This window comes from Pongo pygmaeus, chromosome 16, assembly GCF_028885625.2.
Source record: "Pongo pygmaeus isolate AG05252 chromosome 16, NHGRI_mPonPyg2-v2.0_pri, whole genome shotgun sequence".
Taxonomy (NCBI): domain Eukaryota; kingdom Metazoa; phylum Chordata; class Mammalia; order Primates; family Hominidae; genus Pongo; species Pongo pygmaeus.
The window spans coordinates 63,751,272-63,985,511 of NC_072389.2; the positions used below are offsets into that span (position 1 = coordinate 63,751,272).

General features: G+C 44.2%; 1 protein-coding gene across 2 annotated transcripts; it reads left to right on the forward strand.

Annotated features, from left to right (window-relative positions):
• The first annotated feature begins 48,546 nt into the window (after window positions 1-48,546).
• LIPC (lipase C, hepatic type) lies at window positions 48,547-209,774 on the forward strand. Of its 2 annotated transcripts, XM_054450000.2 has the most exons (10): window positions 48,547-49,301; window positions 70,097-70,224; window positions 178,293-178,477; window positions 181,755-181,937; window positions 182,504-182,621; window positions 185,715-185,948; window positions 188,296-188,538; window positions 200,863-200,980; window positions 203,508-203,726; window positions 208,640-209,774. In XM_054450000.2, exons 2-10 carry the CDS (start codon window positions 70,137-70,139, stop codon window positions 208,749-208,751), a joined length of 1,500 nt encoding a protein of 499 aa, XP_054305975.1. In that variant the 5' UTR covers window positions 48,547-49,301; window positions 70,097-70,136; the 3' UTR covers window positions 208,752-209,774. The 2 variants fall into 2 exon arrangements, with proteins under 2 accessions (XP_054305975.1, XP_063508735.1); XM_063652665.1 differs by lacking the exons at window positions 48,547-49,301; window positions 70,097-70,224 and adding an exon at window positions 177,245-177,338.
• The last annotated feature ends 24,466 nt before the right edge of the window (window positions 209,775-234,240 follow it).

The following is a 234,240-nucleotide window of genomic DNA, read 5'->3' on the forward strand; positions in this document are numbered from 1 at the left end:
CAGTTAGTAAAACTGATCAATGGTTGCCAGGCATTGCGAGGAGGAAGAGATGAATACACCACACACACAGAGGCATTAGGGGCAGTGAAGCTACCCTGTATGATCATTGTAGTGGTGGATAAGTGTTATTATACATTTGTCAAAACCCACGGAATGTACAACAAGAATGAACCCTAATGTAAACTATAGTCTTTGAGTGATATGGATGTGTCAATGTAGATTCATCAGTTGTAACAAATGTACCACTCCAGTGTGGTTCGATAGTAAGGGAGGCTGTGCATATGTGGGAGCAGGCAATACATGGAAAGTCTCTGTACCTTCCTCTCAATTTTTGTTGTAAACCTAAACTGCTCCAAAATATAAAGTGTATTTTTAAAAAGTCAATTACTAGAAAAGAATGGCAATCATTAGATTTGGTTTAAAACAATGGTTTCTAAATACCGGTGAGTAAACCTGAGATGGATGTCAAATACAGACACCTGGAGCCTACCTACTGTCTCAGTCTGTTTGTGCTTCTCTAACAAAACACCTCATTCTATGTAGTACTTTATAAATAATAGAAATTTCTTTTACAGTTCTGGAGTCTGGGCCAGCAGGTTTGGTGTCTGGAGAGGGCCCCAACTCTGCTTCCAAGATGGCACTTTGCTGCTGCATCTTCCAGAGGGGAGGGACACTGTCCTCACATAGGAGAAGATGGAAGGGAAAGAGGGCACTCCCTTCAACCTCCAGCTCTTATAAGGGCACTAATTCCACTCGTGAAGACAAAGTCCTCATGACTTCATCACCTCCTGAAGGCCACACTTCTTAATACTGTTGCATTGGGGATTAAGTTACCACAAAAATTTTGGAACAGACACTGTCATTTAAACCATAGCACCTGCTGAAAATCAGAATCTTATAGTAAAAAGAGAGAATCTGTATTTTAAAAGAATGCAGGGAGACAGGCTGGCAACGTGGCCAAATAGGAAGGGCTCTGGTCTGCAGCTCCCAGCGAGATCAACACAGAAGGCGGGTGATTTCTGCATTTCCAACAGAGGTACCCGACTCATCTCACTGAGACTGGTTAGGCAGTGAGTACAGCCCATGGAGAGTGAGCTAAAGCAGGGTGGGGTGTCACCTCACCCAGGAGGCACAAGGGGTTGGGGAACTCCCTCCCCTACCCAAGGGAAGCCATGAGGGACTGTGCCATGAGAAACAGTGTATTCCAGCCTAGATCCTACACTTTTCACACGGTCTTCACAACACACAGACCAGGAGATTCCCTCAGGGGCCTACGCCGCCAGGGCCCTGGGTTTTAAGCACAAATCTGGACGGCCATTTGGGCAAGTACCAAGCTCGCTGCAGCAGCTTTTTTTGGGCAAGTACCAAGCTCGCTGCAGCAGCTTTTTTTGGGCAAGTACCAAGCTCGCTGCAGCAGCTTTTTTTGGGCAAGTACCAAGCTCGCTGCAGCAGCTTTTTTTTCATGCCCCAGTGATGCCTGGAACACCAGCAAGACAGAACCATTCACTCCCCTAAAAAGGGGGCTGAAGCCAGGGAGCCAAATGGTCTAGCTCAGTGGATCCCACCCCCGACAGAGCCCAGCAAACTAAGATCCACTGGCTTGAAATTCTCACTGCCAGCACAGCTGTCTAAAGTCAACCTGGGATGCTTGAGCTTGGTGGGGGGAGGGGTGTCCACCATCACTGAGGCTTGAGTAGGCGGTTTTCCCCTCACAGTGTAAAAAAAGCCGCCAGGAAGTTTGAACTGGGCAGAGCCCACCACAGCTTGGCAAAGCCACTGTAGCCAGACTGCCTCTCTAGATTCCTCCTCTCTGGACAGGGAATCTCTGAAAGAAAGGCAGCAGCCCCAGTTAAGGACTTATAGATAAAACTCCCATCTCCCTGTGACAGAGCACCTGGGGGAAGGGGCATCTGTGGGCGCAGCTTCAGCAGACTTAAATATCCCTGCCTGATGGCTCTGAAGAGAGCAGCGGATCTCCCAGTAGAGTGTTCAAGCTCTGCTAAGGGACAGGCTGCCTCCTCAAGTGGGTCCCTGACCCCTGTGTCTCCCGATGGGGAGACAGCTCCCAGCAGGGGTCAACAGACACCTCATAGAGGAGAGCTCTGGCTGGCATCTGGCAGGTGCCCCTCTGAGATGAAGCTTCCAGAGGAGGGAACAGGCACCAATATTTGCTGTTCTGCAGCCTCCGCTGGTGATACCAAGGCAAACACGATCTGGAGTGGACCTCCAGAAAACTCCAGCAGACCAGCAGCAGAAGGGCCTGACTGTTAGAAGGAAAACTAACAAACAGAAATGAATAGTGTAAACACCAACAAAAAGGACATCCAAAAAGAAACCCCTTCTGAAGGTCACCAACATCAAAGACCAAAGGTAGATAAATCCACGAAGATGAGGAAAAACCAGCACAGAAAGGCTGAAAATTCCTAAAGCCAGACACCTCTTCTCCAACGCATCACAACTCCTTGCCAACAAGGGAACAAAACTGGACAGAGAATGAGTTTGACGAATTGACAGAAGTAGGCTTCAGAAGGTGGGTAATAACAAACTCCTCCAAGCTAAAGGAACATGTTCTAACCCAATGCAAGGAAGCTGAGAAGTTTGAAAAAAGGTAAGAGGAATTGCTAACTAGAATAACCGCTTTAAAGAAGAACATAAATGACCTGATGGAGCTGAAAAACACAGCATGAGAACTTCGTGATGCATACAAATATCAATAGCTGAATTGATCAAGTGGAAGAAAGGATATCAGAGATTGAAGATCAACTTAATGAAATAAAGCATGAAGACAACAGTAGAGAAAAAAGAATGAAAAGGAACAAACAAAGCCTCCAAGAAATACAGGACTATGTGAAAAGACCAAACCTACGTTTGATTGGTGTACCTGAAAGTGACAGGGAGAATGGAACCAAGTTGGAAAATACTCTTCAGGATATTATCCAGAACTTCCCCAACCTAGCAAGACAGGCTAACATTCAAATTCAGGAAATACAGAGAACACCACAAACATACTCCTCGAGAAGAGCAACCCCAAGACACACATAATTGTCAAATTCACCAAGGTTGAAATGAAGGAAAAAATGTTAAGGGCAGCCACAGAAAAAGGCCGGGTTACCCACAAATGGAAGCCCATTAGACTAATAGCAGATCTCTCTGCAGAAACACTGCAAGCCAGAAGAGAGTGGGGGCCGATATTCAACATTCTTAAAGAAAAGAATTTTCAACCCAGAATTTCATATCCAGCGAAACGAAGCTTCATAAGCAAAGGAGAAATAAAATCCTTTACAGACAAGCAAATGCTGAGAGATTTTGTCACCACCAGGCCTGCCTTACAAGAGCTCCTGAAGGAAGCACTAAATATGGAAAGGAAAAACTGGTACCAGCCACTACAAAAATATGCCAAATTGTAAAGATCATTGACACTATGAAGAAACTGCATCAACTGATGGCCAAAATAACCAGCTAGCATCATAACAACAGGATCAAATTCACACATAACAATATTAACCTTAAATGTAAATGGGCTAAATGCCCCAGTTAAAAGACACAGACTGGCAAAGTGGATAAAGAGTCAAGACCCATCATTTTGCTGTATTCAGGAGACCCATCTCATATGCAAAGACACACAAAGGCCCAAAATAAAGGGATGGAGGAAGATTTACCAAGCAAATGGAAAGCAAAAAACTGCAGGGGTTGCAATCCTAGACTCTGATAAAACAGACTTTAAACCAACAAAGATCAAAAAAAGACAAAGAAGGGCATTACATAATGGTAAATGGATCAATGCAACAAGAAAAGCTAACTATCCTAAATGTACATGCAACCAATACAGGAGCACCCAGATTCATAAAGCAAGTTCTTAGAGACCTACAAAGAGACTTAGACTCCCACACAATAATAGTGGGAGACTTTAACACCCCACTGTCAATATTAAACAGATCAACAAGACAGAAAATTAACAAGGATATTAGGACTTGAACTCAGCTCTCTGGACCAAGTGGACCTTATAGACATCTACAGAACTCTCCACCAAAAATCAACAGAATATACATTCTTCTCAGCACCACATTGCACTTATTCTAAAATTGGCCACATAATTGGAAATAAAACACTCCTCAGCAAACGCAAAAGAATGGATATCATAAAAAACAGTCTCTCAGACCACAGTGCAATCAAATTAGAACTCAGGATTAAGAAATTCACTTAAAACCGTACAACTACATGGAAACTGAACAACCTTCTCCTGAATGACTACCGGGTAAACAACGAAATTAAGGCACAAGTAAATAAGTTCTTTGAAACCGATGAGAACAAAGGCACAACATACCAGAATCTCTGGGACACAGCTAAAGCAGTGTTTAGAAGAAAATTTATAGCACTAAATGCCCACAGGAGAAAGCAGGAAAGATCTAAAATTGACACCCTAACATCACAATTAAAAGAACTAGAAAAGCAAGAGGAAACAAATTCAAAAGCTAGCAGAAGACAAGAAATAACTAAGATTAGAGCAGAACAGAAGGAGATAGAGACGTGAAAAACCCTTCAAAAAAATCATCAAATCCAGGAGCCAGTTTTTTGAAAAGATCAACAAAATAGAGCGTGAGCCAGACTAATGAAGAAAAAAGAGAAGAATCAAATAGACACAATAAAAAATGTTAAAGGGGATATCACCACTGATCCCACAGAAATACAAACTGCCATCAGAGAATACTATAAACACCTTTACACAAATAAGCTAGAAAATCTAGAAGAAATGGATAAATTCCTGGACACATACACCCTCCCAAGACTCAAGCAGGAAGAAATCAAATCCCTGAATGGACCAATAACAAATTCTGAAATTGAGGCAGTAATTAATAGCCTTCCAACCAAAAAAAAAAAAAAAAAAAAAGCCCAGGACCAGATGGGTTCACAGCTGAATTCTACCAGAGGTACAAAGAGGAGCTGGTATCATTCCTTCTGAAACTATTCCAAACAATAGAAAAAAAGGGACTCCTCCCTAGCTCATTTCATAAGGCCAGCCTCATCCTGATACCAAAACCTGGCAGAGACACAACAAAAAAAGAGAATTTCAGGCCCAAATCCCTGATGAACATTGAGGTGAAAATCCTCAATAAAATACTGGCAAACCAAATTCAGCAGCACATCAAAAAGCTTATCCACCAATGATTAAGTCAGCTTCATCTCTGGGATGCAAGGCTGGTTCAACATATGTAAATCAATAAATGTAATCCAATCACCGTAAACAGAACCAATGACAAAAACCACATGATTATCTCAATAGATGCAGAAAAGGCCTTCGATAAAATTCAACACCCCTTTCTCCCAAAAACTCTCAGTTGACTAGGTATTGATGGAATGTATCTCAAAATAATAAGAGCTATTGATGACAAACCCACAGCCAATATCATACTGAATGGGCAAAAGTTGGAAGCATTCCCTTTGAAAACTGGCACAAGATAAGGATGCCCTCTCTCACCACTCCTATCCAACATAGTATTGGAAGTTCTGGCCAGGGCAATCAGGCAGGAGAAAGAAATAAAGGGTATTCAAATAGGAAAAGAGGAAGTAAAATTGTCTCTGTTTGCAGATGACATGATTGTATATTTAGGAAACCCCATCGTCTCAGCCCAAAATCTCCTTAAGCTGATAAGCGACTTCAGCAAAGTCTCAGGATATAAAATCAATGTCCAAAAATCACAAGCATTCCTATACACCAATAATAGACAAACAGAGAGCCAAATCATGAGTGAACTCCCATTCACAATTGCTATGAAGAGAATAAAATACCTAGGAATACAACTTAAAAAGGATGTGAAGGACCTTTTCAAGGAGAACTACAAACCACTGCTCAAGGAAATGAGAGAGGACACAAACAAATTGAAAAACATTCCATGCTCATGGATAGGAAGAATCAATATCGTGAAAATGGCCATACTGCCCAAAGTAATTTATAGATTCAGTGCTATCCCCATCAAACTACCATATACTTTCTTCCCAGAACTAGAAAAAAAACTACTTTAAAGTTCATATGGAACCAAAAAAGAGCCCATATAGCCAAGACAATCCTTAGCAAAAAGAACAAAGCTGGAGGCACCACACTACCTGGCTTCAAACTATGCTACAAGGCTACAGTAAACAAAACAGCATGGTACTGGTACCAAAACGGATATATAGAATAATGGAACAGAACAGAGGCCTCAGAAATAATGCTACACATCTAAACCATCTGATCTTTGACAAACCTGACAAAAACAAGAAATGGGGAAAGGATTCCCTATTTAATAAATGGTGTTGGGAAAAATGGCTAGCCATATGCAGAAAACTGAAACTGGACCCATTCCTTACACCTTATACAAAAATTAACTCAAGATGGATTAAAGATTTAAACATAAGACCTAAAACCATGAAAACCCTGGAAGAAAACCCAGGCAATACCATTCAGGACATAGGCATGGGCAAAGACTTCATGACTAAAACACCAAAAGCAATGGCAACAAAAGCCAAAATTGACAAATGGGATCTAATTAAACTAAAGAGCCTCTGCACAGCAAAAGAAACTATCATTAGAGTGAACAGGCAACCTACAGAATGGGAGAAAGTTTTTGCAATCTATCCATCTGACAAAGGGCTAATATCCATAATCTACACAGAACTCAAACAAATTTACAAGAAAAAGACAAAAACCCCATCAAAAAGTGGGCAAAGGATATGAACAGAAATTTCTCAAAAGAAGACATTTATGTGGCCAACAAACATACGAAAAAAAGCTCATCATCACTGGTCATTAGAGAAACGCAAATCGAAACCACAATGAGATATCATCTCACACCAGTTAGAATGGCAATCATTAAAAAGTCAGGAAACAACAGATGCTGAAGAGGATGTGGAGAAATAGGAACACTTTTACACTGTTTGTGGGAGTGTAAATTAGTTCAACCATTGTGGAAGACAGTGTGGTGATTCCTCAAGGATCTAGAACCAGAAATACCATTCAACCAAGTGATCCAATTACTGGGTATATACCCAAAGGATTATAAATCATTCTACTATAAAGACACACGCACACGTATGTTTACTGTGGCACTATTCACAAAAGCAAAGACTTGGAACCAATCCAAATGTCCATCAATGATAGAATGGATAAAGAAAATGTGGCACATATACACCATGGAATACTGTGCAGCCATAAAAAAGGATGAGCTCATGTCCTTTGCAGGGACATGGATGAAGCTGTAAACCATCATTCTCAGCAAACTAACACAGGAACAGAAAACCAAACACTGCATGTTCTCACTCATAAGTGGGAGTTGAACAATGAGAACACATGGACACAGGGAGGGGGACATCACACATTGGGGCCTGTCAGGGAGTCGGGGGCAAGGGGAGGGATAGCATTAGGACAAATACCTAATGTAGATGACAGGGTGATGGGTGCAACAAACCACCATGGTAAGTGTATCTGTGTAACAAACCTGCACGTTGTGCACATGTATCCCAGAACTTAAAGTTTAAAAAAAAAAAAAAAAAGAATGTTAAGGATGCAGTGAAGTACGACAGGTTTGGAAAGACACTGTGAAAGTCTCAAGGCAAATTCTCCCATATCCCACGTGTCTCTGAAGTCCCTGTGTCCCCAGCCCCCAAGCCCACTTCTCTCCACGCCTCTTTCCAGCTCACTTGTACCCTCATGGTACCCCTCCTACAGATCTACCTGCCACCTTACATTATCACTGCACTGCCTCGTTTATCTTACTAAATCCTCTCTTCCCCCTGGTGCTCAGTTGGGTCCATCACCTTTCTCTGGGGCCCTACAGCACCCCTGGCTTCTACAGTAGCACTTGCTATGCTCACTGTAATCCTTGCTGGCACATATGCCTCTCCAGCTAGACCATCAATATCTGCAGGAATGTAGCCTTTTTCCTGTACCCAGCCCAGATTCTGGTTCACCACATCCTTGTTGCCTGAGTAAATAATGAACTGAATCCTCCCAGGCCCATCCCAAGCTTCTGTGACCACTCCAGTGAACAAGCTCACTCTCACACAGACTCTCCCCCCTCTCCCCTGCTTGCTTGCTTTCTCTCTCTCTCTGTCTGTGTGTGTGTGTGTGTGTGTGTGTGTGTGTGTGCGCGCGCGCGTTTGTGTGTGTGTATCTCTCTTAGCACTGGTCTGGAGTTGTTACTAGCAGCTTTCTTATACGGCTGTAAACTGGTATTTTTCTATTTTTCTATTTGTACCTCCTCCCACCCCAAATGTCTGGGAGCATGCTTGCTATCCAGTAGATTCCTGCAGATGCTTGTAGATGGCTTGGTTGATAGAGACACAGGGTTGTACAGAGAAAATAACAGGAATACAGAAGACCTGGGTTCAAGTTTCAGCTTCACATTTAGAGACTAGATTTGCTGCATAATCCAGAGATTATTCCTTGACAACTATGATTCTAGACCTCTTTATTTGTAACTAGGGGTTTACTATTCTTCCTGGGATGCATGTAGGTTAGATAGAGTAGGGGAACAGTCTTAAACCTTTGATGTTCCCTATATCTGCAGGTGAAGATGTACCCTGGTTAGAATGAAGTCCAACCACAGTGATACCATTCCACAGAACAGTGTAATCACCCACAGATCCCAGAGCAAAGGGGGAGGAAGGGCGAGAAGGGAAGAGGCACAGCTTATCACATCAGCAGTAGTCCAACCACAGGGCCTTAAATCAAAACCTGTTCACCCTTAGGTGCAGAATCTTGGTCAGGCCAAGGTATCGCCATTGTAAATCAAAAAGTGGCTGAAGCAGATCTCAATTTGAAGGTTATTTTGCCTAGGTTGAGGATGCACCCAGGAAAAAGAAACACAAGTTACAGTAGGATCTGTAACCTGTATTTTTTCCAAAAAGGGTTTTAGGGATTTCAATATTTAAAGGCAAAACAGCAAGCAGGGGGGGAGGAGAGGGAAAAGAAAGGGAGGGTAAGGAATGGGGCAAGTGGTTACATTCTTGTAAGGCTTTGATTAGTACTCAGTGAAAAGAAGGGAATGGGGGAAACAGTCAATTATACATTCACCTCATGCTCAGTAATTCTACATTTTACATAAGATAAAGTAAGCATGTGAAATTACAGCTATCCATTTGGGAATAAAAGGAAGGTAGTTTTTTGTGTGACTCCAAAAAAGTTTCCAACCTTAACTTTCCCTTTGACATAGTGAGTTTGGGATCCCGAGATTTTCTTTTTCTTTCACATTTCCCTCCCGTTCTCCAAAATCTTTTGGAGAAAGCATTATAGAAGAAAATGAGTCTGTGGTCACAGGTTCAGTCATATCCCTCAGATCTAGAATGGTTTACTCCTAGAAGGTGAGGTCTCATATGGCTAGGAGGGCTTATTCCTAAGAGGACATGAAGTCTCCTGTCCCGCAGAGAAAAACAGGAGAAAGAAAGAAAGAAAAAAGGGCAGGGAAAAAAGGAAGACAAAAAGGCCAGATTATAACAACAAAGGGAAAGCCATCCTGAAAACACAATTCAGGCTATATTACCAAGAAGGCCAAGAAGTCCATACATCTGTAGGCAGACAGGAAGGTGATATAAATAAATAAATGCACACACACATATATAGGTTACATGTATGTGTACGTGTATACACAGATAGAGTGTATGTGTATATGTGTGTGTATATATGTGTGTGTGTGTGTGTGTGTGTGTGTGTGTGTGTGTGTGTACATATAGCTGTTATTTCTCCCAAAGTCTAAGTTGCCTAGCTTTAGTGTGTAGGGCTTTAAGAAAAGCACAGTCATAATTTCTAGGGATTCCAAGTAGTTAGAAAAATGGGAGAAAAAAATAATTTGAAAATGTTAGCTTGGAGACTTGTAGTCAGGAAAGAATGCAAGGTACAGTCCAGATAAATTATAGGCAAATAATAAAAACTGAAAAACAGACAAGGCTAGAATCTAATAGCAGGTTTACTATAGTTTCTTTTGAAACATGATTTTTCTCTCTCCAGTTCCCCATTTTTACCAAAGATAAATTATAGTAGGACCAGTTTATTTGCAAAATAAGTTTTAGTCTTATTATACTTAGCCTGATCATTTGCATCAAGTGCAACAAGAATAATTATTGGTCAATAGGCCCTTTTTGAATTGGCTTTGCTGGAGCTTTTTCATAAGGAATCTCAGATTAGATTTTTAAAGGTCTCTCAAGCCCAGCTGAGAATTTATCTGTATCTGTATGAATTGGGTGAATTCCTCTCTTCTCAAGATCCCAAAATAACTTGAGTTTCCTGGGCCTGTCCAAAAGTGAGGCAGGGAGAATCGCTTGAACCCAGGAGGCGGAGCTTGCAGTGAACTGAGATCGCACCATTGCACTCCAGCCTGGGTGACAGAGCAAGACTCTGTCTCAAAAAAAAAAAAAAAAAAAAAAATGAAAAAAGGAAAGAAAGTGACGTTCTTTACTTATCACAGGTCAGGAACCCTGTGAAGGAACTACATAGACAAAATATGAGGCCAGTAGTTCTGAGGGGCTTTCATCAGCTCCATAAAGTCAATTTTAATTCCTCAAAGCAGTCTGTTCATATCTGAAAATATGCCATTCAAGTCAAAGTGTTGGTAAAATAACCAGTGTCTCCAATTGTGTCCTATTACAAAGAAAAGACTCTCACTGAACTTATGCAAATAAATATATTGCCAAAAATTAAGAATACTCACAGTTTCCAAATTCTGGAGAAATCAGGTAGAGAAAAAGAACATGTTTCAAATTTTGCTCACAAGAGTATACTTTACTCAATTGTTAAACAGTAAATGACTCAAAAGAAAAAAAAAGCTTTATTGACTCTGAGAAACAAAACGAAAAGAATCAACAATGTTTCAGACAAAGAAAACAGGTCATAAAAATTATTTCAGTCCTCTGTTAGTTTAGTCACATGCAATTAACTCATTCCATTTTATATTGGGATTAGTAAACCTCACGAACACATTAGTTCTTCAATGAGAGCTCTGTAAACATTTTGTTTTCCTCAAGTTCAATGGCACAGTCACCAAGGTTATGAGAAACCTGCATTTAAGAGCACCCAACAGAATCCTTTCTGTGGACTTCCCTAAAGAAGCAAGTCTCGGACAATAGTTGATTATACCACTTTTTGAGAAGGATCAAAGTAAAACAACAATTGTGGATGGTAAAAGTCTTAGGATGGCCATGATCAAAGACACAATTGACAAGGAAATTAGGAAATTTCTATGGCACAAAATAATTTAGCATAATAATCATAATTATTATTGATGACATATACTAAGACATCTCAGAATTGTAGAAATCCCATATAATTTCAGAATACATATTAACAATACATTTACATAAATAAAATTCAAAGAAAGTTAAATTAAACACCATATAATATTTGTCAATGCTTCCTGTATGATTTTAACATATCAAGTAAGCCAATATATCTCTTTTGGACTTCAGGGGACCTAATATCTAAAAAGAAGTTAATGAAGTCAAAAAGGCTAAATTTAGAACTTGAAATTTTGATTTTGGAAGATTTGTCAAATATCAAAGGTTTAAAACCCTTGATATGAAAAATAGGATCACAGGTCACTGTAAAATAAGTCATTCATTTAGCCAAAATGATAATTCAAAAGATTTTTAAAGCAAAATCTTTTTACTTTTTGGCAGAGAGGAGACTCAGTTTCCTAAACAATAAGATCCAGTAAAGACAGCTGACTGAATCTGACTCCTCTCTCCAATTTTTTTCACAGCTTACTCAAAAGGTAAACAAAAATCTTTCACTATCTCTTAAAATTACATGAAAATCTTGTTCAAAAGAGAAAACCAGATTTTACCTTTGCATAGTGTATTATTAATGCTAAAGCTATTTTTTAAATGAAATCTTATAAACAAATCCATTAATCTCAGTTTGACTATAAGATTTCCATAAAGCTTTTATAACATTCTATCATCTGTTTCTATTTTCTTTTTTTCAACTTTCTACATCCAATCACTTTTATCCATCATTTCTTTATTCCTTCAATTTAAAAAAAATACCTAAAAATCTCTGGTCTAGACAAAATTACTTTCCCTTTAACAAAAATTACATTTTCATGTCTTTTTATAATACTTTTACTAAAAGCACATCCTACTTTTCTTCTATATTTTCTGTACAGAATTATTTCTCTTATGTCTAGTGCTTTAAAAATATATATTGATGTCAGTGTTAACTATTAGTAACTCTCATTTTTAATGAAAAGCCTAGAAAGTAAGCAATTTTAATCATATATCAGTTGTAGGGCCCAGTAATAAAGGACACTGCCTGAAGCTAGGTTTCATCATGGCCCCTAAAGTTTCAAATCTCAAGACCCTAAGTTTGTGGACAGCTTAAGGATCTGTGACTTGTGCTTTTTCCAAAGAGGGTTTGGAGAACTTCAATATTTGAAGGGGAAAGGGCAGACAGGAGGAGAAGAGGGAAATAAAAAAAGAGGGAAGGTAGGCAGTGAGGCAAGTGGTTACATTCTCCTGAGGCTTTAATTAGTGCTCAGTGAATCTACATTTTACATGTGAGAAGAGGGGAGTGGGGGAAAAGTCAATTATGCATTCATATCACACTCAAGTAAATCTGCATTCCACATAAGATAATGTAAGCATGTGAAATTATAGCTATCTGTTTGGAAACAAAAGGAAGGTAGTTTTTTGTGTAACTGGACTCAGTTCCCAAGCATAACTTTCCCTTTGGCATAGTGAGTTTGGGTTCCAAGATTTTAGTTTTCTTTCACATCATCACCAAATCTATGACCCCATTGGCCCTTCTGTTCAGCAAAATGTTGGCTACATACTTCAGTAGCCAAGACCTAAATTTACTGCACATCTCCTTGAGCCAATAAACTGCAAGAAAAGAAGCCTGCCACCAGCCCTCATAGTCCAGTGGGTATTGGGATCTTCCGTGATTCTGGGCCCACATCATGCATAGTAGGAAGGTGTCAACTGCTTCCAGGAGAGGGGGTTGCTGGCAGAGCGGGCCCAGGGGAAATCATTGGCTGAAAGACACTTGGAAATTAACCAGCCCTACCCAAATTGCTGAAAGGGGTGACATTCTTTTCTCAGAAGCAAGACCGTCTAAAGGAAGCTCCCCCTACAGTGCCCCTACCAAGACCTTGTAAGGATTCCCAAGAGGATACCCTTATTCTACCAGGATAGAACAGGTGAATACACTGGGGACTTTGCAAAACACCCATTCCCGCAGCCCCTCTCTGGACATGCCTGGCATTAATTGCTACTGCTGCTCGCTGTCCTTATTATTTTTCTACCTACGCTAACTTTTGTGTGGACCATGGGAGAGAAGCTGACACCAGAGTTTGCAGAGTGGTGGCTACCTATTTGCTGTGACTTTATTCAATTGTCCAGCAAACACCAATGTCTTAGGCTGTGGCAGCCTCCATGCCTGGAAGGCTCCCTGACTCTTAACTTATCGGGTGGATTTGTGAATTTCACAATTCAAAGAGAGCCTTTGTTACTGTGGGGGCTAAGGGAAAATTTTCCCTTCGCCTTCTGAAGGTCCACTGAAAATCAGTGACAAGAGGCAGATTAATAGTAGAAAAGGAACAGAAATCTATTTCATCAGAGTTTTACATGACATGGGAGACTTCAGAATGAAGACCCAAAGATGGAGGGGAAATTGTTATTATGCTTAGGTTCAATAAAGTATGAACAGTGTAGAAATATGATTGGACAAAAAGGCTATGATCTAATGCTAATAGACTAAGCGGGGAAACCCAGCAAGGCCTCTCTGTCTGGATTCTTCTTAGCCCCTCTGAGCATGCATTCCTTCCTTCTGGGTATGGGCAGAACCCTCTCTCGAATGAGGGTCTTATGACCTACAGCCAAACAAGCTAGGTCAGATAACTTCTTTGTGCCCAGTTTTTACACAGAAAGGTGGGGAGAGACAGAGTAATATTTTTAGTTTTCCTGGCTGCCTTTGGGGAAAAGGGGTTCTGGTTTCTGTGACACGCCTTGGGAAAGAGATTAGTTTCCATGGGTAGCATTTGGGGGAAATGGGACTGAGAGACAAGAAGACAGGAGGTCATAGAAAAACTTTTGCTTCTGAGGATTTCATTTTTGGATATTGTTTTCTGAGCCCCAGCATTACAATGTCAATATTCTGTCTCTGGAAGATAAGGAACAGGAGGTCTCTATTAATCACTTACACCCCAGTTAAGTTACCTGCTCTTTTTCAGAGTCAGCTTTTCTTTGGGGGTGAGGAAAGGGAACAAAAAGAAAACTGTTCCTAACTTTTCAAGGAATAATTCAAGTGTGTCCTTGACAGAGGTTAGCTTTCTCCTGGAATGAAAATAGCACGTTAAATTTTCATAGCTTGTTTTTATTGTCAAAGCATAATTTTTGTGTTGTCTTCAGAATATTCTTATAAGTTAACCATGGATAGCAATGATCACACCCTTATTCAGCAATCTAAAAAACAAAAACTATGAAGGGTCATGTTTAAGATAAACTGACATTTTTTACTTTGATTTTTAGCTGGAAAGTATAGGAGAATTTTAAGTTTATAAATAGTTGTGGTATTGTTAAGGGAACTTGATTTACTATAATTACATGTTTAGTGGATACAAGAGTAATTTAAATGCTTAAGAGGGTTTTGCTTATTAATATTGTAAGTTTACCATGCCAGGCATCTGAATGTTTAAAAAGCAAACACATTAATTTACAAATGTTGTTGAAGATGTTTAAGGGAGCTGAATTGTGTCCCTTCTCCAAAAATTCTTATGTTGGAGTCCTAACCCCCAGTACCTTAGAATGTGACTGGATTTGGATATAGGGTCTTTAAAGAGGTAAAATGGGGTTATTAGGGTGGGACATCACCCAATATGACTGGGGTCCTTACAAGAAGAGAAGAGGAGGACACACACATACACAGAAAAACTTATAAAGACAGGAAGAAGGTGGCCATCTACAAGCCATGGAGAGGGACCTCCAAAGAAACCAGCCCTGCCAACCCATTGCTCTCAGACTTTAAACCTCCAGTATTACGAGCAAATGTCTGCTGTTCAAGCTATCTAGTCTGTGGTACTCTGTTACAGTAGCCCCAACAAATTGATACAGCCGTAATTAGCTGGACTTGAGATGAGATTATCCTTATAGGGGAGGAAAAATAATTTCCCTCCCCTTTTTCTGAGTTTTTATTGGCATGGACCCTTGTAACAAAAGACAGATTAACAAGAGACAAACAGAAGTTTATTAACAGGTCTACTATATATATACAAGAAAGATACCCAGGGAAAAGTGAGTAAATCTCCAAGAAGTGGCTTTTAGTTCAGGTCAAATGTCATCTTCAGAAGGAAGGAAGGAAGGAAGGAGGGAGGGAGGGACAGAGGGAGGAGGGGAGGGGAGGGGAGAGAAGGGGAGGGAGGGAAGGGGGCCAGTTTTGGGGAGGTCAGGAAAAGCACAGTAATAAGAGCAAGGTTTTTCCTGTGGATTTACTCAGTGCCTTCTCCATTGAGAAAAGTCTCTAGTGATTTGGAGTATTTCTTCTTTTCCTGGTACAGAGCAGGCACCTCACAAATGGGGATTTCCTTTAGAAAATACAATTCCCTTACAAAAGGGTAACTTCTACTCTTTGTTTTTAGAGTTACTCTGGTGTCTACAGTTTCTTAAAATAATTAGTTCAAAATAATCCTTGTACTAAAGAGGCATATTTTGGAGTAGCATATTCTGGCCTCCTACAGTCATATTTTGGAGTGGCATAGTTTTGGTATTCCACATCCTGGAAGATCTAAGGGGGCCCAGTGAAATCACAAGGGTCCTTATAAGTGGAAGAAGGAGGCAAAGGAACAAGAACTTAAAAAATGACAGTGTGAGGAGTTGGCCTGATAATGCTGGCTTTGAATATGGAGGAAGAGGCCACAAGCCAAGGAATGTAGCCTAGAGACACTGGAAAAGGCATGAAAATGAATTCTCTCCTAGAGCCTCCAAAAGAAATACAGCCCTGCTGACACCTTAATTTTAGTCCCAGGAGCCCAATTTGGGACTTCTCACTTTCAGGATTCTAAGAGAATAAATTTGTGTTGTTTTAAGCCATTAAGTTTGTGGTCATTTGTCACAGCAACAATAGGAAGCTAATACACTTTCGTACAGGTCATTTTTCTAATACAGTTCTCAATGCAGCCCTTTAGGACTTCCCTACTTAAAATTGAACCCCTCCCCACTCCCCTTTCCTGCTTTATTTTTCTCTAACATACAATCTAGTTAGACTTATTTATCATGCTTATTGTCTCTATCCTTTGTTTAAAACATAAACACACAGCTGGCAGGGTGGCTAATGCCTGTAATCCCAGCACTTTGGGAGGCCGAGGAGGGCAGATCACTTGAGGTCAGGAGTTCGAGACCAGACTGGCCAACATGGCGAAACCCCATCTCTATTAAAAATACAAAAATTAGCTGGGCATGGTGGTGGGCGCCTGTAGTCCCAGCTACTCAGGAGGCTGAGGCAGGAGAATCACTTGAACCCGGGAGGCAGAGTTTGCAGTCAGCTGAGATGGTGCCACTGCTCCCCAGACTGGACGACAGAGCAAGGCTCCATCTCAAAGAAAATAATAATTTAAAAATAAAAATAAAACATACACACACAAGGGCAGAAATCATTGCTTCTTTGGAATAGTCCTACCACAGAGTAGGTGCTCCATAAAAATTCAGTGAATTAATAACTTAACTTGAATACAGTATTAAGACTAATCCTTTATCCACATAACAGCTTCCCTCCACCAAAAAAATTAGCAGTTTTGTGGTGGTTATCTCTTTATATTTTCCTCATATAATTTTAGAATCAAACAGAGCCTGCTCTACCCATAATGAAAGTCAAGGAGGAAAGTACATTGGAAATGAGGAATAATTAAAACAACTGTATTAGGCAAGGCTCTCTAGTGAAATAGAACCAATAGGAGGATAGATAGATAGATAGATAGATAGATAGATAGATAGATAGACAGACAGACAGACAGACAGAGTCATGCATCGCTTAACTACAGCACTGTTTTCTGAGAAATGAGTCATGAAGGCAGCTTTGTCATTGTAGGAATGTAAGCAAGTACTCTCATTCGTCTAAGAAAAAAAGAATGATTTTTTCTTTTCTTTTCTCCTTTCTCCTTTTCCCCTGTTCCTCACTTCCTACTTAGACCTCCCCATCACCAGACATTCCTTACTGGGCAAGTTCATCTAACTATATGCTTAGAGGCTCCAGAGTGGAACTCTCTCCCACCTGAAGATTGCCTCGAGAGGCAACACTCAATTTACAAGCCTAAGTATGCCCACTACAGAATTCTCTCGCACCTGGAGAGTTTCAGGCACTTTAAAAACCTAGTTCTGCCCATGAAGGCGCCAGCTCGATGGCCCGGTAGATAAGGCACTGAAGCAAGTTATGTGGACCTCCATCCCATTGCTTTCTCCCCTGCATGCCATTCATGCCAAGCCCCCTTTTAAAATAATTTCTTTTAAAATAATTCCTACTTTCTGCACCTGCTACCCTTAAGACAAGAAGCCTGTACTTCTTCCCCTAAGCTAGCTTTGAAATATATCACTTTTTTAAAAAACTAATAAACAAATTTATTAACGTTACAGGATACAAAATCAAGATGCAAAAATCAATGGTGATTTTATACACCAACAACAATCTCATTTATATTAGCAACAAAAAGAAACCACTTAGTAATTAACTTAGCAAGAGATGAAAAATTTGGACATTGAAAATTATAAAAGATTGATGGAGGACATCTAAAAGACACAAATAAATGGAAAGATATCTCATGTTCATAGATTGGAAGAATTTTTTTTAACTCTTAGTTTAAGTTCAGGGGTACATGCGCAGGTTTGTTACATAGGTAAATTTGTGTCATGGGAGTTTGTTGTACAGATTATTTTATTACCCCAGTATTAAGCCCAGCATTCACCAGCTATTCTTTCTGATCTTCTCCCTCCTCCCACCCCCACTCTCCAATAAGCCCCAATGTGTGTTGTTCCCCTCTATGTGTCCATGTGTTCTCATCATTTAGCTTCCGCTTATAAGTGAGAACATGCAGTATTTGATTTTTTGTTCCTGCATTAGTTTGCTAAGGATAATGGCCTCTAGCTCTAGAGATCCATGTCTCAGCAAAGGGCACGATCTCATTCCTTTTATGGCTGTATAGTATTCCATGGTGTATATGTACCACATTTCTCTATTCAGTCTGCCACTGATGGGCATTTAGGTTGATTCCATGTCTTTGCTATTGTGAATAGTGCTGTAATGAACATACATGTGCATGTGTCTTTATAATAGAACATAAAGCAGTTTCTTTATACCACACCTCACTCTTGTTAATTGGACTCTGCAAGCAGTGAGTGACTGGATCTGCATTTCAGTTACAGGAACAACATAAAGTGTACTTACACAAATTTACATGATATAGTCAAATATACAACTAGGCTGTATGATAGAGCCTATCGGTCCTAGGCTAAAAACCCTGTACTGCATGTTACTGTACTGAATACTGACAGCAATTGTAACACAGTGGTAAGTATTTGTGTATCTAAACATATCTAAACATAGAAAAGCTAAAGTAGTATAATCTTACGGGACCACCATTGTATATGCGATCTATCATTGACCTAAATGTCATTATGCAGAGCATGACAGTATACATATATAAAATAAGGAATTGGTTCACAAGATTATGGGGGCTGAGAAGTCCCAAGATCTGTGGTCAGGCAGCTGGAGACTGAGGAGAGTCAAAGTATAGTTCCAGTTTGAGTCTGAAGGCCTGAGAATCAAGAGAGTAGATGGTGTAAGTTCCAGTCCAAAAACCAGCAGGCTTGAGACCCAAGAACAGCCAATGTTTTAGTCTGAGCCAAAAGGCAGAAAAGACCAGTGTCCCAGCTCAAGCAGTTAGGCAGAAGGAATTTCCTTTTACTTAGCCGTTTTTTTCTATTCGGGTCTTCAATTGATTGGATGAGGCCCAGCCCCATTAGGGAGAGCAATCTGTTTTACTCAGTCCTTCTATCAATTTAAATGTCAGTCCCATCAAAAAACATCCTCTCAGACACACCAGAATAACGTTTAGCCAAAAGTCGAGACACCCAAGGCCCCGTCAGGTTGACACATAAAATTAACCATCATAACAACCAATTTGCATCAATAACATTGGACAAAATGGTTTAGGACATCTAACAAGTGAAATAGAGGAGTTGCTCTGCCCCGACCAAGCCTGAGCCTTGGCTCCACCCCACCTGGTTCCTGTGCTTGGAGAATAGGAAATCTTTGGAAATATTAGTCAGTTCCCTAGAACATTTAGGAATCCTTGTCCTAGAATCAGCCATTTCTCCATAAATACTCCATCAGTTCTCACCTGGATTCCAGACTATATCCACACAGACCACGTAAGGGTGAATTCAATAAATTCTTTACAAAATAAGTGTCTGATGACTGGGTGCTGTGGCTCATGCCTGTAATCCCAGCACTTTGGGAGGCCAAGGCAGGCAGATCACTTGAGGTCAGGAGTTTGAGACCAGCCTGGCTAACATGGTGAAACTCTGTCTCTACTAAAAATACAAAAATTAGCTGGGGGGCGGGGTGGGGGGTGGTGTGTCCCGGTAGTTCCAGCTACTCAGGAGGCAGAGGCAGGAGAATTGCTTGAACCTGGAAAGTATACGGTGCAGTGAGCCAAGATCGGGCCACTGCACTCCAGCCTGGGTGACAAAGTGAGACTCTGTCTCAAAAGAAAAAAAAAAAAGTGTCTGATGATTGTGATTACTTATTTCATTTTTAAGACAAATGTTCTGGGCTGATCCATCTTTGGCCCAAACTTTCTAGGAACATCAGCTTTTTACTTGTAGCAAAACTATTTACCTTTTTTTGTAGACTAAATTATTCCCTTAACATAGGTAACACAAGTCTGGTCTTGACCCTAGGGAATTTGAACATTTTCCTGAATTATTTCTATGTTCTTATCGATATAATCATGGTAACATTTCCTTCTTTTCTTTCTCCTTCAGGAATTTATTGAGCACTTATTATGTGCTAGTCTCAGTGATTAAAAACACAGTATTTCCGCCCTCAAGCAGCTCAAATGAAAGGAAGAGATGTAAATAAACAATAATAAAATGTTGTAAGTGCTGTCACAGAGACACACAAGTTCAGAACAGTGTACCCTTGGTGAGACACGGGCTCAGGAGCTGAACTACTCAGATTCAAATGCGGCCTCCATCACCATCTAGACACACAACCTCACATATGTTTAGGCAGCTTGTCTCATTCCGTCAACTGTAATGGAAATAAGGAAAGTGCAGACTTCATAAGGCTCTTGTGAGAATCAATGAGACGATGCTTGCGAGGTGTCTGGACAGCTCTCAGCCTATCGAGAGAGCTCAGTAAGTATTCAGGGATCTCTGTTATTATGCAATTGAAGCACAAAGAAGGAAATGACTAAAAGCGGCTAACTCCTACCCAGAGGGGTCTGGGAAGGCTTCTCAAGGAGGTGACAAAAGATGAATCCTCTTCCAGGAAGGAGGGAGAGGAGGGGCACTCCAGGGAGAAGGAGTAGATAGCCAAAAATCCTGAGGATGATGGGGAACCCAGGAAAGTTGGTGAGCAAGAAAATGACACAAACTGATGTGTGTTTTAGAAGAATTTCTTGAGTAGCCATGTAGAAAACAGATTGGAACAGAAGGAATCTGAAGGCAGAGAGAGGAGCTATGATGCTGTCACAGTCATACAAGGGAGAAGTGAGAAAGGCCTGGATGAAGGCAGGGGGAAGGAGAGTAAGCAATGGCTTCAGAGACAGAATCAGTAAAATTGATGACACCTGGTGAAGGTGAGAGACTGACCGAAACAGAAAGAAAACTTTTGTTCTTAAAACCTGCAGTTCTTCTTTCCCAAGGCTGGCCAGGATCTCACTGAACAGCCATCAGCCCCTTAGCTGGTGAAGCTGTAAGATGACACCCTAAGTGGAGGGACCTCTGGAGCTGATGGTCAGATTCACAAGGTCTCTGAAATAGAGTCTTGGAGCAAGAGGGAAAACAAAGCCTGCCCCAGACTCAGGGGAAGCTGAAGGAAGGGTCTGGGAAAACAAAGACAGCATCTGCATTGTCCAAGACCTGAGGCCCCTGGGTCTTTCTCTGGACACTTGGTCATGGTTGGTGAGCATTTGTCAGACGTGAAATTCAGTGCAGGGCCCAAAGGAAGAGAGCAACTAGTAAATCATAAGAAAAAAAGACATCCTCCATCCCTACCCCTTGGCACTTGCTCTTAATTCCTCAGCAAACTGGATGGCAGGCCAAATAATCAGGTTATTTGGAGCCAGGGGCTTTAATTTACCGTTGTTTCTTCCTAGTCCATCTCATTCCCCTCCCTCTAAGACTCCAGGATAACTTCCCTGGTAGCTTACAAAGATCCATCACTCAGTCGCAACATGCACAACAGGCCTGGTTGGGGGTTTTGTGTTTTTGCCTTGTAAGTCTGTGTAACAACAAAATACAAACTATTAAACATTAAACCTTTAGATCTATATATCCCTGTTGTTGTTGTCACGCCTGCTGCTGTTTGTAAGTGCCAAATATACAAATCTCCAAACATCTGAACACTGTGCCTCCAAGTATAACTACTCTTCAGAATTTAAATGAGGTTTCCATCTAGAATTTTCTTTTGTTCTTGAGATGCCAAGTCTGAGAGTTCTGAAACCAAGTGAAATAAAGGTATTGAGTTTTCTGCAAAGACTGTGGCTGTCCAGCCACTGTACAGAATCTGGATGTGGCCAAAGTGGCTGCTCCCATCTGCCTCAGCTGGCCTCTACCACCCAGGAAACAGGGGACCCTGGCTGCCCTGGAGAATCAACTGCTCCAATATTTCCTGAGGCAAAACTTAGCAACTGATTTTTACTCAAATGTACCCTGATCAGGCCCTGCCTTCTGGATTAGCTCCTGAGTCTCCTCCTTCCTATGAATAGTTTTTAAGACAAACAAAAAAACCTAGAGATGTACACAGTTTAAAGGGCAGACAGGAACATCTGATTTCCCCATCCCAAGCTGAGGTCTGGTGTCCAGTTAGTCCACCTCATCACTGTTTCTCCCTGCTATTTGGTGTTACTATTGAACATGGTCCTCAGAAATTGGAGAGGAGCCTGCACTCCCACAGAGCTAAGATCAGCCAATGAGGCTGCTTAGGCTTCCAGGTCACAGCTCCTAGTGCTCAGCGATTCCAGCCCCATGCCACACCTATGTGCCAAGGAGCTAGTTACCCCATCCCTCTGTGTCAGAGACTCTCAACTGCTCTCCTCATCTTCCCTTTCTGCCTTTCCATCCTCAAAGAATCACACTTCTTTTCAATCTCTGAAACTCAAAGGGTTTCATCACAAAGGGCCTCATCACAAAGGGCCTCTTTCTTCAAACAATGGAACCACCAGCCAAACTCTTATAGATGGGTTCTAGCAATAGCCTCTAGGGGTCTGTCTTACTCAGCTCAGGCTGTGATACAGTTTGGATGTTTGTCCTCTCCAAATCTCATGTTGAAATGTGATCCCCAACGTTGGAGGTGGGGCCTGGTGGGAGGTGTTTGGGTCACGGGGGTGGATCCCTCATGAATGGCTTGGTACCCTCCCAGTGGTAATGAGTTCATGTGCGATCTGGTTGTTAAAGAGACTAGATCTCCCTCTCTCTTGTTTTCTTTCTCACCCTGTGACACACCTGCTCCCCCTCTACTTTCTGCCATGAGTAAAAGTTTCCTGAGGCCTCACCAAAAGCTGAGCAGATGCTGCCATTCTTGTACAGTCTGCAGAACCATGAGCCAAATAAGCCTCTTTTCTTTATTAATTGCCCAGTCTCAGGTATTCCTTTATAGCAATGCAAAACAGACTAACACAGGCTGCTATAATAAAATATCATAGACCAGGTGGTTTACACAACAGATATTTATTTCTTATAGTTCTAGAGGCTGGGAAGTCTGAGACCAAGGTTCCAGTAGATTCAATTACTGGTGAGGGCTCTTTTCCTGGCTTGCAGATGGCCACCTTCTCACTGTATCCTCACATGATAGAAGGAGAACTCTTGTCTCCCTTCCTCTTCTTATAAGGGCATTAATCTCATCATGGGGCCTTAACCCTCATGATCTCATCTACATCTAGTCACATCCAAAGGTCCTATCTCCTAACACCATCACGTTAGTGTTAGGACTTCGACATATGAGTTTAGGGAGACACAAACATTCAGTCCATAACCAAGTCTGAAACCTAATTGTCTCTTTCCCCTGGAGGAAGGAGCTTCTTTGCAGTGAAAAGGAGACTGGTTTTCCTCCAAAGCTGACATGTAACTTGCAGAAACTTCCCTCTGTAAAACAAATAAATGGGAACGCACACATATCACAAGTTAAATCTTCAGCCAGGTGAATTGCTATACATGTTGGTAAGCTATGGAGTGATAAGACCCATGGACCTTGCTTTGCCCATTTTCTACACAGATGATTCTCTTCATTCAATGTGGAGCCTACGTTGCAAAGACTTCCATGAGAAGGAGAATGCATGCGAATTCTACTCATGTTTTCATAGAAGTGGAATCTCAGTGTTGAAAGGGATTTTGATATCACTATCTAACCCCTACTCAAGGTTTTAATCTCCTCTTGATCTCTGCCAGTGATTATTCAGCTTATTTTTAAATGCCCAGTGACAGAAAACTCACCCACTTCTTTCTAAGTTCTCACTTGCTTATTTGCTTACTCACGACTGAAAACACACACATATACACACACATGCATTTCTGGAAAACTGTTAAGTACAGTGTAAGAGAAAGCTTTGTGTTGAACGGATCTAAAATCCCAGCTCTGCCACTTTCTGTCGAGATTTTAAGGAAATGTTCTAACATTTTTCAGCTCTAATGTCATTGCCTGATAAAAAGAGAAAGAAGAAGAATACATACTTCCTGGATTGTTTTGTGAATGTATTAGATAACGAAGTGCCCAGCATAGGTGTTAGTTTCTCTCCCATTCCTTCATCACCCTTCGCTTTTAACCTTTTGTTCATTTCCTGCAATGTGGATATCTTGACTGATGATTTGGGTTAATGTCAAAATACTTTAGCCAATAGGCTATTGATGAAAACATCACAAACAGCCATAAAAAAAGTTATTATGTTGACAACGGAGACCCTTGCTTGACAAGTAGACTCATAAATCCAAGACAATAATTAACATCCTCACTTGATTTCGAATTCTTCAAGGACATGGATCTTGTCTTATATCCACCATAGAATCTACCATAGGTCTTTGTGCATAGTAGAAACTCAATAAATGCTTCAAAATTGAATTACGCTTTCTGTTACAAATTTAATTTCAGGAATGTATATAGATCATGGCAAAAATACAAACAGTATTTGGATGTCTGTTATTTTTGGGTTATCAGGTCCTACATGAGGGTATAGAGGTTTGTTTCTGCATTTAAGCTCTCAAAAAGAAAGTTTACGGTCTCCAAGACTGCTATAACCTTGAGGGCTATTGCATTAGCAACTAGGCAGTAAGTACGAATCAAACCTCTGCAAATGTGTGATTGGATTACATTTCTCCCTTTAGGAGACTACAGTATTTCAATTTTTTTTTTTTTTTTTTTCAGTAGAGACAAGGTTTCACCATGTTGGCCAAGCTGGTCTCAAACTCCTGACCTCAAGTGATCTGCCCACCTTGGCCTTCCCAAGTGCTGATGTGAGCTACCATGCCTGGCCAGAGACTAGACTATTTGAAAAGTTAATTCTCAGTTACCCTATATCCCTAATGCCTGGCACAATGACTGGCAGACTTGCAACATTTCATGGGTGGATGCACCAAAAGATTGATCTATGGGTTCCAGAGTTTCCACTTCATTTGAGTGTTATTTGCTAAAAACTATAATGAAAGTAGAATTTACGACTGAATTTAAAGATCTAGTGCATGCATTACTTACTTTAATGTAATTTAAATATTCACATTATCACTTAAATTTTAATATTACATTCTGTTTCATTGGATTATTATATAAGGTAATATCGAAACATAAATGGCTCCAAAATTATCAAGATAAGTCACTCCCTGTGAAAGAACTTGACAAATCGACATAGAATGATGAGCTTAACCTTGTAGAAATAACTCTTCCCAAGAGCTAGTTTGTAAATAAGTTGCTGTTACAAACTTAGGAATCAGCTAAATCACATCAAGATTATTAAAATGTGACTTTAGAGAGTTATTAGAAAGAAAAAAATGTTAGTAGAAAGAGATGGACAGCAAGCAGCAAGCAGCCTTCTTCAGTACACTGTAATTATCTTCTTAATATCTGTGCAACCCCCACTCGCATCCCCATTAAACTACAAGCTCTAAGAGAGCAGGGACATTTCTTTTTTTCACTTTGGCACCCCCAGATCCTAGCATACCACCTGACATACCATGCGTGTTGGGGTTTCTGGAAGAGCCTAGATATTCTCCTCTTATCCCTTCTAGATTCTAAACTAGTTGGGAATCAAAACATCAGCTTTCTTAACAATAGAGTGGAAGCAAAAACACTTTTTACTACTTCTTTCCTCAGTGAGATCTTGGAGTAGGGAGAGTTTGGTCTCTAGGACAGATCCCACTCAGCTAGCTTGCTTTGCATGGAGAGGACGATGAAGCTGGGAGTATACAACAAATATTGTGACCTGCAGGGAATCAAGGCCTCTTGCTGTCAAGAATTGTGAAGGTCTCAGATTGCAGCCTACTTGCAAGCTAACAAGGAGCTTGTAACTGTTTTATGGATGCTGGCAAAAGACATAAGACTCCTGAGTCAGAGACAAATGAGTATATTACTCACAGCAAATGCCGTAGCCAAACTATTAGTTTGATGGTCACACCACTTTCCCCTTTTCTCTCACTAGGTCCCATAGGGACAATATATGTGGTCCTAGATGAACCCTGGACATGCAGAGAGTTGTGTTACAAGAGAGAAAGTCTCTACTTGGGTGGTTCACTGCTTTTATAGCAGGTGGAGGCAAAGCCTGCTCTGTGTCCAGAGAGAGATGTTACCTTCTCTCTCAAGGTTGTTGCTGAAAATGCAGACTTGGGAAAGAGTACTCACAGTCTTGTATTCATGGCATACACAGAAGAACATGTAGAGATGCTCAGGGCCCATAGTAGAGTGCCCCTTCCAACATCAATCAGATCAGGACCCCCTTCCCATGGGAGAGGAAGGAGAGGTTGAAGCGAATGGGGAGGAGTTACTCCAACACCTCTCTCCTGGAAAACAGAGCAGCAATCCCCTTAAAGGGGAACTTCCCAGATTTTTGCCCACTTAACCCGTTGGGTTTAACAAGCAGGTCATCTGGGCTATGGATGCTTCTCTTTGGGAAAAGAACAGAAGTTTATCAGGGTAATCCTGCTCCCACATTGACTGGGATATGTCCAGATCCACTACTGTGCCTTGTATAGTCCTCTAGGGACGAGTTGTGGGCAGTTCTAATTTTGCCCACTGTGATGGTTAGTTTTATGTGCCAACTTGGCTAGGCTATTATGTCCAGCTATTTGATGAAACACTAATGTGAGTGTTGCTGTGAAGGGATTTTGTAGATATGGTTAACATCTACGATCAGTTGACTTTAAGTAAAGGAGATTACCCTCAGTAATACAGTTGGGTACATAGTTGGGAGATTACCCTCATCCAGTCGGTTGAAAGGTCTTCAGAGTAAAACACGTTTCCCTGAGGAAGAAGAAATTCTCCCTCAAGACTACAACATTCACTGCTGCCTGAGACTTTCCAGCCAGCCAGCCTACCTTACAAGTTTCAGACTTACCAACCTCCAAAACTGCATGAGCGAATTCCTTGAAATACAACCTACTGCTCTGTTTCTCTACAGAACCCAGACAGATAAACCCATGTATCGGAAAGAGGCCAGAACAAGATATTAAATAAATCAGCCGACAGCTCTACTGCGTCCTCGCTCACCACGCAGCCTTGTAATGGCTTACTCAGGGTCTCAAGCCTCCGGATACCTGAGAAAAAACAGACATCAATAGTCCAGCCACTGGGAGATAACAAATTGTCATCTTTGCTGTGCAATTCATATTTTCTGAACCAAAATACAAGAGCACATGGTCAAACAGATATGAATGTACTTTTAGGGAAAATAGAGAGAATATTTGAAACCTCTTTGTTCCAAAAAGTCTGGGACATAGAGTCATTTTGTTTATATAGCATATGGGCTTGTTTCACCCTATTTCTCCCCACCAGCCAGATACTCTAAATATACCTCACAATGTTCAATTTCTGGACACTGTAAGATCAAGGATCTCCCAATTACTCAACAAATCTCCAGTGAGTACCTCAGAAAGTCCAGGCACCATCTTGGCATTTTGGATTAAAGGAAGAAGACACCATTCCTGCTCACTGAAGGTGCACAGCCTGATGGAGGGGGCAGACGGCAAGTGGAAGGACAGTCGCAGAACAGGAATACCCGTGTCCCAATAAAGCCCAGTCCCTGGTACCCCCACAAGGTTCTACCACCCTGCCTCGGAGGCCACATGATAGAGGCCTTCCTCCTGTGCTATTTCATCCCTTCCTAAACTCAACAAAGGCTCTCTGTAGTGTTCAGAGTAACTAAACTCATTTCTCTACAGGATCACCTCAGCTGCCACATCCATGACTTCCAGTTCACCCAAAGAGAAATCACAGGGACGAGGCTCACCCAGTGGCAGCGTCCTTGGTCAGCCTGGCCCTTTGCCCTGCTCAGACAGGCCTCAGAGGCACCAGAGCTTGTCCTAGGCCCTAGGTTAAGGGCTCCCTTCCTTACATGCTGCTGTTTTGGGTTTTTTTGTTTGTTTGTTTGTTTGTTTGTTTTTGAGACGGATTCTCACTCTGTCACCCAGGCTGGAGTACAGTGGCGCTATCTCGGCTCACTACAACCTCTGCCTCCTAGGTTCAAGTAATTCTCCTGCCTCAGCCTCCCAACTAGCTGGGACTGCAGGCACCCGCCACCACGCCCTGCTAATTTTTTGTATTTTTAGTAGAGACGGGGTTTCACCGTGTTAGCCAGGCTGGTCTCGATCTCCTGACCTTGTGACCCGCCCGCCTTGGCCTCCCAAAGTGCTGGACATGCTTCTTCTGAGAAAGACTGGAGCTGACAAACATGAACTGCTGCATTCCTCTGTCCTGGATTTGCCTCCCACACTGGCCTATTAGCTCTGGAATGCAGGAAGCTGCTTTCCCAGACCCTCGGCCCAGGCCTGATCCAGCTGAAGTGTTCAGTGCCCTTGTGTTGAGGGAAGGAGGAAAGAAGGCAGAGAAAGAGTGAAAGAGGCTTTACAACGAGAAACCCCAGCGGCAAAGTCAAGAGAGCATGAAGAAGAATCCTAGGATTGAATACTGTCAGCTCTTAACTTTTAGTGTAACTTTGGGCAAGTGACTAAAATTTGTGATCCTCAGTTTCCTCATCTGTAACAATGGGCTCATAATAGTTCCTACTTCCTAGGGATAAAGTGAGACGATGTCTGTACAGCACTCAGTGGAGTATCTAGCAAACAATAACACTCTGTGTATGTTAATTTTATTATTATAATCATTATATCATCACTCTTGACCTGCAATTCCTGGCTCACAAAATGAGGAGTTCAACCAGGTAACTCCCAGCTCCCTTCCAGTTCAACGGCTCTGTAACTTGGTAAGGCAGAAATAAACTCTTTTAATTTACATCAGCCCCACTTCACAAATGACAATGGACACTAGGAGAGTGGAGGTGCTGGAGCCCAACTTTGAGTTCTGCCAGCTCCAGCATCCAGTTTTGGATGATTGCTAAATCCAGTTGAAAGGCTTCCATCCCTAAATTGACTTGCGTCTTGTGTCTTGTTGCAACACTAAGCTAATATTAAATCTTTCATTCAGCACACATTGAATTGCTATTGATTGTCGCATTGTGTCTCAGATTAGCTTTATTGCATTATATATTCAGCCACGTACAGCTCGCTGAAACCAGCATCCAGAGTCACCTCTCAGCTCTCTGCAGGCTTTAGAATATTTTTGGGATTGTGAATTTCTTACAGAACGGGACAAGATTTTCACTGAACAACTGGTAACTTTCACTGGACAATTCACACTTAACAGCTAAGGAAAAGAACCTCAAAAGCACCGTCTGCCAGGAATATAAATCACTATTGATCAATTTCAATGACTTCCAGTGCATGATTCATTTTAGTAATAAAACTGTTTGGGAAAAGACTGAAGGATTGTGTCTCTTAATCTTACACACCCAGAATCTGCTATTAAATATGTCCAGGGCAACACTGGGTTATGGATTCACTTGTAGAACCATTTAATTCCTCAAAACGATCAGGACTCAAGTTGAATTTATAAATGGAATTAAACAGAAGATTTGTTGCGCACTAGAGTTAGTCAGTAGAGCTGAGATATATGGGTGATTTTTCTCCCATTAACGAATCTCTCAATACTCAAAAAGTAATAACTTCTGAAGAATTGCACTTATCCAGGACAAACCAGATAGAGCAACTACAATTCTTCTTCCTTCAATATTCCACATGCTTCTCCTTCCCCAATGAAAGCAACCTTCTTTTTCTAATAGAGTTTGCTTCCATTTCTGTCTACCCCTCCCTCAAGAAAATTACAAGATTAGCTAAAAATTACATTGCAGTGTATTTCACAAGTTAGTACTTAACTGATCACATATTGATTCATGACTGTCAATGTTGACTCCTAAGTACACTATGAGACCCTTAGCAGTAGAAACACCATCCAGAGTTTTCCTGTGTTCTCCCACACATCCAGAACAGTGTTTCTCAATCAGGGCAACTTTGCCCTCGGGGGGACATTTGGCAATGTCCAGACACTTTTTGATGGTCACGACTGGGTCATGGTAGATGTTACTGGAATCAAGTGGGAAGAGGTCAGGATGCTGTTAAATATCTTACAATGCTTGGGACAGCCCCCACAACATACGATTATCCTACCCAAATTGTCAGTAGTGCTGAGGTGGAGAAATTCTGATCTGGAATCATTCTGGGCCCATAAAAAATGCTCAAAATGTTTGTTGATGGAATACAACAGGCTCATGTTCACAGGAAGACAAATGACAGCTCAAAGGGGTGTGGGGTAGTTGGGGGTTAATGGAGGAGATGGGCTTAGTAGACACTTGTAAGTATGGGTAGAACTCAGATGGGCAGGGAGAAGGAGAACAGGAGACATTTCAGAAAGGGAAAAGCTACAGAAGTATGGCACCCAGGAGAGGTCCGAGAAGACTGATCTCATTGGCAAAACCTAAAGAAATGCTTCAGACCAAGGAGATCTTAGTAGAACAAATTTGACTGAATGATGTAGTTTGGTTTCGAAAACAACTGACTATATGTTTGGGGGAAGGGGAGTAGGAAAAAATTATATTTAGCACCATTTATATTTATATAAATACCACCACTGATTTATATTAGCACCATTTTACAGATAAAGGAAATGAGACATGGAGACGTTAACCATAAACTTGGGAATATTTTTGCTTAATACTTTGGTAAATCTGCCTACTTATTATACCTTTTGACATGGGCTGAGTGTTATTATAGACAATACCACCAATGCATGGTAGCCCATGGTGTTTACAGCATGGGCTCTGGTTGAGAAACACTGTTCTGGGTGTGTGGGAGAACTCAGGGAAAGCTTCTGATGGTGTTTCTGTCACTAAGCATCTCACAGTCTACTATGGGCTCACACTGACTCCACCACTCAGTAGTTCATGACCTCGGGCAAGGGGCTGGACTTGTGAATATTAAATTGGCTTGTAAGGGTAAAGCAGACAGGACAGGACAAGGCACACAGAATATGCTCAGTCATGTTGGCTGTTTTTATTATCGTCATCCTTTTTAATGAAGGTTCCTTAGCCCTAGCCTACAAGTTTCTGCTGGATTCACCACCTGAATAAGCAGCATCAACTCATCTGGGGGTGGCAAAATGAAAGGGGAATTCGTATAGGGCCCAGGGGAAAACTTTCCCTTTGCCCTCTGAAGGTTTCCTGAAAAATCCACTCACAAAAGGCAGATTCATTGAAAGGCATATAAAATTTATTTGATCACAGTTTTACATGACATGGGAGCCTTCAGAATGAAGACCCAAAGATACAGGGGAAATTGTCTGTTTTTATACTTAGGTTCAACAAAGTAAAGACAGTGTGTAGAAATATGATCAGATAAAAAAGCTATGATCGAATGCTAACAGACTGCGTGGGGAAACCTAGCAAGGCCTGTCTGGATTCTTCTTAGCCTCTCTGAAGACGCATTCCTTCCTTCTGGGTTTGGGGCAGGGCCTTCTCTGGAATTGGGGGTCTTATGACCTACAGTCAAACAAGGTAGATCAGATAATTTCTTTGTGGCCAGTTTTTATGCAGAAAGATGGGGAGAGGGGAAGCGGGGAGTTAGAGTAGTATTTTTAAGTCACAGGGCTGCCTTTGGGGAAAGGGGGTTCTGGTTTCTAGCATCTGCCTTGGGGAAGAAGCTAGTTTCTATATCTAGCCTTGGTGGAGAATGAGACTAAGAGACAGGAGAGCAGAAGAAGATCAAAGAAAAACTTTTGCTTCTGAGCTCTTCATTGTGGGGTATCACCAACATTAGCAAGCCCCTTTCAGGACTTTCCCAACTCTTTTCAATAGCCTATTTTCAAATATCTCTCAAAACTCAAGGATTTCAATGTCACTATTCAAGCTGAAAACATTTCCCCCTGCAACCTCCTTGTTAAATCTGTAGTTTGGACAAGGAAGCAATAAAGCAAGCATGTGCAGGTTGCTGCTTTGAGTAGCCAGCTGAGAAATGATTCCCACTAGGGTGTGCGTGGGTGTGTGTGAGTGTGTGCGTGTGTGTGTGTGCGCGTGTGTGTGTTGTAGGGAGAGAAAAAACACAACGTACACAGCAGGATGACCCACAGATTCTGATAACACAGTGTCAGGCTGCAGAAGGCAGGGACTTTTACACTTCTGAGCAATCAGCACCTTTATGTGCAATTTACTTCCAGTTTTTAAAAAAATGAGGTGGGTGGTTCCTCCATCAAAGTTACCTCCCTGACTTTTAATGGCTCATTAAACGGGAAAGGATCAAGAGGATCCTTAATGGTGAATGGGGCTGGAGGCTCTGCCACTGAAAAGGACTGGGTAGACTGAACCTAGAAAGGAGAAGCTAATAGGGCCCAGAGTGGCTGCCTTCAAATATCTGCAGGGCTGACAATGTGGACAGGAATTAAATATGTTATGTGTAGGAGCAAGTTGCAGAGAGCAGGTTTCAGTGAAACATACCAAATGTTTTTCTGCTACTTAGAATAGTCTAAAAATATAATCCCCTGTTAAGGAGTAGTGAGTTTCCCATCATTAGAGTTATGCAAGCAGAGGCTGCATGACCATTTTGCAGGGATGTAGTAATTATTTCAAACATTAAAGCCATTTCCAATTATATAGTTCCCAAATTTAAAACTTGCATTGCCTATTTGGACATGAGGGGTAGATTCTGCTTATTTTCTTTGCCTTCCGCAGGCTTGACTCCATACCAGTGACAGAAAGAGTTTCCATCTCCAAGGCCAGCTCCTGTTGATTGTTACTGGATGACTGGACCACTATGTGGAGGTTTCCGAGGCTATGTAATGTGATCGATTAGTAATGCTAAGGACAAAAGGAAAGAGCAAAGGAGGCCCACTTTTCATTTGTACTGTACATGCAGCAGCTATATATAGTTAAGGATAAGATTTTTAAAACATTTTAAATCTAATTTCCTTTCTCGATAAGCAAAATACTTTCCTTTCCACCATTATGGTTAGGGCATGAGACTTATTGCCTCAGGGAAGGGGCAACTGGATCTCCCTAGAACAAGGAGACTATGGGGTAAGGAAGAAGAAAGATATAATGTAGGCCAATTTTCAGGAGACAGAAGGGTAAGTAGCAGCCCTTCTTCAGAGGAAGTGAAGAGGTCTGGAGAGGGTGAACTGGGAAGAAGGAGCTTCCAGAGACCTCCCTTCCCTGCCTCCAAGCCTCACACAGGGCAGGGAGTATGGACAGATGGAAACCTGGGGTAGGATGAAGGGAAAGACCAACACCAAGGAGCATCCACGACGCTTCCTGTTTGGAGTTCCAGAGGGAGGCCATCTCATGCTGCCCGGCGCCAACCACACAAGGCAGCCACAGCAGGTCAGAATGACAGGGTGGCATGTGTGAGAGAAGAAGGCCACAGCAGGGGTACGGAACATCTCTGTTCACAGGTGGTGTGGAAGTGTCTGGAGTTCCCAAATGCACTAGTGAGGGATACAGAGTTGAGAGCAAGGGGCCGGCCTTGAGTGGCCATTGTGAGTCGCCAAGTGACAGAGTTGATTGCCAGAGGTTCTATAAGGCCATTGAGGTCAGAGATGGACATCACATCAACAAGGAAGCCACCAATCCCGGAAGGTGCTAAAAGAGCACACCCAGGGGACCCCACCATGAATGTGTCAGTAGCAGGTGCATAAGGACAGAGGCCGTGGCCAGAAAGAGTCCCGCTGGAGCTCAGAGGAAGCTGGGACACACAGCACTCTCACCAGGAACCTCTCCCTGAAGCAGAGAGGATGCAGAAGCTTCTCTTGTTTGAAGGCACTGAGGAATGTCAGAGGGAGGGGAGACCCTCTGAAATCACCCACAAGGAGCCTGAACTTCAAATTGACTAATTGCTACAAAGGCCATTTTAACCCAGAAAAGACTGAGTTGCTTTTAATTCACAAGTATAAGTCATAGTGTGTGGCATGATGGAAATGGAACTGACCTTTCCAAATCTGAGTGTGGCCATTGCAGCATCTCCACCATCTCCCTCACACACATACACGCTGTAAGTTCATGTGCAGTCAGTCATGAGCGCCTGTCAAGGTGTAGTTAGAGCAGAAAGATCTGGAAGACTTCTTGAAAGCAGAAGGAAAGAAGGAAGATGATTAGGTGGGCAAGAGCATTGGGGGTGTGGTAGGAAAGAAAAAGAGGGAGAAATCCACCTGAAGGATAGCAATAACTAACACTATCGAAAGTTTCTCACGTAGCAGGCACTTTGCATCCTGATTACTCCAAGTGTGGTCTGGAGACCAGCAGGCACCACCCAGAGCTTATTAGAAATACAGAATGTCAGGTTACTCCCTAGACCTACTGAATTAAGAACCTGTGTTTTAATGTGGTCCCAGGTGATTTGTGTGCTTGTTAGAGTTTGAGAGGTGCTACATTACATGATTTAACATAAGCAGTTTAACTCAACAATTCTATGCTTTCAAAATGATTCTCTCATTTTGCAGATGAGGAAGCTGAGATCCAGCCAAGTTCACATATCTAGTAAGTGACAGAACCTAGATACCAACCCAAGCATCCTGACTCCAGAGTCTTCTTCACTATATCAAAGGCTTAGGTGACTCCACTTGTTTGTTTCTGGTTAAACATGTATTGACAATTGTGTGGATGCACACCTAGAATGTTTTGGAATGATCTGCAAAACTATGGCAGTGACAAGATTTCCTTTTCCAATATGTTTTCCAAAGTAAAACACCAGACATTCATGATTCAACCCATGTCTGCGATTCTGCATGATAAAATGCCCCCAGTATTTTAAGCTTCTGGATAATTCATAGCTATCATGTCTAAATTGTTCTGCTTGTTCTAAATTTGCCCTGCATGTGTACCTTTCAAGATAAGTTCTTTCAGCTGATAAACTCCTGTTTTTAAATGCAAATGTGTTTTGAAATGTATCTGTTCCATCATTTCTCCCTCAAAATCATACTATAGCTGAATTACTCAAAAGGAATTCTAGTGAAGCACAGAACATTTTCAAGCATAAGCCTGTGGTGCTTTTCATCTAAAAAGGTGACTAACAGCTTGCATAAGCTTATAACCAGACTTAAAGCTTCAAATCCCTGTGGAGTTTGCAAAGGGCATTGCGAAAGCCAGCCAAACCTGGGAGACATAAATGTCTTTGCATGCTGACTTATCTACCAGTCACGAAACCAGTCTGGTTTAAAATTGCTGTTATTCATTTCAGCTCCACAACCTTTATTTTCATGACAGTGAGTTGAAAAAGCACTCTTAGCTCTGTTAAGAAAAACAAGAAATGACTTCTATCTAACAAACGTTAATCAGGGCACACAACGTGGTGGAAAGAGTCGTGAAGTGAGATGAAACCTGTGCACTGATATCTGGCATCGGGTGGGTAATTATAAACATATATTTGAAAAAAACTGAATGACATGGAGTCCCGGGTCCAGAATTAACCAGTTTTGTGGCCTTGGGGGAAGACACTCTCCTCTCTAAGTTCATTTTCCTTGGACTCAGTGATTTCCTAAGATTCCTTCTCACTTTGCAGTCTCAAATTTAAAATCAGATCTTAATTATGTACTAAGTAAATATAGCATACTTAATTTGAAGGATGGCATACTGATAAAGATAGTTAAGAAGATGACAAGGCAGCATGGAAATTAGTCGTTACATAATACAAAACACAAAATGTTGTTTATGATCTCTAAAACAATGTAAGATGCTGCATGCATTCGAACAAAAGCTGAAAGGAAAGAGCAGCAAAGAAAACAGAGTGAGATCACAGGTGGGTCACCTTTCCTTATATTTTGATTGCCACTATTTGCTTTTTGTTTTATGTTTAAAAGCGATACTTTTAGGGAAGCATTTCTTCATGTTTTATGGAAGAACTGTTTGCCTGGCAGTTTGCTGTCATTTATTTTCTCAGCTTCCAAAATAGTGTTAGCCAGGTTGATCTCGTTGCTATTTATGGACTGTGTCACCTTCCAGAGTTCAATATTGTTTCCAAAGTTGTCACAGCAAGGCAGCCCCCATCCTCTCAGCCCAAACCCGCAACCACGGCCACAGGCTCTACCCTTGCTTTTCCCTACACTGCTGATGGGGAGAGGACAAATACTGAACAGAAAGGTCAAACTGGAGCACCTCAGGTGGGAAAGGACCCCAGAGTTTGTGCCATCCTTCCTCTGGGGTAGCCCATGTACTATCTATCTGGTTCATGAAGAAGCCCAGCTCTGCCCACTTTGATCCACCCTGAGGGCCTCCGCAGTGTGTCTCTGCTCCCCACCGTGGCAGCATTGGATTGAACCAGTGCCGAGCCCCCGATCCCAGATGGCCAGTCAGAGCATCTTTCCTGGACATCTGAAATTGGGACTAAGAAAGAGCCTCTCTCGAGACGGTAAAATTGAAAACACGTCAGCACATCAGCTTGGGTGCTATGGGATAGGCTATTGCCATGTGGACTGTAAAAGCAGAGAAAGTTGTCATGAGGGGCAGCATGCCAGTGAGGAGAGAAAGTGTCTGGATGGCTTTTTGCACCCCATTCCAGCCTCTTCCTGCGGGACTGCAGCAGCCTGTCCTTGGGTTCTGTGAAACAGACTGAATCCCTATAATGAAGTATTTTTTGAACTTAAGCTAAGGCAAGTTGACTTATGTTACTTGCCATCAAAAGCGTTCTAATATAGCTTCCCTCCCTCCCTCAGTTAACTGAGGGACCCTCCATCCCACATGCCATTGGAGGCCCTATGTGACCCTAATGCCCTGCCAGGCCCCCCACTCCACATTTCAGCCACGCTGGACCCCATGTGGCTGTGCCACAGGCCTCCTTACCTCGTGTCTCTGGGCTCTACTAGCTGTTTTGCCTGAAATGTTCAGCAGCCCACTAATCTCCCTCTCCAGCCTCCCGAAGCAGGTAAAAAAAACCTGGCTGCAGGGGCTGCTTACCTCCCTTGACTTTCAGCCTTGCATGTGATTAAAACACTCTAGACAGAGAGCTGCGTGGGATGCTGGGAACCACTCTTTCTAATCCATGCTAGCCAGAACAGGCTTTGAGCTTACAGAGAGCAGGTCCTCCCAGGGAAGCTGAGGGAGATGAACTTCCTTGCTGCAGCCTGAGATGACGTTGTACTCATTAGGTTTGGCTGCATTCTTTTTTTATAAGGATTCCCTGTGCACCCAAGTTAAAGGTAGGCAGTGCCCAGCAGCCCCTGTGATTACTGAGGAATCAACACCATCGTGCAAAAGTAGATGTGGGGACTTTTTACCTTCTAGGGCACAAGTGAAAGGAGAGAGGTTCTCTGGATATGCCCGGATAAGAGGAAGACCTCACCCCCAAAAGATTTTCTGAAGAGCAGAAAATGTGCACATTTTAATCCTTGAGTTGAAAGGAATGGCAAATAATAACATTACACAGTGCCTACATATAGAGCATACACAGTGCTTCACAAAAGCCCTCTAACATAGGTGGTATTATTATCCCTGACTTAAAGAAAGTGAGGCAGAGAGGTTAAGCAACTCGCTGAGGCTACAGAGGGACAAAGTGGGACTCTAGCTGCAAAGATAGTCGGCCTGGCTCCAGGGACTGCCTTTAAGCCAGTGGTTCTCAAAGTGTGCTCCCTAGACCAGCAGCATCAGCGTTACTGAGAAGGCACTTGTTAAATGCAAATTCTTGGGCCCCAACCTAGACCTAACTGAATCAGACACTCTGCTCTCAGAGACCAGCAGTCTGCGTTTTAACAAGCCCTCTGCGGGACTCTGAGGCACATTCTGCACCCTCATTCCTCAATGTGGGACTCCGTCCAGTGGCATCGGCATTGCCAGGGAGCTTATTAGAAATGCAGACTCTCAGGCTCCACCTCATACCTCACGAACTGGAATCTGCATTCTACCATCTCCAGGTGATTTGTATGCACATTAAAGTTTAAGAATTAGGCCGGGCACGGTGGCTCACGCCTGTAATCCCAGCACTTTGGGAGGCCGAGGCGGGCAGATCACAAGGTCAGGAGTTTGAGACCAGCCTGGCCAACACAGTGAAACCTCATCTCTACTAAAAATACAAAAAATCAGCCAGGCGTGGTGGCAGGTGCCTGTAATCCCAGCTACTTGGAAGGCTGAGGCAGAAGAATCACTTGAACCCAGAAGGCGGAGGTTGCAGTGAGCCAAGATCGCACCACTGCACTCTAGCCCAGGCGACAGTGTAAGACTCCATCTCAAAAAAAAAAAAAAAAGAAGAATTAAAAAGTACTGCTCTGCACTGTGAGGAGCAAACAGCTGGCATTTAATGCAGTATAATTTTAATCCTGTTTAAAGTCCAGAAGCGGAGGGGAGAGTGGAGAGATCCACTGTGAATTAAATTGACAAAATACAGATTGACAGGAGAAAAGGCATACAAATTGTATTAGTATTTTTTCATTCTACATGCATGGGGGCTTCACAGAAAAGAAGTGAAAAACCCAAAGAATCAGTTAGGCCCAGGGTCTTATATATCATTCTAACAAAAGGTGATAAATTGTGGAGAAGTGACTAGACAAAGAAAAGAGGGCTGATAAATTCTGGGAAATAGGAGTAACAAATTGTGGGAAAGTGATGAGGAAATATATGAGGGAAACTAATGAAAGATCAGGGTTATTTTAATAAGGTCTGTTTATGCAGACTCATCCTGGTGCCAGCTCTTCATTTCCAATGATAAGGGTTGCACACCTTATCCTGGTACAGAAGAGGGGAGGAAATTTATGCTCTGCTTTTAGGCAGATAACAAGAAAGTAGAGAAGTTTTCCTGTATCTGTTGATTCACAATTGCTCAAAATAATCTTTATGCCAAAGTGGCATATTTTGGGGTGGCACATTCTAGACTCCTTCACGAACAAGAGGCAAACAACCAGTATGGCTCACAAAGGCAAAAAGGCCCAGCTTTGCAGCTTTCAGTACTACTACCGCAGCAGTGAAATTGTCTAGTGGTGATCAGAATAGAAGTCATCCTGCCCTATTGGCTCATAATGATCAAAGATTTATTTTCCAAATATTTCTGTGCAATATATACTTTTCTAAATAATCAATTACCACAGCCCCTTGGAAGACTATCCATATTATGAAATACAAACAACGTAACCTCTAAAATGATGCTGAGGTGGTTTACTTATTAACATGAAAAGTTTCTTGTCTGTGTACTAAGTGGGGGTAAACTCAAGTTACTTCTTACATACCTCTTACAAATAGTTATAGACAGGTATGCAGGCAGATGACAGATTGATAAGTGGTATAAATATACAAATGTATACAAAGAGAGAACAGGAGAGCCAATAACATGCTAACACTGGTTATATTTTTGAAGTAAGGGCTATAGCCATGTTTTATTTTCTTCTTTTGGCTTACATTTTCTAAATATTCTTCAATAAACCTACCTTATTTTATGATAATGAAAAAAGTCTTTGTAAAAATCTTATGTAATATTTTAATTCACTCTACTCCTGGTTACATGATTTTTCTCAAAGAACTGTTTCATTCCTATGTGTCTTTCTATTTTAACCATTTGGAGAGGACATCTCTATAATATCTAACAGAGTCCCTGCCCCTGAAATGGTCTCTACTGATCATAATGAACAGTGCTGGTGTCACAGGTTTGTAACTCCAGACTCCATTATTGTACTGTGGTGTCCTCAGGTAATACTGAAGGGCTGTAGCACACTTTGCCTCTCACTCAATAACCCCAGTTTGCTGTGCTCTTAGCTCTTGGATACTATATCTGCTTAGTTGCAGCATCTTCAGGCAGTCCACATTATCTGTCAAAGCGTCTGCTGTTACATGCTCTCTCCTCTCTTCTAATCTGTGACTTCCAATATACTGAATCCTTAGAAATTAGAGGACCTCTATGATTATCACTGAATGTAAAGTAAGAGTAAGTATCTTCCAAGTCGAAGCTCAAGGAAGTTTCCCAAGAGGAAGGCATGTGAGCTTTGGTACATGAGCTTCCCTCCAGTCTCAGGTGCACACAGCCTTTTTTGGTTTGTCTTCCGGTGCCTGAGTCTATTCTAAATTGGTGGAGTTGCTGGAGAGCAGAATTCTGAATACCTGAAGTGGCAGTGTTTCTCATGGCAAATAGCTGCTTGATGAAGAAATCGTATGGCTCAGATGCTCTGGACATCTCCCTCCAAGAGAAGGAGGCCGCAGATGGCAAGAACAGAACCAACTGGGGTCCCCTCTACCCCCACCCCATCAAAGTGAGGTTATTTAGGGTTACCACCTGGCTACTAGATTTGCCAGATGGCAAGCCTGAGTAACTGCTCAGAAAGAGAGGAACTGCCCAATCCATTACCTTCGCACAGTAGACACTGTTAATTTAACATGTGGTGGACATCATAGTACACAACATGGGGAATGAGGCGGCATAGAGCCATCATAAAGGCAGCCATCTGGGCTCATGTTGGACAGCCCTGCTCACAGTGGCCATGGGAACAACCCAACTGAGTTCTGCAGGGGCAGGGATGAGGGCAAGGCGTTGGCAATGGGAGATGGGGCGGAGAGTTGGGTGGGGGAGGCGGGAAGCAGGGCATGTGCCCACCTGTGCCACTGCCCTCAGAACTGAAATGGTTTTGGCCACGGGAAAGCCAGTTGCTTCCATCTCTGAGACATCACTGACTCCTGCCCAACCTCATCTTATTCTGAGTTTTTCTTCATTATTTTCAATTGTGATGAAAAAGTAATATTTTTCCACCAATTCAGGAAAAACAAATATATGACTAAAGGTCGTTTTGAATACTTTGATGGTACTAGTCCAACTCTGATAGTGACAAAAATGGTTTTCTCTTAGGAAATGGCATGTGTGTCTGGTGGGGTGAGGGCAGGGCAGGCAGGGTTCATGCACTTTGCCTCTCCTCTCGAACCAGCTTGTGACAGAAAAGCTCCAACAGGTCCCAGCATGGCTGTCAGTTGTGGGTCTGACAGACACAGGACCTTGGCACCACAGAGAGTGATGCCCAGAAAGAAAAGCAAGTGAACTGGACCGTGCCCCGTGTCAGGCGTGGTAAGCTACATGGGGACAGGAAGCTTCTTGTCATCATTCAGATCCCTTTATGTTGCCTCTCATTCCCCACAGTGCCCAGCCGCCCACGCTGGGACATGAAGAGGGAGATGGAAGCAGCTGGGTTTCAGCAGCCAAAATGATCTCAGTTCTGAGGCCAGTGGTACATGTGGACACACGCCCTGCTTCCTGCCTCCCCCACCCAACTCTCTACATCCCCACGCTGCCAAGATCAAGCAGTCTGTTTTATGTCTGTGGTAGTAAATTCATGCAGGCATCAAGTATTTACTAGATTAAGACCAGCTTCATTCTGCATCTTTAACCCTGCTCTTCAGACACTTCTGAAACATCAGTTAGGGTGGGGGACGCTCCTGTGACCCACTGTAAGGAGCTGTCACCATTCCTGCTGCTCTCTAAGGAACGTCCTCAGCCAAGAACTGTTTTATGTCCTCCTCAAGGCCATGCCCACTACCGCCATTACCGTCACAGGGAAGGAGAGGCAGCAGCTTAGGAGTGAAAATGAAGGAGACTCTTCACCCGTGTTTTAGAACAAATATAAAGAAATAAACCAAAAACACCAAGGAGAATTCCACTTACATTACATTTTTATCATGCTTTTCTATTGCCCTGTACATTTGCAGCTAATCTACAATGCACAATAACCCTGGTAGCTCAGAACCTGGGGTGGCCCTTGGCATATGAGGAGACTGGGGTACAAAGGCTCCTGGATCACAGAAAGAGTGGGAGACAGAGCAGGTCTCGAACTCCCGTTTCTGACAGGGGTTCCTGTTCCCTCTATACCAAACCCCACTGCTTGCGCCCATATATTGCCTTCTATCAAAATGTTCTTTGCCGCTCCTCATCTTGGCTGTGCCCTCTTCGCTGACCCCATACTCTCATTCTATTTTCATCAGCATTATACCATACGTGTCTCAGTTCTTAAATATTGTGTTCATCACTCATTAAATCAGACAGCAATAGTGTCTCAGTCTCATAGTCTGACGTTTTCTAGCTCCTGGGCAGCTGGTCTTGCTCCAAAATAATCCCCTTTGGGGAGGAACCTACAATGAGTCTTTCTCAGATGCCAAGGTGCCCGCTTCTAGTGGTGTCGTGTCGCACATCCAGTGTGGCATGGGGCAAAGCAAGACAAAAACCAGGGAGAGCTTCGTGTCAGACACCCAGCATCAAGCGGCAGTCCCATGAGTCTAACTGGGAGAGGCCAAAAGTTGACAAGACCTGTGAGTGGATGCCATAAATGTGAGTCACAGATGAAGAGATGGGAAAGTAGATGATATTACAGGGAGCAAGCCTAAAAGACACAAGCCATTTCCTGGTTCATTTGGCACAAGGAAGCCTTTAAAGGGTCCAGGTATGACTGTCTCCTTTTGCTCCCCAGTGTCTCAAAGGCACCACCTGTCACCTGGCGGATGACTGACTCGGCAGCCTGAGAGTTCACGGGGGGCCAGCCTGCCTTGGACACAGCCCTGCTGAGTGAAGCCAAGGCATCTCACACAAGAGTGATAGGTTAAAGCCAACAGATGTCTTCACACCCTACATCATAGAGAAAGTCGGGCTGAGAGAGAAATAATTGACAGTGTCCCTGATCAAAACAGACATCTTGTCACAGCATATTTAGTGGAAAATACATAGGAAACAAATGCTGAATTCTCTATCCAGGCTGCAGTACCTAATATACCACTGCCAAGAAGAAAGCATTTAATAAAATCTTTTAAGTTTTATCTAGAGTAGATGCAATATGGAGCAACTAGTCAGACAGCAAGCTCGTGGTGCAATGCAAACAAAGCTGGTATAGACAAATAGGCACAGCACAGTAATCCAACAAATATGTAATGAGCACACCTACTATGTGCCAGACACCAAGCTAGGTTCTGACATCACACCAAAGCTGTTCTTTAAAGCTTCCAAAGCAAGTTCACATATACAGTCAAATCTGATTCTCACAAAACCAAGTGACGTAAGGGGTTATTATCCTATCCCCACTCTGCAGATGAGTAAACTGATGCTCACTGGGGTCAGAGGAATGATCCAAGGTCATAAGACTAAAGCTTAGTATATCATCAGTCCATGACCATCCGTACTTTTCCGCATTGGGCAAGAATCTCAAAAAATAGAAAACAGAGAGTCAGAGAACATCTTGAGATGGAAGTCTCCCAATGTGTCAATTTCACTTGTTTTTAATAGTTCTAGATGTCACCCAAGGGCAACTTGTCTTCATGCCCCTGAATACCTACGTAATTTTTCTTACTTGTGCCAAAATCCTGATCCTCAACTCTGTACTCGCTCTACCTCAGATGTCTCTGCATTTTGCCTTCTATACTTTTTGTTGGGAAGGGTAATGTATTAGTAAGGACATGTTCCGTTTCAAGCAACAGAAAACCCAACTAACATAGACTTAAGCAATAAAGCATTTAATTATCTTATATAACAAAAGATGTGAATGCAGGCAATTCCAGAGATGGCACCTTAGCTCAAAATTGTCATGAAACAAACAAGACCTCCCTTTCTTTCCACTCTACCATCCTTAGACTTGTTGCCTCGTGGCTATAAAATGGCTGCTACAGCTCTAGTCTAGTGTTCTCAGAGGTCTGTGGCCAAAGGCATATCCCAGTCACATGACCACTCCAGCAGCAAGGGTGGCTAGGAAAGCAAGAATCCAGTATTTGTGACCTTCATAGTGGGTGTGTGGTGCTGTACATAAGGAAAAATTCAAGAGGGTTATTGGATAACTAATCCACAGCTTCTACCGTAGGTAACTTTCTGATTCCTGGTCAGGGTCAGAGCTGAAAACGAATTCCTCTTGAACAGAAATATGGATTGGATTTCTTGACACTATATACATGTTGCTCTACTCATTTGCTATTGCTGCAAAACAAATAACCACAGACTTAGCAGCTTAAGACAATGCCCACTTGCTTTCTCACAGTTCTTTATAGGTCAGAAGTCCAGGAAGGCTTGGGTGGGTTCTCTGCTCATGTACTTACAAGGCTAGAATCAAAGTGTTAGCAGGGCTAACCTCTCATCTAGAGACTTGGGAAGAATTCACTTCCACGCCCAATCAGGTTGTGAGCAAAATTCAGCTCCTTGCAATTGTAGGACTGAGGTCTCCATGGCCTTGCTGGCTGTCAACCAGGGACTAGTCTCAATGCCAAAGGCCACTCTCAGTCCTGGTACCTGGCACCCTCCATCTTCAAAGTCAGCAATGATGCATTGAATCCTTTTCATACTTTGAATCTCTCTGACTTCCCCACTTCTGCCACTAGCCAAAGACGGCTCATGTGATTAGATAATAATATAGATAATAAGCCTTTTGCCATACTCATGGATGTGACACAGAGGGTAAAGATCATAAGACCATCTTAAAATTTTACCTACCATAGTTACCACTAAAAAAATATGTAATTAGGACTTATTCCTGGAGTTCAGGATAGGGTCAAGTTTCCCTGAATCATGACAGGGACAGGTGGACTGCCGATCGAAAGTAGGACTCTGCAAGTGAAAAGTTAAAGGAGAGAATGGCTGTTGGGTGGGCAAAAAAGAGTGTCTGATTTAATTTTTTTCTGTGAAATTGAGTTATTAACCTGTCAACATAAATTCACAGAGCTATAATATTGGAGAGGAGAGGTTTGTTTTTTATAAAGGGTTGCAGCCTGCAGGCTGGAAATCCCACAGGCTTGGAAGCACAGCCTCCAGCAGAAACCAAAAGCAGGCACTTTGAGGGAGGAAAGAGTAGAACAGGAATTTGTGCTGAATGGGTTAGCTAAGTACACATATTCGACAGGTTATAGGAAGAGCTATGCATATTCCCGAAGGGAGGTACACACATGCCTAGTAAACAAACATGCATGTTACATGCGTCCTATGTTCATTTTTGGGTACAGACTTAACATTTAAATTCCTTGCAATTAGGTCCTATAGGTCAAATGGTGAAGCAGAGGACAAGAAGGCACTCGGTGCCAGCCTCTGTAAACTGGCCAGAACCAGTCTATGGTCAGTGGACTCTTAACCAGGAGAAAGTTACAGAAATCAGTCTCTTATCCAATCAAAGTAGTAGTTATGGCTTGCAGAAAAGGGGTAGGGAGATGGATGAGTTAGTGTCTGGTGGTTGGTGAGCTACAATTATTGCAATATTGCTTCTCCAGAGGCCAGTGCTTATTTAGCAGCTAGAGAAAAAGAAAAACCTTGCAGCTATTAGAACCTAGTTTATTCTTTAAGTGTTGGGATGTGTGACTTAACCCTACCCTGGCATGGCCTTGGGTCTTGTTTATAGTTTAGTATCTTTTTGCCACAAAGAGTCCATTCCGTCATTCTTATGATCTGTATTTTAACATCCCTAATTTAGTTAAACAGTAGAACGTCATCTAGCTGGTGAGAATTATTTTTTATAAGAACATAATGTATAAAAACCACTGATCAGGACAAGGATCCCTGCTTCATTTAACTTTCCCATCCTCTCCCTCCACCCTCACTATCCCCCCCCATCTCGTCAGCCTGCACCACGCTCCGCCATGGACTAGGAAGAATGCAGACTCACAGGGAGTTTCATAGTGTTTTCTTGCAAAAGTACTGAGTGTAGCCAGATTTCTCATGTGGATTTTTCACTGGTTTATTTCTATTAGGCAATACAGACGGACAAGGGTTGATGGAGAAGGGAGGCACACCTCATACAGCTTCCTCACAGCAGGTCCTAACATTGTCCATTGTGTTTAGAATGAGCCTTTATGTGGCTTTCCATGGGTTTCTGGTGAAAAATCACAACCCTCTCTGAGACGGAGATGCCCCATCACCTGCTCTTTCACTGCATTATTTTCTGTTTCACTGCCTCAGACCAAACTCAGACCTCCAATGCTCTTTATTTCAATTACTTTTACCTGTTTTATGACATCTATTTGGGTTTAACTTTTGGTTCCTCCACCAAAAAGTCTGAAATTCCAGGTCAGAGCTCTCCAAGGAGCTTATATGTGTTTGCACAAACGTATGGAAATCCTTAGGAACTACCAATTATCAACCACTCAGAGCTCAGTGCCTTGGTATTTTTTGCTTTTGTGGAGGCTTGTGTTGACCTTTTATTTTAAGCGCTTTCCAGCCCATCCTCTTGAAGCACCTGGCCTTACCAGGAGCCTTGCTCATTTGTTCTTGCTGCCTCCTTCATTCAGAAGACCCATCAATCAGTGTCTGAAACAAGGACCTTCTGTGTAGAATCAAAAGCCACCACATCACAGCTGAAGGCAACAGAATGCAGTGGGCATTGTTGTTTGTACACAGGCCTTCATCTCTTTCAGAAGTGTCTCTGTTTGAAATGAATGAGGCAGACAAGAGTGTAGCTTCAAAAGCAACTCTCCTCCTCTGGGCTTTGCTTATTGAAAGCACTGTGAGCACTGTTACTAGAAAGTAAAGAGAATAAAAGGCAAACCTGAGGCAGGCTACAGGTTCCTATGCAAGGCACTCACACCCAGCCTCAGCCAGGCAGTACCGCCAGTCATTGGCCTTCACTTTGCCTATTTGAGTTTGCAAGGTTAACATAAAAGAGGCTGTTTATTTTCTCCCAGCAATTATGCTTAAAAATTACATGAACTTCCCTCACCTAGACCCTTGCCCAGATGTGTAATAAGCTTCTCTCTCTGCCGGTACCTCTTAAGGGTGTCATTGCTGATGGAACTAGAGCTGCCTTCACTACTGTTGCCATGGTTACAGTTTCTGGACCAGAAGATTGGCTGATCCTTGGCCCAGCTCTTCCACCTGGCTATCATCTCCTCTGCAGCAGGAGGCCTCCTTATTCCCTGATCTATTTTGTGTTTGGCTGGAAGATTGGAGAGCACATAGTTTTCCATGGTACTTATGACCCTTCTGTAGACTCTTAATGACCCTAATGTTGATTAGGACCCAAAGACTTGAGCCAGTGGAAAAGTTAAAACAAAGTTCAAGACTCATATAGATGATGATCCCAATAATCATCTACATGGCTTGAGAATCATCACCTCCATCTTTTGTCTGCAGAGGGTTTGCAATGAGTGCTAGAGAGTTCAGAGCCAAATATCTGGCCCATCACTGGGAAGTATAAAAGACTGTACAACACGTATTTGAAGTGTAATTTCATTTATCAATTCACTATATTTTTCCCATCCTTTTTTCCTACCTAAATTTTCCTCTTTATGTCTTGCATTGTTTTTATCTTTTAAAAGTGCTTTAAATTCTTTTGAAGCAAAACTAGATATAAGACAAACATAGGCATAATCATCAACAATCCATTGGATTCTTGCTATTATGAGGGGAGGGGGAAAAGTACAAAGGTTTTTGTGTCCAAAAAGAGACAAGTTCACATAATGCAAAGTACCTAGAACATATTCTGTGTAAAATCAAATTGAATAATTTTATATATTTTTTCTTTTGAAAAAAATACACACACGATTAGATTCAAGAAAAATTGAATTTCTGGTACAAAGGAGGAATAAGGACATGGCCTTCCTAATCCAAGAAGCTCCACGAATAACTAGGGGCCTGCTTTCTTTCACACAAGAAAGCTGGGTAGTACTTTCAAAAACCTGAGATGGATGGGGCGCAGTGGCTCATGCCTGTAATCTTAGCACTTTGGGAGGCTGAGGCAGGCATATCACTTGAGATCAGAAGTTCGAGACCAGCCTGGCAAACATCGTGAAACCCCATCTCTACCAAAAATACAAAAATTAGCCAGGCATCATGGTGTATGCTTGTAGTCCCAGCTACCTGGGAGCCTGAGGCAGGAGAACTGCTTGAACCTGGGAGGTGGAGGTTGCAGTGAGCCAAGATCACACCACTGCACACTAGGCTGGGAGACAGAGCAAGACTCTGTCTCAAAAAACAAAAACAAAAACACAACCTGAGATGGACCGTGTGAGCAGGTGATACCATCAGGGAGTGCTCAGTGGGTTCTAAAAATCCCAGTGTCTGGCACACAGCAAAAGCTTCACAAATATACACCAAAAAAGGGAAAATAAGTAAAAAACATTATGCCTGCATGCTAAATAAATTCACAGATAATCTTCAAATTAACCTGGGTAGAAATGATTTAGCAATACTGAGAAAAGCGGATGCTATCAAGGGTGTTAGTTATTTTAATCCTCTTGACAACACTTTGAGATAGATGTTTTTATCTCTGGTTGTTTTTCAGATGAGATTGAGGAAGATTAAGTAATTTGTGCAAGGCCACATAACAAGCAAGTGAAAGACCCAGGACTTGAGCCCAAGGCTCTCTAATTGTAAAAGTAGAATCTATCCCCTCAGTCTACTCCATTGTTGCCCAAGCTAAGATTAAGAACACAAATCTGGCTGGGCATGATGGCTCATGCCTGTAATCTCAGCACTTTGGGAGGCCGAGGTGGGTGGATCACTTGAGGTGAGGAGTTTGAGGCCAGACTGGCCAACATGGTAGAACACCGTCTCTACTAAAAATACAAAAATTAGCCGGGTGTGGTGGTGTGCACCTGTAGTCCCAGCTACGCAGGAGGCTGAGGCAGGAAAATCACTTGAACCTGGGAGGTGGAGGTTGCAGTAAGCCAAGATTGCGCCACTGCACTCCAGCCTGGATGACAGAGTGAGACTCTGTCTCAAAAAAACAAACAAACAAAGAAAGAGACCACAAATCTCAGGCCCCATCCCAGACCCACTGAAGCAGAATCTCTAGGGAGGGACTTGGAAACATTCGTGTAACAAGACACCAGATGATGATTATTATCAGAGAAGTTTAAAAAAAAAAAAAAGATGCCTCTATTGCATCAGATGGGAAACGGACCTACAGCGTCCTCTGAGGGATCAAATAGAAGCCATCAGAGATTTGAAGTTCATACAATTAAAAATAAATCAGGTCAGTCTGGAGCATATCAGATTATGATATTATAGACTATTCTTCAGTTTGGTAATATAGAATTGTCTGATTTAAGGTTTTCTGGATCTTAAAATACCAAGAACATTTGAAAAGTTAAAAATGGGTTCCAATTTAAACCTCAGACTTTTTTTTAGCTTTCCTCACTGCCTCTGATCCTGAGGAGCAGAAGTGAATGTGAACGCACTTTGAATTCCTAGCAGCTTTCACTGATGCAGAGGTTCCAGCTGTACAGGGGCTGGAGGACTGCTGAGGAGAACAACAAGCTGAGAATCAGTCCTCATCTCTGGTTGCCCCCCACCCTGCCCTCATTGCCTTTCATTGGATGAGCAAGTCACACAATCCAGGAAGTAGAAAATCTATCATTGCTTGTTTGGTTTTTCTTAGTTTCAGTTTTTCCACGCCTGATGAGAATTGCCGAGGCACAGCAAAGCCTGCAGCTTCCGTACCCGTCATGAGAGCAAATAACTTATTTGTAAACCTAAGCACCTAATTAACTAAATGGAAAGCAAGGCAGTGAGTGATTCCTGACATGGCTGAATTTAAGTCAAGCTGTGAAGCTCCAGGTGCAGCCAGAAATGGAGATGGACAACTTGAACTGAACCCTGAGAGCTTCTAAAAGGCTTTGGACCACTGCTTCTCAGCAGTTTTTCTTGTAAGTTATTCCCATTATCTCAAAGAAAAATTTAAAATATGGTTGGAGAAAAGTATAGAACTGATTATCTCCATTTTGAGCATAGATCATCGTTTAACCAACTTGCTTTCTAACTGCCAAGAAACTTGCTTTGGATGGTATTTCCAGAAATAATGTCTACAATAGCAAATATTGACAATTGCATTTTACAAATAATCAGTTTAATATGCTTTAATATGCTTCTATTTCGAGTGCTCTTGATCTCATTTAATCTTCGAAGCAATTCTATCACGTTGGTGTGCTTATTAACATGATTTTACAGATAAAGACGCCTGTAAGTAGCTTCCTCACAGGGTATTTAAGGAACCTGTAGAAAGTCCACAGCTAGTAGCTGGGAGCCCATCTCATATCAATACACTAGCTTCTCCCCAAAGAACTTTATATATTTAGGCCACTGATTTCTAAAAAGACAAATTCTCATATTAGATTAAAACATAAGACCCAACAATATGTATGTTGCTTAAAAATAGGAATCTGTTACCAAAAAAATGCAGAAATGTTAAAATAAAAAGGTTTAATGAGGAAACTCATACAACAAAAAGAAAACAGTTGGTAAAGTTGACAGTATATAAAAGAGATTTTGAAGCCAAAAACACAGGGAGAGGATACAAAGAAGCTCCTGATTATGATAAAAAATATAAAATCAACTGTGAAGACAGAGGTTACTAAAGTTAGAAATGCAAAGAGAAATAGAATAAAAAACAAGCAATTGTAATGGGAGGGTTTAATTCATTTCAAGGCTAAGAAAAAAATAGACAATAGTAAAAAATAAAGACAAATTTAAATAGACAAAAATTTAGAAGACATTGAATATGTGACAAAAATAGACAATAGAGGTTATGTTATACAGTTGATAAGTTAGAACCAATGGACATATATTGAACTCAATACCAACATAGATTATACATTTTTTTCCATATATGGACATTGGTACATATATACTAACTCTCAAATAAGGCCCCAAAAATTGAATCAAGAGTAAAAAATATACATATTTTCTCACCACATGCAATAAAGCTAAATGTGAACAAGTAAAAGCAATGAAAGGAGCCTTGGGCAAAAGAATAATCTAACCAAGAGCTTTTGCAGCAAACAGTTCAGGGTTTAGATTATAAACTCCATTCCTTACTGCAGTGTGACCTGGGCAGTTTACTGAACCTCTCTGAACCTTGGATTCCTCATCTAAAAATGTGGCTCTACCTTGCAAAGTTGTTATGAAGATTACCTATGAAGTATGTCAAATAAACTAAGACTTAAAAGAGAGTTAAAACCATAAGCCGTACAATATAACTCCATTTTTAATGTACTCATATTTAACTAGAAAAAGTATCTAGAATTTTTGTTGATTGAAAGCAAAGGTCTAGAAAATACTCATCTAAATACTAACAGTGGTTATCTCTATGCACTGATATTTCTGCCAATTTTTGTTATATTGCTTTATCTTTTCTACTATGAATATATAGTATGTGAATAATAAAAAATAGTAAATATGAAAATAAACATGAACTTCTGAAAAATGGAGTACAAGAAGAAAATAAATATTTACGCTTGGGTGGCCTACAGATGGTTGCTGTAGGCATGCAGCCATCTCAGTTGCTTGTCTGTCATTGTAAATTCTAAAATACCCTCAATTTCTGTCTTTCTACCACACATATATTTTATATTTATATATGTTTTATATATGTTTTTAATATATGTTTTATATATATTAAAAAACACAATATTGGGATAACTGACAATTTGAATGTGGATGGTGGGATTAATCATATGGTATCATGAAATTTCCTGATTTTACTGTTAAATTTCTTGAATTTTATAAAAGAAAATATTTGTGTCCAGAAATATATATTGAAGTATTTAGATATATATGTATGTATGCAGCTTACTCTCAAATTGTTCAGAAAAACATTCACATATCCATAAAGACAGAGTGAATGATAACTAGGGAAAAATACAAACCAACAGTGCACCTAGGTAAAGGGTGTATAGGAGTTCATACTAGTCTTTTAACATTTCTATAAGTTTAAAATTATATTAAAATATTAATAAAAAATTACAGCAGCAACAAATTAATGGGTATCAATGTCTAACAACCACAAAAACTTTCCTAAACTACAAGTTCAAGTAGAACAGGGGTCTCCAAGCCCCAGTACCAGTGTGTGGCCTGTTAGGAACCTGGCCACACAGCAGGAGGTAAGCAGCGGAGTTTTATCTGTATTTACAGTTGCTACGCATCAGTCACATTCACACCTAAACTCCACCTCCTGTCAGATCAGCAGTGGCATTAGATTCTCATAGGACCGCAAACCTTGTTGTGAACTGTGCATGTGAGGAATCTAGATTGCATGGTCCTTATGAGAATCTAATGCCTGATGATCTGTCACTGTCTCCTATCACCCCCAAATAGGACCATCTAGTTTCAGGCAAACAATCTCAGGGCTCCCACTTATTCTACATTATGGTGAGTAGATTACAGTTATATAATTATTTCATTATATATTAACAATGTAATAATAATGGAAATAAAGTGCACAATAAATGCAATATGCTCAAATCATTCTGAAACCATCACCCATCCACCCCCATTCATGGAAAAACTATCTCCCACAAAACTGGTCCCTGGTGCCAAAAATGTTAGGGACCACAGAAGTAGAAAATTAAGAACATGATAACAACTTTTGAGATGTTTATAAAATTGAAAACACCCCATCTCAAAAGGGAGGGGGCTTTGTATAAATCAGAGCCCAGAGATTAAGGCATAAATCTATGTGCTTTTATTTTAGAAATACGAAATAAGCATTTGACTTAAAATATTATGAAGACAGTCAATATAAAGGAAAATAGATAATAATAAAGAATAAGGACAGAAATAAACTAGAAAAGAGGAAATCAGTGGAAATAATACATAAATTTAGATGCTCATTCTGTGAGAAGATTATGAGATAGATCAATCCCTTGGAAATATAATAAACAAAAGAAAAGGTATAAATCAACAAAATTAAAAACAAAGCTAGTGATTTAACAACTGATACAAAGGATTTTAAAATATAAATGATTGCAATGCACAATTTATGATAATCAACTTGAAATGCTTAGCCAAATGGACAACACAAACTATTAACTGGCAAGAGAAAATGTAGATAACATGAAAATAATGATGAAGGCAAAGGAAACTGAAAAGTTGTTATTTAAAAAAATCTCATCTACCACAAGAAATATTATGACCTCAACAAATTTACTGAACAATATTACTACATACTCAAGAAACAGATTTTTCTGTATTATGTAATCAGTTCCAAATCACAGAAAAACAAGATCTGATACCCAATTCATTCTAAGAGATCAGTATTATCCCCATCCACAAACCTGTGAGAAATATCACACAGGCGCACACACACATAAACACACGGTCTTAGGATGGCAAATGTGCACAAGTGCCAATTCCAATAAAACTGGCTCGAAATGATTAGAACCAGGCTCAAGGACATTAGCAGATTTTCCCAAAACAGCTGTTGAATAAGTGAATATATGAATACACAAATGAAGAAAATAATGCAGGCAATTAGCAACGTCTACTAAAGACCTGAAAGGCAGGAATGGCTTGTGCATACTGTCTATTTGCTAAATTTTATCGATCAATAAATTTTATCTATCCATGGGTTACTCAAGGAGCATAGGCAGAAAAATCATTTTTAACTGAGCTTATGAAATGCAGCTATAAATTAAAACAATAGCATGTAGTCACTAATTAAGGTAAATTCTACTGATGCCAGAAGATTATAACAAATCACAGAATATCTTTTGTAAAAGAACTACTATTTGGGCTGGACGCAGTGGCTCACGCCTGTAATCCCAGCACTTTGGGAGGCCAAGGAGGGTGGATCACAAGGTCAGGAGTTCAAGACCAGCCTGACCAACATGGTGAAACCCCGTCTCTACTAAAAAATACAAAAAAAAATGGCTGGGTGTGGTGGTGCATGCCTGTAATCCCAGCTGCTCAGGAGGCTGAGGCAGGAGAATCACTTGAACCCAGGAGGTGGAGGTTGCGGTGAGCAGAGATCACGCCATTGCACTCCAGCATGGCCAACAGAGCGAGACTCCACCTCAAAAAAAAAAAAAAAAAAGGAAAATTGAAGAAATGAAGACATTAAGGATACTCCTGAAGGGAAAGACTGTGTAAATCTCATTAAACAAAAATGTAAACTCTGTGAAACAAGACATTACAGGCGATATGAAAGACAAAATGCAAACTGGGAGGATATCTGCAATGAACTAATAGAAATAAGGGCAAAAGATATGAATAAGCTATTCTCAGCAACAGAAATTTGAATGAACAATCACACACATAAGAAAATGTTCAACCTCACCAATAACCAGAAAATTTAAAACTAAAACAATAAGATACCATTTTACATCCATCCAACTGGTGAAAATTAAATAATCTGACACTCCTCAAGTGTTGGTGATGAGGTGGAAAAATTGAAGGAACACTCACATTTTGCCAACTATACGTTCACAGGAGTAATTTATTTGAAGAATAAATTGTCAACATCTTACTAACTCTGATGGGACGTATATCTTACAACGCAATTTCACTTCTAGGAATAAATTCTAGAAGCTTTCACTTGTGGATGATGCAATGTCTACTGCAATATTGTAATAGGAAAATGAGAAAACTAAATAACACAAGTATCCATCAACCCAATGAACAAATTCTGATACTTTCTTACAATGGGACCATTTGTAGGTGTTTTATCAACAGAGATAAATCTCGAAAATACACTGCTGAGTGACAAAACAAGTTGCAGATAGATGTGTAGAGTATAAAAGTTTGAAAACATACAAAATAATGGTACAGTCAGCCCTCTATATCCATGGGATTCCACATCCATAGATTCAATCAACTGAGGATGCAAAATATTTGGGGGGAAAATTATACAAAATTCCAAAAGGCAAAACTTGAATTTGCCACATCCTGAGTACCATGTTAAAACCAGGCAAATGAAGGGATGTGTAGGCATTGTATTAAGTATTATAAGTAATCTAGAGATGATTTACAGCATATGACAGAATGTGCATAGGTTATATGCAAACACTATACCATTTTGTATCAGGGACTTGAGCATCAGTGGGTGGTCCTGGAACCAATCCCCCACAGATACTGAGGAACTACTGTATATTTTTCATAGCTACATACACATGCTGCAAACATATACACACAGAGATGAGAATGAAAGACACCAAACTCAGGGTGGCGTTGCCTCTGAGACAGGAAAAATAACATCAGGCTTGAGAAGAGATACACAGTTATACAGGTACAGCACTCTACTTTTTAGCAAAAACAGGAAGCAAACACGGCAAAATATTAGGATTTGATGGAGCTGGGAAGTAGGTGGTATTCAAAACTATGCATTATACGCATGTGTGTGTTTGAAATCGTTATAATTTCTTAAGTGAGCACCCCAGTTTTTAAAAAACATAAAAACATATAAAGTATGTAAAATATATAATTATCATGAACAGATAATTCATAAAGAAAGAAAAAAGGCAATAAAAATGGAAGTGGTGGTAAATTCAACTTCAACCCACTGGTTTTAAAGAAACATTAAAAAATGCACATACCATTTTGGCTTATCAATTTAGCATAAAATTACAAAAATGTTAATAGCTAATGTTAACAAGGGTGGAGGACAGGACAGAAGAGGAGTACATTCACTGTTAATGAGTACTTAAAATGACAGAAATTTACTTAACATAGCAGTGTATATGTAAAGGCAAAATATATAGGTAGATATAGATACCTAGATATAAAACCTTTGCCTTAGCAATTCTACTTTAAGAAATTGATACAAAGGAAAATGTGGTATATATATGATCCGTAGTATTATTTTTAAGGAATACTACGCAGCCATTAAAAAGAACAAAATCACATCCTTTGCAGCAACATGGCTACAGCTGAAGGTCATTATCCTAAGCAAATTAACACAAAAACAGATAAACACTGCATGTTCTCACTTATAAGTGGGAGCTAAACATTGAGTACACGTGGACATAAAGATGGAAATAATAGACAGTGGCATTCTAAAAGGGGTGAGAAAGAGAGGGGGACAAAGTTTAAAAAAACCTATCGGGTACAATATTCACTACTTGGGCAATGGAACCATTAGAAGCTCAAACCTCGGCATCACACAATATACCCATGTGACAAATCTGCCCATGTACCCTCAGAATCTAAAATTTTTTAAGCTACTAAAAAATAATTTATACAAAGAAAATCATACATGTGGACCAAGATTTATGCATATGTTTATAATAGCATTGTTCATAATAGTGATATCTTAAATACAGTTAATGAAAAAACAATACGGAATTAAGCCAATTATGGTACATCTATAGAGTGTAACGGTACTCTGCAGCTATTTCAAATAATGTTTTAAAAGAATATTTAATGCCCCTGAAATATGCCATTAATGTGTTGTTAATACACAGGTATTTAAACAGTTTGTACAGTGTGTTTACAGTTTTTTTTTTAAATAAATGTATACATAGAAAAAATGACTTGGGGATATCCACATCAAAATGTCAACAGTGCTTATCTCTAAATGTGAAATCACAGACCTATTTATGTTTTTCTTTTTGTTCTTCTTTATTTTCCTATTTTACAATAAGAAACATTTATTGATTTTATAATAGAAAAGTTATTAAAAATAAAATGTGCAACAAAATAAGCTTTGGTGTTGATTAAAGATTTAAATATAAAATCGAATTATGATAGAACTTGCAGACAACTGGAAAGAGAGTTTATCAGCTCTCTGGGGTAATTTTAACTTTCTCAGCTTTGAAGCAATTGAAATGATTGCACTATAAAAATTAGCATTACTAAAGATTTTTTAAGAGGGAAAATATTTCTATCAAACATTACAAAGAATTAAGATCCATCATAAATAACTAATTCAAATTTGTAAAATAAATGTCAAGATTCCAAAAGATAAATGGGTCAAAGACAGGACAATTCCCCTAAGGGACATACAATTAGTAGATAAACAGAGTGGGGAAATGTTAATTCTCGCCAGAAATCAAAGAAATGTAAATGGAAGCAGTCTGGAGATGCCATTTTACATATTCTAATGGAACAAGAAAAAAATGTCAAATGCTAATATCCATCGATGGTGGAGCTACCCGGAAATTTATCCATACGTTCATTTATAACCATATTGCTCATGTCCTTTTACCAGAAATATTACCACTAAGAATTGATTCCTTTTTTTCTTTTTCTTTTTTTTTTTTTGAGACAGAGTTTCACACTCTTGTTGCCCAAGCTGGAGTGCAATGGTGCGATCTCTGCCTCGTCGCAACCTCCGCCTCCCGGGTTCAAGCGATTCTCCTTCCTCAGCCTCCTGAGTAGCTGGGATTACAGGCATGGGACACCACACCTGGCTAATTTTTTTGTATTTTTAGTAGAGACACGGTTTCTCCATGTTGGTCGGGCTAGTGTTGAACTCCCAACCTCAGGTGATCCGCCTGCCTCAGCCTCCCAAAGTGCTGGGATTACAGGCATGAGCCACGGCACCCAGCCAACAATCGATTCTTAAGAAGTAATTTGGCTAAAGCAGAAAGGTCCCTCCTCATCTCCTTTACTTCTAAATGTTGGAACACCCAGGGCTCAGTCCCTTGACACCTTCTCTTTTCCACCCACAGGCAGTGTTTGGAGGATCTCACCTACTTATGCAGGTGAGAGGAGCCACAGGCTCTCTCAGCATGGACTCCAGGGAGAAAGCAGGCCAGAGCAGAGGTTTTCCTGGGAGTGGGGTAGGAGTACCTTGAGGGCCATTCAAGGACTCTGACCTCAGTCAGAGAAGGCAATGAAGGAAAGAGGGACCAGCAAAGACAACCAGAGAGACGCCTAAGGTGAACTTCATCATCATATTAACCCCTATGCAATAACAAAACATCCAGGCTTGATCTACCATGGCTTACCAGTGAAGTCCCCAGGAATTGCCTAATTGCCGTAGCCCTCAGCTCACTTGCAGGCCACCAGATCCCAGCTGGTCCTGACCACCATCTCCAAAGCCTAAAGGAATTATTGTGAGACAGCCCACTGAAGGTGGGTACCTCCGAGAGCCCTGCCCTGCCCTGCCAGGAGCCAGAGCTGTCCCTCTGTTGGTGGTCACCCTGGGAATCTGGGACAAGAAGGTGCACTCTGGTCTGATGCCAGAAAGCAGAACTTCTTGGGTCCCCAAGTCTCAACACCAATGTACTCATCCACTCATCCCAGCCTGGGACCTCTGCTTTACATGGGTCTTTTCATTGCTTAAGGATGTTTGGGCATCTACCATCTCTTCTTCTACTTTTTTTTTTGAGACAGAGTCTCTCTTTGTTGCCAGGGCTGGAGTGCAGTGGCCCAATCTTGGCTCACTGCAACCTCCACCTCCCTGGTTCAAGTGATTCTCCTGCCTCAGCTGCCCAAGCAGCTGGGATTACAGGCCCACACCACCTCACCCAGCTTATTTTTGTTTTTTAGTAGAGATAGGGTTTCACCATGTTGGCCAGGCTGGTCTTGAACTCCTGACCTCAAGTAATCCGCCCTCATCGGCCTCCCAGAGTGCTGGGATTACAAGCATGAGCCACTGCACCCGGCCTCATCTCTTCTGCTTATGACCTTGTGAGGTAGGCATCCCAGGTTTCATTATCCCCATTGTATAAAGATTACAACTTACCTAAAGCACTGCTGGACTCAAACCCAGATCTTCTGCCCTCGATTCCATGTCCATCTCTGCCACCCCAGGTTTGGCCAAGTATGGATCTTGCTGCATATGAACAGCCTGCCATTTCCTTCCTTGTGTATGCATTGCCTGTGGAAAACGGACAAGGGAAGTTACATTTCTATCAAGAGCTGAAACAAGCAATTTCGCTTTAGAGATGATATGTAACAAAAAGAAATAGTCCTGGAGGCAGGGAGCCCTGTATGCATCTGCCTGTGTTCTGCTCCTGGCTGACCCCTGAGATCGAATCATGCTGTTTGCTAATGTGTGGAAAGTATGTTTTGCTCTCTAGGGGTCCTCCCCAGAGCCGGACAGATTCAGTGATAGGAATAGAACTGTGGAGTGAAGGTGGCTCTCTCCAGGTGTCACTCCAGTTGCCATACATGTAAAGAAAGCCTAGATACCGTGATAGCTTTGTCCTCCTATCCCTGAACTTTGCCCAGAGGCGAAGCTTCTTCCCCAACCCTTGCTCAAATGCCTTCTTTTTCCTTGAAGTATCCAGGCTGCTGAGCAAAGTGGGAGATCCTGGGAGCTTCACCCGAATCATCTGGAAGTTTCTTGGGGTGCCAGAATTGAAATAGGAGCTGATAGGGTTAATCCATCAGGCACCCTGACCCAAGACATACAGGAATTCCCCTCTGAGGTTGAAGAGTTCCCCCTCCATCGGACCCAAAAGTGAAAAACAAACTTCGCAAAGGCACGTTTATACCAACTCCTCTGGGCAGGGCTGAGTAGAGTTTTCTCTGGTACTGGGCACATGCTGCTCAGACTCTCTGGCCTGTGGACATGGCCCCTGGGGTCTGAGAATGCAGATAGGGGAGAGGCTCACCGAGGAGCTCTGGATGACCTGGCTCCAGTTTGTCACCTCCTGGCCTTGGCCTCCTATCCCCAGCTGGGCTGAGAAGACCCCAAAGAGGGCCTTTCCCACTCTCCCAACCTGTTTTCTCTGGTGATTAATATATAACCTGAGAAAATGAATCACTTGTTTAAATTCAGAGTTAGCTGGGCTAAGACAGGCGATAAGAATTACTCAAAAACAAGAAAGCAAATATTGGGGGTAAAGGTGCTTTCTATTTTTCTTTAGGTTTTTTTTTTGTTTTTTGTTTGTTTGTTTGTTTTAAGATAGAGATAAGATCTTGTTCTATTGCCCAAGCTGGAGTGCAGTGGCATGATCATAGCTTACCGCAGTCTTGACCTTCTGGGCTCGAGCCATCCTCCCACCTCAGCCTCCCAAGTAACTGGGACTACAGCTGTGCACTGCCACACTGGCTAATTTTTTTTCAAAATTTTTATAGAAACAGGGTCTCACTATGCTGCCCAGGCAGGTCTCAAACTCCTGGGCTCAGCCGTGAGCCACCACACCCAGCTTGCTTTCTTTTTTAAATAGAAAGGAACACATAACCTGATTTTAAAATCAAGAACAGGAAGCACAGACTCTATACTTTCTTTAAAACATTGCAAATAAGTCTCCTATTCTTCACTATTTCAGTTAAATGGGCAGGAAACAAGAAAGGGAAGGAGCAGGAGAGGGAAGGGAGAAATAAAAAGCATGCCGAAAAACTGCAGCAATAAATAAAAACACTAATGGCTGATACGTATTTATTGGGCACTGTGGTATGCACAAGTCATGGTTTTTCTCATTTAATCTCCCCCCAAGCCCTGTGAGGCAAATAATTTTACTACTCCTATTTTAAAATGAGGAAACTGAGGTGCCAGCTATTAAATAATCTGCCTGCTTAATGGGACTAAAAACCAGGAAACCAAGCTTGGAAATCCGGTTCTCAGCAATCAGAGTCTTCACTCAGGAGGCAAAAATGCAGGAAGAGACAGTTTTTTCCTCCAGAAAGAACTTTATCCTGTTATCATCAGAATTCTGTAGCTAAATACTTCCTTTACCATTTTGTAACAATACTAAATATAGGCAACATTTTGTATTTCCATGGAAAAGGATGCATTGTCTACATACGGCACATCCTCCCTGGGTTATTTGATTCTAGCTTTCATTGCCCTTGAAGCATTTTGCAACTCTGTAAATTGCAGATAACTAATAGCAATACAAAATGCAAATTCTGTCCTATACTGTAGAAGTTACACCGACTTCACTCCCACACTGCAGAAAAACCTACTTTTGTATCCATTTGCACCTTCATTGCAACTTTTTTTTTTTTTTTTTTTTTTTTGAGATAGGGTCTCGCTCTGTCCCCCAGGCTGGAGTGCAGTGGCGTGATCTAGGCTCACTGCAAGCTCCGCCTCCTGGGTTTCCGCCATTCTCCTGCCTCAGCCTCCCAAGTAGCTGTGGCTACAGGCGCCCACCACCATGCCCGGCTAATTTTTTGTATTTTTAGTAGAGACGGGGTTTTCATCATGTTAGCCAAGACGGTCTCGATCTCCTGACCTCCTGATCCACCCGCCTCGGCCTCCCAAAGTGCTGGGATTACAGGCGTGAGCCACCGCACCCGGCCAACATTTCTTTACTCATATAAATTTGTGTGGTTTTTTGGCTTCTCCTTTGAACTGGTTATAACACCCTTACCAGTTGCCTCATTAATTAGTTAAGTAAAATATTTACCATGTATTCATTTTTATATTTGAGAGTCATGATTTTACCTTCGTTTTTAAAAAAATTATCTCTTAATGGAATTATGAAAGTATATCAAAAGCATCTTGCTTGTTACTTTCTGAAGGACCCCAGGCATGATCTAACTCAAATGAATGACTTCAGGCATAATTGGATAACTGATGATGTTCTCAGTTGGGACTTGGGAAGCACGGCCTTGTCCTGACAGCTTCCTTTCAAACACTCTGCTCTGTCCGGGACAAAGCATCATGGCCAAAGGCCCCAGTCCCCTCTTCCTGGCTGGTCTTCTTTACTGTTGATTCAGGAAAAGTAATTGGCATATAAATTATATGATTATGTCCCATTATAATGTTTCCATTATTTCTAACTTCTGCTATGTCTCGTAGTTTATCTCAGAGCTATCGCCATTAATAGCTGAGAAAAGGCTTGAGAACATTTGTTTTAAAAATAATAATAAACATGTGATGTGACGGTTAACACTGAGTATCAGATTGATTGGATCGAAGGATGCAAAATGCTTTTCCTGGGTGTGTCTATGAGGGTATTGCCGAAGGAAATATTAGTAAAATTTGAGTCAATGGACTGGGAGAGGCAGACCCACCCTCAATCTGGGTGGGCACCATCTAATCAGCTGCCAGTTTGGCTAGAATAAAGCAGGCAGAAGATGGGAAGGACTTGACTTGCTGAGTCTTCCAGTCTTCATCATTCTCCCATGCTGGATGCTTCCTGCCCTCAAACATCAAACTCCAAGTTCTTCAGCTTTTGGACTCTTGGACTTACACCAGCCGCTTGCCAGGAACTCTTGGCCTTTGTCCACAGATGGAAGGCTGCAATGTCGGCTTCCCTACTTTTGAGGTTTGGGCACTCGGGCTGACCCACTACTGGCTTCCTTGCTCCTCAACTTGCAGACGACCAATGATGGGACTTTACCTTGTGATCGTGTGAGTCAATACTCCTTAATAAATTCCCTTTCATACATAAATGAAATACATGATATATGACTTTATACGCAGAGCAAGAGCATGACACAATTCCACCTTTTTAAGCAACTAATACACAAAGATCTCACAGCCAATCCCTACTATACTTGGCAAAACTACTTTTTGTTGTATGGACTCTGAAGTCAAACAAACATCATTCAAGTCTCATTCCACCACTTACTACAGTATGGATTTGGGCAATTCAGTAACCTCCCTGAGCCTCAGTTTCCCCTGGGGGAAATCATGCCTACATCATAGGATTCTTCCTAAAGTGTGAATGAGATCACGTGGAGATTCTGGCACTGTGCAGGCGCTTTGGACATTGGCTCCAGAATTGTTAACTCCTGACTTTTAGGCCTGCCTAGGAATAATGATGAACCATGTCAGCAAGATACCCTGTCTTCAGAAAAATGATAACTCATTGGCAGCTCTTCAGAACTTGAAACACATCATTGGGAATGAAGAGAATAAAGGGGAATTAGTTCCAGGTTTCCAGCAGCCATGGATCCTGTGTGCCAAACTCAGCAAGCCTTTGTGAGATGAGGATGTGGCATCCTGCTGCAGGGAGGCTTGGGCCGTCGCGATCTGACCAGTGCCCATCCCTCCCTGATACCCAGGGTAAGAACTGTGCCCCCAAACACCCCAGGGTTGGTAGCACTAGGACCAAGAGAGACAGCCAGTGTGCTGGTGCCCCCCTCCCCAAACTGTGCCCTTGCTGGTTGCAAATGGCTAGTTCAGTTCATGGCTTGGGGGGAGTCTCCCTCAGGAGCCAGCAGGGTCACCACTCACCAAGCCTGGCCAGCATCCCAGCAGCTGGAGGAAGCAGGCACAGAGCAGACACGTCATGAATTCTAATCTATACTCCCCCTCTTCCCCACAAAGGGGAAAACCCTGGGCAAACTTTACGGAGCCAACAATATTCACTATCTACCTGGTGTTCAAAGCCAACTTAAATCTTTATTTCCTTTTGCTTCAAAGCCTAATACAAAGAGAGAAAATAGGTTTTCCATTCTACTGGAATTTCTAAGATCATAAAATGCATTACTGGTTCCACAGTATCTAGTCATAAAAAAGACTGCTCTGGTTCTAGGGTGTTGTTGTCGTGATGATGATTTTCCCAATTGTTCTATAATCTGGCAGCTGAAATCCTGATAAGGAGAGTCCGTGGGCCAACACAGACCAGGAATCATAAAAATAAGAAGAAAAGAGATCTCAACTCTTTGCTGCCTGGCTGCATAACTTGAGACTTTGGGAATCAGAATATTAGATCTTCCAGGGACCTAGCGTCCTTATATCCAATCTATATCAATTAGATATGTGACCTTGCATAAGGAATCTCTGAGCCTCAGTTTTCTCACCTGTAAAATGGGGAAAATAATTCCTACCTTATTTGTTAAGAAAATCAAAAGAGGCTTGACTATGCAAAGAGCTGTTATAAGCATTTTCATGTGATAATAATTTAACCTTCATAACCCCATTTGACGGGGGAATAAACAGGCAGAGATAGGTTACGGAATTTGCCCAAGGTCACACAACTAGTTGGAGGCAGAGCTGATGCAAAGACACCCCTGGTCACCAGGCGTGATAATCTTGGATGAATAAATACCTATTTGAAATGCTTGAAACACCTAATTCTTCCAAATAGTCTAAAATGTCCTCTGCAATCTTATTTTCACCCTTCGTTTGTTTATTAGGTCTTTTTTTTTCTAACACAGATAAGGAAAATGTTAAACTCCAGTCCAACCACTTTCCAAATGAGGACAGGTTCCAGACTAACTCAAATTAACGAGGTTTACCTACTTGTTTTGCCATATTCCCTCATGGCGCAAGAATGTCCACACACATCAGTGAGTGACCCAATAAAAACTTGGTCGTTCTCCTCATGGCACCCTGGCCCCAAGCAGGAGTAAAAGAAGATAGAGTCATTTTCCTATAACATGATCCAGGGAAATTCATTTCGTCTTGGAGGTGGACTAGGCTGATGTGCTGAGAAGCCTGATTCAGTCCCAGGGAAAGCCATATACATAGGGATTAAGGATTTGTGGTTGTTAAGAGAACAGAACCTGGCCTCAGATCCCCTGACTTCTCCTCTCTCTGCCTTTTACTGGTGAGATACAGTTTGGTACCAGTTCCTAACCTCTTAAATCTCAACTGCAAAATTAGGAAATAACAGTGTCAAATTTTATTGTTTAAAGTATTATTTTATTATAACACCAACAAAAGCCTGCCTTTCTCAGGTAAGATATCCCAGTTCCTGAAGATGAAAAGAAGAAAACCTGATTCTGGGTATAAAATTCTGTTTCTGTCATCAGTGAACTTCAACTTGGTCCCCCGGCCTTTTCCTCTTGGGATTTGCTGGCTTTATCCTTGTAAAATATTTGTTTCTTCTCTCCTAACTAACTTTCTTGTCACCATGACACTAAAGAAAAAGGTCATTCTCAGGTCATCAAATGCCAGTCTCTTGAAATCTTTATTTATTCAAGAAGCTCTGCAAATTAAAAGATAGCAAGAACTGGGTAATGTTTAAAAACCTAATTATAAAACCATTATTACTTTAGATCGAGGATTGCAGACCAGAATGCAGTGTCACCCAAAATAGAAAAGTCTTTAAAGAATTGCAAAGGAAGGGGCCAGGCACGGTGGCTCATGCCTGTAATCCCAGCATTTTGGGAGGCTGAGGCAGGCAGATCACTTGAGGTCAGGAGTTCTAGACCAGCCTGGCCAACATGGTGAAACCCCATCTCTACTAAAAACACAAAAAAATGCCAAGCTTAGTGGCACACCCTATAATCCCAGCTACTAGGGAGGCTGAGGCATGAGAATCACTTGAACCCAGGAGGCAGAGGTTGCAGTGAGCCGGGATCATGCCATTGCACTCCAGCCTGGGCAACACAGCGAGACTCCATGCCAAAAAAAAAAAAAAAAAAAAAAAAAAAAAAAAAAAAAAAAAGAATTGCAAAGGAAGAAGCCACAGGGCTTTGCTAACATGCACCATGCTGATCACTCCATTGCAGGCTCCAAACTCTAAGAGGCTCAGGCTCGCCTCCTCTTCAGCTAATAGGAAATGAAGAGGCCTCAAGAAACTGCTGGGCTTCCTTTGGCATGGAAATGACCAAAGATGCTATGAATGGATCTATTGACTGCTCAGATGCATGGCTGGAGTCAAGCATATGACAGTCAGGTCTTGCAGCCCTGGGAACCATTTTGTCTCTCTAAGGCAGAGGCTTCACCCATTTTTTGACAACACATCTTTATAAGTATTTTTTTTAATTTGAGGACTCTCCCCAATATCTATTTATTTGTTTATAAATAATATAGCACTGGTATATTCCATAGTACCACGTGCCAATTATATAGTACTTTTATACTATAAACATTATACGTGCACAATCATGAACTGTCTAAGGAAATACAAAGAAAAATCTGAAAGGTCTATATTATTTTCTTCTTGTGCCCCAAAAGATCTCTCAAGCACCATTCTGAGGCAATGGTTCTCGAACTTTGTGTAACCAAGAATTACCTGGAGAACTTGTTTAAAATGAAGGTTCACCGGGCCTTGAACCTAGTGTTGATTCCATTACTCAGTATTCCTGGAATGGGCCCATAAGTTGTCCTTGTCTGAGCTCCCCAGCTGACTCTTATTCTGATGCTCAATTGGATTTTGGAACCACTGATCCAGACCCTTGTGTTTTCCTACCCCTTACATTTTTTGCTACAACTATATTGCTTATTGTTATCTAACTCCTGGACACCTTTGTGATCCCCTCAGTGAATTTAAACATTAAAAAAAATTAGCTACCATTAATTATTTCCTGTGGCCTAGGATTGCTGAGGGCTTCACAAGCATTGCCTCACTTAATCAGACGAGGGAGGTAGTATTAGTCCCATTACACAGGTGAAGAAAACTAAAGCTCAGTCACAATGTCTTATCCAAGTTCACTCAGCTAGTAAGTACAAGTGACAGACTAGGAATTTGAGCCTGTAGCTGTCAGATTCCCAAGGCTGGACTCTTTTTTTTTTTTTCTTTTAGAGATAGGGTCTCACTCTGTCACCCAGGCTGGAGTGCAGTGGTGTGATCATAGCTCACTGCAGCCTCCACCTCCTGGGTTCAAGCAATCTCCCTGCATCAGCCTCCCAAGTACCTAGGACTACAGGTGTGTGTCACCACACCATGCTAATTTTTTGGTTTTTATGCTTATATAGATGGGGTCTTGCTATGTTACCCAGGCTAGTCTCAAACTCCTGGCCTCAAGTGATCCTCCTGCCTCAGCCTCCCAAAGCATTGGGATTACAAGTGTGAGCCACTGCCCACTGTATCCAGCCTCAAAGCATGGACCCTTGACCGCTAAGTATATTGCCCACAAAATAGGTCATTATAATTTATTGACCCTCTACTATGAACCAGGCACTTGGCTGGACACCTTACACACAAATCTCTAATATTCATGGCATACCTCTGTTTGTAGAGGTATTAATTTCAGTCCACAGATTCTGAGGTGCAATAAAGTTCTCTATTCTCTGTAACCCATCTAAATTCCTGACTCCTAACCCCTATTTTCAGGCCTTCTGGATTTCTTCTCCCCACCCAACCCCCAACCCCAGTAGTTATGCTATAGTTCTGGACCAACACAATAGCCAGGCATGGGGTCAGGGGAGTGTGACCCAGTCCTCTGTCATCAGTCCACATTGGTGGCCACTGAGGGGCCCATCCTTGCATCAACATGACCTGCTGGCCCCAGAGACTCACTGCTCTCCCACCCTACATCAAGCCAGGTATATCTTTTGCCCATCTGCCAACACAACCATTTCCTCTCTGGGTTCTTCTCTTCCAGGAGGATTTCTGGGAAGCAAGGTACTGTCCCCTCTGCTCTCAGACCCATAGACAAACCTCCCCCTTCCACACCACCTGCAAAGCCTAAGAGACTGTCTTTCTAGTGATGGAAAGGTTAGGGGTTCCTTCTCCCTTCACATCCCTTCAAGATATTTTAGCCTTTTGCTTTCCTTGTTGGCTAGAATTCACCTGCCCACACTTTGGGAGGCCAAGGCAGGAAGATCACTTGAGCCCAGGAGTTTACAACCAGCCTGGGCAACATAGGAAGATCCTGTCTCCAAAAATAAAATAAAATTCACTTGCCCTAAGGTCCTATATTTTTGGAAGACAAAGATTTGTAGTCTTCTCTCTACTTTGCCCCTCTTAAGTGGAAGTGAGACAGTTTGGGAGAAAAGTTGATATCTCAAAATATTATCTCAGATACATGTTGTCCCCATTTTATAGGTGAGGAGATTGAACTCATTAAGGTTATATAATATTATACCAGCAAGTAGATAGGCCTAGGACCCTCCAGTTCAGGAAATCTCATACTCTGTGAAGTCCTCCCCTCTTCCCTCCCAGTAGCCTCCCGGGTCAGCTTCAAGAAAACACAACAGAGCTTGTGCATTAAAACCACCACTGGAAGGTCAGACCTGGTGATGGGGCAGGCTGGAAGAGCTTAGGTAGAGGTGAAAGCAGACACCACCCTGAAAGGGGACAGGTACCCACTCCTCCTTGTCATTTTCCGGGAGAACCTTATAGAATTTGAGTTGGCATGAGATGATGTTAGAGGAATTTTGGGTGGTGCAAGTAAAGGAACTACAAGATCTAGAAACAATCTCGAAGGCTTCTTCCCATGTAGAAAGTGTTCTTACCATGTAAAAAGTGGTAAGAAAGTGTACTCTGCAGAAATTTGGGGGGCGGGTGGGGGCACATGGTTGGTATTTCAGAGGCACTTGGATTCACTGGTTTCTTTTGATGAGTTTGTGTCCCAAATAAAATGGGGAGTGGGGGTGGTTACTGGCAGTACCCAGAGGAGAGGAGATGAGTGTGGGCACAGGGGAGAGGAGCCCGAGATGGGTAGCCAGCTGGTTTTACGTGCCAGCTTTATAGGAAAAAAAAAGTGGAACTTTCAGATTCTGCTTAACTGTGCAGGAGCCAGCCAAGTATCCAGGGCAGAAGTCCTTGCTCAGAAATTGTATATCTGATGGGCGCGGTGACTCACGCCTGTAATCCCAGCACTTTGGGAGGCCGAGGTGGGTGGATCACAAGGTCAGGAGTTAGAGACCAGCCTGACCAACGTGGTAAAACCGCATCCCTATTAAAAATACAAAAATTAGCCAGGCATGGTGGCGGGCGCCTGTAGTCACACCTACTCTGAAGGCTGAAGCACTAGAATCACTTAAACCTGGGAGGTGGAGGTTGCAGTGAGCCGATATCGCGCCACTGCACTCCAGCCTGGGTGACAGAGCAAGATTCCGTCTCAAAAAAAAAAAAAAGAAAAAGAAAAAGAAATTGTATATCTGACGGGATGGTCCGCAAGCTGCAGGGCTTGGGAGGAAGGTACAGTCATGGGACAGAACACAGCTTTAGACTGGGTCAAGATCATCCAAGTCTGCTGGTGGCTTCAGAAGGCCCTTTGAATGAGGCTCATCCAGACAATAATTACCGTGTTATCTAATTTTGCCCACTTAACATTTCCACTTGGATATCTAAGAGCCATCTCAAAGCCCCACGTGGCCAAGGCTGAATCTCTAATCTTCCCCCAACAGAACTGCCTCACTCACAGCTTTCCCTTCTCAGCTGACAACAACCCCATTAATCTACTTGTTCAAGCCAAAAACCTGGAAGTCATCCTTAACTCCTCTCTTTCTCCCACATCTCACATCTCAGCAGTCAGAAAATCCTGTGGGCTCTACCTTCAAAATATATCCAGCACCCATCCACCACTCCCCAGTTGCCCTTTACCATGCTGGGCCAAGCCACCATCACCTCTCACTGGGCCACTGTAATAGCCTCCTAACAGATCTCCCCACTGCACCCTGGCTCACTTGCAAACCAGAGTGATCTTTTAAAACGGTAATACAAATCATATCACCCTTCTGCTCAGAGTCGCCCCCATGTGTCACAGCATAAAAGTCAAAGTCCTTACAATGTCTCCCCATTCATTGGCCTCCTTGCTATTCCTGGAGCACACCAGGCATACTCCTGCCTCAGGGTCTTTGCACAGACTGCCCAAAGCTCTCCTCCCCAAGACGTCCACAGGGGCAACTCCCTCACTTCCTTCAAACCTTTGCTGAAAGTTTAACTTCCCAATGCAATTCACTCTAACCACTCTGCTTAAAATCCCTACCTTCTCCCCAACCCCCTGCTTTTCTTGTGGTGGTTCTCATTACATTCTACCAGTCTACATAAATATTTTTTGTTGTTGTTGTTGAGACGGAGTCTCCCTATGTCACCCAGGCTGGAGTGCAATGGCGTGATCTCAGTTCACTGCAACCTCCGCCTCCCAGGTTCAAGCGATTCTCCTGCCTCAGCTTCCTGAGTAGCTGGGATTACAGGCGCTCACCTCCACGCCCAGCTAACTTTTGTATTTTTAGTACAGATGGGGTTTCACCATGTTGGTCAGGCTGGTCTCAAACCCCTGACCTCATGATCCACCCGCCTCAGCCTCGCAAAGGGCTGAGATTACAGGAGACAGCCACCACGCCTGGCCATAAATCTCTTCTTTATTATGTCTACTGTCCGTTATCCAACTCCTCCTTCCTCCACTGATACATAAGGACTTGTATACCCCACATGCCTACAACAGTGCTTGGCACATAGTAGGCATGCCAAAATATATAAATGTTGAACAAATGAAGAAAGTTAAAGTAAAACTAGAGGCCCAAAAATATCACAAAAGTCATCTATGGTAGCCTTTTCCCTACCTGATTCTGCTGAGTGGCCTTACTTTTCAGTCCTCTACACAGCTGGAACATTAATAAACACAGAGGGGGAAGAAGTGTATTTACTCTTGGATCACCTCTCAATGGGTCACTTGGCAAGGGCATCTTTGCTTCTCCGTCAGCTCCTTTTGACACGGGAGTGAAGGGTTTTCTGCCCCTTTCAGCTGTAGAAACGTTGCCCCACCACACTTTGACCACAAGCATCACCAATTTCACCGAACCCAACAGAAATTTGAGCCCTCTGGGGGCTCTCCGCATGGCAGGGCCCTTTTCTTTTTCTTTGGGCTTAGCCTGCAATTTGAAACACCACTTTCCTGAGCCAGCATCCCCCTTGCAGCGCTGTCACAGGGAGGCTTAGGCAGCCACGTGGAAGCCACCTACCCCGACCTTTGGCAGAATTTCCAAACACAACACAGCAGCTTTAAATTGATTAATTTGGAACTCTGACCTTGGCCCCAAAAGGTAAGAATACATAACAAGGTATTTTATTCTCAAAATGTGTCAGGATAAGAAGCACTTCTGTAAATCGACCTTTTTAAAATAGATATAATTAGATTTGCAGTTGGGGGCAGTAAAGAAAGGGTCTGAACAGTGGATAACATGTTGAGAAGTTAATTATTAATGGGCAGCCTTCCCTAACAAAGTATCTAATAGGCATTCTGGTCTCTTTGGCTTCAGAAACTACCAAGAAAGCCTGGACCCCGGGTGAAACGGAGAAATGGACACAAGTCCCCTGTGTTTCTCCATTCTCTTGGTTTTATGCATCTTTATCCAATCAAGTGCCCATGGACAAAGCCTGAAACCAGGTAAGAGCCTGACTTTTCTCCAGAGATGGGCATGAACGTTTCTTTTTAAAATGTGTGTCACAAAGAATCCAGGGGTTTCTGACTGTATAGGACAGAGCTTGCTTCAGAGCATGCCAGGTGGTTCTATACATGACCTCACAGTTTCTCAGGGACACGTAGCCGTTTGTAAACAGAAATGAAATTTTAGAAAATCATCCCAGGATTAAAAGTCTTCTAAGAGTGCCTGCAGCTAGCAGTGAAGTCTCTCGCGTATCTGATACGGAAACAGTCATGCTAAAAGTTATTCAGCGGCGAATGATCTGAAAGCGATTCGGATCTTCCTGAGAGTTAATGCAGCATCTAATTTGCAACCGGGGAGCCAGGCTTGCAATGAAATGCTCTGTCGTGTTGGGGTTGTCTAACTGCCTGGCTCTCTCAGAAGAGAGGGGAATTTATGAGAGTGCTATTTCCAGTCAGGTCTGAAGTAGAGATATCATTGCACAATTTCTAGACTTTGTTTTGCTGCCAAAATTTTAGTCTGAGACTGAAGAATCCAGCAGCAGTCCTGTTTTGTTTGTAAATTCACAAACTAGATTGATGGCGAAAGACAGATCAAATGCCTGATCAGAAAGGTAGTAGAGTGGAGCCCAGCTTCCAGGCTAACCAGTGGACCAATAAATGACGGATCAGTTAATTGAACAATTTGGCCAAACTAGACAGGTGTTTGGGACTTTGTTTTGGTACTGGTTACTGGTCAGGAGCTAGTAACGCTAAGGTAGAGTCTTAGATTTTTCTTTTCTCTAAGACTAGCCTTGGAGAGAGCTCCGACAACTTTGAAAATCAGAAATTCCCTAACAGGGGATGTACCTAAAAATTTCAGAAGCTTTTTTCCCCTTTAAGAAAAAGGCTGTTCCTTTGTATTTGACTATAATTTTACTTCATAGGCCAGTTAATAACTGAGTAGCAGTATTAATTATTGCCATTCACTAAGCATTTTCTGTGCCAAGCACTATACTAATTATTTTTGACACATCATCTCATTTATAAAGCCACATCCAAAAATGACCCTTACATAATAATTTAGAGCCATACAGGTAAAATTGCTGGTAATCTTTATTCCCTTGGTTCATAGTGATTTTGCTAAAGGGCCTTTCCTGCCCTTTGCCCCAGAATGTTGTATTTGTTTGTTTACTTTTAATGAAGTTTGTAACACACTTCTAGAAAAGGGCCTGTATCATAAATCCTCAATGAGTTCTCACAAACTGAACCAGTACCCCAAAGCCTTCCTTGTGTGCCCCTTAAGCCTTAACACATATGATGTTTCCTTTGGGGAGATTTTTCATTAATAGAAACACATCGGTTGCTCTTTCGCATCTGGCTTCTTTTGTTCAACATTATGTTTGTGAAAGTGAACCATGCAGTTTCGTAGAGTTGAGGCTCATTCATTCTCACTGCTGTAGCATTCCACTGTGGGACCACACCACACTTCCTTCATCCATTCTACTGTTGATTGGCCAGGACTGTTTTTGCAATGGAGCCATGGGAATTGGAAGCTGTCAGTGCTGAGATAGAGGTTGAAGGGAGGGACGACCTGCCCCAGACTTCTGGGTATTGTCCAGATTTTCCTTGACCAATCTCATTGTCCTGATCAGCCTGCTTCTTTCCCCGGGGCCTAGTTTGTGCAAATGCTGAGGGAAGTGGCCACTATTAGCAAGAGGGTTCCTCAGGAAAGAGGATCCAAGTCAGGAGGCCTCTTGTTCTCTTGGAAGCAGAATCTCTTGGCAGAATTCTTTCTGCAAGGAGTGAGTCCAATCTGTGTGCATATGGCTGGTGTGATGTCTTTCTGGGGAAACCGCAGGGAAGCCGGTGTCCTGTGGTGGAGCCCTTGTCAGGAAAGTTTCTACACCAACGGTTCTCAATAGGCGCAATTTTGCCCTCCAGGGGACACTTGGCAATATCTGGAGACATTTTTGGTTGTTAAGACCAGGGAGAGAGTGCTTCCCTTCCAGCATCTAGTGGGTAGAGGCCAGGGATGCTGCTTCATATCCTACAATGCACAGGACAGCCCTCACAACAATGAATTATCTGGCCCAAAATGTTATCAGTGCAGAGGCTGAGAAACAATGATCTATACCAACCTTCAACTGTCACTCATCGAGCACCAGGAAGTATTCCCTCAAGGACCCTTCCTCTTTAGCCCCTCCTCCCAGCCTACTTCTTTTCAGTATTTATTATTAATGACATCTTTCTAATGGAGTCACTAATGTGCTGTGCACCCAGCATGTGCCAGGCACTCCACGGACATTTTATCTCATCCTCACCATATGGTTGAGTAAGCTGGCAGTTAAGTGCCTTGCCGGCGGTCGCATAGCTGGTCAGGGCAGAGCAGGGAGAGGTACCCGCAGCCTCAATCTGTCTACTGAGGCTGCAGTGCTCTCTGTCGAGCCCACACCCAGTGATTTGACAGCCAGAGGTTTCTAGAAAAACATTCTGCTCAGTTCCTCTCACAGAGAGGGAGATTCAGACAGTTGTTCCTGCCCTTCAGCACTAAGGGGGACTGGACAGAGTGAGCTGCTTGAAGCCCGCATGGCACATCACACTTATGCCCAGCCCCCACTGCCTGAGACCCAGGTTCCCCAACCGGTGTTGCCATGAGAGCCAACGCTGCTCCAAAGAGCAGCTGCTGCTCCTAGACCCTGGCAAGCCCCACCTTCCCAGTACTGGGCCCACTATCAACAGACACCTTCTCCCTCCCCTCCACCCCAGCCTCAGCTTCCAAATCCTAGGAGCAGCTGAAGCTACCTATTCAGTCAGTCCCTCATGAATGTCACAAGCATACGTGAGCACCTGCCATACGTAAGGCAGTGCCTGAGTACAACTCACTCACTCTGTTCACACACGTTTCCTCTCTTAAAAATCATTGAGGACCCCAAACAGTGTTTATTATGTGAGATATCAATATTTCCTTCATTAGAAATTAAAACTGAGAAATCTTTAAAATCTGCTAAAGCTTTTTAAAATAATAAACCCTTGCATGTTAACATATGTAATTTTATGAAAAATAACTTGTATTTTCCAAATAAGTTTTACATGGAGCAGAAGAGTGACATTGTTTTACAAAGAAATGTTGCAAATCTCTCTAATATCTGGCTTCACAAGACAGCTGGATTCTCTTACCTGTTTCTGTACTCGGTCTGTTGGGATGTATTGCTTTGTTTGAAATGTAGGAAGAAAATCTGGCCTCCCATAGAGGAAAAGGGAGGACATCCTAAGGCGATCTCCCTGGGGCCTTGGCCTGCAAACCACTGCGCTTGTGCACTGGGCACTGTACAACAGGGGGCTGCACAGCCGTCCCCACCTTGCAGGAATTTACGGTCAAATGGGGTGGGAGTGGGGTGGGGAGGGAATAGGGGGCCATGGGACTGGGTAGAGGGAGGATGTGCCAGCAATAAAAGAGCAACCATCTGTGGAGAATTTAAATACAAATATAACCAAAAGCTGCTCTGCCTGTCATTATCACAATTCTAAAGAATGTCGGCCAGGCGCAGTGGCTCACGCCTGTAATCCCAGCACTTTGGGAGGCCAAGGTGAGTGGATCACCTGAGGTTAGGAGTTCGAAACCAGCCAGGCCAACATGGTAAAACGTCATCTCTACTAAAAATACAAAACATTAGCCAGGCATGGTGGTGGGCACCTGTAATCCCAGCTACTTGGTAGGCTGAGGCAGGAGAATTGCTTGAACCCAGGAGGCAGAGGTTGCAATGAGCCGAGATGGCGCCATCGCACTCCATCCTGGGCAACAAAGTGAAACTCCGTCCCAAAAGAAAAAGAGTATCAGCGATAAAGGCAAAGCTCTTTCCAGAAAAAAATGGTTTTATGGCCAAGTTGTAAACAATCTCTGTGATTACTGTTGGGTTTTATGTAGTAAGTGTATGTAAACTTCAAATTCATCACATTTTTATCATTTATCCTTTCATAAATATTGTGTTCTACATTGACATTAATTTGGAGAACTCCTGGTTATGCACTTGGCCCCAACATGCACAGACTCAGGGGCGTGTTCTTGTTGCGAGAGTAAGTGTGTGATGGTTCAGATCCTTTGACGTCCTTGTGTCTCCAACCTCAGTGGCACTTATTACCTGCTCCTGCATGTAAACAGTAGATCTGAAATAAAAAATGATAGCGTAGTGGTTGTACAAACAAAAAACCAGAACTTGAATTACTTCAATTCTGTCATCTTAGGTGACCACTGTAAGCTTCTCATATGTGTTTACAATTTAAAGCAATAAAACAGATTGTGAACAATGAGGTGTAACATCTTGTTTGGTAGGTAAAAATTTGGACTCATACGAAAAATATTTTTACTGCATTTGAATATCTTAAAGTTAAAATGTATTTGTCTTTTTAAAAATTGTTCACTGGTTTATAACTAAAGAACAAATCAAGAAAGTAGTGATGCTTGCTGATTTTTACATAAATATAACTGAAAATACTTTTGTCTTACAGAGCAGAGGGTCATTAAAATGATCCATTCTGTGTGTCAAATACATGAGGTATACCACTGAGTCACATATGTAAATGTTATCAGCTAGAACATGGCAAGTGATGAGCACCGTGAAAGAGGAATGAGTAGAGAGGCAGAGTTTACTTCCAAGTGGAGGGAAGAAGGCCTCTTGGAGGAGGCGGCATTTGAGTAGGGTGTTGAAGGATGGTATCTGGACAGAAGAGAATGAGGCTTTCCTTGCACAATAGCAGAGGTACACAGCTGATAAAGTACATGTGCTTTTCAAGCTCGAATACCTTTCAAAAAATAGACCACCTAGGAAGAAAAAGAAAAAATATCCCATAGTACGGTCTTGATAGCAACACTGGTTAAACTGCAACAAACTGGAAACAACGTGAATGCCCAAGCGCAAACCACTGAAGTCGGGAACTCCAGCTATTGCTAAGCCCAACTTCAAAGAGGCATTGTTTTGAATACCTACTACTAGAAGTCACAGAAACTTTTGGGGGCAATAATGATGAAGTTCAGAAATACAAGCCTATTGCTGGCCCCTAAGCACTCACAGTTTAACACCAGGGATCTTAGCACAGAGGATGGGTTTCCAAGAGTCATGGAGCCTCCTGAGATGGTACGCAAGGCTGTGTGTATGTGCATTTTGAATGGGGAGCAGGGGTCAAAACTTTTGGCAAATTATCAAAGGGACCTGTGACCTCTGAAAAAGCTCAGTAACAACTGGTGTTGCAGCTTTGTAAAACAAGTATAAGAACATTGTATATGCAATAATGTAGGGAAGAAAATTGTATATGCGATAATATAGGGAAAAAAACAGGACTAAATAATCTACATGTTGAATCATAATTATGAAAAAACTGTAGACACATGCTGTATATTGCTAGAGATTCTAAGTACATTTAAAGATATATAAAGGGTTTTAAGGTTTGGAGAATTTTAAGTACTTAAATGTACAAGAAAAATAAAATAAAAAGGCCCTGATCAGCTACAGTTAGATTGGTCATCCCAAGACGACCCCTGGGAAAGGGATTTTCCACTGTCCTTCCGACCTGCCACCAGCACCCAACTTTGCAGGTTCAGCCACACTCAAAATCACTACCCGAGCAGGCTCTGTCAGATTTCTGAGAGGCCTCCACAATTACATGAAATGTCACCCATGACTAATATTTGAGATAGAGTCCGGAGATGAAACTCATTCTTCCAAGAGTGCGTACTGTTCTGGAATCAGCAGAGGGCCAGCCCCCAGAATTCCAGGGAAATTCTATCTTTCCCATGCAAGAGACCCTCCCATCCACGGCCAGCCTTCCTAGCCCTACAGCTGAGCAGGTCTGTGGTCCTGCTGAAAGGCCCACCCTGGAGAGGCGGGGGACAGCAGCCTGTCCTCCACTCTGCTTGCCTCTCACGGGGACCCAGGACTGGAACCCATATTCTTTCATTCTGAGCTGGAGAGAGAAACTGCAGGGCTGACGGTTGAAGGCATGGGGTCTGTAAGCTGACCTGAAAACATGAATCGCCAAATGAGCGCACAGCCAAAAGCCAAGAGAATCCGGTACCTGGCTTCCCACGATGGCCCTCTCCCTGCCCTCCTCTCCACATCAGCTGCCACGGTGCTGCGGGCATGCTGGGTCATCACAGGTGGCACAGCAGGGAGAGAGGCAGAAAGAGGCTGGGCCCCGAGACAGGGCAGAACAGTCCCCATTTCATCATGAGGGGAATGTCACCACCCGGGCCTCAGCCTGGGTGTCCCTGACAGCCATGGGCTCCACGTAGAACAGAGGTCACAGCGATTCTCACAGCCAGGAAGGTGCTGTGCGCTGGCTCCCAGGGGGGTGACCAGTTTCAAGTGGGGCGCTCTCAGCCGGGAATTGGGGTCCAGCCCACCAGGGAAAAGGGCTGACTAGGGGCCAATAGGACCCTCCAGATCCCTGCCCAGCAGGCTGGACTTCAGCCCCAAGGTGATAACTAGAACAAGGGGGCCGAGCCTAGTCTGTCCAGCAGCGGGTGGAGGAGCCACGGTAAGAAAGGCAGTCGGGTCTTACATTCAGGTACCTACTTGGGGCGAGAAGACCAAGTCCAGTCACTCCAGCCCTGGAGGAGTCAGGGCGCCCACCTGGCTGCCCCACAGAAGGTGCAATTCCTAAACATGGTCACAAAGTAGCACAGTGACATCTCAGCTGCTTTGGGGTTCCAGGAGAGGGTTTCTGGCTCAGGAGAATGGAGTTTCTGGGTGACTGGAAGATGGGGCTGTTGGCTAACTTCCCTTTCCTTCCCACTTAGGGCTCTATTTCCAGAAGCATTCCTCATTTCATTTTTTCCCCAGTGGGGCTTGGCTAGGGGTGGGGAGGCATGGGGAAAAAGTGAAGAGAAGACAATGAAATGCATGGAATGCAAGCGGAGGCCTCTTTGTCTACAGCATTTTCACCTCCACATGTGCAGGTTCATATTCATGGCCTGGTGAAGTCAGTTCTGGCACGGCTCTCCAGTGGACTGGCAGCGTCCCTTAAAAATAGTTCTCAGGAAGATGTGTAGGTGGCGACACTGAGTAGTGTTTATGTTCCAACATGAAGAGCAGGCCTCATTATGTGTGTCCTGTGATTACAACTGTGTGAAAATACATGTGTTTGAGAAAAAAATGCTGGAAGAAAATGCATGAAAATGTTTATACATCCGTTGAGTTTGTATCTAAACTTTTGTCTCTTCCCCTCTTTATGTAATGTTATAGTATGTATATGGTATATTGACTTTCATGATTTAAATAATCAGAAAATAAATTTACTACGAAATGATAAAATAAAGGAGTTTGACTACATCAGTGATCCTGGAACTGTAGTGGGTATCAAAGCACCTAAAAGGCTGCTTTTTTTGTTTTTCCTGAGACGGAGTCTTGCTCTGTTGCCCAGGCTGGAGTGCAGTGGCACAATCTCGGCTCGCAGCAACCTCTGCCTCCCGGGTTCAAGCAATTCTCCTGCCTCAGCCTCCAGAGTAGCCAGGATTACAGACACACAACACCACGCCCAGCTATTTTTTGTACTTTTAGTAGAGACAGGGTTTCACCATGTTGGCCAGGCTGGTCTCGAACTCTTGACCTCGTGATCTGCCCGCCTCAGCCTCCCAAAGTGCTGGGATTACAGGCGTGAGCCACTGACCCCAGCAAGGGCTTATTAAAATAAGATTCTGGGGCCCTAACTACAGAGTTGCTGATTCAGTGAGCTTGGGGTAGACTTGGATATTCGCGTTTCTCACCAGTTCCCAAATGATGCTGCTGGTGTGGGGACCACAGAGAACCACTAGAAAAAAACCAAAAGAACCAAGACTTGAACCTAGGTTACTGACTTCCAGGCTAGGGTGCTTCCTACAGAAACAACACGAGGCTACAGGGCAAACCTCACTTCACTTCTAACTCTCTAGGGTTGAAGGGGTGAGAATCAACATCTATTGCTCCTGGATACTGACCTCTTCCCCAGTAGCTACAACCCCAACAATATTTAAAACCCCAAGATATTTGTGAAAATGTATTTGTCCAAAATAAAATATCTACATGATAAAAAGAAAGCAGGCCTTGAAATGAAGAAAAATTCCCAAGCTGAGCATTACTTGTAATTGGTAGAAAAATAATCATTGCAAAAGCTAATTAACCATCCACCCTGAGCGGCTCCTTGGCAGGCCTGAAAATACGATCAAGAAAATTCTTTTCCTATGAGTGGGGCATTATCAAAGCTGGGCAGAGCTTATGGGTTATCCGTTGACTAGGACTGACCTTTCCGTGACTGCCAAAAACTTTCCAGTGACAAATGTTCCAGCTTCCTTGTCCCAAGAGAAACCAAAGTGGTAAGAAAACAAACTGCTTTATACTGAAACATAACAAGATCAACAGCAGCTGTGACAGCATTTATTAAACTGTCCGCTGTGTACCAGGCCCCATGGTCAGTAGGAAAGTATATCCCTGAGGGTACAAAAATGAAAAAGCGTACATCCATTCACCAAGGACTTCCCACTGTGCCAGGGTCTCTAGCCCCTTATGGGGTGTGTGTGGGGGCAGGGAGGTTGAAAGTTGGGAGAGGCACATAATTTCAACACAATGCAATTAGTTTGTAAATAACACTACATACAAAATGTTACAAGAGCCCTGAGGCAGCGGAGGTTAGCTGAGAAGCCTTTACAGAGGAGGTGATATCTGAGTTGAATCTTGAAGTTTCCTTCAAGAAGTGGAAGGACACTGTAAGCGGAGGGAAAAAAACATGAACCAGCCTTGCTTGACTCAGTGGCTGGAAAAGAGAGAGTGAAGTTGGGAATTCTTGAGATTTTGGGGAGGCCCTGGATGGGGTACATAAAAAGAAGTGGCCAGAGGGAAGGACAGCAAGGGCCATCCTCAGAAGTTTTGTCCTCATGCTGGAGGCAGGGCAGACCACTGATGAGGGGGGTTGTTTTTAAAAGGCTGCCTTTCCCAGATGGATTGATAGACTTATCTCAGCCTGGCTAAAACCCTGGCCACTCCCTGATAGAGAGCAAGGTTCCCAGCAGGAAAGGGCAGGGATGGGGCCCAGCAGGGACCACTTTTGCAAGCTCACCTGGCCCTACACCCACAAACACTCAGCTCTTCCTCCAAGGCAGGCCTCAAGGCTTGGAGCAAGTCTCTTTGAAGTTTTCTTATGAATTGCTATGCTTAACACTAAATCATGGGAAAGATTAACACCCATGAAACTGAAGCAGGAGCACGTAACAGAAGCTTAATATGAATCTTCCATCTTAAAAATATCTTATTCTACATCTGAAAAGAGAACCATTTGGAAATTCCACGTCATACTCACTTATAGACTTACAGCAATTTCAACTTTAAAAATTCATTCCCACCTGCATTATATTACTTGATTCTTACAATAGCCCTGTAAAGAATATTGGGTAGGAATTCTTATTCCCATTTTAGAGACGTAAACATTCACTATCCGCGGACCATGGGGAACACAGCTGACATCAATTGCAAGTCAGTTTCTGTGGTTTACTGCAGCAAGGGAGAGCTCACTCCAGACTTGGGCTTGTGCTGGTTGAGTCTAAGGAAGGTTGGAAAGCAAGGGGAATTCTGGATTGGATTCTGTCAAAAAGGAGTCCAATTCAATGATTCGGCATCATAATAATTTAATAGTTACTTATCGCTAATTATTATTTAATATAATCAATAAATGATCTAGCTGATGAGAAGATGAAAACAGGGCTGAGCTGGCATTGATACAGGAACACGAGTCATTCCTGTTAGTCAGAAGAGAGAAATGTTTAGTCATGTTTTTTGATTTTGGAGTGGCCTCCTCCCTATCTTGATGCAAACACACATGTGGAGGGTCTGTGCTGCACATGTTTCTATTCGGTGGGCATTGTCTCCATTCACTTGTGAATATTGTGGTCTGGCTGATGGCAGAGCTGGTTTTTGTTGCTGTGTTGTGTTTTCGTGTTGTCTCTCCCAAAGGAACTTGGGGAATGCCTTTGAGGTTTCTTAATACCTATGCCCTAGCTGCACAACTTTGGGTGATGCCCTTTACCTCCTTACCTCTGATCTCTCAGGAGTAACAGCGTCCCTTCCACACTGACGTTCTGGGTGTGAATGGGATTGATTAGAATGGTCATCGTGGTGCCAGGAGATCTGCAGTGGTGACCTCCCCTGGTATCAGCTATTTAAATGTTATCAGGAAAGAGAAATGTGGAAGCAAAGTTCTATCCATTTTAAGCATGTGACCTTTTACCCTAACTGAACCTTAATTGACTCATTTGCCTTGAGCAATTCAAAGATTCCCAGACACCAGGAGGACATAGATGGGATTCTGTAAGGATAGCCCAAGCAGTCAATGACGGTTATGCCATTTCTTGCCCAGTACTGTCTTATTCAGGGCCAGACATGCAGCAGTGTTTGATCAAGTGCTGACAATGAAAATAGATATTTGATGCTGTTTGGAAGAAAACTCATACGTTTCTTGAATTGAACTAAGGTGTACAGAAAACAGAAACCATTACTTTTAACAATGTTTAAATGTGCCAAGTTCTTTGCCTATTTATGTCAATGAATCCACGAAAACACCCTGTGAGATAGGTATTATCCCCACTTCACAGATGGGGAAATTGTGGCTCAGGGAAATTGTGGCTCAGAGTGTTGGAAACTCTCCTTAGACCACTCAGCTAATAATTTCCTCTCTGGTGTAGCTGAAACATGGGCTTGCCTGAAGGGCAAAGAGGCAGAAGCAGCCTCCAAGCCTCCCAAGGTCATGTGATTCTCATTGATGCTTACTTCTAGTGGTTCTGGTGTCCCTCTCAGAGCCCACATGGGTATCTTAGCCTTCAGAGATATCTCATTTGGTTTTGGGGGGTTGTTTTTGGTTTTTCTGAGTCTCGTTCTATTGCCCAGGCTGGAGTGCAGTGGCGTGATCTCAGCTCACTGCAATCCCTGCTTGCAGGGTTCAAGCGATTCTCCTGCCTCAGCTTCCCAAGTAGCTGGGATTACAGGCATGCACCACCATGCCCAGCTAATTTTTGTGTTTTTAGTATAGTCGGGGTTTCTCCATGTTGGCCAGGCTGGTCTTGAACTCCTGCCTCAAGTGATCTGCCCACCTCAGCCTCCCAAAGTGCTGGGATTACAGGCCTGAGCCACTGTGCCTGGCCAAGATATCCCATTTTGGATAGGGGAGCCTGGGACATATTCTCAACTTCTGTGGGTCTGGCCACTTCTTATCAGAAGTTTCTGCTCACCTTACACAACTATGAGTGATTGCCAGGAGCAGCCGCAGTGGTCCAAGGTGAAAAACCTCTGGATGAAGCCCTGGACCCCTCACATCTCAGCCTCCATCACTGCCCCTGGCTACCCAAAGTCAAGCCCAGAAACACAGATGTGAGCACAAACCCGGGCAGCCCAGAGAAGGCACAGCCCTGTGATGTCAAGCCTGAAAATTCTGGGCTACTTTTAAGGTCACCAGGGATATTTCGAAAGAGCTGAAGCTTTTTCCTCCACCCAAGAATCCTCTATCTTCCAGGTTGTTTTTATGAGCTGAAGAGGACCCTCCACGGCTCCTCGGTGGCTTGGTAGTATCAAGACAACACCTGAGAAAGCTCCTTTCATGCAAATCTCTGTCTCACGCGTGTGACGAGACCACCAAGCAGGCTTTGTGTGAGCAACAAGGCTGTTTATTTCACCTGGGTGCAGGCGGGCTGAGTCTGAAAAAGAAGTCAGCAAAGGGTGGTGGATTATCATTAGTTCTTACAGGTTTTGGGATAGGCGGTGGAGTTTGGAGCAATGTTTTGCGGGCAAGGGGTGGATCTCACAAAGTACATTCTCAAGGGTGGGGAGAATTACAAAGAACCTCCTTAAGGGTGGGGAAGATTACAAAGTACATTGATCAGTTACGGTGGGGCAGAAACAAATTATAATGGTGAAATGTCATCAATTAAGGCTATTTTCACTTCTTTTGTGGATCGTCAGTTGCTTCAGGCCATCTGGATGTGTATGTGCAGGTCACAGGGGCTATGATGGCTTAGCTTGGGCTCAGAGGCCTGACAGTCTCCTTCCTGCCAGCGACACAGGTCTAGGAATTATTCCACAGTTGGGCACTCTCGGTGTATTATTGTTCATGCCCTGGCCCCCACCTTTGTGCCACATAGAGGGACTCCCCTTCCTGAGGTTAATGATCGGGAAGGTGTTAAAGCAGGAAGAACTGCAAGAAGGCACTCGTGATTGAGCCTATCCACTCATTCCTGGAAGATAAACAAATGACCAATTTGGCTCTCCATACTCAGAGGGTGGTTTCTGGATGTCAGAGATTTCGCCACACACCAGCTCTGTGCCAGGCCTTGTGCTAGGACCCCAACATGGTCACTCAACATTCACACAGCCTAGCAGTCTGCCAGGACTGCCAGGACAGAGGACCACAGACTGGGTGGCCTCAACAACAGAAATGTATTTTCTCACAGTTCTGGAAGTGAGAAGTCTGAGGTCAAGGGGTCAGCAGGGTGGGTTTCTTCTGAGGCCTCTCTCCTTGTCTTCTGATGGCTGCGTCTCTTCTGTCTGCACACAGTCTTCTATGTTTCTGTGTCCAATCCCCTCTTTTTATAAAGACCCCAGTCATATTGGATTAAGGCCCACCCCAGTGACCTTATTTCACCCGAATCACCTCTTTAAAGACTCTGGCTCCAAAAGCAGTCACATTCTGAGGTACTGAGGGTTAGAACTTCAATGTATGAATTTGAGGGAACACAAAATTCAGCCCATTACACCCAGCAAACACTTTGCTAGGCCCTGCTGTGAGCCGGGTCCTGGGCTTGGCACTGGGAATACAGTGGACACTGCAAATCTCTCTTTGTTCTATTTGAGCTTCAGCAACTCTCCGGAAGGCTTCCGAGTTAGAAAAGAGACTTACAAATACATAGGAGATTTGAAAGTGAGTAGTAAGTCCACACCAGGCCCAAACAGGGGGCCTGTGCTGAAGGGTGCAGGAAGCAGCAGCCCGGCTGAGACACACAGGAGCCGGCTGGCCGGCCGCTAGCAGGGTGGGACGGGGAGTGGGGGCTCAGGGAGCCTGGGCTGGGGAGGGGCATCTGCCCTCTTCAACAGAATGACTGGGACTTTCTGGCAGCATAAGCAATAACTGGCAGGAGACCAAGAAGGAGCCATTTAGCTGGCTCATGTGTGAGTGAGTGATAAAACTCACCCTCTGGCTTGGCGCCTTATGGAACCATCAACTCTGCATGGGTGTGCTCAGTGTGGACCCCAAACCTGCTCCCTCTGGCTTTGAGAGATATTTCTCCCATACAGGCTGGCTTCAGCCAGGGGTTGCCTAGACTCGCCCAGGCCTCAGACGAGGGGAAAGGGCCAAGACCGGCTGCCACTTTCTCATCATGTGCCTGCCTCCCTTCCCAAATAGAAAGGTCAAGCCCAAATTAAAAGGGTGGGATGATGGCTGGTGCCTGAGGACAAAGCTGGGGCTCAGAGGACAAACTCCTGGGCTCCTCTTCATGTCTGGGCTACAAGATCCTGGCATAATCAGGGGCTCCTGGCACAGCGGAAGTAAACCATGGGTCCCTGAGGGAGACTCTAGGTGAGAAAAGAGACCCAGATTTGGAGTTGAAAGACCTGGGCCTGAGTCCCAGCTCCATCACTTCCCAGCACGTGGCCTTGAACAAATCACTCAAGGCCTGCAGACCTCGGTCAGTCATTAGTAAAGAGATTACTATTATAGAGACCCCACTGGGCTGTTTCGAGGATGAAATGAGACCACGTAAGTGAACGCACTTTGAAACTATCCATTGCTGGTCACAAAACTAACATGTGTACGAATCTATTTACTAAATAGTCATATAATACTCACCCAATTCATGTGCTACTCCCAGTGTTTTTCTCTACTTTTTATTACAAAAGTATTCGACTACAGAAAGAAGTTTAAAGGATACAATGAATTTCCATATTCCCTCCAGATAGACTCAATAACTGTTTGCATTTTGGTATATTTGCTTTATCTCTATGTGCATATTTATATGTGTGTGACTTGTAAAACCAGTTGAGATAAGAGGGGGAAAGGAAGAGAGAAAAAGACACACACATATATGTTCCATATGAAAGTTGTAGACATCATGATACTTCAATTCTAAATATTTATACGCTAGTATTTCTTTCTTTTTTTGAGATGGAGTCTCACTCTTTCACCCATGCTGGAGTGCAGTGGCATGATCTTGGCTCACTGAAACCTCCACCTCCCAGGTTCAAGCGATTCTCATGCCTCAGCCTCCTGAGTAGCTGGAATGAATGCCTCTTACTAAGGACATTCTCCTACATAGCCCCAGTACCATCACCACACCTCAGAAAATTAAAAATAATTTTATACTATCCAATATCCAGACCTTACTCCAATTTCCCCAGTTGTCCCAAGATAGTTGTTTATAGCGTTTTTCAGACTGGGATCCACTCAAGATCCTCCTGTTGCCCTGTTTGCTGGGCCTCTGCCATGTCTCCCCAGTGTCTGAGGTTGTGAGCATCTTGGTTGCTTGCTGCTGATTCTCACACTCATCTGTGCGGCCCACTGTCCCATGGCCTCTTGCGCACCTCTCTGCCACGGTGCTGGCTCCTTGCGCCCAGCTATCTGCTTGCATACCTCTCTCCCTGCTGGAGGATAAGCACCCCAAGAGCAGTGGCCAGTCTTAGCTACTGTTGTTTCCCCAGGACCCACACAGGCCTGGCATGGAGCAGGCACGTGGCAAATGACTGTTGCATGTTTGAATCTTCATCAGAGGGCTAAGCAACATACACCTTTAAAAAGTGAGTGAGTTTTGGCCAGGCGAGGTGGCTTATGCCTGTAACCACAGCACTTCGGGAGGCCAGAGGCAGGCAGATCACTTGAGGTTAGGAGTTCAAGACCAGCCTGGCCAATATGGTGAAACCCCGTCTCTACTAAAGATACAAAAATTAGCCAGGTGTGGTGGTACGTGCCTGTAGTCCCAGCTACTTGGGAGGCTGAGGCAGAAGAATCACTCAAACCTAGGAGGTGGAGGTTGCAGTGAGCCGAGATTGAGCCACTGCACCCAGCCTGGGCAACAGAGCTAGGCTCCATCTCAGAAAAAAAAAAAAAAAAAAAGTAAATGAGTTTTAAGTAATTTCATCTGACCAATTCTGTACCCCAGCCAGAGCTCATGGAAAGCATCCCAGAGGCCCAGGAGACCTAGCTCAGGCCTTGCCCTACTTCCCCATCTAGAAGTGGCCACTCGGGCTCTGAAATCGCTCGGGCTCTTGACTAGTCTATGCTTGACATCTGTGACAGGACCATCGACTGAGAGGGAGAGTTGCCCTCCAGACCACAAGTCTCCTCTGGAAAACACACATGTACATGAGAAGTCGGCTGTGTTCCCATTATAGGTCTTACAGAAGTGATTCCAAGTCTTGTGAGTTTCTGTGGAACCAGAAAACCACTTCCGGACCAGTAGGAGTGAGAAGAGAGGCATGCGTATCATGTTTGCATTGTTTTCTTGCATGTGTCACTTCACCACAATGCTCAGGACCTCAATGAGAGTTTTAAGTTCTCCCAGCTTCAAATTGTGCTTTCCAGGCCAGAGCTTCTCAAAATTTAATGTGCCTTTGAATCATCTGGGGAGCTTGATACAATGAATGTTTTTTTAAAAGTAGATTTGGGATGGGCTCCAGGATCCTGAATTTCTAATAATTGGTCTGGGTGACGCCAGTACCACTGGTCCCTGAAGTACACTTTGAGAAGCGACGTTCTAAAAGTCACAAAACAACTTCTCATTTCTTCAGTGAACTGGTAATTAGCACCTACAGCTAAATATAAGGCAGTGTTCTAGCATTGGAGGAACAAGGAAATGGGAAGACATACAAAGAAGAATAAGACACAGGCCTTTGACTCAAATCCAACTGGATATCCCTTTATACTACATCTAGCATTTTGCTTAAGTTGGTTGAATTCTTACTATAACCTATAATCTATAAAGTATACATTGTTATTCTCACTTTACATATGAGGAAACTGGGACTGATACAGCCTAATTGTCATGTTCCCAACTAGTAAAAGAATGCAGTGAGGTTTGAAATGAGGCCAGTGTTGTTCTGCATGCACCTAACACTTAATCCAAAGCACTTCCCGTCAAGTCCCCAGACCTGATGGAGAAAGGGCGGGGAGAGGACGACCTAGCTCAGGGCTGGCCCTTGAGGCAGACCTGGCAGTGGCCGTGGGGAAAGGGTGAGAGTTGTAGCAAGCCGGAGGCTTCTAATAACTACCAGAAAGGAGAAGTGGGACCTAAAAAGTTACTCCAAGCTGCATCCCCTAGGGTCTTCTGGCTGTTTCTAGTAATATTCCTGCTAATGCTCAAGCCCTTTGCAACAAGTTCCTAACATGGTATCTAATACTGCCCATGCTAGCAAACTTCAGCCATAAATTAGGGCCCAAATGTTGTCACCAAATGGCCATGTGACTTTGGATAAATCACTCTCCTCTCACCTGGACTAGGACTGAGAGCTCTTCAAGTCCCTTCCTGTCTGCCAAAAGGTTTCTAAGCAGTTTCCACGCCGTTTCTTGCAGTTTTCCCATCAAGCCAGGTGGAGGCATGTGTTATGTCCCCATCAGGGTCCCCCAGCCCCCTCTTCTTAGCTCAGGACTGGGGCTTTCTGGGGCTCACCTACAGTCTTCCTCCTTTCCTTCCTAACTTCACACGCATTTATCAAGCATGTACTCTGCATCAAACCTGTGCTCAAAGACAGGGAGGCAAAGGTCAGTAAGATGCACTCCCTCCCAGGGGAGGAGACCTAAAACAGACCGCAGGTGCCCTGCAGTGTGGCTGGCTCAGGCTCTCCCGGTGTAAAGGGGAGCACCTCACTCAGCACTGGCAGAGGCTAGCAGGCCTAAATGGGCCTTCACCATATGCCAGGCCTGGCTAGGAGCTTCCCTGGAAGATTCCACGTAACCCCCAGCAACCCTCAAAGGAAAATGCTAGTATGGTCCCCATTTTAAAAATGGGAAAACAGGCTTAAAAAGGTCAGATGACTGGCCCAACATCACACAGCTAATACGGATTCAGTGAAATATATGCAAAAATACTCAGCAGAGTGGCAAGTAGTAACTAAACGGTAACTAAAATACCTTTTCAAATGACAGAACAGAGAGTGGGGGCCAGTAATCTGCACTCTCAGACACAAAACTGACAAGTGGGAGAAAGGCTTGTCTCCCCTGAAGGACAAAAACCAGGCTCGGGACCGGCCACACATAAGAAAACCACTGAGAAGAGAAGCAGGAGAGACTTTGGAAGGGGCTTGGCAAGCCAGAAAGCGCTGGGTGCACATGACAGGCAGTGGGGGCTCAAACAGAGGTGGGAGCCCAGGGGAGGAGGGAGCGATTAGTCATGCCGAGGAGGCTCTGAGGGCCCTTTGTCCTTCCTAGACAGCTGCTCAGACACCGGTCTGCAAGCATCCCAGGCTCAGCTGCTCCATGCTTCAGCCGCCACGCACCCCATCTGGGTAATGGACTGTTATGAAGCATGTTGGCAGCCATTGATTAGGGCTAAACTCTATGCTCATTGGATTGTATTTCCAAGGATGCTCTGCTAAGATCCACAGCAAAGGTGCATCTCTCTCCTTCTCATTCGATGGCTTGGAATTAAAATGCCACCCAACATTATCTGCCAAAGAAATGAAGATTTATGGGTCACTGTCAATATCAACACATGTTGGCCATTATTTGAGTCTCCTTGCTGCTTGGGACTGATTGCTATTTACTTTGAAAGATACATGTGGCTTTGTAATCCATGCAGGTTGCTGGGAGGAATGGGTTTTAAATGCATTTGTTCTTTTTTTTTTTTTTTTTTTTTAAGACAGAGTCTCACTCTGTCAACCAGGCTATGCAGTAACACGATCCTGGCTCACTGCAACCTCCGCCTCCAGGTTCGAGTGATTCTCCTGCCTTAGCCTCCTGAGTAGCTGGGATTATAGGCATGCGCCACCACACCCTGCTAATTTTTATATTTTTAGTAGAGACAGGGTTTCGCCATGTTGGCCAGGCTGGTCTTGAACTCCTGACTTCAAGAGATCTCCCCGCCTCAGACTCCCAAAGTGTTGGGATTACAGATAGGCGTAAGCCACCATGCCCGGCCTTGGGTTTTAAATGCATTTGTTTCTTCCCTTGGAGACCTTTCTATTCCACTCCATTCTGCTTTTTCTGGTGGTGATGGTCCCACCCTGTCCCCACCATCAGATATTCTAATGTCCTTCGAGGCTCTGGAACAAAGACCAGAGGGACCAGCCTGTCCTGTGTCCAGAGTCATCAGTGTGACAGTAGGGAGAGACCCTTAGCACCTTAGTAGAAAAATTGCCCCTGTCTTGTGGGGTGACACCACTCATATATGATCTGGGGCAAGAGTCAAGACCCCCAAGGAGCTTGCTTGAGGAGCAACAGGTTATCCCCTCTTTGCCTCTTCTGGTCTTTTGCGTTTCTGAGTGTGGTGTGGAAACTGAGTCAGGAGCTAAATCAATTAGGTCACTGGTTCTCAAACTTGAGTGTGCATCACAACCCACTGAAGAGCTTTTTAAAACACAGATTGTGGCCCCAAATCTAGAGTTCCTGATTCAATAGGCCTAGGGTGGGGCCCAGGAATGTACATTTCTAACGATGTCCCAGGTGATGCTGATTGTGATGCTGGTCCTGCGTCCCACCTGAAGAACTGCCTCAGAACAAGAGTGGGAAGCATTAGAGGCCAATCATGGGAGAGATGAGGCTGCTGGCAGTGTTTGGCACTTGGGAAAAAGAACAGCACTGTCTAAAGAAGAATTTTATTAAGTTTCAGTGAACAATGTGCAATTTAAATCCTTTTGTATGAAATCGTCAGTTAAAGGTCAATTTCCATAAATATGTGGATCTATGTATTTTGGAAATGCATTGAAATGCTACATGGGTCTGGGACCACACAAGCTACCCACTGGTGGTCTGCTATACCTAGGTACTAGGAAGGTCAAGGTACTGAGTAGGTCACAGTTCTCCCACCAGGATGTTTTGCTAACTTTATTGAGTGAAAGTGGTAAGAAATGTATTGTTCAGAGCCCACTGTGCTAGTTTTTACCAATGGTCCCTAAGCGATTTTCCCTGCAGCAGTCAGGGTTTACAGGTAAAACTGGGCCCAGGGCAATAAAGGGGTACAGTCTAAAGACTCTGGGAGTTTCCTGATGAACACTAGAGGTCTTTGGAGGCAGACAACTTTTTCTTTGCAGCGGGACTTCACATTGTAAGTCATGATGAGGCTGCAATTGCGATTTATCAGTGCTGCCTTCCTCCCCCAGGAAACATACTAGGAAGAATCATGGTTTACTGAAGCCAGGCTACTCTCCCCATGAAAGTCTAGTAGACTGGGCAAGCAATCAGTTGGGATTCATTACTTGGAGGCATGTATCCCCAGAGCAATCAAAGGCCCTGACCCACACAGGATTGGGAGGCTGTTACTGAGACCCAGGCCTCGAGTGACAAGTAGAGCCGTGGGATGGAGGAAAGTCAACATATTTGGAGATATGAAAAAGGCAGGTAAGTAAGTATATTCGTTGAGACTGGGTCACAAGAATAATAATCCAACCCAAATTAACTTGTGGGGAATTTATTTACTTTTGTAACAGAGATGTCCAAATTATAAGCTTCAGGGACAGCTGGATCTATGACCTTAATAAAGTCACCATGTCTCTTCATTCGCTCCCCACCCCCTCCTCCATAACACTTCAGAGTGCCAGATTCCTCAGTTCTTGGAACTCAAACTTCCAGAGAGACCATACTTTATCACATACCTATGGCAAATGTTCCAGAAATGATTCTGGCCAGGTGTCCACCCCTGAATAGATGGCCACAGGCAGGAGAATGGGATCTCTGATTGGCCTGATTTGGGAACCATCCTATCCACCCCCTGGATAGGATCAACTTTACCCAAACAGGACTGATCAGGATCCACACGGGAGGGTCGCTCCGTTGGAGGAGGAGATGCCAGCAGACTGTGGAGGACTGGCTGTGAGGCACAAGGATGAGTGGGAGGCAAGGGTGGCTCCTGCTTCCACAGAGGCAAGCAGAAGGATGTTCCTGCCCTGCTCACACAGCTCTGGCTCTGCACCTTGCGCCCCGCTCGAAGGTGTGCTGTTATAATTAATCTACCTGGGCAGAGCAGACCTCGTGAGGGTGGGGGAAATCCTGGGCGGCATAAGAGACTCATTTGTAGGGCAAAGGGATTTTCAGTTAGTTCTGTAACACACTGGAGGACCAACACAACGCTCAAGCATCATTCCTCCCAGAGGAAGCAGATGGGTGAGATAAATAAAACCAGCACTTTCATTGGCATCCTAGGATGCTTGGGGCCCTATTTTCAAGGCTGTGTATGTTGAATACACATTTCAGTGAGGCTTTAGTGTATTCCACAGTGATTCTCAAATTGTGGTCCCCAGGCCAGCAGTATCACCATCCCCTGGGAACTTGTTTGAAAGACAAATTCTCCATCCCACCCAAGACCTCCTGAATCAGAAACTCTGGGTATGGGGCCCGGCAGTCTGTGTTTTAACGCATCCTCTGGGTGATTCTGAAACAGGCACCAAAGTTTGAGAACGTCTGCCTATAAATGTATTTGATCCAATCCATCAAGTTCAAAAGGACCACCTACTACAAAAACTAAGGCTTATGTTCAGGGTTTATTGAGCAGTCTGAATTTAGAAGAGTGTAAACGTGAAACAGTTTTCTATTTCTCCCATCCCTGCCTTCAGCCACACACTATCAAGTTATATGCTTCCATCCCTTTATAGCATCTTGGGCAGATTCCTTTAACTTTTGGTCAGTTCAATTTTTAAAAGTTATTTTTATTCTAAAGCCTCAGTCTCCCATCTGATTTGACATTCTTCCTTTCTCTCATGAGCTAGACTCAGAGAAGATGGAATCCGCAGTAGGGAGGGGATAGGATAGTTCTGCTCTTTCACTCCTCCTTTCTCTGGAGCACCGTGGGGTAGGGTGGAATGGGATGGGGTGGGAGGGCACGATGAGACCTGGTCCTGGGACTGCTGCCCCTCATTTTTCAGAGCCCAACCCCCATGGGACTGGGAGCTGGTAGTGAATGTACAGCTGGGGGACACAGAGGTCCTCACCTCTTGTGAGTGGTCTGCTCTTGCTCTGGTTCACTGTGGTCCCATCTGCTGCTGCTGGCCTTGGCCTGTGAAGATGCGGATGTGGTTTTCTGAGGGCCCTATCAGTGTGAGCCCAGCCCATTTGTCACTAAAAAGGGCAGCTGTGGCCCCTTTTGGCTTCTCCAAAGGTCCATGCCCCTCCTACTCTGTCCTCCTGTACAAAGTCTCAGAAATGACTTGGGTCTTCTTTCCCGCCTCTAAGGATTGATGGGAGCTGAGGTGTGGGGACCCATCCCCTCAGGTACACTGCCTCATAGTATTTCGTCTCCCCGCTTGGCTGAGCCTCCTCTCTTCAGATGGCTAAAGCAGGCACAACCCCCACGTTCCCACACAGCCCCATAAACTCCTATGGATACAGGTCAGTCTCTCTCCAAAACTCCATCCTCATATCCCCAGCACCAGATGGGACCTAGAATAGCAACATCTCAGCCAGCATCCAGCCTGGAACAATATGACCATTTCTGCCTCCTGCAGGCACCCTCATTCCGCATTCTTGATAAGTGATTCTAATCGATCCCCCAACTTGAACTCAAGAGACTAACAATGGGAAGAACAGAACTAAATTATGCTCCCAGCAATTCCTACTCTCCCTCTCCCACTTGTCTGTCTACATGGGCTGGGGGGAAGGTGGTGATAGGAATAGAGACTGCTTCTTTGAGAGCCCTGGAGTTGGAAGAATTTGGCCCCGATTGCTGGCAACTCTCATTACAGAGTGTGGGTTCCGTACATTGGCGTGGTGGATCATGCCTGTAATCCCAGCACTTTGGGAGGCCGAGGCAGGTGAACCGCTTGACCCCAGGAGGTCAAGACCAGCCTGGGCAATATGGTGAAATCCCAACTACTAAAAGTAAAAAAAAGTCAGCCAGGCCTGGTATAGTCCTAGCTACTGGGGAGGCTGAGGTGGGAGAATTGCTTGAGCCTCAGAGAGCGAGGCTGCAGTGAGCCATGATCACGCAGAGCAAGACCCTGTCTCAAAAAAAAAAAAGAAAGAAAGAAAAAGAAAAAGAAAAAGAATGGATGGAATGTGGGTTCCTTAGCACCTATTGTTTCAGCAGATGTCCTGGTGCCACATTTGCTATTTGCAACATGTCTTCACATACATTATCTCAGTTGACCCCAAGTGATTCTGTGAAGTGTTTAACCTATAAGGAAACAGGCTCAGAGAGATTAAGTGAAACCTATAAGGAAACAGGCTCAGAGAGATTAAGTGACAAGCCCAAGGTCACACATGCAGAGGTGATGGCGAGATGGGAACCCAGCCCACTGACTCCTGAGCACCTGTTCTCTCCCTGCTGTTTCATGCAGGTGCCTCAGCCACACTTGTCTTCCAGCTGGGGGTGAACCTGGAGCAAATAACCAGAGAAATAGCTTGTCTCCAAGGCCACAGAGCAGCTGGCAGGGGAGGGTTTGGGGCATGGGATTTCCTTAGGGAAAACACCAATTCGTTCTGGTCATGCCCAGTCACATGGGTCCCAACCATCACCTTCCCAGGCCAAGGTCTTATGTTCCCCTGGAACCCCATTGGCTTTACTCCCTTCCTGGGCTGGGGGAAAGGGTGGGGATATAAGTTGGTACTTCCAAAGCAGAAAGCTGGGGCTTGGGGCTGACAGAGCCGACCTTGAGCTTGAGCTCCATGGAGTACCCAGCCCAGGTCAAATGCGGTCAGGGAGCCATCTGTGCCTTCTGGATGGCTCTGTCTGAATGAGTCACTTCTGCCTATGGTGGGTGGAAGCTCATGGTTCACTGCCACATGGTGACCACAGTGCATGGCAATTTTCTAGTCACCAGATGGGGTTGGGGCCTCTGCTACACACAAGAGGTGTCTTTCTTCAAGTTTAAGACTTCTGATGCCCACAAGGCCCTCCCATGCCCTTACCATGTGCAGCGCTCACCCCCAGGGCCTGGGGTTTGGTGAGATGTGTCACCCACATGGGCTGGGATCATATTCTCCCCAGTGAAGATGAAAGCCCTCACCCTCTCACAAAGCCAATTGCTAAATTTTCAAGAATTTTGCAAGCTGATTTTTAAACATAGCCATTATTTTAAAATTACATTATAGAACTCACAATGAAACAAATGTTTAAAATGAGAGTAATAAATACTCAAAACTCCTCTGCTCTCATTTTACCATTGTCTCTGTCTGTAAGGTTATTTCCGTCTGTTGTACTGTGTGGTGGAAATACTATTCAATGGTACACCAAAGTGAATCTCTTCCCAACTCCGTTATCAGTAACATCACAGTGGGAGCTTAACAGCAGCCATGATGGCTGTATTTATACATGGAAATTGACAAACATTATAGATTAGGGTTTGATGTATTGTTTTGTTGACTGTGTAAAGCAAGGTTCAGCAAACTTTCCTCTATAAAGGGCCAGGCAGTAAATATTTTTCCTTTTGTAGGCCATAGGTCTCTGTTAAAACTACTCAACTCTGCTATTGCAGTACAAAAGCAGCCACAGACAATAGATACACAAATGGACCTGGCTGCGTTCCAATAAAACTTTATTCACAAAAACACGTGGTGCGCCAGATTTGTCAGGCCATAGATTGCTAGCCCCTCATGTAGACTTAAGAGAGCCATAGAAAAAAATGTAATGAAGATTAAACTTAGAACTGTCCCAATTGTAATTAGCACAAAACATTGAGGAAATATTCTTCCAATGCTCAAAAACAATGATTTAATTGAGCAAAGAATTCATGTCATTGTTGAATGATTGAAGTTCCAACACATCTTTATTTCATTTGTGTCTTCTTCATTAATGTAAATAAACCTGTCAGCCAACCTACACTTGTCATTTGCCACCATAGGTTGACTAGTGAGACAAGGGTCCAACAAAAATCAGCAAAAGTATTCTGTGAAAATCAATTGCTATTTGGAGTTTACAATACAGAATACTGTATATTTGATTATTATTTATAAATTGTATAATACCTTGATAGCAATAAAATGCATAATATATGCATGTATATACATGAATACATTTTCTTCCAGAGAGCCAGTTGCTGAGTATCTACCAACACACCACTGCCTGAGGGTTGTCTACATAAAAAGAGGCCTAACAGCCCAGAACAGCACTTGTTAAGGACCCAAGGCATGGTCCAGACCCCAAGGAAGGGAAGGGGGTCGGGGATGGATAGACAATCCAGAGAGTTCTCCAAGGTGGTCTGAGAAGGCTTCATGGGGGACAGAGAGCCATAAAGCATGGCAGGACTAAATGACAAATGGAGAATGGCTGCACTTCAGACAGGCACACAGCATGAGTGCAGGAGGGGAGGCTGAAGTCAGGGACACCGAGAGGACAGGGTGAGCACAGGGAAGCAGAAGAGAATGAAGTGGGGTCAAATATATGTAATGGCATGGAAACATGCTATGAGATCAAGCCAAAAGAAAAGAAAAAGTAGAACGCAAAATTTTACATTTGCATTAAGGAAAAAATACGTCAGAAGAAAATGCACTTAAATAAATTGCTCTGGGTGACAGGATGATAGCTGATTATGTATTTATCCTCAACGCTTTCCTGTACCTTCCTGTTGTTCTGAAGTTGTATTATGTTGATATTCACGGGGAAAAATAAGCTTTTCCAGTATGCAGGGCAAAAAGCACTGAGCCAAACCTGAAGCCATAGCTAAGGAGAGGGCACATCTCCCCTGATGCAGCCCAGAGGCCCCTGGAGGGGGGTGCTGGGGAGGTGAGTAGAGACTAGGGGTGTCACTCCCTCCTGGGAGGACTGCAGGAGCACATGGGTAGCCACTGCTAAGGCCTCCTGCCCCCGTGGGCCTGAGTAGCCCTGTCCACACTGGGGATCTGCCCCCTACCTCATAGCCTCGGGTAGATGTCTGTTCTCTCTTTGCAAATGTCCCCCGCAACCCATCACATTCATAAAGGCAACAAATTGGGGAAAACGAGAGGTCCTCTGTCTTTTTAGGGCTTCACCATTGCTGTTTTCCCAACTAAAGAAATAGATACTTATGTTTCAGTATACTTTACCAAGTGTAGAATGGGAAAAATAGAAGTTATTCTAGAGAACACTTCGATCAACTCGTTTATTTTACTAATAAGAAAATAGAAACTATGGAGGTCAAGTGTCATACCCAGGGACACAGAGCTAAGTGAGAACTAGGCTCCAGCAGAGATGATGCCCGGGGCCGGGCACCTCCTTTGTCATCATGCAGGTATCATCAGACAAGCCCAAAACTCAGCACTGGGTGATGTGGGCTGAGCAGCCCTTGGCTTCGAAGACACGATTTTTTATTTTATTTTTTGAGACGGAGTTTCACTCTTGTTGCCCAGAATGGAGTACAAAGGTGCGATCTTGGCTCACCACAACCTCCACCTCACGGGTTCAAGAATTTCTCCTGTCTCAGCCTCCTGAGTAGCTGGGATTACAGGCATGCACCACCACGCCTGGCTAATTTTTGTATTTTTAGCAGAGACAGGGTTTCTCCACTTTGGTCATGCTGATCTTGAACTCCCGACCTCAGGTGATCTGCCCACTTCGGCCTCCCAAAGTGCTGGGATTACAGGCGTGAGCCACCGCGCCTGGCAGACATGACGTATTCTAAGCGCTCCTCAAATTTACCTGTGGACAGCACGGTGGCCTACAAGGCACCCCGTTTACAATATGCCACTTTGCTCCTTCAGGGCAGAGCTGCAGCAGCAGTACTTGTTTCTCTGTGCACCACACCCCCTCAGCATGTAAGACCACTTCTGCCCCACCCATTGCTGAATGGGACCTTCAGATGCTATCTTCTCCATAAAGCCTTTCCATGACTCAGGCCGTGTCATTTTGTGGTCAATTACTTTCACTATTATTGTGTTTATTCCCCCTAAACCAGCAAAGCAATCCCATTTGGTAATCGAAAGAGCAAGTAGCACAGGCTTGGTCATTTCCTCCACATAAACTTGACTGACTGGATATATAGTGAGGATTTACATCTTGTACATAAACACTTTTCCGCCTCCGTGATTCACACAATTCCCTTTCCACTCTATCCTGGGCCCGTGTCTCCATCCTGCCCCCGATGCTGGCTCTGCAGGCATTTTCTACATTGCTCTCTGTGTATATGCCGTGTGGTTAGTCTTAAATCATGTGCTCCTAGAGTGCAGAGGACATACCAATTTATACTTTTTCTAATCAGGAATATATGTAGCTAAAGGATTAAGAAATACATTTTCATGAGCTAGACAATAACAAAAATTAAATGGCAAAAGTCCTTGCTGTCCTCAGTAGCTAGAGAGCTTTAAAAATAAATACATAAGCACCTGTTTCCGTTTTTTTACTCCTACAGAGGCAGGGAAATTGCTGAAGAAAAAAAAAAAAAAATGTAAGGCCATATATTCTGTACTGTGTCCCTTGGAAAAATAAAATTTTAAATGAGGTCATCAGGAAGTGCTTCCTAAATGTGAAGTTCACAAACTGAACTTTGAAGTTTAGCAATGGACTTCCCCTGAGCAAGGTCGGCTTCTGCTATTGTTAGACCAGCAGCTGAGCCTCCCCCACCACGTCCTTCTACCTCTTGCAATTAAAGCACAGACCAGGCAGGTTTTTCTTAAACAGGATTTTTCTTCATGTTGGTGCATATGCTGCTGTTATAATAGCAGGGACATTGTCCTCATTCCCAGCTCTTTCCTCCAAGTCAAAACATTTAGAATGACACCACCCAAAGAATAAGTCTTATTTGAGGCTTTGCAACTTCTAACCCTTCCCACCTCTAACCTTTTCCCATCTTTATCCCCGTTATCTTGGGTGCTTTCAGTTTTCAGAGACCAGCTTTCCACCAGGGCTAAATAACACTCTATGGTTTCTTTTCCCATCAGAAACCAAAGAACTCCCTGTTTCTCAGCCCTTGTCAGCAGAATCTGGTCACCCCTCTGTCCCTCAAAATTACACATCTTATACAACTAGCCCCTATCCCTGCACCATTCCTGTCCCTTGTCCTTGATCCTGGTTTCCCAGTGGAATAGGAAAAAGGTTATACAAAGGGCTTTCTGCCACCATCTCTTTGTTCTTCAGGAGATGATTAAGTTGTGCGTTAAGTGGAGAAAAAGTACATTAGGTCAACCCCCAAATCTGCCGTCGATAACATCAGAGTATGTCCATGGCTTTATTATTTTTCTAGTGAATATTTAAGAGAAAAAGGTGCTAGGTCATAGGACGTTGAGAAGGCTATACATCTCCCCTTGGCTATAGGTGCAATACATTCCGAGAGGAAGAGATGGTAGCCATGCCTCCTATTTTTTTTAGGTGAGGTATGTATTTTGTAGTTCTGCTGGGACAAAAACAGCTTTCAGTCATTGAAAACCAAAGGCCCAGTGGACATCAGGGGGAGCTGGCCTCCCTCACTGCAAGACGAGCTCTGGGAAGTCTAGTCAAAGCCTAGTGAACCTTTGGCTTTTCCCAGCAAGCAGGAAGTGACATAGACAGTGTCTTTTTAGAGACCTCACTTTGGAGAATGCTCAATGAGGGGCAAACATTTGCTGGTGACGGTGTATTTCTGTCCTTTGCTAAGCTTGAGTGAAAATCTTTTGGAAAATCGACTTTTTTTTTCTTTTTTCTTTTTCTTTTTTTTTTTTTTTTTTTTTGAGGTCCCTTAGAGAGCTCACAATAAATAAATAAATCAAAACAAAGCTAAAAGTACATAAAAAAGTCTCAGGCGTGGTCCAGATTTTCAGGAAACCAGCAGTTTCTGGAGGAAGTCCCACCCGCTCCTGAAAACAGAAAAAATAAACGAGAGTCCACCAGCAAACACGTGTTTAGTCTTCTCTGGAGTCATATTAAGCAATTTTTACATTTATGGAAAAGCAAACACTCCCCCCACATAAGGTGTGGCCCACACTGGGATGGAAAATCAGCCTTGTGCTCTGTACCGTGTTCTGGTGGCTTCTGCAGCTGTCACAGGAAGGAATCCACACCCGTCCCCAAGGACACGTGCACGGGAACAGATGCCCGCTCCATTACCCCTTGGGGGAAGGACAGAGGTATCTGAGGGATTCACAGCCCTGGGCACACCTCTCAGCTTCCTCCTTCACAGTCGGGGCCCTGGGAGACCCTGAGTGGGGCCACTGGGTTCCTATGAGATCAGAACGGTAGCCAGTAGGTGGGTGCAGCAGGCTCACACCTAGCAAGAACCTACCTCTCCCTTTTTCCTAAAAAGGGAAAACAACTCTCAAGGCTCACCCTGGAGGCCCAAAGGGAAGGCTGTGTGGGTCCCATACTGCAGCTTCCAAGCCCACGGTGGTTACATCTGAGCACCCTGTAGGGCTCTGCTCTGAAAGTCTTTTCAGCTCCCAAAGAGCATTGTTCAAGCCGATGAACATCCCCAAAACCCTTCCACTCTTGCGGCCTCGGCCCCACCCACCACCTGGCATCTGTCTTTAAGGATGTTTATAACAGAGTTCTGAAATAAAGTTTTGGCTTTTTCCTGGAGTTCTAACTCTGCAGGAGAAGCAGTGAGGTAGGACTTTGAGGAATTCAGCAAGTGGAGAACAGCTCATGGCGAGAGGAAAGGCTGGGGCCGACTTGGGATGTGGATGTGCAAAAGGAAAGGTGAAGGCTGGATGGGAGGCAGGGTGGGCACAGTTAAGGTGGGCCCTGGGCCCCAACCAGAGAGTAGGCTTCAACATCTCAGCCTCATACTGAGTGCCAGACACTCTACCAAGCCCTTCACTTAGGTAATAATCACGTCTTCCACCCTCACTCTCACCCTGTAAGGGAGCTCTTAGAATAACACTGCTCTCCACGGCTGGGAAACCCAGGTTCTGATGGGTGACATCACTTGTTCAAGGTCACTCAGCCAGTAAGGGCCAGGCTGGGCTGCAAACTCAATGGCCCACTGCAGAGCTCACACAGGTCCATTTCCTACTCGCCATGATGTTTTCCAGGGAGAGTTTAGAGAAGCTCTGGAGCTGGGAAAAGAGGACAGCTGTTAGAGAAGAGCGAGCGAGAATGGGAAGTCAGGAAACCCAGAGCTCAGGAACAGACTTCCTTGGCAGGTGGAGTAGTCCAATGGCCTCTTTAGCTCTCAGTTTTCTCATCTGCAGGAGGACAATGGGCCAGATTGGTGCTTCTCTGAGAGAAAGTACCAGTGGTTTTGACCAAAGGACTGACCCGAACATGGCATGTAAGGGGGGTTTGGGGTTGGTCCACAGGATGGTTACAGAGGAAGGAAGAAAGCCACCAAGGCCAATTCAAAGATGTACAGAAACCCAGAAGTGAGGTGAGGACAGCAGTTCTCAAGTGCAGAGCTTGAAGTGGTCACTGCTAGGAGGGAGACGTCATAACAAGACCCAAGAAACACTTCAAAGGAAAAACTAACAGCATTTAAAGATTGGCTGCAATAGTAACAATAAAAAAAACTAACATTTACTGACGGCTATACCAGTTATCCCACCAAGTGCTCAACTACCAATCCTCACAGCAGCCCGCTGCAGGAATTATCATTGCTCCCACTTTATAGATAAGGAAACTGAAGCTTATAGAGGCAGAGAAACTTGCCCAAAGTCACAAAACTGGCAACTCCCAGAGCCAGGATTTGAACACAGTCTCGGTACAAGGCCTATGGTTTCTTTGTTTTTGAGACAAAGTCTCGCTCTGTTACCCAGGCTGGAGTGCAGTGGCTCGATCTTGGCTCACTGCAACAACCGCTTGGATCCCTGGTTCAAGCGATTCTCCTGCCTCAGCCTCCCGATTAGCTGGGATTACAGGTGTGCACCACCATGCCAGGCTAATTTTTGATTTTTTGTTTTTTTAGTAGATATGGAGTTTCACCACGTTGGCCAGGCTGGTCTCGAACTCCTGACCTCAAGTGATCTGCCTGCCTTGGCCTCCCAGAGTGCTGGGATTACAGGGGTGAGCCACTGGGCCCGGCCACCTATGTTCTTAATCCCTGTGCAACTCTGCCTCCTATCTGTGTGCAGAAGAAAGGAACAACACTCCCCTCCAGACCTCCGCCTTTCACACCCATTGGCCTTGGATGCCCTTGTCTCCCCCTGGTTCCGATTCCCTTCAAATTCCAGCTCCTTTAAACTTTCACACCTTGCTCTGTCCACCCCTCCAAACCTGCCTCGTGCTGTCCCCCCCGCCCCCACATCCCACCCCCACATCCCACCCCACCCCCACAGTTCAAACCTGCTCGTGGAAGTCCTGGAATGTGTTTTCTCCCTTTTCCTCAGTCCCACCCATCACACAGCCTGCACCGGATCATCCAAGTTACATGCCAAATGTCTATACCCCTCTGTGTCCAAGTGAGGCCCACCTTCCTCTTTGCTTCTGTCACCTATTTTCCTGTTTCTTGCATGCATTGCACTGTGTTCATTATGTCTATTGTTGTCTGCTTGTTCATATATCCACCTTCCCTATAGGATCGTGAGTGCTTTGAAGGCAGAGGGAGGCTGGGCCTTAGTCCAATCTGTGTGCAGCGTATGGAATATAGTGGATGCTAGAGAAATGTTGATGACTGAATTGACATGATTGATTGATTGGATCAAATGAATGACCACAAGAATAAATGAACATCAGGATCCAGGAAAGGGGTCCTTCTGGCACCAACTCCATTCTGTCCCCCTAAACAGTATTACATTTAGTGTTTATGATAAAGGCTTTCAGCACCTTTTTGAAGAGTTGGTACCACTGGTCCACTTTCTGCCCTGCCCTTAATCCATCCAATTGGTTTAGATACTCACACATACATTCTTTCTTTCTCTCTCCTTCCCTTACTGGACCCCAGACCAAAGCCAAAGAAATAAATGTCCCCTCTCCTGCTCTGTTCCCACTTAGATAAATTAATCTTCAGCATGAGAGGAACCAAAGCCAGCACCTTAGAAGTCAGGCTCCTGTCAGCTCGGTTTGCTCACCTGCACACAGCCCTTGACTTCCTTCTCCTGTGTGGGAGGAGCACAGCCCTGACTCAGAGGCCACTCCAGGCAATCCTCTCCTCCCAGGCAATCCTAAAAGAAACGCATTGGCTGAGCTCTGGCCTTTGGGCAGAGGGGGCAGGCCTGAAGAACCCTTTCCAAGACCAGCTGAGCTCTGCTGGTCCTCTGGGCCCTGCCTGCAGAGACAGGTTGGCGGAGTTATTCTTGGTGCTCATTAGCACTGCACAGGCTGTGGATTATTCCTTTATTGCTAAGTGGCCCCCAGAACACTGCAGACTCATCCCTGCTTTTGAAGTCCTTGTAAAAGACTCCAAGAAGTTCTCTTCTCTCCCAGTGTGGACTGCCCCTGGAGCAGCACTGGGGGGTGTGTGGCTGTTAGAGTGGCAGCCAAGGGCCAGCTCCCCGGTGAAAGGTGATATTGTGCTTCTACTGCACACCTGCACATTGGGATGGTGTTTGCCTCCCAGCCTGACTGCTCTGTTCTCATCTTCCATGGACGTGGAGGTGGGAGGGGAACTTATGTGTCATTCACTCCAGGGTCCTGATGGCCACTTGCGCAGAGCAAAGAATGTTGGTAGGGCCTGCAGTCTAGGTTCTAGCTTCAGTGAGCTCTGGGACCTCAGGAAAAGGGCTTGACCCGTCAGAACATCTGCAGGAGTCTGTGACCCAGACCACACCAAGCTTTCGGAACCTGCTTTGCTCTTTTACTCTCCCACTCCTCTCCACCCTCTCATGCTGTGCTATATCCACAATGCACCAGCCGAGGCTGACTCAACTTCCCGCCTACTACTCCCCTTTAAGCTACAGCACCCACCCTTTTGCCCCAAACTCGTCTATCCTATCCGAGCCCCTGCAGCCAGCCTGGGTCAGCCATGCCCCTCCTGTAACTAGGAAAGAAAGGAAAGAATCCATCAGGTCTGTTCTGTGTCCTGAGATTGCGCAGGTATTCACCCACTCCACTCCCGTCTCTTTGACCTCTTTCTTGCCCTGTTTCTCAGCAACCTAGGCATTGGGTCCTGGTCAGTTTTCCTCTTTTCCATCACTCCCTTAGGACCCCTCAACCTGTCTGCTCAACAAAAAAGTCCAATAAAGGCATTCATCTCTTTGAATACTTAATTTTACAGTACCTCTTGCATAACTCTCAAGTTTGAGGTCAATACAAATAAAATCATTTAAATTGTCTGATATTAAACACTTCTGACCCGAAGAGCAAAAAGCCTTTTAACAGATAGTTACATTGATACAAGAGTCACAATGACAGGTTTCAAAGATGAAAGTAATGGATCAGTAAATAGAACAGTAGAGAAAACACAGATGAAAGGCAAATACCCCCATTTGAAAAATCCAAAGCTTTCGTTTTTTTTGAAAAAAAATTGCCGAAAGCACTGTATTCTGTTGTTTTTTTTTTAAATCATGATGAAAGGAGCATGCACCTGTCACTCTCCCATCCCCCTCTATACTTGTCCCTTTCTATCTTTAAGTGCTGTGGTCTTTGTGGTGACTTTATTGACTCAAGTTTCCTAGGCTGGTGCTCCCAGAGCCTTGTTTGTGTCTTCCTAGGAGCAGTACTCAACGCAGGTGTGATCGACACCTGTAGGTGGGTAGTGCCGCCTGTGTGAACCAGCTCGGCTCCAAAGGGCCTAACTCCCTATCCGCATGGTTAATCCAATCAAAGCCCCAACCTGCTTTCCCACACAACAGAGTTCAACAGAGCTTTTCATTAAAGCAACACATCATAACAAATACTTAACTAGTACAAATAAAGCATTTTATTTAAAGCAAGTTTTAAAGACATATAAACATTAAGCAGCAGAGCTCCGTTCTTTAGTTGCTATTCATCACAGCCTATGCCAGTCCTTGAATTCTGTCTAACTTGGGTAGTAGCCAATTTTCTAACTCACCTTCAACTTCTTGGGATGAGTCCTTCCCGGGCTCCTTGTTTTTCTAGAAATTTCAGTGGCTTGATCACACATCAAAACATACAGGGTGGCCAGGCATGGTGGCTCACACCTGTAATCCAAGCACTTTGGGAAGCCAAGGCGGGCAGATCACCTGAGGTCAGGGGTTCAAAACCAGCTTGAGCAACATGGTGAAACCCGGTCTGTACTAAAAATACAAAAATTAGCTTGGTGTGGTGGTGTGCACCTGTAGTCCCAGCTACTCAGGAGGCTGAGGCAGAAAAATCGTTTGAACCTGGGAGGCAGAGGTTGCAGTGAGCCAAGATTGTGCCACTGTACTCCAGCCTGGGCAACAGAGTGAGACTCTGTCTCAAAAATGGGGGGCGGGGGGGGAACCACCACACAACAAAACATACAGGGCTTCTCATCTGAAGTCCAAATAAAAGAATAATACTATGACTGGTTTGCACTGGAGGAAAGAAAAGCCCCATCACTGCTACCTTACTTTTCTGATGTTTTGGGTTTCTATGTCTTATCCCCTCAGGAACCAGGGGAAAAAGATTCTCTGTCACGTGCACTCTACATTTGTCCATGTCACCCCCCTTCTGCCAGTCAAAACCACTCATTTCCCCCACTCGACTGCTTCCCTAATCTTTGCACCTTGGAGCAGGATGTGTTTATCGATTGATGGATATTTACTTATAATTGGTACCTCTTATGAAAGCCAACAGTTTTTACATCTGGCTTTTAACACAGACTGTGCTCTTCAATAGTCTTAATGTAGATTGAAGGTTTTTCAAATTCACATTTTTAGAAAAGAGTTCCATTAAATTCCACATGAACAACAGAAAAAAATTTAAATGGGACATTACAGTGATCAATTATAGATTGTAGGACATGACTGACATGTAGGGCTGGGCTGGGAGGAAGAGACAAAGACCAAATGTTCAACCAAGGGCAGAGGTGTGGTGTGGATTATGGGTCAGAACCATAACGTAACGGATAGAATCCCAAGTGAATCCAGGAAGTTGGAGGGAGCAGGTAAAGTACTTGGGTTAGGCATTCACAGGCCTAGGAAGTCAGCTGGGGCAGGAAGGCTCAGACAAGGCAAGGGGGCCAGGAAGGTTGGACCCGTCCTGGGAAGATAGAGTCCAAGAGGGCAGTCATCACCGGTCCCACACTAAAAGCATCAAAGCTCTCTAATCTCTGTGGTGTGTTGTCAAGGAAGGAACAGGTACGTGGGAAACTAGGGAGACAATCATAGCCCTCGATGTCTATCATTTCTAATTAACACAGGGCAGAGGAGTTAGATCTTTTGGTGGAGATCTAAAATTCCTCTGAAGTTCTATCAAGCCCCATCTCCTGATGATTCAGTGCTAGTTCTAAAATAGGAAGACTTACTTCCAAAACCAACAGATGTTTGGGCTGTCATCATTATGCCTGTACTAAACTCACTTGTGATTTCACTGTGAAGTCCTGTCTGTGTAATTTATTAGGAATCATTTATGTAAGATTATGTGGAAAATGTTACTAGTCGTGAGATATCTATCCATCTCAATGATTTGACTTTTATAGCAATGCAATGGGACGTGCTGAGGGACCATTTGGTCAACTTTCCACCTAACGGTGGTACGATTAGATCTCCTAGCTGGTGACTCATAGAGAGTGATTAGAAGTAAAAAGGTTCTGGAAATTCCCCCACACTCTTTAAGGCAGCCTTTGTCAAGTATCTTAGTTTCATGAAAGGTAGATTGACGTTTTCCATCTGGTATACAAAACATTTTCTAAGTAGTTATAGAACCTTGAACAAGCCACTTAGCTCTCTGGGCCTCAGTTTTCTCATCTATAAAATTAAATCCATCAGTAGATCACATGATGTCTATGACTCCTTTATTCTAAGGATGTATAGTAATTTTAAACACTTGGTTAGCCATCTTGACCAAACTAGCACCACAGGTAAGAAACAAGCTGCGAAGACCAAAATTCTTCTCTGGTTTATACCCTCTGGGTCAGAGGCAACCACTTTCTATGTTGTTTGGGCTACTTTTCCCTAAATACATAATGGCTTTGTCTGCATCAAAGGTCATCTTCTATTTTCCTGCCCATTCATCTGACCCCATAAGACCTTCCAGCATCTCAGTCAGCTGAGCATTTTACCTCCTGCAAAGCACATGGTTTCCTTCTTCTCTTTGCAGGTCATATGAAATGCTCACACAGTACTTATTGTAATCACTTCGTAAAGTTGCTTTTCACATATCTTCATCCAGAAAATTATCCCAACTGTTATATATAACTTTATTCTAATTGAATAATTCCAGTTTTCAAAACACTTTTCAGATATCCATTGTCTTGTCTGAATCCTCATGACCTCATTTTTTATAGATTATACAGCATTCCTCCTTATATATAATAGTTACAACTTTTTATTCCTAATAATCTTCAGCATGATGTTTCATCAGATTCTGATAGTTTCTTTTGTTTTTCATTCATTGCATTCCCATCCAAATGTTTACTGAGCCTGGGAAATAAATCCAGTAGACCAATGAAGCATGAATCCAACTCACAGAGGGTGATTAGAACTAAAAGCTGAAATGGACTTCAGTGATCACCTGACCCACTCATCCCTGACCATAGGCTCTTGCTCACAGTGACCAAAAGGTACATGTCTCTCAGGGGCTTCCTGCTTGCAGGCTCCTTGTGTCTGTGAGCTCCTCGGAACCGCTCTTGAGCTCACAGGGCCTGATTTGCACATATTGGTTTCCACGCCATTGCTTATTCTGGTCCCCTCATAGAAGCAATGTTTTCCTTTCTTCAAACCCGTCCTTTCCCAGAGAGCTTTGCAGCCACTTTTACTGGGTTAATGAGTCAGCTGCAGAGTTTATGATCTGGTACTAGGCCTTCTGGGAAGCAGCTTTCCTGGGCTTACATCAGGCTGTTCAAGAGCCTCCTGGCCTTCCTGCCGACATTTGCTCGGCTACTTTTTCCTCCTAATTAATGCCTCTACCTTATGAGAGTGGCCCATTCTCAAATGCAGTAAATGAGTCCTTGATGTTCTATGTTTTCTTTTGGAAACTTCCCACTCTGCTCAGATCTGAATTGGGATTTGCTCACTGTTGCGCAGTGGTTTGCCCACCAGGTATCCCTTACATCAAATCCTGCCCACCGCTTAGAAAAACCACAGCTAAAAGTTGTTTGGCAAGTCTCGGTGTTCACAGGGTTTTCCCACTGAGGGTCAGGGACTGCACAGCGGTTGAGAGCTTGGACTCTGGGGTCAGCCGGAACTGCTTCTAACACAAGGACCGCTCTTAACGAAGAACTGAGGCTTCCTAAACTTCAGTTTCCGGGTCTGTAAAATAATAGGACCCACTTCCTATAAATGTTGAGAAGATTAATGGGAATGATGCATGTAAAATGCTCGGTACATGATACAAGCCCAATGATTACTCATTATCCCACTCAATGCTTGGGGAAGGCAAAACAGCTAATATTACCACAGATTATAGATAAGAATACTGGGTTCAAAAGAGGTCACTTGGCTTACCCTTGTCTATGCTGCACCTGCATGAATCATGGACCTGGACCCAGGTCCTGGCCACCTCCCAGACCCTTGCTCTCTCTGCTTCCCCAGCAGTGCCTCTTAGAGTGAACACCTATGTCCATGACAGTGATTCCCAAAGTGTTGTCCCCAAACCAGCAGCATCAGCATCACCTGGGAACTTGTTAGACATGTCAGGGTCTCACCCCAGACCTAATGAATCAGAAACTCTGAGAATGAGGCCCCACAATCTAGGTTTTAGCAAGATCTCCAGAAGGTTCTGATGCACACCCAAGTTTGAGAACCAAAGCTCCATGGAATACTAATTTGCCTTTGGATCTAGCCCTGCCACCCGCTTGAGATGGATGGTCCACAAATCTCAATGTGATTCCTAACATGAGTTAAGCTGTCCAACCCTGTGACATTATCAGGGGATTTGTGATTAATACATATTGAGACCATTTAACTGTGGCAGTGGTTCTCACCCTTGGAAGCTCATTAGAAGCATCTAGGGAACTTATAAAATAACACAAAGGCCCACCCCAGACCAGTTCAGATCTAAAGACAGCATGGACTGACAACCACAGAACTACAGAGCTGCCACCCAGACTCCATGGAACTCTGCTAGGCTGGTAATATTTTTACTTCATTAAGGGTTTATGTGTTTAACAATCCAGTTCCAGTAAATTGGCTCCTTTCCTCCCTGTGAACCTTGGACTCTCTGGCTGGTCAAGCCTCCACCTCATGCCCACTTGTTTGCACAGCTACTAACGTTCATGAAGTATTTGCTTAACATACCTAAGCTCCACTGCCCAAAGCTATCCCGCTTGATCTGAAAATGTCATGATGAGGTATGGTAAGCATTAAACATTAGTTCACCATAGTTCTGTTTTTTTCTAGTAACTTAAAGGGCTTCAGGGAACATTTTGTGTGTGTGTGTGTATGTGTGTATGTATGCCTTAAGAAACTGGATCTCACTCTGTTGCCCAGGCTGGAGTGCAATGGCATGATCATAGTTTACTGTAACATTGAACTCCTGGCGCAAGTAATCCTCCTGCCTCAGCCTCCCAAAGCACTGGGATTACAGGCATGAACCACCATACCCACCCTAAGGAATATAGTTTTATGAGCATGTTGGAGTATTCAGAATTCTCAGCTCAGCTCTTGGCCCACTTGGGTCTCAACCATTTAGAGTACTGATTACCAAAGGAAGAGTACAGTATCAGCTTTTCTCCTCTTCCTCAGCGTGGGAGAGGGGATTTGGCCTGGGCTTAAAGCCATAGTGATGCTTTCTGCTCCACCCCCTTTCAATTAAAGATCACCAGCTTCCCAAAAAGAGGCCACCCTCATTTTCCAACCTGGCTCAGGCAGGCAGGCTGAGAAGCTTGGGGCTGGCTGCCCATTCACCCAGTCACCAGGGAGATGGAGAGGTAAGAGAACTGGGACCTTCAGGCCTGCCCTCGGGAGGCCTGGCCACCAGGCTTTACAGCCCAGAGCAGAGAAAGACTGTGGCTGTTACAAAACTCCTTGAGTGAAGTGACCCTACCCTCTACTAAAAAAGTGGCCCAGTGGATTCCAGTTATTAACAAAGCTCGTTGAGAAGACGCAAGAAAGGGATGGAACAACAGCTAGGACCTCCCCATGGTAGCACTTCCCCCAAGAGAAAAGAGGAGCTGATGGGCATGTCACATTTTTCTCAATGCTGGATGACATTCCATCACCTTCCTCATCTTCATGGAATTTTTTTTTTTTTTTTTTTTGAGACAAGGTCTCCCTTTATCACCCAAACTGGAGTGCAGTGGTGCAATCATGCCTCACTGCAATCTCGACCTCCCAGGCTCAAGGGATCTTCCCACCTCAGACTCCTGAGTAGCTGGGATTACAGGTACATACCACCACACCCGGATAATTTTTGTAGAGATAAGGTTTCACCACGTTGCCCAAGCTGGTCTCAAATTCATGGCCTCAAACAGTGCTCCCGGTTCAGCCTCCCAAAGTGCTGAGATTACAGGCATGAGTCACCGCACCCAGCTAGAATGCATTCTTTGAATTTTAAAAGACTGTAAATGAGAGATTTGTTCAGAGAAGAGGGTGTTTCCTATGTACAAACCCAAAGACCAGCTTTTATTTTTTATTAGGTATTATAATCACAAAGGTATGAAAGGGTGTATAGTAATAAGTCTAAGAAATTTTTACGAAGTTTTTGAAGTAAAATGCATTTTTATAAAATTTTAAATAAAAATGTTAATAAAATTACTCAATTGTTAAATGTAACTTAAAATTACGTTTTTATAAAATTACTCATTTTATAAAATACATTTTTCCTACTTTGAAAAGCAGTACATCCTTAACACAGAATGGGAAAAGACAAAAATACAGAAAGAAATGCATTTAACTCCATCTTTTTTTTTTTTTTTTTTTTTTGGTAGAGAAGGAATCTCGCTATGTTGCCCAGGCTGGAGTTCTGTGGCGAGATCTCGGCTGACCGCAACCTCTGCCTCCCGGGTGCATGCCACTGTCCTGCCTCAGCCTCCCCCGTAGCTGGGACTACAGGCGCCTGCCACCACGCCCAGCTAATTTTTGTATTTTTAGTAGAGATGGTATTTCACCCTGTTAGCAGCCAGGATGGTCTTGATCTTCTGACCTCATGATCTGCCCAAGTCAAAACCTCAGATTTTGCCAAACACCTTGAAAGTATGAGTAGATAGAGGAAGACTCGTCCTTTTGTCTGCCTCCTTTTCATCTTCCTAATACCTAACACCTCTCTTATCTTTCTAGTAATGAGTAAGAAAAGCTCCCATATAGAAAGGTGGAGAGGATTGAAGTATGGTAGTATTTTTGCAGGAGAAATTGTAAGGTTTGAAATTTATGGAGGCCTCAGGACATACCCAGTGACCTAAGGTCTAGGCCAGAGATGGTAAGTAGGTTTTTGTTTCTTTTTTTTTTTTTTTTTTTTTTTTTTTTGAGATGCGGTCTCACTCTGTCACCCATGCTGGAATACAGTGGTGTCATCTCAGTTCACTGCAACCTCTGCCTCCCAGATTCAAGCCATTCTCCTACCTCAGCCTCCCGAGTAGCTGGGATTACAGGCACTCGCCACCATGCCCAGCTAATTTTTTTGTATTTTTAGTAGAGATGGGGTCTCACCATGTTGGCCAAGCTGGTCTCGAACTCTTCACCTCAAATGATCCACCAGCCTCGGCCTCCCAAAGTACTGGGGTTACAGGCGTGAGCCATCACGCCCAGCTGATAAGTAGCTTTAAACACAAGTGAGGATTCTATTCCATCAGGAATGGCTGCTTTATGCAGAAGAACTTTAAGATGACATCAGGCTAAGGGTGACAGAATGCTGTAATCCATTAGCCTTATCTATCATGGTCACGGGAGCAGCAAGAGGCAGTCTGAGTGCCATACACTTCAGTGATCTAGGGGTAAGCTGAATAGTGAATGGAGATTTGCCTAAAAGAACCTTCTGGAGTCAGTGCTCCAAAAATCTGAATCAACCAAATGAATGAATTGAGCCAAATAGAAATGCATGACTATTCAATCTTTATTATGTAGAGAGGCTTGGAAAGGGCAAGCACCTGGAGTTCCTCCACCCTCCTCACCCAATCACAACTGCCCTTACTGCCCTGCCAGTCCACCCACATGCCCTTTCCCACCCCTCTCAATGACCCTTGGGCTCCCCACTGAAGCTCCGTGAGGGCAGGGGACATAGCTCTTTGGGGTCATAAAGGCATTAGTTCACCCTTATCAGCCCCTTACACATTTACTGGGTACTCCTTAGATCAGGCCAAGTGTGGTGGCTCACGCCTGTAATCCCAGCACTTTGGGAGGCCAAGGTGGGTGAATCACCTGAGGTCAGGAGTTCGAGACCAGCCTGGTCAACATGGTGAAACCCCATCTCTACTAAAAATACAAAAAATTAGCCAGGCATGGTGGCACGTGCCTGTAATCCCAGCTACTCGGGAGGCTGAGGCAGGACAAAAACTTGAACCCGGGAGGCAGAGGTTGCAGTGAGCAAAGATTGCACCATTGCACTCCACCCTGAGCAACAGAGCGAGATTTGGTCTCAAAAAAAAAAAAAAGAAAGAAAGAAAGAAATCTTAGCAAGATTACATCTGTAACCCCAGCACTTTGGGAGGCCGAGGCAGGTGAATCACATGAGGCCAGGTGTTCAAGACCAGCCTGACCAACGTGGTGAAACCCTGTCTCTACCAAAACATACAAAAGTTAGCCGGGTGTGGTAGCATGCGCCTGTAATCCCAACTACTCAGGAAGCTGAGGCATGCGAACCACTTGATCCTGGGAGATGGAGGTTGCAGTGAGCCAAGATCCTGTCACTGCACTCCAGCCTGGGCAACAGAGTGAGACTCTTGTCTCAAGAAAAAAAAAAAAAAAAAAAAAAACTTGCCCCTTCCCTCAAGGGGCTCACAGCCTGTGGGAGAGGGAGAATAAATATAATTATATTTAAAGAATTATAAAACAAATTTTATAAATTTAAAATTATAATTAAATCATTGTAATAATTTAGATCCAAAAAAATAAGGGCAAGTAAGTGCCAGGCATGGGGCTAAGCATTGTACTCACCCACTGTATTCCACGTTCTCTTCACAATGGCCTTGTGGGGTTTGCTAGTATTGCCCCCATTTTACCAAGAAACTGAGGCTTACAGCATTCAAGCTAGCCAAGGGCTAAGCCATGACTCAAACCCAGGTGTGTCTGACCACAGCTGTTACTAAGATGGGAAGGGAATCATCTGAACTTGGGTTTGACTCAGAAAGGGGCATGGTTTTGGTAACTTTGAAAACACTACCACCCCACCCTCTAGCACTGGCAGAGGGGAGCTGGATGGCTGGACAGCTGGGGAGGGGCAGGACAGCAGCCAGAAGCGACAGCCTCTGCAGTCCCAGCAGCTGGGACCTCATGCCTCAACCAAGGATCAGCACCGGGTATTGGCTCAGAGTAGTGAAGGCTGCTGGGGGCCTGTGTTTCCTGCATTTCCTGTGTTTATGCTGCCAGGGTGGGTTTTATGTGACCAGAGAGAAGCAGGGAAAATTGCTGAGAAGTCAGAGATCTGCCAGGGAATCGGTGACGAGCCCCAGGAAATGCTTTTTGTCTAAAAATATGCCATTTCCAAAAGGAAAACAGTCATTAGAGGGTGTGAGAAGCCCCCGTGGTGAGGAAAGCAAAACAGTAAGACTCAATGGGAGGCCAGTGGAACAACAGAGAAGCCCATTACCCACCCACTTTCTGGGCGATTAACAAGACGTTTGGAGGATGAAAGGCAAGCAGGCAAAATGACAACCCACAGACAGAACTCCAGGGGAAATGTCTGGGGACAGCATGGGAAGACGCAGCAGGGAGGTAGGAGGAGAAAAAACTGCTCCAGTTAATATCTTTCTGGCATCAGCTGTTTCAGCTATAGATTTGGCTAAAATTACCTGTGTACTTACTAGACGCCAGGCAGTTAGGGGGCTTTGCTTAAATCACTCTCCTGCATTCTTTACACAGCACTTGATGAAGGAGGAAAGTGAGTCTTGGAGGTTAAGTGACTTGTCCAAGGTTACACAGCTGGGAAGGGAGAAAGACATGGCTCCATCCCAAGTTCCCTGATCCCAAATCTCCCACTCATTGCAATGTACCAAGCTGCCTCCAATAAGATCAAGAGTCTTCACCATCCCCAACCTGGTCCATTCAGTCCAGTTTTCCTGCCAGACTATAGCTGTTTTGCATTCCTTATCTTGAAGCAAACCGGGTAAGGAAACTCCCCACCTTTTTTATTAATGACTCATTTTCACCTAAAACACATTCCAGCCACATCAGGTACATGTGCCCACTCAGCAAAGATGTACTGTGAGAAGGTAACATCTAAGTTACTTGATCTAAAGCCCTTCTACATCAATCATCAAGCAACCAACCCTCCTTTGCTGAAATCTCCAGGGGACAGGGCCCTTTGGTGGGGGAAGAGGGGACAGTTTCTTCAGGGGCATCTTACCACTGGGAAGTGCATCCTCTCTGCTGGGGGCAGTAAAAAGGTTTTACATGGGCCAGCTGTGGCTCATGCCTGTAATCCCAACACTTTGGGGGCCCAAGCAGGAGGATTCACTTGAACCCATAAGTTTGAGACCAGCCTGGGCAACATAAAGAGACCCTATCTCCACAAAAAAAACATACAAAATTTAGCTGGGCTTGATGGCTCCACACCTGTGGTCCCACTTACTCCGGAGGCTGAGGCAAGAGGATCAGAAGATCAAGGCTGCAGTGAGCCATGATTGCACCACTGCACTCAAGCCTAGGCAACAGAGCTAGACCCTGTCTCAGGAAAAAAAAAAAAAAAAAAAAAAGAGGCTTTTCATGAATTTCACATTCCACCCTCCACCATCTTTGATGTGGGTAATTTATCAGCATTTTGTAGAGGACGAAACAAGGTCTCCCCATGCTGAGCCCAAATCCAGTTTGACCTTGGTGAACACAGTGAGCATCCCTGTGTAGAGGTACGCAGGATCGCTGAGGGTGACAACCTTCGAGGTCCTTCCCTGGCCTTTCTGCCCAGGCTGAGCATCCTCAGAGACCTCAGCTCTCCTCTCAGCGTACAGTTCTCCTCCACTCATGGCCCTCCCAGCTGCCCCTGGCTTCTCAAAGCTACTCCTGCATGGAGGCAGGTACAACTAGCCAATGAGCCTCCTGACCTGCTCCATCCCAGAGAGGAACTGCTGCTAGGTCCCCCTGGATTCTGGGCCTCTGTCCAGTGACCAAAGGAGAGGACGCATCTCCAGCTACCATCCCTCCACCTATTTTCTAAGGAAACCAATGAGTTCTCAAATGCCACCTCTGGTGGCCCCTTCTCAGCCCTCACCCTGAGAGGCCTTCCCCAAGTCAGAATTTCCCACAGGGGAAGTTACTGTGGGCTTCTCTCTCCTTCCCCCACCTCATGTGGTCAGGAAGTCCAGCTGGCCTTTTCTCCTGTCTGTGTCTCAAATGTGTCCCCTGGCTCCCCTCCATTGCCACTGCCCTCTTCAGTGTCTGGCCTGTGCTCCCACAACAGGCTTGAAGCTGGCTTCCCTCTCCCCTCCATCCTCCACACCACAATCCTGGTGAGCCTTCTAAGAGGCAAAGGTAATCATGTTTCTTCCCTGCTCAAGATCTGTCAAAATAGTTTGTGGCCTCCACAGAAAAGGCAGACAGCCCGGCCACCCAGGCCCTTCACCATCTGCCTCTTGACCATCTCCAATGTCCTGCCGTGTCCTGAATATACCCTTTCCCTGCCTCTGCCCAACACACTCCCATTCTTTCAACACCCAACTCGACTATTACCTTCTCTCCATCAGATCTTCCCTGAACCACCACCCCAAAACAAAGGTGATTGTCCCCTCTGGTTCCCCACAGCCACCCCTCCACTTACCCCTGCTCAGGCACTCCTGGAGCACTGCATTGCAACCACTGGCTCACACACCTGTCTCTAGCAGCAAACAACTAAACCGTGAAGAAGTGGCTTCCTGAGCCAGGCCTTGTGCAATGAATGGATTTGCAACAAAGGGAGCCACTGAGAGATTACATGAGCCAAGTCATGGCAATTGGTCCCCATGGAAGCAGCAGCTCAGGGCAGGGTCCAGACTTGGGCAGGCTTAACTGTGCAGGACATTCCATTAACAATAGGCACCACTCTGAGCATTTCCTATGTGCCAGGAACTACGTGAAGCTCTTTACCTAGATTCTGTCATTAAAAAGGATTGAGTTAATTAATGGAAAGCAGGTAGCACAGTGCCTGACACAGTATAAGCGCTAAACACACGTTAGCAAGAAAAGTGACAGATCATTTATGGGATGGTTCTTACACAAGGCAGCGTGCCAAGCACAGTCCACGCATTGTCTCACTCTTCATGACAACCCTAGGAAGAGGGCAGTCCTGTTTGTCCCCGTTTTACAGAAAAAGATACTGAGTCTTGGCTAGGCTAAGTGATCTGCTCAAAGTCTTCAGCTCGGAAGCAGTGGATTTGGTCTTCCATCCCCAATCCATCTGCTCTGGCACCCAGGTTCTCAGTCTCTGGAACAGCAGGGTGCCAAAGTCCAGTTGAGAAGAAAGCAGGCCAGGTTTTTCAGGCACAGCCTGATGAAATATCCAGGGGAAACACATGGGACTAGCAGGCTTTTTTTTCTGTCCCGTTTAGTCTAATATCACATTTAACATACCATCCTCCAAGGGACAGAATTCACAGGAAGCCATGCAGTCTGGTTCCTCCTGATTTCTCCTGTGTGCCACATAGTTATGCCTTCCTTCTGGGAAGGTGTGAGTTGGAGTCAGTCCCCTTCTGCATGCAGCTGGGGAAACTGAAGCCAACACCATTTTAGTTACTCACATGGAGCTAAGACAATCACACAAAACTCAGGCATGGGGTCAGCCCACCAGCAGTGTGGACCTCACCCTGCCGGCTGCGTTCCAAATGACAGTGGCATGGTGCCACAGAAAAAACACGAGGTGTGCAGCTGGACCCCCAGAAGCCCTGACTCTGCCAGGTGCTAGGTCTGGGACATCTTGGGCAAGCCATTTGGCCCAAGTCTGTTTCCCCACCTAGGAAACAAGCCAGAGAGCTCATTCCTCACAGGGCTGTGGTCAGAATGTGCCTCTGTGCTTGAGAAGCTGTAAAATGTTCCTCAGTTGCTGCCCTTAGTAGGGAGCTCAGAAGAAAGCTAGTTTTGCCTGTGCGTTTCTGTTGGATTGCCCTGTATCCAGGGCACGTCCTGCCCTCTGACAACAATCAGGGTCATTCTAACTCAAATCAAACAACCTGGTCTCAGAACTGGTCTTGCACCACCATGGTGTTAAGCTGCCTTCCCATTTCATCCATGTTTGCTAAGCTGGGTGGGATCTTTCCCCTACAAGCTCCTATAGGCGGCCACATTTTTCTCTTAAAGGTATTTTCCCTTCGACTATAGTCCACAGGCATCGGAGGATGAAGCTAGCGGGTTGTCTGTATATAGACTTTCTTCCAGGGAGGAAAGCGGCTTTGCTAGCTCCTACCTTTTGAAACAAAATCTGCCTTGATTTTCTCTGCCAAGATATATCTTTGGATGGGGTAAAGCACTTCTGAGGGAAGCTACGTGAGCCACGTTGTAGCTGGAGAGAGAACTGAAAGAGGAAGCCGAGCAGAGACTGCCACAGTTCCGGGGCTGGAGCCCAGCTTTGCAGAATGCCTGCATAGCAGTTTGACCCCAACAGATGAGGCTCTTAGGGACAGAAATGAAAAGCACTGAGAGAGGGGAAGTGTGACTGGAGCTTATGGACATTCTATGAGCCAAAGCAATTTTGAAGTCTAATCATTTGGGGGGAAAATATTTGCCATGTCATTTTAAAGGGTACAAAACAACACAGAGGAAAATGAAAGGGTTAGAAAATAATTGGTAGCGCTTCTCCCTTTACCCTTGCACAAGATAGCTCTCTGGTTTTCAGCTCCATTCGTTCTGTCCTCCATTGGAAGCTCCCCCAGTGTCTTAGAGATGGATGATGTAAAAGTTAGAAAATGCCTGTGTTTCCTGCTTGCCTTAATTTAAGAAACTGCTTGACCGAAAAGTGACTGAATTTCATCTATAGGATAAAATACTTGATCTCCAGGGAAGCCAGGCCTCAATAGATGGATTTTTACCATGTCACTTCCCCCTAGACCTATGGGAACTGGCCTGATTCTTGGGGAAAATTTGAGCCACATGGCAGTCCGCAGGTGCCCACAAGTCCCTCTGTGATCTGAGTACCTGTCTTCCCAGTCTCATCTCACCTCCCTCCTTTCCAGCCAGGGGGACCTGCACCCTATACCCACCCAATGCACACCTGTCCCAGGCTCTGGCTTTCAGCTCCTACCCCAAAAAGGCCCACCTCCCCCCATAGCTCAGTGTACCCAAGCTTGGCCCACCCTAAAGCCATCTCTGATAACCCCACCACAACCTGTCTTGGTCCAAGCTGGAAGTGATGAGTGAACTCTCAGAATAAATAATAGTAGCTCACATTTCTTGAGCTAAGAGCCTGACACTTTACAAACTCACTCTCACGTTTGTTTGTTTGTTTGTTTGGGAGACAGTCACGCTCCATCACCCAGGCTGGAATGCAGTGGCATAATCTCGGCTCACTGCAACCTCCACCTCCTGGGTTCAAGCTATTCTCCTGCCTCAGCCTCCCAAGTACCTGGGACTACAGGCGCACACCACCACACCTGGATAATTTTTTTTATTTTTAGTAGAGATAGGGTTTCACCATGTTGGCCAAGCTGGTCTCAAATTCCTGACCTCAAGTGATCCACTGATCTTGGCCTCCCCAAAGTGCTAGGATTATAAGCGTGAGCCACTGCGCCCAGTCAGCTCACTCTCAACTTAATCCTCGAACAACCATATAATATAGGTATTACTATGATTTATCCCCATTTCATAGAGGAGATAATTAGGACTTACGGAGGTTATGCAAGTTACCAAAGATCATATAGTTGATAAGTATCAGAGCCAAGAGTTGAACTCATACCACCTTTCCCAAGTGCACCTTGAGCTACTAGAACTAATGCACACTTGTTTTGTAACGTTTACAGAACTATAGTTCAGTGGGCAAAGGCCATGCATGATTCTTCATACCTCCCACAACACTGAGCCAGCAGCAATCAATGCATGAATAAATGAATGAATGAGAAAATACCCACAGACTAGAGAGTTAAGGCAACTTTTATAAACATTAAAAGGATGCCATGTCAACAAAAACGCATTAAGCACCAACCATGTAGTCCACATTCTGATGGGCTCTAGGCCTCGGAGTTGAAGCCAGGGTCCACTGGACTTTCAGGTGTTCAATGAATTCCCTCTTTCCAGCCTAGAAGACAGTCTTCTATCGAGGACTGCTTTTTAGTCTCCTAGCTGCTGCTTTGTTCATTATTGCTCAGCAAACAGTGTGATTTATGCATGAGACACACACATTAAGATGCAATGTAGTTATTCCAACTGTCATAACTACTAAATTGAATTGAATGGCAATCTACTGATAGTTCAACCTCTGCAGGACAAAATAATCAGCCTGAAAATAATCAGTGCAATAGCACTGTAGTGACATTGTCGAAAACTGTACAAACAGTAGGAAAGGTAATGTTGTGACTGTCGTTTATTAATGCACAGAGTTCTAGTGTTCCTAAGATAAAGACCACTGAAATGTGAAGCGAATTTGTCCAAACAGAATTTCTAATAAATACCTTTGATTGTTCCTTTGTCTCTATCCTTTACTAAAGTCAGTAATTAGCACTATTTGCAGTATTACAGGCAAATGAAATTGGGTCTCTGCCCAGTCCGCCTACAGAGGACTTCCATAGCAATAAAAATAATCAACTGGATTCTTCATTTTCTGCTGGGTCCATGTGATTTCCTTAATAATGTCAATGCAGATTGTAATTTGTAGGAAAAAAATACTGCTTGCATGAGGCGTGAAATTGCAGACCACAGAAATGTCATCTTTTCTTACAGAATTGTTTAGTTACAAGGGTATGCGGCTTGGACAATTAGAAGAGACCTCAGGTCTGGTGCCCAATTCATCTTTCATAGACCTGTATTTTGTCTCCCAAATGTGCCTTGTACATTTCTCCTATACCTTCACTCTCTAGCTGTTGGTGAGGGAAAAGACAAAAATTAGAGTCATAAAATCACCATTAACCCCCCAGCTTGACCACTCACTAGCTAGTCATTTAGCCTCCATGGGCCTCAATTTGCTTCTCTGTAAAATGAGGCAGAAAACTATGAAAGTGCCTCCAATCTAAGTTCCCCAGGCTCCTAAGACAATGCCTGGCCAATAGAAGGCACACAGTACATGTTGCTTGAGCAAATGAGTCAATTTCTTGCACGGTATCTGGCATGTGATCAGCACAATTAATGGTTGCTTAAAAATTAAGAGTCTGTTTCCCACCAGTAACATTCATCATCTTCTTCTTGGCCTGGTGAAATCTTACCCATTCTTCAAAGCTAATATCAAATTCTGCTTTGTCTGAGAAACCTTCCCAAGACCACACCAACTAGAAGTGATCTATCTCCCTAAACCCCTAAGATATGTGTTGTCCATAAGCTTCATTCATTCATTCATTCATTTTATGTATTTATTTATTTTTGAAATGGAGTCTCGCTTTGTCACCCAAGCTGGAGAGCAGCGGCGCAATCTCGGCTCACTGCAACCTCTGTTTCCTGGGTTCAAGCGATTCTCCTGCCTCAGCCTCTCAAGTAGGTGGGATTACAGGTGCCCGCCACCACACCTGGCTAATTTTTGTATTTCTAGTAGAGATGAGGTTTCACCATGTTGGCCAGGTTGGTCCCAAACCCCTGACCTCAAGTGATCTGCCCCCACCTTGGCCTCCCAAAGTGCTGGGATTACAGGTGTGAGCCACTGTGCCCGGCCTATAAGTTTCATTTAGAACAAGCTTGTCCAACCTTCAGCCCAGGACCGCCTTGGTCCAGAAGCTTTGAATGCAGCCCAACACGAATTCATAAACTTTCTTGAAACATTATGAGATTTTTTTTCGTGATTTTCTTTTTGTAGCTTATCAGCTACCGTTAGTGTTAGTGTATTTTATGTGTGGTCCAAGACAATTCATCTTCCAATGTGGCCCAGGGAAGCCAAAAGATTGGACAGTCCTGATTTAGAACTTGGGACTCATGGCCTTGTACTGCTGGTTCCCTTCTCTAAGGATTTCTTAGCTGCCCAGTTATATCACAAGCTTCTTGGTGGCAGGTCCAGAGACTTTTGTTCCTGGTGATTTCCACAGCCCCTAGTCAAGAGCATGGCACACAACAGATGTTCCATAAGCATCCACAGATTGACTGGGGGAATGTCCAATTCCCGTGGAGATGGTCAGATGCCCTGGAGAGGCCACAGTGATTACAAGTCCTACAGCCCTCCATGGGATACACTGGGCCTCTAAAGACTTGTCTTCTGTAGAAAGTTTGCTCCATTTCACTAAATATCTTCCCATTTGTAAGGAAACTGATATCCTCGTGACTTGTGGTGGGAAGAAAATTGTACAACCTCTTCAGGGGACAGAGGGACAATGACTCTCAAAGCTTAAACACACATACAATTTTAAAAGATTAAAAAAACACAAATGTCCTTTGACACAGTAATTGCACTTATAAATGTTTATCTCACAGACTGACCTACACATGTATGAGAAAAGTCATTGAGAAGATTCACTTTTGGGTTATCTGTAGTAGCAAAAAACTGGAAACAAATGTCTATCAACAGGTAACTGGATAAATAAATCAGGATATATCCATGTAGAAGAACACTATGCAGCCTTTTAAAAGGCTGAAGTTGGCCAGGCACAATAGCTCATGCCTGTAATCCCAGCACTTTGTGAGACTGAGGTAGGCAGATCACCTGAAGTCAGGAGTTCAAGACCAGCTTGGCCAACACGGCAAAACCCCGTCTCCTCTAAAAAATATAAAAATTAGCCAGGTGTGGTGGTGGGCACCTGTAACCCCAACTACTCAGGAGGCTGAGGCAGGGACAATTGCTTGAACCTGGGAGGCAGAGGTTGTGGTGAGCTGAGATCGGGCCACTGCACTCCAGCCTGGCTGGCAGAGTGAGACTCCATCTCTAAATAAATAGACAGAATAAAGTAGAACTGTATGTACTCATATAGAATATTCTCCAAGATATAAGTGAAAAGACAAGGTGCCAACCGGTATGCATGGCTTCATCCAGCTTATGTAAAAAGGGAGAAGTACACATGTGCGCTTGTATGTGCCTGTATGTCTCCAGAACAATAGCAACAGCTGACTTGGGGCAGCAGGGAAATAGAGCCTGGGGTCAGAAGCAAGAGGAGACTTGTCACTATATTCTGTATTGTCATTCGTATGGACTAAATTTTTTAGCAATTGCATGCATTATCTTTCTTTTAAATTTTAACTTTATTTTTAATCAGATGATGAAGTCACATGCACAAAATCCTGAAAGGTACAAAATGGTAACACAGTAAAAAGTCTTCCTCCCAGCTCTGTCCCCAGTCACCCAGTTTCCAGCCTAGAGACACCTAATAGGAACCCTTTCATTTGCGCTTTTTAGAGACAGTCCATGCACTGCAGACATTTTCTTTTAAAATAATCACAATGAAGTGAACTGGAAGAAAGGTTCCACTGACCTCACCACCCTCTCCAGCTCATGCTCTGTTCTCCAGAGCCAAGCTTTCACACAGGGTTGTCTACTTGTATGGAGTGGTGAAAAGGGTTCCTTGGGCTTTGGAGTCAGACAAACCTGAGTCTTCAATAATTGACCTAACCTCTCTAGGTCTTATGGCTTCATCCATAAAATGGACAATTCACACCTGGCTCTTACGTTGTCATAAGGGTAAGAAACAGTCCACGAAGAGCATATGGGTCACTTAGCCACAGCCACTCTAAAGCTCTGGGCACCAGCGCCCTCCATGGCTGAGACCCATCCTCACTGAGCAGTGTTCCTGATGCAGCCAGAGACCCCAAGACCCCTGGATGTCCCCCCAATCCCCTGAGAAGCACACCCTGTATTTCTGAGGTAACATTTTACAGTAAACTTCTACAGCAAGCAAAAAACCTTAAGGAGCTCATGATCAAAACCAGTCATCCCTGGGTTTGAGGGCTTTTGAAAGGGCCCAGGTTTAGACATCAGGAAACCTGTATTTGAGGCCTGACTCTGCCATTAACTGAGCCTCCTGGAGTGATTTGCTTCTCATCCCAAGCCTTGCACAGACTGGGTGGTGATTCCTGAGGCCCAGAACCTGGCCAGCCTTATAGCCTCAGTCAGGGATGTGTTAGTGGAGCCCTTCACTCAACGAAAGCACAGCTGGGTAAGTCTCTAGACAGAGAGTGTGTTTTTCTGGCTAAACTGTCTCCCTACCATGCACATAAAATGACATGGGTATAGAACACACTAAATTCTTCAAGGTAACAAATTTAAATTCTTCAAGAAGGGAGTGACTATTTAAATTACCTCTAATTCATTTTTAGCATTACTGAAATTCAACGTAAATCACAGTGGCCATATAGAGTTGAGATATAACCCTCCCTCTGTCAAACACCAGGTTACTAAAGTCATAGGGATTAAGAAATGACCCTTGGTAACAAAAGTTACCAATGCAGACCAGTTATGTGGCAGGTGGGGAGAGCTATTCTAAGGTTCCTTCCAACTCCAAGGGGCTCAGATCGGATATTTGGCAAGTAAGCAATTGGCACATTGACCCTGCAATTTACAAAGTGATTCCTATGATCTGAGGGTAGAAGATTTTGCTCCTGGCAGAGGTTTTGCAGGATGTGGGTGGGGTTGGAGGGGAGGCTGCTGTGAGGGTAGAAGGGGGTAACCTCTGTCCCTTCACCATGTTTATCTTGCCATATCACCATCCAGCATTCACACTCCATTCCCCAAAATAAACCACAAAGTAGAAAGATACTTCTCCATCTAATTTTTAAGTAAATCTAGGAAGTTAAAGATCACAGCTGTCTCCCAGAATACCATGCTCATTAAGTAAAAATATCTCTTAGCAAGTTGTCCAAAATTAATTTTTTTAATGAGACCTCTTTTTTCCTACCTAGTATTGATAATTTAATAGCTCTGCAAAAAGTGCTTCTGAAGCAAGACAACTGAGTATTTTCTAATTTATTCTCTGGGAGATTTGTCTGCTAATCAAATATCTTAATTCCCTCCATACTTAAAGGGGGCATTTTAAAATGACTTTCCCAGCCGTTCCAAATTACTTCTTGAGGTTTATTGTTTGTTTTTAAATTTATGTCCAACATGGGCTCTCTTCTTGAGGACTGAGCTGTTTCAGAAAATGATGGAAATTTGGGGTGAATCTACCAACAGTGTTCAGTCTTTCCAAAAAGACAGTTCATTAAAACCTGAAAGGTTTGACCCTCTGGCTCTATCTTTTTGGCCTAACATCCTAACACAGGTGTGGACAGGGTCAAGCATGCAGGCCTGTCTCTGATACGTGGTTATAGCAAGGCTGTCCTTGGCATTTCACCTCTTCTGCATCATACATTGTTTATTTTCACCTCGTTATTCCATTCCTACTCCATTTGGTGATAATCCACTGTGTGCTAGGCACGTTTCTGGGCACCAGCATACAGAAAAATGCCTTAGGATTCGTCCCTGCCCTCAAAAGGGCCTTGGGATCAAGAAGAAGTGGACACGAGCACATCTGACTAAATGCAACATCATGGAGGATGCATCTAGGATATGAGCAAAATGCTCAGAGACAACTCTTTACGTCACAAATGCTTCTACAGCACCTACTATGGGCTAAGCATCGTGCTAATAAGGGCTTTACCAATATTAATTCATTTAATCCTCATAGCAACCCACTGAGATGAATACTATTCTTATCCTTTGGTACTGGTGGGGAAACTGAGGCACAGATCAGGGAAATAACTTGCCCAAGGTCACACAGTCAGTCAGCCCCAGGTAGGGCTCATGGGGCATGGGCCCTGGAGCCCACACACTCTGACTCCAGGGCCCACGCCCCTACCAGTGGGCCACACTGCCTCGCAACACACTTTCTCGCCAAATTCAAAGCCACATAACTAAAACCACTTACAAATGGAGTATACCGACTGAGAATGCCACAGAACACATTAAGGAAGTAACATTTACACTAAAATCTGAATGATGAACAGGAGTTAACTAGACTAACAGGGGAGGAAGTGGATTGCAAGCCGTGGTTCTGGGTGGGGAAGGAGTACAATGTGTTCCAGGAACTCAGCAAGGCCACCAGAACAGGAGAGTGGAAAAGAAGAAAACAGCTCAAGAAGAGGCTAAAACATGAGCAGCAACCATAGCATTCAGCACCCTCACTACAGGCCAAGGGTCATTCCGTAGTTGGGTTCCGCAAGAACGATAAGAACCTAACAGCTTTGGCAGGGGTAATAGCATCAGTTATGCATCATCCACTGATCACTTGGGCTGACGTGTAGAATACACTGGAAGAGGATGGCAGGGGTAAGCAGGGAAAACCCAGGGGAGGCAGCAGCCAGGAGAGAGTTGATACTCCCTTGGATGGGCTGGAGGTGGATAAAAATGGATTCAAGCGAGTTTTAGGAGACAGTATCAACAGGTCATGCTGCATGTTTGCTTATGATGGATGAGGAGAGGGAGGAGTCAATGGTGGCTCTGAAGATTCTAGATATTCACAGGGTCGGGAAGCACTTGTTTGTCACAGGTTTGTTGGGTGCTGGAGGGGAACAAAGTCCCGTGCAACAGCCTCATGCAATGTTCATCACTCTCCTGGCTCTCAGGCTGCTTCAGGGCTCCAGACCCTCGCACGTGCTGATCTCGGGCTAAGGGCCGTTTCCTTCCTTCAACTGAAGACCTTTCATACTGTAAGATTCAGCTTTAAAGTCTCTCCCTCCATACACATCACACGCTGACACTGGACCAGGCACTTATTTGGATCTCACAACATCTCTGCAAAGAAGATATTGCCATCCCTGTTTTACAGATTACTGAGAATCAGAGAAGTTCCAAAGCTGGCCTGTCATTTGTGGCATAAGCGAGAGAGCCCACTGACATCCCAGCGCTGCCTTCCCAGCCACACTGAGGTAGAGGTGGGCTTGGCCTTGAGGCCCCTTCTTCTCAAAGGCATTGAGGTTACTTTCCATATAGATTAGAGTTGAGAACAATGAGAACTTCTGGAGCACATGCTGTGGGCTGTGTGAGGACGTCGGCAAGGGAACAGACTAAGATGGCTAGAAAATGCCCCTCTTTCATCTCTAGAATTCATCTAGTAAAGCACCTCCCAAGCCTCAGGTATCCAAGGTGTCCCTGTTCTTCCTAGAAGTAGGTTCCAGTGAACAGAAAGCCCACAGCATAACAAGCTTTGTGTCTCTACCATGCTGGTGAATCCATGCTGCTCCTTGTCCTGCCACTCCTTGACATGGACCCTCTATTCTAACAGTGCCACTCTCTCATGTCACTGTCCCTCTGCCTGGTTCCTCCTCCTCTCTTATCTGCCTGGAGAGTCCCACTCCTTGGATGAGTCTCACCCAGAATATCCCTCCCCTATCTCCTCAGGCTGGGTATAGGGTGACCAGCTGTCCTAGTATGCCTGGGCCTAAGGGATGTTCTGGTTTGTGGGACTTTGGGTGCTAAATCAGGGGAATCCCACGCAAACCAGGATGGTTGATCACCCTAGTTAGGCATGTGGATTGCCCCTGCTTATGGCAAGCCCAGAAAGTATCCAAGCTGTCTTGTACTCATTGGTTCTCTCCTCTGCTCCTTCCCCAAAAGTAGTTATGACCCTTTGAGATGAAGCCCTGTACCTTGTTCATCACTGTATTCTCAACATCTAGGCCTGATACAGACCAGGTTGTGTAGTTGATGTTTGTGCAATGAATGTACGAGCCCAGACTCAGCATATTAGGAGATGGCTCCTACCACCCAGCAGTTAGAGAGGGGAGGCAACGCAGGCGGAGGACATCCTACCAATGCAGCACATAAGCAAGACACAGGGCCTGAGAACAACTGAACCCTGGCCCACAGATGCCAAAGAACTGGTTTTGCTTGTTTGTTTCATTTGCCAGTCAGAAGCTTGGGGGATAATTTAGTGGAATCCCTTCACAGATAGGTTTAACTTGAAATAATTCAACTATAGGTGCTTGGCAAACAATCAAATAGTGAACAGGCCCAAGAGAGAATGAAATAATTTAGATGGCAGATGGCTCCACTAGAAGTGTCACCTGGTGAGCACGGGCCCACAGTGGGTGTGAGGTGGGACAGCGGGGGCACACTTCCCTCCTGCGTGTGTGCCTCACACTGTGCTAGGATGATTATGGTTCTGGCACACAAAGTCACTTATTTTTCATGCAACCTGGTCCCTAAACTTAAGGAAATGTCTTTATCTGGTAATCAACTGGGAAAAATATTGGCTGAACCCCATACTTTTTAAGTGCTTATGAGATTTTCAAAGGTGGTTCTTACACACTAACTTTAGAGTCCCCAGATGGTGAGTCCCAGCTGTGCTACTTAGTAACTAAATGATCTTAAGTAGATAAGGACTTAACCTTGAAAAGCTTCCCTTCTCATGGGCAAATGAGGGATAATATCTGTCCCTCACAGGCTCACAGTGAGGATTAAATGAAGGGAATGTGTGCATAACACTTAGCAGACTGCTTGGTACAAAGTAAGTGCTCAATAAACCAAAGCTATTATTTTTAGTGGTGGTAATAGCACTGCTTTTATTTGGCATTTAAAGCTGTGTAGCTAATCTGGGCATTCCACCAGGTTGCTGAAGCAATAGACGGCCCCTTAATAAATAGCTTCCAGACAGCTTGTCATTTAAAACTGAATGCATTTTTGCTTCTCAGTTATTGGACATATTATTTACTACCTGATGGTCCTGCTCTGGCCCAAGCAAGCTGACTAATTATTGCAATTCCAGAGTACATACCATCATCCAGAAATAGCTTTCTGTAGAGTGGGGACCGAAATTAACAGGCAATTAGCAAATTTAACAGGATTTCCTTTCCCCAACCCCACCCCTGGCACCTCTAACACATTAAAGCTCATCACAGCAGTTATTTTAAGGAAATTCAGCAGAGGTACTTGCAGGGCACGAGGTCATCTTGTGTTGGCCATGGATAGCTCATGAAATCCTGTTGCCAAGGAGCATGGTGGGAATGTGGCAAGGAGGCTCAAGTCAGGAAAGCCACCTCAGCCACTAAGTAGCCATATGGCCTAGGGCAAGTCACTACTGAACTCTGAGCTTCAGTTTCTTCATCAATAAGGAAGTGGCCAGGCACGGTAGCTCATACCTGTAATCCAGAACTTGGGGAGGCCAAGACCAGCGGATCCCTTGAGGTCAGGAGGTCAAGACCAGTCTGGCCAACATGGAAAAACCCCATTTCTACTAAAACTACAAAAATTAGCCAGGCATGGCAGCAAAGACCTGTAATCCCAGCTACTCAGGAGGCTGAGGCCGGAGGATGGCTTGAATCCAAGAGGCGGAGGTTGCAGTGAGCCAAAATCATGCCACTGCTCCCAAGCCTGGGCAATAGAGACTCCATCTCAATAAATAAAGTTAAGAAGTTAGACTGCTCAATTCCTGAGACTCCTTCCAACCCAGGGATCCAGTGTCCACACTGGGGCTGGCCACTGCACTACATGGAGGCACATGCCTCAGTTTCCTTATCTACACCATTCATCCAACAGCTATGTATTAATCCCTGTTGGGCACTAGGCACTGTGCTAGGTATTTGGAAGAGTCATTCTCAGGCCTATCCTATCTCAGCAACCTGTAGGAATGTCACCTCCAGAGGTAGCCTCCTTGTAAGGAAAATATTTAGTCCCACGTTCATTTCTTTCCTACCTGAACCTGGAATCACTGGGAGCAGTGTCTCTGAACTGCCCCATTTTCTGAAAAGTGTCAGAAGTGGAGCCCAGGCATGGGGCCTTCAGCACAAAGGGCGCAAGTCTTGAGAGGGGGAAGTTTAGGAATGAAGAAATCCTGGCCTCCCACTATCCAGTCTTATGGTAAAAAAAAAAAAACTGTACAGATGAGCACCTTTCTTCCTTTTGGTATTTCCCTTTGGCATGACCCAAAGGCCACTCCCATAAAGGGCCATACCCTAGTGTTTCCTGAAAATCTAGGGATGAATTCCCTATTAGATTTCAGGATGGGAGAAAAACAGGATTTGGGAGTTCTGGCTTAATCACTAAATGAACTTAAACTTGACTTCTGGTTTTGTCATCTGCAAAAGGCAAGTGGTCTTGGTGGCTACTTGATAAAGCTATTTGTGGGCCAAATGAGAGTGTGCATCTGCAAGTGCATTGTAAACTGCAAAAATAATTGTGGTTCTCTCTGGGCCGCCTTCTACTTCACAACAATACTGAGCTGACCTTACAAATAAGCTGAACAGATGGTTGCCTCCATGGTAGTATTTGAATAGCACCAGAAAGTTTCACCTCTCCAAAGCATCTTTCTGCTGGCCTGAAATTCAACCATTAGGGATTCATTTTGTGGGGGGGCTCACAAGCTTCCCAGGGTTCAGGAGCACTCTATTAAATAGCTGTTCCAGCTGTTGTAATCACCCAACAGGTTCTTCCTATTCGCTGCACAGACAAAACCAGTTCACCAAGACCATGCTACTGTAGTAGAGTTTAACACAAGGCCAGCTACATAGAAGACAGTTATTACTCCAATCAGTCTCCCTGAAGGCTCACAGATTAGCGTTTTTCAAGGATACTTTGATGCACAGGGGATTAGGGAATGGATGCTGCGGATTGGTTAGGGATGAAATCATAGGGTTGTGGAAAATGGTCCTCATGCACTCAGTCTGCCTCTTGGTGGAGGCCCAAGACTGGCTGAGTCATGAGTCTCAAGTCCAGGTGGAGTATCAAAAGATCCATCTTAGGCTCTGCAATAGTGATGTTATCTATAGGAGCAATTGGGGAAGTCACAAATCTTGTGACTTCTGGCCACATGACCCCTGAGCAGCAAGGGATGATAGAAAATTTGCCTGTATCTTAGCAGAATTCAGGCCCCTTTCATAATCCTAACCTTCTGGCCTCTCATTGGTTTTGCAAAAGTGGTTTAGTTTGGGGAGTGGCTATTATCCTCGCTGTAAGGTTAAACTATAAACTAAATTCCTCCCAAAGTTAGCTTGGCCTACGCCAAGGAATGACCAAGGACAGCTTGGAGGTTAAAAGTAAGATGGAGTCAACTATGTCAGATTTCTCTGTCATAATTTCACAAAGGCTGTTTCACTGTGACCTGCTAATACTGTGAAGAAAAACAGTACTCATTGGGCCTTAGGCATATTCTAGTTTCTTTGCAATACTTAATTTTTTTTTAATCTCAAACCAGTCTGAGACAGGATTTACTATTCAGCACATTTTTAAAACTGGGAAACTGAGTCTCGAGACGTTTAAGAAACTTGCTAAAAGGTCACATGAGTGACAGGGTTAGGACTTAAACATGGGTGGGGTCAGGAAGGTGGCAGGCAACAGGGTATCAGGCCAGGGGAGATGCCCTAGGGCCAGGGGCACTCAGCCTACTTAACTTCTTCTAGCCTGGTACCCAAACGACCCAGTCACCTCCGTAAGGACAGCCAGAGCTTCTGCCAGGAAAGAAAGAACGTTGATGCCATTCGTTTTCCGAAAGAGCGTGTCTCCTCTGGCTAATCTGAACATATTTCTTACAGGGCTCTTGAATGCCCCTTTGTAGCTGAGTGGGTGAAACAGCATCACGAACATTTGGCCCCGCTGCTCCACTGAGAGCCGGCACTGTTTGTGGGATAATTATCCTGTTGTCTTCTCACCTCAGGAGAGAATGCAAGGCGCCCTCCTTCCAAATCTGGCCCGTCACGCCACCAACACTTTTATTTTTAGAAGTTGTTTTCCCCTCATAGTTTCACAACCTCTAATCTGCCACTCTCCAGTGAATATAAATTAAAACACAACAATGAAATATGGAGAAATGTTTTCTCCCGTCATCTCCAGCTCTCTGAACCCGGGGCTGGGAGTGGGTGGAGCCCCTGATTTGTCTCCCAGGCGACACGGAAAGGGAGGCAGTGAGATGTGCTACCTGGTCGCTTCCGGCTCTGATGAACCACTGTCAACCAGTTATTAGGGAGGAGGGCAGCACTTGCAAAAATTTCAGGTCTCTGAGAGCCCAGAGCCTGAGAAGTGTGGAGGATACTAATTTCACCCAGGTGGAAGCCTGGCCACAGATCACCTCCTAAGGAAAGAGCGAGCCCATTAAACAGGCAGGAAGGAATGGAGTTCACAGGGGATTAGATTTCTAGGTTATAGCCTCAGAGTCATTCTCAAATTTATCTCCTAAAATCTGGAGGTCAAGGAACAAAAGCGCCCTTGAAGAACAGGTAAAGGGAGCCTGGTCTGAATTCTTAGCTGCTGACAGCCAGGCCGCAAGAGGACAGACATCCCGTGCACACACGCCCGCCCCATCGCCAAAGAAAGCCCCAGAGCTAGACACTTAGACTGGCCTTTCATGAAATGACAGCACCTGCCAAACACAAGAGGGAAATAGTCTTAGTCCAGCCAGGCAGTGCCATAGAGTGGTCAGAGCATGGGAATTTCCACCAGACAGCAGCAGGCTTTAATCCTCACTCTACTCTCCCCGGATGTGTCATCAAGGCAAGTCACTCAGCTTCTCTGAGCCTCAGTTTCCTGGCCTGTAGAGTGGGAATAATTATAATACCATCTTGGTTGTCAGGTTTAAAAGACCGAATGAATGTCATTGCCTGGCAGACTACTTAAAACAATAAGAGGTGCTAAAGTTACTTTAAACCATCCCTCTCCACCCTCTCCTTCCCCACCTCAGCCTCATACCCCAGAGACCAAATTCCTGATGGATTCCTAAATGATATCTCTGCCAAATGCTGGTGCCAGGTGCTGGGCAAGGCAGTTTTGCAACCAGCTGTCAGGCAACAACAACTTCACAGTCCTGCGTTTATTCAGTGCGTGGTAAAACTTCTGAGACAAGAGTCAGAGTTGTAGGGCTTTAGTGGGAACCTGCCATTGGCTGACCAGAGGTACACAGCACTGGCCCTTCCCTCATCCCTGGCCTGACCTAAGAGGGCTAGGGTACCACAGGACTGTTGACCCCACTGAGAGCTCAGGGTGCCAGAAACACTGCCTGCCACACGATTCCTATTGGTCCTTCCCGAGATGCTAACAGGCCTGGAGGCTGGAGGTCTCTGCCCACACTTTCACACGTGACCTGGAGCAGGGGGTCCCTGCTCCGTAGCTGCATTTCTGACCCAGCTGGATACCTTGACATGGTCCCAGCAAGCAACAGAGCACCCATTGTACAGCCTTCCCCAGCCCCAGAGAGGGACTGCCCCTGCCAAGCAGAGGTGCCACCCAGATTCTGGCAGCAGGGGAGGCTCCCCAACCATTCTACCCAGAAGAACAAACACCCTCCCCTCATGGCCTGCAGCCCACCCTGCCCTCAGTTCCTACCAGATCCTCGACTTGGCCCGCTTTGCTGTTTGTGAAGGGCAGGTAGGAAAGGTCAGGCAAGTGGAAGAAACTTAAACCATGCTCTCTATGGCCATGGAAGCTTCCTAGGTATTATTACCTAGCTGTAATATATTAGTATTACTGTAATTAATTGATATTATTGTAATGTTACTATAATATATATAGCCATAATATAAACACATTATAAAGCTGTAATAGCTAATCTTTATTCTACTATGTGGCAAGTCTGTACTAAGCATTCTCCCACTCTAAAGCCCCCACAAACATACTAGGTATGAACTATCATTGAATTTCATTTATAGACAAGGACAATCCAAAGAGGCTAAGTTACTTGCCCAAGGCCACACGTCCACAAGAGCCCAGGTTCCCACTCAGGCCCATTCTCTTAGCCTCTGTGCCACCCAGCTCTGCAAATGTGGCCACCCAAAGCCAATCAAGCCAGTGGAAGAGTTCTAAAACCAAATCTAGGGCTCTGCCCCACCGAGCTCCACCTGGTGCCTGGAATTCCTGTATTTGTGTTTTTTTGTTTGTTTTAAAGCTTCACCCCCCTCCTTAAACCCAAATATCCCTGGGACAGGATGGAAATCCATAAACAGGTGCCTGAGTAAGACATCATTCACAAAGCCTTTTCCTCCAGACAGCTGGCTGAGAACAGGAGAGGGGGCCCGGGGCTAATCTGCAGGATTACATCAGAGCTTATTTTCCCCTGCATGGCCCTCGTTTTCTACATGCTCTTCCATTCCTGATGGATTCCTAAATGCTATCTCTGCTAAATCCTGGTGCCAGGTGCTCTTCCATTCTCCCAGTGATCCAGAACTTTCTTGCTGTCATGAAGAAAACTGATTTAATAAGTAAACTCATACTTAGGAAGCTTCCCAACCACTCTGACCCCCCATGGTATCTCACATCATCATCAGACCAAAAGAACCCATACCCTCATCAGTGATGACTCAGCAAAATCAACTTCACATGATTAGGAAGCTCACATGACTAGCAAGGCAAGGAGGTTCTCTCTGCCGGCCACCTCCACCCCCCAGCACTCCACCACAGCCTGCCTACTGTCTGCTCGTTTGGACTAGCAGCTGGTGCTGTGGGATCTTTAACTCCACTGAAATTATGTCACAAATTGGGGCATCGTAGGGAACCTAGGAAAACAGACAAGCAATAAAGACTCCATATGTGCCTGGCCCATACCCGAGTTTGGCTCAGCATACACACATTAGATCCTGCAATTCACAATTTTAAAAATATATATATTATTTATTTTGTATACATATACATATATACACACACAGGAAAAAAAGTATGTATTTTGTATATATACAAAATGTATTATGTATAAATAAAATTTATACAAAATTTTGTATATTTGTATACGTCAAATATTTTTTATATGTTAATATATCTATAATATGTATATATTTGAATATATAAGTTTATATATATTTATATGGCGGCTATAAAAGAAATTGAAACCTCCTGAAGCATGAACATCTCCCAGAGGTGTTTTTTTCATGAGACGCCCAGGAAGATGGCAATGGGTACTGAAAGGAATGAATTGCTTGTGGGGGAATTTTATTTACTAGAACAACCCCAGGTAGGAGGAGAGGTTTTAAGAAATGAGAGTAGGGGTTCTGGAGGAGGTCACCTTGCCTCCTAGTACAGAGGTAAGACTCCACTGAGGCTGGAGAATAATGCTTATGAGGAGATTGGCAGGCCCCAGATCCCTGCAGCTACTGGGACAGAGGCTTCAGTGTTCCTTGCCATGGGGGCCTCTCCCTAAAGCTGCTCACAACATGGCAGTTGGCTTCTCCCACAGCAAGAGAGAATCCCCAGAGAGAGCAAGAGGCTCCACAATGGAAGGCCTAGTCTTTCACAATTTAATCCCAGCAGTGACATATCAATCACTTCTGCTCTGTTATTGGTCAGACCAACCCTGGTGCATTGTGGGAGAGGACCACACAGGCTACAGATCCTAGGAGTCAGGGGCCCTTGGGCCATTTGAAGGGTGGTTACTCCAGCAGGTACAGAGTATGGTGAGCCCACATGAGGAGGTGCCCAGATTGCAACCATAGATCCTTGGGCAGGTCATCCAACCTCATTTACGCTGTTTGCACTTACAGAAAATGAGAATAATAGACTCATCAGGGCTTGGCAATGCCTATGAAAGTACATTGAACAAAGGGAAGTGTGCTGCAGATATAAGGCAACATGGTTTTGATTGTAATTACTAGTACCAGTAGCACATAGTTGTGAGGACTTCTATTCTGTTGAGCTAACAGGCCTGACCCACCTGTATCAATCAGCGCCAGTGTATATTTCACATTGCCAATACCCAGCATCAGATAATTAAGTTTTGCAAAATACAGCTTGGTGGGATCTCTTTAATGACCTGTTAAAGCTGATTTATAGTTAGCTTTTTACCTGAATGCACATAAGGAATCTGGAGTTCTTGCTAGTTCTTGCTTGGAAATGATCTGTTTCTTCATCTGAATGTCCTCCCTTCATCTGATTTCCTTAGCAACCCTGGTTTTTCTGTTTTGATTGACAATACAAAATTAAATATTAGTCTAGTCCCTCTCTGGGATATCACGGGTTCCAAAACACCCAGCCCTCATGTCATCGATCCCAACATCAACCCTCCCACCGGTCCTTCCCTCCCCTGCCCCCTTACCCTGCCCTAAGGGCTCTCAAGACAGACCTGTTTAACTCTGGGCATTTAGAACACAGAAGACTTTCTCACCAGAGAATCTCGCTTTCTAAAATCCCCACAGAGCTGGTGAAGCAAGAAGAGCACTGGACTAGGCATCAAGACCTGGGGTGCTGATCCTGACTCTCATCCTTAACTGCAGTGTGGGCTGGGCAGGTCACTTCACTGCTCTGAGCAATTTAGTTCTGGTTTTGAAAGACTGGGTGATTCTACCCATTATTCACTGGGCACCTCTGGGCCTTCTATTATGGCCTCCTCCCTTTCCTGCCCTGGAGCTCCCTGCCAAAAACAAAGCCTATGCAACCTCCGTAGATACTCTTCATAGAATCTGTTTCTCTCCCTGTGGGCTCTTTCCTTCTGAGCACTAGCAGGACTTAACCATATGTTCTAGGCATTGGGTACGAAACCAGCAAGGCTTGGTGCTGGAAATTTAGCCTCATCTTCCCAACCACCATAGCTAACCCTTGTCAAGTACTTGCTCTGTGTGCCAGGCACTGTTCTACCTCATTAAAACTTCACAGCAACCCTGAAGTGGCTATTATCATCTTCATTTTATAGATGAGGAAGTTGAGGCTCAGAGAGAGTAAGTAACTTATTCAAAGTCACCCAGTCCGCATGAGGCAGAGCCAGGATTCATACCCAGGCAGTCCGGAACCCAAGCAGGCTGTCTTGGGACTGGATTTTCTTTCCCCATGAAGAATGTAAATTTCTTAATCACAGGCCCTGTTTATTTTACACACAGTCATCATCTACAAGTCTTTGTTAACTGATTACAGGTTTCTGTAACTCTAGGCATGTTAAGCATAGGGTCAAGCATAAACTCTGTCCTTACCTTTCCAGAACATATGCTCTGATATATTATAGCAGACAAATGCAAAATTTCCAAGACTCGTGGGATTTAGAAGGGATTTTTCTCAACTCTTTTCCAAATAAGAAAAGGGAAGCTTGAGGAGATTAAGTTACTTCTGACCACATAGCTCCCTGCTGCAGAACCAGGACAGAAACCCAAGCCTTCTCATCCCTATCACAAGTTGGATCTAGGACAGTGGTTCTCAGTGGTTCTCAGCTGGGATGATTTCGCTTCCTCACCCCATGGGACATTTGGCAATATCTGGGGGCATTTTTGCTTGGCACAGCTGGAGAAGAGGATGTTACTGGTATCTAGTGAGAAGCCAGGGGTGCTGTTAAACATCCTACAGTGCACCAGACAGCATTCACAGTAGAATCACGTGGCCCAAAGTGTCAATAGCTCTGAAGTTGAGAGATCCATTCTGTGGTATTTACCAGTTCCTCTAAGGCTGTTTGTTTCTGTATCTTTACAAGCAGTCATCTACAGTTGGACACCTTGTCTTATTCATCCTTGGTTCCAGTGCTCAGCGAAGTGCCTGGTGCATAATAAAAGCTCATTGAACAAGGGAGGGAAGGAGAGAGGGAGAAAAGGAAGGAAAAGAATAACAGAAAAAGATGTCAGGCTTTCCTGGCAGGCAAAGAAAGTCCAACACTATAAATCGAGACCTCTGTTCATAAAACAGAAGATGTCTGACTGTTTGAAATCAATTATTGTATATCATTCCAGAGAGAAGACTAACTCTGAATACCTTAATTATGCATTAGCACAATTTAGACAAATACTCACAAAATTAATTAAGCAGAGAACCCAAGCCCTGCTACAGAAGTTTTCCCCCTCTTAAAAAAAAAAAAAAAAATGTTTAAGATGGAGTCTCCCTCTGTCACCCAGGCTGCAGTGCAGTGGCTCAATCTCTCCAGGGATTACAGGTGTGTGCCACCGCACCCAGCTAATTTTTGTATTTTTAGTAGAGACAGGGTTTCACTGTTGGCCAGGCTAGTCTCCAACCCCTGACCTCAGGTTATCCACCCGCCCCAGCCTCCCAAATTGCTGGGATTACAGGCATGAGCCACTGCGCCCGACCCTTTTAAAGTAAATCTTGATTGATGGACATGATGAAGTCCATGAGGTACAAATGCACTGCCTTTTACAAAAGTAACTGGTTCTTTGGAGGTGTCCATTGGGAAGATGGCATTAGTTAGAGCTGCCACTGAGGAAGACATAATAGACAGCTCTCATTCCAAGGCAGCTGAGCCACGGAGGAAGGCTGGCCTGAGTGGTCAGTGTGCAGTAAATCCAAATCTCTAAATGCAGTTCATGCTTCACCCCCGACCGAATGACAAATGGCTCCCCCGTCAGAGCAAGCTGGCAGGTGATGCACCACCCCTTCCCTCCCCTGCCACCTGTGGTGGGACAATCTGTCAGCAGCCACTAATTCTCAGGAATGGATGGGGAAGTGGGGGAAGTCAGGCTGTGTTTATTGGGCAAGGAGAAGGGGTCTCTGAGCCCAAAGACCTTCTGGGGAAATGCAGCTCCTGCCCTCTACAGCAAATAATGTTCAATGGCCAGTCAGGGAGAGCTTGTCTGTGCTATCATCAAGCTATGGGGAGCATCTAGAAAATGCCTTGAAACCGTCAGATGGAAACATCCTCTCATCTTCCTCCCTCCTGGAAGCAATGTGCTCCACAGCTCTCCCAAACCCTTCCTTTCTCCACTGGTATACCTCTCCAAAGCCCTCAGGATGCCTCCCATGATATGCCTTTCCCAGGCTCCAGGTCGGCACAATGGTCTCCCCACTCTATTCTCCAAATGCATACCTGTCTCCATCGCAGACACCTTCGCATGCCTGGCTGGCAGGAGCTCAGCCCTGCCCATCTGCCTGTCTTTGTTCTGTGACCACCTTCAGGGTCCTCCCTCGGGCTCAGCAGTGAGCTGACTTGCCATGGAGCCAATGGAGCTTAGGTGTCAAGATCCTTCACTTGCACAAGCCACTTTCAACCTCCTCTCCCCCAACACACAATTATGTATTCACGATGTATTTTTTTTCTTAAAGAGGACCTCCAAATTATATCTAAGGTTCAGGCTCTGTAGAACCTGGCTCTTTCCTGCCAAAATATGATCTTTACAGAGCCCAACATGCCTTGCACATACTAGGTGTTTAATAAGAGCTGAAGGATCAAAGAGAATGGATCCTGACCATGATTACAATTAAGAAAGAGTGATTAACAGGAAAGGGAAGATCGGTGTTTCTCTCAGGCGGGCTTTCATAATTCTTCCTCTAGCATCAAACTGAAAAGAGCCAATAGTCTCCCCTATCTCAAATCCAGGATCCTCGGGAGGGCTTGTTAAGTCACAGCCAGCTGGACCCCACCTTGCAAGGACGTGGTTCAGTAGGTCTAGAGCAGGACTCGCAATCTGCATTTCTAACAAATTCCTGGTGATGTTGCCGCTGCTGGTCCCAGGCCCTCACTCTGAGAATCACTTTGAGCCCATGCGTTATCAATGGGGGCCTTATTGCCCCCAAGAGGGTGAAATTGGATCTTGAGGTGGGTGATGAAAAAAAGTATTCTTTTTATTATAAAGCAGATATATATACACACACATATATATACACAGTACACAAACAGGTGTGCAGTATATCCCTGGTGTTAAAACTTCACAGGTAGACAATTAGGGGATAAAAATGTCTAGAAAGACTCTTTAGGGGGCAATCATGATAAAACATTGAGAAACACTGACCTGGCCCAAGTGCCTACTTGGTGCTTAGTCCCCAGCAGCTGAGCCAGAATCCCTCACCTGCAGTGACCTGGAGCCCACACCAACTGATACTGTGGAAGAAGCATTAGACTTGGAGTCACAAAACCCGGGTTCAAATCCTAGCTCTGCAGTAACTTCAGGCCTTCCCAGCCACACCCACTTCAGCTTCTATACTGAAATAGAGAAAGTTACAACCACCAAGACTTCCAGGGAAAGAATGCTGTGCGTGCTTGGAAGAGATACATTAGGAGGTTGTTTATACAAATAGGAGTGAGCAATACTCCACAAGGCACAGTTGAGTAGCAAAAGCAGCACATTAAACCATCTCCCAAGGAGGCTGGGCCTGTCAACGGCCTTGCTTCACTGAGAGTGGAAAAGCACGTGTCAGGCAGAGCAGGATTACTCAGCACAAGAGAGGCCAGGCTGGGGTGGGAAGAATGGAGAGACGGTGCCTGCCAGTGACAGGCTGGGGCAGGGCAAGAATACCAGGGAACATGCACATCAATCCTGATTTGGGCAAGTGTTCTCAGTGGCAGCTCTATAAACTCCTTCACCACCCCTAAGAATTCTGTACTTTGTCGCCTGCCTCTAAACAATGCCTTTGGGGACAGCAGATTCTTTGGGGGTAGAGCCAAGTGAGGCTGAGTCTACTTTAATGTTATGCTGGCTCAAAAACAGACTCACACATAGTGGGGACCGCCAGACTCCTGGGTTACACGTCTTGTCTCTGTTAACTATGTGTCCAATCTCCCAGGCCCTAAATGAGGATTCTTTAGGAATGAGTGTGTAACAGGAAAGGGAAGATCTGTTTCCCTGAAGCAGGCTTTCATAATTCTTCTACCATCAACCTGAAAAGAACCAATAGTCTCCTCTATCTCTAATCCAGATTCCCATTTCTTCCTTAGAAACCATGCCCAGTCAGCCACAGAACCCTATAGGTTGATCCCAGTGGATCAGCTCTTCCGCTGCAGTTCCTCTGAACACCAAGGAACTGGTCCCTGTGTCTCTCCTGGGGGGATCCATTTCTTATCTAGGCCCCAGCTCTGCCTGTCCAGCCCAGGAGCCACCCCAAATGCTAAATTTGTCTTCTTGCTAAACAAGTTGGATTGTCATAACTGTATAGCCCTGGTCTAAGTGAGGTTGGATAACAGAAGTGGTCTAGGTTAACTGTGTCCTGGGGAGGAGGTTAAGTGATAAATACGATGTGGTCACGGTGTCCTAGGCAGCAGCCCCTCACAATGCCGGTGGATATCAGGATCACGAATCAGGGAGGTCTGATTTGGTATAAGACATGAGTTGGGGAGGTCTGATTTGGTACAAGACATTCAGAACTTGTGTCCAGCTGGAGTAAGGAGAGTAGGGTACAGCAGAGACAGGACAAAGTAAATTGGACCTCAGAGACAGGGCACGGGGCAGGGTCTGATTCCAACTGAAACATAAGGATCCCCACATCCCTCAACAGTCCCTCAGATGGTGAGGTTTAGGACACAGTAAGGAGGGGTGCAAAGAGCATGGGTTTGGGTATGTCTTCCCTCATGCAAACCGTGGAGCCAGGAGCAGTGGTGTTACAGTGATGTCATCCCCTGAGGCTCAGTTTCCTCGTAGGTAAGGTGGGAATGGGAATGTCTGCTGCATAGGCTGTGAGATGATTTTGTGAGATGTAAGCGCCCAACAGATGGTGGTGATGACGACGTTGGAATTGGGATCCTCTAGCCCGTTCACTGTCACGCTTGCTCTCATCTAAACATGCTTCCATGTCTCCATGTTGCTCATGTCCACAAGCAAAAGCAAATCCATTGCCACTTAACCAGCACAGAACTGAATGAGACTGTCACCTTCCTTTTCTAAAACACATGCTTCAGACAGCACAGTCTATAGTCACATGAGGGCTGGGAGAAGATGCTGTATAATATTTACTCCTGTTGAAAATTATAATCAGTAAGTCTGAGTGTTTTCATATGTGCTACTACTAAGCCACCACTTCCTGACCTTGAGCAGATAGGTTCCGGGTCCACATGTAGCCCTGTTAAATTTTATCTTTTCAGATTCAGTCTCTCCCTCTCTCCTCTCCCCCCACCACACCCCTCTCCCCCACCATCCCCCTTCTCATCCTTTGTGACACTTTTAGATTTGTTTGATATCTCTTCTAGCTTCTTGACATCAGAAATGTGGTGAACTCATCCTCTGTATTATCCAAATCAATGACAAAATTCTTGACGAAGACAAAGCCACGTCAAACCACAGGAACCTCCACCAACTTGGAAGACACACCAGGCCATTCATTGATACTTTTTGGGTGCATTGCTCCCATTAGTGACACAGCCTTACCGTTCTCGCAGCCAATCCATATTTCTCCCATCTTTCCTCATGGGCATCACAGAGAAACCTTAGCAAATCTGCTGCCCAGACCCTTCTGTTCTCCTTTCACCCCCTCATTTGATCAACCTCTGGGTCCTGCTGGCTCCACCTTAAAATGCCTCCTGTTAACCCTTTCTTCTGCATCTCTACAGCCGCACGCCTCACAGGGATTTTTCATCTCCTCCCAGACCATTGCAGTGATTTCCTAACAGGCCCCCTCGCTTATATACCTAGACTCTTTCTGGGAGGGATTTAAGGTGGCTCAACCTATGTATATTCAAATGTCTCCACCTACTCCCAATGTGATCATTACCTAGAGGCCTCACATACTTTTTTTTTTAATGCCTGAAGTTTTTTTGTTTATTCCTTTTTGTTTTCCAGCTCTACCCTCTAGTATTTTTTTGGTGATGACAGATCTCCTCCCAAAATGACAAAGAATTTAGAAACATTTTCCATGTATTTTTAACATCTGCGTCAGTGAACAAAGAAATCATAGTTGATGATGGGGTGGGGAGGGAGAAAAGGGAAACTTAATTAGCTTTAGCTTTTATAAGAACTTCCATCAGCGCTGAATGAACTGGAATATGACATCTGATTGGGCCTAATCACAAGGAAGAGTACATTAACTTGCCGTGAATATATTTATCAGTTTTTACAATACCATTTTTAAAACTCTACAGAAGCCAATTTTCTTACAAGAAAATTACCCTACCAAGATTTTTTTTAGAATAAGCAAACCCAAATTTCTTTCTTACCCTAACCCAGTTCATCCAGCTCTGACACTGTGGCCTGAGGACAGACACTGATGCTATCTTGGAACCTCTGCCTCTCCACCCTTCAGGAATGTTCTGCACCCTGGAGGAGGTAGGAAAACTTGAGGATGCAAAGAAAAACCAGACATCTGTTATGTCTCTTGATGTTAGGGAGTGGGAGTGAAATTCCAGCTCACCCACACTCCTGGGGAGGCTAGAATTTAATGGGATACTTGAGATGCATGGGCCAAGGGTGAGGCTGCAGCCAAAGATGCTTGAGGCTGGACCTGAAGGTGACTTAGTGACCAGAGGGCAATGCCAGGGAGAGAGAGCCTTGCACGGAGTTAGTGACACTACAGTTCCCAGAGTGGGGCAGGAAGAAGCAGGCATACCATGACATCTTCTCATTTTCTTTCCTTCTCTGCCGTTCCCCAGATGCCCCCTCACCAATTCATCAGCCCTTTCTTTCCTTCCACACAAGCTGCTCAGCACTTTGGCTCTGCTCTGGAAACATTTCCATTCCTGTGCTGCTACAGAACCCACCTTCCCCACCAGATTGGATGCACCTGGACAGCAAGATTGTGACTTAGCTGCCATCCCGAGTTTTACCTGGCACACGCAGGTGCTAGGTAGATATTCCTTCAAAACAAGGAAAAGGTGGTGTCGCATCCCTACTTAGATCCTACCCTTGAGTTGGTTTGCAAATTTTGCATTGAATTCCATGTAATTTTCTTTTTTTTTTGTATGTTTGTTTTTATGAAAACGTATCATTTAGCTTGCCGTAACTCTTGCTTTGAGGTCACAAATGTCAAAGTGGTTAACTCCAAGTCACCTCCAAGAACATCACTCCTATTGGGTTAAGGCTCCACCCTTTTGAGCTCTAATTATCTCCTTAATGTGTGAGAACTGGGGGAATATGTTCCCAAATTAGAAATAAGTTCTCTAAAACTAAGGCTTCCAATGCTGAAGCTAATGTACAAAATGAGAAAGGCATACTCAGTCCTTCACTTATACAGTCAAAGAGCAATTTTTAGGGCACTCCCATGTGCCAGACAGCCCAACAGGCTTTAGGGAAGCACAAGGATGAAGAGGACATGGTTATCAGCACCCCCAAGCAACTCTCAGCCTGTGGAGCTTTCCTAATCATTCAACAGGCATTTGATGAGCCCATGAAGTGCTGAAATATTGCACCTGGACTTTTTTTTCTTTTTTTAAACAAACACTTCTATCAGATATGCCATGCAACATTGACAATAGTATACACATATTATTTATAATATGTATAGGTGCTTTATAAATACTAACTCATTTTATCTCCATAATAACTAAGCTATGGACAATTAATGATTATTATGGACAATCTCTTAACCCTCACAATTCAGACAGTGTTGCTAATCCCATGTCAAAAAGGGGAAACTGAGGTGCAGAAAATTTAACTTTCCCAGAGTCACACAGCCTCTTAAGTGGTAGAACCAAGATTTTATTTGTCTTCCTGGTGTAAGAGAACTTGGTGGGTTCCTTAAACCCTGTTCAGAATCTGTCACTGGATTTGCCTGTTGTGCATTCGGAGGCTAGAGAAGGAGTGGAGGGGGCAGAGTCCAAGGTAGGACACTAAGAGTCAGGGAGAGGTGATTTGTGAAAGGCTTTAGGGGCAGCACCAGCCCCTGGATAACAGGGACCCTGGGGGTACCAAGGCATCATTGGCAGGACTCTGGGAGGTGAGGACTTGGTTTGCATGGGGCAGCACCTCGCATCTGATACTGGCAAACATCAGCACCCTACTGGACACAGTCAAACAGGCAGCACCCTGTGAGTGTCTCAGCACCAGCACATCAACCTTCCAATCCACCAGCTCACTCCGGGGAATGTGAGGAGCAGGGTTCCACTGGGCCACACCACCCAGCCCCGGGGTGGCCCCAAAGGCAGAGGGGATGTGAGTGTCTCTGTGAGCCTAAGTAGGCCCTGCACCTGCCAGAGACAGAGCACAGAGCAAGTGTCTGAGGGCAAGTCACCTGGACACAGCAGTGGCAGAAACCAAGGAGAAGTAGGCATGCCAGGCAGGTCTCCGGCAGCCTCTGAGTTTCCAGGCACAGTGCCCACACCAGGGTGGACTTTTTTGTGTACATACACACCCACACACCCACACCCACACACACCCACACCCCCACACCCACCCCCACACCCACCCAAACACACACACCCCCACACCCATACCCACACCCACACACCCACACACCCACCCAAACACACACACTGCACCAGTCCCATTTCCTCAGATGGACATTTTTCAGAAGAAAGCCAATGACACTAGCAAGTCCATGACCCATTTCAAGATATGACAGGACATCATTTTCCAAGTGGAGAAAAGAAAAATTCTCAGAAAGCCCTGTATACCACAGAAATCCATACACCAGTTTCAAGTCTCATCCAACAGACCAGGCCAGAGTGCAGGGCCACAGGGCATCCTGGCTGCAGTGAACAAGCTCCCTCCAAACCCCCTCAAGACCCTAGGCCCACCAGCATAAAAGTCCTCCTGATGGTGGGGTCATTCCAACCCCTTCTGGGGTTGTAACTTCTCAGAGCACAGGAAAATAAACAGGCTGTTTTCAGGCAGCCCAGGGCAGAAGTGATGACACCTGCTCATTCTAAAGTCATCTTTTTTATACATTATGGCCACCTGTGGACCATTCAGAAACGATGCTTTCTGAGTCTCAAGCAAGTGACTCTTTAAGCCAAATCACAAAGAAATTCCCATTTTGGCCAGTTCTGTTTCTGGACATCAACACTCCCCTCTCTGTACGAATAAGGGGTCTTCCAGAAGGCCAGAAACAGCACTCAACAGGCCAAAACAAAGCAGAGGGTGGCTTGAGAACTACACTGCTACGTTCAGCCTGAGGCCCAGCATTGACCTGGCCTTCTCCCGCTTCCAACAACTCATTTTGTAGCTTTTTGGTTAAGAACAAATTTGGATTTCTTCTTTTTCTCCTCCCAGTGATCTCAAATGTATCAGAAGAAAGGAAATTTCTACCATTATTGTCAGAAACAAGACAAGTAAAAGACCATCCTCAAATACTAGTGTTCTCTTCACCAGACAGCAGCACATGGAGAGTAGCAGATCTCTAAGCACGACCCGGTGTGTGTAAATCCAAATGGCCCCATTATCCTACCTCGAGGAGAGCTGCGCACGCTGTACCCCGTTTTACATGGCTTGCCATGCTTCTGGTAGCAAAGCAGTAATCTCCCAGTTATGTAGCACCGGAGATGCCAAGAACAGCCAGATAAAGAATAGAACTCATGAGGCCAAATATTTTCAGTCAAACCAAGCTACAAAAACCACAGTCATGCAGAAGCTGGAGGAACCACCAAGGCAAAGAGAATGGAAATTCCCTTATGCTAGATAGCACAGGTCCCCAGTTTTCTGGGGCATCTGAAACTTGATGTGACAGCACTAGGAGAGGCCAACAGTCCACGAATAAGCCAGGACCTAAGGGGAAAGGCTACCACTCTACAGCCAGCCATCAGGGTGCCGGGCTACAGCAGGGCTGGCGGGAGCAGACGGAGGCCACATGCCGACTCCAGCCTCTGCTACATACGGTCCCAGCCCCCCTACTCACCAGCCATATGGCCTCAGGCAAGTGGGATAATCCCCGTATCTCAGTTTCCTCATCTTTAAAAAGTGGGATAATAAAAGATTCATGTACTTTATAGGGTTGTTGTAAGGATCAAATGATTTAATATACAAAAAAATTTTGAGAACAAGGCTCAACACAGAGTGTGGTCAACAGCTGCTGGTGGTATTGGTGGTGGTGGTGAATGGTCTGCCAGCTTGGTAGGGATGTCTATGAAGTGGGACAAACATTTCATGAGTATGAAGATAGACTGTTCAAATGATACTCATCTAATGCCATTGGCAGCTCCTCTCTTTATTGTACCAAGATCTGTTTCCTTCATGTTTCACCCAACCTCAACCAGCCCTTCCCTTCTTTGGACTAAGTCTCCCTTCAACACATCCTCAAATGACACGGTTTCCAGTCCCCTCACTCTTAGTCACCCTCCTTGGAACAAGCTCAAGTTGCTAAACAACTATCTCTAAAGCCAGTTCCCACCCGAGCCAACATTCCAAGGCCAAAAACCATCACCTCTATCATGAGTTGAGTATCCTGCTTTCATTAGGGGACTGCAGTGACGTGGCTGCAGGCTGCTGGTCAGCCCGCACCACACAGCCCCACGAGCTCCCTCTTCACAAGAGGCGGCTGTTGCCTCCTTGTGCCAGAGCTCCTGGGCTTTGGATAGAGGAATTCCATTGCTTGGGTCTCATCCTTACTCACCAACTTAGAGGAACTTCCTTAGAGCGGATGGCAGCCACCCCTCCCCACTCTGTCTCTGTGGTGTGTGCCCCACCTAGGCTGTGCTCTGGTGCCTGTAGTACCTCTTTCTGTTCTTGTCTCAAACACACACCTGTGGGGCTCCTTTCCCAGCACTGTGCTTCACAAGGGGGCTCTCCTTAGCCCAGGAGAGGAGTGGCTGTGCAGAAAGGAGACTGCTATGGCATCCTTGGGGCATGGCTGTTGTTTTGCTCCTTCCGTAGATCTCTGAAGCCACAGCTATGCTGGAGGACAGAAATAGAAGCCAGCCACACCCAGCCTTCTTTGGCATGGGCACATTGAACGGGCTCAATTCTCCTGCCACGACTGAAAGGGCACCCTCCCACAGAAGGCACTTGACCACTGTTCCAGGACAGTCCAGATCAGAGAGAGGCCTCTGAGCAGAGCAAAGCAGGTTCTGATGAGAAGGCACAGTAAAGGTGGCCCAGGCCACTCTGCCTATTCCCTCTCCCTCCCCTCAACTCCACTCACAATTCCAAACCCAGAGCCCTAGCTTCTGAGATATCCATGCAGGCGACAAGATTTTCTTTCTCCACATGGTACAGACCGCTGAGAGGCTCCCCTAATAAAGCACCAGTGTTCTCCTTGAGGACACAGGCTCAAATTGTGCTCTATTCAAAGCTGGCTGTGTTCCCAACTCCTAAGCCCTGCTGGCTTCCTCTGCGCCCCACCCTGAAGTGGGGAAAGATGCTACAGGTGTGGGGGTGTATTAGTCCATTCTCACACTGCTAATAAAGACATGCTCAAGAAATACCCGAGACTGGATAATTTATAGAGGAAAGAGGCTTAATTGACTCACAGTTCAGCATGGCTAGGGAGGCCTCAAGAAACTTAAAATCATGGCAGAAGAGACAGCAAATACGTCCTTCCTCCCGTAGTGGCAATAAGTAGAAGTACCCAGTGAAGGGCTGGGGGAAGCCCCTTATAAAACCATCAGATCTCGTGAGAACTCACTCACTGTCAAAAGAACAAGCTGGGGGAAACCACCCCCATGATTCAATTATCTTCACCTGGTCCCTCCCAGGACATGTGGGGATTATGGGAACTACAATTCAATATGAGATTTAGGTGGGGACACAGGCAAATCATAGGAGTGGGGAAACCACGAGAACACCAGTAAGTACATTTACCAGTCTGGATCAGCTCTGGAAATAAAATTGGTTTTCACAATGGCTAAACTTTCTCTATCCTCTTGAGAGTATTTCTTTTTTTTTTTTTTTTTTTTTGACTAGTGGGAGCACTTTTTATTTTGTTTTTAATTGACACATAATAATTGTACATTATTTGTGGGGTACAGAGGGAAGTTTCGATACATGTGTACAATGTATGATGATCAAATCATGGTATTCAGCATATTCATCACCTCATACATTCATCATTTCTTTGTGGTGAGAACATTCAGCACCCTCTTTTCTAGTTATTTAGATATTTAGAAATATACACTATAATATCATTTACTAGAGTCACCCTATTGTGCTATAGAACGCCAGAACTTACTCTCATCTAACTGTAATTTTGTACTCTTTTTTTTTTTTTTAAAGTATTTATTGATCATTCTTGGGTGTTTCTCGGAGAGGGGGATATGGCAGGGTCATAGGATAATAGTGGAGAGAAGGTCAGCAGATAAACACATGAACAAAGGTCTCTGGTTTTCCTAGGCAGAGGTCCCTGTGGCCTTCCACAGTGTTTGTGTCCCTGGGTACTTGAGATTAGGGAGTGGTGACGACTCTTAACCAGCATGCTGCCTTCAAGCATCTGTTTAACAAAGCACATCTTGCACCGCCCTTAATCCATTTAACCCTGAGTTGACACAGCACATGTTTCAGAGAGCAGGGGGCTGGGGGCAAGGCCATAGAGCAACAGCATCCCAAGGCAGAAGAATTTCTCCTCCCAGACGGGGAGGCCGGGCAGAGGCGCTCCTCACTTCCCAGACGGGGCGGCCGGGCAGAGGCGCTCCTCACCTCCCAGACGGGGCGGCCGGGCAGAGACGCTCCTCACCTCCCAGACGGGGTGGCTGGCCAGAGGCGCTCCTCACTTCCTCCCAGACGGGGTGGTGGCCAGGCGGAGGCGCTCCTCACTTCCCAGATGGGGCAGCCGGGCAGAGGCGCTCCTCACTTCCTCCCAGACGGGGTGGCGGCCGGGCAGAGGCGCTCCTCACTTCCCAGATGGGGCGGCCGGGCAGAGGCGCTCCTCACTTACCAGACGGGGTGGCCGGGCAGAGGGGCTCCTCACTTCCTAGACGGGGTGGCGGCAGGGCAGAGGCTGTAATCTTAGCACTTTGGGAGGCCAAGGCAGGCAGCTGGGAGGTGGAGGTTGTAGCGAGCCGAGATCACGCCACTGCACTTCAGCCTGAGCAACATCGAGCATTGAGTGAGCGAGACTCCGTCTGCAATCCCAGCACCTCGGGAGGCTGGGCGGGCAGATCACTCGAGGCCAGGAGCTGGAGACCAGCCCGGTCAACACGGCGAAACCCCGTCTCCACCAAAAATACAAAAACCAGTCAGGTGTGGCGGCGCGCGCCTGCAATCCCAGGCACTCGGCAGGCCCGGGCAAGAAAATCACAAGAGCCTGAGGCAGGGAGGTTGCAGCGAGCCGAGATCACGGCAGTACAGTCCAGCTTCGGTAACAGAGGGAGATCGAAGACAGGAGAGGGAGACCAAAGAGGTGGAGGTGGAGGTGGAGGTGGAGGTAACCTCTTGAGAGTATTTCTAACCAAAAGAGAAATACACTTTTCTTTTTGCTCTCTCTAAAAAAACAAGGAAAGAAGGAAGGAAGGAAGAAAAAATGGAGGGAGAGAAGGAAGGAAGGAAAGAAGGAAGGAAGGTCAAACTGACTTGATTTAGCTCATTATTAAACATACAAATAGGATAATTCCTGTTCTTGGAATGTGATCAGTCATCTGCATAAGGTCTTGTGACATATCTATGATTGAATTATTTCTTTGAATCAAAGATTCCCCTGGCCACACACAAATCAGTACTTGCCTTTCTTTGGAAAACCAAAAGAGCTCACTAAAGTGGTCCCTCCTATAATAAGGTGAGAGTGGCCTCTAGGACAAATTTCAGCTTCTACAATTCTGGAGTACAGAAAGGGTAGCTGGCTAGTGACTTTAAAATCCATACCCCACCAGGCACTGTGTAGGGGCTAAGGGAAAGCTTCCCCTTTGCCCTCTGAAAGTTCACTGAAAACTCACAAAAGACAGATTAGTAGAAGAAAAGGCATACGAATTTATTTTAACATGTGTAGCACTGGAGGATCCATACAGAACAATTACCCATTAACCCTTCTTCATAGGGGAAGGGGAGATGGGGGAATTGTGGCAATTTGAGGGATGGTAAATGATTTTTAGGGGGAGATGAGTGGACTTGGGGAACTTACATTGGCCACGGACAAAGTCTGTTGGGACTATAGAGCACACAATGGCTGGCAAATTATTCTCTTTGAAATACTGAAGGGGCACCAAAATAGAAGACTGGTTTGTGACAAAAGGCTGTCCAGGTGTGTTGACAGACTTCAGTCTTTCTTCCTGTGATATGGGTTCAGTTGATGAAAACTCAGGGAGGAGACTAGAGGTAATTGTTTTCTTCCTTGGTATTTCCAGACTTTAGGCAGATAAGGGATGAAGAGAACAACTTCATCCAGAGCTTTGGGAGAGATGAAGAATTGAGAGATGGGGTAGGGCCAAGGGTGGGGGGTAGGGGGTGAAGATCAGAGAGACCCTGAGGCTCTTCTTATTTCAGCATGTCAGAGCACCATATTTTGGGGTAACATTTGCTGAGCCCCAACAACTGCCACCCCATAGTCAAATTAAGCTGATCATCCCCAAAGCAATATTAGTCCAGTCCAGTTCCTCTCATGACCTAAACACAGGATTCAGTGAGTCTTACTCACTGTGGTAATTTTGGAGGTAGGGAGATCATTAACCCACATACTTTGATAAAATACGAAATGCCTTTCCTAGCTGGCTCTTTTCCTCTCCTATAGGCTGACCCCGCTCCTTCCCTTTATTAGTATTGAAATGAACAAATTAGTTAATATGGGAACATTTGGATGTGTCAACTTTGCTCTGAAACAAAAATGTATTCATCCCCAAACTCAGTGCTGAGGGCTGAGGGAGAGTCCCTTATGACTGACATAGTCCCCAACAAGGTTCTCATTAGTCCCAGTTTTTTTGACACCTTTTCCTCCCCATTCACATCCTTCTGCCCTCTCCAGCACTGTGCAGGAAGAACCAACCAACCTGACCTTGGTGAAAGGGCTGTGGGTTTTTCAACCCTTCATTACGGCTACTTTTTTTTTTTTTTTAATTTTTTTAGTGTTCTTCTCTGCATCCTCCTTTCTTCTCTCCTAGGCTTCTCACCCGGCCTCTCTGTTGAGCACCACTTGTAGACAGAGCTCCCTCATTCACAACATCCCAATATATTTGTCCTGTATCAAAGCAAACCTTATACAGTAGCTCTTTTAACAACTGCTAAAAGAATGAAGGAACAAAACTGAGCCAAATAAAGCAAAATGAAGAGGATATGTATGCAGGCAATGGTGGGAACATATCATCAGAATCCTCTCTTGTTATCTTACCCAAATCCACACATTCTCCTCAATGTTGTCTGGGAAATACATCAATCCACTGTGAATGGTTTAGATTGAATAGAATCCATCAAGTTCACCAGCATGATTCCTCCTCAGATGATGAGCCACCTTCTCCATTCCAATTCCAGGGCTGTCCTCAGTCTTCCTAAATGTTCATTAACTCCTATTAGGTATTCCGAAACCTCAGGTTTTCTGAGTCAGCATAGAATGGTTGGAAAAGCAATTGCTGTAGAATCAAGAAGACTCAGATTGGAATCCTGGAGCAACTACCTACTAGCTACAGGCAGGTTACTCTCTCTGAGTCTCAGGTTCCCCATTTGCAAAATGAAGCAAAGCTATCTACTCCAAGGATTGCTGTGAAGATTAAATGACCACGTGCTAACCTAATAGGTGTTCAGTAAATAAATATATTTTTCTGTTTTTCCCTGCAAAATTAATTTCCCAAACACAATCTTTATTCTTTTATGCCTTTTTAACATATAATAGCCATACTATGGCTTACCAACTCCCCAGTAAGCCAGGACTCTCTGTATATGCATTGTTTTGCCACATCATTTACATGGATGAAATTGTTTCCTATACTCCCAAATTTACCCTGCATGGTGACCAAGAATCACTTCTGTCCCTGTTACTAGTGATATCATGTCTGCATTTGGAAACAGACAAGTGTTACACAAAATTACATAATATGATAGGAATGCTGTCAATGGATATCTATTATTATATTTACCAGTCAAAATTTTAGTTCTTATAACTGGTATCACCAATTAAAAAATTTTATAAGAAAGGGGTTTTTATACCATTGGATCTATTGGATCGTTAAAAAAAAAGAGTTTACAAAAAGAAGAAGCTATTTATATACTATTTCATTCCATAAGACTTTAACCAGTTCCACTGTTAATAAAATGTACATGTGCAGAATTGTATTGTTTTCTCCATTACTAAACACGTATTTGCTGAGTACCTTCTGAATGCCAACATTGTGCTAGGTGCTGGGCATAGGGTGGGAGACACAATAGACAAGGACACAGCTCCCTGGTATGGGAAACAGATACTTCATTTCTTCAGTTGTAAGGTCTACTGTTGTTCCTATTTAATATCTTTGAAGGTGGAATATATCTTACAAATGCTGTGGGCTAGGGTATTGTTGTGACATTGATAAAAAGGGCTTTTAACTGCCATCACTTCAGTTGACTTGCGTGCCTTGTTGAGTGGCACTGCATGGCTTGAGCTTAATTTCCACTCAGAAGGTTTTTGAAAAGACTAACTCATTATTTGCACATAAAAAGGCACAGAGACAGAGGTGAGGCATAAATTTGATATTCATCATTAAAGTAACCGTCATCCTATGTTTTCTTACAAAGTAACAAAAAGCGTTTTATGAAACATAATCACAATATATGAAGCTGTGCTTTACTGGTGCACATGCAAAAGGATTGCCCATCAAGCTCTAAGCAAAGCAACTAACAGTAGGAGAAACTGCCAAACCCTAAAGTAGGGGAAAGAAATCTCCAAACAACAAGAGGCACTGTGACCAATTCACACAAGACTATCACTAAGACATCAGGTTTTAACTTGTAACTTGCTTTTTTCCTTGTTAGTGATATGTTAAACAATGGTATATCATGCTATTTGTGTATATTGGATTAAATGAAATACTATAATAAACAAGTAAGCAAAACATAAGATCATAACACGTCCTGAAAGGACCTCTCAGCAAGAGTGACACATTGCCAACTAACGCACATTGTTCCACATGGAGTTGGTGAAGATAACAGCACTTCCTTCCAGAAATACTTTAGTGTACAAAGTGCTGACATGTGATAACGTCTCATTTCAGCATCTCAACAACCACACCTGGAAGGCGTTATTATTGTGTATATTTACGGATGAAAAGACTGGGGCTCAAATAGCTTTAGAGACTTCCCTAACATAACTCAGCTAATGCCTGGAAGACCCAAAACTAGAATCCAGGGCTCCTGACTCTACATCCTATGTTTTTCTTCTCGGCTACATGAAATGGTACAAAATACAAATTAAATGATTATCCACGGTCTTGTGTAATTCTGGCATGTTTCCAGCTAAGATTTCTCAGCTGTTCATTCAACTCAAAGGCATCCTTCAGTCCTCTTCCCCATTCTTCTCTGTCTCGGGGATCCGTCTGGGGAGGCAATGTGGTGAAAGGAGAGTAACTGAATCCTCACTAACCCCAAGGCCCTAACGCAAGGAGATGCAGGCAATAACTCATTCCATTGCATTTACCCATACCTGGAGCTCTCCAGGGATGGCATCAGATGCTGCAGGAACATGAATGATAAATACCACACCCCAAGGGTTACGGCCCAGGCAAGTTCTCAAGGGAGAGCTATACATATGACTGGTAAGACCCACTATGTCCAGAAGACAAGGGCACCCTGCTGGTTTGCATGAGCAAAGCTAAATTGGCGCTGACAACTGGCAATAGGTATTGAGAGTCTTTTTAAAAGTTGATGTCACTTAACCTAGTAATCCCATTTCCAGGAATTCATTCAAAGAAAATTAATCTGGGATATAGAGAAAGGTCTATGAATAAGATTGCATCACAGTGTGGTTTACATTTGGAAAAAAACTGTGGTCGTAACTTAAGTTACAACAGTAGACGGTTGTTCAAATATTATAATTCTGGTACAACCACTCGTTAGGATTCACCAATTATTGATGAATAATAGGATTGCCAATTATTGATGTCATGGGGAAGTGTTCAAGACAAAACACTGAGTTATAAAATCAGGATTCTAAATTATATATATATACACCCATACACACAATTAAACTCAAACATACACATGGAGACACACACAGCATTTTAAAACCTAGAAGGAAATCATAACCATAATACAATAGTTATCTCTGATTATGGGAATATAGGTAATTTTGGTGATTTTCTCTAAGTTTCCTTTTTTTCTTTTTCTTTTTTTTTTTTGAGATGGAGTCTCAATCTGTTGCCCCAGGCTGGAGTGCAATGGCATGATCTCAGCTCACTGCAACCTCCGTCTCCCAGGTTCAAGCGATTCTCCTGCCTCAGCCTCCCCATTAGCTGAGACTACAGGCATGAGCCACCAAGCCTGACTAATTTTTGTATTTTTAGTAGAGATGGGGTTTTACCATGTTTGCCAGGCTGGTCTCGAACTCCTGACGTCAGGTAATCCACCCGCCTCGGCCTACCAAAGTGTTGTTGGGATTACAGGCATGAGCCACTGCACTGGCTGTTTTTCTCTAAGTTTTCTACAATGTTTTATTTTGCTTTTTGTTTGTTTGCTTTTTGCTTTTTAAGAGAGAAAGTCCACCCAAATCAGAGGCAGGAACAGATATGAAAAATGGGGATGGGGCCTTTGAACCAGGAGCAATATGAGAAGGTAAGAAGGATGGCCTGGGCCGGCTGGGTCTGCAAGACTACCTGGAAAAGACTATGGGAATCACAGCCCACAGGGTGACATCTCCAGATCCAGCAGTCTTTTAGAAAGGCAGATGGAGTCTCAGACCTGTCCCACCCATCTTAAAGTGGCCTGGTCACAGGGTCAGAGCTTCAGCAGACATAGGCGCCCTGGGATAATTTGCCAAATATAAGTTGAGCAACAGCAGCACTGGAACGAGGTAGGAGGTGGGGAAACGGGATGAAAGGTAAAATCCTGCCCCTGTCCTCAAGGTACTTACAGTCAATGTGAGGAAGGCTGACAGCCATAAAATGATGACCTATGACAACGAGGGTCGTTCCACACACATCCTCCAGACCCCGGTACAAGACCTCCACCTTTCATCTCCATTATATTGGGCAAAACACAAAGCATCAACCAAAAAAAAAAAAAGAAAGTAAAAGTACATAGAAAAGGAGACACAGAGGAATACAGAAAAGCAAAAACCTCCTTCAAACTGGTGGATGTTTCATCCCAAAGGACGCTCGACCTTTCTCAGGCATCCTGCCACTGAAGAAGTCAATTATTCACGGCCCATGGTCCCTAGGTTCCGCTCAGCACAGTCTGGAATCAAGGAGTTCATTTAATAGAAGCTTAACAGATTCAGATTTCTCTAAAATTCCACATCCCCTTCTGCCAAGAAGCTGCTTTGAAAGATGACACTCCCTTGATGTGAATTTGCAGCCTGCCCCATTAACGAGGCTTCAGTCAGAAAACATTTTTAAATCAACCCTGTTCCAGACACTTGCTCCCAAGGACAAACTAGAAGAAACTCTGCACCAGCTCAAACCTTCCAAGCACTTTGATGATCAGAAATGAGGGAAAATATTAGAACAAATCTTATTAATCCAAATATTCTCAACAATCTTCAAAGCAAATCGTTGCTCTGGGCTACAGAAAGCAGAGCTCATGCAGAGCCGGCCCTTTCCGTCCTAACTCCTGTTAGCCAAGCCAGCCCCCTAAAAACAGACCTCAGAACAGCGGAGGGAAACATTCAGAATCAAAGGTGATGGTAGGAAAAAGGAAGAGGAAACAGGTAAATGAAAGAAGGAGGATGAGGATTGGAAAGCTGACTACTTAAACTTTTAGCACATCCCTCATATGAAAGGATAAGGTGTTGCATGCCACACTGCCTCAAAGCAACTCCCTCAGTTCACTGTTGTGCAGCTGAGAATTCTGGAGAAACCCCACGGCAGCTGGCATCTATGTCCTGGCTCCACTCACAAGGGGCTGAGAACCTCAGAACTCCTCACCATGCACATTTCTCTTGGGTGTGGTGGGAGGAGCATTTCCGTTTCCAAACCTCGGGGCCATTTGCTCTGAGATACACAAACATCTCCCCAGCCTTTGCCAAGTTCACCCAGCCAGAAAGCCATAATGCAGAATTAGTAGCATTTCAATCATCCCTGTGACGAGCTGGTGACAGGCTGGAATATGATGAGTGAAGCAATCAGATGTTGTTACAGGAAAGAGGCATGAGAAGAGAATGACAACAGAATGGTACAGTAATAAGCATCATCATAAAAGGCCCCATTGGCATCAAGTTTATCATCGCCAGCATAACTAAAGGAGCCAGAACACCTGTTTGTAATAGGGATTCCGGCTCCTCCACTTTCTAGCTGTGTGGCTGAGCACGCTTCTCACCCTTTCTAAGTCTTGGCTGAGCACCTGTGGAAGGTGGATAGCAATCACTACTTCATAAGATTGTTTAGTGATTAAAGTCAAACAATGTCTATAAGGCATTTGCAAAGCATTAGCAGTACCAGTAGTACCAGTAGTAGTAGAAGTAGTAGTAGTATTTGGTATTATAAGGAGTATTTTATATTATTTCAAATAGGATTATGCACTATTTCATTATACCCTTATCTCATATAGAAGATATTTTTAATGCTATTTGATTGAAAGTAGACCAGAGACTCAGAAAGGTTAAACCTCTTTCCTAGTAAGTATAAAAAGTTAATGCAGGCCAAGTGCAGTGGCTCACGTCTGTAATCCCAACACTGTGGGAGGCCAAGGCGGGAGGATCACCTGAGGTCAGGAGTTTGAGACCAGCCTGGCAAACATGGCAAAACCCCATCTCCACTAAAAATACAAAAATTAGCCAGGCATGGTGGTGTACACCTGCAATCCCAGCTACTTAGGAGGCTGAGGCAGGAGAACAGCTTGAACCCGGGAGGCAGAGGTTGCAGTGAGCCAAGATGGTGCCACAGCACTCCAGCCTGGATGACAGAGTGACACTCCATCTCAAAAAAAGTTAATGCAGAAATAAGGCTGCATATCGGTTTCCTATTTCTTCTGTTAACAAATTACTACAAATTTAATTAGTTAAGTTGACACTATCGTACAGTTCTGGAGTCGAAAGTCCTAAAATTAAGGTGTCAACGGAACTGTGTTTCTTCTGGAGACTCTGAGGACAGAATCCATTTCCTCACCTTTTTCAGCTTCTAGAGGCCACCTACATTCCTTGGCTTGTGGCCCCTTCCTATATCTTTAAGTCAGCAGCATAGCATCTTCCAATTTCTCTGTCTGATTCTAAGCCTCTTGCCTCTTTCTTATAAGAAACCTTGTGATTACATTGAGCCCATTCAAAGAAACAAGGATAATCTCCCCATCTCAAGATCCTTACCTTAATCACATCTGCAAAGTCCCTTTTCCATATAAGGTAACATATTCTAGGTTCCGGGGATTAAGATGTGGACAAATTTGGAGGTGGTCATTATTCAGCCTACCATAAACTGGATCCTGTTCTGCAGAACATAGCTATTTGGAGCAAGAATGGGGGTTTTGTTTGTTTGCTTTGCTTAAACTCTTTCAGTTCTTTACTCAGCAAATACCATAGAGCAGCTACTATGTGCAGGGCACATTTATAACTCATAACCTCCTCCTCTCTGGATATAACCACATCAGAATCAAGCTTCATTAGTGTGATATAAAAGAGGTCTTTACATATATATATATAAATATAATATCAAAATATCACCGAAACCCTTACTTTAAAAAACAAAAAGGGCCTTTGAAGATCATCAGCCAATCCTCTTATTCTGTAAAGGGGCAGAGGAGTAACACAACCATCCCAGTGTCAAATAGGGAGTTTGTGAGACGTAATGAGGGCCTGAATTAGATCTGGAGGAAAAAAAGTAAATGGAGATATTTTTGAGAAAAATCAGTGAGCTGAATGGCAATAGGGTAGGAGAAATGTAGGGGTCAAGGGTGCCTAAAGTTCATGGCTTGGGGATGTCACTCACAGAGCTGGGGACAGATAGAGGAAAGACACTTTCAAGGAAAAATATGTATTCAGTGTGTTCTAGAACTCGGATCTCTTCTTAGCATCACCATAATTTTCCATTACTTCATCTCACTTCCTGTTCTCCCATAAGCACGAACACGGGACTGTAATCATCGTCTGACCACCACATGTTAGTGCACTGTGTTTCTTGCTGACACCTGGCTAGGCTTTGAGGATGAGATTTCTATCCCAACATCTACCAACATACAAGGAGCCCAAGGCAATGGGATTTGCTGCGCATCTTTGCTTGAACCTTAAAGGTGCTGCCCCATTGTCTTCTGGTAGGCCTTGTTTCTGGGGAGATGTCTATTGAATTCTTATCTTTGTTACGGAGTATGCAGTTTGACTTTTTACCTCTAGCTTCTTTTTTTTTTTATTTATTTTTTTTGGTCGCTGGTTTTCAGCAATTTGATTATTCTGTGGCTTGGTGTACTTTCCCTCATGTTTTTTGTGTTTTGAGATCATTGATCATCTTGGATCTATGTATTTAGTGCTTTCATCAAATGTAGACATTTTTCCACCATTATTATTTCTTTAAGCATTTTTTCTGTCCCCTTTCTTGTCTCTTTTGGAATTTTCGATTACATATATATGAGGCTTCTTAAAATTGCCCAACAGCTCCCTGATGTTCTGTTAATTTATTTTCAGTCCTTTTTCTCTGTGTTTCAAATGGATGTTTTCTGTTGCTGTGACTTCAAGTCCGCTAATCTTTTCTTCTGCAATATGTAATCTGTTATTCATCCCACCCAATGTATTTCATATCTCAGACATTGATTTTTGAATCTCTAGAAGTTCAGTTTAGACTTCTTATATCTTCCATATTTCTTCTTAGTATGCTTACATTTTCTTCTACCATCTTGAATAAATGAAATATAGTTATAAGACTGTTTTAATGTTCTTGTGGACTAATTTTACCATCTATAACAATTCTAGGTTGGTTTTGATTGATTGATTTTTCTCTTCATTATGGGTTGTATTTTCCTGCTTCTTCGCATGCCTGGTAATTTTTGACTAGATACCAGACATTGTGAATTTTACTTAACTGGTGCTGGGTATTCCTACATTATTTTAAATGTTCTTCAGCTTTGTCCCGGGGTGCAGTTAAATTACTTGGGAATAGTTTGACCCTTTTGAGACTTGCTTTAAAACTTTGTTAGATGGGACCAGAACAGCCTTTAGTGTAGGGCACATTTGCCCCTTGATTCCAAACACTGTTTATGTTGTTAATGATGACAAACTGATGACAAAATATCCATGTCCCACACTATTCCTAAGTCTCCCTTCAACAATTGTATTTGAGTAGAACTGTTGACTGCCTCACCTCACTCTGCTGTGTATTCACAAGGCAAAGATCCCCAAGGTTTTAACAAATATCCAATGTTGCTTTGGTGCCAGCTTGCACAGCATCAGGGCTCTTGCCTCTCATAGAGAATTGTGCCCCTCTCTCCACGATGTGGCACAGCACATTGAGCTCAACAATGTTCTATCAGACTGACATTGCCATAACACTGCATATCTTCACCCAGGAGGGGCGACAGCCCTAAGTCTCTTATGTGGCAAAATAAAATCCAAGTTTCAGTGCTAAAAAGGCCCTGCTTTTCTGGAGCGAACACATTCAGAGATCTCACAAGAATTTAAAAGAGAATTTCTAGACCGCAAGTTTCAGTGTGGAGAGCTGCAGCCTTAGAGAATTGCAGGGATGTTTGAAGCCCTGCCCACAGTTCCAGGAAACACCCTTTGTATATGAGCTCCTTTCCCACACAAATGTGAGAAGGAGGCTATGACCCTGGAAATTGAACACAGGGAAACAGAAACCCTGCCGAAACTATTCTTGCATTGACATTAGACACAAAGACACCTATATAAGTTTGATTTGCTGTCACAGTCAAATGAAATAACAACATGTGAGCATTTCAAAGAGATTCCACTGACATTCTCACTTGTGATTCTGACAACAAGCCTGTAAGTAAGTAAGAAAGGCAGACGTCACAGCTCCTAAGTGACAGACGAGGAAATCAGCCTTGCGGAGGTTAAATGATCTCAACAAGGTCAGACAGCTAGTTGGTGCAAAGTGGGGCCCTGAACCCAGATCTTCTGACTCTTGGTCAAGAGCTCTATTCATTCCGCTCTGCCTCCTCTCTTACTGTATCAGAAAAGGGAACAGCCACCAAATTCCTGTGTTGACCCTAGACCAGGGCTTCTTGATCACAGCACACTTAACATTTGGGGCTGGATAATTCTTTGTTGTGAGAGGCTGTCCTGTGCACTGAAGGGTGTTGAGCAGTATCCCTGGCCTCTACCCACTAATGCCAATAGAACTCCCCTTGCCTCCTGTTTTGACAACCAAAACTAACTCCAGGTGTTGCCATGTTGCCAAATGCTGCAAGGTGGGGGGAGGTAACAGCAGAGCAAACTCACCCCTCAGTTGAAAACCACTGCCCTAAATGATTCCTGAGAATGCTGTCCACGTGTTTGAGAAAGCAGTGGTGATTAAGTTAGTTCTGTAAAGGGAGAAACAAAATCAAAAGAGGAACTTGTGCTGATACCAGTGAGTCTGGGACCACGAAACTTGGCCGTGAGAGACAGAATTGTGCAGCACCAGGGAGTTATCTAAAAAGTTCTCTTCTTGGCCACCCTCTGAACTTAACCTTTTGTGTTCTCGCTCCACTCTTCAGGTTCAGTCAACTCTGCAAAACCCAATCCACTTTCCAAGGAAACATTTCTGGAAGGCAACATGGAATTAGTTAATGTGATGAGAGGTAGAACAGAGGAGTTAAGATGCAGGCTCTGCACATACAACAACGTGGATGAACCTCACTTAGTGTTGGGTGAGAAGAGTTAGGCCCAAAAGAGCATGTATTGTGTGAATCTACTAACTCAAAGTTCAAGAGCAGGCAAAACTAATCTCCGGTGATGAAAGTCTGAACAGTTACATCTGGTGGTGGTGTTGCCTGGAGACACGTTTCAGAGAATAGAAATGTTCTCTGCCTTGATCTTGGTGGTGGCTACAGTGGTTGTAAACATAATAGACACTCACAACACTCACAGAGCTATACACTTAGGATTCATCACCTAAAAAAAAAAAAAGAAAGAAAGAAAAAGAAAAGAATGTTGACTCTAGAACCAAATTGTCTGAGTTTAAGTTTCGTCCCTGAGGATGACTCTGGTTACCTTAGAGCATTTTGTGAAAAGTTAATAAACTACACAGGGTATACAGGAAGTGCACAATAAGTATTTGCATCATTATAATTAACAGAACTACACTTCAGCCAAGCTCAGTGGCTCATGCCTGTAATCCCAGCACTTCGGAAGGCCGAGGCAGGCAGATCATGAGGTCAGGAGATCGAGACCATCCTGGCTCACACGGTGAAACCCTGTCTCTACTAAATCTACAAAAAAAAAATTAGCTGAGCGTGGTGGTGGGCGCCTATAGTCCCAGCGACTCGGGAGGCAGAGGCAGGAGAATGGCGTGAACCCAGGAGGCGGAGCTTGCAGTGAGCTGAGATTGTGCCACTACACTCCAGCCTGGGCGACACAGCAAGACTCTGTCTCAAAAAAAAAAAAAAAGAACTACCCTTCTAGCCAGTCAGGCAAAGCCAAGGATTAAGAGAGTTACTCTGAATTTCTCTGCTGCTGCCCCCTCTGCCTCACCTCCCACGCATTGAACACAGAGTGTATATTGATGAACCATCAAGACAGGCACATCTGCCATTTTTCTCTGTCTTCTTCAGTTCCTTTCGGGTTCTCTCTGGAGGCTTGCTTAGGAGCTGCCCCTGTTTGCAGAGCTCTTCATCAATAGACTGAATATTTACAGAATAGCGCAGTTTTGATTAAACAGTTCATTTCACTGGAGACTGGGGTGGTGTATTGTGTCTCCTCCGGAGTTATTCTTGGCATCAGCAGCCCTTGCTCTTAGCATCCGTTTCTTTACATTTTAAGGTGGAGCATAAGAAGAACTGCAGTGAAACAGATCAGATGGGGGGGCAGGTGGGATGTCTCTTTACCTTTCCCCCGCTATTTCTTGGTGGATTTATCCCATTATCTTCGCTGCTATTTGCTCCTTGCTATCTTTTATTCTTCTCTTTTGAAACTGGCTGAGTCAGAAGGAAATGAACAAATGCAAGGGTGTGTGGAAAGAGCATTAGATGGCAGGCCCAGAAACTTGGACTCTACATCCAGCATCTAGTAATGTGGTTGATTGATGTGTGTTTTAGCTTTTCAGCACCTCAGGTTTTGGGCTGTTTTTTTTTTTTTTTTTTAATCTGTTAAATGAAGTGATTGGTCTAGATTTGTGGTCTTTGAATGCGTGTCAGCCATGGAAACCTTCCTACAAATAGAATCTCAAGCAGAAAATGTTAAAACCTAAAAGCAACTTTGTTTGGGTTGAAACAGGGTGGGCGGGCAGTCAGGAACCCACCCTTTTATCTTCTGTGTCTTCTGCCATCTCCCATAGCAGGCCCCAAAGTAGTTCCACAAGATCCTCAGCCTTGGGATCCTAGAGCACAATGTCTAAACCATTCGATGTGCCTATTTAGAAACTCATTTCCTGCTCTTAAAGCGCTCAGCCCTCTCCCCTACACATAAAGCCTTGCCTCCATGAAAGCAGGGAGGACTAGCCTTCGAAACCCCAGCACACAGAGGTGAGTGTGAGCACAGCTCGACAGTATACAAGCCTGCTGGAAAGCTGCCCCAGACAGAATTTCCTCAGTTGCATCCTATGGACTATCAGTCCCAGAAATGCTTGGCCCAAAAAGGAAATACGGAGGGCGGGGGCGGCTTGCTTCAAAGTAATTGAGGTTGAGAGCCACTGTATATCATCTGCCCCTTCTAGAGATTAAATTCACAGTAGCTTCTTCTCTCGGGCCAGCAGGAAGCCTGATTAATGTTTCTTAATACAACATTTCCCAAATTTATTTGGCCACAAAACTCCTTTTTCCGCATAACTCCTATTAATATCACAGGAAACAGTTTGAGATCAGAAGAGCCTTCACAAAGGCAATTTTTAAAGACTGAGTTATAAGGCTCAAAATAAATGAGGAATTCTCGAAAAGGAAGGGAGAAGGGAGAAGGACACTGGTTTGGGGTCTAGAGGGCTTTAAGATGAGGGAGAAACAAAGACCACCCATGATTCCAAAGAATATCCGGAACTTGCTTGTTGTCTGTTGGTGCCTTTCTTTCAGCTCATTCCTAGAGGGCAGACAGAGGCAGGAGTTGCTGTGTTGCTGGCCAGTGGCTCCTGACCATAGGAAGGGGACTGTGGGTGTGAGAAGTGAAGCAGAGCAGGTCCCTGCCTCTGTTCTCCCCTTCCTCCTGGTATTGGCTCACTGTGACAAATCTTTCCCTAGCAAGGGCAGAAAATGAATTATCCTGTTAAATCAGTTCAGCAGATAACCCACCTCTGTGCAGGCCTTGTGCTTGGACCACATAGATGCATAAGACATGTACAGCTTAGAGCCCATTCACGAAGTGGGAAATAAACAGCCCCACCCTCAAGGTCTGAACAGGGGACTGGGGAGCACAGAGAAGGGCCCCACCCCTGACCAGCTGTCAAGAGAACTATCCATACATTCTGATTCCTCCAAGGTTGAGGGCTAAGGTGTGGGAAGAGGAGAGAGGTTCTAAGCAGAAGGAATTGCAGGAGCAAAGGCACAGAGGCATCTGGGACCTGTGAGCAGCTATGGCTGGAGCCGCGTGTCGCAGGATGGAGAGCGTGTGAACAGAGGGGACTGGAAGCGGATCCTCCTAGGAAGCAGTTGCAGGCGGTCATGCTACAGTGAGTTGCTGATAGTAGGAGGGGAAGAAAGAGGAAGGGGGAGTGGAAGATGACTCAGTGGGGGTGAGCCAGTGCCTGGAAGAGAGGAATGTGTGAGCAGAATGAGGAAGTTAGCAAAAGCTGGTTGGAGGTAGGAGGTGGAAAGACAAGTTCAGCCCTCAACAAGTTAAGCAGGTTATATAAGAAGTCCAGGCATGGATGACGATGATCATAATCATGATGGGGAGGATGACAAAGATGACTAGGAACTCTCTGTCATCTCTCTCTCTCCCTCTCTTTCTCTCTTTCCTTCCTGGTCGTGGGAGTTTGCAGGGAGGCGGGAGGTTGTGAAGAACAATAATCAGAAGAGAGTTTGTGTCTTCATCAGAAAGCACCTGGGGCAGGTAGAGCTGGTGCTAGCTTCTTCATCCATCCCTGACACCCCAGCCCCATTCATCAATCAGCAGAAGACAGGCTGGGCTGGCCCAACTCGGTCCTGTACACTCACCACCACACAACCCCACTGGTCCAAAGTGAGGATCCCTTCTATTTGACTCTCCTCTTTCCCTGTGACTTGCCTAAGCCTGATCCTACACCTCCCATCCCAGCCACTGCCTCAGCTTCCTCCACCCCCAGCTTGGGACAAGCCATCTCCCTGCAGAGGCAGAGAACCAGTGACACTACACGCAAACCAAGGCCATGCTGCAAACAGAACACCAAGGCACCCTCGTCTTAGGATGCATTATATTCAGGGTAGATGTTGAATTCTAGTAACACTTTCCCTGGGGTGTTTTCAAATCCAGACACACTGGAGCCTTGTTCCACCCTCACTGTGGGCGAAGGCCCCGGGCTCACCTCCAGCCTCAGGCTGGCTCTGGCTGCTGCCCCTGTTCCATCCTGGCAAGCGGAACTGAACAGGCCCGGCTCCACAGCCCCCGGTGCTGCCAGCTGCAAGCTCTGCTGACTCCAACCTCAGGCCCCTGCGTGCCTGCTTCTAAATCCACACGTTCCTGCTCCTTCCCGCCCCTGCTGCCCTCTCAGAATGCCACTTCTTTCTGCCAAGACCTCAGGCATTGCTATGGCCCAGCCCCATCTTTATTGATGTCGGGGCTCTGTCCCCTTGCAGAGCCCATCCCATTGCCACCCACATCTGGGACAGCAAAAGACTTCTCAGTTTCCTCCAGAGTTCAGTTTCTTCCAAAAAGCTTGGCACATCTTAGCTGCCAGTGTGAACTGTGAGCTCCCAGAGATGCCCGTGGCACTTTCCAACATTCGTCACTTTTGACACATCTAAAATATCCTAGCTCCCAGAGCTGCGTGAGCACCAGCCCAGATGGACCGGCTGCTGGGGAAGCTTCAGTCTCTCCAGGGCCTCTGAGAAGCCCTGGGGCAGGAGGGAGATGTCTGACAAAGCTTCCTAACTGAGGAGCTCCACTTCCTCTCGCTCTGGGCACCCCTGCCAAATGAGCGGGCACCTCTATGTTCCAGCAGCCCTCGCTGCCCGGCTTCCGAGCTGCAAGCCAGCTTCCTTCCACAGAATTCTCTGCACCTTGGCTTCCGGTGGCTCCAAGCACTTTGCCATCTGCCGAGTCAGTTCTGCCAGAGAGGAAGCAGCTGATGTGGGGAGTTCTCTGTGGGGGCCACCTTTCCTCTCTCAGGTCACCTTTACTCTCAGAAGGAAACTGACCACCTGACCTATTAAATAGCTGAAATCAAGGGCCACTAGGGCCCGAGTGGGTGAAGGTGCAGCTAAAGGCATGAAGGTCAGCATCTAGCTAGACAGACAAGTAAGCCAAGAAGATAGGCGAGGTGAGTGGACCCTTTGATTCCACAGTCAGACAGCAAGAGAGCTACTCCCAGAGTTCTCTGGGGCATGAAGGGGCTGCAGGGGTAGGTGAACAGCATCCAGAGAAATAGTTATCATGGAAAGTGCAAGCAGGAAACAAGCTGGGACCTTTTTTTATTTAAAATTATTTTTCAGGCCAGGCACAGAGGCTCACGCCTATAAACCCAACACTTTGGGAGCCCGAGGCAGGAGGATCACTTGAGGCCAGGAGTTTGAGACCAGCCTGAGCAACACAATGAGGCCCTGTCTCTATGATAAATAAATAAATAAATAAATAAATAAGCTAGCGGAGTGGGGCTGGTGGCATGTGCCTGCAATCCCAGCTACTTGAGAAGCTGAGGAGGGAGGATCGCTTGAGCCCAGGAGTTCAAGGCTGCAGTGAGCTATGATCACTGCACTCCAGCCCAGGCAACAGAGCCAGACCTTGTCTCTAAAAATATAAAGACATAAAAGAAAAGAAATTCTTTAAGGAAGTAAATACTAACATGGCTCATAAATTAAAAGAATATAAAATAGAATAGATTTGCAAAATCTCGCCCCCATCCCACGATGTCCATATCCATTCCCTCCTCCACCTCTCCCACCATGGGTAACCACCTATATTCATCTCATCTGTATCTTTCCAACATATCCTTACGCAGCTGAAAGCCAATATGGAGTTATTTACTTATGGCCCGACCCTTCCACAAAAGTATCACACTTTAGATACTGTTTCGCACCTTACTTTGGCAACTCAGCAGTACATTCTACAAATCTTTTCAAATCAGTACAGAGTGTTTCTTTAGTCAAGCTGCAAAGTATTCCATTGAGGGATATGTCCCAGTTCAGTTATCTAGACACTAGATGGACACTTGGGATGTTTCCAGTATTTTACAATTACAGACAATCCTGCAATGAATGACCTTGTATTAATTTCATTTCGTAAGTGTGCAGATATAGCCACAGGGTAGATTCCCATGCAGGAAATGCTGAGTAAAGAGAAAATGCATTTGTAACTTTCATAGCTGTTGCCAAATCCCTCTCCATTGGAGTTGCACCATTTTGCATTCCTGCCAGTGTCTCCATCAAGGTGTGTGGTCACATTTTTTAATGTTTACCAATCTGATGGGTGAGACTTGTGTCTCAGTATAGATTTAATTTGTATTTTTCATCTTAGGAGTGAGGTTGAGGATCTTTTCATATGTTAAAGGGCCATTCATATCCTTTTTCGGTGAAATGGCTCCTCTTGTCCTTGGTTGGCCCATTTTTTGTTCTGTGGGTTGCTGGTCTTGGTCTCCTTGATTTCTAGGCATTCTATAGATATCGGGGAGATTCACCCTTTGTGTTATGAGTTGCAATTATTTTTTCTCACTTTATTGTTCATTTTTTGCCTCTGCCTATGGTCTTTTTTTAATTTAGTTGGTCATACAGAAGTTTTTTGTTGTTTAATGTAGTCTAATTTAACAATCTTTTACAGCTTCTGAATTTTGAATCACAGAGGGAGATTCTTATCAAAAGGTTATCAAGGAATTAGCCCATATTTTTTTTCTGGTCATTTTATGATTCCTATTATTTCATTTAAAAATTGGATCCATTTGGAGTTTTTCCTGATATATGATGAGCGGTATGGACCAACTTATATCTTTTCATCTTTTTCCAGATCTCCCAATGCTATTTTTTAAAGTCCATCTTTACCCCAGCACTTTGAGAAATTAGATTTCCACTGCCCAGAACAACCTGGCCAATTTGAGAAGTCACTTCTATCAAATACTGAATTCAAATATATGCATTTGAGTGTTCTGGGTTTCTATTCTGCTTCTTTATCCATGCTCCTGTATACACAGCTTGAATTACTGAATCTTTATGGTACGTTTTAGTATCAAATAGGACAAATCTTCCCCCATAGTCCTTTTTAGTTCAGAGCTCCCCTGGCCATTTACTGGCAAGCTGAGCTCTGTCACTGGTGCTCTCCTTGCTCACTGTCATGTTTTATTCTCTTCTCTCCTACAAGGAGGCCAATATATGCCTGCAGGCATCCAACCAGGGAAAGAGGCAAGCACAGCCCACTCCCCAAACAAGGCAGAGGCAGGGGTGCAAGGCCTTCTGGGAGAGTCCCAGTAGGCCATGTCTGTGTACCCCTTTGAGGCTGGTGTTCTGGGGAAAGGCCAAATAGGAGACCTGTCTTCCTGGAGGTTTGGACTTTGCCCTGAAGATTCTCAGCACTGATCTTCTGGTCCATCCAATCTGTTTAAATGAAGGTGATCCCAGATAACCTCAACATAAAGAGTTATCCTGTCTGATATTCTGTCTCCTCATGATCTGTTACTGATCAGGTGAAGAAGAACCCTTCAAGGAGGAAGATGTTATAACAGCAATAGCAATTCCTGCTTCTACCACCACCAATGCCACCACGGCCACCTGTATTCATTGGGAACCTGCTATATACCAGGCAATGTGGGAGGTACTTTACACGTTTATCTCATTTACTTGCAACCCCATGAGGAAACCATCTGTAAACGTGCCCAGAATTGTGGCTCATTAGTGGCAGAGCCAAGCTTTGGATCCCAGCCTGGTTCTAAAACTCATACTCTTCACCACTGGGCAACTTCTTCTCAGAATGATCTGCCACCCTGGGATAATGCAAATTCCCAGGCCTCCTAGACCTACTGAATCAGCTGCTCTGGGAATGGCGCCCAGGAGTCTGCATCTCCAGCACATGAATACATGAGAGCCACTGCTCACAAATGTAGAAAGTTAGGTAATATATCAGGGAGGCTGTGAGGATGAGTATTTCCTTAGCAGTGGTGTAAGGGAAGAACCCTGGCTGGTGTGTTTTGCAGTCAGACCTTGATTTCCTCATTAGCAGAGAGTGTTAACCGGTAGCCTAGTTTGGCTCCTCGAGGTGCCTGATTCAGACAGAGCACCCCACAGCTGGAGCACCCTAGCTGGTGGAGGCAGGGACTCAGCCAAGTAGGTTCCAGAGCTGCCACCTAAGCCCAGTAGATTTCTCCTGCCCAGAACAACCTGGCCAAATGGAAGATGGGAGGCTGAAATCCTCACTCCAAAGAGGGGCCTCCTTTTCTTGGCACAAAGGCACTGCGCCAAGCCACATAGCTAAGGCAGTGTGCTACCTAAAGCAGGTGCACAGAATTCACAGAGAGGTACCAAATAGGCTGGCAAAGACCTTGGTGGAAAAGTACCCACAAATATCTGGAAGGAACTATGTTGGGTTGAGACATGAGAAGGAAGAGATCTTAGGCAAGTTTATAAAGCGAAACAACGCATTGAACACCAAGCCCTGGACTAGACGTTTCACCAACTTCATTCATCCTCATTACCACCCACACAAGATGGTCTTCCTATTTCCAACTTAGAAGAAAGAAGGAAGTTGAGGCTCTTACTGGTTAAGCAAGCTTCCCAAGGCCATACAGCTAATAAGTGTTAAACAATCAAACACAGAGCCGACTGGCTCCAAAGCCAGTGCCTGCCCCACCGGCCACTCCACTACCCTGCCTCTGCCATTGCTCCTTGTGGCAACCTGGAAACTGCTGGGGTACCTGCCCGTGGTCTGAAGTGGGCAGGCAGCAGTCAGCTGGGCCTCCAGATATGGGTGGTGAAGGGAGGATATGGGTACAAAAAAATATCTTAGGGGAAATAGTGCACATGCCCAGATAAGTTTTATAGTCTCAGAACTTAGATGTGCGGAGAAATCGAATTCTGGTCCTGGTTTGCTTTTTTAGCCAGTTGTGGGCCTTGGCAGTCACTGAACCCCTCCTTATTTCTTCATGAGAAAATTAACATGCCTAGGATAGGAACAGCTGTGCTGCAGACCCCAGGGTCAGGCAAGTCTCAAAGAAGATGAGAGACACTAAGGGCCTCAGGAAAGCTGAAGGGCACAGGGTGCATGCTGCAGCCATGACCTCAACCTCTGTGAGTCTAGAGGTGACCATATTGGCCACACATAAGCTCACCTTCCCCCACCATTTCATAATCCTTCCCTCCCATCAGGGCCAGCCTTTGATTAAAATTCCCAAGATTATCTGAGGAGCTGGCGGCACCACCCTCCAATGGAGTTCATCTGGCTGCCTTTACACCAGCCACCCTATGGCTGGGTGGGCACTTTCCTATTCTTCGGCCAACACACTTCCCAAACTGTGTGACAGTTGTTTATTTACTTGCCTCTACCGTAAGACCATGAGCTTTTTGAAAGCATGGTCTGTCTTATTCACTGTTAGGTATCACAGTGTATTCACAATCCCTGACACATAGGAGGTGCTTAATAAATGTGTGGTGCAATGAATGAATGAATGAATGAATGAATGAATGGGATCAGGGTGGGCCTTCAGTCTCTAAAAGCATACCCAAGAGCCAGCCCTCTCAGCCCCAGGCCCCCACATGGGGAAGCCCTAGGGAGGTTCAAGGACTAGATCAGGCCCATTTTCTCATCAGGCAGCCCCCAAACCTCTGCCCAAAAGAGCACATCCAACATGCTTCAGCCCACACTCCCCACCCGCAGTTTACTGCCTGTAATCCCAGCTACTCGGGGGGCTGAGGCAGGAGAATCGCTTGAACTCGGGAGGCAGAGCTTGCAGTGAGCTCAGACCACCCCATTGCACTCCAGCCTGAGTGACAAAAGCAAAACTCTGTCTCAAAAAAAAAAAAAAAAAAAAAGAATAACCTTGGGCTGTTTGGCCAAGTTAATGCTTAATGCTTTCCTCATGCTGCAAGAGTTTATCTTTGCCCAGATTCCAGCTCCAGGGAGGGGAACATTCCTGCAGAACAGCCAGGCGTTCCCAGGTCACTTCTGCTCTCACTCTCACTTTTCTTTTTGCCTGATTAAATCTGGCCTAAAAACACATCTCGGGGGCACATATCTGTCACTCACAATAATCCTATAAGGTAGGTACTACTATTAGTCTTATTATATAGTTGAGACACAGAGAGGTTAAATAACTAGCCCAAGGTCACACAGCTAATAAGTAGCAGAGCTGGGATTTCAGCCAGGCAATCTGGCTCCAGAGCTCAGGTGCCTTTTTTTTTTCTTTGACAGGGTTTGGCTCTGTCACCTGAGCTGGAGTGCGCTGGCACAATCACTGCTCACTGCAGCCTTGACCTCCCAGGCTCAGGTGAACCTCCCACCTCAAGCTCCCAAGTAGCTGGGACTACAGGCACGCACCACCATACCCGGCTAGAGCCCAAGCTCCTAACCGCTTCACAGCACTGTGTCTTGCTGTGCAGTAACAAACCACGCTCAGGGCATGGGCCCATCTTGAGTCTCTTCCATCCATGGGTCCAGACTGGAAAGGAAGCAGCAATCTTCTCTTCTTTTCTCACTGAGTATAAGGCACCCAATTCATCTTCTGGCAGCTGACCTGGAGGACAGAGTGGCCCTCATTTTCCTTTTACAGGTACAATCACTGCCAATACTAAAGCAGTGCCTGTCCGCACCTGCCAGGGCACCCAGGATCCTTGTGTCCAGCAGTAACTTCATGAGGTAGGTGGCTCTGGGCTGAGAAAGGACTTGCATATTCCTAGGTTCCTTGACTGTGATGTCAAAAGTCCTCCGCCCCCACCCCTCCTTCTATTCCTTGTAAGCTTCACTTGGCAATTGTGTAGTTTATATCTGATACAGGAATGAAGGATAAGGTCAAACGAAGCTCAAAGCCAGGAGCTAGATAGTCATGATACATCAAATAAAGTTTTGGAACAAGAACACAATGGGATTAATTTGCCAATCAAAACAGCACTTGGCAACTTGACTGTAAGCCAAGATCTCTCATGGCAAGAGCAGCTGAAGGGCCTGTGATTGTCCAGCTCCTGGGGAGCCTCCCTGGCCTAACTGTGGTCAGATGCCAGCATCACAGCCCCCTTAGCTGGGTAAGGATTCTCCTAGTGTTACCTCTGGGAGGGAAAGAAAAAAAGTCTAGTCTGAGAATGAGACCAGCAGACAGCAGCTCTGCCAGGTGTTTGAAGGGTGAAGGTCATGGCACTCTTTGTTTTTATTACCCTGGTCACCCCAATTGTTTGGGGGTATTTCCCATAGACAAGAGGATGCCCCAGTCAACTGTCTTCTGTGATTCAAGACCCAGTCTACTGTCTTCTGTGATTCAAGACCCGTTTCCTCTTGTGCCGACCAGGGGCCTTACTTGGAGGCATCGGCCTTTATGTGGCATGCAATGTAAGCCCTCTGAGCTTTAACAGAGATAGGAAGAGTCCTAGAACATGGCAGGGAAGAGGGTCGGAACCTCTGTCCTCCAGCACAGTAGAAAGATGCTGGCTTGAATGCCAGGAGAGCCCAGTGTTTCTACCTGGATGCATGGTTTGGGGCATGTCAGGTGGCCTTTCTGGGTCCCAGTTTCTTCATCTGTGACATAAGAAAGGCAGACTAGATCATCACTACCAATAAAAGGTCCCTGGTCCTTGGGAAGCAATGGTTGGAGTGGGAGAAGGGCATCACCCAGCTATTTTCCAACACATCGTAAAAGATATCACACAGGACAACTGAATGTTGACTTGGTTTGCTTCCCTGTGGAATTCTATCCACTTGGTGTGGTAAAACGGATTCTCTCCAGAGAACTCGAAGTGTAGATGGGTGGTGTTATCTATATCTTTGTTTGATAAGAGAAGGAAAATGAATTATTCCTCAATAAGTACAGGTTGTTTGAAATGCAGGCTGGGTGCTGTGACTCAGCATGGTCTCCAGGCCCCTTGTGTTTCTAACCCTCTTGCTGGACAACTTGGCCTCCACAGGGTAGTCCCCAGGGAACCCTTGGCCATCCCCGGCCTGAAGGAATCAGAGAAGACCTTCCGGACATGCCAAGTCTCCCTGAGACCCTGCTCCATGAGGGCTGGCTCCCTCCCTGACCTGGTCTTTTGGTTCAAAGTCAGTCCTGGAGTTATCTCTACCAATTGACCCCAACCTCCAGAAAACTCAGAAACAGCCTGTCCTCTCAGGCCTGCAAACCAGAAGCAGCCAGGCCCAGCCCTGACTTACACAAGTAACTACCACAGAAGGCCTGCTGTGCAGCCTATGCTGCTCATCCTGGATCCAGGGCAATGTGGAGAAACCACATTATTGCTTGACTGTACCACATTATTCCAACAATCATTTTAAATGTGCACTTGTGTAACCATGATCACCATCAAGATGTAGTATATTTCCATCTCTCTTTAGAGATTCCCTTTTGCCCTTTGCTAGTTAATCCCCACTCCATTCCCTGGTCCCAGGAAATCACTGATCTGCTCTCAATCACTATAGTTTTGCTTTTCCAGAATGTCCTGTAAATGGAATCACACAATTTGTAACCTTTTAAACCTAGCTTCTTTCACTTAGCCTTATGCGTTTGAGATGTATCCATGTTCTTGCATGTGTCAGCAATTGTTCCTTTTTCCTGCTGTGTAATATTCCATTGGATGGATATGCCACAGTTTGTTTATCCGTGTCCCAGTTGATAGATATTTTGGTTGTTTCAGGTTTGGGGTTATTATGAATAAAGCTGCCATGAACATTTGAATATTTATGTGGACATATGTTTCCATTTCTCTTGAGTAAACACTTAAGCTTGGAGTTCACTGGGTCCTATAGTAAGTGTACATTTGCCTTTAAAGAACTTGTCAAACTGTTTTCCAAAGAAAGTATTTTTTGTTCTCACCAGCAATCTATGAGGAGTTCTACCCGGTTTTGTCAGTCTTTTTAATTTTAGCCATTCTAAAGGGAGAGAAGTGATATTCTGTTGTGTTTTAAATTTGCATTTCTCCCATGACTAATGATGTTAAGCACATTTTCTTGTACACATGTGCCCTTCGTGTATCTTCTTTTAAGGATATCTGTTCAATTCTCTCACCCTACCTTGAACCTACAGAGGGTGGAATGTGCTCATGATCTCGGAAGGACTTTAGGGAAGTAAGCCCCACTTTCCCCAGAGAGGATTCCAGTACAAATGGAAAGCTCTTCTGAATGGCATACTCTTTCATAACCAGATTTCTTAAAAGAAAAAAATCATTCTGATTCTAGCCAGAAGTGCAGTAGAATTCAAGAGAATTTAAGAGAAAAGTTTAGAAGAAAAAAACTTTTTGGCAAGAAAAAAGACTCTAGTTACTTTGTTCCCTGGGATCCACAAAAGAAGAAATTGTGTCTCAGGCTACAGTAGTATGGCGCCAAAATGGACTAAAAAAAAAAAAAAAAAAAAAAAAAAAAAAAAAAAAAAAAAACAGAATAAATCAGACATGAAAAATAGATTTCCTTCCATCCCATATCTCATTATCTTATTTGACAACAAAATAGTAAAGAGCAACTACAACAACAAAGAACAGGTGAAACAAGAATGCAAAAAATGATGGGAAGATGGCAACCTCCAAAAGGTAATAAATTAATTTCAGCAGCTTTAGAACCTAAAGCTATTTGTAAAGAATAGCTAGAAAAGAAACCCACTCAAGACAAACTTGGGAATTTCTTCTGACTTCAAAACAATATCTTAATGATCTGAAAAATTACCACGGCTTTACAAAGCACCTCATTCACTCCTTAGGAGTGATTTATACCTTGGGTAATTGAGGTTCAATATTATAGTGAAGTGATGCTAGGGTGTCATAAGAGGTGAAGGAAAATACAAAGTTTAGTAACTATTGTGCATATTCAGAAATTGAGACACAGAATTATTTTCAAGAAAATAAGTAAATGGGAGGGTCAGGTGTCCAGGTCAGGGCAAAATTCAAGATGGCGGGAGTGGGAGAAACATGCCTCACCACGGCCTTGGGCAGAATCTGCTTATCTCCAGACAAAGCTCAGCAACAGCTAGGAGCTGAATCTGTAAGGTCCAGCAGTGACTAAATTCCCACACAAATGTTTCCATCTTTCCATCGTGCAAGAAATTCTGAAGTCAACATTGCCCAGCTACAAATCATTGGCCTGACCACAGAAGCCAGGGACAGAGCTGCGGCTACATTTATCACATAGGATTGTTCCATCCTGAGCAGAGTACATGGCCTGGAGAGTCTTCAGGGCAATTATGAAATTTCGGTCTTCCAGAGGACCCTTGCCAGGTCTGGGAATATTTTCAGCAGTGGATGTTTACAAAGCAAAAGCCCCCACACACACACACATTAGCAAATTAAATAATGCATGTTGTATGAAAAACCTTGTGAGGGGCATAGCAATACCTGAGGCTTCTTTCTTATGCACTTGTGTACCCAGCACCAGCCAATACATGGAAAGGGCTCAACAAACACTGAGCTGAGCAACAGCCTCTAGCCCAGGCATCATGGGCAGGAGGCAGATCCTGACTCCAATCAGGCCTCCTATGGTAGAATCCCTGGTTCTCGCCCATGGAAGGTGGCCCACCTCAACTGCCAGCAGTCACCCATCTGCTGATGTCCTTACCCAAAAGAAAATGAAATAATTTCTTCTTGTATGAAATATCAGGAACCCTCAAACCTACGAGTTGACTAGGAATAGAGAAATCACTTGCTGCAAGAAATAATATTAGAAATGTAATGGCTGGGCCCAGCTTCTCCTTCTGACTAATTTTAAATATTGTTTTGCTGCTCTAGGAACTTACTGTCATACAGAGGACAACCCCAAGCCTCCCTAGTCCGTCGACTCCTTTTCCTGGATACAGGGGCTGAATCCCTTGTTGGATTTGATCACTTACCTCAATTTAATATTCCTCCTCCTAAAACCACAGTATCATCCCCAGATTCTTATCACTGGTGTGACTTTACCTCTTCTGAAGACATGAGAAAAGCTCCAATTTCAGAAGATATGTTTGGAGAATATGCTGCTTCTAGCTCATCCAATATGGAACCAATTTCTTCACTCATAGCTAAAGTATATCCTTTCTTCACAGCTTATCATAGAGTTGCCAGGTTTAAATGAGTCAATACAAATAAGACTGTTGGAAAAGTGCCTGGCACAGAGAAAGCATTCAATATATATTAGCTTTTAAAAATGCTGAAGATCAATTTGAATATATATGTATATATAAAGAGATATAAATAGGATCACACATAAGGAACTGATTCTACCTTTAGGAAACTACACTAAGAAAATACTAATAGATTCAGACAAATATTTATACATAAAGAATATCATCAGAGAATTATTTGTAATAGGGCAAAGAAAACCTTGAAACAGCATAAATTTTCAACAATAGTGGAATAAGTGAATAAATTATGGCAGTTTTTCCAAGTATGTTTTGAAGAATTTTTGATGCTATGAGAAAATGATAATGATAAGTGAAGAAGGATTTAAAACCATTTGTGTAACACGATCTCAATTATACACACTGTAAATAAGAATCTATGGAACAAATATCTCCATAAGAAAAGATTATGAAGACATACTCCAAATGTTATTTGTGTTTTTTTAAATAATAATAGTCTTTATTTTTTTCAGCATTTTTCAAATTATACTGAAATATATTTTCAGCATACATACAATGAGCATCCCTTAATTCTACAAAAAGCAAAATAAAATATGAAACCGTTAAAAGTCTATTGCAACATCACAATTTGAAGAGGAAAAAAAGGCTAAGGACCTACACTAGGCCACTGGGCAGAGAAAGGAGATCATTCTGAGGCTGAGTCCTCAGTATTTGGTGACCCAGTAGAGAGGCAAGAGAGGGCATAAGCTCCAAGCTTTCTAGCTTGGGCACAGAGACGAATGACGGTGTTATGAACCACAATAGGAAACATAGGTAGAAAGGAAGAAGAATGGGTTGGGAGGAAGGAAAATACATTTAGTTTGGCCCTGCTGAGTCTGTAGTGCCCAAAGAGTACCCAGGCAAAGGTGCCCAGTCGAGAGCTGGTGATGTGCAAAGCTAAAGCTTGTAGGAAGAAACTGCAGTAAAAGTATGAGGGTGGGCACAGCAGTGAGTCCTTGAAGCCACGGGCTTCCCTTAGGATGCCCAAGTGTCCTAAGTGTTCTAGGAGTAAGCAACAGACTCTGATCTCATGGAGGCTCAGACTCTTGGGCTTCAGGGCTCTATTCCTTCCACCCCTAAATGTGGCATGAAGTGGCCCCTGCCTCTCTCAGTCATAGGGACTGCTGCTCAATTATAGTGAAGAATCTCTTATAGACTCACTGTGACTTAAATGCTATTTGGTGCTGTGGCTGCTGTTTCACTGAAGATTACAGGGCTCTCAGGGTTAACCACATAAAACTTGCTGCTATATATTTGTAACCTCCTTTTTCAATAACACATAGGGAAACCATCTTGGGTTTCAGGACCAAAAAAGTGTGAGTACCTGGCCACCAGGAATGCTGTAACTGATCCTGCTTCCCTCTTTGATGTGGCCAACAAGAACCTCAGAAAAAAATCTGTGGCCCATCTTCAGCAGCCTTATAATATCACATAGTGTACATTTTTGGGTGTTAATATTGACATTTCTATCTTTATTGTTTTCCTGCCCTTATTTTCTCTTTGTCCCAAGTTCTTCAACTATGAATTTTTGCCAACTACTTCAAGTTAAAAATGTTCTTCCATGTCATGCCCACCCATCGATTCTGTTTGTTTCTAACTCTTGAAGTTGCACAAAATAATTCTAGTCTACCCTTTCCACAACAGCCCTTCAACTCTCATGTCATCCACCCAATCTTATTTTTATAGGCACCAGAGCCCCACTTTCTTTAACAATTGCTCATGGATATGAGCTCTTAAAGAATCTTTCATCCGTCTAGACTTGACTGATGCTTTATCTTCTCTTGACCTCTTCCCTAAAGCCCCTACGAAGGGCATTCCTCTGCTACAACACAGCAACCACTTTTAATAGTTGCTTTTCATGCTTGCACCCCCCACCCCGCCATGGGGCTGGGGACTCCTGAAAGGAGCCACATGCTCTCTTTGCCTCCAACTAGTACCTAGCCAGGGCCTGGGGCATAATACATGCTTAATAAGTGTTTGTTGAGGAAGTGAATAAATGAATGAGCACATACCTGTATACAGTATACAGCTTCCTCACTCATACACATGTTAAAGAGAGCTAAAGCCCCCAGGAAGGGAGAAAAGAGAGGGCCCTGTTCAGTCCAGTTGTTTGTGGGGCTTTCCATCTGCCAACTCTTTTCCATGGTCTCTCCCGAACAGCCTCGAAGCCTCAGCCACCTGGGTTGGAGCTTATCTCACAGCTAAATCCAGAGTAAATATACACAAGACAGAATTGGTCCTATGAGGACAACTGGGATGAATTTCCACAGAAAGAAAGGATTTCACTGATCAGAAATGTAAGATGCTAGATGCTCCAATTGGTATTTATTCTAACAACACTCTCTTCTCTAGGTGCTAATTACATGTCAGGCATAGTTCTGAGCTCTTTACAAATATCTCATTTAATCCTCATAAAAACCTCATAAGATAGGCAGTATTTTTATCCCCATTTTATTTTCATATGACCCTCTTAACATTTGAGGCAGCTATCCTAAAATGAAGAAAGGTGTAGTGTTTGAGTCTCTGAATAAAAGAAAATGAGCTACATTAGGTCCAATGTATAAATGGCTGAAGATTGAGTGCCAGCCTTTGATCTGAGATCTGGATCTGGCAGGACACCTCACCGCTCACTAACATTTATTGAGCACCCACCATTGTGCCCAGCGCTACCCTCCATGAGTTCACTGACAGGTGGAGGAAGCACACACCTGGATAAATAAATCACCCCGCTGCAGGGCAAGTGCATTAGGATCAGGGAGGCAGTGCGTTGCTGAGAGCAAGAAGGAGTAATTATCTCTGACTAGATGAGAAGGCTTCCTGGAGACTGTGAAGTCTCAGTTCCATTTTAATGAATGGAGCAGCAGAGACAGAGCAGGAGGTGAGGTGCGAAGGTACCGGCGTCCAAAAGGGCATTTGGGAACTGTTGGTAGCAGAAGAACGAAAAGAGAGGAGGAGGTGGGGGATGAGGGATCATCATTCAGGTGGTGGACCTGGCTGCAAAACCGTGAAGCTGAAAGTCACTAACAGGTATAGTCATTTCTGTTTTAGACTCTTTGAGCAGCTCTGTGCAGGAGGACAGAGAGACCAAACAGAGAGAGACCAGTTAGGAGGCTGCTGTAATCAACCAAGCAAGATACAGTGTGCACGGGAACTAAGGCACACGATTCTAGGGATATTTAGGAAGCCTGAAGCTTTGAACTGATCGAGAGGCTGGCATAGCAGTGCAAGGTGACACCCTGGCTTCTGACTTAGACAGTCAGGAGGGCAGCCAGTGAAATCAGAAGGCTAGGTTGGAAGCAGGCTTCCAGGAGCGAGGGCAAGCTGAGACTCTCTATAAGCTCAGAAAAGCCAAACAGGGCAGCAGAAATTTTCTTCATTATCTCAGAAAAGTTATTCAAATTCTTGCTCACACCTCCTTTTAATAAAATATGATGCATTTCATTCTGTCTTCGTAGTGAAAAATCATTGCCCTTTGCTGAGAATTAATAACCTTTTGAGTTAATACCCTTTGGGTAGGAAAATTGGTTTCATTAACACCTCCCCTTGCACTTTGTAGGTTCATCATCTCTTGGTCCTGCTGTCCCCTGAAACCAAAAGCCCAAGACATATTATTCAAGAAGCCTGAATGATTTTATGCTCAGAAAGAGTGATCAGGGTCCTTATTAATTGGGCTGAATTGAGTTCACTGACCAAAAAGGTCAGAGTGGCCTTGTGTCTGCTCCTCAGCTGCAGGGGAGCCCACCTTCTACCAGAAGGAAGGGATGAGAGCTTCCTCTCCCAGCTCTTGGCCTGATCCCTAATCTTGGCAGAAAAGATGCTCCCATCTTGACATGCCACGCCATGGAAACACGCCACCTCATCAGGCTCTACCAGGCCTCTTCGCAGAGGTGTCTGTCTCTGGTCCAGCACCACAGACAGGACAGCTGTCGGGCTGCCTGGCAGAGTTGGATGGCCACCCACCCCCACTCCAAAGTGGCTCATGGTCATAGTGAGTCTCCCCCAGAAGAGAGGTTGGAAGGCCCTTCAGTCAAACAACAGAAGGTGAGATGTTAAAAACAATCTTCCTCTCCTTTTCCACCTCCCACGGCCTTGGAAAGCCTCCGAATGGATATTCCTCTACTCTTTTCTGCTGCAAACTCTTTAGCAGCAGCCTGGCATCTGGAGCATGAAGCCCAGACTCTTCAGCATCCCAGGGCCCTCCATGCTCTGGCCTGCCTGGCCTTGTCTCCTGCCTCTTTATGTATGCAAGGTTGCATGCCTCTGAGCCTCGACTCATATTGCTCCCTCAGCCACCCCTGACCCCTGCAACAAAACACACACACACTCAATCATCCTGCAAGGCCAGGGTCAACATCACATTCCCTGAAAAGCCCTCCCTGAATGCCACACCCTCCCTCAAGCAGTATCCACTACTCCCTCTGTGATTCCCCCAACCCTGCCCCACCCTTAGCCCTGTACCTTGTCCCTGCAAGGCTTACCTGATGTAATGTGTCTGCACGTGAGGACAAGTTGAGCCGCAGGAGCTAATACATAGTGTCACCCAACTAAGATGCTCTATTCACTGTCTCCCTAGGTAGGGATGTAGGGATGAAATTGGAGACAGTGATACCTGGGTTCAAATCCCGTCTCTGTCAGTTTTTGGCAGCACGATTTGGGGTGAGGTGCTTATCCACCGAGCCTCCAAAACTGCCTTGCCTATATTCCTCGTGACCTAGAGGGTGACTCTAGTGCCTGATTGGCTGGTCACTGGGATGACAGGATAGAGGATCTGGTGATCTCAACCTCTGTGTTGGGTCCTCCTAGGCCACCCTCCATCACTTGGCCATTCCACTGGAAACAGTCTTTGGGGCTCCCCACAGTTGTGGCTCATTCTGATCTCCAGCATCTCCGAGTAACCTCTTTAGCTTGTGCTTGTAGAAGCAGCCTTTGAGAAGACGGAGGGCTTCAGGTGGAGCAGATGCCAGGCTAAGCACCGTCCCCAATCTTATATTGCAGAGCCATTTGGAAGAAGAGCTCAAGCTGTTGAAACAAACAAAACGCTGCATGAGATGAAGACCAGATTCCTGCTCTTTGGAGAAACCAATCAAGGCTGTCAGATTCGAATCAATCATCCGGACACGTTACAGGAGTGCGGCTTCAACTCCTCCCTGCCTCTGGTGATGATAATCCACGGGTGGTCGGTAGGAAATGCTGACATGCCGTTTTTCTCTCCGATTTCACATTTTCTTTTTTTCTTTCTAGCGTGTTCATGTTCATAAAAAGATAGGGAGCTGGTGATAAGAACTCCATGCATAATGTTTATAAAGCACATTCTAATTTTCCAAGTGCTTCCCCATGCATTAGCTCATTGATTATCTCAATTCCATGACTAAGCAGGGTGAGAAAATATAATTATCTCCATGTTTCAGATAGAATGTGGCTCAAAGAGGTCACACAGCCCATTGGGGCCCACAAGGGATTGCAGTCCGTGCAGGAGGAAGCCTCCTTCCTGAATCTGCATGTTACACACGGGGGGACATAGGAAGCCAGAAGAATGGACTCCCAGTGAAATGTTGTATCAGCAAGGTTTAAGTTCAGCAGCAAATAACAGAGACTCAAATTAGCAGTGGTTCAAAGAAAACAGATATTTGTTTTCATTTCACAAAATATTCCAAAGATATACGTAACCCAAAAACCGGCTAGACAGCTTTGGTCAATGAAGTCCTCCAGGCCCCAGCTCCTTCCAGCTCACTGCTCTGCCATCTTGGGGTGTGACCCTCATCCTCATAGTCCAATACGGCAGCTAGAGGACTAGCCATCACATCTTTATTCCAGGAAGCACAATGTAGTAAAAGATGTATGCAAAGGGGTCAAAAGCAAGGTTTTTACAAGAGTTTTATTGAGATATAATTTACAAAGCATACAATTTATCCATTTAAAGTGTATACAATTCAATGGCTTTTGGTATAAAAGAGTGTTTTTTAGGTGTCCCAGAGCCTCTGTGAAATTCTCCCAGTTACATCCATTGACCATATCTAAGTGGAAACGTGGCTGAAAATTATAGGCTCTTAAAGAAAATGTAGCCTTTTAGTGATGTTAAAAATTCTATTACTATGGAAGAAGGAGAGAAAGGATATTATTGGCAATAGGTGAAGTCAAACCATGTGAGAACTTGTCTCCAGCAGGAAATCCTGCCTCCCCAGTGTCTAGCCCACCCATGATTTCAGGCATAGTTCACAATTTGAACCCTCCAGAGATTTTGGTGTCTACTTCATGACTTAGAAACCTTTCCCTGCCATCTAGTTGAAAAGTACTCTTGAAACCCCCATCTATCCTACCCTGGAGAGCAAAATGAACCCTTCCATCACCTGCCTCCCCTCACCTCTCCCTGCCCCCCACATGACACTCCAGCAACATCTAACTGCTTGTATTAAGAGCTTCCTCCACACCCCATGCACCTGCCTTCTCTCTTCTTGGTCTTGGCTTAGTCTGTGCCCTCTGCCTAGAGTGTTCTTTCTCCTCCTCTTTTCCTGATTAACTCCCACTTTTCCTGTAAGACACAGTCCCAAACAGGTCCTCCTGCAAGCCATTGCTGCCTTCACCCCAGCATGCCCACAGGGCATTCAGTGTCACCGGGAGTTCCCATGCGGCCCTGAGCACTCTCCACCACTGCTCTGCAGCTCGGCTTTCTAATTGTGTTTCTCTGCTCTGCTAGGCTGTAAGCTTCTTCCTGGGAAGGATTCTGTCCTTTTCTCATCTAATAGACTACTGTGGGCCACTATCCATTATGTAATCAGTGCTCCAAAATGTTTGTTAACTGAATTAAAGATCAAATGAATGAGTCTTGTTTGTAAACGAAACATGAAGACCACAGGAGTCTCTTACCAGGATCCTTTTACCAAAATGCACTCTTCATTATCAAAATTCTGTCCAACCTAGTATATGTCTCCTCCTCCTATTACTGCTAATATTGATAACAACAACAACAACTGCAGTAACGAACATTTGTTGAGTCCTTACTATGTTCCAGACACTGCTCTAAGCGCTTTAGATCTATTAACGTATTTCTCCTTCATAACAATCCTGGAAGGAGAGCATTATTAACCCCATTTTCCAGGTGAGGAAACTGAGGCACAGGAAGTTAAATAACTTGCCCAAGGTTACTCAGCTAGAAACTGGGAGAGCCTAGATTTGAACCCAAGATGCTCCATGTACATAGAAGGCACTTCGTAAACATCTAGAATGCGTCTTACCCTGGAATAGCATGACAGGCCCTCAGTGGAGCTCTCCAGCTTCACCCCCTATTGTCAAGCCTTCACCTCCTATTGTCTAGCCTCCACCTCACCAACTTTCCTCCTCTCCCCTGACATACCACACTGCGCTTTCATGATTCTGTGCCTCTGCACGCACTGTTCCTTCTGCCTGGAATGCCCTAGACCTCACCACTACCACGTTCACCTGCCCACCGGTATTCTTTTTGTTTCTTTGTTTTGTTTTGTTGAGATAGGGTCTCACTCTATCGCCCAGGCTGGAGGGCAGTGTGATCTCAGCTCACTGCAGACTCAACCTCCCAGGCTCAAGCCATCCTCCCACCTCAGACTCTGGAGTAGCTGGGACTACAGGCATGCACCATCACACCTGGCTAACTTTTTCATTTTTTGTAGAGATGGGGTTTCACCATGTTCCCCAGGCTCGTCTCAAACTCCTAGGTTCAAGCAATCCCCCTGCCTTGGCCTCCCAAAGTGCTAGGATTACAAGCATGAGCCACCGCGCCCAGCCCCCACCCATATGCGTCTTACTGGACTCCTATTGATCCTTTAAGGCCCAGCACAAGTGTCTTTGCTCTGTAAATCCATTAGGAGTGCCCTGCAAATTGGTTCTCAAACAAGGCACACACACAGAACAATTCTCTGTAAACATTTCTTACCTCCTACTATGTCAGGCTCACAGTGCCCATCCCGCTAAGTCCAGCACAACGCAGTCTGCAGGGCAGAGCCAGTGCTGTGGGTTTAGGGGTGAGGTGGGGCAGCCGCACGCAGAAGGAGGCGTACAAATGGCCCTAAGGGACAGGTCAGCTTCCAGGACCTGATTTACACATAATTCTCCACTGTTTTAAGGTTTAGAAAGTCCCTAAGAGGAAAAACATTAAGATAATTGTTCTCGGCGGGGGGGCGGGGGGAAAGTTTGGAAAAATCTGGAGACATTTTTGGTTTTCAAAACCTGCGGCAGTGGGTGGGTGTTGCTGGCATCTAGTTAGTGAAGGCTAGGAATGCTGCTAAACATCGTACAATGCCCAGGACAGCCCCCACAACAAGGAATTTTCTGGCCCAAAATGTCAACTGTGCATGGCTGAGAAACATTGTAGCAAGCCCTTCCTCTTGTGAGGAAGGATCCAGCATTATCCAAGAGCTGGAGAAGGAAGAAGGGTGAGCAGGGAGAAAGGAAACGAGTGCGACCCTCCCTCTGTCCCCTCCTCAGGTGGATGGCATACTAGAAAACTGGATCTGGCAGATGGTGGCCGCGCTGAAGTCTCAGCCGGCCCAGCCAGTGAACGTGGGACTGGTGGACTGGATCACCCTGGCCCACGACCACTACACCATCGCCGTCCGCAACACCCGCCTTGTGGGCAAGGAGGTCGCGGCTCTTCTCCGGTGGCTGGAGGTACCGACCTGCCCCATCCGTCCTTCACCTCCCTTCCCTCCTTTCCCTTCCTCTGAGAGTGAATGAATTAAGCTGGTCTCCAACAGCAGCCCAGGCAGGAGAAGCACTAATGCTCAGCTCACAGAAACGAGAAGGCACAGGACTGACACCAGACCCCAGGGCTCTCTCAGATGCCTCCCTTGAACCCGTGTTTCACAGAACCACCTTCTCCCCTCTCCTCATCCACTATTCCTCTTATGCTCACCCCCTTGGACATGCTAAGGGATACAAACACACCCTGTAAGCTATCAAGCCCCCAAACAAATGAGTGGGATCACTTCTGTAGGGCATTAGTGTCCAGGGGAAGACAGGCAGACAGGAGGCTGTAGCTACCAGGCGAGGTCACAGGTACCTGAGTTCCAGGAGAGTCAGCCAGGTGAGAGACTAGTTTCAGTTTGGAGTGTGAATAAGGCACCTCATTTCTGAGCAGGCATGAAGAACAGGGTGGGCGCCACAACACACTGGACTGCAAAAGGCTTTCATCCAGGCAGCTCTTCTCCTGCCCCCATCCCGCTGCTGTCTTCCAGGAATCTGTTCAGTTCTCTCGAAGCCATGTTCACCTAATTGGGTACAGCCTGGGTGCACACGTGTCAGGATTTGCCGGCAGTTCCATCGGTGGAACGCGCAAGATTGGGAGAATCACAGGTAACCATGCCTATAACTCACACACTGATCTCCGCTGCACGGAGGCGTCCAACAAGGACCTGCTTTTCCAACAGGCTCATCATTAAAACACCCCAACTCTTATTGTGAGGGATCAGCGCTCATGAGAGGACTTGTAACATTCTCTCAAATGTGACTAATGTCATGGATTGCTGTTCCAGAGAATTCAGAGCTAATTACAGCCTCGACTCCTATTGCCTGCCCTCAAATGAATGCCTCATGTTGGTGTGCCAAATGGGACTAAAAGATGGACTTTTCTAGCAAGAAAGAGTCTTATTTTTTAATCTATAATTTACAAAGTCCAATTTGGGTGAGTTACAGAGTGAAGAATCACAGCCTTAATTTGCTGTAATTCATCAGCCACGTTAGTGCCTCCGTTTCCATATTTGTGAAACGTGTATGTTTTATTCTGGGACCCATTTGGGTTGAGGGAGGGAGCTCTGCATCAATAACTTCACCCCAAACTCCATACCGACTCAGAAATGGCCCAAGATATCCAGGAAGGTCTGCACATGTGCAAGGAAGGCCTTCCTCCGAGCTTCCGTGACATCAACCCCACCTTTCACACTGCCAGGGACTGGATCCAAAAACACACAGATGGTCAGATTGTTCCCCAGTCCAAGTCTGAGGCCCACTGGTACCACAGGTATAAAACCCAGGAGGCACAGGCAAGGCCTTTCTCAGTGTGGAAGCCCCAGAGCGTCCCAGCCTCTCCTCCTGCTGATCCCTTCCCATAGCTCTAGGCTTCAACGACACAAGGTTTTTCTCTACTTCACGAACACACCATGGCCTCTTGTGCCTCTGGGCCTTTGCATGCACTGTTTGCTTTGCCCACCACTCAGCCACTCAAACTCCACCTCATCCTTCAAGGCCCAGCAGGCTCAAACAATATTTCACAGGCCAAAACAAAGAGCATTTTAGATGAATAACAGAGTTGTTGCGGTTTTATATTTTATCAAGTGAGGACATTTTTTTTTTTTTTGAGATGGTGTTTCGCTCTTGTTGCCCAGGCCGCAGTGCAATGGTGTGATCTTGGCTCACCACAACCTCTGCCTCCTGGATTCAAGCGATTCTCCTGCCTTATTCCTCCCGAGTAGCTAAGCCACACCCAGCTAATTTTTTTGTATTTTTAGTAGATACGGTGTTTCACCATATTTGTCAGGCTGGTCTCAAACTCCCAACCTCAGGTGATCCACCATCTCGGCCTCCCAAAGTGCTGGGATTACAGACATGAGCCACCACGGCCGACCATGAGGACATTTTTACAAACAACTACTATCTACTATTACCATTCCTTTATAAAAGAATTTCTTTTAACATGAGAAAGAATGGGGATAATGGCAGACATTTAAACGGAATACATTTGTGATTATGACAGCTCATTTCCTCACGCTTTTTTGTTCATCTTGCTGGTGACTGGGGAAGCCTGGTCACAGACCGGCGTGTGGTCCCCATGGATTTGACCCATAGTAGCCTGGGGATGAGCAGCCCTCCCACCGAAGAAGCAGGGCCAGAGGTCAGAGTCCGCACCCAGTGAGGCAGCCTCAGGCCCGAGGCCCAGAACCCTCTCCATCCGACTGGTGCTGTGGGTCACATTAGGTGATCAGCCGGGCCCACCCACCTCAGAGACAGCAGGAAGGCTCAACACCCTCTTGCCATCTTGTCATCAGCCTGATGAAGAAAGGAATAGAAATCATATCAGGACATTTCTCTTTTTCTCTTTTTTTTTTTTTCTTTTTTTTTTTTTTTTGAGGCAGAGTGTCATTCTGTTGCCCAGGCTACAGGGCAGTGGCATGATCTTGGCTCACTGCAGCCTCCACCTCCCTGGTTCAAGTGATTCTCCTACCTCAGCTTCCCAAGTAGCTGGGACTACAGGTGTCCACCACCATGCCTGGCTAATTTTTGTATTTTTAGTAGAAACGGGGTTTTGTCATGTTGGCCAGGTTGGTCTCGAACTCCTGACCTCAGGTGATCTGCCAGACTCGGCCTCCCAAAGTGCTGGGATTACCAGGCGTGAGCCACCGCGCCCGGCCAAGGACATTTTTCATTTGTCACTGTGGGTAGGGCTGGAGAACGGGTGATCTCATGGCTCACTCTCAATTCATTCGACCCCCCCAGTAGGGAAGGAAGCCAGGGCTGGGGTGGGACACCAGAGGGTCCTCCAGAGAAGGCAGAGGAAGAAAGACAGGGAAAAAACTTTGAGCGCATAAATACTCCCCAACCACAGTCAGCCAGGAGCTGCCACCTTGCTTCATGCACAGACATCTGTCACTTGAGGCCCAGAGCTTTGAGCTCCCCTACTTGCACACAACATTTTCACATACGGTGAAATGTCCCGCGGCTGTTCTGGACGTTCTAATGAAATGACATCGTAGGAGAAAAATCAGCTTGTTTAGGGAAATTATTGACAACATACAGGCAAATAAATTTCATTCTTTGATAGGTAGGTTGGAACTACTTATAATGAGCATATTGCCTTTTTTTGTATGCAAACAGATGGTCTTGAAAGTAGCTTGAGAGGTACTCAAAATTGATTTGCTTAAGTAAATCAAGCATTCCCTCATAACCTTATTCCTTTTTTTTTCTTTTTGAGATAGGATCTCCCTCCGTTGCCTAGACTGGGTCACAGTGGTGCAATCACGGTTCACTGCTACGTCAAACTCCTGGGTTCAAGCAACCCTCCTGCCACAGCCTCCTGAATAGCTGAAACTACAGGCACATGCCACCACATCCAAATAATTTTTGTATTCTTTTTCTTTTAGAGATGGGGTTTCACTATGCTGCCCAGGCCTCCTGGCCTTAGGCATCATAACCTTGTGTCTACCACTGGATAGTTTCTGCAAACCTCTTTCCCCACTAGCTAATGCCCAGCCTGTGTGTCATTGTTAGCACCATGAATTACTGTGCTTTTACTGAGAAAAGGTTACAGCGAGGTTTTCTAGAGAAGGATTATGCCCTAGGTGTTTCTTCTTCCTGCTAGTTCATTAATGTATAATAATATCCAAAAGCTAAAAAGCACATTTCTCTTCCCCTCTCCTTGCTCCCACGTAACCCTTACCCCTGCTTTCCAATTAGGGCTGGATGCCGCGGGACCTTTGTTTGAGGGAAGTTCCCCCAGCAATCGTCTTTCTCCAGATGACGCCAATTTTGTGGATGCCATTCATACCTTTACCCGGGAGCACATGGGCCTGAGCGTGGGCATCAAACAGCCCATAGGACACTATGACTTCTATCCCAACGGGGGCTCCTTCCAGCCTGGCTGCCACTTCCTAGAGCTCTACAGACATATTGCCCAGCACGGCTTCAATGGTGAGAATGAAGTCATGGGCCGGGAGCACCGGCCTACATTTCTGTGGGGCCTCTGGCATTCAGCGGAGTCTACCAACATACGGGACTCAGGGAAGAGTTCAGCAAGGATAGGGGCCCAGGGTGTATGGTCACCAAGCCCACCCAGAGAGAAGGAATACGGGAGTGGGCAAGGGTGCCCGTCCCCCAGCAGGCCACTCCTGGCAACAGGCCAAGGCCACGCCCTGAGGATGAGCAGAGGGCACCAACAGGAACCCCCGCTTCTCACCCCAGCCCCGTGTGCCCAGGCAAAGCCTCTCCCGGGGTACCAGCTCTTCTGAGAGTTGAGTCCGGATGCCTGTGGTTATTCTTCCTTCTCTGGAAGTTTCCTCATTCCAGGGACCGCCTCTATTCTGAACCACATGAGGATCCACTTAATAGGTTGTGGCTTCTCGATGAAGGTCTCACTCTTCATCCCGCCCCATCAGTTTAACTGAGGAAATTACTCAGACTCTCCCAATGGGAAATTCAGCTTCAAATACGTCCTTGTTACGCCCTTTATCTCAGGGCAGGCACAGAATGTGCTGTTATCTGGGTTGTGATTCCACTTCTCTCTCAAGTCCTAAAACCGAAATATTAACATGCACATTGATAATATGCACAAGATTAAAGAACAAAAATGTCAGCAGAAGCAGCACATTCCACGGGCATTCCAAATTTCTTGCTATTATAAAATATCACCCTGATTAAGACATGCCAATCACTCCAAGCCAACTACAGCCCTCCACCCCCACAAGCCACCTCACCCTGATCATCCAACACTCAGCTGAGAACACACTCTCTTGTGATGACACCATCCTCGCCTCTCCAATATCAGAATGACCTTCACACTCTACATAATCTCATTTTGGCTGGACTCCCAGCCTTCCACCGCCCCAGCCTGAGAGAGCCTTCTGGAAACTTGCCCTTATCATTGCTTACATCCCTCCCACCTCCCCCACCCCATCACCTCCCCTCCAGCCACCAGCAGTTCCCAGCTGACCATCCAGCCCTCATCCCAAACTTCACCCCAACAAAGCTCAGTACAGACCATCAGGATGGTGTATGGGCTTTCTTTGCCTGGTAAACACATTCCTGACCAATTATTACCATTTGCTCTTTTGTGCTAAACTTCAAAGTGACGGAACCAAATGTAGGTATTCAGCTTGCCCAGGCTTGGGCTGGTTTTTCTCAGTCGTCTTCACCCCTGTGTTTGAAAGGGTTCCTGGGGTAGTTCTCCCAGCCACAGCTGCACAGGGGCTCACTGGATAACTGCAGTTTCACCTTCACTGCCTCCTGGGTGGATGAGCTTGGGTGAGTTAGTGGATGTCTTGGAAGCTCAGTTTTCTCGTCGATAACAGCTGCCTCAAGGAGCTGCAGTGAAGATGCAGGCAGTGGAGGAGCAGAGGGCACGCAGCATACACAGCCTCCTAGTAGGTGCCCAAGGAATGCAACCGCTAGCGTCCAGGGACTGCAATGACTAACCTTGGCATTTAGCCTCCAGACAACTGGGGAAATAGCTTTTGGCAAAGTCACCTGTGCTGTCCCTTTACAGCAAGTGTTTCACATATCTTGTGGTGGTTCCTCAACATCCCTTGAGAATTATTTACCACAGATTAGGTTAAAATTTGGAGAGTTAAAAAAAAAAGAAGGTCAAATCCTTAGTAAATCAACCTCATAAGCTTGTTTTGGGGGTGAGGCCTGTCCAGATCTGGTTACTGGGCAATGTCCTTCCAAATCCAATTCTTGTGCTGGTTTCACAGGCCTGTTACCTAAGGGATGCAATAGCTGCTTTGGGACACAAGGTAGACATTGTCAAGAGGCCTCAGCATTCTCCAGACCATCAGAGTGCCACGGGATTGTCTCGTGTATCTAGTTATATTAAGAGAAGAGGTGTCCCACTCAAGCCTGTTCCAGAAAACCCACCCTCCAGGCATCAGCACCTGGGCATTTTAAATTATCTCATTTGAGATAGAAATATTTCTATAATAAATTACACTAACCTGCTCTCTTAATGAATTTGATCTTTCCTTAGTGACTTGGGTGCCTATTAAAACGCCTACTGTAACACGCTGTCATAGAGGAGTGCTCTCAGGATCCCGGCAGTGCCTGGGATTTTGCCTGACACTACGTGACTCAGAGGGTCTACTTCCCCTAGTTTCAGTCAGTTGTCACATCCTGCTGTTGTCAAGGGGTCTGCCTTGACAAGCCCACCCTTGCCTGTTCTGTGTGCTACTGCTAACCTCCTGTGGGCTGAGAACCAAGGTGATCCTCTGAGTTGAGGCTGCTTTGGGTTAAGGGGTGATAACGTCCTTCTTACCCTGTGTTCCAGCCATCACCCAGACCATAAAATGCTCCCACGAGCGATCAGTGCACCTTTTCATCGACTCCTTGCTGCACGCCGGCACGCAGAGCATGGCCTACCCGTGTGGTGACATGAACAGCTTCAGCCAGGGCCTGTGCCTGAGCTGCAAGAAGGGCCGCTGCAACACGCTGGGCTACCACGTCCGCCAGGAGCCGCGGAGCAAGAGCAAGAGGCTTTTCCTCGTAACGCGAGCCCAGTCCCCCTTCAAAGGTGAGTGTGGAGCTGGGGAGTCTTCAGAAGGGCAGGATGCAGTCCCCTGTCCAAAGGGCTCAGAAGTCCCCTTGGCTTCTTTCCTGGAGGTGCTTCAGCTCTGCTGTTACAGTGTTTCTGAAACTGTGCAGGCTCCAGACAGCAACGTTGACACAGCCTTTCTCCTGTCCCAAGAGTGTGGCCACCTTGCTGCCAAGGGCTAGGAGGAGAAACCTCGATCATTTCTGAAACGATCCTTGGGTTGGCCTCTCTGTCCATTTTCATGCTCCCCTAGAATGTTAGATCTGCAAGGCCACACGCAGTTTACCTGGGCCACCCAGATCTCACTGTACAGGGACTTGAGGCATCTCCAAACACAGCCTAGAACCCAGTTCTTTCATCTCTGTTCATAGCCCCCACGAAAAAACTGGATTCTAGACTGCATTTCATTTCTTCTAAGATTTGAATCAGCTGATCCGATAGGACATGATATTCACCCTGAGGCACTCCCAAGACAAGATTCAGCTTCCAATGTTTCCCAGCCAGATTTTTAACCTCAGGGCAGAAAGTGGGCCCAGCAGCTCTCTGGATTGAATGGAAGATTGTAGAAAGGGCTGTGACCACATCTTAGGCTGAGGCCAGCAGAGAAATACTCCACTGAAACCTAAATCCTCCTGGAGGGAACAAGCCGACATCTGTTGCCATTAACATTTCTGCCTAATCCTTAAAACAGCTCGGGAGTGCTTTAGCATCTCACTGTTTCATCGCACAGCCTCTCCAGTGCTGGGAGAAGAAATCTGATGTGCTGTTTGACTATTACCATGCAGATATTTGTATCTGGAGAATGTGAACAGGCCATCGTCACCACTTTGCTTTTAGAGAGCATTTTACACAAAACATTCGATGCAGCCATCAACTCCTTGTGGTTCTCACAACAGCCAGGCGAGGATGGCAGGGCTGGTTATTATCTCGTTCTAAAGAGGAGGAAAGCAAAACTCGCGTGGGGTGCCCACAGCCGTGCAGCTGCAAGGAGACCTGGAACAGGGCCACCTGACTCTCAGTTGTGAGTTCAAACTCCCAGGCAGCTTATTTTTGAGGCACAGGATTTCCCTGTGTATCGGAACTTTTGCTCTCCAGCCAGGTTTCCCTCTCATGAGTCAAGCAGGTCTGGGAATGACAGAAATTTCTTGTGGGTGCGCATAGCATCTGAAGAGTAGTTGGTGTAAGGGCAGGATCTTTTGGGCCAAAGGGTCCCTCCACTGGCTGTCCCTTAGGGCTGGAGGAGATGGCAGCACCCAGGTGAGGGAATTTGGAAGTCCTCCTGCTTCGGGGAGCTCCTCTGCTGCAGGCTGCCAATTAGAGACTCATTTGGGTGAACCAGCTCCTCTTTTAAATGGCAATGCCGCCTAGAGTGATTAAGCCTCTTAGATAATCACATTTCACTGGATCTATTTTAATCATGGAATGTTTGCATCACGAGGAGCAGTTCAACCCTGCCGTTTTTCAGATGGGGAAACCAAGGCCTAGGCAGGGAAAATTATTTGTCCAGAGACAAAAAGTTCTTGGCAGACCTGGCATTTAGACCTGGGGCCTCCAAAGAGTGAGTGGAGTGATTTTTACCTCCGTAACCTGACGCTGGTCTGCTTGTGGGGGTGAGAGGGGTATGGAAGAGAAAGGTGGGGGGATTGCTTTCTCCTTGAAATCACCTGGGAAGAAAAGAGGTCATTTTTCATCTTCCAGGGCTAAACTGGGCACTTCATCTGAAGTGAGGGATTTGGCCCAGCCCTAGGACATCTACTGGGGGCTTGGAGATGGGGAAGGGAAGCATCAAGAGAAGGAAGAAGGGGAAACAAGAGCAGTAGGCATGAGCCAGGCAGAGCTTCTCCCATTTGCCAACGGCCCCAGTGCCTGACCACCATACACTGCTGGTGTGAACTCACAAGGATCCCTTTCTTATTAAAGAAGACCAAAGAACTGCATTAGGGCATCATTATCTCACTCACCAGCTACCAAAACCAAAGTACTCATCCATCCGTGTATTCTTCAAACACAGTCCTACCCTCAGGGGCCTCGGTGGAGACTAACCCACGATGAGTTCCTTGGGGACCACATCTGTGTCTCTTTATTACCGACTACTTATCTTGCTCCTGGGACATCCAGTGAGGAGGAGGTTAAAGGCAGGACTGACTGAAACTGGTCAGGAACCAAAAGCCCCAGCCTGGATGGAGGTTCCAGTGCTGAGCTGTGGCTTGTACCACACCCTCTCCTTTTCTTTCTTACTTTTTTTTTTTTTTTCGCAGACTGGGTCTCACTTTGTCGCCCAGGCTGGAGTGCAGTGGCGTGATCTTGGCTCACTGCAACCTCCACCTCCAGGGTTCAAGTGATTCTCCTGCCTCAGCCTCCTAAGTAGCTGGAATTACCGGCGTGCACCACCACGCCCAGCTAATTTTTGTATTTTTAGTAGAGACGGGGTTTCGCCATGTTGGCCAGGCTGGTCTCGAACTCCTGACCTCAGGTGATCCACCCGCCTCGGCCTCCCAAAGTGCTGGAATTACAGGCATGAGCTACTGCGTCCAGCCTATACCCTCTCCTTTTCTGCTCCCCTACAAATTCTCCCCAGTTCTGCTTCAGCCCCTCTAGTGAGCAAAGTCCTCACCCTCTCAACCCAGTTTCACTCGCTAGTGGAGAGTAACATCTCTGTGGTCACATCAAGCCACCCTGGGCATGGGTGGAAAGTGCACCCATGCAAGACTCGCCTGTTTGAAGCAGCTGCTCATGGGATACTGCTATCTATATAATGTTATGTTGTCCTATATGGTAGCCACAAACCATATGTGGCTATTTAAATCCAAATCTAAGTTACTTTAAATTAAATGGAACCAAAAATTCAGTTTATCAGTCACACAAGCCACCTTTCAAGTGCTCAAATACGTGGCTGCTGCATCAGAGAGCACAGAAATAAAACATTTCCATCGCTGCGGAGAGTTCTATTGGTGGTGCTGGGATGAAGATTTTAATCTAGGCCACCACAGCTACGCCACTCCCCGCCCATCACAACCGTGATCATAACTGACTTGGGCCCCCAAAGCCTATTTCACCAGCCACCTCCAGTATTTTGATGAATACATATTACACTCTTAAATGAGCAGACTTGCCCAACCCCGGCCTACAGAGAAACCACAATCCCTATTTTTCAAAAACATCTAATTGTACTATATATTTTAGTTCGGGGTCTGGTTGGGCAAGATAAACATCGCCTCCTGATTGTAGTTTCACAAAGGATGACTAACTTGGCCTGAATTCCTCTGGCTCCCAAGATATTTCGACAAAACCATCAAAGGATCTATTTTCTACAGCCGTACACCAGAACTCGGGTAAACACTGCGAGAGTACAGCAGTAGCAAGAAAGAATTGGGAAACAGTCGCCGAGTGAAACGAGGCAATTTATCACCCACTTCCATTCTCACTGTCTCACAGGGAACCTTTACCAGTTTGGGAGCCTGTTTTTAAGGGAGGGGGAGGGAAACGGATCTGTACAGAGTAAATCCTGTTTCGCCAGTGCCTCATCTCATTTCATCCTCAGAGCAGTCAGATGAGGTAACCGGGTGGAGAGGAGGGACTCTGCCCGGGCACTGGGCTGGATGTGTTGTACACGTTAGCTCATTTCCCATTTGATCCTCACAGCAACCCCGAGACAGACACACACACACACACACACACACACACACATGCACACACAGAGACACGATCAGGGCAAAGTCACACAATTTGTGAGCAGGAAGCACTGCATTGAATGCCAGCCTTTGCTCCTTTTACTGCACTTGGCCTTGGCATAGGACCAAGGCCCTCAACTGAGTGCCTTTCCCTCCTGCGGCATTCCAGCTGCGTGTCCCGTCTCCTCCTTTCTGCCCTCCTTCCACGCTACCTCTTCCATATCTGCTCCACTCTTCTCCTGCCCTCCCCGTGCTGCCCTTTCCGCCCTTACCCCCCCAACCCCCCAGCGGCCCTGCACTCCAGGCTCCCTGGGTTGGGGGTGAGAGGCACTTGCTTCTGTTGCTCACCGCAGCCATGAGAGCACCCTTTCTTGCTGGTCGGCGAGATGACGAACCAAGCTGTGACTCGGGCAGTCGGTCTGTTTTTGGCTTTTCTCAGCTACTTCTTTGGAAGGTTTCCACTGACTTCAGGGAGAGTTCCAGAAGAAGCAGGGGGTGTCGTAGACAGCACAGGCTTGGGGTTGGGATAAGGAGTCTCAAGAATCTTGGCCTTGCTGCCAACCACTTATGTGACCTTGACCTAATGACAAAACCTATGTGGGCACCAAGGAAGAGGTGTGAATAGACATGGGGATGAACCACTAGCACAGGACCTGCAGGTGGGTCTCAAAACCTGCCCCGGTCAGTTCAGTGTGGAGGAAGGAAGTAGATAACACCCAATTAACACCTTCTGAAAGGCAGGCATTTTTTCATCACCATCTTATCACATTTTTACAGCGACACTACAAGAAAGTTTTTAATCTGCATTCACAGATGAGGAAATCGAGCCCCAGAAAGGCTATGTGGTCTCAAGATCACAAGGTAGCAGGCATCAGAGAGGACTCAAACCCTGGGCTCTGTCTATCCGTTGAGGGCCCTTATTCCACCCACAGCACAAAGAGCTGGCAACAGGACACCAGTCAGCACAACAGTCCTGGCCACACACACACACTCCCCCATCTCCACCACTCGCAGGAAGCAACAGACCCCCACAGAAGGGGCAGGCATTGGCCAGGCACGGTGGCTCACACCTGAAGTCCCAACACTCTGGGAGCCCAAGGTGGGAGGATCTCTTAAGCCCAGGCATTCCAAATCAGCTTGGGCAAGAAAGCAAGACGCCATCTCTACGAAAGAATTAAAAATTAGCCAGGTAGAGTGGTGCATGTCTGTAGTCCCAGCTACTTGGGAGACTGCAGGAGGGTTGCTTGAGCCTAGAAGGTCAAGGCTGCAGTGAGCGATGATGGTGCCACTGCACTCTAGCCTGGGTGACAGAGTGAGACCCTGTTCAAAAAAATTCAATTTAATTTTAAAAAGAAAGGGGCAAGCATCCAGTCTCGTGACATCAGGGCATCACTTAAATGGGACTGTACTGTTAAACCCAAATGTGGCCACGAAAATACCGACACATACAGGTATTACATACAAAGGCTAACAAAATCACTTTCCCTTTTTCTTCTTCACTTGCGCCTGCTCTGAGTTAATTCACTTTCATTCAGCCTTGCTGGCACTGGCTGCCTTCTTTGCGCAGCAACACCCTGGACAACACCATCCTGGGCCCCTCAACCCTATGATCTTCAGCTTCCCTCTGAGTTAGAGGCATTTCGGGTCTAGGAACAAGCCCTCTGGGCTTGGAGAAAACACAAGAGGTCTCATTCCTACCATCTCCACGAGAGAAATCCATACACTGAGGGGAAAAAAAAAAAAAAAGCCCTCTTTGATGTTTGCAAAGAGAGTCATAATATCTCCCAGAGCCAACATCTAATGATTCAGAATCATTGTTTCTGGGAGGCAAAAAAATAGAAAGAAATATATTCTCTTTTCATAAATTCAATAACCTGATCTTGTGAAAAGAAATGTAAGTTTTTTCTTTTTTAAATGGCACCAGCAGAGTCCACACAGGGTTACAATCCAGGATTTTTCCTAGTGAGGAGACTCTCCGGAGGCCTCAGATTTCTGCTCTAGATGGAGTTTCCCTGATCACATTCAAGGTCAATGGACTATTTCATGTCTTTCATCTTTAAGACCTGAAATAATTTCTCCTGCCAGAACTTGGGAGTATGTTGTACTGGTCTCCTTGCAGTCACAGGATCAAAAGCATTTTCCCCAAATCATTTTTTAACGTCCTTATTAAACATGTCATAAGGTAAAGTGAGCAAAATCACTCACACTTTTTTCCTTAATCTTTGTAATAGCATCATTGTGCTGGGGATGGTGGGGTAGAATGATAAGCAAATTGTCTTTTCTTTTCTTTCTTTTTTTTTTTTTTAAAGAAAAACACTTACAAAAATCCAAATAAGAGTAAATAATTAGGACTGCGTGTGGTGGCTCACACCTGTAATCCCAACACTTTGGGAGGCCAAGGCAGGAGGATTGTGTGAGCCCAGGATTTTGAGACCAGCCTGAGCAACATACAGACCTCATCTCTACAAAAGAGGAGGAGGAAGAAGAAGGAGGAGGAGGAGGAGGAGGAACTAGTTCTCAGCAGGAACCAGTTCTCAGCATGAAAGACTCATTTATATTTAAAGTTAATTTCATTTAAAGATTTCTCCAAAAAAGGGCAGTCATGCAAGATTCCCCGTGCAGACATGGAGTTTCTCAGGAGTGCTCCTGCAAACTCAAGGGTGCCTCAGCCATCAGTGCAGGTTCCGTCCACAGCCCGTTCCCTCATGAGCCTCAGAAAGCATGCTGGCTTGGCTCTTCACAGCCCACACACCTTGGCAGGTTCCATCCTCCTGCAGAGGTGCTACTCTAGGGACACATGTTGTGGAAATAGGCAATTCTCATTCATAGGATGTGCAAGCTAAAGGGGCCTTTGCATCCTCTAAAGCTGACTCCTGGGTTTTACACAAGCACCTCCTCCTAAAATCGTGGAACCATAGCATCTCAAATGCAGAAATCAATCTCCTCTTACTCACAATTTAAGAAAAAGGGAAGAAAAAGTATATCGCCAAGACAAGGGCATGAAACATTTTCCCCAGCTCAGGGGCCAGACGTTTAGGGGACAGGAGAGCGTCCTTTGTGGCAGCGATAGCCCAGGATGGATGTCAAGGGGTCAGAGCTGGCAGGCAGTTTGTCTTGGTGGCTTCATTGGAAGCAGGTGTTCAACCACAGCTTTTCTTCAGGGGCTGTTGGCTATTTGCTTTCAAGGGACAGACTCAGCTTGCAGAACCAAAACAGCAGGCGATATAGAAAGTCTTTTGGAATTAGACACACCTGGCTTTGAATCCTGCTCCACTAAACTATCTGGATAACTATAGGTCTCCAAACCTCCACTTCCTTATTTATATTCACCAGGATAATTAACACTGTGTCAGTCTAGGTCTCAACAGGAAACAGGACTCCACTGGCCTGGATCAGTTGAAGAAAGCAAGTGGTACTCCTTACAACAGGGTGGACAGTGTTAAGGAAACCAAAAAGGACTGAGGCTGCTCCCTGCCTCTAACAGCAGGACGGATGGAGCCAGGGAAGGGACTAGCCGTGTGAGAACCAGAGCCGTGGAAGAGGGCTGCTGATAATCGTGGGAGGACAGTGGCTGCACAGTCAGGCTCCAGAGCACGGGGGAGCAGAGGGAAAATGCCCCTGCCTCTCTCTTCTCCGCCCTGATCTCCTGCTACTTCCTCTCCCTCCAGTGGTCACACCCAACCAAAAACCAATCGATAAGGGAGCCCAGCAGATGCAGCCTAAGGGATCCCATCCTGGGGCTCAGGGCTGAGCAGTGGAGGGCAGAGTGGATGAGGACAGCAGGGGTAGAGGGAGCAGATGGGCACTACCCAGCAGGGCATCATTATTTAGCCTGTTATGAGGACAAAAATGATGTGTGTAAAACACTTAGTATGTAGCTTAACACATAGTTGGATCTCAACAAACGGGAGCTATTTTATCATTCTTGGTGTCTTTAATACAGTTATATATGCATGTCGTTCTTCACTCAGAGAGCCTGTGAAGTACTCCTTGGAGGCCTAGTGTGTGCTGTGCCCTTGTGGAGATACAAGCAGTAGTGTGGTTCTGAGACGGCCTTCGGGGAGATAAGACATGGACACAGATGCCCATGAGACAAGGCAGAGGCCACAAAGGACCGCAGCTTCTAGTTCTCTTTTTTTTTCTTTTTCAATACTTGTAAAAGCTCTTTATTTTTCCAATAGGATTCCAATTAGAATACATGTTTACTGTAGAAAACGTGAAACTTGCAGAAGAACATAAAGAAGAGAATAAAAATGACCACTCTGCCCTCTCCAGAGATAAGCACTGTTAATATTTTTGTGAATTCCCCCACTTCTATGCATTCTGTTTTGCAGAGTTGGTCTCATACTAGACAGTTTCGTAGCCTGTGTTTTTTTGTTTTTGTTTTCTTTTTCACTTCTTTCATAAGCATTGAAATCATTCCAAAAATAGCTTTTAATGGCTTCATAAGAGTAAATCATATGTTTGGGACGATGAACTGAGAATCAGCAGACTAACTTCTAATTGCAGCTTCATCAGTTATTAGCCACGTGACGACGACAAGTTACTTAACTTTTTCTGAGCCTCAGCTTCTTCCTTTGTAAAATGATGTGGGAGGAAAGATAAAGTAGGCATCTTATAAAGTTGTAAAGAGAAATGAGATAATTATATGAAACTATTAGCTCAATGTCTGGGACATAGTGAAGTGCTAAATAGTAGTTATCATAATTGCTGTTATTAGTTCATAGCCATCCCTCTATTACTGAATATTTCAGGTGTTTTCAGTGTATTTTTAAACAAATGTTAGGAAATTTTTTAACTGAAATCTCTTTCCACAATTCAACTTTTTCCTTAGAGTATAAAAAGCTAGTGGTCCTGGGTATAAACATGTAAAAGTTCAAGTTTGGGAGTCAGGTTGCGTGAGCTGATGCCCCAGCCATATACGACTTACTAGCTGTGTGATCCGAGAAAAGTCACTTAACTTCTCTGTGCTTCAGTTTCCTCTTCTCTAAAATGAGATAATAATCGTATCATTTGTTTGAGGGTTAAGTGAGATGACAGAAGCAAAGCACTGGGAAAAACCAAAATAGATACTAGCCAATGTTATTATCATGCATACTGCCATTATATGCTCTTTTTTTTTTTTTTTTTTTGACGGAGTCTCGCTCTGTCACCCAGGCTAGAGTGCAGTGGCGCGATCTCAGCTCACTGCAAGCTCCGCCTCCCGGGTTCACGCCATTCTCCTGCCTCAGCCTCCCCAGTAGCTGAGACTACAGGCGCCCGCCACCATGCCCGGCTAATTTTTTGTATTTTTAGTAGAGACGGGGTTTCACCGTGTTAGCCAGGATGGTCTCGATCTGTTGACCTCATGATCCGCCCGCCTCAGCCTCCCAAAGTGCTCGGATTACAGGCGTGAGCCACTGCGCCCGGCCTCATTATATGCTTTTAATTGCATTTAGCACTGGGCTGAACACACAGTAGACTTCCAATTAATACGTATCATATTAAACTGAATTGAAGATCAGTTACTATGAGTGTTCCTTGAGTTCTCTGGAAGGTACCCTGACTACTCATAAGGAGGTTAACCCAAGGCCAGTCCTCCCACATCTTACCGCCTCCCCCACTTTGGAAAGAACTTTCCTTTTTGTCTCAGTTTGACTTACAAGACTGTTCACCTGTTACAGAGTTTCCTTGACAAACCCCCAAATAGTGTAAGACCTCTCCAGAGGCTTCTGGGATGACAGGCTAAGTCCGTCTCTCCAGTGGTGCCACCCAAGAGTTTAGGGACCCTTCCCAGGACTTGTGCCTATAGCTCTTTTCTTTTTCTTTTTTTCTTTTTTGAGACAGACTCTTGCCCTGTCACCAGGCTGGAGTGCAGTGGTGCAATCTCAGCTCACTGCAACCTCCGCCTCCTGGGTTCAAGCAATTCTCCTACCTCAGCATCCCGAGTAGCTGGGACTACAGGCACCCACCACCACACCCAGCTAATTTTTGTATTTTTAGTAGAGACGGGGTTTCACCATGTTGGCCAGGATGGTCTCCATCTCTTAACCTCGTGATCCACCTGCCTCAGCTCCCAAAGTGTTGGGATTACAGGTGCAAGCCACCGTGCCCAGCCAGCTCTTTTCTTACTTCTCACCCACAGCCTCTTTTGCTGTCTTGAGGGCATCAAATTGGTTTATTCCAGGCTTGGGATTTGAGCATCTATTGTATTACAGCAGGGGTCCCCAACCCCCGAGCCACGGACCGTGGGCAATTAGGATCTGGGCCTCACAGCCAGAGGTGAGCGGCGGGTGAGCAAGCATTACCGCCTGAGCTCCGCCTCCTGTCAGAGCAGTGGCAACATAAGATCCTCATAGGAGCGCAAACCCTATGGTGAACTGCACATGCTAGAGATCTAGGTTGCATGCTCCTTATGAGAATCTAATGCCTGATGATCTGAGGTGGAACAGTTTCATCCTGAAGCCATCCCCCCTGCCCCCACACTGGTCCATGGAAAAACTGTCTTCCATGAAACCCATCCCTGATGCCCATAAGGTTGGGGACTGCTGGTGTATAGGGTACTGTAGTAGGTACCAGATACTACCTGAGCTAGCTCTTATCTAAAGCAGAAAACTCTTGGCCAATAAATCAACTCTTAGTATTTGGCTCTTGTTGTGAACATAAATAAACATTTGGTGCTTCAGAGATAACCCCTTTAGTAAACCCAAGAGACATCCCCACTCACATGAGCAAATTAAATACAAAATCCAAATGGGAAGATTAGTTTATGCCAAGGATAGGATTGTGTAATCTAGAAACTTGGCAATACAGGCATACCAGGACACTGGAGCTGGTGTGTTAGCAACACAGCATTGGCAGTACCCTCTGCTGGGCTTGCTGTATAGCTACCAACCTCCAGTAGAAATAGTGCCATTTAGGAGTTAGTACATTGATTGATGAAGAGATGAATTTCCACATGCTGGGTACAAGGGATGGATGGTCAAGTGGCTAGTTACCGTGATCTAATTTTTTAAAATTCTCCTATGACAAAGCTTGAAAATCAGGTCTTGAATCCTCACAGGTGATTTCCATCTTGTTAGATGTTAATGTGCATTGTGATATGTCACCCCCAAGCAAACCATCAGTTCATTCATCCCACAAAAGCTTATTCAGCACCTACTTCGTGCAAGGCACTGATAGGATTCGTGGATTAATCATTGTCTAAATAGGAAAGGCAAATACACAGCAAGCATTCCATAAATCCCTTATCCTTTGCCCAAACCAGACACTCATCTTGCCATAAGCCTGGACATGGCCTCAGAATCCATCTCAACACAGGGTTCTAGGCAGTTATTATCAATCAAATGGAATTAACATGCCGTATTAAACCTGTTTGCAATCTTGGAGCTAGAACACTGTAGATACTTAGAGAATATGGAGACAAGAGAGCTCAGGAGGTCAAGGCTGCAGTGAGCCAAAGTGGCACTGCACCCTAGCCTGAGTGACAGAGACCCTGTCTCAAAAAAAAAAAAAAAAAAACAAAGCAAAAACAAAAGCCAGTGCTGGTCTGGAAGCTGGACCCTGTATCCAACCCTGGGGAATCCACTGGGGAGAATATGGAGACAAGAGAAAGAAGTCCAAGCAGTAATCAGCCATTTTGGAATGAGGTAGGATAATTTTCAAAACAGCTCCATAGCTGTGCCGCTATGCAAGCTAAGCCAACACCATATAGGGTGAGGGAAACTAAGAGCACAGATGCTGCTATTTGACCTTGAGCAAGTCACTTTCATCTATCTGAGCTCCAGTTTTCTTATTTATAAAATGGGGGTGATAATAACAATGCCTACATCATAGCGTTGTGATAAGTAAATAAGATGATGCAATGTATTCAACAATGCAAAAATGTATTTAACATTTAATGATGCCATGTATTTAACAACGCCTGTCTAATAGTAAGCCATTTGCTTTCAGTAACTAAATGTAGACTGTATTAGGTAAAGAAGAATAAAATAAATTATCCTCTTCCAACCAACCCATCAGTAGGAGGACATTCCGGACATTTGATAAAACAGAAAGCTTTTAGGCCCAAGTTCTAGAACTAGAGTTATCTTATTTCCATTAGGAAATACACTCATTGAACCTCACAGAGCTTGTTTCCAGGAACTGCCCCAGAATATAAACATTTGGTCACTAGGGCATATATTTCTTAGCTGGAGCTCTGCCCCACCCTGAAACACACCCCATCAGAGAGGGGCAATAAAATGGCAATGTGTTCTCTCTTGCCTTGTCAAATGCCTAAAAGGCATATATTCTTTGATTTACGAAAGGAGACCCTCGCCAAACACACAAAATATTACAGCAGAACTTGCATCCAGAACTCAGTGAGAATGCCAGATATCCTATACTCCTATTCTGCCATCTTTTGTTGGTGAATATTTATCATTATTACATTACAAACACAATATAAGTCCTGTATAGATATTTAGGAAATACAAAGAAGGAAAAAGAAGAAGATAAACCAGCATTTAGGAGCAAAAAAATGTTGTTAACATTTTAATATCTGTCTATCCAAACTCTTCCCTCTGCATGTTTACATTTTAAGAAATAAGAGATTTTTAAATTTAAAATCACTGCTTAAATTTTCTCTCTCTTTCTCTCTCCCTCTCTCTAGTTTATCATTACCAGTTCAAGATCCAGTTCATCAACCAAACTGAGACGCCAATACAAACAACTTTTACCATGTCACTACTCGGAACAAAAGAGAAAATGCAGAAAATTCCCATCACTCTGTGAGTAGGAGGTGTAGCCCCCTAGGATGATAACACGCTTATTTTTCTTGCAGAGTATAAATGGACTCTGTAATTTTCAAGAGTCAGGCCAGCTACAACTACTTTATTCCAGATGCAAACCAAAAAGTATCTGAGAAACGTCTCAATCAATTTAGTTTATTTTGCCAAGGTTAAAGACATTCCCGTGACACAGCCTCAGGAGGTCCTGGTGACCTGTATCCAAGGTGGTCAGGCTACAGCTTGGTTTTATACATTATAGGAAGATATAAGACATCAATCAGCACTTGTAAGATGTACACTGGTTTGGTCCAGAAAGGCAGGACAACTCAAAGTGGTTTGGGGTTGGGGTTGCAGGGGAGCTTCCAAGTCATGGGTGCATTCAAAGATTTTCTGATTGGCATTGGTTGAATGAGTTTATCTAAAGATCTAGAATCAATAGAAGCGAGTGTCTGGATTAAGATAAGGGGTTGTGGAGACCATGGTTCTTATTATGCAGAAGCCGCCTCCAAGTAGCAGGCTTCAGAGACAATTGATTGTAAATGTTTCTTATCAGACTTAAAAAGGTGCCAGACTTAGTTAATTCTCTCCCAGATCAGTGAAAAGACCTGGATAGGGAAGGGAATTCTCTACAGAATGCAGATTTTCCCCCCACAAGACAGCTGTTCAGGGCCCTTTCAAAATATGTCAAAGAAATATATTTTAGGGTAAAATAGTTTAATTTCTTTCAGGGCCTGCTGTCTATCATGTGATGCTATACTGGAGTCAGGCTGGAATTTGGTGTCTTATTGCTACAAAAAGTCTGCTTCATCAGTCTTAAAATCTGGGTTTTAATGTTAATCCTGGTCAGTTGTGCCTGAATTCCAAAGGGAGGAGAGTATAAAGAGGCATGTCCCACCTCCCCTTCCCACCAGGGCTTGAACTCATTTTTCAGTTAACTTTGGAATGCCCTTGGCTGAGAGGAGGGGTCCATTCAGATGGCTGGGGGGCTTAGAATTTTATTTTTTAGTTTACATGGGCTTGAGCATTTAAGCACCAATCACATACAGGGCACTGTGGTAGGCGCCAGATACTACCTGAGCTAGCTGTTACCTACAGCAGAAAACTCTTGGTCCACAAATCAACTGTTAGTGTTTGGTTCTTTTTGTGAACATAAATAAATATTTGGTGCTTCAGAAACAACCCCTTTAGTAAACGCAGCCCATCCCACATGGCCATCCTTGTCAGACAGGACACCCACCCAAGCCCGAACCCTCACGTTCCTCCTCAGCCTCTCCAGGTCCCACCACATGCTCAATGTTATGCACTGTGGGCTGAGCAGACAGGGAAGCCAGAGATGGCCCCACCAGGGCCTGCAGTGCAGAGGCGAGTGGTTAGGGGTGGAGCAGGTGTTCCCAAGGGGTCCCAAGAGCCTTTCCTGTGAGTTCGTAACCCAGAAATTCAAGTGGTATCTTTTGACTTGGCACAGATTTCCAATTTCAATCAGCCTGCTCTGCCAGCCTCCCCATCTGTCCTTCACCCTGTTACCCACCTACTCACTCTGAGGCTCCCCAGACTCTCTGGCCTCTCAGCCCTCAGCATGGACTCTCCCTGGAAAGTGACACTGGCCCCTCACCCACTCCAGGGATGGTCCTGAGCTTCCCGAAAATTGCCCCCAGCTTTGGATCTCTGATCATCACACTGATTCAGTCATTCAGCAAGCATTTGTTGATGCTCTGTCCAACACCTACCTAAGGATACAGAGGACCCTAGCCTCTGGATGCTCACAACCTGGCAGGGTGGGGGAATTCCTAAACAATTCTTCACAGCATACTCAGGAAGAGCTATGCCAAGCCACACAAGGGACCCCCTCATCCATCTGCCTCGCCCTAAATCCACTGCTGCCTCTGCACTGCCAAAAATCTCTCCCAGGGGATGATTCTCAATAGTGGAAAGGGCATCTCGCTGCTCTATCAATGTTGGGATATTTTAATGTCTTGGAGATTAGTGAGTAAAGCTGATGATACCTCAGAGTCTGCATGTAAATCTTGCTCTAAAACGGTGCATCTTTTTATGTGTAGTTTTACTATTACTGTTATGCCTCACTGTTTTAATAGAGGTTTCTGTTTATTTGGGGGGAGGAGCATTACTTGGGAGAGAGTGCATGGTGTAGGCATACTATGTTAAACCTACAGAAAGCTGAACTGTCCAGACACCATTGCCAAAGCCCCACTGTCTCCACAGGGGCTTCTTCCTAGAAGCTAAGCTAGAGAAAGTTAACTAGATTTCTTATAGTGGGACTTCTCGGAGCCTTTTTGATGTGTTAACACAGAAAATAGTATAGTTTTCGCAATTTTATTATCTGGAAATCCCTTTTTTATCCTGGCACACCTACTGCTAGCTCTATCAATAGTCTCTTGAACGCTAGTATGGGAAATGCAGCAAAAATCCCAAGTCATTCAGGGAAATACAACACATCCTGAATGTGTGTGACTGTCACTTTGCTGTTACAACTAAACTGATTGTGTCTGATTTTCTTTGTGTATTCAAGGGGCAAAGGAATTGCTAGTAATAAAACGTATTCCTTTCTTATCACGCTGGATGTGGATATCGGCGAGCTGATCATGATCAAGTTCAAGTGGGAAAACAGTGCAGTGTGGGCCAATGTCTGGAACACGGTCCAGACCATCATCCCTTGGAGCACAGGGCCCCGCCACTCAGGCCTCATTCTGAAGACGATCAGAGTCAAAGCAGGAGAAACCCAGCAAAGGTGACTGCTGATTCAATCTCCTATTAACGTCCATTAAGCACCCACTTGTGCCAGGCAGTTTCACAATTTAATACTCACAGTCATCATGTGAAGTGAGTATTATTAGGCCCTAGTGATGGAGTACAGAAGCTCAGAAAGGTGAAGTGACTATCCCAACTTTACACAGCCACAGGTGCCAGGACAAGGATTCACACCCAGGTCTTTGAATACCACACCAGGGTCTCCCCACTGCCCGTGGCTAACGCTGCCTGCCTCTGGAGCCTGAGGACTACCACACTAGCCCGAGGCTTCTCAAGCTTCAGTGCAGGTGAATCACCAGGTGATGTCAGTGCTGCCGGTCCAAGGTGCTGTGGTAGATGCAACATCTTTTTTTTATTGTTTGCCCAAAGTAAAGCTTTTAACAGATCACAATCTCAAAAATCTCAATGTATCTCTCTCTCTCTGTGGTCGTATCTTTCAAATGTCAGATGCCAAAGAATCACTGGGAAGCCAAACACATTTGCAGAATTCCTGGACCTACCTGCAGATTCATAGTGGGCTTGGGAAGGGGTCCAGGATGCCTGTTGTTGAATAAGAGCCCTAAGAAACTGTGATGTAGAACAATGGGTCACCCATAAGAAATGCTGCTGTGTTTTATTTAACATCTCCCGCGGCCCCAGTCTCCAAGGATACGAAGGAGTTGGGGTGGGGAGCAAAGAAAAGGAAGGATGGGACTGGGCGTGGTGGCTCATACCTATAATCCCAGCACTTTGGGAGGCCTAGGCAGGCGGATCACCTGAGGTCAGGAGTTCAAGACCAGCCTGGCCAACATGGTGAAATCCTGACTCTACAAAAATACAAAAATTAGCTGGGTGTGGTGGCACATACTGGTAGTCCCAGCTACTCGGAGGGCTGAGGCAGAAGAATTGGTTGAACCCAGGAGGTGGAGGTTGCAGTGAGCCGAGATTGCGGCACTGCCCTCCAGCCTGGACGACAGAGACAGACTCCATCTCAAAAAAAAAATAGAAAAGAAAAGAAAAGGAAGGACGCTCCAGTGCTCCTGAAATCCTCCCAGCAGAAGAAAGGGCTTCCCAACACACCCTGCCATAGCAACCATGCTTTTCGGTCATCCGTGGTTCTCCACGGCAGAATTCCTGGCATCCCCGGGCCCTCTCCTCTCTCTGCCCTTCTCTATTCAGGACACGGTCTCTCCTCTCCCACCTTCCCTTGTCGCGAAGGCCATGTTTCTCTTTGGCTCGTCCTCATAGAGGTGGAAAACAGCAGGCTTCTAACCTCTGAACTACCCTCTTCCCTCACCCCCTGGGTTTCACTGCCAGGAGCCGGCCTGTGGCAGATGTATGCCCCTGAGTCCCTTTATACAACCGCACTCTGAGATTTTATCTCCCTGGGATGCAAAATCCTGGCAATTACTAAGAGCATACTCTGCCGTCTGCCAACAGATCTCCCAACAGGATCAATCTGGGAAGATTAAACTACTCGCTCCTCTTCTGCACTGAGCTCTTCTCACATGACTCTTCAGCCCATTGGAGCAGTTCTGCTTCTGAGCTCTGACCCTGCCCAGATGCTCTTAGCTGGAGAGTAATTCCTCAGTTTAGGTGGCTGCTCACCCTGACAATCCCATGTGGCTTGACCTGAAAGGGTGTCTAAAGCACAACACTACCTTTTCCACTGGGGCACACCCATGTGGTACGGAAGAAGAAATGAGGAGAGGGAGGGGCCTGGCATTTCCAGGGCTCCCACACAGGGTGGGCATTGAAGCAGGTGCTCCATGGCATTGATCTCATGTGATCTTTGCTGTGAACCTGAAATGGGTAGTATTGGCTGTGCAGATTAGGAACCTGAGGCTCACAGAAGTTACACAGCTTGAGGACATTGCTCAAAATTGTCCCAGTCCAGATTTGACTGGGATTTGTCTCATTTATTACCCATTTGTTGGGGGTGTGCTGTTTCCAGCAGTTCCTTCTTCCATTAGTTTTGGTTCCATTAATCTGAATTTTCGCAGTCTAATCTAGCAGAGTTGCAGTGCTGGACATTAACATATATATTCATCAAACCCATCTTTAGGGCTGTAGGAGGTACAGCATGCAGGTTATGGGAGCTATAATTTTTTTTAGGTTGTAAATACCAAGTGCCTCCTCTGTGTCTACACAGTGCCAGGTACTATTGGAGAATAAAAAAAAAAAAAAAATCTGAGTTGTGACTCTTGGTAGAAATAAACTCCAGGACCTAACCAGGAAAATAAGATGAATTAATTTTACTAACGGTGTGGTCCATCCCAGGGCTTCTCAAACTTTCATGAACATACAAAGCATCTGCAAATCATGTTAAAATGCAGGTTCTGCTTTAGCGAGTCTGAGGTGAGCCTGATGTTCTGCATTTCTAACAAGCGACCAGGCGATGCTGTTGCTGCGGGTCCACGGACCACACTTTGAATAGTGAGAGTCCAGCATTACACAACCCAGGAAGTGTAAGAAGAAAGTTCAGACCCGTACACTTGGGGCTGTGCTGCAACACACTTTGAGGAGGCCAAGAGGTGTTCCTAGGGAGACAGGCAGCTGGCAAAGCAATATGGCTGGCAGGATCAGATGGACTCCAGTGTCAGCCAGTCCTAAATTCACATTTTAACTTCACTGCTCACAATCTGTGTAGCCTCAGACAATAACTTCACTCTTCAAGACTCAGTTGTTTAGTGATAAATGAGAATCATAATATACATTTCATGAGACTAATAACAACTACTAATTTTTTAGTGCCTTTTGCAGACCAAAATCCCAGAATCGGGATGGGAACATTAAACTCTACACTCTTAATATCGCTGCTAAGTGCAAAGGGGAAAAGAAGTAGGTTAAGTAACTTGCTCTGTGCCTCCATGGAAGAATTCAGTGGAAGGTGGTTTTCTTCCCCTAAAGGCACAAAGTCAGGGATGAGTAGGGTTGTGGAGATGGTGAAGAGAAAGAGAAGAAACTATTGGCCCTACAGCAAGACCAAGTATAATAACTGGCTAAACCTAATGAGAAGACATTCAATTTCCACAGTACTCATATAAATGCAAAATAAAATCAAAGAAATTATCACTGGTTACTCATTAGTTTGGCAGGAATTCAAAAATGGACAACATCCAGAGTTAGTAAAGATGTGGAGAAATGGGCATTCTCATACACTATTAGTGAGAGTATAAATTACAGGCATTTTGTAGGGGAATTTCGTTCAACAACTAACATTTAGTGAGTACCTACCTTATGCCAGACACTGTTGTGGATACCAGATGTATCATAGTGAACAGACAGGCTGGGCTGAAATACAAAAAAATTAGCCGGGCGTGGTGGCGCATGCCTATAATCCCAGCTACTCGGGAGGCTGAGGCAGAGGAATCGCTTGAACCCGGGAGGCAGAGGTTGCGGTGAGCTGAGATGACGCCACTGCACTCCAGCCTGGCGACAGAGGAAGAGTCCGTCTCAAAAAAAAATATATATATATATATATGTATATATACATATATATTAATAATGGAATATTATACATACATACATATTATAATATACATACATATTAATAATGGAATATATATATATATATATATAGTGAACAGACAGTCCTTGGTCTCATGAAGTTTACATTATCACATTTTTAAACATGCATACTACTTTAAGCCAGAATTTTATTTCTAGGTATCTTATCGTCTTTCTGGAGTATCTGTGCATAATCAAAATATGCACAAGGGCTATATATGAATATATATGTACAGAATGTTTGTTGCAGTACTATTAAATAAATACTATACATAATAAGTAAATAGTAAACTCTTCAGAAAATCTTAATGTCTAACAGTAGGAAAAGGCATTGTGGTACATCCTTAAAATGGAATGTCATGCAGCAGGTGAAAAATAGTGAAATAGGCTTCTACCTACTGATATGAGCAGGTCTCTGAGTACCATTTTCTGGTAATAAGGAAAAGTTGCAGGAAAACATATACAACATGATGCCACTCAATATATGTAAATGCATAGGATCAAGTCTGGAAATGCATAAACCAAATCATAAATGTAGAGAGGGGAGAGATGTTAGTGAAGGCCGATGGGGAAGAGGTTCTTTACTATTTGGCTTCATTTATTCCTTTACCATTTGAATTTTCAAGAATGCATTCACAAGTTACTCATAGCATTTTTAAATTTTAAAAGTCCAGTTTAGTGAAGACTTGACCTTAGACGCAATTCAAAGAAAAAAGAAGTAATAAACTAGAATTTTTCTACAGATATATTTATAGATATATATTTAACTGATGCAATTGGAATTAGTAACACAAAATGGTATCTCGGGCCAAGCCAATAGCCAAAGCAGTCTACTTGTTGTTTCCAAAACACATAGTGGTGTCCTCTTTAGTGGACAATGTCAGCTCCAATATGAGGAAGGGGCAGGGCTTACAGGGCTGAGCCAGGCAGAAACCGATGATAGTGGCCTCATGCCAAGGACCTTTAAGAACAGCATTTACAAACTGGAGCTTGTCCAAGGAGGGAAGGCTGGGGAGGTAAGCTTGCCTTAGGAGGAAGGGTTGAGGAACTAGAAATGTTTGCCCTGAAGTCAAGGCAAATGTGGTCAAGGAAACAATAGTCACCCTCAAATCTTCGAAGAGCTGTCATAGGGGAGAACAGAGGAGGGCTGCCCCAGGACTTTCCTTCTTACAGAACTGAAATCACCCCAGTTTAGAACTCCAGGAAGTCTTACACTGATGGCTTTCACTGACTTGGGTTTGTTTTTCTCTGAAGTTACAAAAATATTTGCGAACATAAGTATCTAATTTTAAAAAAGACATCACATGCCTTACACAAATTCAGTGGAATTTGATAAAGGATGAAACAGTTCAATAAGCTCCACCTAAAACTTAATGCTGTGTTTGCTTCCTGTTTTCTATTCAGAATGACGTTTTGCTCAGAAAACACAGATGACCTACTACTTCGCCCAACCCAGGAAAAAATCTTCGTGAAATGTGAAATAAAGTCTAAAACATCAAAGCGAAAGATCAGATGAGATTTAATGAAGACCCAGTGTAAAGAGTAAATGAATCTTACTCCTTATCTGGAATGGCTGCCTTATTTAGAAGCCAAAATTACATAAAGAATCTCACATAAAGCTTAAATAAAGTTTAGATTTAAGGGGGGTATGTTTCACTCTCACGAACTGAGCTTTTAAAAACGATATGATATAACTATTTTCCAGTATTAGTATAACCAAAAATGTCCCAATTTTATCTCTGGTTAAATGTTAATATATGCAAATAAGTACAAATGCAAGAGCCATTTTAGATCTGTTGTTCTAATTTACAATGTCTTTTATAATTAAGTCAAGTTTCCCACATGTCCTTGCTAGTTTATTATGACCCGTTTTTGAACCATGCTAGAAAGATACTTTTTTATTAGGTAACTAGTGCTTCAATAAAGCAAGATTCTAATTAATCACCACTAGTTGTGTATACCAAAATATACACCCTTTAAGACAATACATTTCTTAAAAGAAGAAAAATTATACTTATTCTAATAGTTATACAAATCATATAATGATTTCACAGAACCAAACACTTACAAGTAGAATTCTACTAAAACTACTTGTGATAACAGTGAAAGCTAGACAGGTGGTCATTTTAATAATGGAATTACAAATTAAATAAATATAATTATTGTATCTTACTAATGCTTGCAACAAAAGCTAATTTTAAAAACTTGGAATGTCTCAAAGCGTTTGCTATGGACTGAATGTTTGAGTCACCCCAAAATTCATATGCTGAAATCTAATCCCCAATGTGATGGTGTTTGGAGGTGGGGCCTTTGGGAGGTGATTAGGTCATGAGGGTGGAGCCCTCATAAGTGGGATTAGTGCCCTTTTAGGGTATAAAGGATCAGAACTCTCTGCCATGTGCAGATATGAGAAGGCAACTATATGAAAACCAGGAAGTTGACCCTCACCTGGAAGTAGACTACCAGATCTGCTGGCACCTTTATCTTGGACTTCTCAGCTTCCAGAACTGTGAGAAATAAATGTCTCTTGTTTAAGCCATCCAGTCTATGGTAATTTGCTATAGAAGCCTGAACTAACTGAGAGAGTTAGATGTCAAATTTCAAACTGTCCAATAAGTCAAATAATAATGTTTTGACCAGCAAATTCCATCACAAAGCACATGGTGACAATGGACGCTAAATATGGTAATCAGTTAGATATGTGTTTTACGTAATTCAGAGAGGAGGAACATGTTATGCACATTAAACAACCTAACCTAACATGCACTTAGACTCAGCTATATACAGCCCATAATTCATATTCTCTTCACCAAAGCGGGGTAAACTGGGGCTTATGAAAACAAAAATCCTGGAAAGATGTCTGCCTCTGACTAATCAATTTAAAATTATCTTGCATGATTCACTTTTATTTCCCTTTGAAAGACCTAGAAATCTAAAACGTATGGGGTGGTGGGATAGGAAGAACAGCTGGTCAACGTTTCCAAATGAAGCGTTCTGTCCTGAATGCTAATCTTACCTGCAAAAGTATTTGACCCCACTTTTAGGGAATGTGTGTGAGTGTGTGTCTAAAATTGATAGATAATAAAATGAACATTTCCCATTATGTCTAAAATACTAAGGTTTACAATAAAATGTTTGCATTGGATTGCCAGGTTGTACCATTAACGATCCAGAAGGAATTTAAAATGTCACTTTTGAAAAACAACAGGGAAACACTCTTTGCTGTATATGCAACAGAGTCCATGCATATGTATTCCAGGAGACCTGTATGTGAGCCTTGAAATCATCGCAGCCAGAAACAGCCCAAATGTCTGCCAGTACGATGCAGAAATGAACTGGGGTATAGTCTTGCTAATGGACTGTCGTACAACCGTAAGAAAAATAAGCCAAAGCTACACACACAAAAGAACAGGGCTGGGGCCAGCGTGAGGCAGCGAGGCATCTAGGGAGCAACATTTAAGGAAGCACTCATGCATTTTTCATTTGCACAAAGACACAAAAAAAGGTATAGTATGATACAAACAATAGATAAACACCTGTAATCCCAGCACTTTGGGAGGCTGAGGCAGGCTGATCAATTCAGGTCAGGAGTTCGAGACCAGCCTGGCCAACATGGTGAAACCCCGTCTCTACCAAAAATACGAAAATTAGCCGGGCATGGTGGCGCATGCCTGTAATCCCAGCTACTTGGGAGGCTGAGGCACAAGAATCCCTTGAACCCGGGAGGCGGAGGTTGCAGTGATCTGAGATCACGACACTGCACTCCAGCCTGGGCAATAGGGTGAGACTCTGTCTCAAAAAAAAAAAAAAAACCCCAAAAGGAAACAAAACAATAAAATCATTATCACAAAAGCGAGGCTGTGATAATCCCAGGAAAGAGGAAGGGCACCCTGGAGTTCCAGGTGCCAGCAATAGTCTACTTCTTACTCCAGGTGGTGGGTCCACACACGTTCACTGATTTAACCGTTCTATATACATCTACATTTCACGCACTTTTTAGTATGAATGTCACCTTTCACAATGTGAAAATAAAAAAGGGAAAATAAAGGGCAGAGTTAAACAAACATGTTTCTACTATAGTGTGATATGTTTCAAAAGTAATATAGTTTCACAAGCAATATAATTAGAAATTATTTCATCTTTAGTAAGAAAACTTGAAGTGCCACAATACATGGTAACATTTTGGGCAGAGAATTCAACAAGCATCCAACGTGACAAGTGGTTAACTGGAACATTTGAAACTCCTCTTGGCATGTCCAAATCTGGTTGCCAATTCTGTTGTCTGTGGATTATTTTCACTTGGAGGGATGTGTTCATCGACATCACATTTTCTTAAGTATATTCGAGTAGGGAAGTCAAATTGGGAAACTGAATAATGCAGTCACATCTGTTCATTGCACATGCAAAATGCTGGCTCGTGAACTGATTATACACACCTCTCTCCAAAGAATCTGCATTTATGAGCCCACTCAGGAAAGATAACACTAGCATCTTGCCTTTTAGGCAAAAGCTTATTTGTGCTTCTCTTGTAAGAGAGCACTGGGAAAGAAATGGAATGTCGATTACACTGCAGCTGGGCTCTTTGAGGTGAGTAAGTCAGAGAGAGAAGGAAACAAGCACTCCATTCAACACTAAAATAAATGCACTTTGCTGCATCCCAAAGCTCCCTGTCCTCAATGTTCACCTTGAGTCATGTCAGCCGCAAATACTGAAAAAGCTTGGATTGCAGTACACGTCCGTGGGGCGGCAAGGCAAGGGGTAAAGCTGCCCAGTGCTGTGCTTGCCCTCCCACAGAGGCTGGACTAGAGGAAAGTCAGAGGGATGGGAAATAGACAAGCAAGATGAAGACTAAAGAAAGTCAATCCCAAAAGGGACCATTTACTGGCTAAACTTTTCTTACAACACATACTTCTATTTGAACCCCAGTGATCTGTACATGATTAATGGCTCCCGACACATCTCATTCCTTCCCTTCTCTTATCCCTTCCTCCTTTTCTTTTCTCCTCTGGAATTGCTCTGCCTAACTTAGTCCTATTTATCTACCCAGGCCCAGTTATTTTAACCACTTGCCTCCTAGCCTGGCCAGGCCATGGAGATCTTTCTCTCTTCTGAGCCCCTGGCAGTCACATAAGTGACGCTGTCCGCCGTCCACTTGGCCCTTAGTAATTTGTGCCCCACTGATTCCCCTCCAACCTCCCAGCCTCCTCCCAGCCTCCATGCTGCTCCCTGCCCTCCACTCAACCATTCCAGGGGAGCCCAGGCCTCCTTCCCTGCTCACACCTTTCTCTCTTCATAGGCGATCTCACCCACTCCTATGGCTTTATTTATGACCAACGACATAGGCCAACCATTCTCACTATAGAGCTGCAGCCTGGGCCTTCTCTCCAGACCCGTATTCCCATATATTATGCAATTGTCCATTCAACAGTGCCCGCTGTGTCATCTCTCCCTGCACCCAAAAATGAACGCATGATGTTTCTTGCCCCTGGAACCTGCTCGTCCCCATTCTCTCTGTTGTTTAGCTCCTTGAAGGTCATTACCACCCACCCAGTTGCTGGTGGTGGACTCTGGGGAGTCATCCATTATGTGTCCTCCCCTTTGGCCCCTCACAATCCAACGATCACCATATCCCATGAATTCTACTCTTATTTCTTAAGCGTGTCTATGTCTCCCCACCTCTACAGCCATCAACCCAGCCCAAGCCAAACTATCGCTTACCCAGATGTTTGCAACAACTTTCCAACTCATCCCCCAGACACCCTCCTCCCTCTCAATCCCTTCCCCTCACAGGGACCAGAGTGATCTTAAAAAAAAAAAAAAAAAAAAAAAAAAAAAAAAAAAAAGGTTATATCATTTTCCTGCATAAAACCCTCTCAAGGACCTCCCACGTTTTTTGGAAAAAGTCCAAAATAATTACCCTGGCCTTCAAGGCCCCCAGTCAAGCCCCTTCTTTTCTCCCCAGTCTTGCCTCCCATTACTGTCTGTCTGTCACTCACTAGGCCATTGTCCAACTCCACCCACGGAATGTCCACCCAGCCCGCACTTTATTTTTTATTTTTATTTATTTATATATTTATTGGAGACAAAGTCTCGCTCTGTCACCCAGGCTGGAATGCAGTGGTGCAATCACAGTCATTGCAGCCTTGACCTCCTGGGGCTCAAACAATTCCCCCACCTCATCTCCTGAGTACCTGGGACTACAAGTGCACACTGCCACATCCGTCTAATTCCTAAATGTTTTGTAGAGACAGGGGTCTCACTATGTTGCCCAGGTTTAGAGTGCACTTTAGAAATGCCTGAGGAGCTTTAAAAACTAGCCCTGCCTCAGCCCCACACCTAGAGATTTTTGACTTAATTGGACTGGGGCAGGGCCAGGAGATTGAGACTGTTAAAAGCTCCCCAGGTGATCCTAACATGCACTAAGTTTGAGAACCACAGGTCTAGACAACACTGGCCACCTCAGTTCCTTCAAAACCACAAAGCTCTCTCCTTGGCCCATTCTGTTGCTTACACTCCCACCTCTCCTCCGTTGCACGCTTGCAGCTCCAAGTTAGGTGTTACTGCTTGGGAGATCATTTAACAATTATCTCATCCTACCCAAGCTTCAAGCAGCTCACCCTGCCATCCATAGTCAATGTTTTTTTATTCTCCTGGTGAAATGATTTGTGGCCATGCCATGCAGAGCCATATTGGAGCCTGAGGCAAAAGGAAAAATCAGTAATAGTGAACCTGTCTTTATTTATATATTTATTTTTTAGATAGGTCTCACTCTGCTACCCAGACTGGAGTGCAGTAACATGATCACAGCCCATTGCAGCCTCAACCTCCTGAGCTCGAGGGATCCTCCCACCTTAGCCTCCCAAGTAGCTAGGACTACAGGTGCATGCCACCACGCCCAGACAATTTTTGTATTTTCTATAAAGACAAGGATTGCCCAGGCTAGTCTTGAACTCCTGGGTTCAAGCAATCCACCCTCCTTACCTTTCTACAGTGCTGGGATTACAAAAGTGAGCCACTGCACCCAGCCTGATCTTGCTCTGTCACCTAGGCTGGAGTGCAGTGGCCAAATCAGAGCTCACTGCAGCCTCAACCTCCTGGACACGAGCAATCTTCCTGCCTCAGCCTCCTAATTCACTGGGATTAGATGTGAGACACCATGACAGCAAAATGTTTATATTGTATGTATCATAGATTTTTGCATGCGTTTCCATTAGAAAAATTTTTGCGTTAAAAATTTTCTTGATAACTGAGTTTTTGGAGCCCCGTTACATTTTTGCACCCAAGGCAAGTGCTTCACTAGCTTTACCCTAGCCGCAGGCCTGATCTATGAGACAGTTTCTTTACTGCCTGTCTCCCCCACTGGCCTGGAAGCTTGGTGAAGTCAGGGAGAGGCTCTCATTGTTCACTGCATTATTCCCAGTGCTCAGCCTATCACCTGGTAGAGAGTTGGCATCCCGTAAATGCTTGCTGAGTTAATAAGTGACAGTTACCTCTTCTTATCTGTATTTTTTGCCTCTTGATTAAATCAGAAGCTTCAACTACCATACCTGTCCAAGACAGAGTTCACTGCTTCCTCACTCAGCTTGGAAACAAAGCCAGGTTGGCGTAGGGGTTGACTTCCTCCCTCTCTCCCTCATCTCTTGGCCCTGCTGGCCTCCTCTTATGTTAGCTCAGTTTCTGCCTCAATCAGTTCATCAAAATCCCTTTGTGTTCCTTGACTACATTTTTACTTTTGAAACAGGTCTATCACAAAAAGAATTTTCTAGTGTCTTGGAGCTATCTTCCTGCCAAATAAGACGGAATTAGAGAATAACCGTAAGCGTCATCTACAACATCCCTCTCAACCTATTCTGTGCACAGGCACCTTGTTCACTGGCATTTCTGACACCATAGGTCTGGGGCACAGCCTGAGAGCAGGCATTCCTAACAAGCTCTCAGGCGACGCCATTGCGGCTGGTCCCCAGGCCACGGTGAGCAGCATGAATGTAGACCAGTGTTCCCAACTCTCCCCAATGATATGAATCATCTGGGCACTAAAAAAATAAAGCTTCCCAGACTCCTCCCCTGGAGATTCGAATTCAGCGGGTCAAGGACAGATCCTAAAGATTTTTCTTTTCAACAAGTACCCGGGCTAATTCATCTCTTCAGAAAGCTGGGGCAACACTGACAGAGTCCAACACCTTCCTCTCAAGAGAATATCACAGGTGTGGCCCAGCACCGCCAGGGAAAGAGCTTCCCCTACCTTGCCATACCTTCTCCCCTTGCTTTCTTCCCTGGAAGCCAAAGAGAGCAAATCAAACACATCAGCTATCTGAAGACAGTCTGTAGCAGACTGTGAGCCCCTTGAGGGCAGAAGCTGTAATGTATTTTTAGGTTTTGTTATGTGGTTATTTTAGGTTTCTCAATTTAAAGATATTTTATAAGAGAATAAAAGCAGCATGTGCAACAATGCAAAGGCATATAAAGGGAAAGCTAGTCATCCATCTCCCCGCACCCACCTTCTTCCCCACCCCAGCGACCCGAAGTGAAGATTGGTAACAGCCTGGCAACGTTATTCCTTCGTTCAGTTTGAGGTTGCAGGGAGTGCACTTTATGAGTGGATAAATAGACAAGCATTTATCCACACTCAAGGCTTCTGTTTGCTTGCTGTTTTCACCAAAGTAGAACCATAGTATATATATTACTCTGCAACTTGCTCAACTTGTTTGTTTTGTTTCTGTTTTTGCTTCTTTTTTTTTTTGTCTTAGTGACTTATTAGTATCCTTACATGTCAAAAGATATGAATCTTTTTTCTAATTTCTTTTTTTTTTTTTTTTGAAAGAAATCTCGCTCTTATCCTCCACGTTTGAGTGCAATAGCTCGATCTCAGCTCACTGCAAACTCCGCCTCCTGGGTTCAAACGATTCTCCTGCCTCTGCCTCCCAAGTAGCTGGGATTAAGTCGCCTGCCACCACGCCAGGTTAATTTTTGTATTTTTTAGTAGAGATGGGGTTTCACCATGTTGGCCAGGCTGGTTTCGAACTCCTGACCACAAGTGATGTGCCCACCTCGGCCTCCCAAAGTGCTGGGATTACAGGTGTGAGCCACTGTGCCCAGCCCTTTTTTCTAATTTCTGTATGCCTGTTATACAATGTTTTTATATAAATAGAATTATACATGCTGGAGGGGTTAGTGCAATCTTTGTCCTACTCTTCTTACTTGGGTCAACGCCCTCTCCCCTGACACATGTTCATAACTAGGAGTGTAACTCTGAAATGTTTCTATAGTCATATATACTAACATATACACACATTCCCAAAGAGAAGGGACTTGTTACTGTTTCACAAACATGTAATTACACATTCTTTTCAGCAAATTGATTTCCTTACTCAACAATATGAGCTGAAATATTTCTAGGTCAATTGGTACAGACCTTATTATTTTTTAATTTTTTTCTTAATTTTTTAGAACTCCAGTCTGCTGTCCAGACTGGAGATTAGTGGCCCTATCACAGCTCCCTGCAACCTCAAACTCCTGGCCTCAAACAAAATGCTTGGATTACAGGTGTGAGCCACAGTGCCCAGCCTCACTATTTTTGATGATTACATAATATTCCCCATTGTAGAGAGAACCTTAATTTATTGTCAGTCTCATACTGATGTGCCTTCACTTTTCTCCAGCTTTTTGCCTTTCTGAAAAATGCTGCATTTAACATCTTTATACATGTATTCTCATATACCTATTTGTGAGAAATATTTCTAGTAGTATAATTTTTTTTTTTTTTTTTTTTTTTTGAGACAGAGTCTCGCTCTGTCACCAGGCTGGAGTGCAGTGGTGCAATCTTGGCTCACTGCAACTTCCACCTCCCAGGTTCAAGTGATTCTCCTGCCTCAGCCTCCTGATTAGCTGGGACTACAGACGCATGCCACCATGCCTGGCTGATTTTTTGTATTTTCAGTAGAGATGGGGTTTCACCATATTAGCCAGGATGGTCTCCATCTCCTGATCTCGTGATCCGCCCACCTCGGCCTCCCAAAGTGCTGGGATTACAGGCGTGAGCCACCGCCACCGTGCCCGGCCCTTTTTTTTTTTTTTTTTTTTGAGATGGCGTCTCGCTCTTTTGCCCAGGCTGAAGTGAAGTGGCATGATCTCGGCTCACTGCAACCTCTACCTCCCGGGTTCAAGTGATTCTCCTGCCTTAGCCTCCCAAGTAGCTGGGACTACAGGCACCACCACCGTACCCAGCTAATTTTTTTTTGTATTTTTATATTTTTAGTAGAGACGGGGTTTCACCATGTTAGTCAGGCTGATCTCGAACTCCTGACCTCAGGTGATCTGCCTGCCTCAGCCTCCCAAAGTGCTGGGATAGTAGTAGAATTTTTTAAGTCAAATGATATATATTTTTAAATTGAATAGATGTTGCCACATTGCTTCCCTAAAACATTATCACAATTTTCAATTCCACCAGCAGTGTTTGAACACCTATTTCCCACTCCCTACTTCTTTCCAAGGCAGAAATATTTATTGCTCCTTTTAGTTTTTGCTAGTCTGATGGGTGCAAGTGGTGACTTCATTGTGACTTTACATTTCCCTGCCACTGCAGAGTTTCAGAATCTTTCCATATGTTTATTGAATTTGCTTTACTGTGAATTAATTCTTCAAATCCCATTTTCTTTTAGAACGCTTCTGTTTCTTGACAGTTTGTAAGAACTACATATTTTATGACATATAGTAACCTTTTATTGTTCAGCTTCTTTGCAAATAACTTTCTAAGTTAATTTCTCTATTGATTTTAGCTATGGGCTGTTTTATTTTATTTTATGTTATTTTATTTTATTTTATTTTATTTTATTATTTTATTGAAACAGAGTCTTGCTCCATCTCCCAGGCTGGAGTGCAGTGGCATGATCTCAGCTCACTGCAACCTACCTCCTGGGTTCAAGGTTATTCTCCTGCCTCAGCCTCCCGAGTAGCTGGGATTACAGGCATGTGCCACCACCTCTGGCTAATTTTTGTATTTTTGGTGGAGACGGGGTTTCACCATGTTGCCCAGGCTGGTCTCAAATTCCTGGCCTTAAGTGATCTGCCCACCTCGGCCACCCAAAGTGCTGGGATTACAGGCGTGAGCCACCCCACCCAGCCTTGATTTTAGTTATAGTATTTTTTGCTGTACAGTAGTTTAATTTCTTTTAGGTCAAAAAAAATCTAACATTTCTATTATATGGAATTTCTGACTTAAAGTCACCACTGAAATGCAAATTGTTGAAAATAAATATTTTCTTCTGAGATTTTTGGTTTTGTCCCTTAAAAGCCTTAATCCATCTGAAATTTATTTTTGTATATAGTGTGAGATAGAATGACAACTTAATTTTCTTCTATATGGATACAAGTGGAGCCAACGTTATTTATTAAACTTTTTCATGCCGAATTGAGATACCACTTGTATCATAAATTTAAAGTACATGTGAACTATTTCTTAATTCTCCGTTTTGCCACATTGATCTCTTTATTTCTATTTCTCATTATTTCTATTCTAATCACACTTAATTGATTGCAAGCATCTAGTCTTTCATATAGACTTTACAGTAATTTCCCAAAAATCTCTATTTCCCAAAAATCAAATATTCTAATTGGGAGGCACATGAAATATAGAAATTAGTACAAATGCCAGGTGCGGTGGCTCACGCCTGTAATCCCAGCACTTTGGGAGGCTGAGGCGGGTGGAACACGAGGTCAGGAGATAGAGACCATCCTGGCCAACATGGTGAAACCCCATCTCTACTAAAATTACAAAAAATTAGCCAGGTGTGGTGGCGGGCGCCTATAGTTCCAGCTACTCGGGAAGCTGAGGCAGGAGAATGACGTGAACCCGGGAGGTGGAGCTTGCAGTGAGCCGAGATTGCGCCCCTGCACTCCAGCCTGGGTGACAGAGCGAGACTCTGTCTCAAAAAGAAAAGAAATTAGTACAAAGAGAACCAACTTTTTTATTTGTCATCCAGAGGGACATTGTATGTTTTTCATTTGTTTGGATCTTGTTTCATATCCTTCAATAAAAGTTCATGTTTTTTTTTCCTAAGTATTTTAATTTTTTGTCATGAGTGTGATGGAACCCTTCATTCCATTCCATTTCTATCTCATGGGGCTTATTATTAGTATAAAGAACAGCTTTTGGTTGTTTATTCTATATTTGTCCACCTTATCAAATTAATGATATTAATTCTATTTGTTCTTTTTTATACTAGAATTTTACGTTGTACAACCACTTCGTCACCAACAACCACAGTTTATATTGTTTATTTCATTTTTTTTCACCTTACTGGCAACCCAAGTTGACCTCAAGTGATCCGCCTGCCTCGGCCTCCCAAAGTGCTGGGATTACAGCCTTGAGCCACTATGCCCGGCCTCTTCCTTCTTTATTCATGGATTACAATATGTTGATAGACTTCCTGATATTGAGCCACATTGCATTATTATTATTTTTTTTTTTTTTGAGACAAAGTCTTGCTCTGTTGCCCAGGCTGGAGTGCAGTGGCACGATCTCTGTTCACTGAAACCTCTGCCTCCCAGGTTCAAGTGATTCTCCTGCCTCAGCCTCCCAAGTAGCTGGGACTACAGGCACCCACCGCCACGCCCGGCTAATTTTTGTATTTTTAGTAGAGACGGGGTTTCACCATGTTGGCCAGAATGGTCTCGATCCCTTGACCTCGTGATCCTCCCACCTTGGCCTCCCAAAGTGCTGGGATTATAGGTGTGAGCCACCGCGCCTGGCCCATGTTTGCATTCATGGAGTAAACCTTCCTTGCTTACCGTATTTTTTTTTTTTTTTCATAACTTTGCTGGACTTTCCTTGATTTTATTTAGAATTTTGCCTTTATTTTCATAAGTGAAATTTTTGTTTTTGTTTTTGTTTTTGTTTTTGGAGAGTCCTGCTCTGTCACCCAGGCTGCAGTGCGGTGGCACAATCTTAGCTCATTGCAACCTCCGCCTCCTGGGTTCAAGCGATTCTCGTGCCTCAACCTCTTGAGTAGCTAGGATTACAGGCACCGGCCACAAGGCCCAGCTAATTTTTGTATTTTCAGTAGAGATGGGGTTTTGCCATGTTGGCCTTGCTGGACTCAAACTCCTGGCCTCAAGTGGTCCGCCCCACAAAGTGCTGATTACAGGTGTGAGCCACCTCGCCCAGCCTCATACATGAAATTGATCCACACCTTTTTTAGGGGGTCTATCATTTCATGCTTTTGATATTCTACAGCTTTTATCTATGGCCTTGAATAGTTTAGATAATATTGTGATGATCTTTTTTTAAAAAATCTTTTTAAAACTCAGCTGTGAAACCATCTGGTCCTTGTGCTTTTGCATGTAATATTCTTAGATTTTCAGCTTTTACTTGCCTTTTGCATATAACATTTATTAAAATTATTTTTGTGAAATATCTTCAAGCAAGAGAGGCACAAAATTATATAAGAGCATAATAATGAGTAAAGGAAGACATAACCTTAAAGCACAGACAAAAAATCCAAAAGTGAAGTCTGAAATTCTAATAATTCTTCCTAGGGTAGTTGAAGCAATGGACGCATTTATCACAGGAAACAAGATAAACTACAGAAATGCTACGTAGTACTCTATCCAGCATTAAATTTAGATATAATCCGCAAAAGGGAAAAAACTGAAAAGCTAAATAGTTAACTGTCAAGAGAAACTATGTTGGACAATGATAATATTCCTCCTAATTTCTAGCAATGTTCTCCTTAAGAGCATACTTAAATGGTATCCGTTTAGAAAGCACATTTAGAATAACTTTAAGTTTGTTCAATTCTTGGGTAATTGGTAGGTTCATTCCCTGACAGGTTGATGATCACCAAATAGCCCATGTCTGTCTGTTTTCTACCTTATACCCTGACATTCATTTTCTTTTTTCTTGGAGTCTAGCTCTGTTGCCCAGGCTGGATTGCAATGGCGCGATCTCGGCTCACTGCAACCTCTGCCTCCTAGGTTCAAGCAGTTCTCCTGCCTCAGCCTCCCCAGTAGCTGGGACTACAGGTGCGCACCACCATGCCTGGCTAATTTTTGTATTTTCTTTTTTCTTTGAGACAGAGTTTCGTTCTTTTTGCCCAGGCTGGAGTGCAATGGCGCAATCTCGGCTCACTGCAACCTCTGCCTCCCGGGTTCAAGTGATTCTCCTGCCTCAGCCTCCAGAGTAGCTGGGATTACAGGCATGTGCCACCACGCCCGGCTCATTTTGCATTTTTAGTAGAGATGGGGTTTCTCCATGTTGGTCAGGCTGGTCTCAAACTCCCGATCTCAGGTGATCCACCCACCTCGGCCTCCCAAAGTGCTAGGATTACAGGCCTGAGCCACTGCACCTGGCCTAATTTTTGTATTTTCAGTAGAGACCGAGTTTTGCCATGTTGCCCAGGCTGGTCTCAAACTCCTGATCTCAAATGATCCTCCCACTTCAGCCTCCCAAAGTATTGGGATTACAGGCATGAGCCACCGCACCCGGCCAACCCTGACATTCTAAATGAAATAAGATGTACAGATAGTCTTACTACTATTTATGTTTTTCAATAATGACATACAATGACATGTGTGGGCCCATAAAATAGGCCAATTGATTTAGGAATATAAAGCAAGGTAAGAGATCTAATGCACTTTTTAAAAAATGAGTTTCTAAAAGCAAACATTTAGTGGGTAACAGTAAGTTGTTTTTTTGTAAGACCTCTTTTGGCTCCACTATCATCTAGGCTGGGATAAAAGTAGTAAAATTCAAAGATCACAGTAAGTATAAATTACATCTAGGTTACTATGAGTTTTGTTAATTTAAAAAAAAAAAAAGAAGAGGAGGAAGAGAAGGAAGAGGAAAAGGAAGGAAGGAAGAAGAAAGAAGGGGAAGAAGAAGAAAGAAGAATGAGGAGGAGGAGGAAGAGGAGGGAGAAGAGGAAGAAGAAAAAGAAGAAAATGCTTTTTTTCTCCCCACGAGGGAAGCTTTTACTTTTCTAGTCAGCCAGAACTAGGGTGAGAGAAGCAAGGCACATAGGTCACACAATTCAAGGAAGCAATACTGTACAAGTGCCAGCTGCTCCCTTATGCGTCTGTGAAATCAGGTGCTTCCTAAGGAGTGGGGTGCCTGGGTGCCAGGGCTGGCACTTGCACAACCTTATTTTCTTAAATTTTGTGCCCTAGGCACCTCGCTTGCCTCTCTGTAGTCCCAGCTCTGTTTATATTAATTAATTCCTTCTTCATATTTTCTTTTGCTTTGTTTAATTCTTTCCATAGAACTTGTTCCATAGAAAAGCAACTAGTACTTTTATTTTTAGTCATTCTTCTTTAATGATAATAGTATGTAAGGCTGTAATATACAGATTTTAATATAAAGCATTCTTTTCACTGTAGTTTTTTAGTATTAGCTTTATATTGCTCTTTGCTCCAAAGATTGCCCAGGAAGTATTCTTCAATTTATAAACAGGCTATTCTGATCACTTTTAAATTATTTATTTCTAGTTTTATTGAATGTGGCCACAAAAATCTCTCATTTCTGTATTTGCTAAGCCTTTCTTTGTGATCAAGTACATAGTCAATTTTTATAACATTCTGTTAGATATGTGAAAAAATTATGTTTTACTTGAGAAATTTAAGATCATATATCTATTAAACTAAGTGGGTTGACTGTATTATTCTTCTATAGCCTTTTTTTTGTATATTAGATTTGATTCTTAAAAGTGTTTTAAAATCTCTATTTTGATCAAATTATGTTTGTATTTACATTGTCTGGTACACATAAGTTTACTAATGTTAATTCTGCTTCACAAAATGTGCCTTATATTGTTAGATAACATTCCTCCTTTAGTGCCTCTAATCTTTAATTCCTCCTTGTCTGACAATTTTGCTAATCCTATTTTCTTTTCCACTATATTTTCCTGGTATCTTTGTTCATTTCTTTATTTTCAACTTTTCTTTATAATTTGTTTCTTTAAAAATTTTAGATATTTTTCTTTTAGATAAAGTATAGCTGGCTTATTTATATTTTTAACTCAATCTAAGTGTCTCTGACTTCTAATAAGAAAATCTATTCCATTTACATTTAGTGAAATGATTGGACTCTTACTACTCTTATTTATTTATTGCCTTACTTTACTAATTATTTTCTCCTTTTATGTACTCTTATTTTTGCAGATTGATCAAATTGATAGTTCCCCTTTCCATCTTGTTGATACAACTTTTCCTGTAGATTTTCATTCTACTTCCAGCTAGTTTCCCTTTCCTGTTGCTCATAATCAGATACATATTTCTTTACCATTATATAAAACCAGACACATACTTCTCCCACCAAATACTGTTTGTCCACTGCTTCCACTCCCCATTCCAAACTTTAGAATACTTTCACTTCCCCTACCGGTTGCACAGCTACTACCCAGATGAGAACTTTGGAACATTTCCCTCCTTCCCACCCACCTCCGATGCCCAGATTTGCTGAGATTCACTTATTATTTTTAGCACCAGACTGTTTTTAGAAGAGTCGTCAAGGCAGATGGTGATGTGATCAACTCAGGAAAAGAATAGACTTTTACAGAGTGGAGGACCCAGTAACATTCACAGTCAGAGGGATGAGCTTCTGTGGCCTTTAGTGTCCAGGAGCTGGTAATACATTTTGACTTGGGTGATGATCCCCTTTACTATTATTCTAAGATTTTATATTCTTCTAATCCTTCCCAACTCTACTGCAGACTTTGACAGTTTATTTTATCACCAAGCAAAAGGAACTGGTAACATATTCTTGGATACTTTTTTAACAGTGGACTGAAGATACTGGAGAGCCAAGCTGCAGGTCTGCCTAGGTTGATTTCCATATAGTCCTTTTCCCTCTGCGGTTGGCAGTTTTCCATATTGTCGCTTCCAGTATTGTAAGTAAGCAGTCCATTGCCAGGATGACTCTTTCTTCTTTAGGAGTAACTTGTTCTTCCCTGTAGAGACTTTTAAGATTTTTCTCTATTCTTGTAGCTCAGAGATATAATATGCCTAGAAGCGTGTCTTCTGATCATCATTCCTTCCTGGAACTCTTTTATGTTGTTGTTTTTGTTTTTCAGAGGCAGGATCTCACTTTGTTATCCAGGCTGGTCTCAAACTCCTGGCCTCAAGTTATCCTCCCATTTTTGCCTCCCTATATGCTAGGATTATGGGCATGACCCACCACGCCCAGCTCCTGGAACCTTTTAAATATTTTCGGTCACATCTCTCTTCTGTTACATCCTTCACCTCCGTTCTGGATTTTTACTATCTCTTTGTAATCTTGCTCTGTGCTTTCAGATATCTTTCTCTGACACTAATTCAGACATCAACAGTGACCACTTTCTCCTTCAATTTATCTCTTGAAAGCTCTGGTTCAAAATCATCCCTTTTTGGTTCCAGAAAATCAGTTTTATTGTGCTGCACTTATATCTCCCTTTCTTATTCTTTGGTTCAAGTTATCTTTGCCAGCAGCTATTTCTGTACTGAGGGTTCTGCTTGTAATTCTCCCTGGCTACTGGACTCCATTAGGAATCTTCTTTTCCTTTGTTTGATCACTGGGGCTCTGTTCCAGATACTGAGGTACCTTAAGAGACAGCATTTGCAGCCTGATAGAAGGAACAGCAGTATCAGCCTCCCAGGCTCAAGCTTAGCAGCATGTGGGTTGCCAGTCGTCTGGCAAGGGACTTGAAGGAAGCCTCTCTGCCCCCTTTCTAGTCTCCTCACCTCTCTCAGACACCTTCATAGCAGTGAAGGCAACTCAACCCATCTGGTCAGCTCCTCAAGAAGCAGGGACACCCATACATTCACGAGGACCTCGCCCTGGATCCCCTCCTTAGGCTTCTGATATGGTTCCCAGGCGGGAATACAGTCTTGCCCCAGCTCTCTGACAGGATTCTGCTGTGGCCCGAAGCCTCATTCACATCCCAGGCCTTATCTGCCCCCTGCAAGCCCCAGCAGCTGCTTTTCTCAGGAGAGGCAAATGGGTTAAACTGCAAGTAGAAAAAAGTTCAAGCTGCTATCATTCCAGAACCCCCAGTTCCTCATGTCTCGGAAGTTCTTGATATCTTTATTTTTGCATTCTAAAGTGCTCAATAAATATCACTGAATAAATGCTACCACCCCTACCTCAAATCCTGTCTGGTGCAGGTTCAATCAATCATGATGCCTTTGGAAGCTAACTCAAACTGGCTTAAATGATGAAGGTTTTTTGCTTGGTTGGTTTTGTTTTTAATTCTCACACAAAAGGAAGTTCCAAGGTAGAGTGGGCCTCAGGAAGAGCTGACTGGGCCGCTTGGTAATGTTATGAAGATGCAGTGTTTTTCCTTCTCTCTGCTCCACCATCCTTGATGTTGGCTTCATCCTCAGGCTGTTAGCAAGTTGCCCACTGCAACTTCAGGCAGCTCACTCAGACATGGTAACACCCAGAGAATGAACAGTAGACATCATGCAGGAGACAGCCCTCTTATCTTACTGGCCAAAATTAGGTGACATGACCATTCCTAAACTTGGCAAGGGTAATGAGATTAACCACAGACCAAGGATCCCTAACCACGTCTGTTAGAGGAGAAGATACTTAAAATCAGGGGACACCTGCTCGCAAGCTAAATGTTCTAGTTCAGTAAGCAGTTTTTCACATGAAAACCAGAATAGTTGACATTCGAGTGTTCACCATATGCAAGGTGCCTTACATACATTCTCCTTTAATCCACATCACAGTCCCCTGAGGTGGCTAATACTATTATCCCTGTTTCACAGATGAGGTACCTACAGCTTAGCTTTTACAAGGTCACACGGCTAATGGACCATCATTTCCCTCTTTATAGATTCTATGTGTCCATGAATGCAGCCTACCATTGCAGTCAGCAACAGAAAATGTCCTTTACATATTAACTCCCTTGGACCCCGTGTGAGAGCTATAATTAGGTATTGTACTTTAAGACACTGTCTTTTCATGTTATGGAGCTTGGTAACCAGCTATAAGTGCAAATCATTCATGGTGGTGCAGGCCTATAGTCCCAGCTACTTGGGAGGCTGAGGCAGGAGAATCGGTTGAACCCAGGAGGTGGAGGTTGCAGTGAGCTGAGATCACACCACTGCACTCCAGCTTGGACAAAAGAGTCAGACTTTGTCTCAAAAAAAAAAAAAAAAAATCTTAATATGGAACAGCCAAGCCTTACATATTAAACACTCGACTTACACATTTATTTTGTAGATTCCCCTAGGAACTAACATTTATCTAGGAAATCAAGTAAGTATTTTCTACTCCCTTTTACATATGAAACTCTTTGCGTTGGTGGCTCTGCAGTGAGTGTGTGTGTGTGTGTGTGTGTGTGTATCAGTGGTTTTCCCATTATAAAACATTTGAGGCAGAAGGTATCTGAAGTTCTACTCAATCCTTCTTCTGTCCTCCCATCCTTAAGATAACCACTGTTAACTATGTAGTATATTTCTATAGACTCTTTTGCAGTGCATTTTTTATTTAAAATTTTTATTATGGAAATATTCAAATACACATAATAGTAGAGAAGAATATAATGAAACCCAACATGCCCATCACCCAACTTCAACAATCAACATTGGCAATGCATTGTAACATAGTTGACATCGTAATATATTTAGTGATTTTAAAAATTATTTATTACAAAAAGAATCCAGTTCATTAAAAATTCAAGCAGTGCAGAAGAGTACAGTAAAAAATAAAAATCTTCTTACTCTCCCAAGGCCCTTAATCCCAGTGCTCAGAAATAACTTAACAGCTTTTAATGTATCAATCTAGAGATTTTCTCTGAATAAATTATACATTTTTACAAGTGTAAAAAAATTTCACACAAGAAATCAGACCATACATATATATTAATACTTGCTTCTTCCACTTAGTACTTCTTGGACTTCTTTAGAAGCAAATACCTGCAGGTGGCCTGCATTCTTCAATGGTTGCAGAGTGTTTCCCTGGAAAGCAAACTTAACCCAGGAACGAAGGGAGGGTGACAGCTAGTTGGCTTGTAAGTAGACTCTATCTCAAAAGCCAGAGGCTTACAAAGTGGATTCTACACACACTAGGGAGTGCAAAATGCCTACTGGAATGTGGGAAGAAATATGATTTCCATTCATTTTTATCTTATCCCTCAAAATTGTGGCATACTTTAAAACATCATCATAGTGCAGTAACACATTCATATTATTTATAAATATTTTCATATTAGGAGTGTGTACTCAAGATTTTTAAGTATAAGATAGAAGATCAAAAAACTTGGAGACCAGCTGGATGCGACAGTTCGTGCCCTTTGGGAGGCCAAGGTGGGAGGATCACTTGAGGCCAGGAGTTTGAGATCAGCCTGGGCAAAATAGCAAGAACCCCATTTCTACAAAATTTTTTAATTTTAGCTGGGTGTGGTGGCATGTGCCTGTAATCCCAACTGTGGGAGGTTTGCTTGAGCCCAGAGGGTGGAGGCTCCAGGGGGCCATGATGGTGCCACTGCACTCCAGCCTGGTCTATAGAAAACCTATTTCAAAAAAAAAAAAAAAGTTGGAGACCACTGTGCAAAGCAATTCTGATGAGTGCCAGAGAGCAGAGTTGCTTTTAAGGGTGAGGGAGTAGGCTAACCAGCCTGTCCTGAGAATCTCTGCAACCCCATTGTCAGTGCCAAGTGTCATAACAGATGTGGAAGTCCCAGCCCAGTGAGAATTCCTTAGGTGAGGATAACCTGTCCCTGGCAGGGAAAACTACAGTACCAGCTATCCAAGAAGTAACAACCAGTGTGTTCTGCAGAACTCAGACTCTTTAGGGGAGAAAACAGCAGAAGAGTTTACTAGTTTGGGAGCACTGCATATTATAAGATGCTTTTACAGATCACAATCAGTGCTAGTACATTAGAGGCTCTAAGAAGTACCTCATTTTTTAAAAAATCAATCGATAGAACAAAAAAAAAAACCCCGTGTAACTCAGCATTTCCATTTGACCCTGGAATTTATACCTCCTGTTTTTTCCTGAATATTTGTCTAAAAACCTGTTATTAAAAAAAAAAAAAAAAAAAAAAAAAACTAGAATTCTGTGAAAAACCGGAAAATGTTAATCTGGAAGTTTACTGCAGGAAAATATCTTCAAAACATTTAACTTCCACCTTTCACTATGAAATAGTCAAATAAACATTACATCAATGATTTAGCTGAAGAAAACTTTCACCCACAAACACAAATCTAGGGCCTCCCATTTTATTTCTAATTTGAGCTTTCTGAATACATTTCTTCTTCTATCAGGAGTTGTTACTTACATGCCCCAAAGCTAAGTTATGCCTTTTCCATTTGTGCAAAACATGGTGGGTATGTTTTATATTCTAAAATACAGTGCATATTAGATTTTGAAAGAAAATTTCTCTCCAAGTATGAGGGAAGGAGGTTGTGTTGCCACAGGATTTAGAATGAGATATGTTAAAAGTTAGAAATACAGCTGTTGGTAATGTGCTGTAATGAAACTAACTTCTGTGCCTATCTTGTGAAATCAGCTTCATTGCCTATTTACAAAGCACACAACAAAACAAATGTTTATTGAACACCTGCTATAGCCAAGCTCAAGGAAATGGAGATTAATAAAGCCCAGTCCTGCAGAGGAATCAAGAGAGAAAGGGCAACCCAGGGAAAAGGAAAAGCACATCCAGAGTCATGAAAATAGCAAAGAACATGACCACAGTCAACTGCCCCATGGTTACATCATTTCTAAAAGCTTATGACAGCAGCTTGGACTAGAGCAAACTTTTACCAAAACTCCAAAACTCAGCTCCAGCTTTTCTCCTCTGGGAAGTCATCTTGGCTCTTCCCACTACCTACCTACCATGCTCAATATGCACTTCCTCTGAGCTACCAGGGCATCCTGTTTGTAGAGTTTCCAACACAAACCCCTCTGTACTGTAACTGCTGGTTTCTTTCCTTCCGCTAGACTCTGAGCTCCCTGAAGGCATGGACTGCAGTCTTTTGGAGGCTGTGAAAAATTGCAGCAGGTTGATAAGTGAAAAGGAGCTGAAGTAGCCACTGAGTGTAAATGATTCTCTCAACAGTTTGGCTTAGATGAGGCAGGATTATATTGTAATATGGTGTGTGCTATGAGAGAAAGATGTATAAAATTCCAGGGAACAGCAGGTCACAGGGACACCTCATTCATCCTGGTAGGAGGCTAGGTATCTTAACCCTAAATTTATGATAGTCATGATACAGAGGCCCAGGTCTGAAAAGCGAAGTGCGTTTCACAACTCTCAGATTGTTGGGCCAATATCCTAAGGAGAATAATCAAGTATGACATCTGCCAAAGTACAAGCCAGCTCTTCAGCAAATGAATGCAATGCAAAGCAAAAAATGAAAAATCATTAAAAAAATAAAGGAATCTGAATGACTAGGCTGACATATCTTTCCCCAAAGAAAAATTAGCTATCAGTGCCCAGTATATAACCAATTGACGTTATTAAAAATTCTATGTGATCTATTTAAACTCTCTTCGTCCATCAGATTTTGACTCAAGCATCACTTTCATAAGGAATTCTCTGACCTTCCTGATGTCCCACCCTCCTTCCTCAGTCCTATCTCTGCATTGTCACCTGTGACAACATCCCACCCTCCTTTCTCAGTCCTATCTCTGCATTGTCACCTGTAACAACATCCCACCCTCCTTTCTCAGTCCTATCTCTGCATTGTCACCTGTGACAACATCCCACCCTCCTTTCTCAGTCCTATCTCTGCATTGTCACCTGTGACAACATCCCACCCTCCTTTCTCAGTCCTATCTCTGCATTGTCACCTGTGACAACATCCCACCCTCCTTTCTCAGTCCTATCTCTGCATGATCAGCTCTTGGATCACCATAAAGCTCCCCCTCAGCATGTATCACAGCTGGAATTGTACATTTATTCACATGATTGTCTGATGTCTGTCTCACCTACAAGACCATAAGCTTCACCAGGGCAGGGAAACTGTTAAGTTCACTACTGTATTCTTATCATCTAGCCAAGGCCCTGGCACGATCAAGTGCCTAAGAAGTATCTGTGAGTAAGGTAACTGGTCAATGCATATCAGCAAATGCACACCATAAGAGCCAAAGAATTCCAAACATGCTCTGATCTGTTTCAAGAAGGAGGAAAGGAGGAGAAAGAGGAAAATGGTTAACAGGTCAGTTCACTTAATTACAGATGCTACTAGCAGATACTTAAGAAAAATGAAAACTAACCACAATCACAAAACTAAATAATGAAGAATGTATCGACACCTTAATTTATAAAAACCAGCCTGTTGTATTTAGAAACACAAAGGCTAACTCCCATACCCAAAGGGCAAGGGAAGAAAACAATAATAAAATATTCATTTAAAATAAAGAATAAAATTGCTTAATGTGTTCAGTATAACCACATAGCCTTCATTTTTCCAAAATGATTTTTCTAAAATTCATGCAAATGGAACCACTTTTTATATAAGACAACCTACACTCTATCAAATTACTTTCATTTTTTTACACTGAGAACAAACAACTACAGAATATCTTCTTAAAGATCTATTTCCACCTCCAGGGAACATGATCATTGAAACAAGAAAGGGCAGAAGAATCTAGTTTACTGTAGTGAGCTACTTAACATTTACTCCAACATGGGACACACAGGCTTAATGTGGATAAGCTGACCATACTCCTTGACATGTTTAACAGAAAACAAATATTTTACTTAAGCAGTTAGCAAGCCCTACAACAGAGAGAGAGAGAGCAAACAGGGACCCAATGGCCTGCTTACTAAGATTGATGGATGACCAATAGCTTCAAGAGTTCACCCTAGCAGTTGAAATCAATTAATTATTCATTGTAACTGGAGCAGAATATAATTAATTATGTTAGCTTGACTGGTTCAAGTTTAATTCCACTAAAACAATCATTATGAAAATCATTATGAATACAGGTCATTATCATGAATTACTGCTAAAATAAAAACAGTAATGAACCAGCTTCTATAGGAATTTGATTCACATTTAAAACACTTTTTTTTTCTTTGAGATGGAGTCTCACTATTTTGCCCAGGCTGGTCTCTAACTCCTGAGCTCAAGTGATCCTCCCACCCTGGCCTCCCAAAGTGTTGGGATTACAGGCATGAGCCATCACACCCAGCCACATTTTAAAACTTTTATGAAAAATTTCAAATATAAACACAAGTAGAGAAAATAATATAATAAATCCCCAAGTGCCCATCACCCAGCTTCAATAATTATCAACTCACAGCCTATCTCGTTTCAACTATATCCACACACACCAGCCAACTTCCTTATTTTTAAGCAAAAACGTATACATCATATCAAGTGTTTCAATTTGCATCTCTAAAAGGGGTCCTTTAAAAAATGTAACAATACCATTATCACATCTAAAAATAATTAAAAACCTTAATATCAAATATCCACTTTTCGCATTTTTCCAATGGTCTCAACAGTTTGTTCAAATCAGTATCCAAATAAGTCCATAAATTGTCTTGATAGATATATCTCTTAAGTCTCCTTTAACCTATCGTTGTCTTTTCTCTTTGCATTTCTGCTGCTGAAGCAGGGCCATTTGTCTTGTAGTTTTCCAGAGTCTGGATTTTGCTGATTGAGTCCCTTGTATATTATTTGTCCCTCTGTCCCCTGTATTTCTAATGAAGGGGTAGTTAGATCAGGAGGCTTCATTATGATCAGATGTGACTTTTGGCAGAACTGCTTCATAGGTGGTATATGTACTTCCATTAGGAGGCACAAAATCTGATTGCTCTCACTTTGTGAGGTTAGCAGTCACTGGCGATTATTGTCTAGATCCATTAATTGTTGGGGGGGGTAAAACGGTGATATCCTAATTCTACCATTTCTCTTATTACCTGGAATTTCTTTAAAAGCGTATCCCAGAGGTAACTATAATTCTGTCCACTACTATCATTAACTCACAGAGTTAAATGTAATACTATGAGTTTCAATCTCTTGCAGATATTATCCTTGCTGACGCTAAAGTTATCTCAGCTTTGGCCAGTGGTAACTTCTAAGGTGCCTCCTGAATCTTCCTCATCTGGTACAAAAGAATGTTTCCTACGCTCTTCTTGTACATTTCTTTCTTACGGGTGGAACTAGTGATTTATGCAAAGGAGTCTGGTTCCCTTGAAGAAAAATGGTACTTAAGAGACCACAATTAGGGCACTCAATTTGACTTTCATCTGAATTATGTCTAAAGCTAATCAACTTAATTAAGCATGAGTCTTCTATTATCGTTTCCGATACATTCATGTGGCTGCATATATGTGGATTTCTAAGGATGGCACTCTGATTTTTTTAAAAAAAATATATATATATATATATTTTAATCGTGGGAGTATAACTTGGTACATCTATCTGGGAGACAGTACCATAATTTTTATCAATGACCCTCAAAAAACCTTTACCCCAACAATTCCACTTTTAGGAATTAATTTTATTATTAGGCTGAGGATTTTCCTAAGAATCGTTTAAAATTCTTTATAATTGTTTAAAATAATAAACAATGTGGAACCTAAATGTCCAAACAATGGGAAATTGGTTAAGAAAAAAAAACATATATCCACAGACATATTTATAGTAATTAATGTGATATACAATATCAATGTACTGTTAAATGAGAAAGGTGGGTTACAAAAGTGTGCACATTATGTTTTTGTCACACACATAGAAAAAAAGTAACAAAGGCCAGGTACTCAAATTTTTTTTTTTTCTTTTTTTGAGACAGAGTCTTGCTCTGTCACCCAGGCTGGAGTGCAACGGCGCAATCGCGGCTCACTGCAGCCTCTGCCTCCTGGGTTTAAGCAAATCTCCTGCCTCTGCCTCCTGAGTAGCAGGGATTACAGGCATGTGCCACCACGCCCAGCTGTATTTTTAGTAGAGACGGGGTTTCACCGTGTTGGCCAGGCTGGTCTCAAACTCCTGACCTCAAGTGATCCACCCATCTCAGCCTCCCAAAGTGCTGGGATTACAGGTGTGAGCCACCGCGCCCAGCCCTGCCAGGTACCCAAATCTTAACAGTGCAAACTACACCATTCTCTTGTGTTCCCACTGCTGGTTTAGGATTTGACTTCCCTGGGTCTGCCAAATCAATAGTACTCCTTCATCTGCTTCCAGATTTCGTTCTTGTTCAATTCACCTTGTCCTTGTTGGATTACCCCACACCCTATCACTTTAGTGTAGATTTCAGGAAAAAGCAAAAACTAATCAGTATTTTGCTCAATGCTCTGTTTTACCTAGCATCCTCTTGTTTTTTATAGAAGAGATGCTCTGAAGAGCTTATCAATTATAAAATACATGAATTTCTACTGAAAATAGTATATATATGTATCTATCTAAGACAAACAATATAGTAATATAAAACAGATGGGCTAAAATTTCTATCCTAATCATATAAAGAGTTGAATACAGAAACAATAGTGAAAAAACTACACTGGTAATAAAGGGGAAAGTATATCAAATGGAAGTTGTTTTTAATCAAGAACATAACAAGAGAGATGCTGAAACTGAAGCTGTCTTCTGTGGGGCAAACCAATTGTCTTTCTAGTTTCTAAGAAGTTGAAAGTGGTTTTGGGGAAACTAAAATTTCTTACAACTATAGTGACTTCTCTAAAGATGAACTGTCCCTGGCAGCTGCTTTAAAACTACATCTGGCTTGCACCCTGGTTTTGGGAAACCTTGACCCTTTAAATATGGATAATGAATCTCTTCTTGTACTCCTCAAGGTGAACTGTCCAGGTTTGTAATGCTTGACACTCTGATACCGTCAATTAGAAATACTTAATAAGAAAGGCCTTCTCACGCACAAGCCCCTGAAATTTCATAGCTGCCAAGGACACCAATCCCATCTTTGAGAAATAATAATAATTAGGTCTTACTACAGAGACAAATACAAAGACTCAGGGTCGAGTATTTGCTCAGCTTGGACAAATCAGATTTCACTACCCTAAGACTGTGACAAACACGAAGTACCCAAAGCACAAAGTGTTGAAGACACCTCACAAAAC

Bases quoted from the DNA above. Each gene is read 5' to 3' on its own strand.
- LIPC (XM_054450000.2), top strand. From the start codon at position 70,137: ATGGACACAAGTCCCCTGTGTTTCTCCATTCTCTTGGTTTTATGCATC. The intron at 181,938-182,503 runs GTACCGACCTGC...GCTGTCTTCCAG, and splicing joins CTCTTCTCCGGTGGCTGGAG to GAATCTGTTCAGTTCTCTCG. The intron at 188,539-200,862 runs GTGAGTGTGGAG...CCCTCTCTCTAG, and splicing joins AGCCCAGTCCCCCTTCAAAG to TTTATCATTACCAGTTCAAG.